Source organism: Doryrhamphus excisus, chromosome 15 (genome assembly GCF_030265055.1).
Source record: "Doryrhamphus excisus isolate RoL2022-K1 chromosome 15, RoL_Dexc_1.0, whole genome shotgun sequence".
NCBI classification, from domain to species: domain Eukaryota; kingdom Metazoa; phylum Chordata; class Actinopteri; order Syngnathiformes; family Syngnathidae; genus Doryrhamphus; species Doryrhamphus excisus.
Window position 1 is genome coordinate 10,935,862 of NC_080480.1, and position 288,358 is coordinate 11,224,219.

General features: G+C 41.3%; 12 protein-coding genes and 1 long non-coding RNA gene across 23 annotated transcripts; 4 read left to right on the forward strand and 9 right to left on the reverse strand.

The window, feature by feature from the left end:
• Nucleotides 1-789: 789 nt before the first annotated feature.
• cacng1b (calcium channel, voltage-dependent, gamma subunit 1b) lies at nt 790-13,354 on the reverse strand. The gene is made up of 4 exons (XM_058049639.1): nt 13,019-13,354; nt 2,050-2,124; nt 1,425-1,562; nt 790-1,352 (listed from the first exon to the last, which is right to left on the reverse strand). Exons 1-4 carry the CDS (start codon nt 13,257-13,259, stop codon nt 1,120-1,122), a joined length of 687 nt encoding a protein of 228 aa, XP_057905622.1. The 5' UTR covers nt 13,260-13,354; the 3' UTR covers nt 790-1,119.
• Nucleotides 13,355-20,313: 6,959 nt separating this feature from the next.
• On the reverse strand, nt 20,314-42,208 carry cacng4b (calcium channel, voltage-dependent, gamma subunit 4b). The gene is made up of 4 exons (XM_058049881.1): nt 41,735-42,208; nt 25,056-25,139; nt 23,222-23,362; nt 20,314-23,020 (listed from the first exon to the last, which is right to left on the reverse strand). The coding sequence occupies exons 1-4, from the start codon at nt 41,955-41,957 to the stop codon at nt 22,500-22,502; spliced, it is 969 nt and encodes a 322-aa protein (XP_057905864.1). The 5' UTR covers nt 41,958-42,208; the 3' UTR covers nt 20,314-22,499.
• Nucleotides 42,209-43,265: 1,057 nt separating this feature from the next.
• On the forward strand, nt 43,266-48,157 carry zgc:161969 (uncharacterized protein LOC569044 homolog). Its single transcript, XM_058049880.1, has 2 exons — nt 43,266-43,623; nt 44,035-48,157. The coding sequence occupies exons 1-2, from the start codon at nt 43,432-43,434 to the stop codon at nt 45,745-45,747; spliced, it is 1,905 nt and encodes a 634-aa protein (XP_057905863.1). The 5' UTR covers nt 43,266-43,431; the 3' UTR covers nt 45,748-48,157.
• aimp2 (aminoacyl tRNA synthetase complex interacting multifunctional protein 2) lies at nt 46,271-50,598 on the reverse strand. Of its 2 annotated transcripts, none has more exons than XM_058049883.1 (4): nt 50,478-50,598; nt 49,053-49,268; nt 47,755-47,989; nt 46,271-46,985 (listed from the first exon to the last, which is right to left on the reverse strand). In XM_058049883.1, exons 1-4 carry the CDS (start codon nt 50,484-50,486, stop codon nt 46,597-46,599), a joined length of 849 nt encoding a protein of 282 aa, XP_057905866.1. In that variant the 5' UTR covers nt 50,487-50,598; the 3' UTR covers nt 46,271-46,596. The 2 variants fall into 2 exon arrangements, with proteins under 2 accessions (XP_057905866.1, XP_057905865.1); XM_058049882.1 differs by having other exon boundaries at nt 50,364-50,595.
• Nucleotides 50,599-55,265: 4,667 nt separating this feature from the next.
• LOC131103545 (uncharacterized) lies at nt 55,266-68,786 on the forward strand. 5 transcript variants are annotated; one of them, XR_009119620.1, is made up of 6 exons: nt 55,266-55,534; nt 57,157-57,313; nt 59,309-59,425; nt 63,950-64,145; nt 64,383-64,472; nt 64,559-68,786. It is a non-coding gene; the product is annotated as an uncharacterized LOC131103545 (long non-coding RNA). The 5 variants fall into 5 exon arrangements; XR_009119618.1 differs by having other exon boundaries at nt 63,950-64,472; XR_009119621.1 differs by having other exon boundaries at nt 55,478-55,534; nt 57,196-57,313; nt 63,950-64,472.
• pvalb8 (parvalbumin 8) lies at nt 56,737-57,732 on the reverse strand. The gene is made up of 4 exons (XM_058049889.1): nt 57,672-57,732; nt 57,152-57,284; nt 56,919-57,028; nt 56,737-56,848 (listed from the first exon to the last, which is right to left on the reverse strand). The coding sequence occupies exons 1-4, from the start codon at nt 57,730-57,732 to the stop codon at nt 56,823-56,825; spliced, it is 330 nt and encodes a 109-aa protein (XP_057905872.1). The 3' UTR covers nt 56,737-56,822.
• Nucleotides 62,531-64,627, reverse strand: LOC131103541 (parvalbumin beta-like). 2 transcript variants are annotated; one of them, XM_058049884.1, is made up of 5 exons: nt 64,531-64,627; nt 64,192-64,261; nt 63,978-64,110; nt 62,991-63,100; nt 62,531-62,913 (listed from the first exon to the last, which is right to left on the reverse strand). In XM_058049884.1, the coding sequence occupies exons 2-5, from the start codon at nt 64,250-64,252 to the stop codon at nt 62,888-62,890; spliced, it is 330 nt and encodes a 109-aa protein (XP_057905867.1). In that variant the 5' UTR covers nt 64,253-64,261; nt 64,531-64,627; the 3' UTR covers nt 62,531-62,887. The 2 variants fall into 2 exon arrangements, with proteins under 2 accessions (XP_057905867.1, XP_057905868.1); XM_058049885.1 differs by having other exon boundaries at nt 64,192-64,258; nt 64,531-64,618.
• A 2,609-nt stretch (nt 68,787-71,395) lies between the features above and the next one.
• LOC131103542 (parvalbumin beta-like) lies at nt 71,396-76,980 on the reverse strand. 3 transcript variants are annotated; one of them, XM_058049888.1, is made up of 5 exons: nt 76,789-76,980; nt 75,223-75,359; nt 72,802-72,934; nt 72,433-72,542; nt 71,396-71,600 (listed from the first exon to the last, which is right to left on the reverse strand). In XM_058049888.1, the coding sequence occupies exons 2-5, from the start codon at nt 75,281-75,283 to the stop codon at nt 71,578-71,580; spliced, it is 327 nt and encodes a 108-aa protein (XP_057905871.1). In that variant the 5' UTR covers nt 75,284-75,359; nt 76,789-76,980; the 3' UTR covers nt 71,396-71,577. The 3 variants fall into 3 exon arrangements, with proteins under 3 accessions (XP_057905871.1, XP_057905870.1, XP_057905869.1); XM_058049887.1 differs by having other exon boundaries at nt 75,223-75,311; nt 76,789-76,978; XM_058049886.1 differs by lacking the exon at nt 76,789-76,980 and adding an exon at nt 75,588-75,702 and having other exon boundaries at nt 75,223-75,311.
• lmtk2 (lemur tyrosine kinase 2) lies at nt 76,463-99,204 on the forward strand. The gene is made up of 15 exons (XM_058049877.1): nt 76,463-76,722; nt 76,828-76,954; nt 81,790-81,923; nt 83,002-83,155; nt 83,240-83,316; nt 83,465-83,583; nt 83,663-83,750; nt 88,948-89,078; nt 90,533-90,617; nt 91,227-91,348; nt 92,039-92,188; nt 92,989-95,842; nt 95,912-96,044; nt 96,238-96,457; nt 97,306-99,204. Exons 2-15 carry the CDS (start codon nt 76,852-76,854, stop codon nt 97,328-97,330), a joined length of 4,395 nt encoding a protein of 1,464 aa, XP_057905860.1. The 5' UTR covers nt 76,463-76,722; nt 76,828-76,851; the 3' UTR covers nt 97,331-99,204.
• On the reverse strand, nt 93,559-111,487 carry tecpr1b (tectonin beta-propeller repeat containing 1b). The gene is made up of 25 exons (XM_058049878.1): nt 111,346-111,487; nt 111,073-111,173; nt 110,470-110,702; nt 110,221-110,403; nt 110,004-110,126; nt 109,805-109,927; nt 108,642-108,816; nt 108,433-108,533; nt 108,257-108,358; nt 106,604-106,731; nt 104,629-105,194; nt 104,321-104,424; nt 104,074-104,229; nt 102,977-103,126; nt 102,750-102,907; nt 102,531-102,658; nt 102,251-102,335; nt 102,065-102,161; nt 101,096-101,175; nt 100,904-100,960; nt 100,662-100,836; nt 100,352-100,580; nt 100,161-100,267; nt 99,967-100,086; nt 93,559-99,884 (listed from the first exon to the last, which is right to left on the reverse strand). The coding sequence occupies exons 3-25, from the start codon at nt 110,692-110,694 to the stop codon at nt 99,750-99,752; spliced, it is 3,507 nt and encodes a 1,168-aa protein (XP_057905861.1). The 5' UTR covers nt 110,695-110,702; nt 111,073-111,173; nt 111,346-111,487; the 3' UTR covers nt 93,559-99,749.
• An 824-nt stretch (nt 111,488-112,311) lies between these two features.
• bri3 (brain protein I3) lies at nt 112,312-117,003 on the forward strand. Its single transcript, XM_058049338.1, has 3 exons — nt 112,312-112,882; nt 113,551-113,659; nt 116,130-117,003. Exons 1-3 carry the CDS (start codon nt 112,735-112,737, stop codon nt 116,260-116,262), a joined length of 390 nt encoding a protein of 129 aa, XP_057905321.1. The 5' UTR covers nt 112,312-112,734; the 3' UTR covers nt 116,263-117,003.
• A 783-nt stretch (nt 117,004-117,786) lies between these two features.
• LOC131103228 (brain-specific angiogenesis inhibitor 1-associated protein 2-like protein 1) lies at nt 117,787-144,870 on the reverse strand. Of its 2 annotated transcripts, XM_058049337.1 has the most exons (15): nt 144,685-144,870; nt 144,517-144,580; nt 141,423-141,498; nt 141,220-141,306; nt 134,496-134,557; nt 132,074-132,145; nt 128,928-129,062; nt 124,983-125,135; nt 124,657-124,812; nt 123,361-123,478; nt 123,058-123,274; nt 121,241-121,300; nt 120,688-120,940; nt 118,417-118,463; nt 117,787-118,337 (listed from the first exon to the last, which is right to left on the reverse strand). In XM_058049337.1, exons 2-15 carry the CDS (start codon nt 144,565-144,567, stop codon nt 118,265-118,267), a joined length of 1,560 nt encoding a protein of 519 aa, XP_057905320.1. In that variant the 5' UTR covers nt 144,568-144,580; nt 144,685-144,870; the 3' UTR covers nt 117,787-118,264. The 2 variants fall into 2 exon arrangements, with proteins under 2 accessions (XP_057905320.1, XP_057905319.1); XM_058049336.1 differs by having other exon boundaries at nt 144,517-144,870.
• Nucleotides 144,871-165,346: 20,476 nt separating this feature from the next.
• Nucleotides 165,347-186,174, reverse strand: LOC131103097 (neuronal pentraxin-2-like). 2 transcript variants are annotated; one of them, XM_058049038.1, is made up of 5 exons: nt 185,423-186,174; nt 181,630-181,873; nt 176,596-176,840; nt 171,925-172,104; nt 165,347-170,288 (listed from the first exon to the last, which is right to left on the reverse strand). In XM_058049038.1, the coding sequence occupies exons 1-5, from the start codon at nt 185,867-185,869 to the stop codon at nt 170,061-170,063; spliced, it is 1,344 nt and encodes a 447-aa protein (XP_057905021.1). In that variant the 5' UTR covers nt 185,870-186,174; the 3' UTR covers nt 165,347-170,060. The 2 variants fall into 2 exon arrangements, with proteins under 2 accessions (XP_057905021.1, XP_057905020.1); XM_058049037.1 differs by having other exon boundaries at nt 165,348-170,288; nt 181,630-181,876.
• Between the last annotated feature and the right edge of the window lie 102,184 nt (nt 186,175-288,358).

A 288,358-nucleotide genomic window follows, 5' to 3' on the forward strand; every position in this document is an offset into this window, starting at 1 on the left:
TTACGTTGATGCAGTAGGCTAAACTTAAACTGCTTTGGTGGTTAGCAAACTCCTTCTTACCAAGAAGGCATATCACTCAACGTTGGACATTTTTGAAGTATATATTTCCCATTTACTGGAGCGACAACTCTCACATATACATGCCTCCATTTTCATTCCCCCCCTCCGCTACTCACCTTGCCCTCCCAAGTAAAATGGGCGCCAGTTGATGCGCAGAACAAACACAATTAATGTCCATTTCCGGGTGTCACTAACCATTGTTTTCCACCCCCAACCTCTCAAGGGGGCCAACACGTAAAAACACATTATTGAAAAAGATGACTCACATACAAACAGTACATTTAGAGATTACACTAAATTGCGCTAAATATGACTGAAATGAATGCTTAGTTTTGAGACCATTAATTACAATAACAACTCTGTTGCATATATTTTTACAACTTTTTTTTCTCATTGAAGTCTTAACATTGTCATTATATTCTCTTATTTTAGGACTTTTTTATTATGAAATCAGAATCAGATTTTTTTCCCATTCTTCTCATGAAATCAGGATTTTTTTCTCTAATAATAAATTATGACTTTATTGTCATGTTTACAATTTAATTTCATTAATTATACTCAGAATTCTATTTATTATAATTTTAATTGAGTTAGATTAATAAAAAAATTAATGCATTTTTTTAATGAAATGTAATAAAATACATTCACTATCATTCATCACACAACTTTTCCCATAAAATGACATTAAAATGTGTTTGTTTTCACAACAAAGTTACCCATTATAGTGTATATACTGTATGACAAAAATGTAAGATTGAAAATTAACATGATGTGATTCATGCACGATGTATGAAAATCCAAAAATCTTAGATTTTCTTGTAATATTGCAACTGGAACATTTGTATAGTCAACATTTATTCCCAAATGCTACGTTGGTCCAAAATATACAGCAACCGATACGTTGCTATATACCACGTTCTAAGTGTTTTCAATGTGCTGGTCATCCCTGTATTGTACTGCCCAATTTTTTTGGTGTCCAAATGTCCAAGTAACTTTTCAAGAGGACACGTGGAATCATGCAACTTGTATGCCGTGAGCCTCCTTTGTGCAGGTGTAAAGCTAATCTAAGGTGTCAGGTTCAGCATCCATGCAGGTCTCCCAGGGGTTTCTGGGCATGTGGGGCATAGAGATAAGGAGGAGTGCCACTCCGCTGAGGATGAGGAGAGTGAAGGAGGCGCAGGCGCAGGTGAAGGACCATGAGTAGTAGTACTCAATCCAGATGGTCTCATCGCTGTCTATCATACGCTTGACGGACTGTCGCATAACTTCTACAGAGATGATGATGCAGAGACCTGTATGCGAGATAAATTAAGTTTAGTAGCTCCCATTTAGCATAAAAAATAGAAAGTGCTTATAATGATCACCTGCAAAGGCAAAGAACATTCCAGCAGGACGTAGCAGATAGTCCCGCCCCTTCCCGAAGGAGAAGATGACACAGAGCGTTCCCAAGATCATGAAGAACAGACTGAAAATGGCGATGGCCGCTGCAGAGATGTTGTACTCTGACAAAGTAGCACGGACTTAATGATTAGGGAGAGTGGATACGCCGCAATGCAACATGGCTTACATAATTCACTTATGACACACATAATTAGCCTTTCAATTAGCCTCTTGCACAAAACAATTTGTACAAAGCGGCACTGGATAATTCCATTTGCATGATAGATAAGATGCTGCAACAGCAATAACACACAGCAAAACAACAATATGGCCACTTTCTGTCTCCCTGCAGGAAAGCTCCAGCCGTGTGCTACAAAATGATCCTGTTTGGTGGTGTCAACGTTCCTACTGCGGGAGGAACCATGCACACACAGTTTTTTTTTACATGTTGTTTCCTATCTCACCAACAGCAGTGATGAGGCAACAGCAGGTACTTGGAAATATAAATTAAACAGGGACTGGAAGTCTAGCCAGAGCAGAAAAATATATTGGATATGACCACAGAGGTGGGGAACTCCATGCTTGTGTTTGCGACTGTATTATACCTACCCTTCTGGGTCTTCACTTCAAAAACTTCAGCTTCTTCTCCTGATGTAAAGTGTTTGAAGTAGGAGCAGTTTTTGGCTGCAGAAGAAGAAGGAAAGAGTCGTACAGTATAACCACAAGTTAAAAGTATGCGTTCTCATTGCAAATGTATTCCATGTTACTCGCTGATGTTTTTGATCATGCTGAAAGGCTTTCACATTCCTCCAGCTTTCTTACTTTTACTTCTTTTAAAATCTTTAAAAATGTTTGTCTTCATAAAAATGCAATAGTATCAGAATATTTTCACTTTACTCTCATAAATATCCAGTGTTCTCTCTTGTAATATTAAGATTGTATTAGTTAAAGTCTTTCAGCTTTATTTTGGGAGTGGGGGGGTGGGGGGGTTCTCTTAATATTTCCCCATTCTTCTCTAACATTCTAGATTTCCCTTACATTCTCATAAAATTACAGTAATCCCTCAGTTACAAGTCAATATCTGCCAAACAGGATTCATTCATTCATTCATTTTCAAACGTTAATCCTCACAAGGGTCGCGGGGGTGCTGGAGCCTATCCCAGCTGTCTTCGGGCGAGAGGCGGGGTACACCCTGGACTGGTCGCCAGCCAATCACAGGGCACATATAGACAAACAACCATTCACACTCACATTCATACCTATGGACAATTTGGAGTCACCAATTAACCTAGCATGTTTTTGGAATGTGGGAGGAAGCCGGAGTACCCGGAGAAAACCCACGCACGAGAACACTGAAACTCCACACAGAGATGACCGAGGGTGGGATTGAACTTGGGTCTCCTAGCTGTGAGGCCAGCGTCCTAACCACTCCATCGCCATGCAGCCCCAAAACAGGATTCCTTATTTTTAAATGGAATAGTCAAAGCATAGAAAACCAGTTTACAACCTTTTATTGGAGTCTTCTAAGCATTAAATAACACCCCTATAGTCACCTATACACTGGTATTACCCAATATAGTAGATACAGTACAAGTAAATTAGCCATTTAAGGCATAAATAAGACCTGTGCTTGTGTGTGTTACCATAAATGTGGTCCCCCTCACGGGAGGTGAGTGGCAGGTGGACAGGAAGTGGCGTGCAGTGACTGCAGCTACAGTAGCTTGGCTGGTTGCATTAGGGATATTTGTACCTGTTTGTTTTGCAAAACTGCACCAAAAGCCCTTTATTGCGGCGTTTGTGTCTCTCCGAATATTACAGGAACATTACTGACACCTGCTGACAAGTAAATAGAATACTCATATGTACTATATGTGCCCTGTGATTGGCTAACAACCAGTCCAGGGTGTACTACGCCTCTATCCTGAAGTCAACTGGGATAGGTTCCAGCATACCCGCAACCCAAGTGAGGATAAGCGGCATAGAAAATGGATGGATGGATGTAAAACCAGCAAAATAATACGACAAAACTGCAAATGTGGATGAGATGCTGGGGTTTGCTGGGTGTATGCGCCGCCATCTTGCCTAAGTATAGTTCTTTCTTGAAGACACACGTCATTTTAAATTTTTTGATAATACAAATGAGGCTGACATTCTATGTAAAAATGTATGCTCAACAGCAGCCATGGGCTTGTAATATATGATGTTTCTCTTAAATTGTATGCTTTATTATATTAAAAGTACATTTCTTGTGAAGTTAAGCATTTTCTTGTAATATTCCAACTTAATTCTTACAAAATACCTTTTTTTATTCCAATGTTATGACATTAATCTGTTGAAGGTGCAAGTACAATTTCATTGTAGCCCCAGTACTCATTCACTGCATTCTAATAAATAGAAAAATAGTGTGTACGTATATATGGCCATCATAGCATTGCTAAAACAACACATTTAATGGTGGCATGCTATGCATGGTTACATTCATAGACTTTGCCCAAAATATGTTTGCTGTCTCTAAGGGCAGCTGAGCTGAGTGGAGGTGGAGGGGATGTAAAGGCCAAATGAATGGCCCCACTTTTCACCATCCTTTCTCTCTGAGATTAAACCCATAAAGCTCTTTCTGTCCACACCAATGGATTATATATGTGTGTGTGTGTGTGTGTGTGTGTGTGAGCACATATTGTATGAAGTAGTGTATATATTCACACCAGGCAACAGAGGAGCTGTTTGTTACTCCGGATGAGAAAGAATCACTAAAGAGGTTACCTAGCAACAGGCTGCTCCTGCAGCTGGTCCTGGCTGGTCCAATCTATTTATCCACATGTTAAACTGCACTTTTTGGAAATTTTAACCATCATCCACAATCCTTGTGTGAGACATGAACACATATGTTTTACTCTTTTCTGTGTTCTAAAGATATAAAAACAGGTAAAAAGACGCAGCTAAAAATGCTTGTAATGGGAAGCAACAGCGATATTGTTATAATTGTTATTAACATTGTTATGTCGAAGAAGAACAACGTTACTGGGGTATTTACACCTTGCCACACTGCTAACCGGCTAGCGACTAGCTTCACCAGACAATCACCTGCAGTGCATCAGCACCAGTAAGGCTACATGGTAAGGCTACATATCAGAACTGGGTTTTTGTTTTGAAAAGTTAATGCTAGGCTGCACTGTGGACAAGTGGTTAGTGCGGGAGTTCGGAGGCCCAAGTTCAATTCCACCCTCAGCTATCTCTGTGTAGAGTTTGCATGTTCTCCCCGTGCATGCGTGGGTTTTTTCCGGGTACTCCGGTTTCCTCCCACATTCCAAAAACATGCTAGGCAAATTGTCCATAGGTATGAATGTGAGTGTGAATGGTTGTTTGTCTATATGTGCCCTGTGATTGGCTGGCGACCAGTCCAGGGTGTACCCCGCCTCTCGCCCAAAGACAACTGGGATAGGCTCCAGTGGTAGAAAATGAATGAATGAATGAAAAGTTAATGCTATGTAGTGTCGGTGGACGCCATTACGTGCAGTAATGAGCTGTCTCTTTTTATCTGTTTTTATATCTTTAGAATGCACAGAAAAGAGAAAAACGTGTCTTCATGATTCCAATTTCCAAAGAAAGTGCCGTTTTCCTTTAAAGGGATAGTTCAGATTTTTTGGCATGAAATTGAGCCGGATTCTGGTTGGATTTCAGTGATGAGGAATGTAATTCCGATTAGTTGGTGGGGCTACTTAAGTAAAGTGTTTGGCTTCTCCAAACAATATGTTCAAAAGGATAATACATTTGCATCCTTGGAAAAATCAGTTACAATTGCTCAGTGTTACTTTCTCTCCAGTTGTATCGCTATCAGCGCTGTCGTCTGACCATTGATGTGTACGTGTTCCACGGTGGTTGTGAAGTCTGATTTTTTTTTAAGGAGGCATTTTTATTATGCAAATGTATTACTCTTTTGCAGTGTTGGGCACGTTACTTTAAAAAAGTAATTAGTTATAGTTACTAGTTAATTCTCAAAAAAAGTAATGGAGTTACTCCACTACAAAAGTAACTCGTTACCAGTAAAAGTAACTATTGCCCCCCTCCTTCCACATAGCAAAGACGGGTACCATTACCGAGGTTTGCATTTATTGCAGTCTACAGGTGTTTCCGTGGGTTTGAGTTGCTCACACAAGATGTGGGCAAAGTCTTTTTTCGGGAACATTATGTACATATGACCTTTGACATCAACGAGGTTAAAGTAGTGTCTGTACTACCATTTGGCAAACGCTGTCTTCTCACTAGAGTACTCCTCCCTCGCCATCTCTCACTATGTGGCCCGCCCAACCAAGTTCTCTGATTGGCTGAAAACGCAATCTTACTAAACCTTAGCCAATCCTCATTGCTTATGTGGTTATATCACCCCCTCCCTTGTTACTCTGCAACACTCTCACACTCTCACTGCGCTGCAGATTAGTTATGAAGTCATTGATATATTTTTAGGCGACTTCAGTAACATGCAGTAACGGGGTGTCGAAAATGGTAACGGCGTTATGCTGACAGTAAAAGTAATTAGTTAGATTAACTATTACTGAAACCACTCGGCGGTCGAGTGGTTAGCAGACCTCACAGCTAGGAGACCAGGGTTCAATTCCACCCTCGGCCATCTCTGTGTGGAGTTTGCATGTTCTCCCCGTGCATGCGTGGCTTTTCTCCGGGTACTCCGGTTTCCTCCCACATTCCAAAAACATGCTAGGTTAATTGGCGACTCCAAATTGTCCATAGGTATGAATGTGAGTGTGAATGGTTGTTTGTCTATATGTGCCCTGTGATTGGCTGGTGACCAGTCCAGGGTGTACCCCGCCTCTCGCCCGAAGACAGCTGGGATAGGCTCCAGCACCCCCCGCGACCCTTGTGAGGAAAAGGCGGTAGAAAATGAATGAATGAATTTTATTCCCATCACTGCTCTTTTGTTTGGAGAATCCAAAGTCATTACTTAGGTGGCCCCACCAACTAACCGTAACTACGTTCGTCATCTCCAAAATCCGACCAGAACTGGGCTCATGGGACAAAGTAGGGGTTAAATCACTGTTGATGCACTACACTGCTGATGGGGATGTCATACAACTGCACTCTGCCAATTTTTACACTTCTTCCTGTATTTGAACACATAAGAAAGTCCAAAAAGTTATCTATATCTATACATACATGGTATGTATAATTGCAATACACAACAGTTGTGACTTTTCTAGGCCCTGCATCACACAGCACGAACCCACAGGGTATGACAAAAGCTTCGTTCCGTCCTACTTTTTTTTTTTTTATCAGAGCGCCTCATGCAATATCCATTTAAATAACCAGCAGCGCCACCCATCCTATTCACATTGACCCAGAATTAGGCGGTCATTCTGTGCTGCTAGAAAAAGAAACAGCATCATCACCTCCAGTGGAGAAAACAAGATCTATTTAGAAAGAAGGATGAAGCTGAAAGAAGCAAACACTTTGAATGGCAGGTGGACTGATGAAAATGACGTTTACCTTTCCAATCACTCCCCCGGAACTAAATGTCTATTAGTCATACTGCAAGGTCAATGATGCATTCAAATGGCCTTCTCATTTGTGTCAGCTTCATCAAAGCTTGTTACAAATCAGTTCATAAATGCAACAATCGCTCTTATCTGTGAATAACATCTACTATATCGATATTCCTGTGATCCAACTACATCAATCTGTGTTCGGCAAGTTGACATTGAGTTTTGTAGCACTTTTAATGATAGAGACGTTAATATTATTGCACTTTTATTGAAAACACATCCTCATTCCAAGCCTTTTCACTTCCTGGTTTGCTGGAGAGCAGTCTTTTGCAAGGCAAAGATACATGCCGAGGTCTTATAAAATGCACTGCTGCCACATTTGTGGCTGTTTTTTCGGCTTACAAATGCACCAAACATGATTTCTCCTATTGTGGAGTTGCATCATCACCTCTTTTGTTTGTTTGTTTCAGCTTTTTCCTTATTACAGAGTCGCCACAGCAGATCTTTTGTGGTCTGCATACTGATTTTTGGCTTGAGCCCTTTATATTCCTATATAAAAAAAAATATTTGAGGCTAACTGGTTAGCTCGCCTCACAGCTAGGAGACCCAAGTTCAATTCCACCCTCCGCCATCTCTGTGTGGAGTTTGCATTACGACTCTCCCTGTGCATGCGTGGGTTTTCTCCGGGTACTCCGGTTTCCTCCCACATTCCAAAAACATGCTAGGTTAATTGGTGACTCCAAATTGTCCATAGGTATGAATGTGAGTGTGAATGGTTGTTTGTCTATATGTGCCCTGTGATTGGCTGGCGACCAGTACAGGGTGTACCCTGCCTCTCGCCCGAAAACAGCACCCCCCGCGACCCTCGTGAGGATAAGCGGTAGAAAATGAATGAATGAATGGTTAGATCGCAAGCGACGCAATCCTTCACATGCTTCACTGCATATTTTCAGGTGTTTACCAAACATGACGTTACAATTCCAGCATTTGCTGACTCAAGTAAAATCTGCTCTCATATTATTAAAAAGTTGAGTTGAAATGGAGGTAATACCTCCCCCACTTCCTGATGCAAACGCTTCAAGCTTTTGGATTTGAGTTGAACGAAAAAAACGTTCCGGTTCAGCACCCCTCTGGAAACATGATAATGGAAAACCAAAGCTCCAAAAACCTACTCACACCATGGAAAAGGGGTATTGGTAACATTTGGTATCCATGGTATCCACTTACTCCATGCAAACTCAGCTCCATGGCTTCCTTGCACTGTGTCTTTATACTTGTCTCCTTTACGGACGTCATTGCAAAAGCCCACCCATCATTCGGTACATTGCTCATTAGCTATTCAATGTGTCAATCATCAATCTGGCCGCAGCTACGTACGTCAGAAGAGGACTGGTACATTCTTGTCCCACAGCAGACAAGAAAACATGTTTGCTATTGTTTTTGGCAAAACGTCAGTCAAAAGTGTGGCTGACATGCTAACCAGATTTACATGGAAAATACTGTACAGACGTACCTACCATGATCATTTCCCCAAAGTAGGAGTCAATATTAATAAATGCAGCATTTTTGTAGTCGGAGCATAACATTATTAAATCACTGTAAACATCAAATAAGACCCCTATAGTCAACTTTGAACTCCCATTATTCTTTGTTTACACCACATTAAGCAGGCTACTGAGTCACTACAAAGACATAACAAACGAGATAGCTAGTTAGCCTCTCTGATTTACCTACTGTTTAAAAAATGTTTCAACCGTGTTTCAAAAATGTACCCTATCCACACGGAATGAAAGGAGAAACTTTTTTTTTTTTACGATTTTAGGCACGCAGTGCAATATGGCATGAAATAACACCCCTATATTAACCTTTGCACGCCTATTATTCTTTGTTTACACCGCATTATGCAGGCTACGGGTCACTACAAAGACATAACAAACGAGCTAGCTAGTTAGCCTCTCCGATTTAACTACTCTAAACTTTAAAACGTGTTTCAAACGTGTTTCAAAAATGTACCACTTCCATACGTAATGAGAACAGAACCTTTTTTGAACGATTTTAGCCACCTAATGCAATATGGCATGAAATAACACCCCTATATTCACCTTTGCACGCCTATTATTCTTTGTTTACACCACATTAAGCAGGCTACGGAGTCACTACAAAGACATAACAAACGAGCTAGCTAGTTAGCCTTTCAAATTTACCTACTCTAAACTTTAAAAAATGTTTCAAACGTGTTTTGAAAAATGTACCACTTCCACACAGAAAGAGAGGAGAACCTTTTATTTAATGATTTTAGCCACCCAATGCAATATGGCATGAAATAACACCCCTAGATTAACTTTTGCACGCCTATTATTCTTTGTTTACACCACATTAAGCAGGCTACGGAGTCACTACAAAGACATAACAAACGAGCTAGCTAGTTAGCCTCTCTGATTTACCTACTCTAAACTTTAAAAAATGTTTCAAACATGTTTTGAAAAATGTACCACTTCCACACGGAATGAGAGGAGAACCTTTTTTAATGATTTTAGCCACCCAATGCGATATGGCATGAAATAACACCCCTATATTCACCTTTGCATGCCTATTATTCTTTGTTTACACCACATTAAGCAGGCTACGGGGTCACTACAGAGACGTAACAGCAAGTTAGCCTCTCCGATTTATTTACTCTAAACTTAAAAAAGTGTTTCAAAATAAGTGGGGCAGAAGGACAAACAAGCCAAAAATTTACCACTTCCACACGGAATGAGAGAATGAGAATGATAATTTTTAACAGTCTTAGCCATGCAATGCAATATTGCATGAAATAACACCCATATATTCACCTTTACATGCCTATTATTCTTTGTTTACACCACATTGTGCAGGTTAGTGAACAGAATGCTACATATGACTTGTCTTTTTGACTAATAATAGGACATAATCAACCAGGAAACTGCAATCCTTTGTTAATTATAAAAAAAAAACGTGATACAGTGAGGGAGTGATGTTTGAACCGCAATGTAGCAAAGCAAGACATTGTATTTTTTCAGCTTCTTTTAAAATGCTAATTGTTTTCTCTCAATATTAGAGCTTTTCCTGCAGGGCAGAGTCCATATCTGTCAGCTCTTTCTAGGAAGGTTCCATGCAGGTGCTTTGACAGCAAATCTTGCCTCCATAATTATCCAACAAGACAATCTGGAGACCTTCAATCCGCACGTACGATACGCCGTAAAAGCCCCCTTTGGACAGTTGTAACAGATCTTCCCTCCCCATCATCGGAAGAATCCCTGCCTGTATCCACCCACGTAACCCCTCCTCAATTCTCTTCATCCACCCTATGGAGTTTCCCAGGTGGACTTTTAACTGGCGAGATGGAGCTCTAAGCCACACTTTATTAAGGCCTGTCCTGATGTGGAGGTGCAAGAACCCCCGGGCTAAGTCAATGGGAGTCAGACTGAAATCTCCACACTGAGACTGTGGGCACGCACACACAGCCAGAGGCTAGCTGCTCTTTGGAAGGCACAAATGTCTATTTTGTGACTCCGAAACTAACTAGAACTCAGGTTGAAAATTAGACCTTCTTAAATCTTAATGTTGAAGATCCAAGGTTGTTTATTTAAAAAATGAACCAAAACAGAGACCCGTCCAAAGCGAAGAGCATTTGTTGTGTTGAGTGTTTCATTGCCAACATATGTGCTGGCATGTGTCTTCTGGAGGGAGCAGTGAAAGAAGTACAGATGGAGATAAAGGGACCCGAGTAACACAAGGTAGGATAAAATAATGCTTGTACTTATGTTTAGGAGCTTTGGTTTGCAACCTACTTTCTTCTCTATTTCTGGCACAAGGACCTAGCTGAATGCCAGGCAAGCGATTAGCAGGACTCTTCTAATAAAAGATGGTGTTACTTTGTCTCCACATTTTGTCTTCATGTTGCATGAAAACTTGTAAATTTCAAATCCCTGAAACGATTTTAGCCATGAATGCAGTATGGCATGAAATAACACCCCTATATTCACCCCTTGCACGCCTATTATTCTTTGTTTACACCACATAAAGGAGGCTATGGGGTCACTACAGAGAAATAACAGATGGCCGCTGCAAGCGAGCTAGCAAGTTAGCCTCTACCATTGACTTACTCTGAACTTAAGAAAGTGTTTCAAACAAAGTGGGGTAAACGGACAAACAAGCCAAAAATTTACCACTTCCACATGGAAGGCGAGAATGACAATGATCGTTCTTAACGATCTTAGCAATGCAATACAATATTGCATGAAATAACACTTTAATAACCTGCTTTCTTTCCTATTTCTGGCACAAGGACCTAGCTGAATGCCAGGCAAGCGATTAGCAGGACTCTTCTAATAAAAAATGGAGATACTTTGTCTCCACATTTTGTCTTCATGTTGCATTAAAAAGTACAAATTTCAAATCCCGGAAATGTTACCGCCATCCCTAGGTGGGAATAATTGGACTAGATCAACTACTTTGGCACTTTAAACCTTAATCATATTATATTAATTTAATTTATTTATTTATATTAATTAAATATTGAGGTTTCCACCTTTGGTTGGTTCATTATTATGTTTTGTTGTTTTTAAACTTATAATAAAATATTATATTTTCATTAAAGTGATTAAATTTAGACATTTTTATTTGTAAATATTTATTTTATTTGTTAAACAGAAAAAGTTGTCTATTCATGACATTCATTTTCAAATATATTAATTAAAATTAATTAACGACATTAAATATTTATTTTATTTTATTTTTTTATAATTTTTAAAACTGCAGTGTATATCACGTTCTGGACTAATATTTTCAAGTGTCTAACAATTTTGCTTTCTTGTTGTCATTATACTAATTGTGTCGTGTCCTCAAAACACTATTTGTGTGTGGTTGTTTCATGAGCAGAAACACATAGTATATCCATCCCTAATACATATGTACCTGATATATAAGAATATCATATACACAAAATGTAATGTATACATATACTAAATATCATTTTTCATATTTTCTCCACTGTCCAGTCGATTTAGATTTAAGTTCTACCATATCTTACTTATTGTGTGGAAATATGGGGTAATAACTATAAAAGCAATCTTCACTCGCTAAATGTACTGCAAAAAAGGTCAGTAAGGATAATTCATAATGCCGCCTACAGAAAACATACTAACTCCTTATTTCTAAAATCACAAATACTTAAACTTGCTGATATAGTTCATCTTCAAACAGCTAAAATAATGCACAAGGCTAAAAATAACCAATTACCTAAAAATGTCATCCAATACTTCTCTACAAGAGAGGAGAAATATGATCTCAGGGAAGAACTACATTTGAAACACTTATATTCTAGGACTACGTTAAAAAGCCATAGCATTTCAGTATGTGGAATCAAACTATGGAATGGATTGAGTAAGACCCTCAAACAATGCACAACGATGAGCCAATTCAAGAAACAATACAAGCAGTTGATGTTTGCTAAATACAAGGATGAAGAGTCTTGAACCAGTCATGATGTGCTATACATATCACTATATTGACACTTACTATGGTACCCATTATGTCATTGGATGGTCATATCACCTTGTACTTCGATACGTGACAATTTTAAATTAAATTAAATTAAATTAAATTAAATTAAATTAAATTAAATTAAATTAAATTAAATTAAATTAAATTAAATTAAATTAAATTAAATTAAATTAAATTAAATTAAATTAAATTAAATTAAATTATAAATGCAGGAAGTGAACAAATGTAACAGTTACTGATTGTAAAAGTACCAGATGGAGGGGTAGGATTTAATAACCTTTGCTTCTTCCTACTCCTTTTGGACATGTGGAACTGTGAACTGATTATGGGATGCACTCAATGCATGTTCAAATGAAATTAAACCATTACCAATACCAAGTTACCAAAAATTGTTCCCTACCCTGTAAAAGAAACATGAAAAAAATGTTTGATCATGATGCTTCTCCACTGCTGCTTCTCTAAAGTCCCAGATCCAATTTGAACTCTACCTGAAGTAACCCAAAATGGTTCACCGAGCAGACATCAACAAAGTGCCCTTAAGTGAGGCGGCGTCATACCTCCAGGTAAGCTGATGGGTCCACAGCCTTTGCCCTGGGGGTCCTCCTCCACGATGAAGATGCTTTTTTTGCACAGCCTCCAGAGGCCAAAATGGGCCGCCTCGCAGGTGGCGTTGAACTTGTCCACACGGGGGCTCAGCACTGCCCAGTGGTCGGTTACAACGGCGGCCAGCATTGCCGACATGCCCACCACGATGACCACGGAGGTGATCTTGACCTTGGTGGCCTGCTCCTCAAACATGCCGCAGTGTAGGTGTGAGCCTATAAAGACACTTTATGGCTTCTTCTTGGAGGTTCTTCTCCACACTTCTTCTCTGCTCGGCTCCTTTTTCTTCCTCTGCCTTGTGCCTGGTGGTCCTTACAAAAAAGAAGAAGGGGGACCTGATAACACTGCCCTAGTTTCTACCTCTGCGCTCTTCCTCTCCCTCACTAGTTCTATTTGGTGAGGACACTGGCCAGATGAGACCTACTCCTACTCGGATGTGTTTCCCACTCCGAACCTATAATGTGACCACTCTGATGTCATCTTAAGGTCATTTATCGCCTTTCTCTCTGAGCTGCTTCAAGCTCATTTGTTTCTGGTGCTCCGTGTCCTGGGACTATTTCCTTTATTACAAGCTGATCTAGTTCCTCAGCCAATCAGGAGTCATCATTTCAGACCTGATGGCAGGAGGTGATCCACATTGGGAGACACGGTCCTCATTGTGCACCTCTAAAACAACCATTGTCTTCAGGTGAAAAGATCTAACTTTTTCCCCTGGACAGCGATAATGTTGTAATCCACTACAAAATGTCGGCGGGAAGCACTTGAGAAAAAAAGTAACGGATCTCACGGGCACAATCATCCTCTTTTTCATCCAGTCCTACAGCAAATGGACGGGCTTTTTTTAAATCGCTGTGCCCCACTTTAGTCAAAAGTCTGGCCCATTTTCAACCCTGATAACGCAACTGGGCTTTTCACTCTACAAAGGAAAGCAAAAGGAAGAAGAAAGTCGTTTAAGAGACTAATATGATGCAATTCCCAAAGGGAAAGAATTACCTGAAAAACAGCTGCAAAGAAAAACACTTGAAGACACTTGACTCAAGCAACACCAGCCATTGTTCCCTATAAGGATCGACCATTTTTGATGATTAAACAGAATATTGTGTTCTTGTGCTATATAGACATGGTATATGCCAAAAAAGACTAGACACTCATCTTTCATCAGGAAAAAAAAGTTTGTTTCTACATTTTCCGTTCTTTAGTAATCAATAATAGAACACAGGTATATTTCAGCAAAATGTCATTTCTCGACAAAAAAGGGAGAAAAAGGCTTTTTGGGAAAATTTAGGAATATATATTTAGCCAAGGGGCTGAACGGCGGTTGACTGGTTAACGCGCAGGCCTCACAGCTAGGAGACCCGAGTTCAATTCCACTCTCGGCCATCTCTGTGTGGAGTTTGCATTTTCTCGTGTTCCGTGCATGCGTGGGTTTCCTCCCACATTCCAAAAACATGCTAGGTTAATTGGTGACTCCAAATTGTCCATAGGTATGAATGTGAGTGTGAATGGTTGTTTGTCTATATGTGCCCTGTGATTGGCTGGCCACCAGTCCAGGGTGTACCTGTGTCTGATAAATACATAAAGTGTAATACAACATTGTTATTTAAATAAGATTAAATAAAACAAATTTAATACCAACCTAATAATTCAACAAATCAAATAATAATAATTACATCAATACAAACACAATGTGTACAATCAGTAAATATATAAAAGCTTAGCAGAGGAGTAAATCATATTCTTACATTTGATGAGGATGTTGAGTAAGTACATTAAATATAAATCAAATACATTCAATAAAATAGCATTAAATTTACATAAACAATCGGTAAATTCATTAATTCATTCATTCATTTTCTACCGCTTTTCCTCACAAGGGTCGCGGGGGGTGCTGGAGCCTATCCCAGCTGTCTTCGGGCGTAAGGCGGGGTACACCCTGGACGCCAGCCAATCACAGGGCACATATAGACAAACAACCATTCACACTCACATTCATACCTATGGACAATTTGGAGTCGCCAATTAACCTAGCATGTTTTTGGAATGTGGGAGGAAACCGGAGTACCCGGAGAAAACCCACGCATGCACGGGGAGAACATGCAAACTCCACACAGAGATGCCCGAGGGTGGGATTGAACCCCAATCAGTAAATACAAATCTAAAATACAATTAATGGATGATAAAATGGTTAGGTTGTTTGTCTATATGTGCCCTGTGATTGGCTGGCGACCAGTCCAGGGTGTACCCTGCCTCTTGTCCGAAGACAGCTGGGATAAGCTCCAGCACCCCCACGACCCTCGTGAGGATAAGCGGGAGAAAATGAATGAATTAATATTTAGCCAAAATATCCATGCAACTATGCTACAACATAAGAAATGGTTGGTTCGCATGAAAATAAGAATTTATTTACAAATATAACACCGTGAGTTATCGACCATTTTCACATGTGGAACTAATGCATGTGTGCATTGTTTAAAATTTCCCTTCCTACTTACTGTGGGGTTTTTTATTCCATGGGAAGATGCATGCCGAGCTCTTATAAAATGCACTTCTGCCTTGTGGTCATCTGTACGGCTTAAAACTAAACATGATCTCTTCTATTGTGCAGTTCCGTCATCGCCTCTTTTTGCCTTTTGTGCAAAAAAAACATAAAATATGTATAAATACGTGTTTTGGATAAGGGATTCACATTGGAGTTGATAATAATTATCTTTTTAAAATGTCTGCTTTCAATATACAGCCATGTTGGATCCCAAATCCCATCCGGAAGTAGAGACTGGATAGTCCAGTCCAAAGTTTCTCAAGAAAAGAGATTATTTCAAGGCATCTCTCTATGGTAAGTAGCTTTAGCATTTTTGCATGAAGTTTTCTACATCATCTGTAACGTACTTGTAATGTAATGCATTTTGCAGGACTACCAGTGTGTAAAAAACTCCAGTATTAGCAACCCTGTTTACAGCCGCGTCCATATAAGGAAGTCCACTCCTCTGTGACATCACAAAGTGGCAGTTTTTTCCACGCCTTCTGAAACCGAGCATTTTGAGCTATCCCAAACTTCTTTCAGGGCTCACTTCAAATGCGCAAACCTCATTATCTGAAACTTTGGCATGGTTTAACACGAGAATACATTATAACTACATTTAAAGGTCAGAAAAATGGAAAAAATCATAATAAGTCCCCTTTAAGGCAGAAAGGTCATCCACAGCATCTATATATATAATAATCTATAATAGAATTCAATTATCTTAACTGATGCAAATGAGGCCTGCAGTTCTTGGGATGTTGTTGTGGGGTCTTTTGTGACCTCTTGGAGTCATTTTGGTTGGCCAGCCACTCCTGGGAAGGTTAACTACTGTTCCATGTTTTTGTCATTTGTGGATAATGGCTCTCACTGTGGTTTGCTGGGGTTTGCTGATATCAGAGATCTTAAATGCAGGTCGAGACAATCTTAGCCTGGTTAGCACGCAGGCCTCACAGCTCAAGAGTTCAATTCCACCTTCGACCATCTCTGTGTAGAGCAGGGGTGGGCAAACTACGGCCCGGGGGCCACATGCGGCCCACCAAGCGTTTGAATCCGGCCCGCCAGTTGCTTTCTAAGTAACTTCAACTTTTAACATACAAACTGGCAACATGACTTGCAAGTCAGATGTCTGATTTAGTAAAAAATAAACAACAAAACTGTCAAATTAAATGACATAGTTTGATGTGGTGTGATGTTTAAAGTGCTCCTAAAAAAGGGACATGAGAACATACAACTGATATAGGATAACACTTTTACAGATAAAATTAGACAAATAATTCAAGGAAAATGATAAGCATAAAATAGTGTGTGTGTGTTAAATATATGTTCTGGCCCCCCAGACAATTTTGTTAACTCAATGCGGCCCTCGAGTCCAAATATTTGCCCACCCCTGGTGTAGAGTATCACTTTCCAGTCAAGTTAAATCATGCTAAAAACATTTTTTTGTTCAATTTTATTTGTTCTATATTTTTAAAATATAATTTTCCCCTGTAGTATACAGTACATACATACAATGTCATTATGCATCTTCATTTAGTTACATTTTATAGAGCACTGTTCTATTTCTTCTGTATATTCAATTACATTGTTTAACTTTACGGCTGCACAGCGGACGAGTGGTTAGCATGCATGCCTCATAGCTAGGAGACCCGAGTTCAATTCCACCTTCGACCATCTCTGTGTGGAGTATCACTTTCCAGTCAAGTTAAATCATGCGAAAAACATTTTTTTGTTCAATTTTATTTGTTCTATATTTTTTAAATATTTTAAAATATTTAAAAAATATAATTTTCCCCTGTAGTATACAGTACATACATACAATGTCATTATGCATCTTCATTTAGTTACATTTTATAGAGCACTGTTCTATTTCTTCTGTATATTCAATTACATTGTTTATCTTTATGGCTGCACAGCGGACGAGTGGTTAGCATGCATGCCTCATAGCTAGGAGACCCGAGTTCAATTCCATCTCTCTAGGTTAATTGGTGACTCCAAATTGTCCATAGGTATGAATGTGAGTGTGAATGGTTGTTTGTCTATATGTGCCCTGTGATTGGCTGGCGACCAGTCCAGGGTGTACCTCACCTCTCGCCTGAAGACAGCTGGGATAGGCTCCAGCATAACCACAACCCTATAGTGAGGATAAGCGGTATGAATGAATGACTGAATGATACAATCCTATACTTGTTTTTTGCTGATACTGGCCTGATATTCGATATCGATATCGATATCAACACCCCATCAAAGACGTTTGGGATGAACCCTGACACTGCTAGTGACCTCTGACATGTATAAAGGTCCCTCCAGACCCACTCTAATACCTTCCCAAGAGTGGAAGCGGTGTAACAACCAGGTGTCCCAATAGTGTATCACAGCTGTCGCATTCGGACAGACATGTCACACTATTTAAAAAGCGAAAGTGCTCTCTGTAAACACCATTACCAGCTAAGTGAAGCAGGAAATTGATCATCAACGCTTAAATCAGCTCCCTCACAAGCTTTTAAGGCGGGGAGAGACACGCCGGCGAGTCTCCAGAGGCGCTTGTTTCATTATCACGTTCCACCTGGATGCGTTTGCAGTAAAACCCCTTCTTTCCTTCCCGGCGGACCAGACTCCAGCTGAACACCGCCGCTTGTCTCTTAAGTGTGTAATAATGGTGTCTTTTGGCACAGGGGCATCGTACCGCGTGACCCTCTGACCTTCCCTTTCATTTTGATCACAGCTCATCGTGTGACTGCCGCGAGACCAAGAAAAAAAAAAAAAAAAACCCTACACCTCATCGTTGTCTCTAAGCAACAAGGCAGGATGTGTGCGGGCGCCATGGTAACACGTCACCGCCAATCAAGTGTTCCCTGGAAGAAGGATGATGTTTTTTTTTTCTAAAAAGGAAGTCACTTAAATCAAGATTGACACATCTAAACTCTGCAGCGATTAACTTCAATTACAGCTGTTACGACTTTTTATTCCGCGATGAAAAACAATTTTAATTGGTGGCTAATTTTACCCGTAGCGGGACAGATTGCTCAGCCTTCAGAGGGTATTCATTTGCTAATGACGGGCAACATTTCTCAAGCTCAATTAGATGAGCCGTGCCCTCAGGCCACTTCCTTTCAAATGAATAGTCCTCGCTGGAACAAAGCACATCGGTCACTCCGTGTGTTTGTTTGCTTTGTCCTCGTCGCTTTGACCTGTTTCGGAGAAAGCTTTCGCCCATCAATCTGATGGGCGTCCCGTGTTAATGAGGCCAAATCAAATAAAACGTCATTAATCAAGCCCTATATGCACAACTGGTCTTTTAACTAAATGAAATCACAAGCGTTGATGTAAAGAAAGGGTGTCCAAACTTTCTCTCACAAAGATGCATGTGCTTCAAATGCAAAAGACAAAACGTCTTTCTAAACACGGGTTGTAACGTTATTAGAGCACTGTAGACATGAAATAATACCCCTACAGTCACCTTAACACTCCTATTATTTTTTATTTACATCACTGCATCACAGCAAAATTTACCACTTCCACACGGAATGGGAGAACTTTAAAATTTTTTTTTTTTTAACTTGATCTCAGCCACGGCATGTTGACTCGGCTTTGCTGGCTCAGTAGCCAATCTCATGACATTATTGATGCGTAGTGACCAGAATACTACATATAATATGTAACAATATTTTGGGACGAATAATAGGCCGTCATTTAATAAAATGTTAAATAATACATATCACATCTTTGAATGCGTCTTCTGAATGCCTTACATTTGTATTTTAGTTCATTTAGCCATTTTTATGTTTCAAAATGTTCAACATCCTTAAGCCAGAGACCAAAAATACATCACATTTGCAAAATATCAAATATATTTGGACTAATAATAGGTCATAGTCAATCATAAATAGTAATGACTTAATGTATTGTTGAAAAAAACACATTCATTCAAAGCTGAAAGTGTTGAGTGTTGGCTGTAATGTAAATAGAAATGATCACTTCAAGTGTATTAAAAAAAAGTTCACAGCAAATAACAGTAGAACAGTAGAACATTTTTTAAGCACATTTATTTAAGTATTTTAATTTTATGTACGTACAACTATACAATGAACCCCACCCCCCTCCATGGTGCAATAACATAAGATGATAATATACTGTACTGATGGCTTTCTCTTAGTGGAATTTTTCACACACATTGAATACAATCAAGTTGAGTATAAGTAGAAATTAAATGCAGCCCCATTCATTTTTTTTTTTTAGAAAGGACACTGATTAAAATACTTTTTGCTCCAAACACTACCTTATTTATATTGTATTTTTTAAATTTATTTAAGTGTATTATATGTACTAAAAAAAAAATGTTTCCCACTCGAGTAGCCCTAAACTGCAGATGGCGGCAGGCTTCTATAGTAAGGCGTTCATTAAGGAGGAAGCCATTATTTGTACAAATGCATTTTTTTTACATAAAATCATATTTTATTTTTACTAATAAATACTAGACAGGTACTTAATCAAAAACATATAACATTTAAAATAAAATTCACATGAATGTATTCTATTTATTATTGTATATTATATAATGGCCTCAGTCACTCTCTGAAATGTGGACCGATATGGAAATAGACAAACTAAGCAGGCATTCTCTGTCATAACACCAAACTCCATTTTTGTGACTGACCCCCGACAGGGAAAAGGCCGGGGGGGGGGGGGGGGGGGGGGGGGGGGGGTCAGAGAACATTATTAAAGCTGCTGTATGTCACCTTAGTAGCTATGTTTTACGTTTTAAGGTGCGTGCATGTGTGCCATAGGATGTAGTTTACATACTCAAAGCAGGAAGAGGCTGGATTTAATGCTTTCGGTATTACCTAGGCAGCTGCTTTCTGTCACATACAGCAAGCAGTGATATTCTTATTTAGGGTCAAGGCTGGAGCCTATCCCAGCTGACCTCTGGGGGAAAGACAGAGTTTCAATATACCACTAATGGCTGCCAGTTCAGGTAAATTCAATGCCCAAGTGTTTTGCATTGTATACGTACATTTTTTTGATGTGAACCACTACCTTGCCAATTGGCCCCAGTTCAGTGATTTGTATTGTGCCATTTTTGAGGCCATTGTGTGAAAAATGGCCATACCAGCTTCACAAAAGTCATCCAATGACTCACAATTCTATTTAGTCGACCCTCATTTATAGCTGCTGACTTTAAAAATATTTTAAATATTCTAAACTTAAACAGCCAAAAACGTACCACTTCCACACGGAATGGGAGGAGAGCTTATTTCCCCCTCTCTATCATGTCGGACATGCCATGGCTGACTTCATGACTTCATGCTGTGTTGACGGAAAAGTGTACTTTTTAAATTTTTCCTCATCATTCACAATCTTTATGTGAAACATGAAGACATATTTCCCTCTTTTGTGCATTCTAACTAGAGAAAACAAGTTAGTATAAGCTAGCTAACAATGCATGTCATTGGGACCTGCCCAATTTTGGTGCTACAGAACTGACAAAACAAACCTCAGCAGTGTTCCATTTACATAACTGACATGTATATTAACCGAGCGACTGCGATATTGTTATTGTAGCAGCTAACTATATTATAAAACCGTATTTATCTGGCAAAGTAACACAACGCCTCGCTCACCATTAGTCATGGCGTAACCGACAGAAGAGTGGATACCCAGTTCTCAATTTGGACTCAACAAAATTCTGGTTTGCTGTCACAATTTTTTACCTGAAGACTGGAGCACACGTCTCGTGCTGGAAGACACAGCCATCCCAAGGAGAGCGGACATTGTAGTAGCGTAAATCAATGCAGCTAGGAAAGAAGTTTCATGCATATGAAACAGTAGAGAGTTTTTTTCAAAGGCTTATAGGCAGGTCCCAATGACGTGCATCGTTAGCTAGCTCATACTAACTTGTTTTCTCTTGTTAGAATGCACAGAAAAGGGAAATATGTGTTCATGTTTCACATAAGGATTGTGGATGATGGGCCAAATTAAAAAAAAAGTGTAGTTTACCTTTAAGAAAAACTTAAAAACAGTGATTGTGAATTAATTTCTGAAAAAACACCATAATCAACCCGTGATATTGCGGAGGATGGTTATATTCCACAATTTCTTGAAGTAATGAAGTGTACAAAAGTGATTTATACTGTACAACTTTTGGGGTCATTGATAGCGTACTCTTTCACATAGCTGACTTTCGTACAGCTGGCATGTGAACAATTCCCATTGACAATCGACATGTGATGGACTGGCGACCAGTCATCTGCAGTATATGAACCACTACGCTATCACTGGCACACACTTCAGTTCAGTAAACATAGTATGAATAGTAGAAGAATGTATCTGGACTGTACTATGTTTGGTTTATTGGGAGTGTAGTGGTTAATATTGGTGACTTGTAGCTGGTATGGGATCAGTGTCCTGACACAATCGACCAATCCGACATAAATAAAAGGGCCAGCTGCCGAAAGGTCAGCTATATGAACCACTATGCTAAAAATGATTTAATATTTTGTTGTTACGTTACAGGTAGTGTGGTGGTTCACATAGCTGACTGGGATCACTTTCCACACAATCGACCCTTTGACGGACACATGGAGTCTGAAGTGAGCCCCCCCACTTCTATGCAACATCACACACACACAATTTTACACACACTTGATATTATAATGTAGCACCTTATTCAATAGTTCCAGGTTGAATAGTGGTGAATAGCACACCTCAGTGATGTGATGGACAGCATCTGGGTGCTGCTAGACGACGCTAACACTGATTTCACGTTGGCTACGGTGCACACAACTTGAGTTCAGCAGCATTCATGAGCTCTACAAGCGGATATACGAAAAAAGAAGTGACCGTCCGTCTCATCTCGCAATCCGGGAAAAGGAAAGTGTCCGTGGAATGAGACAATCACAGGCTCCCACAGGTCAGCCTCACACGGGCGTGGTCCTGCGGTTGACCCCGTCCTTTAAATCATTTGGGAAACAGTTATGCACCTGAAGGAAGTCTGCGGCCGCCTCATGTTCAGGGCTGTACGTGTTCTCTGTCACGCTGTCCCTCGCCAGGGCATACATAGACAGCTCGTCCAGGGCCCCGCTGGAAGACGGCGCCCCCTTCAGACCGGGCGAGTTCTCCCGCGACGCCTCTGTGGAATGAGAGCTCGTCTGAGACGTCCGCCGGCGGTAGCGGAAGCTCGGTATCCTTGAATACGGGGAAGAAGATGAGAGGGAACGGATGAACTCGCGTCGCGCCCTCCAGCGGACTTCCTTGTTTTTCTCAATGTAGATGTTGATGGCGAGGACGGCCACCGTTTCGGCCACGATGAAGGAGAGGGCGCCGAAGTAGAAGGACCAGCCGTAGGAGTAAGTATACTTCTTGTCGTCGTCACGTTTGTCATTGGGGTCTCCCGCGTTGCTTGAGATGTACACGATGATTCCGATGATGTTACTCAAACCTGATGGATGACAAACAGGAAGTCACTTCATCACGACAGCGCTTCTGTACGTCCTGAGGTACAATGAATGGAGATCCTGACCTTCTCCAACACAGCCAGTCAAGCTTTCGATTGTGCGCCACATGATCACATGACCATTTCTCATTATTAAACCGCTCACATTGCGAGCAAGCTACCCTCCTCGCATGGCCGACCACTCACCTGCAGCAACAAAGAGAATGCCTGCGCTGAGGAGGACGTTGTTTGTCTTGCTGTAGACTCGGCCCACTCCTACGCACAAGCCGCCGAGCATCAACAGAACCGTGCTGAGGATGGGGAACACGCTGGAGGCTCGCACTATACCTGTCGGAACACACGAGATCACTGCCACGGTCTGATCAAATGGAATTGGATCCCATAGGATCCCATAGCAGGGTTGTTTTGTTTTTTTAACAACATTTGTAACATAATTTATTTCATGTAACATGCCCTACACTCTAAAAAGAAATTCAGAGTATCTGTTGACACCACTTGATTTAATACATAAATGCAATGTAAAAAATGTAATTAATTGATTTAGATAAACTTTCTAAGTTGCTAACTTTATTTTTTAAGTTATGTTCAAATAATAATGTTGGCTATTACATGAACTTAATTTAGCATGTCATATACACTCAAACCTTATTGTGGGTAAGCTTAAAACAAAATTCAAGTTGCCATGACTTAATAAAATTAGCTTCATAACATAATATATATACACACACACACACATATATATATATAAGTTACTGCTACTTAAAAAGTTGTGTGCATTGTTATTATAATTAAGTAGACAACAAATGAAACTACTTTGAATAAAATGATTAAGTCAGTTGACTTAACATATTTCTTTGAGTTACAAACTTAAAAACTTGTCCCTATGACAACAATTATTCAGTAAGCATGACTTAACATGAGCTTTGAGTGAAGAGGAAAAGCTAATTTGTGCAATGCAATATTGTTTGTTGGTTCAAAACAATTTCAAATTAAGTTGTCATAACTAAGAAAGACTAATGGAAATTGTGGCGTTGATTTTTTTTGTTGAGGCTAAACATTTATTTTTTGAGTGTACATTTGAGAAGTTATCACTTTCCAGTCAGATTAAATCATTTTAAAAAACAATTTTATTATTATATTTATTATTAAATTTTTTAAATGTATGTTTTCCCCTGTAGTATACAGTACATACATACAATGTCATTATGCAACATCATTTAGTTACATTTTATAGAGCACTGTTTTACTATTTCTTTTGTATATTCAATTACATTGTTTATCTTTACGGCTGCACGATGACAAGTGGTTAGTGTGCAGGCCTCATAGCTAGGAAACCCGAGTTCAATTCCAACCTCGGCCATCTCTGTGCCCCATGCATGCGTTCGTTTTCTCCGGGTACTCCGGTTTCCTCCCACATTCCAAAAACATGCTAGGTTAATTGGCGACTCCAAATTGTCCGTAGGTATGAATGTGAATGGTTGTTTGTCTATTGGTCCATTGGCGTACCCCACCTCTCGCACGAAGACAGCTGGGATAGGCTCCAGCACCCTCTGCGACCCTCGTGAGGATAAGAAAATGAATGGATTTTTATTTTTATCTTTATGTTATAGTCATTTTTCTAAGGCTGTACTTTTTCCTTTTACTGAAAAACACAATTCCGCAAACAGTGCAGTAGCATCATCCAGTGCAATTAAAAATAAACAATGTCTTGCTTGTGTAAGTGCTGGGTTTATTTTTAGAGTTTTTCTCCTGATTTTGTAGGCTTAATTAAAAACCTCACCATAATAACACAGAATTTATCAGATCCAACAGAAATAGGATAAGAAATGACTTCATATGCCAAGTGTTCAGTGACTAGCAAAGTTCCACCCAGGATTTAATACAAAATGTCACATTTCTCCTCTGTTTTCTTACAGAATACTAATGGTGAAAGTAATTAAAGCCTGCTGTGGGTTGGTGAACGTCCTGTTCCAGACCGTTTGAACAAAAAAAAAAAGGAAGAAGGCTGGTGAGCACTTACGCAGCAGGTATTCCGAGCTGTCTGTGTCGTAATCGTTGTCGTCAGGGAAATGGTTGATTCTGTAACAGCTGCCTTGATTGATGCCTGCAGGGCAAAGACAACAAGACAACTCAGTGTCCATTGAGGAGATACTGTGTCTAACAAGAACTGCTAGTCATATAAACAGCATCAAGGACACACAAATTACAGTCGTGAAATATTTCCATGATTTTGGTTACCTTATTTAGACATTCCAGTACATTACTAGAAGCTTTCTATGGGATGTTTAACTCATCACACAGTAACTTAACACTCAAAAGGTCTACAGAAGAAATTTGCAAGCAGGTACCTATACAAGTTTAAAATGAAAAAACTCTTAAATCTCCATAATGCACTGCTTCATTCATTGGTGCCTGATGGGACGCTGCAATGATGTCAGCCTCCCTGACAGAGTCAGCATTGCAGCACTATCCATTGATTTTCTATGCCGCTTGTCCTCGAATTAAATGCTTTACTCAGACCAAATGCATTACGCGAAAAAAGTCCGCTCCTCTGTGACATCACAAAGGGGCAGTTTTACCACGCCTTCTGAAAGCGAGCATTTTGAACCATCCCAAACTTCTTTCAGGATTCACTCCCAAATCCGCAAACCTCATTATCTGAAACTTTGGCATGGTTTAACATGGGAATACAACATTATGACTCAATTTATAGTGGATTAAAGTGGAAAAGGCATAATAGGTCTCCTTTAAGTTGCTGCGTGATGAGTTTAGCATTCTTTGTAATGTAGCATAGAGTCAGACCGTTATGACCTTCAGTTAGGCTCATGATTGGCTTCTGCCAAATAAAGAGCTGCCTGGTTTCATCTTTGGTCCAAAAGCGTTCTTGGGTTCTAAATGATATGTTTCTGTGTGGGTGGATTGTTGTTATCGTGGGCGGGCGTCGCTGATGAACGACCATCCTGCATAACAACAGGTGTCTGGCCTGCCTCGTTAGTGACCACTCCTCCCCGTTACAGAGGCAATCTAACTGTTTTGTCGATGAGATTAAGCACAGGTATCATAACATAACAACACCCTGCCCGATCAAATGTGACATTTGACCTTTAGAAAAGCGCTGCTGAGAGGTCAAACAGCTGAGTGGATCCAACATAAATGCCACTGTCTAAAGATCACAGCCCCATTGGCTCGGCATGCACGTGCTTGGAAATGAAACGGGAGGTAAGCAGGACGACTTTTAGCTACACAACCGATGACTGCATTGGCCACAGGGCTTGAATGGCCATCAAGCAAAGGTGAAGAGCTGAGTGGCTGGAGGAATATGAAGCCGATTTGAACAACAAAAGCGCGTGTGATGAAGCTTTTAACGGTGCCATTGGAGAATGGAGTGCATGTATAGAGAACGAGGCGTGCGCGCTTATAGCTGTAATTGAACAGGAGAATTTAAAAAAAAAACGACACCTTGTCGAGACTGAAAGGGTTGGTGGGGTTAATGGAAGTGCTGGGATAATGTTACAAAAAGTAACTACCACCCAACACTTTCCACACTCTAATTAACGTTTGCTTTCAATTTGCAACCTTTCACATGACCCTTTTCAGAAGCTACCACCACCAAGAAGCCAGGATGTTTGTCCAGTGTAGCAAACATTCCGTTTTGATTCCAAAAGGTTCACATTTCTCCTGCTGGAAGACAATTTATGATTTAGCATAAGCCAGCAAGATCCCAGACCTAAAGGCTGGTGGTCACATTTGGAGTACTTCTGCCAATTCAAGGCTCCTGGGAAAATATTTCCAACCGGTGAGAGGCAAAGCTAATTTTCTTAAGCTTGGGCAAGGATCAGGCAAAGTGGTTGGAGTTCCTCATTCCTGGCCAGCAATATGCTCATCGGTTTTGCAAACAGGGGCAATACGAAGCTTGACTATCCGCCAAACGTTACTTGGTCGTGCTGAAGAGTAAGCAGAGACAGCTTTAAGTAACAATTTCAGTGTCCTAACTGTGTATATTAAGTGTAAGTAATTGGACAAAAGGGGTTCGGCAGCTGTCGGGAGGTCCTCAGGAACACTTGGGAATGTGACCAATCACAGTGGAGTGGGCACACCGTGAGGCGCACCTGAAGGAGGGCAGGGCGGTGTAGTAAATTACAGAGACCATTTGGTGCGGGAGGCAGGAAATCCAAAGAAAAACTGCAGGAATAGGCGCAGAGTCTGGAAGATGTAGAAACCTTTCTGTGCGAGTTATTGTGTGTAGCTCCCTTTGGGAGTCCATAACTCAATACAAAGGCCCGGAAATTAGTATAAAAGGTGACCTTTAACAACTTAATATATGCAGGTAATATATTAGAGTCATTTCAATATGAATCTGATACATATTAAAGATTTGGCGTCCATATAATACAATATGACCGAGTGGTTAGCGCACAGGCCACACAGCTAGGAGACCCGAGTTCGATTCCACCCTCTGCCATCTCTGTGTGGAGTTTGCCTGTTCTCCCCGTGCATGCGTGGGTTTTCTCCGGGTACTCCGGTTTCCTCCCACATTCCAAAAACATGCTAGGTTAATTGGCGACTCCAAATTATCCATGAATGGTATGGATGTGAGTGTGAATGGTTGTTTGTCTCTATGTGCCCTGTGATTGGCTGGCGACCAGTCCAGGTTGTACCTGAAGACAGTTGGGATAGGCTCCAGCACCCCGCGACCCTTGTGGGGATAAGCGGTAGAAAATGAATGAATGAATGACTAATACAATGTGGGCGAGTGGTTAGCGGGCAGTGTTCGATTCCACTCTCGGGCATCTCTATGTGGAATTTGCATGTTCTCCCCATACGTAGGTATTCCGGTTTCCTCCCACATTCCAAAAAACATGCTAGGTTAATTAGGAGGATAAGCAGTAGAAAATGAATGAATGAATAATACAATGGATTGTTGCCATACAAAACACTCATAGTGAATACAAAGTGCAGTATTACAGTTGTGAGGTCACCACTATCTAAGGGGCTAATAAATAGGTCTGATGCTTAATAGGGGACATCTAAATTAATTAGTGTCATATCAGAAATGGAGCACAAGTTTCTGTGTCTAGTCACTGATGGAAAATGAGGCTGTGGACTATTTTCAAAGAGGTGACATGAGAGATTATGCCTGGTGAAAAAGAAAAAGAACATGTGGTTTGATTAAGTATGATTAACAGTGTAGTTAATGAAAAAAGCACACCTTCATTGCTGTGCATGAAGGAAGAAAGCATGCTGTAATGAAAATGTATGTACAAAAAAAGGTGTTTTTCATTGGCTGACTAGAAAAACACTCGGAGAGCGCAGACCTCCACCAAGCGCCACACTGTTACATACAACATTACAACATTTATAGGTCAGAAAAGTGGAAAGAGCATAATAGGTCCCCTTTAAGTTCATATGCATGAAATTCAGACAAGCAATTTTAGTATGATCATGTTACACCTAGCATACCTAGCATAATAGTGTCTACCTAAAAATGACAACAATTTTACTCTGCTAATGTTAACACCCAACATATTTAGGTGAAGTGTTAATGTTAAGTGTTTACCCACGAAAACAGCTTAAAATGTTACTATGCTAATATTAGCATAATAGCAATGCTAACATGAACATGCTAGTACCTAGCATGATATTGCAAAGTGTATGAGTGTATGAGTGTCTACCTATGAAGGTAAAAAATGCTACTATGCTAATATTAGCAATTTAGCAATACTAGCATGCTAAGGTTAGCATGCTAACACCTAACCTAATAGTGCTGAGTGTTTCTGCAAGAGTGTCCTGCAATTGGCTGGCCACCAGTCCAGGGTGTACCTCGCCTCTTGCCCGAAGTCAGCTGGGATAGGCTCCAGCATAGCCCCACAACCATAGTGAGGATAAGCGGTATAGAAAATGGATGTTTATATAAGTGTCTAGTATTAAAGATAAGCGGTATAGAAAATGGATGTTTATATGTGTCTAGCCATGAAAATAGCAAAAAATACTTGTGTACTAATGTTAGCATGCCCTTTGATTGCATGGCGACCGGTCCAGGGTGTGCCGCGCCTCTCGCCCGAAGACAGTTGGGATGGGCTCCAGCACCCCTGCGACCCTTGTGAGGATAAGCGCTAGAAAATGAATGAATGAATGATAATGTTAGCATGCTCGCAATGCTAATGTTAGCATGCTAACACCTAGCACAGGGGTGCTCACACTTTTTCAGCATGCGAGCTACTTTTAAAATGACCGAGTCAAAATGATCTACCCACTACAAAAATGCAAAACATCTATTTATTTTCAAATGTATTGAGGATTATTTGTACGTACAATGTATGTTGATGTACCTTACATAACCAAATGAGCCAATATTGCAAAACACACATAATTAACAATTAACATTTTTTGTAATTACCTGAGCTTACTTTGATGACTTGCACTGAATTGAACCAGCCAGGGATGCATAGTCCGGACAGTAGCTGCTGATAGCCAGGTTAGCCAGCCTCAAGCACACTTCCAAATGTTTATCAGTCATGGATAATATCCGTATCATAATATCCGTATAATATTCCATATCCGTATGGAAGTGATATGTTTTTTGCCTTTTTACTTGGTCCAGTTTTTGCCTTTTTACTTGGTCCAGCTCCTTCACTCATTTTAGTGACCATAAACTTTAGCGAGGGCTTAAAATCTCGCAATTCGCCGACTAGCTTAGCACTTTGCATCACTGTTTACGCATGAGCGGTGACCTAGAGGTCAAAATTCAGTTGTCATCTGATTGGTTGCCCTGTATGTCAATCAAGTAACGGGGATGGATGATAGGCTGACATCGTAAGTTCTGCTGCACTTAGAGACGTTGTTTGATTTGATTGGTCGCCCGAAGGGCAACATTCAGTTGTCATCTGAATGGCTGCCCTGTATATCAATCAAGTGACGGCATTGATGCGAGGATGATATTTTTTTAATGTCACGCCGCGATCGACCAGCGATCGACCAGTACCACCTCCGCGATCGACCGGTAGCTCGCGATCGACTTAATGAGCACCCCTGACCTAGCATGATATCAATGTACGGGGAAGGCCCAAGCAAGTGCTCTGGCCATTTTCTTTCAGTTTTTCTGCACAAATGCCGTAAATGGTCCTATCTTGCATTATAAAGAATCCTTTAAAAGGTTCCTGGATGAATTTCCCCCAACTCCACCAGACAGACAAACAAACAGATACATGGGCAAAAATATAACCTCGGCGATGCGCTTGGCAGAGGCAATAATTGTTATCATTCAGCCCAGTGGACTCTGCCTAGCAACAAATTTACATTTTTCTCCACTAGCTTCTGCACAAGTGTTTTTTTTTCATTGGCCTATGAGGCCCAACAGTTAATACCTCTGGAAAAATACTCATTCCTGAGCAAAAAGTGGACATTTTAGCAGCGTCTGGGGTAGTAATGAATCAGACTTAGGCATTCTGCTTAGCAACAATTATAATTTCTTTCATTGGCCTCTTGGATAATGTCCAAATGTCTTGGTAAGATAATTAAGATGCGATGCTCCAATCCAAATCCTTCATGATTATTACACTGATTAAGAAGTGTCTTTATGTCTAATCTAAAGACCTATCAGTGGATTATTCTGTGTTGGGAGCAGAGCTGGTAAACAGTGAAACATGAGAAAAGGCAGGCAGATTATTAAAGAGCCTCGTCCTTCATGTCAAATTGAAAGGAATCAAGAATTGAATGGGCTCACAGAAATTAGAGAAAGAGATAGGACAAATTAGAATGTAACCTTATAAGATATAACAAGGTCTAAGTGGAGTGCAAAGCCTCACGCTGAGCATCTCCGCCTCTTTCTCCATGGCGACTCCTTTTTAATAAACTCATTTACATCATGCCAAGATGCTTCTGACATCTTTTGTTTCATTTTTTTTTTTGCCAAGACGAGATGACACTTCCACTGCAATGTGTCAAAACCAAATGCAAACACATACGGACAGATGCAAACACGCAGCCTCAGCGGCGCATTGGAAGCAGCTGTTTTGCCGATAGCAACAGGATGCTCCTGACGTGAACGCTGTCATTATCTTGCATCTATGCACACTGTCAAGAAGGGAGAAGCATCAGCGGGATAAGTCCGCTGTCTCTTCCACACCGGGGTCTCCCGGTAGTCCACATCATCACAGCCACATGCCCTCACTTCCTTGTTTTCACACTTCACCGGCTCTACAAATAGATTGATGAACAAAGCCATCAGGAGTGACATTAATATTGTAATATTGTATCTGCTTAGCCTCCGCCGGGTGCTGTTCCGTTCTGGCTTCATCTAACACGTTTACAGCAAACGGGAGTAGAAAACAACCCGCTGTGCGTCTCGCCGTTCTGCTGGATCGTGTGAAGACTGACAAGGGAGGCCATCGCACGGTTTTTACGGCTTGCGGAATGATTAGGTTTCATAAAGGCGTAAACAGATTAAGCGTCGGCGCTGGGGCCGTGGATCAAATGCAGACAAGTGCGAACAACATCGTAACTACTGCAATATAAAAACATCAATTGTCTACAGTTCTTTACGGCACGGGCGAGCATGAAGAAAAGCAATTTGGCAAACAGATAAGTGATCAGGGTTGGTGAGAATGACAGGTTTTTAATTAAAAATTGATATAGTCGCGGATATGTGTAGAAGGCTGTTATAACTGAAATAGTATATCTCAATGTTATTTCCTTATGTCCATTGGACAAGTTAACGAGAAATGGTGCTATACTAATGGTGAGTCTAATCACCCTGGCAGACCAAGCCATGAGAGGTCAGTAGGACACTAGAATGGCTACCTATCCCCACGGACCACCAAGTATCAGTCAATTCTATACCTCAATGGCGAGGGCCCCACCAACCATACAATACTTGCCGTCCTTCAGGAAACTCACTGTATGGATGAGGACACCCTCAAGCCTTCTACCTTGCTGGGTCCATCCTTAGCACACAGCATGGGATTACAATCTTTATGGGGTCTAATCTTGACTGGACGGCCATTGGCCAATCTCCCAGTGGGTGTCCACCAAGATGCAGTGTTTACTCGCCACCATCACCTAGACCAGTGATCACCAACCTTTTTGAGCCCAAGATCCCAGGTCTCAGACATGAATCTTCTTTACTACTATCTTATCTAATAGGTAAGATGCAAGCTCATCAATGTAAGCACATTCCCAGGTTGGGATGAATAGTGGCTTCAATGGAAGAAGTGGACGTTACCGCAACAGCACTACTCCAAAAACCGGACATCATCCAATGGGCCAGTTGAGCAGAGCTGTAAGGTGTACCTGCCATTGCTTCCCAGCTGCTACAAAACAGCCAATTCTGAGGTGCAGATAAGAACTTTGAGAGGTCCTATCTACGGAAACCACTGGCTGCACGGCGAGTGCTTAGTGCGCAGGCCCCACGGTTAGGAAACCCGAGTTCAATTCCACCCTCGGCAATCTCTGTGTGGAGTTTGCATGTTCTCCCCGTGCATGCGTGGGTTTTCTCCGGGTAATGTGTTTTTGGAATGTGGTAGTTTCCTCCCACATTCCAAAAACATGATAGGTTAATTGGCGACTCCAAATTGTCCATAGGTATGAATGTGAGTGTGAATGGTTGTTTGTCTATATGTGCTCTCTGATTGGCTGGCGACCAGTCCAGGGTGTACCCCGCCTATTGCCCGAAGACAGCTGGCATAGGCTCCAGCAATCCCCACAACCCTTTTGAGGATAAGTGGTAGAAAATGAATGAATGAATGAAAAGGGCAACCTGTTAATGCGGGACGTGGAAAGGAGGACCCAAAGGCAGAATTGGCAGGCACTACACGTGGTAAGGTTCTACACAAGGGTGAGGTTCGGTACACAGGAAGTCAGTCCAATAAGGCAAAGGTATCCAAGAGCGGCAGGCAGAAGGAGAGGTCGAAAGGCAGGCAAGGGTCGAAAACCAGGCGAGGCGATAACAAGGAATGCTAGAACGAGACATGAGAGTACAACAAACTTGCACCAGACAGGAGGAATCTGAGGCAATAAATAGTAGGCCGGAAATCAGGTGATGAGGGACACCTGAACACAATCAGGCAGGAGGCGGGGTCTCCAAGGTGAAGGCGGGGTAGGCAATGACAGGCATGACACAAGCAGCACCAAAACGGAGGCTTCTCAACGGCTCGGCTGAGGGCGTACATCTGCAAACCCAAGCAAGGTATAACAATATACATGCAGGGTTTGGGACCCTCCAAAGTGTAAAATCAGCCTGGCTCTGCTTGTTCTTTCCATCATGCTAACAGAGGTCCAAAGCATGACGCAGAGCTGCTGTTATAGCCCCACTGAAGCTTGGCCAGCATGCAGAACACATCACCTGCCGATAGAACCATCTTGTTGCTCTGTATCCCATCCTGAGAGGATGACCCCCTCAGCCACATCCATGGATCCCCGCACATTCACGATTAGCATTCACTGTGTTGCTGTGAGACGCAAAAGTGAATACATAACTTACACACTCTGATTGCCTGTAGCTACGTTCACACTACAGGTCAGCAATGATTAACTGTTTTTTAATAGATTTTTACATTTTTATTTTTAATACAAATATTTTTTAATTTTTAGTTTTACATTTTTTAATTATAATAAATTAATTAATAAATGCATTTTAATTTTTTTTATTTTTAGATTTTTTATGTCAGTGTGAATTTAGATTTTCCCGAGAAGGAGCACTCATTGTCGGACACACTTTGTCAGAAGCACCACTGGTGCTGTGGAGCTCAGAAGGTCATTATACATTTTATGCGGGACTACGGCTATATGAAATCAGGTTTATACCCTAAATTTATTCAAAACAAAACATCTAAGAAGTAAGAGCCAAAGTAACATTGATACTCTCACTTAGCCGCCAACCTAGGGTGCTTCTGCAAGGACACTATGACCCTCTCTACAGTTGAATAATGTGCCCCAATCTGGAGTAGGAACCCACATGAGAATAAGGTCGGTCCTGATATTAGAAAGAAAGAAAGTAATTGAGCTCTGGAAAAGGTTTGAAAGTCACTTCTAAAGCTTTGGGACTCCAGCAAACCACAGTACCATTATCCACAAATGGCGAAAACACGGAACAGCAACATCAACAACAACATCCAACAATTTCCAGGCCTCCCTTGCCTCAGTTAAGGTCAGTGTTCATGAGTGTGCCATAAGAAAGACACGAGCTAAAATGGCCCGCCCCCATTTCAAAAAAAGAACATCATACCAACAGTAAAATATGGTGGTAGTGTGATGGTCTGGAAAAAAATTATAAATAAAAAAATTCTGAAGGAGAATGTCCAACCATCTGTTTGTGATATCAAGCTGAAACCAAAAACAAAATGAAGACTTTGAAGTGACCTCGTGAAGTCCTGACAAACACAAAACAAACTTAACAGTACAGATACATTATAATGTATTCCATTGCTCAGAAAGAAAGAACAGTCAGAACGCTTCAATGCTGGGTGGGCGCTTATCACATCACTGTACCTTCATAGGTGGTGCTGTCGAGGCGTTTTTGAAATGTAAATTACCCATTCATTGGAACGACTTTTATATGCACCTTAATTTTCATGTCTCCTCGCCGCTTCTCACCTTGCCCTCCCAGCCACAATGGGAGCCTAGCAGCTGATGTTAAACAAGCCTAAACCCAATGACAGCCAATCAATGTCCACTTCAGGGTGTGACTGACCATTGTTTTCTATTCCCCAACAACTCAACTCATTAAAACACATTTAATAAAAAGCAAACTTGCATACAGAAACAGTAAAGTTAGACATTAAAAAAGACCAACACACTTTGAAAAGACAAACAATGACTGACAAAGCAAAAAGGGACAAGGATTTAGACGTTTTTAGACTAATCACCTCAGCCTTCAGTAGCCACGTTTACATGAGGAGATTTTCCTCTTTCCGAATGACGTACCAGAAAACAATGTATAGATGGAAAGGCATATTCCAATCTCCTGTCTACATGCACCGCTATAATCAAACTGAATAGTCAATGTGGCATGTACAGTAAAACGTAAACAATATCACGTGATTCATCGAAGATGGCGGACGAGAGTGTGATTACCACGGTTGTTGGGACAGTTGCTATGCTTTTTTTTAAATCAGCAACTTGGACGTTCAGTTCTTTTAAAGTTTGTATCAAAAACAAACTTTCCGCTGTAGTCCAGTGATGACTGCTCAAAACCTGAAAGACGTCACAGCTGAGAATACGCTGAAAGAAAGCACCCTGACAACTTTCCGATTGAGCGTGTACAAGATACCTCAATCGAATTGGGGAAAGGAATATTCCACCCCTGTGAATCCGATTATATATTCATTCGGATTGGCACTTTTCTTTCGGAATGAGGTGTATACAAAGGTTACATGCTTTCCGTTTGAGCAAATAACCCGAATGAAATTGGAATATTTGGGTCCATGTATACGTGGCTAATGACACACCTACAAAAACAGATTATACAGCCACCCCTATCCGTTCCATCACAAGCCAACACTGCGTGGGATGTTTGTTGTAAACTGCTAATTGCTTGATTTATTGCATTATTTCTCCGTCTCAGAGCTACTTTTATTTACCGTGTTCACACATAAGCATCAACCTGATTATGATGCACTGTAAAGCAGGGACCTATTTGGCCTCAGTGTGGGTTAATAAGCAGTAAAAAAAAGCTGCTAAGTAATGTATTGGACTTCATAAAACAAAGCTGTTGCATCCTGCTGTATAAATGTCACAATAGGCCTGCAGGTGAAGAGGTAATGCTTGTTGAACAGGGCATTTGGGGATGCTTATTAGACGTATTCCCTACGGAGTTGGAAGGGATGTCGCTGGGAGAATGTTGTCAGTGTGATGTGTTCACCCCCCCCCAAAAAAAGCAATAATGTTCTACCCAGCAGCCGTAAAACATACACTGTATAACCTGGTGTGTTGTTCATATTGACCGGAGGGGTGTGTGTGTGTGTGTGTGTGTGTGTTTGAAGACGGGGGTGGCTCCTCCTTCCATGTCTTCTCCTCTGTACTTATAAGTCACCATGACAACAGAGCCACTGTCCGCTAGCTTTAGGCCCTGCATTGAAAGTAGCAACACATGAGAGAATGTGTGTGTATGTGTGTGTGTGTGTGTGTTGGGGGGGGGGGGGGACACATGTAAATTAATTCAGTCTCTTCTAAGATTAATCAACTTTATTCATTTTTTTCCTGTCACTATTTGGAAAAGCAATGCTTGACATTTAAATGTGTTTCGAATTCATCACAGCTTCCTCGAGAGGATTTCATACCCAGTCAAGCGTTACTTTTAAGGAAATTTGTTTACAAGGCGTTGCTCAACGATTCAAGCGACTTTTATTTTATTTTTTTTACTGTGGTCAGTTCAACAGGAAGTACACCCGTACAAAGATAATGTACAGATACCTCAAAGTGAATTATGTAAGCAGTATAATAGAAAGAATTGCAAAGTACAACCACATATTGTTTTAGGTTTTATAGTTTATTAGAACTACAAACACAAAATGCACTTTTTATACAGTAAACCTCGGATATATCGGATTCAATTGTTCCCACTGGTTTTGTCCGATATAAGCGAAATGTCCGTTTTACGCATATATCGGATTTATATCCGGTATATGTGTAAATCGGATTTTATTCGTTATAAAAAGGCACTTCCTTGACTATGTTTCCAATGTACCTGGACTGGGCAATGAAAAGAGACGTAAGGTAATTAAAATTTAACTTTATTGGACTCTGAGCATAACAAATTGTTAATTAAGCTAGGCCCTGTTACGCCCGTCAGGCCTACGTTATTTCCAATAGTGAGGTTAAGATCTCATTCACTGCTGTGCTAGTATTATTGACGTCACTCACTTTTATATTTGTCCTAAATCTGGAGCCAGGAGAAATACAATAGCCAGTGACATCAACAAGATTAGCATAACGATGCGGCCATCCAATATATGCGAGGGAAATTTAATGGAAATGCATTGGAACGGGACTGGAGATTTTGTCCGAAATAGGCGAAATCCGTTATAAAAAATCTGATATATGCAATGAATTTTTATTGGAAATGCATTACAGAAAAATCGGTTCTTTTTTATCTGTCCGTTGTGAGCGAATTTCCGATATATCCGAGTCCGATATATCCGAGGTTTACTGTATGAACAATTTTATTATTAAAAGGAGCAAAAATATCTAAACCTACATTGCCCTCATTGCCCTGAAAAGGTGATTGCCCCCAAACCAAATAACTGGATGGGCCACCCTTAGCAGCTGTAAAACTAATTTTGGCCTAATCATCTTTGCAGAATTGTTGTAATTCAGCCACACTGGACGGTTTCCAACATGAACCATCTTTTTAAGACATTTAATTCATTCATTAATTATGTTTACGCTTATGCTCACAAGGGGGTGCTGGAGCCTATCCCAGCTGTCTTCAGGCGAGAGGCGGGGTACACCCTGGACTGGTCGCCAGCCAATCACAGGACACATATAGACAATCAACCATTCACACTCACATTCATACCTATGGACAATTTGGAGTCGCCAATTAACCTAGCATGTTTTTGGAATGTGGGAGGAAACCGGAGTACGTATGTGATAAAGGGAACCATGAAACCAGCCAAGGTTCCATTTATCACAGCAAGTCTTCCAGGTCCTGAAGCAGCAAAGCACCCCTCGACCATCACACTACCACCACCATATTTTACTGTCTGCATTTTTCTGAAATGCAGTGTTACTTTTACGCCAGATGTAACGGGACACAAACCTTCCAAAAAGGTTTACTTTTGTCTCGTCACACCACAGAGTATTTTCCCAAAGATCTTGGAGATCATCAAGATGTTTTCTGACAAAATTAAGATGAGCGATAATGTTCTTTTTGTTCAAAAGTGGTTTTGGTCTTGGAACTCTTTCTTATGGTCATGAGTCATGAACCCTGACCTTAACTGAGGCTTGGAGTTCTTTGGATGTTGTTGTGAGGTGTTTTGGACTTCTTAGATGAGCCATCTATGTTTTTGCTATTTGTAGATAATAGCTCTCATTGTGGTTTGCTGGAGTCCCAAAGCTTTAGAAATGGCTTATAACCTTTTCCAGACTGATAATCTCAATTAATCAATTAATGTTATGTTTTAACAGGGTTTAATCACTTTTTCATGGCCACTCATTTGCTACCGAATATGCTTTTTTTCCAACCTGACCAAAGACGCGTTTATTTACATCTTTTATTATTATTATTTTTTTGCACAAGAGGCACAAAGAGGTGATGATGCAACTCCACAATAGAATAGAGCACTTTGGTGCTGTTTTAAGACTGAAAAAGCAGAGTGGCAGAAGTGCACTTTATAAGAGCTTGGCATGCATCTTTCCGATTGAAATACAGCCCAACAACACAATATTCTGTGAGTCTTGAAAAATCAGTCAAAATCATCAAAAATGGCCAATCATCAAAAATGGCCAGTACCTCAGTACCTCAGTAACTCAGACATATAACGTGCCCGGTTATTAGCGTAATGCTGATGTGCAATATTTCCATCACTGCCTCTGTTACTACCTCAATCTTGTTTATTTATTTAACAACCCAATACAATACACTCATATGTGACTTTACTCATCTGTATAAACCAGTCATTATTTTATTATTATTATTATATTATATATATATATATATATATTATTATTATGACCCATTTATCATTGCACTAAAATTAATATATCTTCAATATGTCTGCTCCTGCATATGCTCCTGTGCAATACTATGTGTATATTTTGGATATCTTGTATATATCTTGTATATATCTTGTTAAATTGTCTTTTTTACTCTACTTTTATATACTTTTTTTTTTTTTAACTTGACTACTGCACTGAAAGGAGAAGCTCTCCAATCTCGTTGTACATCTTGTATAATGACAATAAAGGCCATTCCATTCCATTCCATACCGAGAGGGACGGCTTTTGAATAATGGCTGGGATTGAATGAGTTAATTAAATATTTTCATTTAAAAACTGCATTATGTGTTCAAGTGTGTTGCTGTTGACTGGTACTGGTCTGATCTGGAACATTTACAAAAAGGGGGAAAATACTTTTTCCCACCGTTGTATATATAATATATATATATATAATTATTAATATTACACTAATATCATGTCAGAGTCACAGTCAATATCATTTGCCGGTTGTTTCGTCCCCCATCCACACCTTCAGTGGGAGGCGACACGTCAAGTGATAGCCAAACGGAAGGATGACTGGTCAATGAATGAATGAGAGCGTGTCTGTGCCTACAGTAAGACGTCAACACCACACCACACCTCCCTTTGTCACTACACAGAGACATGTATGGGGGGGGGGGGTGGCCTCAAACATATCTTTCTATATTTATTTATATTTTTGTGCTTGGACATGACTCGAACTCAGAGTCATCTATTTTTAAATCACCGGGCACGTTTCCATAGCGATTCCTGCAGGGCTGTTGCCAAGCAACAGCATCATGCAAGACGTGAATGAAAGTATAGGCCATCAGCGGGCACATTTCCTGGCCGCCACCGAGAGAGTGAATGGACTGAAAACAACAAACTTACGTGAGCACTTTTAGTTGCTGCTGTGTGCGCAAACTTTAAAACCAGGCGGTGGCGGGATGAAGTCTGTTTCTTTATGCTATACATTACATTTTTGGGATTACAACAGGATGCGGCTTTAGAAAGCCAAAACTCTTGAGTCAGTACTTTTTGGGCATTTTGATCATTTATAACCAAAATGTTCGATGAACCATTTTAATGACAGACATGATTTTAATTGACAGTTACTATGGTACCCATTATGTCATTGTATGGTCATATCACCTTGTACTTTGGTATGTGACAAAAAATATAAAAAAAATAAAAATAAAGAAAAAAAGAAAAAAAAACTTAAATTATATTCGGAAAGCAGGAACAGACAGGACAGACATGATTTTAATTGACATTTACTTTGGTACCCATTATGTCATTGTATGGTCATATCACTTCATACTTTGGTACGTGACAAAAAATATAAAAAATAAAAATAAAAATGAAAAAAATAAAAAACATAAAATTTAAAAAACTTAAACTATATTAGAAAAGCAGGAACAGACAGGACAGACATGATTTTAATTGACAGTTACTATGGTACCCATTTTGTCATTGTATGGTCATATCACCTCGTACTTTGGTACGTGACAAAAAATATAAAATTTAAAAAAAAAAAATTTAAAAAAATTATAAATTAAAAAAAAACTTAAACTGTTTTACGAAAGCAGAAAGTGAACAAATGTAACATTTACTGATTTACTGATTGTAAAAGTACCAGAGGAGGGGTAGGATGTGAAATAATAATAATAATAATAATAATAATGTGTAATAAGCTTTGCTTCTTCCTACTCCTTTTGGACATGTTTTGGAACTGTGAACTGATTATGTGATGCACTCAATTGTAATCTGATGCATGTTCAAATGAAATTAAACCATTACCATAACCATTAATGTTTTATGAGTCTATTGCTAAGACACCTGTAGCTCCTGAGGGCTGTAGAAAACGTGTGAATTTGAGGTGCAATCTGGCATTTTGACCCTCATGTCTCATATATTACAGAACCAAAATCATCCAAAAAAAACAACTATGCTTAAGAACTGAAATCTACAAGCTGAACTATTGTGTTGTGAGTGTTGTGACAAGAAATGTCCTACACTGGTGAGGAGCTTTGTCAGAAGGTGAATTTCAGCAGCAATCTGGCATGTTGACCTTAGTGATTTACGTATCTGTGTCAATTACAACCACAAGCAGTGTTGAAGTGTTGAATGCCACTAGACCGACTCTTCTAGTGTGTTGTGAGTCAATTCAGGAGAAAATTCTAACATCTACACAGCACTGGTGGGGGAGCTTTTGAGAAGCAAGTATATCAAACGGATGAATTTTAGGAGCAATCTGGCATTTGGACCCTCATGTTTATAAGCCTATTTGACGTACAGCATATAACATTGTTGAAGTGTTGAATGCTACAAGACGGATTATTCTGTTGTGTTGTGACTCTATTCTGAAGAAACATATCTCATCGGCATTGGTGGGGAGTTTTTAGGGGTGAGACTATAAAACACGTGACTTTCAGGTGCAATCCGGCATTTTGTTCCTCAGGCTTATATCCGATTTTCGGGTCAATTATAACCAAAAGATGAACTATTCTAGTATTCAGGCTTGTGGCGAGAAATGACACAATACTTACACATCATTAGTGGGGAGCTTTTAAAGAGCAGGTGAATTTCAGTAGCAATCTGGCATTGTGACTCTACATCTCTTTATGACATATCTGTGCCAATTATAAGAAAAATCAGCATAGAACATTATTGCAGTGATGATTGCTACAAGACGAACTATTCTAGTGTGTTGTTAGTCCTTGCATAAGAAATTTCAAATGCCTACAGATCATTTTCGTGACGCTTTTAAAGGGCGTGTGTATAAATCAGATGGATTTCAGGTGCAATCTGGTAAAACTGTAAAAATCTTTTCCCAAGCTGTTAAAGTGTTTTAAAAAGTGCCATTCCTGCTCCTAACACATAAAAGTAAAGCCGAAGAGTAATAATGTACTTTTTTTAAGAGTACTTGTCATAAAACTGTATTACGCGTAAAGCGCTTGTGCGTAAATGTTAGTTGAGACTCCCGCCTTCACAAAAATCAACGCACCGGACTTAACGGACACTCACCCTCAATACAGCAGATTCTCCACAGTCCAGAATGCGTCAGGTCCCCCTTTTTGCTTCTGGGCTGCGGCTGCGTCTCGTCCGAGGTGGCGTTGGTTCCGTTGCAGATGTACGCCCGCGAGTAGAGCCAGTAGTCCGTCCCGATAGCGATGCTCATGAGACTGAAGGCGGCGAAAGCCCCCACGGTGGCCAACAGCGTCTGAACCCCTCGCTCACACCAAGCCATGCTTCTTCATGCTACACACCGCCACCACCACCAACCAAAGAGTCCCCACAACACAAAAGTGTGCGCGCACCGGCAGCGCGTCAAGACGCAGGGGCCATAGTGGTGCTACTTGTTGAAGGTGCTTACTTTTCGGATGAGGATACTAGAATATCATCACAAAAGCTTCAGCACACGGACTTCAAAGGAAAAGCACGTGGTGTTTGGTCCTGTTACCACGAGAGCAGGAAAAGAAACTCCTAAAGCTTCCTCAACACCTCATTCTGCAAGTGGTCGCACATACAGAGAGCACGACTCAATATCTCTTAAATGAGACCCCACCCTCATCAAATCCAACCAATGAAGGAGAGGGGATGGGAAAGCAATCAGCGGCATTCAAATAGACAAAAAGTCTCATTTCATTGAATACAACATTCTCCATTAGCGTGGAAAAGACTATTAGCATGAAATGTGATGTGCATAATAATTTTACAGTGATATCACATGGCAATATCATTTTAAATGTTCAAATACACATTTATATACTAACTCAAGAAAATAATTTAGGTACAATTTTATATTATGGCAAATATTGTACTGTAATACAATAAGACTTTTAATTCACAAATTAATTAATTGAATTTGTATTATTATTATATTATTATATTTTATATTATTATTATATTATTATTACTATTATACTATATACTATTATTATTATTGACAATTGTTGACTCAATACATTACTACCTATAATGTTAAGTATATTCCATAACCATGTGTTAAACCAACATGGCTTTTTCATGCGTTTTATATGGTAAACAATTTTATCCTTATTGCAGTATTACAACTTTTATCCTCAGCCTTTGTTAATTCTTATAATTCTTAATAATTAAATCTGCTTTGGTGTTTTTCTGTCATATTTGTATTATGGAATTTGTTTCTATGTATGTATCTATGTTTTTGCTATCTAAGTGGGATCGTGTTGCAGGAAATAATCACAAACTCCTTGTGGAGAAGAGCATTTAATGTATATTAATCACAAATCTGATCAATCTGTCAATCTTTTTATTTGATATGAACACTCACATGCCAACGTTTAATTAAGACTATAGATTAGTTCATATTGTGTTTTTTAAATCTCAAACTTACGTTTTTTTTTTATTTGTTACTGTACTAGATTAGTCGTTGTTTGGCCAGCAGGTGTCGCCAGCCTCCTGTGGCGGCGGAAGAAAAGAAACGCGCCTGCGCAGTAGTGTTGTGTTTGGCTTTAAACCACGTGACACACCCATTGCGCTTGCGTGTTTCTTTCCCCTTGACGCCATTGGCAGTTGTCTTGTAGTCCTGGTATGTCTCGAACAAAGACCAGCCCCCTTTTTTTTCATGAGGATTTCTCGGCCGTCGTCGTTACTTTTACGTGTAATCGCGATTACTAAATCGGATTACGACCCCTATATAGTCTTTTAAGTCATTTTATCGGACATATAGGGTGTCTGAAATGGAAGTGGAGCTAAAAGAAAGCTGTGGCGAGACTAAATCGGCCATGCATACATGGCGTTATCGCCACCATTTCACATACAAGGCAGATCAAGGGAAAAATATCATCGTGCAATGTAATCTGTGTCTGCCGCGGGTAAACCTGCTGTCAACGTCAAAGACGTCAACGTCAAACCTCAAGAAGCACTTAGACGTAAGTAAAGAGTAGATTGTAAACGTGTCAAAACGATCAATTTAATGGTGGACACGTTACAAAATGTCATCATTTTAATGGCTTTGTTGCATGCGAATTACACTCGCTCTAACTCTCATGTTAAAGAAAGTTATCACAATTGTTTTCCAGGTGTAATATGTTAAATTTACCCAAAAATTAGCATAAAACAATGCCAGACCGACTATTCCACTGTAATGTAAGTCATTTCAGAATAAGCTACAAAACCCACACAGCACTAATAGGGAGGAAGGTAAATTTCACGTGCCGTGGGTACAATAAATGTAATACAAACTAATATAACCTTTAACAAGAGCCGTGTTTGTGTACATCAAGTGTTATTCTGTCGTCTTAAGCATGTCAACATTCAGTAAAAGACCTTCTGTCTTTCAGAGAACACATTTAGGATGCGAGGCCAGGCCAGATGCAAAAAGAGGAAGGAGGCGGGATGACTACAACGGTGAAGAAAGTCGACACTGTCAACTCAAAAGGCTTAAAGCGGAGATCATTTCTAAATCCATGACCCAAGCAAAGGTTGATCAGCTCATCTTCAGCTACATGGTGGAGGACTGTCAATCATTTCACGTACTGGAGCAGCCTGGCTTCCAGAAGCTGATTGCTGGTTTAACAGAAGGTCTCAAGTCCATGGATAGGATCACATTGTTCACTAAAGTGGACTTGAGTTTCTCCAGAATGCGCGAGGAGCTGATGGTCAAGCTCGCCACCGTCCAATATGTGTGCACGACGGCGGATGTGTGGAGTGCCAACAACGGCAGCTTCTTTGGCATGACGTGCCACTGGATCGACGGAGACTCGCTAGAGAGGAAGTCTGCGGCTCTGGGTTTTGCCAGGATTCAGGGTAGGCTGACTTTCAACAGCATCGCAGGGAGGATACACAATATCCACTCTGCGTACAATATTGAAAGTAAAGTTCAAACCACCGTCACTGACAACGCCAGCCCGTTTGTCAACGTCTTCAAGGAGTTTGCATTGGACGGCACGGATAGCGACGATGACATTGGGATGTTTGATAACGTCAGTGCCATCTTGGGAGGTGAGCCGGAGCAGGACATGCTCCTGTTCCTGCCCACGGTGCAACGCTGTGCATCACACACCCTGGAGCAGATAGTCACTGAGGACTTTTGGCAGGCTGTGTCACAGGGACCCTTGTGCCAGCTTTATTACAGCGCCATGTCGAAGGTGTACTCCATTTGGAGCAAGTGTCACCATCTCCAAGTTGGCATGGAAGCAGCAGAGGAGATCAAGAAGATGCCGTTGTTTGTCCCGGCTGTCATGCGCTGGAATGTGGAGTACTGCGCCCTGCAGAAGATCGTCTTCCTCACGGAGCGCGAGCTGACGGAACTGTCTGCACGCTTGGATGTTTCACGCCTGCAGCCTGAGGAGATGGACTTTCTCAAAGAATACGTCACCGTCTTTCATCCGCTGGCGTTTGCGCTGGAGCTTTTCCAAGCAGAGCAGAAATGCTACTTGGGCCTCGTCATCCCGACCGTCCTGAGTCTGAAGAACAAGCTGAACGAGCACAAGGATGCCGCAAAATACTTAGGCGATGTCATCGTTGCTATAGTGACGGCCATTAGCGTGAGGTTCAGAGAGTTGTTTTCCAGTAGTGAGGCCAAGTTCGCCACGGCGACCACCCCTCAGTTCCGTCTGTGGTGGTTGGCTGCCTCCGAGAGGGAGGAGATGTGCTCCCAGCTGGCCACAGAGGCGTCCCAGGTGGACCCCTGCGATGTGACAGAGACAAACACACGCCGCAACGCGGTAACCATCGAATCAGAGGACGACTTTTTCAGCTACGGCTCGGTGAAGAACACAGCTCACAACCAAGAGCGGGGAGTTATGGACGAGATCCGCAAGTACGTGGAAGGAACGGGAAAGAGCTTGGAGTGCCTGCAAGACTTCCCAAGGGTGAAGAAGCTTTTCCTCAAGTACAACACCACGCTGCCGTCCACGGCGCCGGTCCAGAGCCTCTTCAGCCAGAAAGGCAACCTGGTCACCTTGCAGAGGAACTTTCTAACAGACGACTACTTTGAACGCATCCAGCTGCTCAGATACAACAGCAACTTGTTCTCTTTGCTCAATGAGTGACGAATACTACTGAACCTTTTCTCTACCACTGTTCCATCATTGACAATCAATTTAACCATCACTAAAGCCCCCCGTGGTGTAGTGGTTAGCGTTCTGGACTTCGAAGCGGATGCCTCGGGTTTGAATCTCCACTAGTAAGCATCATTGGTATTCGTATCTGGAATTTAAAGGGCTCAAGCCAAAAATCAGTATGCGGATCATATCATCATGTCATCATGCGTTCTTTAATACATGACAAAAGAGCCTTTATGTGCACTTTGTTTTACTCATTTGGGTAAAATAAGATTATTTATTCTCAAACTGTGGTAGGGGTACCATTGGAGGTACGGAAGAAGTGTTATTTTTAAATACAACTATATTGGAAATCTATACTTGGAATGTGCGTCTATCCACTGGATTCGATTTTAAAAAAAGTTCCTTTATTGAATTCTGAATTCTAAATAAGTGCTGGTTGTATTCAACACCCACTATTCTTTTTGGTTTTCTGCTACTAGCTCTCAGTGTATCAATCAAAACGTCCCAGTTCCAAAATCTTGATCCCAAGTGGTTATTTTATTGATTTCCGAAAAAACACCAGTACAAAGTATTACTCTGATAAATCGTAATACTGTGGGACCACACACAAACATCAGAGGCACAAAGTGGGTGAAAGGTGTGAGCACACCCTTGTCTTCACAGTCCTCTCGTGCTTCGACCCTCTGAGTATCGTAAGTGTACAAAAGCAGCGTGGCAGAAGGCAATGCCGTATTGTCAGTAAAGAGGGAAGCACAAGAAGGTGTTCCTGACACGGCTGGCGGATTTTCATATCATGATGCCCTTCTCTCACTTTGCTATCCTAGCCCACTGGGGTCACTGCAGGAGTACCTTAGCGGCGCCGAAGTGGCCCAGGTTCTCGCAGGACTTCAGCCAGCGTTGGATGTTTGCCGGGGCGGAGGGAGCGGAGCCGCTGTTCAGCACGCAGCAGTAGCAGGCCATGTCCGCCAGGGAGACTTCCTGCCCGGCCAGCCAGGGGCTGCGGCCCAGGGCGGAGTTGAGGGCGCGCAGGACGGCGGCTCGCTCCTTGGCGCTGCCCTCTGCCATCTGGAAGAAGGCCATGTCCACCCAGCTGTCCACCAGCGTGGCAAGCGCCGGGTCGGCCGGGTAAGGAGCGAGCAGCTTGAAAAGGAATCGCGCTATATTGGCCTCGCCCTCGATGGGACACATGTTCTGGACGCTGAACTTCATCTGCACTTTGGGCACTGTGGAGGAGAAACGTGAAAACATTTTACATGGTGGAAAATACACAAGAGTGGGTTTTTAAATTTGATTTTAATGTAATATTTTCCTAAAATATCACTTTGATTTATGTATATTATATTTTTATATCACATTTTGTCCATAGTCAACACAATGAAAGTAGTTTTTATCAATAAGTAGATGTAAATCTTTGTGGTAAACGATTCGATACACAATTAGATACAATGGTTAGGATACATTCATTCATTTTCTACCGAGGGATGCTGGAGCCTATCCCAGCTGTCTTCGGCGAGAGGCGGGGTACACCCTGGACTGGTCGCCAGCCAATCACAGGGCACATATAGACAAACAACCATTCACACTCACATTCATACCTATGGACAATTTGGAGTCGCCAATTAACCCAGCATGTTTTTGGAATGTGGGAGGAAGCCCGCATGCACGGGGAGAACATGCAAACTCCGCACAGAGATGGCCGAGGGTGGAATTGAACTCAGCTCTCCTAGTTGTGAGGCCTTAGCGCGACTCGATGACTCTATACAATATTTTTAAAAACAACAAATCGATACGATTCAACAGCTACATTAGTTGATGTAGATATAAATCTTACTTTATAGAGCAGTCAATTCTATAAAAATGACATTCTTACAGTATTTTCAAACGTAAAAGAGCATGTTTGTAAAAAAATACATATATAATACCAACTAGTAAATATCTGCGCCCCCTGCTGGATACGGCCAAGCACTGTCATATCTTAAAACTGTGCCTTACCGTCTTTCCATATGAGGGTGAAGCCCAGCTGGAAGAGGTGACGGGCGTAGCTGTCCGGATGACGCGGGCCGAGGCAGGACAGGAGCTGTGGTGGCACGCAGCTGACCGAAGAGTGGACGTGGATGGTGGAGAGCACACGGTAACGCTGACATAGCAGGTTATGCAGAACCAAGAGGGTCAGTGGGGGCTGCTGTGGGTTGGCGTTGATGACGATGTCACGGAGAGCACCGAGGTCCTTGTGATGCACCAAAGAGAGAAAAAATAAACGTAACTACATTGTATACTGGTATAGTATATAAAATACAGATTTATTTCAATAGAGGGGTTACCGATTATTTATAGGAATTGTTTTCATACATTCTTACCGAAATTATTCCAAAAAGAGGAAATACTAATTAAAATCCATTTTTGGCATTCCATCCAACAAGCCTTTTTAACTGTCTTCTGCATTTAAGGGCAAAACTGTTTTTTTTAAAGAATCATATAGTAATATGATATATATATATAGTAATATATATAGTAATATATATAGTAATATATATATATATATATATATATATATATATATATATATATATTTTTTATATACCATATTTATGTTTAACAAGAACATTCATGTGCATGAGCCCATTTCAACTATTGCAAATACAAACATTTGAGTATATATATATATATATATATATATACACTCAAATGTTTGTATTTGCAATATTGTTTAACAAGAACATTACTATATATATATATATATATATATATATATATAGTTATATATATATATATAGTAATATATATATATATAGTAATATATATAGTTATATATATATATATATATATATATATATATATATAGTAATATCTTTTTTCTATACCATATTTATGTTTAACAAGAACATTCATGTGCATGAGCCCATTTCAACTATTGCAACTACAAACATTTGAGTGCTTATTTATAAAGATACTTTTAAGGACACACCTTACTATTATTGAGGAATGAAGATATAAAAGAATAAAATAATAAAGTATGTGGACAATGTTCTCACACACCCTTAACCGGTTCCATAGTACATGTAGTAAACGGGCAGGGTTTGTAGTGGACAATAATGACCTCATTGCAGGGATATTTGGAATTATATTGCTCTACGACAACTACCAGGAAGTGTGGAAAAAATATCATAGATTTACAAGCCACAATATTTGGTACACTACTAGTATTACATTTGCAGGTTGCATTCGTGTGTATTCTCACAAAAATCACTTCCTTTAGTATGACCATTTATAGACACAAGCATTATTCCTACCTTTCCCAGGAGTGTGTCCAAGTCTGCTGCTCCTCGGAAGGTGGTGGTGCTCTGGCAGGAAAGGCTGCTGCTGACTGTCAGGTCCATGTCTGCATCTGGTGTGGTCACGGTCTTGGAAAGGCCATCAACGACGGCCTTCAGTTCGTACAGTTTTCGCATGATCTCATCTTGTCGGGCCACCAGAGCTTGGACTGCCGGGTCTAGTACATCGCCATTCTGCAAAGACGGTGATTGAAGGAATTGTAGTGACACTGGATTCAGAACCAGTCCGGATAGGAATGTTACAAAACCTGTATTTAAGCCAAGCAGAAATCCGACACTTGATTGTATATATAAAAGCAAATAAAAACGTGATAATTTAGATATCAAAATCAGGCTAAATAAAGGATTTTCTCAAATATGGAATGGATGTTGGTGAATTTGGTGGAACTGTAGCGACCCTTATGCATGTTTGTGTTCCGGGGTGCCTTGAACGCACCAGGTGTGGGGGCGTGTCGTTCTGGGGCTCAGATGAGAGTTCACAGAGCCTCAGCTGCTGGTGTGCTTTTGGCGGCGTGGTTACGGCCAACAGTTGACATTATTGCTTTCAATAGAATGCTTGTTGCTCGACTACCTTCTTGTGGCTTTAATAGCGTCAGTGACGACGTTACAATACATTCCTGTCATCGATGGTAGCTAAGCGTATTTCTTGTGGTTCGTGTGGGGTGTAAATGAATACAGTTTGCTGCGGCTTCACATGAAAAATATGACAATTGAGTTTATTCCCTGGACTTTTTGATGATAAAAATGTTCATGGATACTCTGTCTTTTAAAACAGATTTTTCACAGCCTAAGTTAATATATATTTTGCAGTACGGTTGTACTTGCCTTGACTCAATTTTAAAGCAATGGGGACGAAAGGTACTATTCCTGGTATGACATTGTCTCTAACGTACTTAATATTTGGGATAGGTAAGAGAATTCGTTATCAAATTAAAACGCAAGCCATGTTTTACCATATAAAGATTTAATAACGGACTTATTTCGAAATTCTGTAACATCCCTAGCCCATAGAACTCACAGGCTATTCAAGGCTAGTTTAGCTTAGCTTAGCTTAGCTAGCTAAGTTAGCATGGCTATGCTACACTACTCTCAAACAGCTAGCTAGATGGTTAATACACGGCGCGAGGATTACAAATATATAGAACTACTCCACAAAAAGCATCACATACACTATCCCTGGCAACAAAGACAAAATATAGATAAATAGACGAGAGAGAGAGTGTGTAGGGAGGAATGTATAACCTCGTAAATGAATGACTTAACATTTACCTGCAGCGCATGCTCGTGTGTACAGCGGTTCCCCGGCTGCACGTGGACATTGGGTAACCTGTACATGCAGGTAGGCAAATCAACCTTTATGTCATCCCCGCAGATTGGCTTTACCTGATACATGCTGCTCTTTGACGTGGATTAAAAACTACGACCAAAATCATCCACGTCGCAGGTCACACAAATGGAGCTGCTGTGATGTTGACAGCCAGCAGCAGCCGACACACCGGAAAAGTAACGGCTGACATGACGTCACAACCGGTGAAAATTTAAAAATGATTTACATTCTGGGGTTTTTTGATAGAATTAGTTTTTTTTATTTATTTATCAATCGCTTTTCTGTGTGCTCTATGAGAACAAATTAAGTTATTATAAAATGGATATTGTAACAAACCGACTATAGTAATGCACTTTAAATACGCCAGAGGGCGTTAGAGCACAATATTTGTCATTGACAAGAGCGGCTGCTAGGGGTCAAAAGTCATTATTAGCTGCTTCGTTTTAACGAATACGTCAAAAACTTATCTGTATTATTAAAAAAATATTCCATAATCTTTTATATTTCCATTATATGCATCTCAAATACATATGACAAATCATTGCTAAATATGGTGTAAAGAAAGCGAATATCATACAATCTTGTGTTTTATGTCACCTTTTTAAACTAAATTTACTAAAACGAAGTGTGGGCGGTCCATTACATGCGTTACTTAGTAAATAAAATCAACCTGTGCAACATGACCGACGGGAGAACTTATCAGCAGATATCTTGCAGCCTGCTACATCAACAAACCAGCTGCGGCGTTCAAAAGCGAGTTGCTGCGTGGCTAATGTTTCAATCACTAGTGGTGATCCTTTGACCCGATCGGACATGGGAACACAATCCACCAGCGAGCAGGAAGCAATTCAAGAGGCCATGACATGAGTTGCTTCTAGTTGTCTCTACCTTGACATGTCGCCTTGTGGTCACCTCCTGTCACTGCATCGTGCTCTTTTACACCTGAGCTACATCTATGGGACATAATGCTGCCTTGTGAAACTTGAGGGGGGAGGTGAAACCTGACAGTGACGAGCGGGAGCCTAAATGATGCACGAACATGGAATAATGGATTTTTTAAGGCCTTGTAAAGGTTGACTTTTTCAAGTTGCTGACATTATGTTCAATCTGGGTCATGAGCCTACTGAGAACGATGAGTGACATTGCTTTTGTTGCTTATGGCTAATGTTAATTCATTAAACATGTTTAAAAACATCCAATATTTAGTGGATAAATGAAAGCCTCCATTCATCATTCCACTCTGTAATCCATCATTTAACGCCGTGATGTTAGTGTTGTTCTTCGTTTAACTACCAAACACAATAGTTCACCTCCATTATTCAGCAAAGTCAAATGAAGTTTGCTGGCGTGTCTAATTGTGTCTTCTCACTTGGAAAATTCTACAGTGTGCTTCTCATTCATTCATTCATTCATTTTCTACCGCTTATCCTCATGAGAGGTGCTGGAGCCTATCCCAGCTGTCTTCAGGCGAGAGGCGGGGTACACCCTGGACTGGTCGCCAGCCAATCACATATAGCACATATAGACAAACAACCCATTGTGTTTCTTGACAATAGCTATTAACAGGTCTTACGCAACACATAAGTACATCTACACCTACCAACACCTAACCCTACTAAGCACACAGACATAGTCAAATGAGCTCCTTTAATGTGATGTATACACTCATCACACTGGAGCCATAACTGCAACATGGCCTTCAATAAAAATGAGATTGACACCTCTGATCTATAGCTATTGATATCTGCATGACCCATCACTGATTAATGAAGATAAGTCGTAGACAGACATCAGTAGAAGTAGATGCTCCTCACTCGTTCTTCTTACTGGGGTAGAGCGGTCATGTGCTGCATTATGAATGCCATCCTAAGTTAAATCTTGCACTACGTGCAGACCGATCGAATAGCAGCAACTCAAAGGAAATGATTGAATGCGGTGTATACGTTTAGTGTTGAACTTCCATACAGTACACTTCTATGGGGTTCCCTTGAAGATGCACATTAAAGTTTCAAACCGGCTTAATGAGTAAGGTGAGCCTGACACACCTTTCTTGATATGACTTTTTTGGAGACAATGCAGAGAGAGCATCAATTATTGACATCTCCAACTGACAATCAGGCCGGTGTTCATCACAAATGGCTTCTTTGGACAAATTCCACAATATAAATATATATATGTTTGTACATATATATATATACTGTACCTTACCATTCAGTCAGTCAGTCAGCGTTGGCTCACATTTCCTTCCTGTTTACCACTCACTGTTGCTGACCTGCAAGGGTCACACAACTATTGTTCCTCCTCCCCCCCAAGGCTTCTTTTACCTGGCTGCTGGCTTCCCTGTGGTTGTCTCTTAGATCAATATCTTGATGCTAATTAGACAAGAGGTTCTACTTGGATGTCCATTTGTTAGCTGGTTAGTTTTCTTGTTTGTTTATGAAAAGGAAAATACCTAACGGACATTTTGTGGAGGGGTGATACATAGGCAAAGGAACAAACCATTACATTTTGGTGCAGCATTAGGGGGTGGTGGGGGCAGTGACCCACTAGATCCAATGGATGGAGCCGCTAGTCTTGGGCGTAGAAGTTGACTTCCACCTACAGGAATGGAGTGGAACAGTGTTACGTACTGTTTTTCATTTGTATTTCTTAGAATAACAAATGAATCAGAAGAGACTGTGCATCAATGAGAGACTACCATTTTTTGTAAATATAATATATAATAATAATATAATACAAAAGTTTAAATATGAGTCAATGGCAACACAACTGAACACAAATTGTATTTATTTAATTAAACTTATTCATTATTAAGGGAGAGAAAAATGCTATGTGTGAAAAAACCTAATAACTGGTTAGGCCACCCTTAGCAGCAACAACTGCAATCAAGCGTTTGTGATAACTTGCAATGAGTCTCTTACAGCACTGTGGAGGAATGTTGACCCACTCATCTTTACAGAATTGTTGTCATTCAGTCACAATGGAGGCTTTTCCAGCATGAAGAGCCTTTTTAAGGTCATGACACAGCATCTCAATAGGATTCAGGTCAGGACTTTGACTAGGCCACTCCTAAGTCTTCATTTTGTTTTTCTTCAGCCATTCAGAGGTGGACTTGCTGGTGTGTTTTGGATCATTGTCCTGCTACAGAACCCAAGATGGTTTAAGCTTGATGTCACAAACGGATATTTTCCTTCAGGATTTTTTTTGGTAGACAGCAGAATTCATGGTTCCCTTCCCTATCACATCAAGTCTTCCAGGTCCAGAAGGAGCAAAACAGCCCCAGACCATTATACTACCACCACCATATTTTACTGTTGGTATGATGTTCTTTTGGGCTGCACGGTGGGGAGTGGTTAGCGCACAGGCCACAAAGCTAGGAGACCCGAGTTCAATTCCACCCTTGGCCATCTCTGTGTGGCGTTTGCATGTTCATGGTCAATGGTGAAGTCATGAACACTAACCTTAACTAAGGCAAGTGAGACCTGTAATTCTTTGGGTGCTGTTGTGGGGTCTTTTGTGACTTCCTGGATGAGTTCAATTTTGTTGGCCGGCCATTCCTAAGAAGGTTCACCACTGTTCTATGATTTCACCATTTGTGGATAAGGGCTCTCACTGTGGTTTGCTTGAGTCCCAAAGCTTAAGAAATGACTTTATAACCTTTTCCTGACTGATCAGTCTCATTTAATTTCAGTTAAATTCTCAGATATTTTAATAACAAAAAGTTTAATTGACTAATATTTTTCATTTGTTTGATGATCTAAACCAGGGGTCTCAAACTCAATTTACCTCGGGGCCACTGGAGCTAGGGTCTGGGCGAGGCTGGGCCGCATCAGGTTTTCCAAAAAAAATAAATAAACACATTTATTAAAAACAGAAAAATGAATAAACTTTGCTTTGGTTCTGATTTTCTACAAGAAAAGCTCTGATAAAACATTCCACTGTTCTCAAATATCTTACTTTTTATTTTTCTACACAAAATAAGATCAAGAATAAAGAAAATCAATCAATCAGTAATAAATAAATATAATAATAATAAAACGGCAAATAATTAAAAATTAAGAAACCACATATAGTTGGTGGGTAGATGTCAGGTTTAAACCCCAACACTTGTAAAAAACACTGCCTGTACAAAGGAAGACACAGAGAGGTGAGTTTCTTTTTACTTGCAAGGAGAGTGATGGAGACTGCACAGTTACAATCCTCCTACCAACTCTGGACAGTCCCCATTTCTCCTGCCCTTTTATTTAGTTAGGGACGCCCTAGTTACACAAGATTTCAACTACTAAGGGGAGGGGGGTTTCACTAAACAAGTTGAAACCGGTTCTTTCGTACAACATGTTATCCATAGGGTGTGGGTATCTCATCCTTGGCATGTGATCCTCTGGACACACACACACACACACATTCTTTGAGGTCACATCTACTTCTGACCCGTGCAGCTATGACCCCTGAGGATGTGATAAAACTATCTGCTGAGGAATGTTCTGTCACGTTCTGTTTTCCCTAATCATGATGTACACCACAAGTGCAGGCGTCACAGCATTAATCTTACATTGCTATGTGAGTGATATGAAACACATGTACAGCGTTAAACTTACTTTGTTATGTGAGTCATATGAAAAGTTTGTAGGTCATGAGAAAAATAGGTCATAAGAATATAGTAAAAATAGGTCATAAGAATATAGTAAAAATAGAATAACTTTATGTACAATTCTTCCAACAGTAGACAAATTATTTTTTTTCAGATTAAAATTAACAAAGCATTCTTAGAGCCCTGTAGACATGACAAAACACGACTATAGTCACATTTATACTGTTTTTATTTACAACATATTGCACAACTGCAGGGTCTTGAGACACATGCTAACTCGCAAACTAGAGAGCTAGCGACCTAAACGGTAGCCTCCAAGTTATTTCATCATCTGAAATATAATATTATAAGCCAAAATACTAATTATGTAAATAGGAGAATAAATAAAAACAGTAGTAAATTATAATAACACAATAATCAACATCATACATTTTTGGCACCCCCTGGAGGCCACAGCCCCCCTAGCATCTGCCTATCCGGCCTAATGGACGATCTCCGTGGCATACGTGGTACTACACGCAGGTAAACAGCTTGATTAGTCAAGTGAACATTTTCTAGTCTTGTTATAAGTGTGTTCATATGCAAAAGGCCGAGCCTGGACCGGACACTTAATCCTTAAACCTCGACTAGATAGAAAGAATTCCTGCTTCATGGTCCGGGCCTCTGCTAGCAAACAGATGGGTTGCCAAACATTGATTGGTATTAGTTAGCTATAGTTAGCTAACAATTAGCATTGTATAGAGGTTGCATGTATTTTGTGTTGCCTTTGGCAAATAACGTTTATAGTTGTATTTTGCTGCCCTATAAGTGAAGCAGCACCAAATAGCAGCAAGTTGACTTGTATTTTACAAAGCAGAGGTCAGGTGTCCTTTCATTTAATAAGTGAGGATTCATTCACAGTCCTTATGTGAAACATGAACATAAATATGAACGAGTTAATATGAGCTAGCTAACAACAGACAACTTTGGAAACTTAGTGATTTTGACGCTTTAGCCCTCACAAAAACAGTGTTTCATTGACATAACTGGCTTGTATATTAACCAAGCTACAGCGATATTATTATTTTAGCAGCTAACATGAAAAACTACTTTTATCCAGGATACCTAGCTCTCAATTTTGCTACAAAGACTCAACAAGATGCTCGTTTGCCATCAGCATTTTTTACCTGAGGACTGGAGCACACATCTTGTGCTGGAAGACACAGCCATCCCAATGATAGCGGACATAGTAAGTGTTGTCATTGCTGTTGTTGTTGACAGAACTAGCATAAGAATGTGTATAGGTTTCGGTAATGTTTTGTATCGTCAAAATACGACAAGATAATGCAACTATTACATGTTATCATCAGTGTACACATTACTGCATGATCACAGCATGTATATCAAATCATGCAACATTGTTAGAAAGTTTTTTAGAAATAGGTGTATCCCAATGACAGCATTGTTCGCTAGCTCCTTTTCTCGTATTATAATGCAAGGGAAGGAAATATTTGTTCATGTTTCAATTAAGGATTGTGAATGAAGGGCAAAATTCCTCCAAAATAACATTGAACATTACATTGAAGCACCTTGTACAGCATTAGAATTACACATCCTCTACTTACAAACATGCACAATGAAAAGGAAAGGAGTCAAGAGTATGAGTTTTATTATTTTTATTTGTCTGCATATGTATATTTGATGACTTTTACATTTCTTTGGGTGGTCGCTATTAAGACAGAGTGGGGGAAAACACATGATGACAAGGTGGACCAGATGGAAACTAAAAGAAGCCCTTGAAGCCATGTACAATGGAGAAGATGTGACGTGTTTAAGACAGGACCATAGCTTGGAACTCTGTGGAGAACAGACAGGTTTTAAGAACGACAGCCATTTCAAACATATTAAAACCAGTGACTCTACATACCATCTACTCCAATCCGCCCATCGCTGTCGTCATCGGCAGCATTCAGGAAGGTCTTGGTCTCTGTGTCTGTCAGGACTCGAGCGCCAGGACAAAACCTCTGGAGGATAAACCTGACACACAAAGCCACAACAGTCACTGATCAAAAAACCTCCACTTCTTCCACTTTTACTAAATGTAATATAACGGAGAATCACTCTGGCTTGTTCATTTCCGATGCGTATGTCTGCACTCACTTCAGCTCATCCTCCTCAATGTAACCGCTTCCATCGTTGTCCAGAACGCCAAAAACCTTCCTCACATCCTGGGGACTCTTCTTGGTGAGGCCACAGTCCTGGAAGAACTTTTTTGGGCAGAAGGAGTCCGGTGCTGTATGGGATCAATAACAGCTTGTATCAGTAAGTCCTTCTTATTCTTATACTGTAGATTTGAATACCAACCAAAATCAAACAAAAAGGTAAAGCTCTTGTATTGCATCTCGGTGAAGTAGTAGTGAGTAGTAAGGGATGCAGTCAAGTAACTGACTGTTTGTCTTCCCTCCAGGGTGTGTACTTTAACTCTATCCGGATGTCCATTGTCCAATATTTGTGCAACTTTATTATTTTGTCTTTCAGGCACATTATACAAAAGAAACATCCATTTCTTAAAGAGAATCTTTCTTATATTATTCCTTAGTAGTACCATAGTCTCTTTACAGTGCCATAAAATACACACACTGTCCCAGAAAGACAGCGATGATGAGGTGGAAGTGGATACCTTGGCAGTCCTTGATCGCAGTGGCGATAGCATCAGCAGAAAGGATAGATGACAGCGACATTTTTTTTTCTTTCTGCAGGTGCATGAGAATGATAAACGGTGAATAATTATCACAATTTTCCACAGGTACATAGTGTCAGAGTGTCAATAATGAGCCAGGAAGTGACTCGGAGGTGGAAATTATCATAAATAAGCACAAATACTTATGCTTTTGTTTGAAAAGAAATAATATTTCCTATTCTTTAAGTAAAAACTCTCACACTGAACTCTTTCAGCTGTAAGATTAAACCAAAACAAAGTTCAACTTACCAAGTTAGGAGGCTTCTGGGCCAGTAGGTGATGCAGCAGGGAGAGAGGTAAGGCTGAGTGATGACTGCTGTCTGTCAAGGTGCCTTATATAGGTCTGACTCCACCGACAATGGGCTTTGCTTGAGTTACCTGTCCGTGGATCAAATTCTAACAGGCTGCCCCGATCCAGTTTCTCAGCTACCTAATTAACCTTTACTATATATAACGGCCTAGGGCCAAAGAGAGACGAGACCCGTGGACATCTGTAACGCCCCCTTGCCAATACCAAATTAACTTAAAAAGCAGCTTCTACCACTCCCCTCCAATCCACATACACACCTCCTTCTCTCCCAGCTTTGTAATTACACAGGTTGTAATGTAAATGCACCATCTTTTATTTTTCCTTTTCCTCTCTGCGGATTCTGACCACTTCACCCCCACCTAGCTCTTTCATGGACATATCATTTTACTGACTGCAGAGTCCCAAACACGCACAAACATCACAATATGCATATATCTCATTATATTGATATGTTTCTTGTATGGATAGGTCATTTAATACCAGGTCTGTACATCTGGACAATCAGATCCAATATAAAAGCTTTATCAAAAATTAGGGAACTTAAACTTGACTGTATTTACTGTATTTAATGAAGAGAAAGATGAATTACAGGACAGGATGATATTAATTTGTATGTGCTCAGCTCCAAATGAAAGGAATAGGCAATCAAGCTAAAATAAGACAATTTTTTTAAATAGTAGTAGTAGTTTAATAATAGTAGTTTAATAGTAGCAGACCACACTTTAAACCGTGTTATTATGAGCAATGAGGGGTTGCGTTCATCGACATCACGTAATTTACAGTTTACATTTACAGTAATTTTCTGTGTATTTTCCGGCATCCTTTATTCATTCATTCATTTTCTACCGTTTATCCTTACGAGGTCCACAGGGGATGCTGGAGCCTATCCCAGCTGTCTTCGGGCGAGAGGCAGGGTACACCCTGGACTGGTTGCCATGCAGCCAATCACAGGGCACATATAGACAAACAACCATTCACACTCACATTCATACCTATGAACAATTTGGAGCCGCCAATTAACCTAGCATGTTTTTGGAATGTGGGAGAAAACTGGAGCACCTGGAGAAAACCCACGAATGCACGGGGAGAACATGCAAACTGGTCAACCCTGGTCTCCTAGCTGTGAGGTCTGCGCGCTAACCACACGACCGCCATGCAGCCCTTGGCATCCTTTAATGTAGCTAATTTTACATTCGAATTAAGAATTACGAAGTGAGTGATATGAATGTGGACTTCATTTTTTTCTTTATCTTCTTTTTATTTACAGACACACACGTGCATTACCAAGCCGTTTTTATTATTGTCGGAGTGTCCCCGAATGCATCCCTCGTTCTTGGAACAAGAATGGGAAGTGTGTTCCCAGACGAACGGACATGAGACGTGTGTGAGTTGGAGACACATACAGTATATTTTTGTTTGGAACTGTACTGCTGTGGATGTGTTGTGGTTAGAATGAAGTTATAAAACAGCGTCAGACTCCACTTTCGAGGCACCCTGGAGAACACCGTCCGCAGTCCTAACAGAGAGGCGTGCTCGCTCTGGTGCACATGCGCACTCAAAATTACATGCACAAACAATGTCATTAATGAAGTAAATTAACGTTTTAGGTTTGACAGCCCTAAAATGTATATATTCAAGGAAGAAAAAAGGTTACTGTAATTTTCTGGGGATTAAATGAACATGGGGTGACATATAGACAACAACTGTTCACACTCACATTTATTCCTATGGACAATTTGGAGTCACCAATTAACCTAAAATGAATGTTAGGTTAATTGCCACAATGCCACAATTTTGATTTAATTTAATTGAATGTTATGTGATTGAATCAACTATTTCATTCATTTACATTTTCCTTTTATTGATTAGAATTTGAATGTAATTGTCCAGTGTATATTTATAGACTGCATTTTTTCAGCTGGCTTCAGGTGATCTTGTCCTAAATAACACATGATAGCTGCTGATGGCTCGCCTCTGTTTATTTTGCTTCGTCAACTCTGCTGATGAAAGCTTCAAAAGTCACCCTGGTGTTGATAATGCATAATGTAATGTGCCCCTGACATCCATCTGGGTCATTAGGTCCATGCAGTGGGTCAGTGCATTGGTGGCATCATATACCCTATTCTTTGCAGATGTATGTATTCTGTATGATACATAGGTATCTGAGCAGGTTTCATACACCCAGATAGAGGTCATTTAACTACCATAAGGTTAAAATGTATGCAGGTGTTTTGGGATGCTGCATTTCCCAAATGTGTCGAATGTGATCTGCAACCAGGCACTTCCTGGAGAGTAGCCAAAGGTATGGGAGGGCTCTTTTCTCACATGCAAGGTGCGTGCAGCAGCTGGCCTGTATTAGGTGAAGTCAGCAACCTGCGGTGTCATTACATCACTTTAAGCATTACTTAAAGACCCCGGGGCCTGACTATAAATGATCGGTTACATTTGCACAGTGTTGTAATATGGAACAAAAATGAACTATTGTACTCTCTCGATGTGTTCTTTTTTTTTTCAAGACCTGGGTTTGATTTTCCGCTTGGGCATCTATGGGTGGAGTTTGCATATTCTCCTTGTGTTTGTGTGGGTTTTCTCCAGGTAGTCCGAAAACTCCCACATTCCAAAAACATGTAAGGTTAATTGGTGGCTCCAAATTGTCCATAGGTATGAATGTGAGTGTGAATGGTTGTTTGTCTATATGTGCCCTGTGATTGGCTGGCGACCAGTACAGGGTGTACCCCGCCTCTTGCTCGAAGACAACTGGGATAGGCTCCAACACCCCCATATGTTAAGAATGTTGTGAGAGTGGTTGTTTGTCTATATGTGCCCTGTGATTGGCTGGTGACCAGTCCACTTGACTGTATTTACTGTATTTAATGAAGAGACAGATGAATTACAGGACAGGATGATATTAATTTGTATGTGCTCAGCTCCAAATGAACTGAATATGTCAATCAAGCTAAAATAAGTCTAAAAATGTATTTATTCAAAACTAGTCTGTTTAATAGTAGCAGACCATTTGGATAACACTTAAAACCGTATTATTATGAGCAATGAGGGGTTGCGTTCATCAACATCACGTAATTTACAGTAAATGTACTTGTTTTCTGTGTATTTTCTGGCATCCTTTATTCATTCATTCATTTTCTACTGCTTATCCTCATGAGGGTCACGGGGGTTGCTGGAGCCTATCCCAGCTGTCTTCGGGCGAGAGGCCGGGTACACCCTGGACTGTTTGCCAGCCAATCACAGGGCACATATAGACAAACAAAAACCTAAAATGGCCGGTATGTGACCGGTTGTTTGGGATGGAATGAGTTAACAGTGCTAGATTATAATTGCCCCATATGTTAAGGGTGTTGTGAGAGTGGTGTCTACATGTTGTGTGTCTACATGTTCCCTGTGATTGGCTGGCGACCAGTCCAGGGTGTACCCCACCTCTCACCCGAAGACAGCTGGGTTAGGCTCCAGCATGCTTGTGACCCTCGTGAGGATAAGCGGTATAGAAAATGGATGGATGGATGTTGATAGACAGAATTCATGGCACTCTATCGAAGGCCTATGAAAAAAGGCCATTTGTTGCTAGGCAGAATTCATAAACCTCATTCTACAGGCCAATGGGGAAAAATGGCCTAATGTTGCTGGGTAGAGTTCATTGGGCTTGATGACAACTGCCCCTTTGACCAATGGGGGAAAAAGGCCACTTGTTGCTAGACAGAATTCACAGGGCTCTCATATTAGCTTAGAGACCACTTGATTATAGTTCTCTCAAAGGCCTGTTCAGCACTGTAAGCATTGTTTATACATATTCATCGACAAGTACCTGTGCATTAAATACAAAGACCCTAATACTGAGTTCCCACTGATATGAGTCCACTTGTTTTAAAAGGCAATGGGAATAATCAATGCCACCCTCATTATGGGGCCCTCGACAAAATCAGTCCAACTACCTCAGTGTTTCTATTTTTTCTAATAAGAAACTCAATCGTATTCCCCCGCAGACTGTGTGTATGTGAAAAACACCAGACACCGGCTCGGCAAGCTGGACTTAAACCCACAGCCGGTGCATGATGTCATGCGCCAAGCTGATACCTTTGCAGACTATTCTGTTACCGGCAATCATTTATTTATTCATTTAAATTTGCTAATGCTGCCTGCATGTCCGGACTGCTCTATACTTGGGGCTGACATGTACTTGGATTCTTTCAAAGAATACTATTGTTTTGTGTTTGTAATATAAGGTCATTCTAAAGTCCTGCAAGAACTGGCAGGAAGTTTAATTTTTATCCACAATAATTATCATTTTAAATAATAGCAGAATGACTTATGATCTGGAATGCTTCAAGTGGAGGAATCAAGTGTCAGAACACTTTTAGTTGTATTGTCAGAGGACTCCAGTTTAATGTCTGTAGCACCATCTAGTGGCGTAGACCGGATGTGTGTGTATGGGAGCTCTATACAGTACCCCACTAAGATATCAGCATATAACACATTTCCTGTCCACACCTTTTATTCAGTGCTTTTCAGATGATGACACATATTTGAAAAGACACATGATAAACCTCCAATAAGACCGTAGCAAAAGAATATTTATTCTTTTCTACTGTATGTTCTGGAAAGTGCATCGATTTTACAGTAAGCAAAATTCATATTTAAGACATGAACACAACCGAACGACAATCACAATCATCCGTTTTTTTCTTTCTGGACGGTGTGTTGTGCGTAGGAGGAAACGTCTCTTCAGCAAATGTATAAAAATGATTTGTATTCAGATGAAAAGGGGTGAGGGAGGTCGACGTGGGCGTTTGTTGTTCCATTCGAGCAGGTGTTGTTGGTCACTTGGCCCAGTTTATGCCTTAACCAAGGCAGTGAACTCTGCAGACAGACAGAGGAAACTATTATAACGAGTATTGGCGTCAATTTTCGATGAATGCTTCTGAATGCTCTCGTACCATCAACGCCAATCTTGCCATCACCGTCGGTGTCACCGGCCTTGAGGAAAACCTTGGTCTCGGCGTCGTTCAGGGTGCGTGCACCTGACTTGAAGTTCTGCAGGAACAGCCTGTGGACCGACAGAGGCTGGTTACCTTCTCATCAAATGCATTCATTTTTATTGTATTTTAACCATTTTATTCATTCATTCATTTCTGCCGCTTATCCTCACAAGGGTCGCGGGGGTGTTGGAGCCTATCCCAGTTGTCTTCGAGCAAGAGGCGGGGTACACCCCGGACTGGTCGCCAGCCAATCACAGGGCACATATAGACAAACCACCTAACCATTTTATCATCCATTAATTGTATTTTAGATTTGTATTTACTGATTATTTATGTAAATTTAATGCTATTTTATTGAATGTATTAGATTTATATTTAATGTACTTACTCAACATCCTCATCAAATGTAAGAATATTATTTACTCCTCTGCTAAGCTTTTATATATTTACTGATTGTAAACATTGTGTTTGTATTGATTTAATTATTATTATTGATAGTTTTCTTTTGTTGAATTATTAGGTTTGTATTATTTTTTTTATTTAATCTTATTTAAATATCAATGTTGTATTACACTTGATGTATTTACTAGATTTCATATTATTATTTCTATTTATTGTATGATAATTTTTGTTGCAATTCATACGTAATTATAATTTTTTTTGTTTTAGTTCACTCAAGTACCTTATCAGACTAAATATAATGAAATAGTAGCTAGCATCACTAAAAAACAAACAAACAAACATGCAGTTTGGTAACATAAATTTAAATATAAAACATATAAAAGCCTAAAAAATGTAAATATAACACAAGTTTTGTATGTTTTGTACGTATCTTGTTACATTATTGAAAAGATGCTATGAGGTAACTAAACAGCACTGAACTACTGTTAAATGTGTGTTATTGTTGTTTTTTGCAGGCTGCATGCTGCTGCTGCGTGTTCTTACTTGAGCTCATCCTCCTCAATGAAACCGCTCTTGTCCTGATCAATGATAGCGAAAGCCTTCTTCAAGTCATCGACAGACTTTTGGGCCAGGCCGCAGGCACTGAAGAACTTCTTGTGGTCGAACGATCCGGCGTCTGCATTGAGAGATGCCAGCACACGTTACATTTGGGTAAGAAGAAACATAATAATGAAAGTTTGGCCGTGATTTGTGTCACCTTTGCATGCATCCAGGGCTGCAGCGACCTCAGCATCCTGCAGTAAACCCGAGAAGGCCATTGTGATCTGCTGGATTGAAATAGAAGCTTTTTTTTGTTATCATATATCGCTAGTCATCCTGATAAGAAGAAACTGTGCAAAAACATGCTTGTTAAAAGCTATTTTAGTCAAATGGACTTGTGAATGACAGGTCCCATGTGAGCGTGTAACTTTATAGGAGACAAGAGCGCCATGTCTTCTTCAAGCAGCTGACGCTGATCCTTCCAGTACAGCAGTGCAGGTGAATGCTATTTAAAAATATTGATATTTTTTCTCCATCTTCTGTGAATTAAACTCACCTCTGAGGGGGGGGTGGTCTTTGTTTAGGAGGCTTACGGATGATGCGGGACAGGAGTCGGGGAGTCGACTGCAGTGATCGCCCGGGTGTCACCGGTGACCTTTTATAGTTTCACCCCATCGAAATCTGAGGCATTGGATAATTGACACCGCTCAGATGATGGAGGTGGGTGGGTGGTGGGTGGTGGCTTTCAAACATTTGTCCCTTAGCCAGAGAGCGCTCTATTTTTAAAGTTTCACAAACGAAGACGCTTAAAAGGTGCGTTTGAAGAAGTCCTCCCCGTGCTAAGAATAGTGGCGCTCCAAGGCTGCGGAGGACGAATTGGAAGTGGTGCTGGCAACACACGGCCATATTCAACCAGGTGGGGTTACTTTCAGTTACTTTTAGGATGACTAATTTTACTTATTGTCACTTTGCTTGCATTTTATGTTTAAACCTATGCAAGGGCAAAAAAACAACATTCTAGGTCATCAGAACTTGACATTGCACTATATTCTCAACCTATTGGTGGCGCTAGTGTCCATGATGTGGCTTTAAGTAGTCAGCTGTCACTTTTAGCGCTAACAAGCCCTCCAAAAAAGAGTTTGAACTTGATAGGGCTTGAGCTTGACTGATGAGCTTTACTGCTGCCCTTTGACCCTTTGTTCCCCAAAGGGGGGTGGGGGTGTATGTCACACAATTTGAGTAAAAGGGAAAAATATGCAGGCTTAACTTAGACGGCCTGCTGCTGTTCATAGCTGAGAGTATGTGGAAGTGTTCGTTAGCTAGCTGTTGCAAATCTCCATGCATCCTCGGAGTCTTGGAGCCGAGCCCGCTAGTGTGTGCCAGCTCCTGGCTTAAAGCCATGTGAGCAACCCCCCCATTCCCATTCCCCCATCTTGCACAAACCCATTATGAAAACAGTTGATCTTGTATTGAAATTCCCATTACCATTCCAATGACATCACTAGTACTCATGCAGTGTGTGTGTTGTGTATGTCAAAGCAAAAAGCCTCCAGTTTGACTTTTACACCAAAAGAGTATTTATTCCTGGTTTTTCACTCTGCCTCAATAAAAAAGTGCAGATGGGTGTACAACTTGCACAAGTTTCAGAACATCAAACACATGTGAATAGCAACAGGTTAAAATATGTGCTCCATGTTGAGAAATAGTCCGCAGGCAACTCATAAATAAGGTATAAAAAATATTCTTTCAGCTGATGATACTGTGAATCCTGCAAAGGGGTTTTTTCGCAGTTCCATGAAATCAAGAGGGTCTTGGTCAGTGGGGAATTTATGCCTTAACAAGGGCGGCAAACTCTGAAAGTAGAATGAAACTAATATTAGTACAGTTTTTTTTGGCTATTATCATTAGCATTTTCTGCGTTGGCTATGTAGTTAGGATTGTGTAAATGGATCCGATGTTTATATTTTTTAAACTTTATCTTGTACTTAGGATTGTTTGGCCTCTGCAAGTGTTGAAGTTATGGCAACAAGTCTTACCCTCAACTCCAATCTTGCCATCACCATCGCTGTCACCGGCGGCGAGGAAGGCCTTGGTCTCTTTGTCAGTGAGTGCTCTGGCAGAGGCAGAGAAGTTCTGCAGGAACAGCCTTGAAAATTGGACAAAAATAATTATTACTTTGGGGAAAAAAAAGGATATAACATTAAAAAATATATATATTATAATATTTATATAAAACAAATTGGTACCAAAAATTTAAACGATATACTACTTGTGTTTTACAGAATTAATTGCATTATTTTATATAGGCTCTGGAGTGAATCACTCACTTTTTGTATTTAAATTTAATTGAATTGATTGAATTATTAATATTCATTTCAGAATGAGGTCCTATACAAAATATATTTTGAAGTACATAGCAAGCCTAATTTACTTTATTACTTATTTTTAAAAGCAATACTATTATATTCATCAGTATAATATACTTTTTATCATTATTTCCTTGTGATGTCTAGTTAAGTTAAGTTACCAAATATGGCTGCATTTGTTCTGTAAAGTTGCTACTAATTAATTTTTAAACATGCATAACATTGTAGCTAAATTAAGCTTTTTAAATGTAATTATTTTCACAATATATTGTTTCAATGGCAAAGTAAAAAAATAAATAAAATGCAATGTTTTTGTTGCTTTTGGCCTATAAAAGATCCACAGATATGACAATTAAAAAAAACACAATAATTACAGTAAAATCCGGTTATTTAAATGTAATTATTTTAGATTATTAAACTTTATTTATAATTATTTTTAAGAGTGCTGCATGGATGCATGTCTTACTTGAGCTCTTCCTCCTCAATGAAGCCACTGTTGTCCTGATCAATGATCTGGAAGGCCTTCTTGACGTCATCAGCAGACTTGCTGGCCAGACCGCATGCCTTGAAGAAGCTCTTGTAGTTGAAAGAGTCGGCGGCTGCAAAGGAAGGACATTTGAAAGAAATGGTTAGCAGAGTTGCATGAGAATAATGCAAATCCTCAATACATGGTGATGTGTTTTAGCCCCAAAAACAGGAAGAAATCTCACCTGCGCAGCCATCCAGAGCTGCTTTCATCTCAGCATCATTGAGGACACCAGCGAAGGCCATTTTTTCTTATTCTTAGGAAGGGAAAAAACAAGTTAGGATTAGTGGTAAATGGCAATAACATTTACAGCTTGAAGCTAGATTATTGTAGACATAACTGGAAACATGGTGCTTAAACTAACCGGGAGTTACATACTGTATAGCTAGTACAAATGAATTAGTCCATGCTTTATCACTCTAAGCAGCACTAGTGATCATATATGTATTTTGGTTTCCATAACAACACAGTGACAAAGTAGTGATTGCTGAGATTGTCTAGCAGTATCCAATATTTCAATACAGCACAAATGATCATCCACAAATCCTCTGGGAGTCCTGTGATCCACACTGCTGCCTCCATGCCTATGATAGTAGTCCAGGGTGTAGTGTCCTTGTAAGGGTCCTTGTTTTTGAGTCGCCGGTGCGGGTAGTGCGCACTCACCTTTGCGCTGCGTTGAGGCGAGTGAAAACCAAGGCTGACTCGAAGTGAATGCCCCAAGTCGCCTTTGCCCGTCTCTTATATATCCTTGAGCAACACCTTTTACAGAGCTTTGGGGTCTCGGTATCAGGTGCCAAGATGCGCAGCTTTCGAAAAAATGTGTCTACTAGTCGAGTCTATTTTTAGAGCAACAAACGAGGATGCAACCATGTGCTTAGTGGGCCTATAGTCGTAGCCGTAACCTGAGCACAGCACACCCGGCTGCTTCACAAAACACATATGTCCTGTCAATATAATTAGAAAAAGATTGAATAAATCTTCATCCTGATGAATGTGAGGCACACACACGCTCATACAGCGGTGTCAAAAAAAACAAAACAAAACTAGGCCTTGAGGTGTATTTCCCGGTTGTGGGCCAATCAGATTGTTGCAGTCGATTTTCAATGAAGGCCAATAAGATCCAAGTGTTTATTAGTGTGATAATGACTTCTATCTTTATATTTCAACACGCTCATTGACACATTTATGTTAGGCTCTGCACTGCTGTGCAAAGGTCCTAAGACAACATTAGACCCTATTAAAGCTTTACTTATCTAGTTCATCATGTTAGCAGTGTCCTGTATTAGTAAGCCACCAACAAATACAATCAAATACTACAGTACCACAACTAATAGGTTTAGTTGTTGTGTGTTGTAATTGTCACATGCTCATATTTAAGGATTTAAGGTAAAAGATTTAAGGCAGATAATAAATAACAAAATTTGTAAAAAAAAATAATAAAAAAAATCATGAGAACTTGATGAATATGGAAAAAAAATAAACATGAAAAATGAGGCAATAAATAAATTATATAGATAAATAAATATAAAACAACACAATAATTAAAGATAAAGAATAAATAAAGAATAAGGCAAACATGTTGTGAAAATAAAGAACGGAATGACTAAATAAATAGATAAATTAAAAAAGGGACATAAAAACTAATGTAATGTAGTTAAATTAAGGTGAAACATAAATAAAATATAGAATAATAGAATAATATAGAATGAGGAAATAAAGGTTAAGAAAAAGTCAAATGAAGCTTTAAAACCAGCTAAACAACTAAATAATTCAATAAATAAATTATGAGATGGTAATTGAAAGGTAATTATATTGGTTAAAATATGAAAGAAAAATAAGGCAATAAATTATGTTTCAGTAAAAAAAAGGAAATTAAGGGAAAAATAGCGACATAAATAAATGAATGAAGTTGAATCTATGATACATTAAATGGTAAATAGATTAAAAAATAAATAGATGTAAATATATAAATAAATATATTTTTAAAATGAGGCAACAAATTTAATTATGGGGGTTAAAAACAAATAAGTTAAAAACAAATAAATGAATGTAAGGCAATAAATAAATGAGGTGAAAGTATGTACTTATATGTGGTAAAAGATAAATAATAAAAAAAATAGATAGAAAAGGAAATAGATGAAAGATAAGGTAAGGTAAGGTATGAAATATGCAATTAAAAAATTATGAAAATGTTTGCATACTGGATAATGTAATACATATATGAATAATAAAATAGAAAAACCAAACAAAAAATAGGCCATACATACACCAAATACATTCAATAAACACATCAGTAAGATTAGGACACATAAAGGGAAGGTCATACACTTAATTGAATGGAATTATAATTACTACTATTGGTTTCCTATTTGTTCCATAATTGAGTCAAAAATGACCTAACTGTTATCCCATGTTGTACGAGTTCTATATATTAAATAGTGTGCACTTCAAGATGCATGCATGATGATGTGCTTCATGCGGCGTCACAGAATGCGCGGAGTCAGGCTGACACCGCTATTCTAGTCTATTCTTGTAGTGAGAGTGCTCTCGATGCTCTCACATGAAGGATATGTGCTGGCCTCGTCTGTATAGCTGTCCACGCTGTACGTACGTATAAGGCGTGGGTTACCGTATGTTTCCATGTGGTTCATGAGGAATTCCAAAACATGCAGCATGTTTGAAAATAACCCAGAGGCTTCATGGGGGGGCCCTGAGGTAAGAATCCTCTTGTAAAGCATTAGTCGTTTATTGACCACATATATGAAAACGTGTTTGCCCCCTTGCTGATTTCTTATTTTGTCACACTTAAAATGTTTCAGATCATCAAACTGAACACAAAATGCAGTTTTAAATTACATTTTTCATTATTAAGGGAGAAAAAAAAATCCAAACCTACATGGCCCTGTGTGAAAAAGGGATTGCCCCCTAAACCCAATAACCGGTTGGGCCACCCTTAGCAGCAACAGCTGCAATCAAGCGTTTGTGATAACTTGCAATGAGTCTCTTACAGCACTGTGGAGGAATTTTGGCCGACTCATCTTTGCAGAATTGTTGTTATTCAGCCCCATTGGAGGCTTTTCCAGCATGAAGCACCTTATTAAGGTCATGCCACATCATCTCAGTAGGATTCACATCAGGATTTTGACGAGGCCACTCCAAAGTCTTCATTTTGTTTTTCTTCAGCCATTCAGAGGTGGACTTGCTGGTGTGTTTTGGATCATTGTCCTGCTACAGAACCCAAGTTGGTTTCAGTTTGAGGTCACCGACAGATGGCCGGATATTCTACCTCAGGATATTTTGGTAGACAGCAGCATTCATGGTTCCATTTCCTGTAGCATCAAAACAGCCCCAAACCATCGCACTACCACCACCATATTTTACTGTTGGTATGACGTGTTTTCTGACTTGTAATGGGACAGACACATTCAAACAAGTTTAACTTCTCTCTTGTCACACCACAGAGTATTTTTCAAGAGTCTTGGGGATCATCACGTTGTTCAAAATTGAAACAAGTCTTAACATTCTTTTTGTCCAGCAAGGATTTTGGTCTTGGAACTCCACACAGTGGATGAGTGGTTAGCATGTTGGCCACACAGTCAGGAGATGTGGAAGACCTGGGTTTGAATGTCCACTTGGGCATCAAGCTCTCTGTGTGGATATTCACCTTGTACCTACCTGTGTGGGTTTTCTCCAGGTATTTTGGTTTTCTCCCACATTCCCAAAACGTGCATGTTAGGCTCCAAATTGTCCTAAGGTATGACTTGTGAGTGTGAATGATTGTTTGTCTATTTGTCTATGTGCTCTGCAATTGGCCTGCGACCAGTCCAGGGTGTACCCTGCCTTTTGCTCAAAGTCAGCTGGGATAGGCTCCAGTATACCCCTGCAGCCCTACTGAGGATTAGCGGTATAGGATGCGTAGTAGTACACACACCTTCCAAAAACCTTTGTCTCGTCAGACCACAGAGTATTTTCCCAAAGGCCTTGGGGATCATCAAGATGTTTTCTGGCAAAATTTACATGAGCCTTAATGTTCTTTTTGTTCGGCAGTGGTTTTGGTCTTGGAACTGGCCGTTTTTGCCCAGTGTCTTTCTTAAGGTCAATGTCTCTGACCTTAACTGAGGCAAGTGAGACTTTTTTTTTTAAATGTTTTTGTGGGGTCTTTTGTGACCTTCTGGATGAGTTAAATTAGGTTGGCCGGCCATTCCTAAGAAGGTTCACCACTGTTCCATGATTTTGCCATTTGTGGTTAATGGCTCTCACTGTGGTTTGCTGGGGTCCAAAAGCTTTAGAAATGTCTTTCTAACCTTTTCCCAGACTGATAGATCTCAATTATTTTCTCAGTGCCAGAAGATATTTAAAAACTAAATTATCCTGGAGTGTTTTTCACATGAGCCAATGAACACTGACCTTTGACCTCACTGAATAGCTTCTTATACTCAAGTCATTTCTAAACTACATAAAAAATTCAAATGTGGCAAGTATTATTACATTATTCAACTGAAAATTGAAAAATGCTGTCAGTGTCGTCATATAATAAATATATTTATTACTCATTTAACACATCCACTTTTCATCTTTTACGTCAGACGAACAAGGAGCAGGGCGCAAGGAGGCAGGTTGAGATCATCTGAAGTCTTTGCATCAAGACAATATGGAAAGTCAGGAATTCCATTCGGTTAGTTAAAATCAGGATATACAGTCACGGCCATCTTTATTTAACCAGATCACAGAACTCTGTAAAGAAAAAGAAGAATATTAAGAGCGTTATTTCCAAGCACAACATGCATGGACTTAGATGAGTGCATATACAACATTAATAGTGATTTCAGCACTAGATAGTGGACAGCTCCCTCTGGCTGCTGTCATCTGCTCTTGGCTAATTTAAAATTTAAAAATGTAGAAGGGGCGGCACGGCGGACGAGTGGTTAGCGCGCAGACCTGACAGCTAGGAGACCAGGGTTCAATTCCACCCTTCACCCTCGGCCATCTCTGTGTGGAGTTTGCATGTTCTCCCCGTGCATGCGTGGGTTTTCTCCAGGTACTCCGGTTTCCTCCCACATTCCAAAAACATGCTAGGTTAATTGGCGACTCCAAATTGTCCATAGGTATGAATGTGAGTGTGAATGGTTGTTTGTCTATATGTGCCCTGTGATTGGCTGGCGACCAGTCCAGGGTGTACCCCGCCTCTCGCCTGAAGACAGCTGGGATAGGCTCCAGCACCCCCGCGACCCTCGTGAGGAAAAGCGGTAGAAAATGAATGAATGAATGAATGAAATGTAGAAGGGGTGGGGCATGAAGAAAACAATATTATTTATTACATTTTTTTTGTTCCTCAGTATTGAGGACTTTTATAGACTCCTACTGTCCAGTCTAATCTGCTGGGGATATTTATCTGTGCCAGAGAGCTTATGAAAAAAATGCACTTCCCCTCTAAGTTTGCCAATGAAGACATTTCAGGGACTCCCTCTCATCCCTTTTATCTGATGGCCATATTTGTCAGCAAAATTATACATGCAACAAATACAACCGTGACCCGTGCATGAATCTTAACAAGGTGTAAAGTTACCTTCTATCCCAATCTTGCCATCACCATCTCTATCTCCTGCAACCATCAGACTCTTGGTTTCAGCCACAGTCAGCTCCCTTGCGCCAGGAGAGAAATTCTGAAGGAAGAGTCTAATGGGGTAATAAAAAAATAATCAATCATAGAATCTGATCAACTGCTCTTAAAAAAACACGACATTTTTATCATTTTCTACTACAAATCCATCTTAATCCCTCCCTATGGCAATGCTTAGTCACCAAGCCGCCCCTCCGTATTAATTAATAGCATTCAAAGAGCTTGAGGGCTCTCACGTGCACATCACATGCACAAATGAATCTAACTGTGCCATGCTTATTTAAGGCCCTAAGCCACTCATGCTTGCACACTTACTTTAGCTCCTCCTCTTCAATGAATCCACTCTTGTCCTGGTCCAGGACTGTGAAGACATTTCTCCAGTTTGCTTGGGATGAGTCGGCCAGTCCCACTTGTGCAAAGAAAGTTTTGTAGTCGAATGTGCCCGGAGCTGCGTAGATAGGCATATAAAGAGGCAATCATTGAAGTATATCTATGTATATAAAAGCGGCAAGGAGAGATGTCGTGTTGACTCATTCGCTCAGATGACTTTCACTCTCCAACCCTTGACATTTACCAATATTCAGCCTGTAGTAGTCTTTTACCATTAAAGGTTATTACATCATTCCACGGACACAAACAAAGCAAGATGACAACATTGCCCATGGCTGTAATGCAAACTTAAATGTTCACATCCATTCATTTGAAATTAAAACATTTGAACAATCCAAGAAGTATTGGAATGTTAGTCCCGGTTCCCATCGATACTCGCAACACAATACCCAAGCCACAAAGCCACATAGCCATCTACCGTTTGACGCCCCTGCACAACCTGAAGCACCCCAGATCATGATGGTGACCCCCCCCTCAGGTGGGCTCTACTTGTCATGCCGGGACCTTTTCTAATCAGAAAATTTCTTCTACCTTTCAATGTCCCATGTTTGGTGCTCTTATGCAAATTCCAAACGAGCAATTCTGTGGGAGGTGTGGCCTTTGTTCTTAAAACACTTATCTCTCAGCGGCGTTGGTTATTGGACTGCACTCGGCACAGTGACAACATTCATTTGGACCAAGGACCTCCCGTCCCCCTTCTTAACGGACTGCCAAACGAATCCTTCAGCTCAGGGCCAGTGTCTACTACTTTATTTCTTTGTTCTATAACCCTGAGGATCCTTTAAGACAGGGGTCTCAAACATGCGGCCCGTGGGCCAAATGTGGGCCGCAGGACACTAGTTTGAGGCCCCCGCCTTGATATAAAAGTTTAATGTTAGTGCAGCCCGCACAAGTTTGATATGGATGCTGTATGGTATCATGTACCCAGAAAAAAATTATTACGTTTGATTAATGTTCATGTTAAAGGTTAAATAACTGTTAATAGTTATCCTCCCTATCCGTGTGGAAGTGGTAAGTTTTTGGCTATTTAAGTTTAAAGGAAATAACTTGAAGGCTACCGTTTAGGTCGCTAGCTCTCAAGTTTGCGAGTTAGCATGTGTCTCAAGACCCTGCAGTTGCGCAATATGTTGTAAATAAAAAGAGTATAAATGTGACTATAGTCGTGTTTTGTCATGTCAACAGGGCTCTAATAATGCTTTGTTAATTATAATCTGAAAAAATATATATATTTTTTTTTATTATTTGCTGTTATTATTTATTACTGATTGGTTGATTTTCTTTATTCTTGATTTGTTTATTCATTTTTCTTATTTTGTGTAGAAAAATAAAAAGTAAGATATTTGAGAACAGTGGAATGTTTTATCAGAGCTTTTATTGTAGAAAATCGGAACCAAAGCAAAGTTTATTCATTTTTCTGTTTTTAATAAATGCGTTTTTTTTTGTTTTTTTTTTGGAAAACCCAGTCTCACCCAGACCCGAGCTCCAGTGGCCCCCAAGTAAACTCAGTTTGAGACCCCTGCTTTAAGACGTTTAAAATGACTATCTTAGAGAGGCGTTGCTTATGCAGCTCAACAATACCTCACTCCCATCTATTCTTTCTTTGTCCTGTGTAATGTATTCAACATAAATGCAACCCCAAATTGTTCAAACCCTGGCCGAATATAGAGTTTAATTTTTTTTTGTTAATTGAAAATTTGTTAATATCTCTAACACACCATTTTTGCCACTTTCTTTTTCATATCAAGTCAAGTTTTGAGCGAAAGTGAATCTTCATTTAATGATATAATAATCGTTTATCTGGAAATGACACACAAAAGTAAAACAATACATACTAAAATGCTATGAAATAGGTAAACAACATACAGCTTTATAACGAATACAATCGAGTGGCCAATCAGAAATATGACAATAATGAACAAGATGGTCAATGGTCAGTGGTACCAGCCATTAAAATGAACAGGAAACTGAAGAAACAAGGCTGGTCTAAAAAAAGTTTCACTTCATATGCAAATTATTACATTACTACTTTGGCTTGCCTCATGCAAACAGTTGCTGATGACATTAGATTTTGCCAAAGGCACTGCTAGTGGTCATTCGTTGCAACACTTTGAGCAGACATGCAATCATAACTTGATAAATAATGAAGATTTGTGCTGTTCTGCACGGATTGTGTTAACATAAAAGCTCTCTGTTGTCACATAGTAGTTTGGTCACCTGCAGACTTACCCCAATAAGAATCAAGAGTGCCTCATCTTATACTTTATCATCAAATATTGCAATCTTGATGAGCGTGCAAAAGTACAGGGTTTGCTTCTCTTGTGCATGAGTGGCTGAAGAGTGACTCACCTTGACATGCCTGGACGGCAGCCTTGATGTCCTGGTCTCTCAACATCCCTGCAAATGCCATGGTGCTCTCTCTCTTTCTCTCTTCTTGCCTGGGGGAGACACCCACATGCACGCACCGGTCACAGTGAAGTGAAAGTCTGTAAAGATGCTTAAATGGTCAGATTTTCTAACCAAACACAGTGAAGGTATGAAGGCACTCAGGATGATCCATCTTTTTCCACACTTTTCATTGCATTTCTTTTTTTTTTATTCCCATTACTTCCTTTCCCTTATATGCATTTTAACATCCCTTCAGAGCATAAACAAGCTACAAACACAACATGCATCAGGCAAGCATTGATGTGAATCAAAAAGCAGCGACTCACCGTTCCTCAGACAATGTTTTTGTCCGCACTGTTGTCTCTTCTTTGCACCTCCAAACCACTCTCTTCGTAGGTCTCTGATGCTTTGTGCAAAGACTAAACCTGGCGCATCTTGTCATCAAACCCAAGGAGGAACCCCCACCCCCCCACCCCTGACCTCCATCCTTCCCCACAGAATGCATCCTCCTCCTCCTCCACCTCCTCCTCCATCAGTTACTCAGAGCAGAACTACCTCACACTTGTTTTTTTTTTTAACTCGCAGAAATGATGACCATGCTGTAGAACTAATTTATTGGTGGAATTCTCATGGCATGTGCAAGTCTTCTTTGAATTAAAAATGGTAAAGGGTTGTATTTAAGATGCCTGTTTATAATCTTAAGTCATTAAAAGTTTGTTTGCAATGGTGGATGCCAAGTAAGGAAAGTAAATCCCTTATTATGACACATTGGGAGTCCAGTTATTTGATATCTAAAATATGCAAATTTGTGTATTTCAGTATTTAAGCAGTATCCATCCAATCCTGATACCTAAAAACTTGAATGTAGCAATGATTTAATGTGTAGGAGTACAACAAAGTACAGTTGGAATGTTGACTTGACTTGCAAAGCAAATATTGTGGCTAATGTTGGCATTTCTGAGTATAAAAACAGAAAACATAATATTTCACCATAATCGCCTTTCAACGTGCATGTTTACACGTACATCTAACAGTTATAATACATACTAATAAAACAACAGTATCTCAAAGTGATGTATTTCTATAGCAAATAATAACCATGCTGGTTCGGCTGGTCGTATCTGTTCGACAGTGCCAGTATGCCCTACAGTGATTGGCTATAAGGACTGTCAATCACGTGCCGGTGAACGCCTGATTTTGTGATGTGACGTCGGAAGGAAATATGGCGCTTTGGAGGGATGAGTTTCATGATAGTCAGGTTTGATTTAAACATGCTACTTGTTTGAATAACGTCAAAAGCGGGCTTAAAGAAAATATGTCCGGCCGGAAGCGGTGGTCGCCCCTTTTGTCAGAATGGACAACGGGACGGTGCTTTTCGTAGCCGTGTTTGTTGTTAGCTAGCTAATACTGTTACCACGGACATGCTAGCTGAAGCTAGCTGGCTAATTGGACGGCTAAACAGTAAGATAATGCTTCTTAACGATATAATATTAACCAATGGTTGAAACACTCTACTCAGCATCATACCTGCCATTTCTTGTTTACGACGACACTCCGACTGTCTAGCTTCTTGTTAGCTAAGCCAGGAGGATGAAGACCCGTCCTGGATGTGTTTTGTTGCTGGGCAATGCCATTTTTCTGTCGGCATGCTGGCTGGCTCAAGGAGCTCCTGTTCAGTTTCACCATAGAGCAGGTAAGACAACATACTTGTGTGAATTATTGTCAAATACCTGTTTGTTCACTAAACATGACAGTCAATCTGTCTAGCCGTGTTAGCTTGTAGCATTAGTGAATGTTAACGCTAACAAGCCAACTGAGCAGGGTACCTACAAGCCAATAAAGACGCTTACTTGATAAACAGTTGCCACGATTCCTGACATTGCTATATGGATTACTAATGCCTCCAAGAAACTGCAGTATAGCTCACTGTAACTACAAGCACTACAGCTAACATTTGACGTGTATTATACATGTCATACAGTATGACATAACACAGTAGATCAGGGCGATATACTATATTATACCTGTAGACACATTTTCAGCATGCTACAGACTTGAGACCAAACCTCTCTTTTAATGTCAGCACAAGGGAGAAACCAAAATTACATTAAAAAAATTAGAATATCACGAAAAAGTCCAATATTTTTTGTCAGTCATTTCAGAATGTGAAACCCATTCATTATACAGAGTGCAACATTTCAGATTGTGGCTTTCAGATAATTAAAACCCCAAAATTGTCTCAGAAAAAATGCACAAGATCAATTAAAAAATAATGTAAACAAAAATGTCAGAATTCTGACATGTTTTTTTTCTCCATGCACACAGTACTTGTTGGGGCCTCCTTTTGCATGAATTACTGCATCAATGCAGCCTGACATGGAAGCAATCAGCGTGTGGCACTGCTCAGGTGTAATGGAAGCCCAGGCTGCTTTGATTGCAGCCTTCAGGTCATCCACATTGTCTGTTGTCTCTCATCTTCCTCTTGACAATACCCCACAGATTCTCTATGGGGTTCAGATCTTGTGAGTTTGCTGGCCGATTCAGCACACTAACACCATGGTTATTGAACCAGCTTTTGGTACCTTTGACAGTGTGGGCAGGTGCCAAGTAGTGCTGGAAAATGGAATGGGCATCTCCATAACGTTTGTCAGCAGAAGGAAGCATGAAGTACTCTTAAAATTTCCTGGTAGATGGTTGTGTTGACTGTGCACTTCAGAAAACACAGTGGACCAACACCAGCAAAAAACAGTAGTCAGAGATCATCTATATGACAGGACCTACTGCAAAAACACAAACACTACATTACAGGCATGCTGTGCTGTTTTTCAGTATCTGCAACAAAAATGCGAGTCAACGATTCTCTATATGGAAGAACCTACTGTTTTTAAGGACATACAGTAGAAATGCTGGTCAGAGATATTTTCTATGATGGGATTGCTGTGTTGTTTTCAAGGAATGACTCAGACTTACATTACAGAAGTGCACCCCTGTTGTTACAGATTTGCAGCAAAAACACTCGCCAACCTTCCTTTATGAGAAAAGAGCTCAGCTCCTGTCTTTAAAGACCTACAGCAAAATATGCTAGTCAAAGACCTTTTCTATAATGGGAGTGTACTGCTGTTTTAAGGGCCTACTGCAAAAATACTGAGCAGAGATCCTGTATATGTTATTTGTGCTCTGCTGTTTTTAAGGATCTGCTGCTAAAATGCCAGTCAAAGATCCTAGAGTAAAGGTGAATATTTTATAATAAAGCTGCTAATGTATAACTGCCACCCGCATTCCATGTTTATCAGCCTTGGTCAATTATTAGCAACAGTGTTGTTTGCTCAATCATCATACAGCATACCGGAAGAAGATGTTGGAATAGTTTTCAATGGTTTTATGACATTGCAAACCTGTCCTTTGCCCAACTCAGCCTACATGTTGTTGACCTGAATGCAACACATGATACATGAAAATTTATGTAAATGAGGGTCATTGTTCAGTGTTCTCTGTGAAGTCCCGCTGAACATGGTAATTTTTATTTTATTTTTTTATTAGAAACTTGACTGTGACAGTAACATATCTACACTGTTAGTCAGGTTGAATATTGGGGGTGTACCCTGCATCTCGCCCGAAGACAGCTGGGATAGGCTCCAGCACACCGGTAGAAAATGAATGAAAATGAATGAATGAATGAATTTTAGGTCTGGGCTCTGGCTGGGTATATGCTTGTGTTTATCATGCCTGAAATTTCTTTAGCGTCTCCATTGACTGCTATTTTGCTAAACTTAAGCTAAAATAATATAATTTTTGTAGAAGATTATTTCCCGAATTTCCAGATTTTTTGCATACCTGAACTTGCACGTCCTCAAATAAATGATACATTGTGCTTCCTCACTATTTTGAAGAGCCCATCCAGACAACAGCACGGTTTATTCCTTATGTAACATTGCACTATTGTAACTACCAGCGAGGAAAAATGTGCAAAATTGGGTCAGCCCCACCTCTGTTGTATGAATACCTTACTGAAATATGCAGCAGTAACAAAATAAGCGCTGGCAGCTCCTTTCCATATTTGTCCCCAAATCTAGCTGTCATATGGTGGACTCTTCCAAGTCATCATCTGAAGCCATTACTCAGAAAAAGGCTTAACACAGGACAACTCGGCCATGTGCGTATGTAAAAATATTCTCCACCAGAATCTTTTTATTTGGTTTTCAACTCTATTGTCACTTGACACTTGATGTGGAGACCGTTTTTTTTTTTTTTTTTTAATTCAAGTAGACTTTGTCATGTGACCACTCCACATTGCTGCATGTTATGTTTTTGGACTTTAACCTCACTTGACACATGATGTAATATGTTACTTTAATGCTTTAAGTTGTTTAATCTATCATATAGCCAAAAATGTTGAGGACAACTGCAGGCTAACATCACATCTTTGTGACTTGTCATATGAAGAGTGTCAAATAGTTGTTCTTTCTCCGTAAACTGTCAGCAGCCTTGATATTTTACTACTGAGTGTAAGTTTAACTCAAGCACGCGGTTTTATGCCTCATAAACCAGTAGCTTGTGTTCCTTTACTTTGTGAATGTCACTTAAAGAGATCAGGTGTGCTCAAGAACCTTTTTTAAATTAAAATGCCAACATTTTCCCTTTCATTGATGATTTAAGGGAACGACTTCTGTGTGCAGTGTGACTGAGACTGATTAAGTGTTTGAGTAGTGATAAAGTGATCTCATTAGATGGCATCAAATTAAAGGTCTTTAAAAAGCTTGCATGCTTTCATTGTGGCTGCAGAAAGCAAGCTGCTTAGGGGCAAAAGGCTGCGTGACGAATTTGTTTTGATCTTAAAGGAAATGATGAAGGAATCTAATCTAAATATATCAGTATAAACTCAATTATATTTGATTGTAGTTGACACATACAATACGCTTCAAACATTGTTTATTTCACACCCGCTATTTGTTAGGAATTTCTAATAGTTTATCCCACCCAATTTACAGGATGTACCTTGTTCAGATACTTTGATCCTGAAAAAAGTTCAAGAATACACTTGCTCCATGTGGACAGAAGTATTGGGTCAGTCTGACATTGCATTGTCCCCCCCTTTTGTGTGTATATATAATGATGACATACACACATTAAGTCAAAGCTGCCAGAATGAGAGCTTGACTCTAACATCTTTTGACGATTGACTCAGTGCATCAAAGAGTGACAGCCGGTCACATCTTTCAAATGGGCAGTGATATTTGGAAGGTGGGCCAAGATGGACACAGTCAGAGAACTTGCTGACAGGTCAAAACTTGCCTCAAGAATATTTGGACTACCAGTATCCTGTTGTTTTATATTTGTCACGATGCTTTTCTCATGCAGTATGATGGACAAATACTGGGTGTGTCACGAAACACTCGACTCACTAGACTAGACGATGCACAAGATTGGGTCCATGAAAATGAGATGAGACAAGATGTTAAAATTAATTTTCAGGAAAGTATGATGAACAAATATGAAACATATTTTCACAAAACAATGCATGTGCATTTTGAAATATTTGTGGTGCCACAAATTGATGCTAAACAGTATTATCGTCAACATTTTTTTTTGCAGTGCTTTTCAAACTGGGTGGCGCTTGCGTCTGAGGGCCCGGTGTGCAGTGATACCATGAATACTTCATCATTAACCTTTTAGGTGCCAGAATTATTTCAAAATGTTGTAGCTTGAACATGTTTAAAGATAAATGCATACTGTAAATGAGGAAAAAATCATCAGTATGGCTTGTGTTTTAGGCTGCCGGTTCCTTATCTTTAAATCGGGAGGCTGCGGTTAGTGTTTGTTATGAGATTCCGCCACGATGGAGCAGTCTATCGGGGAAACACTTCCTTACATGAACGTTCCTTCTCACAATGACATCATTTCATTGACATTATGACCAATTCCGTGATTCCTTTAACACAGAAATCCTAAAGACCTACGTTGGGTTGCAAGCATCTTTGTCCCACTTCACTTTTACCTTGTATTTCTCCTCATGAATTTCTATTCTTTTGCTGTGTGTGTATGGTAGACCCGCATGCATAAGGCAATATAGGGAGGCCAGCAAAATTGTCAAATTTCTTGTGTTGATTAATAATTCATTAATAATAATTAATAGTAGTGTTTATTGTAATAGTATTTATATGAGCCACTCTGCAACACACCTAAAAAATACTATTTGATAGTATGTGTAAGTTGGTATATTACTGGGTGGCTTGCATGGCTTCCATCTGCTCTGTCTTTTGAAAGCGCTGAGCTAACAGCATCCTACTCTTGTTGCACCATCAGCTATTTCAAGGTACACAAACTCCACCACCATCGTCTCCAAGAGGAGTGGGGTGGAGCATGTTTACCCACAATCAGCCTGGATAAACCTGAAAGTGAAACCTGTTACTACAGTCTGTCCATCTGTATTCATTGTTGAAAAATGTTCCTGTCGTGAAACACTTAAAAGCGATGACTTAAAAGTGAATGATCCAACATCTTCATTGCCCTTTTTTTCTGACATTGCAGACAGAGGCTCAGACGACCCATTGTATGTGTCCCTCTACCTGTCTCTGACGGTGTCCCTGACAGCACTGGTGGTCCTGGTGGTGGTGTTGGTGAACTGTGTGACCTGCTGCAAGGAGAGGGAAATCAACTTCAAGGTAGGAGTCTCAGGAGGCACTTAGTCTGACCATGGTTGGCCAAAATGTCCAGTACGCAATATGGCGTTACATTAAAGCAGATCAAGATTAACACCTGTACTGCCTGTGAATATTCTCATTCACCCAGGTATTATATGGGTGAATGAGAATATTCTCATTCACCCATTTATTCTCATGGCATTCAATCGATGGCAACTGGACTGTTCAGGTTGTCCTAGAAGAAGCGCCTCTCATCCAAGCAAGCTTCATTAGTTCATGCTGAAAGACTAGGTGGGACACACACCAGTTTGACTAGATAGGACAGATCTAGTCTGAGAGCTTGGTGCAAGATCCAGTCTGAAGGAGGAAGCAGGTCCACACAGGGATAGTTGGCTCCTTAGTGGTGTCAAATGACACTTGTTCGGATACAATACAGTAAGGCCAATGTCTACCAATGATGGTCGTTTGGCTGGTATCAGAGGTTGGTACACCCCATACCCAAAAAGACAGTTTGGTGTACTGTATGCTGTCCGGTGCAGTAAGGAATTCACTGATTTCTACATTGGGGAAACCAAGCAGTCACTGAGCAGGCCTATGGCACAATGCCTAAGAATTAGCCCGTACGCTTTGGGCTAATACAGGAAAAGACCAGACCTTCATTTCAAAGAGAGAGCACGTTTTTGAGGACGAAAATGAACACATTCCATACAGTGAAGAAATATGGTTTGAAAGAGGGGTGAGGGAAGCCATCTACGTTAAGGTTGAGAAGGCATCTTTGAACGGGGTGAGGTTGTTGACACCACTAAAGAGCCAACTATTCCTGTCTGGACCTGCCTCTTCCTTTAGAGGATAAATAGATTGGATCCTGCACCTATCTAGTCTGACTGGTGTAGGTCCCACCTAGTCCTTTTGCATGGACTGGTGAAGTTTGCTCAGATGAGAGGCGAAATGCCTTTGAGACAAACTGAACAGTCCAGTTGGGATTGATTGAATGATCACCTTTTAATATTTGGAGACTGTATAGTGACTGCAAGAGAGTTGTCTTATATGACCTGAGTTCTCTAATATTAGCGACTGCTTTTGAAATTTCTTGATGCAGGAGTTCGAAGATCACTTTGACGATGAAATTGACTTCACCCCGCCAGCGGAGGACACACCGTCTATGCAGTCACCTGCGGAGGTGTATACCCTCGCTGTCTCCCCTGTGGCCTTGCCTGGACCCCCGCACCTCCAACCTAATGCGCCCATCACAGGTTGGAGAACAGGCAGAGATGTTCTTTCCTTCCATGGTGGTTTCATTTATAATTACAACATTGAGACTGTGGTTTGATTCACAGGGGGATCCACAGGCTTCCAGATAGCCCGACATAGTCTGAGTTACATCCAAGAGATTGGCAATGGGTGGTTTGGCCAGGTAAGACCCTTTACATATAGTAAGCAAGTTTGCCTGAATATAAGAAATTGAACATTTATTCAATAAGAAGATAAGATGAACCTAATTGAAGGACCTTTTACAAAGCATGTATCTGGACTGCGGTAAAAAGCTGGTTTTGTATTAACAGGTGATTCTGAGTGAAATCTACACGGATCCAGGTGGCACCAGAGTGGTAGTAAAGGAGCTAAAAGCTAATGCAAATGCCAAGGAGCAGAATGACTTCCTGCAGCAGGCGGATCCTTATAGGTGAATGTCTATTTGAAAATATCATATAATCATTTTAATTGACAATCAACAATGTTTTTCCATTTTATTTTGTCCTCAGGGTATTGCAACACCCAAACATCCTCCAGTGCCTTGGACAGTGTGTTGAAGCGATTCCCTTCCTGCTTGTTTTTGAGTACTGTGAAATGGTGAGTGTCATATATTGTTTGTAGAACCCTGTAAACTGTTAAGAGGTCCTTAAAATAGGTCAGCTTCCGAAAAACTGCAGTATTTTTTCAGAAAAGTAAACTGTTGAGTGCACCTGAATACAATATGCACATACATAGGCCACATTTGTTTTTTGGGGACGATATTTACACAGAAAGACATGCTATAAACCTTGCAATCCTACCTACACTCTGTGTTCTTGGCGTCACTCGTTCGTGAGAGAGAAGAGTTGAATGAGATGTTTTATTCTAGTTCAACAGCTGCTGCAGTCTAAGCAGAGGCTGTAGTAATTCTACACTTGATCAAATTACTTAAGATTTGTCAGATCACACATGATTGCAGTATATGACATTGATATTAGTGCAGACTTCGCTACTCCAATTCACTACTTCCTGAATCTGCACTGTAAGCATAATGGGGACTGTGTTCTTTTAGCCATACATTAGCCGCATCATTGTTTAAGCTGCAAGGTTGAAAGTATGTGGTGAAAAATGTAGTGGTTTGGAGTCTGAAATTTACCGTACATTACAAATACGAAACGTATTTCCTATTTTTTTAAACCCTTTGAAAAGACAGATGTTTACATTTCTCCACTCTTTGTTCATTGACAAAAAACAAAACAAGGCTAAGGTGAAAACACAAATACACAAACTTATTTTCGTAACTTGAATAAAGAGCACACTTCTATCATTTCGGTAACAAGGCACCCTTGCAGAAAATGCTAACAGGTGAGACATTTTACTGCATGATTTCAATGGAAAAATGTACAAATTTATTTTTTATGCTACTTAAGCCTCACTAGGGTCGCATGGATATATTGGAGTCTAGCTGACTTTTGTCAAGGCTAACTACTAAATAAAGCTGTCTTTGGGCTGGAGGCAGAGTATAACCTGGACTGGTTGCCAGCCCATTGCAGTCAATGAAGGACATTTTCAGCTTATTCCACTGACTAAATGATCAGTGGTTATCACTGTTGGTGAGAGTGCGAACTGTTCATTCATAGCTGATTATTTCATCACTTGAGAACTGGTCTTCTCAGTCTACCACATTCACAAATTCATCAGACAGGTCCTGTTAAAATCCAGTCCTGAAAGCTTGCATAGCTGACCTGCCCTATTGACCATCTGGACTACTCGGGGCCCGCTGTCTGAATCCTGAATTAGACCTTCTATTTAAATTAACATACGGCTACGTCATGGCAGCTGATTTATTTCCTGTTTCTCTTTTTCTATTCTTGGTGGGCTGGACCCTTCCTCTGAGTAGCTGCTGCCGCCTCCTCCAATGCACCCACCGCACCTCCTCCCTCCTCCTGTCACATAGCTCATCTAAGCCTGACACTTCTCACATTCCCACCTCAACCCAGTAAAGCAACAAGCTCCATTTACGCTCCTCCAGTGTCGACACGAGCAGTTGCTGTGTTTGTGCATTTTTATGGCCGGCGACTTGTGTACTTTGGAGACTTGTTTAGTTCAGATATTAGCAAACTAAACAAAAACTACACCATGTTCTGTATACAGCAGCCAGGTATGGTGTTGTTCACCTTAATAGCAGTGGATCATGGCACTCAAGTAACAGCTAAATGTTATCTTGTGTGTGAGTGTATACATGGAGTTTGCACAACCTGCTCAAAGAGGGGTGACATACTGAAGCCTATTTTAGTGACTGTTTGACGTGTTCATATCGACTCTGACTATTTGAATAGAGAGTTCCGCACTACAAATGACTAACCATGTCCGACCCAGCGACGTGCCCAGCAGGTTCCGGTTCAGCCCCACCCCATGCTCAGACATTGCATCACGTTGCTGGGCATGATTATATTATCAGGTTCCCGGCCCTGGCTGGTGTCCTGGCACTGTGGTCACCCAGCCAGCTCTAGTTAAGTCTCTTGACAGGAGAGGGAATGACGCCTACCAGCATGTGTGTGTGTCATTAGACTCTGTTAATGTTTGAGTAGAGCATATTCACTCAACATTACATATATCAGTTTTGATTGACAGTGTCAGATAGCTATTAAAAACATACTTTATTCATTCATTCATTTTCTACCACTTATCCTCACGAGGGTCGCGGGGGTGCTGGAGCCTATCCCAGCTGTTTTTGGGCGCAAGGCGGTGTACACCCTGGACTGTTCGCCAGCCAATCACAGGGCACATATGGGCAAACAACCATTCACACTCACATTCATACATATGGACAATTTGGAGTCGGCAATTAACCTGGTATGTTTTTGGAATGTGGGAAGAAGCCGGAGTCCTGGGAGAAAACCCACGCATGCACGGGAAGAACATGCAAACTCCACACAGAGATGGCCGAGGGTGGAATCGAACTCGGGTGTACTAGCTGTGTGGCCTGCGTGCTAACAACTCGACTGCCGTGCAGCCCAAAACAGTTTATTATTGTGTTAGTGTTACACATAGTTATAAATAATTAAGAAATAAAGGTACATACATGACATAAATCAAGAAGGAAATGTACTTTGTATAATGCCCATGACTGAGCTAAATATGATACATGTGAGTCTGGATATTTGCACAACATTAACATTTCTGACCAAGGACGAAGTGAGAGGAAGAATAGAAAATACACTTTCTGTGCAACTTTTGGGAAAGTCACACACACGTCTCAATCTGCGTCAGACGACCATGTAAGGACGGCCGAACAAAGCCGCAAGTTCCGGAAAAAGCACATTATTATTATTATTATTATTATTATTATTATTATTATTATTATTGAAGCATAAAGAGCCTAAACATAAATTTTGGGCTTTAAACATAGTCAGTGCAGCTAGAAATGCACTAATAGCCACAGCACCACGTAATATTCAGCACACAATATCATCAAGGTTAAACACTCTTAATGCACAGCATAATCATCAAACACACTTGTTAATATAATGCACACAGTGCAATAAACGATTGTATGCTGTTGTCTCCTTTTTACTGCACTGTACTCCCTGCACTGTTCAGGGCTGTTCACATGAGGTGTTCAGGCACATTTTGTGGCCACATGTTGCTCCGTGTCCGTCATGCTGTTTTTAATTTTTATTCACATTTTTATTCACATACCCTTACAACTTGCTGTACCCCACATTGGGAACGTAGGTCTTGGGGTAATCCAGCTCTGTTCCAAGCCACTAAAAACTACAATAATCATAGGAGCTATGTACTAGCTAATAAAATACCTGTGGATGCTCATTCAAACAAGCTTATAATAATAGGTTATATTGCAGGTTCAGACCCATGTCACTTGTCCGCCACATGTTGAAACATGTAGCAATGCGACACTGCAGCCGCACAAATGCAGAAAAGACAGCATACGGTGACGTTTATCCCTGACAGCTTGGTGATTGATGGTGGTTTTTCCTCCCCATATCACCCGTGCAAGGTAACCCTGACTCAAAGCATTTTAGACATCAAAATACATTAGGCAACTGGTGCTGGGGCCACAGAATGTCACATACCACATACTGTGTGAGTGACAGCCTCTAATGTATGCATCTCCTGTCTTGACAGTGGGACGTAGTTGGGCTCCCTCACTGGTTCAGAGCGTCTGGAACCATTTTTGTGTCAATGTGATGACTTGACGCCATTGGAAACACATTGTTGGACCCCCCAATTTGTGTGGTCACTCATAGGTTATATTTTATCAGCCACATCGGATCTCACCCTCTCTAGTCCTAATCAGCTGCTGTTGAGGCGTCATAAATAAATATACATCCACAGCATATCACTTACCAAATATCAATTTTAGCTCTTCTGTGAATCCTGCTTCCCAGAGATTTGTTTTTGCTTAGGTCAAAGTGATTTAGACTATCAAGACTCGGCTTGAACATTCCACGGGCGGAGGGGTCTGATCACAAGTGGGCATCCTTTTGAAGCACGTTGTTTCACACCTGATGTGAATGTGTCCCCATGCGTCTCTAGTGGTCCCTGATGATTGCTTCTCATTACCCTGTTAAATATGTCAACACATACTTTCATTATGAAAAATCAGGACAGGGGACACCCACTGTCAAAAGTCGGCACAAAATTGTGTTGCATACTTTCAGACAAACATGGCAAAACAGTATCAACCAAAACGTCTTTGCAGGGGTCTTGTAAAACTTGAAGGATGTCTGCGTGGTAGCATGTGTCCCAAGCATTTTGAGCACAACTCACAGGGGATGCCGCAAAAGTCCCTCAGAGCATCTTTATTTTCCCACAAGTGTACAGGTTATCACTTTCAAAGATTTAATTTACCGTTTTTCACTTTGCATGAGGCAGTCTGCTGGAAATGTATGCGGAGAACGAACAACACATGACCTATTCTGATATACGACACATTTGTGATAGTGTGTATCTCCAAGGGATTGTCACACACAGTGGAAAAAGCCAGCTTGCGGGATCCGAGAACCGGAATACTTATCACCCCTTCATGCCATGTCTACAACAGTCTACTACCTTAGACTGTGCTGTTAGCCACTGACTGCTCTTGATCCCCCATTCCTAAAGAAGGCCGTAGAGAGGGAAGCCCCTCTAGACGTGCACCCTCGGTAACGGCATGTGATTCGACATTTGTAACAAAAGCGCCTCATGACTGGTGTGTACTCGGTATGTTCTTAACTCATTCCTCAGGGAGATTTTCTTTGCTCACTAATCGCCTTCACTGCACACACTCATAATGTAACGTAATGTACTTGAATACACTGTGGTTGCAGGTTAGGAAGAAAGAAACTATTATCTGCATTCGCGAACAACAATCCCTGGTGACAACACCTTGTGGTGTGTCAGTACACTGTAAGCCCTCCAGGACTCATGTAAACCACAAAAACACATTTAATACAATACCTTTGTAGCTTTACCTCAATACAGGTAAAGCTAGTGCCCAAAATAAATGTTTTTATTGACTTCTGTGATGGGACAGTTGCTGAATTCATGTTTGACATGTTTCTTCATGGGTTGGCTTTCTTTTCTTTCACTTGTGAGCCCTTAAATCTGGACTGTTCACTGAGATGACACTAAATGGAGTTGAGAGGACAGGAACTGATTAACTTACTGCCCCCATGTGGCAGCCTCTGCACAGTGCATCTACTATAATATGCACAGGTTACTGCAATGCAACTCCTCGCTAAAATGTTCTGCTTAATGTTAACATATATGGGTGAGACATATTGATTTTGGGTTGTGTGTGTTTTTGCAGGGGGATTTGCGAGGCTATCTGTCTCAGCAGGTCTGTACCTTCAGAAGTTCTGAAATGCTCCAGCTGCAACGGATGGCCTGTGAAATCGCTGCCGGTATCGCTCATCTTCACAAATACAACTTCCTGCACAGGTAGGACTACCAGCATACTAGAGTTGTTTCAGACTAGCTTAGAGTAGTCTTTGGGAGAATGCACCTTCCTATTCAGTACAGTGAGGACAGAAACACAGTGTGACATTTTGACTCTCTTCCATTCCCGGTTTTATTATTTAGATCACAAAGATGATGTATTCGGTTAATTCAACAAAGCTGTTTTTTTAGGATTAGCATATATGAAATGTGGTCCTACGTTAATGTGCAATTTTTATGCACTATGTCAATGAGAATCTAACATTATATGGCTTATAATCACAATATATGCTGCTTTAGTGCTGTCATCCCAGTGTTTTCCAAAAATGGTTTGTCCAGAGGAGAGGTGGCGTTTCTTTAGCTGCAATGAGCACTTCATGCCTCCGCCGCCAGCAAGCAGCAGGCTACACAGCGGGTGGGAGGGGGTGTCGGGAACTTGCGGCTCATGGTAACATACGATGTTCAGCTCATCGGCTCTATTTGCATGCTCGGAATAAGCTCGGGGGGCTCCAATTACACAGCTCTGATGCATTGCCACAGTGTCAGCTGTCTGCTGCCAGGAGGCATATGATGATTCTGCTCTTTGCATGTAAAAGGATAGCCTGATTTTTTTTTTTTAGTTGTGTTTTAATCCTTGTTACAACTCAAAGGGAGTTCTCTGAGAGGTTCCTACAAGTGAAGTAGTTGAGTGTGCAATCCTGAAAATGTTTAGACGGCAGTGAACATTTAGTGGTCATGCTGTGCTGTAAATAACTTTCAGTAACTATTAGTTTGTTATTGAATTCCCAAGCAACTGAATGGTATTAAAAATCTATGTATGTAACGAAATATAGCATTATTTGTGTAAAATCTGTGCTGTTATTCAGTGCTTTGAGAGAGATTGCCACCATACCACCAACCTACCTTTTAGGGTTAACATTTAGGCCCCATTTCCTACTGTGTTTCCCAGTATCGGGCACACGGCCAACTGCAGTGGATCGCGGACAAGAGGGGTTTAAAATAAATAACCATTTATCTTCCAGAGGTTTCACTCGCTTTGACACACTAGCTGAGCCATGTGCACACAAGAACACTGGTGTCAGCAGTGTTTGTCATTAGATGGTGCAGGTTTTAAATGGTGCCTGCTAAATGTTTCCTGTGTGATTCCATGTCAGTTTAATTAATGCACAAAGAGAGAAAGGGAGTCACAAAGTGTTATATGTTGCACTCTCCTGGCAACAGCACAAATAGTTTGCACAGGCTGTATTTCCCTCAAGAAAGAATATCCTGCTACTGTATGCATGAGTCAGGAATAGAACCTGTGCATGTCTTGTTGCAGGGCGAAAGAGACAAGCCTCCTTTGCCTTCAGAGTCTTACTCCTTGTTCTTGTAGTGGCTTAATTTGTAAAGTTTAAAAATGCACACATCATCTGCACATTTTATTAATAACCCATCTTGTCCATGTGTTTGTGTTTCAGTGATTTATCTCTGAGGAACTGCTACCTGACGGCCGATCTCACAGTCAAAGTGGGGGACTATGGAATCGGGCCTTATGCATATAAAGTAAGAAACTTGACTGTTTTCAATCTGGAATGACTGCTTATGTTCTTCCATGCTTCCATGCCCTGCGTCTTAGTCATACAGTCAGTGTGTAACACAAGCCACATAGTCCCATTGTGGTGCAGGCGAGAAACACACTGCCTAACAAACGGGGCTCAACAACAAAGATTCCCTGACTTAACAGAGGTTGAGCCTGTAAATCTGGCAAGTTGAGTAATTGAAGTGCTAAAAAAACAACAAAACAATAATGGAATTCCTGACTAACAGTTCACATGGTGAATTAATTGCGCATGTCTAAAAAAAGTTAACATTAGAATATGCAGGTGTTTGCCTGCCATCAATTGTATAATTCAGTGGTGACGTGACAAGCTGGGCTAACCGCGCCAAGGCCCCTGCTGTCTGCAGCGTTCCTTAAATTCTGCTGATGTGTCACTTTGAATTTAATACTCCTAAGATAAGGTCACCCGGTGAGTCTATTTCTGTTGAGGTTGGTGAGTCAGTGAGCGTGCATTGCCTGCACCAGAGCATAAATCACTTTTGCAGGCTAATAAACTCTTTTGTGTTGTCGTCTTTGTGAAATCATGCTATGATCATTTTCTCTTGTCACTATAGGAGGATTACATCATCACAGAGGACGATGTATTTGCGCCCCTTCGCTGGTTGGCTCCTGAACTTGTGGGGGAGCGCCATGGGGGTGTTGTCACGATGGAGCATACGAAGGCCAGCAATGTTTGGTGGGTATAGAATATATCTCACTGGCATGTCTGGAAGTGACTGTGGGTTGAATTGAATGACATCATTCTGTGAGACTAGGAAGGTCAAACAATTCTTAGATCTATTACCAGTTTGTTTAACATCTAACCAGAAGCCATATACTGTATAGTTCTCATGGAAGTGCCCCTCTAAATCCAATCCGTCCATCAATATGCAACCCATTCAAATAGCAGTCTAGTGTGTGTAATGTCATGGCACTAGGTAAGTGGCTGTGAGCAGTACTGTGTAGACTGTAGACAGTCTCCTTGGCCAAATGCTTCCCGCTCATAAATTGCAATGTTACGCAAGGTAGCTCTTGTTACAAGAGTCTGTGTGAATAGAGACATGTCAAAATAAAGAGCGACTTTGCTCTTCATTAGGTAATGGTTTAAGTTTGGCACCTCCTAGCCCTACATGCTACGTCAGTCATTCAGTGCATTTTATGAAGCTTGATGAAGCTTCATGTTTCCTGTCAGATGGAGCCTATTAGCAGGTTGAAACATGAAGTCTTAACTCTGTAATTAAGGAAGACTGTTGCTGAGTTTGCTCTGGAATCCACGCATTGCAAAAGTCCAACCACTAGAGGTCAGCAAAGGATAGTTTTTCTTCCATAGCTTTACACTTCCCAGCAGTTCCAACAACTGTCTCTTGTCCTTACTTTGGTTTTGTAGGGCATTGGGGGTCACTCTATGGGAGCTTTTTGAGAATACTGGTCAGCCATATCCACACCTGTCTGACCGGGAGGTTCTCAATCATGTGATCAAGGAGCAACAAGTCAAACTCTTCAAGCCACAGCTGGAGCTTCCGTATTCGGACAGATGGTGAGTGTATTTAATATGTGTTAATAATATTCAGTGTATGGAGAGAAATATGTCGACATATTGCTAGAACAAAAAAAAAAATCTAATCACACTGTATTTTTTTCAGTCCCTTGTTAATTGTGTTTGTTTCCAGACCCAACCGCAATAAGTGAATTTCTGTGAAATAGGATGCATTATTAATAAATGAAATATTTTTGTAGTTCAAGCACAGGAAAACCTGCTTATGTCTGTCTAAATATGTCTTCTACCAATGTTACAACTCTGTAGACATTAAATAAATCACTTTTGCAGTCCTATTCGTTATTATTTACATAAGAAAAACGCGTATTAATTACTTCATAAAGTAATTTTAGTTACTTAAACATAATAAACATCCATGTTGTATTCTGTCCTCTTGGACAAATGCAGCAGGTCAAGCACAAATGCAAATAAATGGGCGAAACTTCCCCTTTGCTCACCTTCCTTCTCCAACTCCGCCTCTTTCCCCGCCCACTGTACATGTCAAATCACGAAGGTCTTTGGCTATGCCTGCTGGGGGATGCTGATGGTGGTGGAAGAGGGAGACTGACCTGAATACAGGCATACCCTGAGAATTAACCGCTCGTAGACCGAATTTTGCCTCTTAATGGAAAGCATTACATTAGAAAATGAATATTGCACGACTGTATTTGGACAAAGGCCTTCTCTTTCTAGATGCCATTAATTTAAGTATACTAATGAATATACATTTTGCACACGTAAGCACGTAGGCTATTAGATGCTTTTTGTCTGCAGACTGACAAGTTTTCTTTCCCTGGCAGGTATGAGGTCCTGCAGTTCTGCTGGCTCTCTCCAGATAAGCGGGCCACAGCAGAGGAAGTGCACCGCTTGCTCATCTATCTGCGCATGCAAGGCCAAAAGGACATAGAAGATGACTTTGATCAACGCTGGGATGCCCTCAAGCCCAATGTTTCCACACGTCAGACCACCGTCAGCCACTCCTCCTTCCCCATCCTGGAACAGTTTGGTGACGATGCCTTGCAGCAAGATATCGACGAGGTGTTAACTGTCACCGAGACTAGCAAAGGACTAAGCTTTGAGTACGTTTGGGAGGCGGCCAAACATGACCATTATGACGGCAGCCATTCCCACGCAGGCGTGGACACGACGGTCAACTACCACAGCATGTTCTTTCCCGTTTCCACCGAAGACATCCAGGCCCACTTCCCGGACCCTGTGGCCAGATCAGCAGCTGCTAGTAGTGGGAACACTCCTTCGGGGATCCCTGGGATTGTACCAGTGTTTGATGCCCAGAAGCCATCAAATGGCAACGCCTATTACATACAGTTAGAAGAACAAGCAGGAGAAAGCACTCAAAACACAGACTTCACTTCAAGCCAGCAAGACTTTATTGTCCTTCAAGATGTTCGTTTGGATGAATCTAGCACTGAGGCGGACTTTTTTCACCACAGTATCGACTCCAAGGATTCCTATTTGCCCGATAGTCACATCTGGTCCTCTCTTGAAAATGACAGTCCATACCACACCAATATTTTCACCGAGGGAGAGTCCAAGCAGGAGGACTCTCTTTCTTGGAGACAGGATTTAGCAGATCTTCCAGAGCGTAACGGGAACCCTTTCTGTAGTAATACTCCTGTGGACGTACAGGACTTAAATGCACGGGATTCTTTTTTAGGGGGTGGTTCAGAAGCCACTTACCGGACTCTGGAGGAGGACTCAGTGGAGAGTGACAGCACTGATGTGAAGAGGCTTCTGAACACTGAAAAACTGGCAGATAATTTTATGTTTCTTAAAGAGCATAATCTGATGAAAGACGGTACAAGGTTTCAGAATTTTTTATCACCCGGTGTCATCCATGAACCGGAGGACACCTTCAAAATGGGCTCTTGGGACAACCCTGACACTTATGGCAGCTTAAACACAGTAGATACTTACTTAACACCTGCATGGAGTAGCACATCCCCAACAAATGGACTTTTAGAATCATCAAGTACCAACTTTGGGGCACATAATCCTTTTCGGGTAGAAACGGAAACCGTGGTGCCTTCGATTACAATTATGACAGAAGATGACACAAGCAACCAACTGCCAGTTAGTAACCGTTCTTCCACGGAGGATCTTGCTCTGCTCCAATCCTCAGACAGATACACAAGCTCTGATTTGGATCCGGATCCTACCTCTGAGAGGTTTGATCTTTTTAGTCAGCCTGGTGATCACATTCCCATGTTCTCTGAAAGTGCCACTCCAGACATTTTGTGCACAAATGCCAAACTTTCCAGCCTTGAGCGTGATTTTGGAACCTCAAACAGCAGAGCTCAAAAACTCATACCCGAGAAGTCGATAGTCCAACCGTCTGTTGACGATCAAACGAGCCATGATCTTTTGAGTGAACTCATTGAGGATGCAGACATAGGAACGGAAACAGCACTGTCTGACCATGAAGAATCCTTCATGGATACTCACGAACAACAGTCTCTGTTAGTCTCTGGACCGTCTTTGGACCAGATCAGCCAAGACAGTTTACTAGAGGACAGCATCTCCACTACTCTGCCAACTGTGGACCACTCAGCTGAGACACCAGACTCTTTGGACTCCCTCGACATTCACAGGCTCGGCGATCAGCACAAACTCCAACCGCCGTATAAAATATCTGACAGTGGCTATGAGACGGAGAACCTGGAGTCTCCTGAGTGGAACTCTCAGCCTAATGATAAAGACCTGTCCCCTGTAAAAGATGCCCCAAGTGTAGCCCAGAAGCAAAAAGAAACTGAAGAACCAACCGCTGTGATGAATCTGGTTCCGCCAGAGATAGTCATCTCTGAAGCCGAAGGCACTCTGGACTCTCCCAGGGAGGATCTGACCAGTGTTGGTCTCGCCGATGAACCGCTCATGAGCACAAACTACAGAGACTCCGCCTACTTCTCAGACAACGAATCAGAGCCAGAGAAGAAATGTGAAGAAACGAAGTCACATTTAGCTGAAGTCACATCGCTGAGGGACTCCACCAACGATAGCAGTGCTGCTGCTCCTGATCGTCAACAGGAAAAACCGGCAGAGAGTAGTTTGGATTCTCTACTCCCACTGCAAGAATTTACTGCTGCTGCTCAGGGTAATGTCAAAGTAGATCCAAATCCAGAAGGACACTCAAATATCCAACGATCCCTCAGCTGGCCCAGTCCCAGTGGAGATAAACCAGACTCTTTTGGTGATCCAGACCATTCTATACTCTCCAGTCCACTCCCATCTACTGATGGTGGCATTCATGCCAAGCTAACCAGGACTTGTGCTGGCGAGGGACACAAAATAAAGGAGCCTGATGTGGAAGGCCGTTACCTGGGCAGGCGGGACGGCTTGGGTCCGGATGGCCTTGAGGATGGAGCGGATGCTGATGAGGAGAACGAAAACAGCGATGACTCCGATGAAGACGTCCATGCCTACCAGCTGCACAGCTCCAGCTCCAGCTCGGACAGCGAGGACGACGGCGTACACACAGTACCGCTCATCATCTCGGATGATAGCGATTCAAAGAACCTGAGGAGCTTGTTGAAACCTTCTACTCTCAACATCGAGGCTTCATCCCCAACGTCTCATGCCGATACCGCCAGAAGAGCCGTGTCCTTCTTTGATGACGTCACCGTCTACCTGTTTGACCAGGTAAACTCTCGCTTTCATTGCTACCTGGGTTTTTACGAATCATTCTGAATACCATTTTCTGATTTCTAGGAGACCCCCACCAAGGAACTGGGTGACCACTCCTCAGGTTCTAACAACCACACACCAGAGTTCAGCAGCCCCGTGTCAAGTTCTAGCTACCTGAACCGCTTTACTAACTCTGAAAGCTCCACAGATGAAGAAGGTAACCGTCCTCAACCCTTCAGTGATCCATTCCATTTGTATTTCAGTGTGGTAGTGGGTTATTTTGCAGCCGTAACAAAGAAACGCACACACAACCCCGATCACCGTGCACTTTGTTAAGAAGTACGAAGAAAGGAGACAGAAACAGATCATTGGGGACACACGTTTTAACATCTGCTAACCTCCTCCTGCAGGTGGCGGTTTTGAGTGGGATGATGACTTCCCTTCCGCACCCGCCTTTCCCTCCAAGACGCACAAAGACATCCCACCCAAAAGCATCTCTACTCCACCCCTCATGGCGGCGTCCGGCTGGAGCAGCTCGCCCAACTACTCTCGCTTCACCATCTCGCCGGCCAGCATCGCTAGCTTCTCCTTGACGCACCTCACAGACTCGGACATGGAGCAAGGAGGCAAGTGGACCTGACAATACACTTACGCCCATCTATACGTAGCTACTGTAAATTCCTGTGTAGAAGCCACACCCACTACATTTAGAGGAAAACACATTTGTACATATAAGCTGTACCACATATAAACCACACGTCCACGTAAAAAATTTGATTCTATTCGACAGGAGCCAATCATGAGTTATGAAAAAACGCATGAGCTTGACAATCCATTGGAAATTAATTACTCAATTACTCAAAGTCTGACTCGTGAAAGAACACTAAATTTGTCACACAGCAACTTAACACTCAAAACATGTACCAATACAAGTTTAAAATGTGGGGGAAAAGGGTTTACCCATAATGCTTTTCATTGGAGGAAAATGGATGGATGGCTCAGCATTGCCCCCTTTGTCCACCAGAGGGAGACTTGTCATTGCACCACCTCAATGTGTTGCTCAGATGCAATGCATTATGGGAAAACGTTATGTTTTTCCCCCAGTTTTAAACTCATACTGGTGCATGTTTGTATATTTATTACTGATACCTTTTGAGTGTTAAGTTGCTGTGTGATGAGTTAAGTGTTCTTTATAAGATGATGCCATGAGCCAGACGGTTCTATTGAGTAATAAGTACCTGTGATTTCCAAAGGGTTGACAAGCTTGGTGTGAGTGCCCTGGTGGCTCCTGCAAAAGAAAGAGTTACTGTTTCATCGCTAATTCTCAAGCGTCACAGTACATTAGTACTAGTAGTAGTTCTGAAGTACAGCAGATGACACTAGATTATTTTTAGCAATCTCCGACATCCAGTAGACAGTCAGGGCAGTCCAATGTTGGTCCGTGTGTAACAGTGTGGTGTTGTGTTGCCTTCAGGAAGCAGTGAAGATGGAGAAAAGGACTAACAAAACCATCAGGACACGCTCCAACTTTAACACTTGCACTTTGGGGATTAGAGCCAGATGGGAAAAGGACAAAAGACATTTCGTCCCCAGGGGGGCGGAGCCTATTCCTGAGCCTCATCATCATCATCATCCCTCTTTGTCTCCGTCTCTCTCTGTGTCTACACGTGTGCAATTCCACATCGCGGGTCTAGCATGGAAATGCTGGGCTGTAAGACCTCATCGGGCGTATTCCTACTGAACGTTGGGCTGCTTTTTCCTTCTACTTCACTGTCACCAAAAACAAGGAATATTTTTGGAAAAGTACACTACAAATAGGAATAAGCTCTTTGAATTGAATATTTATCATTGGTTCGTCTGCGTTTTTTTTTTTTTTTTACAGTTGCCTTTTGTTTTGGTAGTCATCTTCAATACTCCTAACTAGTTGATGGAGAAGAACTTGTCTGTGTAGCATCTTCCTAACCAGACGGCTTACAGTTTGCCAACAATGACTGAATGGCTGGCTTCTCTGTTGTCTCACCCCCCCGCCCCCTCTCTATACATGACACGCATGTACCTTCATGTTGTGCTTTGAGACCTCAGTAATGACAGTGAAAACATTTAAAAAGGACAAAATAGTTTTATAATTCTAATTTTGGCCAGCTGATGTCGGGTCTGGGCCCTTTTTAATGTCACACTACCAAACTTTGACTTTTATTTTGAAACGTCCAAATGAAGACGTCGGAGATGTTTTGTATAAAAATGAAAAATGTGCAATGGATTTGTATTTAGGGATGGACCAATTGATAGGATGACTTGGTGAGCAGCTGCTCACTAAACTAGAATCACTGCGGCATTAATCAACACTTCTGACATGAACACAAAGCTACTCTTTAGCATTTTTGTTTATCTTTATTTGATTTGGGCTTTTCTTTCTCTTCATTTGTTTTGTTTTCCTACTTAATACATTTTCATAGATTTTGCTTTAGCTTGTTTATTTTGTTTTAATTTTACTTCTAGGTTGTTTTTTTTTATCTTTGATTTGGGCTTTTCTTTCTCTTCATTTGTTTTCTACTTAATTTTCATAGATTTTGCATTAGCTTAGCTTGTTTATTTTGTTTTCATTTTACTTCTAAGTTTTTTTTAATCCTTATTTCATTTGGGCTTTTCTTTCTCCATTTGTTTTCTACTTAACTTTCATAGATTTTTTAGTTTATTTTGTTTTAATTTTACATCTAGGTTTTGGTTTATTCTTTTTTAGTGATTTTAATTTTTTTAATTTATTTTTTACAATGACATTTGTAATTTAATGGAAATTTGATGCCCAAAGAACCTGTGAGGGGGGATTTTGTACCACTTCTACCCACTCAGTTGTTCATTTAGCTGGCTGTCAATCATCTCAGTGACTGTATGTGTGTGTTGTGTCCTATCCAATGATGCAGTAAAAACTGGGTAATACACTCTTCTAACAACTCGATGTTGATAAATATTTTGACCTATCAAGACGATGACGTGTCCTCATAGTTGAAAATATTATTTAAAGGACTTCTCCTGGACGACACATTTGCTTAATATTGCACATTTGACAAAAGTAACTTAAGTGTACTGATGTGTGTAAATAGTTTTTGTTTTACTGTTAATGGGGGATATGACCCACATGTGAGTAGGTAGGGACTTTTTTTTTTGTTTTCCTTCCCCTGTGAGCGCAAGCCAAGACGATCACGGGAACATATCAATCATAGTGGCTATGAATCATGGATTAATGCTGTCCCTGTTGATTTTTGGGGGTGGGAAGTGGGGATATTTTTACTTGTTTCACATGAATCATGCATTAGTGTCATTGAATGAAATGTTTATAATTACACCGTTTAATATGAAAATAAATGCAAATGAACTCATGTCGAATTTGCCTACCTTCGTTTTTGCAAGCACTTGCACATAAAGCAATGGTTTCCTTCATTCTTTTATTCCACATTCGATTGCCCCGCAGTGAAAGATAAAGTTTCACTTCAGTTAACAGGAGCAGTTGCCGTTGCATATAACATGAGCAGGAAGATAATTTATCATTATTAATATTATTGCAGAATCCGTGAGGCCATTTAATGTACTTTTACCACCATAATTTCTCTGTTGCTTTTATACATATGTCACATTTTGGGAAAACTAAAATGAAAAAACGGACACAAGAAATAAGACAAACGAGTAAAATAAATAACATGCATAATAAATAACACGCTAAGACAAAAGGAGAAATGTTTGGTGCCTCAGCCCTTAAAACACTAAACAGATGTTAACTTTGTGTGTTGTGAATTAAAACCAACACTAAAACCTTCATGCACTGCACATAAATGCCTCATATTCCCTTTGTGCATTCCCGTCACGGGGACCAAGTAGACCAATGTGGATGCAGGCACAAACAAAGGAGCATTACTCGGAAGGGAGCTTAAACACCCACCACAGCGTTCCCGTTAGCTCTCGTCAGAGTTTGCGGGCTGCGGGAGGGCCCGACTGGGAGGGGGTGTTGGGTGCGAGGAGCCTCCACTGAGTTGGCCCTCACGCTGATGTGCTCCCAACCTCCCTGGAATGAGAAAAAAAAAAGTATTGGGACAAGTGGTCATGTATCCAAACAGCAGTATGTCCATATACTTTTGTCCACATACCCCAATACCGTAGTCCCAGTGTTGACCTTTAGGCTGCATAGGTCCCACACCAAGTCTGTGGCAGACTGCTCCAGGAGTCTCACCGGGGAAGCCCGGCATTCCGTCTGCTATGATCCACAGCTGCGTCGTGCGAAAAAAAAACAAAAATCACATCATCATCTGCAACATGCATGAACCTCTGTTGTGCTTCTAACCTGGTCCAGAGGTCCCACAGAGACTTTGGTGACGTTGTTGGAGATGAGCTCCCAGGCGGACCCCTGAGGGTAGCTGGGAGTGAGGCCTTGTCTGTACCACAGGTTACCTGAAGGTCATTCACCAGAGGGAAGGTTCTTCAAACAAATTCGTTAAAAAAAAAAAAATGGCACCTCTGCTTTTGACGACTTACTGTTTTCATCCACAGCAAACACAGAAGTGCGACCCACAGACACTTGTCTCAACGTCTGCCTGGACGGAGACGGGATGTGGTACCAGCATTCTCCTGCAGGGTTGTGGGGGGACACGGAGCCCCTGTAGAAGACCGCTCCGTCCTTGGCGATGGCCCACACCTGATTGGCCCCACCTATGGAGATGGACTTAAAGGGCTGGTCCGTACCCACGTGAAGCCATGAGGTGCCCTGTGCCATCACATCAGAGTGAAAGTGAAAGTGCTTACTTTCACTGAGCCCACACGCTCATGAACGTGTGTTCTCCCTCACCGCGGGGTTCTGGGTGGTGACCCCGAGCCGACACAGCACGTCCCCCTTGTCGCTGAGGGCCCACATGGGGACCTGCTCCATCTTGCTTTGAGCCAGGCACGGCATCAGAGAGATGTCACTCAAAGGAATAGGCGGGACCTGCTGCCACGGCCCTCTCAAGGTGGTCTTACACTTTCTGCACACGTCAGAACATCTGATGAACATCTGGTCATTTGGTGCGTGGAGTTTGTGGGTGGAGTTACCTTGACCATCGTCTACGTCGTACAAAGTCCTTCATGGTTTTGTGGCCATGGAATGTTCTTCAGGGAAGAGCAAAATAACAGTAAATTAGGCAGCAGGCCGCCCCCTGCTGGATGTGGTGTCTCACTCCCCCAATGTCAATAGCATCCCCTCCTATTTGGAGGTAAAATAAAAAAAAAAAACCAGATACATACGTAGGAAAGTCCGCGGCATACTGCCATCCTTCTTTGTCCGTCCCTCCAGGAACAGTGTGGTCCACGGACCACTCGGACACCTGGGACACAGGGAGGTATCCGAGTTAAAACATAACAAATCTATCAGCCAGGAAAAGGTTATAATGCAATTAGCCAAGCTTCGGGACTCCAGCAAACCACAGTGAGAGCCATTATCCACAAATAGTGAAAACATGGAACAGTGGTGAACCTTCTCTGGAGTGGCCGGCCAATCCAAAAGGTCACAAAAGACCCCACAACTTCCAACATCCAAAGTAGTCTGTGGTTGAACTTTTTGAAAAGTGTGTGTCCCTTTAAATCTGCCGTAAAAGTAACACCCCATTTCAGAAGAAGAACATCATACCAACAGTAAAATATGGTGGTGGTAGTGTGATGGTCTGGGACCGTTTTGCTGCTTCAGGACCTGGAAGACTTGCTGCCATCTACCAAAAAAACCTGAAGGAGAATGGTTGTTTCCCCAAACAGGACCATGTAGGCTTTTTTTCCCCTCCCCTAATAATAATAATAATAATATAATTTAAGTGTGACAAACATGCAAAATAATAAAAAATAAAAATAAAATAAAACATAAATATGAATATAAAAATTAAAATAATATATTTTATAAAATAAAATATTTTATTTTATAAAATAAAATATTTTACTTAAAATTAAAATAAAATAATATTTTATTTTTTAAAAATATATAAATTATTTCAAATTAATTATTTCAAATTAAAATTATTTTAATTCTTACATTTATATTTTTATTATTTTGCATGTTTGTCACACTGAAATGTTTCAGATCATTAAACAAATGTAAATATTAGTCAATGACAACACAATGCAGTTCTTAAATTCTATTATTATTTCTTATTAAATAAGAAACAAAAATGAAATGAAAATAAGAAATGAGGTCACCCCCCTCCCCAATTCAGAGCCCCCACTTACCCATGACCACTGAGGCGAGGGTGGTTGCGTGTTGCCTTTGGTGCACTCCTTCAGGCCGATCTCGTCACTCCACATGGGGCGGTCAGTGGGAAGTCCTCTGGAAGGAGAACCCCCCCCCCCCCCCACCACCATTAGCCAAATGCTAGGTATAAATATTCCTTTGTCTATTGAAGATGGAGGTCTTACTTGTCAGTGTATCCTGTCACGGGGTTCCATCTTTGGTTCTCATACACGTGCACGCTCCTGACGTCAGTTTGCTGGTGTACGTCACCTGCATAGTTAATAGGTCAATAAGTTAAATTTATTATGATTATGAGTGTAATGCCCAATTATGACTGTTGTGGAGTTATTAATGTAACAATAAGCTATAAGTTGTAGTTTGTTATGTAGCCAATATTAGAGGCAACTGTCCGTATCGTATGTTGCTATCCAAAACGCGGGTATAATAAAGGGAAGCCATTTTTACCCGGGGTGGCCTGTTGCCCAGCGCTCCCACTGTACACCCAGGCCGTGCCATCCCACCCGATGCCCCACACCAGCCCGAGACTGTTAGAGTCTACACAGCGCATGTGACCCGGGACCTGACGCCAGAACCTGCAGCACCACACATCAGCGTGTTAGAAGCCAGGTTATTCCACAAGCTGTTAGCATGTTAGCAGGAATATAACGCATAGCGCATTCTCACATGAGGTCACATGTCACCGTGTGGGTGGCGGCCTCCAGGGAGAAGGACGGCTCATGGACAAAAACGTCCCCTTTGGCTGTCGTGGACCAAAGAGCCTGTCTGGATGGCGGACGTGTGATCCCTCGACACTCGCAGCAACAGTCAGACAACAAGGTCAACTAAACGGCAGAAACAACACAAACGTGTCAACATGATGGCTTGTTAACGAGCTTCACGTCCATTCTTACCCAATCGTTCATGTCCTGTTCGCTTTGGGCTGACAGGAGCAGGGGACACCTATGTCTGGTCCTCTGACCGGTGTACACGGCGAACGCATAATGGCAGTCCTGCACCACTGGAACCAACGCCGTTACTTCATTGATGAAGACATGAAGGTACTGGAAGATAAGAGCGACAATGGGAATGTTGCACCTCTCTCAGGTGAATATATATCACTATATTGACAGTTACTATGGTACCCAATATGTCATTGGATGGTCATATCACCTCGTACTTTGGTACGTGACAAAAATAAAATAAAAATTAAAAAATAATAATTAAAAATAGAAAATAAAAATTTTATTTAAATTAAACTATATTAGGAAAGTACTTCGGTACATGACAAAAATAAAATTAAAAAATTAAAAATAGAAAAAAAATGTAATTAAACTATATTAGGAAAGTACTTTGGTACATGACAAAAATAAAATTAAAAAATTAAAAATAGAAAAAAAATGTAATTAAACTATATTAGGAAAGTACTTCGGTACATGACAAAAATAAAATAAAATAAAAAAATTAAAAATAGAAAATAAAAACAAAAAACACATTTGTAAATTAAACTATATTAGGAAAGTACTTCGGTACATGACGAAAATAAAATAAAAATGTAAAAAAAAATTAAAAATAGAAAATAAAAAAAAACATTTTTAAATTAAACTACGTTAGGAAAGTGCTTCGGTACATGACAAAAATAAAATAAAAAAATTAAAAATAGAAAAATAAAAATTTAATTTAAATTAAACTATATTAGGAAAGCAGGAACAGACATTATTTTAATTGACAGTTACTATGGTACCCATTATGTCATTGTATAGTCATATCACCTCGTACTTCGGTATGTGACAAAAAATATAAAAAAATAATATAAAAAAAACTTAAACTCTATTAGGAAAGCAGGAAGTGAACAAATGTAACAGTTACTGATTGTAAAAGTACCAGATGGAGGGGTAGGATTTAATAAGCTTTGCTTCTTCCTACTCCTTTTGGACATGTGGAACTGGGAGCATGTTCAAATGAAATAAAACCATTACCAATATATTAACCAAAAATATACATTAATAACCTTTTTTTCATCATAGTGCGTATAGTAAACAAAGAAAATGCTGTCCTTCTTCCCGTCCTGTTTGGTGGACTGCTCCAAAGCCACACCCACATCCACCCACCGCTGAGGCTTCCAGTCTCTCCACCATCGTAGTACGCCTTTCCGCACCCATACGGACTGTTGGAAGCGTAGGAGATGTCTATTATTGTCTACTATTAGCAAGTTAGGAGTGTGGGGGAGGATAAAAAACGGTAAAAGTAGTCCTTACATTGCTTCTTTCCAGAGGTTTCTTACGGATATCTTCTTTGTGCTCCTGTTGGCTCCATGCTGAAGACTGCACTGGGGTCAGTGACAAGGAGCTGACCAGGGGACCTGACACATGCACAAACATACATGGTGGGCAGTCAGACGGATGTGGAGACAACCACAAAGATGGCACCTTAGCACATGCTGCAGTATGTAAACAACACACAACATAGAAAAGTGGACATATATACGTACGTACGTACATACATACATACATAGATCAAACTCTGATGCACGATTCATTCAAATGCACAAAGCTGTCCTACCGACCTGTAGCGCTGAGCCAGCTGATTCGAGAGCAGGCATCCACATTGCAGCCCCCTCCAGAGATCCAAGCCCACACGGGTCCTTCCTCGTCCCCGACCCTGTGCGAGCCATCTAGACCCAGTCCATAGGGGGCGCCGCCGCTATTGCTGGAGCGAGCCCCCGCTGCTTGTGCGCTTCTCGACGCCTCTGCCCCTTCCAGGTCCACGTTACTCCAAGGGGTGCCGGGCCCTGCAACATCAGGACTCATGAGGATCTGTGCTGGGGAAGACCGGACCACTTCCTCCTGAGGTTTGATGGTTTGTTGGGGCGTGGATGCTTTGTCGCGGTCCGACACGAGACTGTTGATGAAGCTGTCGCTCGCAGGGATGAACGATTTGGGAGCTGTACGAGTGTCTTCCGAGTGTACGGGGGCCGCGTCGGCCTCCCCTAAGAGGACCACGGAGGGGTCCGCTGCCTCCAGGACCGGGGGGCTGTTTGCTGGTTCAGTCGGGCCAAGCTCTGAATCGGAATCAGTGCAGCTCAGCACGGAGCCTTGGGTGGGTTCTGTCAGCTGGTTCCTGAAGTCATCTCTTACGGAAAAAGACAAGTTATTCCGTCAGTCACATGTTGATATTTGTATAACAATTCATTAGCAACTTTACAAGTTCATTAATAACTTTTGTTAGCATGCCACGGGCATAGGGATTAGCATAACTGGCCCATAAGCCAGAGAAAAAAATGGGTCATAATGTTAGACTAACAAGAGTGCCTAACAAACATTTCTGAAAATGTATACATGGGGCCGTGCAAAAGTCTAAGGCAGGGGTCTCAAACACGCTGCCCGCAGGCCAAATGTGGGTCGCAGGACACTAGTTTGAGGCCCCCGCCTTGATATGAAAGTTTAATGTTAAGTTTGATATGGATGCTGTATGGTATCATGTACCCAGAAAAAATTATTACGTTTGATTAATGTTCATGTTAAAGGTTAAATAACTGTTAATAGTTATTCTCCCTATCCGTGTGGAAGTGGTAAGTTTTTGGCTATTTAAGTTTAAAGGAAATAACTTGAAGGCTACCGTTTAGGTCGCTAGCTAGTTTGCGAGTTAGCATGTGTCTCAAGACCCTGCAGTTGCGCAATATGTTGTAAATAAAAAATGTTCAATCACTGGCTGGCAACCAGTCAAGGGTGTACCCCGCCTCTTGCCCAAAAGACAGTTGGGATAGGCTCCAGCACCCCTGTGACTCTCGTGAGGATAAGCGGTAGAAAATGAATGATTAATCACGACCAATCAAGTCAATGAAAAAACTTCACACTTGTTGCTAGGCTAAGACTACACTATCGCCCTGTGAGCCAATGAGACAAGGGCCCACTTGTTGCTAGGAGTTCCTTGGTCTCAACAAAAACTGCCCTTTAGACCAATAGAAAAATTAAGACACTTGTTGCCGGGCAGAGTGAACAAGTCTAACATAACCAGCTAATTTTTTTTTAAATGCCACCAGGGATACGCCGATTGATCAGCCATCAACCAGTATCAATTAAGTCACCAGCTAATAGGCATTTGACAATAATAACTACAGGACTGTGTATTATTATTATTAATATATATAGGTCAAAATTGACCCAAACACCATAGATGTTTCTTTAGTGATTAATACTAAAATGAGAAAATAAATAATTGATTTAAGATGTATGTTCTATAGCCCTCAGTGATAGCCAGGTAACAAAAGAACCTTCAATTTATTAATATGATTCTTTTTACCATTTTTTTTTCCTTTATCATTTTACCATTTTTGGAAATTGAAATCTAGGGGTATAGTGACAAAAAAGGCCTACATGCCCACACCAAAAGTATTAAAACCAACATTTTCATGGATGAGGGAGTTATTGTTTTCAGTGTATTTTATAGCTGATTTAATACATGGGTCAAAACAGACCCGTTAACATAAGAGATGATACCAGAAAGCTAACACAAGAGGAAGATTAAATATGCATCCAGACCTGGGAGGGGCAGCTTCCTTGTTGTTGCCCCACTGGGCAGAAACGGGGATCCAGCCGTTCCCACTTGGTTCTGAAGGTGTCACACCCATTCGGAAATACAGGCTGCGATCCTCACCGACAGCCCAAACCTGATACAGAAAAGGTTTCAAAATGTGTTTTATTTAGTTTTACACATAGACCAGGTTTGCAGAAACTGCAACACAAAAAAATCATATTGAAAAATGAGCCACCAAATGAATTAGCAAGACACAAGAAGCAGCCGTTACTTTATAAGGCCATATATTGTAGCACTGGCATCCAGCTCACACAAGCCCCACCCACAAATGCAACCCTGAAATATGAAATATGGGATATGATGACGAGCTTCCAATTAGGGAGCGTCCCATATGTCAGAGTGGAGTGAATAGAGTCTGGCGTATATATAAATATATTTATATAGATATATATAAGACTGGCATGGAGGAGTGTTAGCTAGAGAGGCCACCTGTGCTCGAGTTACAGGACAGCCCCAGGACGCAGGGACTGTCGGAGGGGGTGGAGGGGTGTGATATGAGACGGGGTGGCCTGAGACTGAAGGGGTGAGTGGGGGAGGGGTGGGAGACGTGTGTTTGCAACGCTAGCAAAGTCCTTAGCAGTGACATCCACAGTGAAAGCCTCTCGGCTCTGAGCCCACCCCCGATCTGGATGCCATGTCATGGGATCCAAGGAAAGGGTCAACCCTGTGGGATTCGATGGTGCAGGTGGCACCGAACAAACATCATTTGAAAATGTATACATGGGGCCGTGCAAAAGTCTAAAGGCAGGGGTCTCAAACACGCGGCCCGCGGGCCAAATGTGGCCCGCAGGACCTAGTGTCTTGATATGAAAGTTAGTGCGGCCCGCGCAAGTTTGATATGGATGCTGTATGGTATCATGTACCCAGAAAAAATGATTACCTTTGATTAATGTTCATGTTAAAGGTTAAATAACTGTTAATAGTTATCCTACCTATCCGTGTGGAAGTGGTAAGTTTTTGGCCATTTAAGTTTAAAGGAAATAACTTGAAGGCTACCGTTTAGGTCGCTAGCTCTCTAGTTTGCGAGTTAGCATGTGTCTCAAGACCATGCAGTTGCGCAATATGTTGTAAATAAAAAGAGTATAAATGTGACTATAGTCGTGTTTTGTCATGTCTACAGGGCTCTAATAAAGCTTTGTTCATTTTAATCTGAAAAAAATTTGTCTACCCACCAACTATGTGGTTTCTTAAGTTTTTATTATTTGCCGTTTTATTATTATTATATTTATGAATTACTGATTGATTTTATTTATTCTTGATTTGTTTATTTATTTTTCATCTTATTTTGTGCAGAAAAATAAAAATATTTGAGAACAGTGGAATGTTTTATCAGAGCTTTTCTTGTAGAAAATCGTAACCAAAGCACTGAAAAAGTTTGTATATTTTTCTGTTTTTAATAAATGCGTTTTTTTTTTGGAAAACCTGATGCGGCCCAGCCTTGCCCAGACCCTAGCTCCAGTGGCCCCCAGGTAAATTGAGTTTGAGACCCCTGGTCTAAGGCCACCAGTAGCTTTGATGGTTAATACTTCATACGGGGTTAGCATGGGCCTATGATGATGATCAGGATGAAGGTGCAGGTGATGAAATATGAATATTACCTGGTCATTGAGTCCAACGTCAACCATCATCATCTCGCCACCTATGCTGATCCATCCTGAGCCGCAGGGATTATGGGAATTGACGCCCCGCCTAAACCACACCTGAACGCAAGACCACATGGACATGAGATGTTTAAACGCCACCGATGATGACATCATCATAATGTGACTTATACCTTGTAGTCCTTAGTGACCACCCAGACAACATTGACCCCCACAGCCACATGGAGGGATTCAACTTCCTTTGTAGGCGACTCCACCTCCACCCACGATGTGCCTGGTGGAGAAACAAAATGATGCTTTCACTGGCACCGTGCAAATTCCAATGTCATTCGTGTTACGAATAAAAATATTGAGGTGAGAGGCGTCCACGGTGATAGCTGACCAGTCGGGCTGTCCAGGCTGAGGCCTGTTCGGACCATCAGGTTCCCGTCCCACAGTACAGCCCACAGAAGGTCCCTCGGTCCAAGTGATAATTGGGCTACCTCCTTGGGCACCTCTACCTCCTCCCAACTGGCGCCCTCTGGTACCCGAGGGTGGATGCCCTCCCTGAACCACACCTAAAACAAATGGACAATTCATAGTGTATATTAATACTTGTTCAATTGTAGCTCTTGAGTCAAGTCCTTTGTGTTACTGAACTATACATTGCATATTACTTGAAGTTATGCCGCCCCCTTGTGGCCGCACATTCGAATTGTCAGCATAGCAAGCCATAGCGAGACAGATGCCTGTCTGAAGGGTTTTACCTCATTAATTAAACCAAGCCTTTGGGTAAAACCAGATTTAGAACCGACAAAAAAAATAATTCTGGTAAATGAGATGATATTTGGGTATAAATAGTCAAGATGGACAATAACAATAACAAGTGACTCCATTTTTACAAAATGTAATACATGAATTCCTTGTTTATGGTGATTACTTGGTACTGTTACTGTAATAAGTACATTTCCACATAGACAACCTTTTTAAAATGTTCTAAATCCTTTTTTAGACATTAACTAACACCGACATATTCACCTTTACACTCATATGACACACGATAGTAGATATAATCAGAGACAATTTAAGACATGAATAAAACTTGGCCTAGTGTGTATTGATATAGTGGAGGACAGGAAGTGACGTCAGGGTTCAGAGTTCAGCTTTAGCTTGCCGCAACACCAACCCGTGTTATTATAATGATTATTATTATTATGATTATTGTGCCTGCAGTGAGATCATCTAAACCTGCGATATAAGCCTGTTTGGTGCTTGTCTCATCGAACATTAAAGTAACAGTAAGATCTAAGTGACAATTTGAATGCATTTTCTTAATGCCTTGTATTTGTATATGACTTAATGTAGTCAATTTTATGCTTGAAATTGTTTAATTTAGGCAACAAAAAATGTGCTAAAATATTAGGGATGTCTGGCAATATCAGCCTACCAATATTATCTGCCCGATATTGACATAAAAACGTCATATCGGTTACATTTTTTCCCCCCGCACCTATAACTCCCATGGAAAACAATTGAAAATTCAATGAATCGTGCAACCCTACTCACCTGTCCTTGTTGGGACACTGCCCAGAGGTAAGGATACCTCCCAGACTCATCGCTCATTTCCCAGCCGCCACATGTGATGTCACAGAGAGGCAGGGGAGCCTTCCAGGGATGGTCCAAGGGAATCTGTAGGAAGTATATGATAGTTTCTGTTTAATGGTAGTACAGGACAGAGCACCCAAAAAGAAAGGATCATCCAAACCTTTGCCCAGGTGCCTTGTGCTATATATCTTCTGTAGCGGATCCAGCGTCTACGACGCACGCACGAGTTCCACTTTTTGTCAGGAGAGAAGTTAGCGGGGAAATCAACGGCATACTCCCAACCCTGCAGAGGTAGTATAAGTAAATATAAAAAAAAAAGAAAATGAGAAGACAAAAGCCACAATGGAGCTAAATTGGGAGTGTGTTTTTGTACTCACCCCAGTCTGACTCGGTTCTCCTCCGCAGCTCTGGTCCACATACCAGTCTCCTTCCCACTCCCAACTGCGCGACGGCAACTGAAAACCATGGAGCGGCTGAGGGTTCATGCCCATCACATCGCTCCAGGACCAGCGGTCAGTGGGGAGCAGCGTATCCGTGAAGCCGTCCACAGGGTTCCACCTCTGGAAAAAAAATCAGAATTTTGGGAGTTTCATCTTCAACATACCCACACGTGAACTCATACCAACCTGATTTTCGTAGGTCTCTTCCTTGTAGCGGATGGGGGTCTCATGGGGCATCATGTTGAGGTAAACATGGTGGTCACAGCCGATGCCCCAACAGCGCCCCTTTCCAGCTGTGACGCGTTTGAGCTCTAGAAGTGAGTCATCGCCACGCTCCCAACGCTGGCCGGCAGTGGGGACACTGTACACCCTCCCGTACACGTCCACGGCCCACAGCAGGGTGACGGACATGGTGGTCCCTAAACAAAATTACAATAATAACTGAAAATGATAATTATTCAATGAATGATATCATGAACATATTGTCTTGTCACATGACTCATGATAAACATTGCAACTTTGTGTGAAACAAAAATAAGGTTAATAGTGGGTCAGTCGTTTTACTTTGAAATAGCTGACCGGAAGTTTGATGTTTTCTTTGTACAGTGATACTAATCCGCTGCACTGACACACTATCGCTGCATCCAAATAGGCCTTTATTGGTTTTATCATTTGGTTCTATTAACTGAACAGTGAATTTCAACCATATATTAAAACACACATGTTAAATTACAGCGAGACAACTACGCACACGTCATGACAACATTGTGAAGTGCAGTAGTAGCTTACCTGGATGTTGGTATCGGATACGCGGTTGTCAAGGGAATAAAGACACACGCATCATGGCATCAGGTGCACCAGACGATACCTGCCGTCTGACGTGGATCATGCTGAAACGATTACAAATAACCGTAGTCACAGTCTGGATGTTACTGCTGTGTGTGGATCTGTTAACCGCAAAGTCGTCTATAAGCTGTTTACATATCAATCGAGCATGCGGCACTGTAGCTTTTAGCCTTTAAATGTTTTTTTTTTTTTTTTTAACCCGCAGCAATTACTTACACATGTGGCTCTGCCATTAAGTGACCACACGCTGTCCCAGTCAAGTCACTCAAACATTTTCCACAATGTGGTTTCAATCAGGTTTCAATTGCGGAGCAGCGGAATGCTGCTTACAACTCTGCGTACCACACAGGAAATGGAGTGAGGCTTCGGTCTGATTGGTTGAAACAAGGAAAGGGTGGGACTTGTGAGTCTCCCATTGGTCAGCATACGGAAGCAGAAGAATATTCCAGTTGATTGACGTGCGTATATTAATAATTTAGACCAAGACTGCGTTTAATTATTGAAAAGCAAGGCGCGTTCTACTCATCAAATAACAGCATAGTTTGGCGAATGTTTCCATACATAGTCGAAGTGACACTTAGAAGTAAAGTCACCAATACCAGCTAGACGTTTTAAGCCAAGCCTGTTTAAAACAAATTAAGGGTGGTAAAACATTTCATATGTAGTGTTTGTTAAACAAATGTTTTCAGTTGTACTAAACCATAAAAAGGCGCGGTTTAGTCGCTTAGCCCCGCCCATTCCAGTGCGACCTTATCAGTGACGTTCCAGGGGTGTCGGAATTGATCTAATTGGCTGCATTTATGACGCAACTGAAAGTTATGGTAAACTTCTATCCATCCATTTTCTATATCGCTTATCCTCACTAAGGTCGAGGGGTTATGCTTTAGTTTAGTCCACACAAGCCGGAGAATCGAAATCGGGTCTTCCCGATCTCCCGACTTGTGTCAGCGTGCTCTGTTATACTGGAAAACAATAACAAAAAGTATTGTATTAGTTGCAGTCACACAGACATTTTGGAACCTAAAATGCGGACTAAATTTGTTCTTGATGTATGACCGTAAGACACCAAGTTAAACCGCAAGTGCGATTGATATTTATCAAAAAAGTCCAAGTACTGCTAACTAGGACATTTGTTTTGATGTACTGTCTCTTTAAGAAGCCTGGTGCGCGCATACAGCGTCTCATCACATGATTGTTCTCTTGTGACAATCTAGAGAGGAAAGGGCTTGAGTTCGTCTGAGTTACAACGTGCTTAGGCGACGCAGGAATGTTTTGCTGGTGCTCAAGTGCCAACTATTAAGAGAAGGGACATGTAATTAAGTTAATTTAAGAGAATTCCTGCTGCGTAGTGAACGTTGTGTTGTTTATTTTTGGTATTTACGCGTCGCGACGGAGGAAAGTTGGCGCATGGAGAGGAACGAACTTTCATTTTTGGCGCAGCGTCTGGTCTTTATTTCGTTTTGTACGTCGCTATTGTTTCTATACCAGCGTCGTGTTGTTTTGTTGACGACAAACTGTGAGTATCGTTGAGCGCACCTGGAGGGTCATTCCTTTGAAGTTGAACAAGCAGAGCGGACAACTTGAGGACGTGTTACGTCGGCTGACATGATGGACAACAAACCCCTGATTCAGGACAGACCTCCCGCCTACAACACTGTTCCCGGGGCTTACGAGTATGGCCCGCAGCAGCACAGCTACGGGGCTATCCCACCGCCAGTCCCGCCGCCCTACCAGTACCCAGACGGCGGCCAAGGTGGGTTGCTCTGCTTGCGTGTGTCGCATTGGCAGACATGGAGGAGATGACTCACTGCCGCCCACTTCCGGCTTCGTTTCAAGCCATCTTTCAAACGATAATATGAAACAAAAATGCGCATTTAAAGCTTTATATGAACCATAAATGACATGTAATCACCAGAACATGCATAAAATACATGTATGTTGCAACAGGATGTTTTTTTTTGGTTTAAGGGCGGAAGTCTTGATTGTATCCCGGAAGTAGGGCTACAAAGACCACGAAAGTGTTTAAAACGAAACTTAATGCTTCTTCAGTAAACATAAACGTAATACCGATTTAATGGCTAATGATTGTGTAAACAAGTATTAAGGAACGAGGCATTTTTTTGCACAAGATGTGTTTGATTAGACTACTGTACTCACGTGACATGATATCAAAGTTCACATAAACAACTCTGCAGACCAAAACGTCAGCGCTTGAAAAGTGGCTCAAAATGAAACCCACAAATCCGATAAATAGATATACTTTGCACCTTAATCATATGTATTTCATTACAATAGCTGTTTTTAAGCGCACTTAATCATGTTATCGCTTTGCTTTTGAACTTGGAACTTCCTGTTTTGGTCACCCACTATTCCTCAGGGAATATAATTGAGCATTGTGTGCATGTTTCTCCCCAAACACAGGGTACCCCCCGGCCCAAATGGGTACGGCTGTATCCCAGCAGCCCTACGCCGGGACCTACACAGTCATCCAGCCCTCTGTGGTGGTGGTAGGAGGCTGTCCCGCCTGCAGGTAATATAATAAACATAAGTACACAAACACTTGCTCATGGTTTGATACCAAATAAGTCATCTCTCTGTTTAACAAGTAGGGCAATGTGAGTGTCGCGTGTTTACCGTGACGAAGCCTTTACCGGGCTTGCATCCTTTTAAGGCCTTCGTCATCACCCTGAATGTGAAGTTGCGCAATAACACAGATGTAGCGTGTGTCTTGTGAGCGGATGTGGCTTTTAGATTATGTATGTCTGCCAACATCCTGTCCGTCAGATGAACCGGGGTCAAAGATAACTGGGGCAGAATGGTCCATGGTCAAAGCGGTACCATATCTCTCGGATTGATTGCACGTGACAGTTCTAATTGCTGGACCTTTTTTAAAAACATTATTGTAGAGCATGCCAAAACTTTTTTTTTAAACAAATGAATAGATGTGCTGTGTGTAATTGAACTGATTCTGTGATTCCAGAGATGGTGGAAGTGAAATTTGTGTATGGGAACCAAAATTTACTATTAATAAAAGCACAACACATATATACATATTAATATTTTTTTGCATATTTACCACATGAAAATTACATAATTGCTGTGTCGCATCTCTGTGATTCCCACTGGGAGGTGTGTGGTGTCATTTTGTTGATTGAACCAGGGTCGCATAAGCATAACTTTGTAGATTGACATTAATCTCCCCCGCGGCTAACATACTACAGAGATAGGTGCACCTTTATAATTATGGATAAACTAACTTTGCACCAACATGCCTATATTTTAGGGATGTCCGATAATTAACGGTTGATATCGGTATCAGATTCCCCTCCCCCATCATGAAAACCGATATTTAAAAAAAATGCTGTATACAACACATGTATTTATTCTAGCACAGGAGATATGAGATGTTACACATATTGGTATCACAGGTTTGCCCTGGAAAGGAGAAGAATGAAGATTAGCCACAGCAAGACGGAGTATATGTGTGTGAAATACAGAAGGTGGAGAATTTTAAGTACTTGAGGTCAACAGTTCAGAACAATAAAGATTGTGAAAAGGAGGTGAGGAAGCGTGTGCGGGCAGGATGGAACGGGTGGAGAAAAGTGTCAGGCGTGACGAGTGATAGAAGAGTTTCAGCTAAAATGAAAGGAAAGGTATACAAAACTGTGGCGAGACCAGCCATGCTGTTTGGTCTGGAGCAGTGGTTTGCAAACTAGGGCCCGGGGTCCTCATTCGGCCCACCAAGCGTTTGAATCTGGCCCGCCAGTTGCTTTCTAAGTATTTCAACTTTTAACATACAAACTGGCAACTTGACTTGCAAGTTGTAAAATTAAATGACATAGTTTGATGTGGTCTGATGTTTAAAGTGCTCCTGAAAGGGACATGAGAACATACAGCTGATAGTATAACACTTTTACAGATAAAATTAGACAAATAATTCAAGGAAAATTATAAGCATAAAATAGTGTGTGTGTTAAATATATGTTCTGGCCCCCCAGACAATATTGTTAACTCAATGCGGCCCACGAGTCAAAATATTGGGGCCCACCCCTGGTCTAGAGACGGTGCCACTGAGGAAAAGACAGGAAGCAGAACTGGAGGTAGCAGAGATGAGGATGCTGAGGTTCTTATTGGGAGTGACCAGGATGGATAGGATCAGGAAGGAGTACATCAGAGGGACATTACATGTTAGAGGCCTTGGAGATAAAGTCAGAGAGGCCAGACTGAGATGGTTGGGACATGTCCGGAGGAGAGATAGTGAATATTGGTAGAAGGATGCTGCGTTTAGAGCTGCAGAAAAGAGGAGGTTTATGGATGTAGTGAAGGAGGACATGAGGGTAGTTTGTGTGAGAGAGACAGATGCAGAATGGAGGCGCTGGATTTGCTGTGGCGACCCCTGAAGGGAAAAGCCCAAAGAGAAAGAAGCTGTGTAATGGTGCCCACTGCTGGTGAAAATGATCTGATCGGAGGAACAGACTTTTAAACATTTTGACAAATCTGCCCATGAAGAGACCTCATTGGACAATGATGACCTCGCCCTGTGGCGGAAAGCATCTTATTGGTTAGAAATGACGTCATGATTCAAAAAGGTTTAAATAAAGCTATTTTGAGACGTTAGGGGCTTTGCCTTGGACTATATCAAGAACCCACATTACAGTGGGGCCAAATAGTATTTAGTCAACCTCCAATTTTCATCATTGGTACTGTATATACCATGTATGTATATATATATATATATATATATATATATATATATAAAGAAGAACACAATCTGTGTACCTTGAAAATCAGTCAAAATCATAAAAAATGAAAAAGTACTGCCTTTTATGTCTTAAAAAAACCCAGTTGTTTTTCTAATGTATTATTTGCACCCCCTCAAGGTTGTACAGTACATGTGTTGCAGTCATGAGACCACTTTGTTGACCTCCAAAACAAGAGACAGTTTTCTATCCACGATAAAAAAAATGTTTTTCATGAGATTGTACTTTCTTTTTGTGCAGAGTTGGCGTTTTAGAGGATGACTTCACTTGCCTGGGAATCCTCTGCGCCATCTTCTTCTTTCCACTGGGCATCCTATTCTGTTTCGCCCTGCGTCAGAGACGCTGTCCCAACTGCGGCGCCACCTTCGGATAGAACCATAAAACACACCTTAATGCACAAAGAATCCAGTATACATATACCGTTTTTTTTTGTTATCTTACCTGCTTGCTTCGTGTCACATGCAGAAATACACATTTATACATTCAGAAGATATTTTAGAGACAGTATTTTCTGTCAAAACCTGTCAATCATGAGCTCTTCTGATCAGAACCAGGAGTAGTGGCACTTTTTGGAACCACGTGAGGCTCGTGTGCATCAGTGCTGCTGATGATCTCGGATGGACAGCAAGGAAATAAGGATGTAGACAAACAACGGATGCCTGCTTGCAGCTTTTTTTCTCCATGTATTATTCCCGGGGGGCCATATTTGCACTGATTCTTGTTGATTCTACTCAATTTTTTTTTTTTTTAACAATTTTTGCTTCTCCAGGGCCAAAACGCAGCAGACCTCAGGTACTTTAATCTCCATCACTGTTTGACATCTCTCAAGTGGACTCTTGATGATTAGAGCGGAGAAATTAAAACAGAGAAAAAAAATGGCTGGATTTGTCTTAGCGGCCCTGACCCATTCCTGTTGCTATTATTAATAACCAAGACAATCAAAACATGTCTTTATCGTCTTCCATCCCTGCAAAGATGTCCTAGAAATAACAGAGAAGAACATTTTGCTTTAGGAAACACTTTTTACGCACACATGCACGATCTCATGATTGAGCTTCTTACTTTTTATATACAGTATACTAGTTTCTGTATTAAAACAAGTGATGCTACTAAAGTTGTCCAGTGTTTTTGTAACCCTTGATAGGGTTGGGCAATACCATACCAAGTAAATACAGGGGCCGATACGATATTTGAAATTATTCAAGAGTGTAAGGGCCACATAAAAAAAAGATCTGAGATTTTGAGAGACATAAGACAGCTATGAAAAGGGGGCACTTTTGTGACCTTTGGTCTTGGCCATGTGGAGGTGCTGCCACATTATAAATAAAAGGTCGCATGAGGCAAGAGGAAAGTTTCCTTCCTTCCTGAGGAGCTAGCCTCTTATTTTCCCTTTGAGACACAATATTACAATTGTATAATATTATGACCTTTTTGTCATAAATATAGTTTTTTTCAATATGTTCCTAATACTATTGTACTGGAATGCTGAAGGATACTTCAAAACAATATACGTAATTATTGACATGACCATGTCCTAAGGTCACATAAGTCCCGCTTTTCAAGGTCCATCCATCCGTTTTCTATGCTGCTTACACACATTTAGATCACTGGGGCATGCTGGAGCCCATCCCAGCTGACTTTGGCCGTGAGGCGGTGTACACCCCGGACTGGTCACATTCATCCATTTTCTATACCGCTTATCCTCATGAGGGTGGCGGGCAGAACATGCAAACTCCACACAAGGATGCCCGAGAGGGGAATTGAACTAGCAGTGCAAAATATTATTTACCAAAAAATGTGGTTAGTGTTGCCTGCAGCTGGTTAAAACACCCCCTAGAGGTGAGAATGACAGAATAAATATGATTAAGGAGTGCGTACGGTTAACAAACTGAACACATTGAAGAAATAAAACTTTATTTTTCATACATGATGAAATTCTACAGTGTGTCATCCAAGAAAAAAATAAAAACAATAAAAACACTAACCTCATTGTAATGACGATCATGTCGCTGCACATGCAACATTCACTTTTAAACAGTCATCAAGGCAAAGTCCTTCTCCGTCTAAACAAACTGTTAAAAGGTTGTGTGTGTGTTTGGACAAGAACACACATTGCGTACCACTGCACATTAAAGACAGTGTCAATAACAAGTGAACCTTAGTGGGCCTCTATCTAACGTTGTGGATGAATCACAGAGAATGGCAACAAAAACCCCAAGAGTTGCTCTGAAGGTGACCATAACAACAAAGATGTTTGGAATGTGGCCATTTTCAGTGATCACCAGCACAAACAACACGTAGAAATATTTAGGGATGGTGTGAATACTTCCATGTGACAGCTCACACCAACGAAGCGGTGCGGGCAGGACCGGAGATCAGATAACCGGTGCTGAGCGGTCGTTGGTGACGGTGGGGCGCAGTCGTACTGTGGAGAACGGGTTCCCCCCACTGGGCGACACAGAGGAGTGATCGATGAATGTGTGTGTGTGTGTGTGTGTGTAAAGACAGTTGATAAAACTGTACTTACGCCAGGTAGGCAGGTGTGGGTCTTGAGATGCCGTTAGGCTGATTCGTCTGTGGAGGGGAAACAAAGGTCACATGACATGTCACGTAAGAATTGTGTGAACATCAGCTGTGCACATTTAAAAAAAAAAACCAACACATTTTGTGCTAGAGTCTGTGGGAAAGACAATACGTGGCGTCACATCACATCACATGATGGCAGCATGTGGAATCTTGAAAGTCTGGTTGTGCAAGATGGCGTCACAACCTATGAATTCAGGTTAGTAAAAAATAAATAATAATAATAAGCGGGTATTGCAACACATGATATGTAATTTTTCATTCAATCCTATTTTAAAACAACTGCAGTGAAAGTAGAGCAACATCTGTCCCCTAAGTCTACTATCATGACATATACAAGAAATGAATAGTCTGTCTGGTACATGGAGTATTATGTACTGTCCACAAGGTGGCAGCAGAGGACGGAGAAGCTGATGTTTGTGGTCCCCAAGTGTACTCCTGAACCCATCAAGTAGAAGCTGACAAATGATTGTTTCTCTGTGTGTCATACTTTCTAATAAGTGCTCATCTTTCTTGACATGAATCACCAAACCAGTGAGGGTGCATTTTTTGCATGGTGACGGTGCATTCCAGCGTAACCACACCCCCCCGCCTCTTCCTGCTTTCTCCTTTACCCGCAAAACAAAAAGGTAGTCCCAAGCACCTCTGTTGTGGATTTTTGTATTGTATTCCATTTAATTTCTTCATAGATAGCCAATAAAACTTCAAGCATATGATGAGAGCTTGGGTGTCAAAAGTGCGGTCTGGGGGCCCATTTGTGGATGACTGCTTGTTTTTTTAATTGGTTCATGGCATAGTCTATAGATAAACATAAACACTACAAATTACACAGAAACTGGAAAAGGCCCAAATCCCACCGACAAGCTGCACATCTTACAATATAAGCTCTTTGGTGGGGGGGTATCCCTCACAGATTATTTTGGGAGCTTGCATCCAGGACCTCTAGAATATGTGATTTTTTTCCAGGATACACGATAACATTAATTATGTTTTAGTATGTGATTTTAGCATCACCTATGCTGTTTGTGGCTATATAAGTAGAAGAACGTGTGCTCAAGCCTATCACAATGTTGGTGAGGAGACAGGGAGCAGACACCCCCCCGACACTTACTATCTATCAGCCTATGGACAATTAAACCTTTCGACAAGTAAAAACGCTTAGTCAAGAGTCACAGGTGCTTTCTGCACCTGTACTGTAACCGGGCAACGTTCAATTAACGAGGAACAAAACAACGCACATGCTGAATGATACTCGCCTTTATGTGCTCCTCAAAACAGACAGATGAGGGGAATATTATGGCGTCCTGTCAACCGAACTTATAACTTCCACAACCGGTTCTGACCTGGCTTTAGACACCAGCTACTACAAAACGGCAATTATTCCAAACCAGTAGGGTTCTTTCCCTTACAAGGAGAAATAAACCCAGGAAGTTGGTTAAGAACCTGTAAAATGCTATCTTGATGACATTAATGACATGAACTAAGGTCCCACTGTATTATGTCCAGTATTCACAGAAGTTTATAGAACTACAGAGAACTACAGGGAACGCAGAGCTATGTATCCGGAAGTCCTCGGGAGTGCTTAGTGACCAATCACAGCAGAGTGGGCCGGGTTTGGAGTAAATTAAAAAGACCAGTTGAGCAGGAAGTCAATTTCAATACTGAAGAAATAGGTGCAGAATCTGGACGATCTAGAAAGCTTTCTGTGTGGGTTATCGTGTGTAGCTGCTCTATAGGAGTCGACAACACAATACAAAGCACCGAAAATGAGCATTATAAGTCCCCTTTAAGAATTGCTGGATTGCTATGCTAGTGTGTGCAATGCTTTGTGGGTAATGTAGTGTGAAGCTAGTCGAGTACTTCCTGTGTAGCACCGCCTGCTTGTAAAATGTAGGCAGTGACAATAACATGCTGTTAGAGCAGGAATGCAAATATCTCTCACCAGGTAATAACTGGATCTAAACAGTGGTGCTGATTGTCACATAAAATGATGTATGTTCTGTGTAAACTCCGTCCTACCCTTTAGCTTTACAGATGCCAGGTCTACTGTTGTATGTATGGTAGCCAAGACCACCACACAGACTATGAATGAGAACATCACGTCTATTAGAACAGAGGCTGCGACTGCGCTGAAAACTACCGTGTTTAAACCATATTTACATGCACATATCCCAAAAATACAATGAAGCCAACTCCCCCGCTCACTGTGACTGACCGTGTGGTGATCCGATGAGGAAGAGGAGATGGCGGAGGGAGTGGGGGAATGCTGGGAGTGGTGATTATTGCTGCTGATGACGCTGCTGTTTGTGATGGTTGTTGTAGAGGGCGGGTTGGTCTTGACGCCGCCGCCGCGCCGCGGGCTGTCACAATAATCCTCTGGGGGGAGGATCATGGTCGCCTCATCTGTTTCCGTGTCCTGGTGGTGCAGGTTGACCACGCTTCTGCTGCGGTACGGGGCAACCGAGACGCTGCACGAAGGGCATGAAGTGGAGGCTGATCATTTTTTGCTTTTTTTATGCATCCAATGTCATCAACCACCACCACCGTGTTTGGTAAAGCACTATAAAACATCATCCCTGCTCTTTTGGCGGAGGCTCCAAGTGGAATGTGACTCAGGACAATAGGAATCAAAGGTTACGGAAAGGGAGAGCCCCCCCCCCCCCCCCCCCGACGGGGTAAGGTATCTTATCACTCTAATAGGGAACAATGTAGCAGCATGTAATGTGAAACCTGTTAGCTTGTGTGTGTGTGAGCTGGAGTCTCCTTACTTGTTGTTCACAAGGGGCTCAGAGAAAGCACGGCAGTATGACGAAGGGAACCAGCCCCTCCTAGAAGAAAGCAAAATAGAAATGATCAATCTCATCCATACACAAAGTGTGCAGCAAGCTAGCTGGTCCAGCAATAGTATGAATCTGGGGGGTGGTCGCATACTGAAAATCAATACTGACACGGGGGGCCACGTTCATATTTGGATTTATATTTTTACATTTTGTAAAAAGTCTAAATAAAAACTTTACCCTTTATTGTTTGACCCTCAAACAATGCACAACGATGAGCCAATTCAAGAAACAATACAAGCAGTTGATGTTTGCTAAATACAAGGATGAAGAGTCTTGAACCAGTCATGATGTGCTATACATATCACTATATTGACAGTTACTATGGTACCCCTTATGTCATTGGATGGTCATATCACCTCATACTTTGGTACGTGACAAAATAAATAAATAAATAAATAAAACTATATTAGGAAAGCAGGAAGTGAACAAATGTAACAGTTACTGATTGTAAATATTCCAGATGGAGGGGTAGGATTTAATAAGCTTTGCTTCTTCCTACTCCTTTTGGACATGTGGAACTGTGAACTGATTATGTGATGCATTCAATTGTAATCTGATGCATGTTCAAATGAAATAAAACCATTACCATTAACTCTATTTTTTTTCAAATGTTTGCTGTTTTTTTTCCTTTAAATTTTATTTCTACAATGTGCAGCGGGCCAATTAAAAATAAGCTGCGGGCAGGAAATGGTCCCCGGACGCAACTTTGGACACTACTTGTATAGCTCAAGGCTTTTTAAAGTGTGGGCCAGTGAGCATCCCTGAGAGAATAAAATACACATGGGGCTTCTACCACCAACTGGATACCTCATTTTTTATCCTTTCTGATCACTCCATACTATTCTATTCTATTCTATTCTATTCTATTCTATTCTATTCTATTCTATTCTATTCTATTCTATTCTATTCTATTCTATTCTATACTCCATACTGTTTTCAAATCTGTCGACAAGTTGAGAAAGTTAAGGATGTTTTTTCTTGATGTTTATCAAGCTACCCGGGACACTTAAATCAGTACTGTAAGCGATGTGGGGTCACCATGGTAACCGCAAATTCTCCTTGTTATAAATCATATAGCTTTGTCACCATTATTCACTCTTTCATTTTTCCTGTACTCCTTGTGTCAATATTTGCACACAACATGAAAATACACCCCCATCGATTTACAGCCATGTTAATAGTAGCCTCTGTTGACTTATAAGGGAGTTTTCCACTGCAAACACATGTTCTCATGCCCACTATTATTGAGACTTTGCAGCTGTTGGGTACATTAAAAAAATGGCGCTGGTCGTCAAGGCCGTGGCCTTTAAAAAGTCTCCAATGTGTTTAGAATGCATGTGTCTTTTGAAGATTACTTTCTCATTGCATGTTTGTGTTGAGTTGCCCGGTTACAGTATCAGAGCTGATGACAAAGGAGCAACGCAGCGAGAGATCACAATGTCTATCTGCAAGACAAACCCTCAGAAGGTGCGCTCTGATAAGCACAATAGCATCGTAGGAAATGAATTCTTTCAAATCTTGATCACCCCCCCCCCTCTTCACAGTAATAATCTCCCCGAATGGCAATACGGATCAGACCTGACGAAAGATTCATTTTCAAAAACATTTTGAAGGCTGTTGGATTAAAGCCACATTTAAACCAGGGAGAATATGGGGACAGCAGCTGGTGCCTCAGTCCACTCTGCACTTCCCATATTCAGGTCATTCATTACTTCCTTATCTACTCAAACATCTAGATCACTCACTTTCCATTCTTCTCCATTTCGCCGTACATCCAGCCATCTTTCTCTTCCGGTATGAGCAGAATGATGACGTCACCCTCGTCAAAGCTGAGCAGGGTGTTGTTGTTGCCCGCCGTGTGGGGGAAGATGGTGCGCACACGCTGCCTCTTCACGACGTTGTTCAGGCCCGTGGCCACAGACACTGACCTGGCCAGATTGTTCTCTCCATTGCTCTCATGCTCTGGCAAAGGAGCGGGGGTGAATTCATCGATGAATGAAAAAAAACAAAATAACAATGACAGTTCACTGGTAGAATATGTGTACTACCTGTGTTGTTGTTGCTAGTCGTGCTGACGCCGGTCGTTTTGTTCTCAGGAGTGAACATATTCACCAGAGGGCTGATATGGGCCTTCTGAGATGGAGCAGGTGGAGGAGCCATGATGTTCTGTGACAAAACACACAATGACGCACATGTTAGCTCACAAATTAATTAACTACAATGAATCACAAAAAAGTAGCAGTTACAGCTTTGTAGCATCAGAAGCTAAAAGTTATGTAGAATTGTTTAACAGGAGTAAACTATGCAGGCGATTATTGGACATGTGGAACGGTGAACTGATTCCATTGTAACCTGATGCATGTTCAAATAAAATTAAATCATTACCATTATGGTCGTACTTTTACATCACCACAATGTATTCTAAAGGCAATTCTCAAATAATTTGACCTCACCAAAGTGAGTACACCCCTTTAATTATATGAATGCAATATGAATGAAAGTTGAATGCAACTTGTGCCATTGTTATCCAGCATTGCCTTAATCAACAAAGCTGCACAGCTTCCACTCCTCCATGATGACATCGTTCGTGGAGCTGGTGGTTGTTCCTTACGTTCGCTTGAAGATGCCCCATGAGTACTCAATTGGGGTTCAAACTAATTTTGTCCGATCCGTCACTTCCACCTTTAGCTTCCTCAGCAAGAGGTTGGTTTGGGTTCGTAAAATGTTTGGGAGGGGTTCATGCTCTGCTTCACACTGTTAAAGTACATGTCGAAATTCACTCATGGAGCCCCAGACAGTGACGCTAGATACTTAGACAATAATGTGTTGACTCATTTCATTCATTTTCTACCGCTAATCCTCACGAGGGTCGCGGGGGGTGCTGGAGCCTATCCCAGCTGTCTTCGGGCGAGAGGCGGGGTACACCCTGGACTGGTCGCCAGCCAATCACAGGGCACATATAGACAAACAACCATTCACACTCACATTCATATCTATGGACAATTTGGAGTCGCCAATTAACCTAGCATGTTTTTGGAATGTGGGAGAAAACCGGAGTCCCCGGAGAAAACCCACGCATGCACGGGTAGAACATGAAAAATCCACACAGAGATGGCCGAGGGTGGGATTGAGACTCAGTGAATACTAAATCTATACTGCTATTAGGGATGTCACGATCTGTCAATAGTCCATATTCATGGCTGCAGTATAGGTATTGTCCTTATCCTTACTGCTATACAAGCTGCACTGACTACTGTACAGTATATCCAAGTTTCATTAGTATAGTATTGTAGTTGTATAGCATTGGTCAATGTTTGCTGAAATGTGAGGGGTGAAAAAGTTACCAAGCTATGCCGCGAAGGGGTGGGAGAGGGCAGCGGCGTTATGGAAATGGGCGTGCGGAGTCCCTCGATCATGGTCAAGATGCTTTCAGGCATGTCTGTGGCATCGTTGCACTGGTCCTGCCAGCTGTTAATCCTCGCCATCAGAGTGTCTCTGGCCTATGAAGGAAAAGTTGCATCATTATGGGGGGGGGTCATAATATTCTAATCGTAATATTCTAACATCTTTCATTTGGCATTAAGAAGACAGAAGAAAGGAGTGTTCAGTCAGTCAAGTGCTAGCAGCCACATTGCAACATTTTATAATGACAGCAGGTATGTGATGTAACCTTGTCATGAAACGATGCAATCTGATAGGAAAACATGCAGTGTTTGTCCACCAGGAAACAGAAGCGTCTTTTCTCCTCCAGCAGAGCCTCTTTGCAGCCGTCCGCGATGAACAGCTGCATGTCCATTTGGCGGTTTGTTAGCGTCTCCACGCACTGAGGACACATAAACATGCATTCACAGGTGCGTCACAAAGAAATCCTACGTACTTCACAATCACACATCTTGAGTAAAAAGCTTCTTCTTCTGCACCATCTTACAAGTGACAATGGATCCTCACGTTGTCTTATCTTGCTGCCCATAAGGTCTGAAAAGCAATTACCTAAGCACTCAAGATGAAGTGATTTGAAAGGACTGAGGTTTCTTTCTTTAACGTTGTAATCTCGCTCTAGCAGAGGAGTTTTTGGACAGGATGATCGCGCTAGTGAAAGGACGGACAAAGGGGGCAACACAGACACAGGACACAGTGTGTTATCGAAGACAGCAGGTGACACTTATAGGACCTGTGTTCGGATGTACGTATGTATGTGCACATACACAATAGTGCAGATGGGCTTTGTCTTTTTGTTCTACCTGTATAGCATGTCATTCAAAACCAAAGATGTATTTATACTTATAGTTCATGTGTTATATTTGTAAATAGTTATTTTGATGCAAAATAACCTTTTTTTGTGCTGTTTCAATATTTGAGCTGACACAAAAGCAAAACAAATTGTGTCAAAGTAAAAGTTATGCTTGAAATGTATTTCACAAAAAGCAGTTTCTCCCGTTTCTAGTTGGGAACTGATATTTTCCTGAAAATTACCTATATTCTACTGCTGATTACTCTTTCTCTTTGGGCTTTTCCCTTCAGGGGTCGCCACAGCAAATCAATCTCCTCCATCCAACCCTGTCTTCTGCATCTGTCTCTCTCACACCAACTACCCTCATGTCCTCCTTCACTACATCCATAAACCTCCTCTTTGGTCTTCCTCTACGCCTCCGACCTGGCAGCTCTAAACGCAGCATCCTTCTACCAATATATTCATTATCCCTCCTCTGGACATGTCCCAACCATCTCAGTCTGGCCTCTTTAAGGGCCTTCAACATGTGATGTCTCTCTGATGTACTCCTTCCTGATCCTATCCATCCAGGTCACTCCCAATGTGAATCTCAGCATCCTCATCTCTGCTACCTCCAGTTCTGCTTCCTGTCTTTTCCTCAGTGGCACTGTCTCTAGACCAAACAACATGGCTGGTCTCACCACAGTTTTGGATACCTTTCCTTTCATTTTAGCTGAAACTCTTCTATCACACATTCACATTCCATCTTGCCTGCCCTTTCACAATCTCCATTGTTCTGAACTGTTCTGAACTGACACCAAGTACTTAAAATTTCCCACCTTCTGTATCTCTTCTCCCTGTAACCTCACTCTTCCATTTTGGTCATTTTGGCTTATTCACACACATATACTCTGTCTACTGCTGATTACTAAAGAATGGAAAAAGGTAGAAAGATGAGAACCTAATCTTTCTTTCGGTAGGTTCAATTATTATATGGCCATAGAGCGCAATATCCTGTGCACCATAAAAAAATCTGACAAAATCGTCTAAAATAGCCGGTACTTAAGGGCTCGTCTTTTGAAAAATGTCTGGTATCGAATGAGTCAACCATGTAGCCAGCAGCCTCAATGTATTAGACATCTTTGCTCTAATAACACCTTCTTCATACAGTATATTGGTGGTGAACACCTAATAACACCTCATAATAATAAAGTCTCAGCTGAACAGGTGTTTGCTTTTTTTTTTATTTGGAGCAGCTTTAATCAAGTTGCAGCTTGCGAACACACTGGCCGGCATATTCAGCTCAAAACTGAGGTGCGAGCAGCCTTTTTGCAGCACATTCCTAAAAACACCATCACACTCATGTCATTTACAGGGATTTCCTAAAAATAGCAAAGCACACCAGGATTGTTCACTAGCGTCTTACATAGACTCTTCAGTAACATTTTTTCAGCAGATTCTTAAACAGCAAATTATCCTGTCCTGGGTTTTTAAAGAGCAACTAAGAAAAGTTCCTTCAAAAAATAGCAGTGGGCTCCTAGAGGATCATTGACTTGCATTTTTGCAGTAGATCCTTAAAAACTGAAGAGTGCTCTCTATTCCGTCAAAAAAACACTGCAGAGCTGTACTGTCATACAGCATGTAGGAACGAAAAAAAATACCAAAGATCTGTGCCCACTGCTTTTGTAGTCATTCCCTAATAACAGCAGATGGCTCCTGTCATTAACGTTAATGCTCATTAACTCGGAATTTTGCAGGAGATCTTTAAAAACAGACGAGCACTGATGTCAAATACAGAATCAGACATTTGACCTGAAGTCATATGTCATATCATAATATATTATAACATATCAAATTCATGCAATATTTCTTTTAATATGTCATCTTTCAGTCTATAAAGTTTTAACCGTCTATAAACATTTTCATCATTTCTTGATATGCTGGCTTTTCAACTTTATTAAAGAGCAGCATTTCTTTTATGATGTATTGAACTAGTCTCTGTGAAAGCACACCATTTTTGTCTAGGTGCTGAAACCTATACAAAGAGCCAGAGAGCCATCGCCCTGCCTGCATAGAGGCTAAAGGCAAGGAAAACAGACAGGCAACAATAGAGAGTTGCCGTGTTTATTCATCAGGTGCATGGCTAAAGCTAACGTCTCCAGTCCTCTTAAAATGTATAATTCCGCATATAACATTTATAGCCTCCTACACATGCACATGGTAATATATGGACACTGGCAAAATTATCCAACTCATTTTTGTGATAAATTTATTTATTATTGTGAAACATTTTTTTCCCTCCTCATCACAATTTAATCGTGACACCCCTACTAAATGGACATTTGCACATAAACAAACACCAAATAAAATTGCAGACTTGCCACCAGCACAGAGCTAACAGGCAACTTTCAAGATGAAACACTTTTAATGCACAACATGATCATCATACTGACTTATTTGCTCATACTATAAGACTGTACTCCCTGCACTACACATGAGGTGACATTTGGCGTACCCCACTTTAGGAACCTACACTGTATTGATGCATGTAATTTCTAGTAGCACACTTTGCCAACTGGCTTAATGTGACATTATATGTGCAAAAAAACATCCCGTTTATCACATAACTTTAAGTACGTAATTAATTTCACCAGGTTGGAGGATTGCTCACTTGTGTTTCATGCCAATAAAGACAAGATACCTTCACAACTATGAAAGGTGGGCGGCATAATTCCATAATTAAGCGGGTGAGGGAAAAATGGAGGTGCGTGAAATGCCATTTCATCAGGAATAGCCATTATCTGTCGTTTAAAAACAAAGCCTCTTCACCTGTCAACATTACAACGAGCCTGTTGCTATGGGCAACCTGTGGCAGTCTGTTAATGGTATGTAAGAAAGAGAAGAAACTAAATATCCAACATGATCCATATTGCTTTCTGTAGTCGTCTCTGCTTCCTCTATCGTGTTTGTGTCAGTGAGGTCATTCAACCCAACAAGCTGCAGTAGTACTGAACACGTACAACTCTCAAACTCTCACGCATCTAACCAGGTCAACAGGCGACCAGAGTCAATCGATTGAATCTTACAAGGTTACATAAGCGCTGAACCTTTCGAAACCTATGCAGAACATCACTGCAGTGGTCGCAATTATGTGCAAATATTGATTCATTTCCTACTGCTTCAACTATGCAATGTCACAAATGAGCTGCGGCCAATTCCAGTTGACTTCAGGTGAGAGGCGGGGCCAGACCAAACGCTTATATGATCTACCTTTTGTTCCCAAATACTGCCACACCAATTTGAACATGATGTGGCTCAGGTGTCTGAATGCGTAATTATAGCTTGGCAAATATGAATAACCATGAGTGTGTCGGGTGTCCGCAGGCGTGTCTGCATCCGTCTCACCTCGCTCTCTTTGTTCTCATACTTGTTGGCATTCTTGCCTTGGCTCTTTCTCCTCAGCTTCTTCAGTTCTGCAAGGGATTTATCCAAAGAGTCTTGCTTCATCTTGTGCTCCATCTGGTACCTCTTAAATGTGGCCTGGAATGAAAGGGAATGAAAGATCCACGGTGTACTGAACGTTTGCCAGATTCTTCTTATGCATCAAGAATTAAGCACTAGCACGATTCTGGGCAGTGTTGTTTGAGCAGATTGCTGATAATTACTCTAAACCACATATTACCTTTCGGGGTTTGGACACGAGAATTCCCCTCGAATCAGAAACTTAAAGAAACTTCAGCCAAAAACATGGCTGGTGCACCGCAAAGTAAACAGATCCATTCTTTTATGCGTGTAGCAATTTTAATATGCATTAATTATAACCACGATTAAAGCACTGAGTAATTCAGCAAATGACTCAGATGTCCGTGTCATTCATTCATTCATTCATCCAGAGTGAGTACAGTGGAACTCCACACACTCACAAGTCAGAATTCCGCCTCAAATTTGCAGATTTTTGGTTTAAAAAAATATCTGAATATCACAGTTGTACATTTTTTTCAGCTTTCAAATTAAATAATTATGATTAATCACCATGGGCATGTGGGAAAACTGCGCATTTTTACTGTTTTTACAATTAAACATTAACATTTGAATCACATTTTAACCTGTTTTTATGTGCCAAGAATAGTTGCATTCAAAGACACCAAGTCATTTAAGTTAATGTTTTGAGTGTAGATGCATTTTGAGGGATTTCCGAGCATACTTAAATGCAAAAAATTCTAGTGAGCGATATGAATATCCACTTATGTTGTTCTTTGTCTTTGTTTATTTAAACCACACATAATAAAGATATTATAGTGATTTTTGGAGTGTTCTTGAATGCATCTTGCAGTAGTCAAGTGACAATGAGGAAGTGTCATTCTGAGGAGGACCAGAGATGTGTATTTGAGTTGGAGATACATATACAGTATGACGTTGGAATTGCACTGTTGATGTGTTACAAAAGAGCGTCAAGACTCAGTGTGACGGTGTGGGGACATTACACTATTCTTCTGCCATTAAAAAAAACAAAGGTGCGGCTTGACATGATGCGCATCCGTTAATTAAGCTAAACATTTTATTTACAGGTAAAAAGCACAGCAAATATTATACCATTATACATTATACACATTATAAAGCCTACAATTTTTACATCTCTATGCGTCACTGTTTATGTTATGGCTGCACGGTGTGCTAGTGGTTAGCGTACAGGCCACACAGCTAGGCAACCTGAGTTTGATTCCACCCTCTGGAATCTCTGTGTGGAGTTTGCATGTTCTCCCCGTGCATGCGTGGGTTTTCTCCGGCTACTCTGGTTTCCTCCCACATTCCAAAAACATGCTAGGTTAATTGGTGACTCCAAATTGTCCATAGGTATGAATGTAAGTGTGAATGCTTGTTTGTCTATATGTGCCCTGTGATTGGCTGATGACTAGTCCAGGGTGTACCCCGCCTCTCGCCCGAAGACAGCTGGGATAGGCTCCAGCACCCTCGCGACCCTCGTGAGTATAAGCGGTAAAAAATGATTGAATTAATGAATAAATGTTTATGTTATTTTGTGGGAGATTTTGCACTTCATTTGGCTGTCTTTGACGCACCAAAGTTGCTGTGAGACGAAATGTGAAACTTACATACTGTATAAGAATCTGGCCCCAAAATGTGCAGCAAACTGAACACAAGTTGATACCGTATATATAAAGTAGCCTGGATGACACAGTGGCCTGCTGATTCGTGGAGCCTGGTGAGGTAGCTTGAACAATAAAGTAATAAATTAAATAAATTATTTGGGCTTCAGAGCAACAGTAAATATTAATACCCGGCAGGCATGTAACCATGGGTTGACTCGTCCTTGGCTGGGTTGCCTTGGTAAACTGGCTCTATTGTGTCGGGTGTTTGTTTTTGAGGTGTCGTATCAGGTTTGTCCTGTTAAATGCAGCCTCTTCCTTCCCACCTCTTGAAATCCCAGGTTTGCGTATTTCACACTTTGCAATTGCGATTTTTTGTTCCATAACCTTCAGGATGTTTTCAGAAGCACAAAAGCGTCCAACTTCAGCAGCAATGGCACGCTGCAAGAAGCCTTGCTTATGCAGATCAACAATCCAACCGTGTTCAAAGACAAGAAAGCATTTTTTGCCTTTGGCATGAAACGCTATGGCTTTTTAACATAGGACAACGTTAAAAAGCCATAGCATTTCAGTATGTGGAATCAAACTATGGAATGGATTGAGTAAGAACCTCAAACAATGCACAACGATGAGCCAATTCAAGAAACAATACAAGCAGTTGAGGTTTGCTAAATACAAGGATGAAGAGTCTTGAACCAGTCATGATGTGCTATACATATCACTAGATTGACAGTTACTATGGTGCACATTATGTAATTTTATGGTCATATCACCTTGTACTTTGATACAAGGTAACAAAAAAACTAAACAAAACCTTAACCTGTATTATGGAAAGCAGGAAGTGAACAAATGAAACAGTTACTGATTGTAAAAGTAAACTGTATTATGGAAAGCAGGAAGTAAACAAATGTAACAGTTACTGATTGTAAAAGTACCAGATGGAGGGGTAGGATTTAATAAGCTTTGCTTCTTCCTACTCCTTTTGGACATGTGGAACTGTGAACTGATTATGTGATGCACTCAATTGTAATCTGATGCATGTTCAAATGAAATAAAACCATTACCATTATCATTAACATGAAGAAGAGGTGTGAATACCTGACAGAACCTGACTTTATCAACTAACACAGCCCATTTAATTTGAATGGTTGTTGTTTTTTGCAATACATTGCTTACTCATTCTTTTGTGTTCTCACTGCCAAACCATATGTTTTAAATCCAACAGTGCAAAATGAACTGTTTGCAATTGAATAAAATGGTTACAGAAATGAGGGAATGATGTACATTTCTTACTTGGACTTGATTTGGACTTTCTAAGCACAGTTCTTAGCTTTGTCTGTGATGTGGTTTATAGTATTCACAAACACATACAGGTACACATGCGCACACACGTGCACACACACACACACACACACACACACACACACACACACTAGTACTACTCACTGTCATGTATTTGACATCCATGTCGGTTTTTCTCTCCAGCTCTCCTATAATCTCCCTGTGGAATCTTTTAAACTTCAGGTGGCGTAGAGGAGGGATGAAAAAGAGGGAAAGAAGACACACGGGCAGTTAGAAACTGTGACAGCAGGATAAAACACCTGTCAGTGACTAGTAAGAGGGTAAAACATAAGATAAGTGTTAAATAAGAGAAATACATTTAGATTGTATTGGTGCATGTGTGCGGGGGTGAGCGTTCGGTTCAAGGTTGCTCTTTTGAATGAGTCAGAACAAAGCGTGGGAATGCCCACAGACTTCTCCCTCTTCCTCTTCAGATGCAGCTTTCGCTCATTAGTGTGAAGGCGGCAAAGCTGCAATCACAGCCACTTTCCTACGATGCACCATCGGCACCCATATGAAGCATCGGTACCCTCTTGTTAACCATACATACATAGATGATTGCCAAGATCTTTGTACACAAGGATGCCAACCTCTGATATCCGGTTGTGTCCACCATCAGTTTCTGTGACGTAAGTGGATGCTGTGACTCACCAACTGGAGTCCATTAACAAGTCAGCCCACTCACTGATGCGGCAAGCAACAATGTCTCAAAGGAAGTCCTCACAACTTTTGGCCTGTGTTTTGCATTTGACGAGGAGGAACTAAGTGAGGGTTTGGTTTGAAGAAACAAACATAAGATGCTTTGGGCTGAAATCAAGCTGAGCCTTCTGATGGTGGAGGCATTGCTTGGAATAATTTATGAACACATCCCGAGAATTTAAAGTTGATGTGCTTTTAAGACATTACCCAAGAAATTAATTCAGTCAGCATCGTAGTATTTGGGATGCTTTGATCGATCGGCCAATGATCAGAATTACGTAAAACAGAAAGGAGTGATGGACATATGCTGATAAAACACCGGCAACGCAGATCACAAGTGATCACAGACATGCCTGCTGTGTGTACCTCACTGCTAACACATGCCTGGGTTCGACTCTCCGTTTGGGCATCTCTGTGTGGAGTTTGCATGTTGCATGCGTGGGTTTTCTCCGGTTTCCTCCCACATTCCAAAAACATGCTAGGTTAATTGGCGACTCCCAATTGTCCATAGGTATGAATGTGAGTGTGAATGGTTGTTTGTCTATATGTGCCCTGTGATTGGCTGGCGACTCGCCTCTTGCCCCAAAGACAGCTGGGAGAAGCTCTAGCATACCGGCGACCCTAGTGAAGATAAGCGGCATAGAAAAAGGATGGATGAATTTTCCCTCTGAAAATTGTGATATATGATGTCTTCAGAAAGTAAGTAAAATACGTTTTGGTCTAAATTAAGGTGTTTTTTCTTCAAATCATATAGCCAGTAGCAGGGTTGCAGCCTGCGTCCCATTAAAAAAAAAATCATGTTGCCCCTGCAAGTAATTAATTAATTACTAAATGTATTAGTAATTACATACATATCTTTTGGGTCCCCTACTGTCATGGGATCTTGGAATTGTCCTGACTTTTCTGATTTATACAGCACATCCAGCCAATAGCGGTCATAATAAATGAATGTAAAAACGTATGTATAACTTATCCATGTAGTCAGTATCAGTATCGGACGAATTCAGTCCTGGCTTATCGGTATTGGAATTGGAAGCATAAAACCCTGATCGGACTATTTCTAACATTTGGCCCCATCATTACTTATAGGTCAACAAAACACTATTCGGTATGACGCCATGCATTTGAACGCAACTGAAAAAGACTAACGGTAGCTGTTTCTGTGTCTTATCTTATCTGTGGATGCTGCAGTAGGACACGCCACAGTCTCCACTTTGCTGCAGCGGATCCTTTTCTTGCTGCCCTCAGTCTCCTTTTGAATAAAATATGACTTGTTACTGTTAGCCACATATGCAGATGTAAATACAGGAGACCCTCTCCCTCCTCCATTGTTTTTGTTTGTTCGTTCTGACTGATGTGTTCAATGCATTCATGTTCAGTCTACATCATAAGATGTTTTTGAAAGCTGCTTTTAACAGAGGATTGTTTGTGGCTTATTTCTTTCAGAGACCAACTTTTCGAAGATAACTGGCCAACTTCAGTGATTTACAGGAAGGGTCATCTTAAGCACGTTTATGAGACTCACTGTAAAGACCGAGACATGACATTTACAGACAGTCAGTAGCTTATCAGGTACTCATGCAACATAAAACTTATCTTTCTCCTCCTCAGTCCACGTCTCCCCTGCAAGAGTTGGGGGTGGACCGCACGGAAACAGGGTGGGGCTATGACTAATGATCCGATAAATGGAGCTTAGTGAAATGAGGCTTTGGGTAATATTTTGTGAACACAAGGTTTTATAGAGAGTGAGGGTGGCAGTGGGCGAGGCAATCACTAAGACAGTAATTAAGTAGGAATGGAATTTTCAGGAAACAAAAAATGCACTCACATTGTCCTCCAACTCAAAAATAACTTTTCTGTGGACTTCTGAGATCCCCATCAGCACCATCCCTGCCCAGAAGAGAAAATGAGAGCGGATTACGATGTGTGAATGGCAGAGAAGCAGTAAACAATCATTTCGTCTTTCAAATGGCTTTGAAAGAAACACTGATAACACAATGATGCGAAATAATTCCTTGTTTATTTCAACCTCAGGCGAGTCAAATGCCACTAGTTTCTGATTACATTACAAAAGAATTGTTGTGTTTAAAAGGAAAAGGAAATAAAATGCATGCGCCTGAACCGGAAAAACTGGACCACCAACTGTTCAGCTAATCAAAAGGAGCTTAGACAGGTGGCCACACGTTGCCAATTGACATCTCTGCGTGTGTTTCGCTAAAATGATCATTTTAGGATTATGAGGCATGCAAGTTTAAAGCTACTCATTAAAATTCCTGTGTTGAACTTTGCACTACTACAGAATTAAAAAGAGCTATTTAAAGGGGATCTAGGGAATTTTGTCCATCATTCACAATCCATTTGGGAAACATGAACACATATTTCTTTGCAGTTACTGTGCATTATAACACCAGAAAATTAGTTAATTTCAGCTAGCTTCAGCAATGCTGTCAATGGGATACACCTATTTCAATGATGAAGACCTGGAAAAAATCTGATAACATACAGTATCTTGCCATATTTTGTCAATTTAAAACACTACTAAAACTTCTTCTTGGCACATTGACACTAAATAACTAACAAGGCGCCTCGCTGACCGCTCGCCTCAGCGTCATTCACAGACAGAAGAGTCGATATCATCCATTTTCTATGCCGCTTAAACTCACTAGGGTCGCAGGTAAGTTGGAGCTGTCTTTGGGTGAGAGTTGGGGTACACCCTAGACTGGTCGCCAGCCAATCACAGGGCAAATATAGACAAACAACCATTCACAACAACCATTCACACATGGCTAGAACATGCAAACTCCACACAGAGATGCCAAGCGGTATGGCCTATGACTGTATGGCCTATGACTGTATGGCCTATGTGCTAACCACCAACCACTCGTCCAATGTGCGGTCTAAGAGTGGATACCTAGCTCTCAATTTCGCTACAAAGACTCAACACGATGCTCGCCTGGAGCACATGTCATGTGCTGGAACACAGAGGTGTTGTCGCCGCTGCTGTTGTTGACAAAACTAGCATAAGTATGTGAATCATAAAAATGGCAAGATACTGCAACTATTACATTAGCGTTTTTTTTTTTTACAGGGCTTCATAGTGGAAATAGGTGTATCCCAATGACAGCATTGTAAGCTAGCTGAAATTAACTAGTTTTATCGTGTTATAAGGCACATATATGTTCATGTTTCACATAAGGATTGTGAGTGAATTCCGAAAAAGTGCAACTCAAATACATTGAGTCAAACACAATTAAACGTGAGGAACTATTACATACCTATTAAAACAGTAAAGCCTCCAAGAACATTACCCTGAAAGTACCCACAGCCAGATGGCATGCCAGCTGACTTGAGTCTGTTTCAAACATATTGTATGGAGTCTGGATAAGTGTTTGTGTGTTTACACTTGACAGACACCATTTTTTAACACTTCACAGATGACTATTAGTCATGGAGGGAGCAGTGGAGCATTAATGCAAGACCTCTTTGGTGGAATTCTCTTTTCTGTTGCTTGAATGTGCACAGACTAATAAAGTGAGCTCTGTTTTCTTCACACTTAGGATGGAAGCATAAAGACTCACAAGTCTGACCAATGACAAGTGAGTGCATTTTCTGGGCAGATGTACAGAAAGTTGCTATAGAAACCAAGGTCATAGCGCCATAAACACTTTCTGATGGAAGGAGTGACATGTTCAGCCACAGGTGGTGCTAGTCAGTTCTACCTATGCCCAGATGTGGTTTCATCGGGGTGGAAAACCTTTACAGTGCTTAAGCGTTTCAGCATTCTGTATATTTTCCACATTCTCCAAAGCTGCAGAGACCTTTACAAAGATCTTTTATTGTACATATATTTTTTAAGTGTTTGGTCGTAGGTGAAATGGAAATTCTAGAGTTATTGAGTTATAGTGATGATGCAATGAATCTTGGATAACATTTGGTCTTTCCTTGATTGATTTTTTCCACCCTGGATATTAAAAAATACAAAACCCTCACATGGATGTCATGGTTTTATTGAGCGTCTGTGATATTAGTTGTCATTGCAATCCTGCAAAATGATTTGCAGTGGGAACCATTATTGATGTGCTGCTTTCAAAATACACAGACAATTTCTGCTACACAGATAACACTGATGAAATACAGGAACTTTGGATACAAATTGTAATCTTTGTGTTTGCCGTTAGCGTGGGAGGAGCCTTGAACGCCTTTCGCCATAATTTCTGTACCACCTTATGTTATAGCACCACCATTGAGACAATAAATGAAAGGAATGTAGGCTTGGTTTAGAGTGACTTCACCGTGAACCAAATGTCCTTTTATTCTCCCCACTCATTTGTTTATTTATTGTTGTCACAGCCTTTGCAGAATGTTGCCAAGCAGCGGGTGTTGAGCCAGGTGTGAGAGCTGTGTGTGTTTCATGATGTCAATATCTGCTGCCATATGCCAACAAACCAAACCGAGATAAGGCCGGAGGAAAAGGTTCTGTTTGCCAATGCATGGGGTTTGGTATTATGTCTAGACACAGCAAGCACTTCCGATAACGGTTTTGGTGAGGCTGCTTTGAAAAGCACTGCAATACTTTTGAAAAGAAACTTTGATGTATTGTAATAATTATTTTCTAAACAACAGGCAACACAAGAGTTATGTCTGAGTTAAATGTATATATACAATAGTAGTGTCCCCTCAGAAGTTATGAGAAAGTGGTTGCTGAAATGTGAAGGATGTACCGAGTTGGCGAGATAGTATATACAGTATATCACATCCATGGGCTAACACACAGAAATAACTCCCACCTTTAGGCTGATTTTCAAAACAACATTGTGCCGGTAGCATGCAAAGCAGCCCACAGTCCTTCCACAGTTTTGACTGTTGGTAAAATAATCCTGGCATGAGTGAGAGCCACCTGACGCACAATGCAAACAAGCTGGGATTATGTAAAGAAAGCCATCCGAATGGACAAGGACCATGAAAGGACAAAGTAATCTTAGGGTTGTTTTTTTTCTTCTCATGCATGTCCATGAAGGAAAGCTTTTCTGGGAGATTAGGGTTGTAGGGTTTTGATTAAAAATCTGTTAACCTAAAAATAAAACCTCTAAATGCAGCTGAAGTCACAGAAACTGCCAAGAGGTTGAGCCTCCATCATTTTATTTGGCAGATGTGGCGGTATACACGGTATATGCATTTGTCTTTAGCAATATAGCTAAAACAACAGGCTGACAATGGAATGAATGTACTCCATAAAGTGAGCTGTGTGATCACATCTCTTACGCATCATCAGATCCCGCGACAGCGGATCACTTCTTTTTACACTTGGATGACAGTTAAGAATGCGTAAAGTCAGCCGTCTTCAGCGCCAACAACGGTCCATTTACATATAATTTGACTTGCATATTAACCAAGCTACAGCGACATTGTTATTATTATTATTAACAGTGTTACGTTTTTTTGTTTTTTGTTTTATTTTGTCCCGTCCAGCCATTGGGGCAGATAGTTTAGTTGATCTAAAGGCCTTACATGCTAAACAGATTTGCTCTGTGTCAGGAAAGGTGTGAGCTACAACTTCCCTGTACCATGAAATTTTATTTGCCATTATTTGATGTTTTTGTTATGCGCATTTGGAGCGACCGGACCGGAGCAAGAAGAAACACAGAAAAGAAGAAAAAAAACTGGGGTGGGGGGCAAAAGAGACAAAAACAGCAGCAGCAACAATTCCCATAACAACAGTGACAAACAAGACTGCAGCATCCAAACGGAACAGTCCTAAATCAAAAACACAAAACAAAACAAAAAAAACAGTATTACTGGCGTATTAGTACCTTACCACACCACACCGACTTGCTACCAGCCAGTACAAGCCTGTAACAGGTAACATGTAATACATATGTTATCATGAATTTACCTGTTACTACATGGTTACAGCATGTATAAAAAAAAACCTTGAGAGGTTTTTGGAGGTGTTTTTGGCAGAGGAGGGGCTAAGCAAAGGAATTAAACGAAGACAGCAAGAGGACAAGGTACACCGGTCCTCCAGTATCTCTCAAGAGTATCCTGTTTCTGGTCCGCTCCGCGTCACTGCTGCTCAGGTTTCTAACAGGGATGCACTCAGTGCATCCATGAGCAGGCTTGGAAGCAACAAGACTTTCTATTCTCCTGTACAGAGCGCTTCATTCATGATTCTTTGATGCGGTGTAGAAATTGTGTCATATTCTAGTTAATTACAGGGATTTGCTGCACCAAACAGCAAACAAGCATTTCTGTTGACAGGTCTATTGCATGATAGTAAACAAGACAGTTGGTGATTTATGTTCACGCCACATAATCACACTTAATGAGTCAGATATGTTGTGAAAGCCGATGGCTTTGTCTGTGTCTCCTACATGTTAGCGGAGTGCATCCACGAGTCAGTTTCATATATGAAACTGTCCAGATAAGATCCAACCATAATCTACTATTTGTTTGCATCCAAAAATTCAGGATTTTTGAATTGTAATTGTTACAAATGGAGGGGATTTCGGTTTGATTTCGGTTTAGCACTTTTCCGAGAGATCACTTTTTGACTTTTGTAATCTACTCACTGTAGGAGGCCAGCGGAGATCCGACATTTTCTTTAGTGGCAAACAACTACAATGTTGCTTGACACTGTCATGTCAAAGGCAGAAGCTAAGCAGATCTGCATTGTGTTTTAGGATACATAGATAGGCTTTATGTTGCTCACGCTACTTCTCCCTTCAACCGCTTCCTCATTCCCTCGCCCCTAAAGGGCCCTACAGTCTGACTGGACTGAACAGCACCCCCAAAACTAGCTGCTCTGAACAGGGCTGCTTAAAGAAGGTTTTAAGTGTGCTGATATTTTTGATCCATTTTGAAGCATGCAAAGTGGCACCTCAGTTACTGTACGCCCCGGTTAGTGTGTTTTTCGGTTTATGTTGAAAATTTCGTACCGTTCGAGCCAGCACTCTGGAATAGACTATCCCAGGGAGGCTGAGGAGTGTGATCCTCCTGTAGTTAAGATTCACCCTCCAGTCACTCATTTTGAAAAGGGGGACCAAAAAAAAAAATGAAAAGGGGAGCACTACCCTGATCTGCCAATCCAGAGGATCGAGGATCGGTGAATCTTTAAGAGACTTGTTAACCAAGACAGTCCTACAACATTATCAACATTAATGTCCTACAACATTAAATGTTGCCTTGGTTCGCATACATTTCCCGATTAGCACATGTCTTATTAATAACACACCACGTGAGTCCTATTGTTTTGTAATTGTAAAACTATTTCTGTTAACATATGTATATAGGTGTCCAGAACAGATGAATTGGATTTGCATTAAAATGTATTTCGGTTTGAGTCAGACCTTCTAGATGGATTAATGACATGAACCATGAACCATGATATTATAATAGCTAGGAGCTGTTTTAGGGGACATCCACATAGAAACAAGTCTTCTGGGTGCCTTGCAACAGTGTTTTTTGAAAACGGAATGAAAACGATGATGTCGTCCACTTATTTCAATTCCTAGATTTCATAACATTTGTGTATATTCAAGTTAAATGTTATGATATTTATGAACAGTCTTGAAAATAGCCCTGTAAGAAATTCATAGTAAAGTTGATAAAAAGTGGAAGTAAACAATTCATGGAGAAGTTAGACAAGCCTGTATAAAGCATCAGAACAGAATCAAGAATCGTTTGGAACCAAAATAGAAACAAAGAGTCGGAATCACAACAAAGAATTTGTTTCAGAACATGAATCATCCAAATTCAAACGGTGCCCAACCTTATAGATATGCCTTGCGTATGAGTTGTTCCTGTCTGGATGCAACTGTTGACTAATCTGGCAAAGTGTCGACGACAACTTTTCAACTCCCTAAAAAATAAAAGCCTGGATCGGACCTTAGTCTGTTAACACAATAGCATAATGCGTCTCCTTTCAGGTAACATGTATAAACACTATTTAAGTGTGGTGAATGATTCATTCCTTGGGTGATGCATCCCTGTGGATGTGCCAGGAGGCTGACACCCCCGCTGCCTCCTCCCATTGCGTGTGCCGCTCAATTTAATTAGCAGTTTTCTCCGTATCGGCAGGGGAACTGAGAAACATACAGTGGTTAAATCAAAGTGTTCCACTGGTGACAGTAAGTTAGCAGATATCATTGACCTGACAAAACATTGTGGTTCCATTACAAAGTTGTATTAGCGACACAACAAGTGTGAAAGCACAGGACTCGAGACTACTGTACTACAAGTTAGATAGAAACTGCAATCTTGTTACCAGCAACTACATGACTGAAGTGGAACAGTATTGGATGCCACATTCCTTTTTTTTCCCCCAAACTTGAGATTCACTCTGCAAGTTCAACTAAATGTGAAACGGCTCGATAACGACACTAGCACCTTTACTATTGTTGACATTAGATCGACTTCCTTGTGAAGGTAACCCAAGTGAATCTATTCATGCATGAGCAATACAGCAATTACTAATATACATTGACGAGACCCAAATGATGCAAACAACTTTTAAAGACAGTATAAGTCGAGCATTAAAGCACATGGAAACATACCTAATTCCCTGGACACAGGAGACACCGCTGCATTCTCCCCAATTTTAGCCATGGCGTCAAAATACAATCTTCCTGCCAAGGCCATTGCTGGGTAAATGAAAACATTATCATCATTATTTATTAAGATACATACATACATGCGTTTTACTGTATAATAGTCTTAATAGTGCTGGTAAGTAATTTTCAAGAGTCCATTTGCTCACCAGCTACAGATTTCTCGTAGTTCTTGCCCAGGTTGACCAGGTTCCTGAGACCTGGGTTGAACTGTTCCATCACATTCTGAGTGATCGGACATGAGAGAAAAGAGAGACACGTTTCATTGTTGTTTAGCTCATATTTTGGAAGGTTACAAATTTTGTCATTTAAGTCATATTCGATAGGTATTAATAATGTTAAGTGGTGCACATGCTTAGGAGAATCAGGCCCGACTACTTTGCTAATGAAATGGGGTGCCCATAAACGTGTCGATAAACTGCAAAATACACCGCAGGACCTTTTTTTTAATCTGAAATATAATTAAAAAAATTACAGTAATCCCTCTTTTATTGCAGTTAATTCTCCTGCAAAGTAAGATAGCTAAATTATATTCCAATATTTTCAGAGCATAGAAAACCTGTTTGCTACCTTCTGAATACAAGTTTTAAGATTAGAGACCTCTAGACATGAACTAACAGCCCTATAGTCACCTTTACACTCATATTCACCAATATAGCATACATAATAAAAACTTGTGCGTGTGTGTGTGTGTGTGTCGGTATAAACGTGTTCGCTAAGAGAAATGAGTGCCGGGTGAACAGGAAGTGATGTTGGGGGCCCAGAGCTGAATTTAGCATGACTTGGGTAACAGCCAGAACAGTAGCCTGTGTTTGGATTTTTATCAGGAGTTATTGTGCCTATTGTGAGATCATTCATACCTACAATAAAAGGTTGTTGTTCCGGTAATCAAGTCTGGTGTTTGTGTGTCTCACCGAACATTTGAGCAGCATTACTGACACATAGTGACCAGAGGAAAATACTACATATCATTTGCAATGTCTCTGAATGTGTCTTGATTGGCTAGTATATGTATTTGTTTCTGAATGCATCTTGATTGACTTAAGTTTATTTTGCCATTTTTATGCTTGAAAATACTTAATTCAAACAAAACTTATAGGGATGTCTTGACCCGATTTTCAGGATCAGCGGCCAATCCACTGTATTGGCTTCCGCCACGAGATCGGGCCTCATCACATTCATACAAACCAACATGCTAGGTGAGGTAATCAACTCAACTCCCGCCACCCACATGTTGGTGGTATACCGTGATGAAGTTAGTTTCACTTTGGACACCCATTTTCCAGGTCTGCACTAAGACCTGTTCAGTTGTTGTATCCTCTGGAAATACAGAAAGTTGAAGGCAATATTACTCCAATGGTGATGAACAATTGTTCATTGGGCGGGAGGGTGTTGGAACTTCTTGTGATATTAATGAAAAAACATTATCAGAAATATTATCGTGAGAAATACAATTTGAATGGAAACAGAAAGGGTACACAAAATGTCTTGATTATTTGGCAGATTATTTGTCTTATTTAGTTTGGCATCTTAACTAAGAAAAATATCAAAGTGTTACGTTCATTCCGCTATATTGATTTTAGACTCCATAGGTATAGCGGCAGTTCCCCCTCACTGTGCCTGGACTGCCGTGTCATGTTGCGGTAAGCTATGTGTGTCTGTATGTACATATATGTATGTGTGTATGTATGTACGTATACACACACACACACACACACACACACACAGGATCAGGCAAAATGATCTGACACATTTGTAGGTTAAATAAAAGGCAAATAAAATAAAGAAACAAAAAAGTGTTTTCATTTTCAAAAAGTACATATAATGCCATTTTGCGTTGTTTCATTATAATGCCATTGTTTTTCATTTCTTTTTCAGTTGCTGCCATGAATTGGACTGGTGAGCATCGCGCTTTCATTGTGGAAACGTTTATCAAAACAAACGAATCTGTAACCGCAACACAACGAGCGTTCCGTTTGCACTTCAATCTTGGTAGACATGGTCCCGTACCAGCTCCAAACACCATCTTGTTATGGGTTACCTGGACCTGCATTGAAACAAAAATCAACCGGCCGACCTCGCACCACCAGAACTGATTTAATTTTTAAAACATAATGAAACAGAATGGCATTAGATGTACTTTTCAAATATAAAAACACATTTTTGTTTCTTTACTTTATTTGCCTTTTATTTAACCTACAAATGTGTCAGATCATTTTGCCTGACCCTGTATTTACCACTAATAGGCCATATTAAACCATGAAAGAGTACGATTGATTAATTCATATATTACTAAAAACTGCAATAGGCTGGCGACCAGTCCAGGGTGTACCCCTGACTTTCGCTCGAAGACAGCTGGGGTAGGCTCCTGACCGTAGTGATTATAAGCGTTACAGAAAATGGATGGAAGGATATTTGTGAAAACCTGAGAAGTTGTGAAATTTGAACCGCCAAGTGGCAAGGGAGGACTGTATATTACAGCTGTCACATCATGGCAGACTGTAGTGAATGGAGTGACGTTCCAAAGACTGTCGAAATTAGTGTCTTGGTAACTCTGCATGCTAGTAAATTTCCACCTTTGGATAGGGCGTTTTAAGTATCGAGAGCAGGGTTATTCAACTAAATTGGGGGCCATATATTTAAACACATGAGGGCCAAGGGGCTTATGAATATGGAAGGTGGCTTTTATCACTGATAACTGGTGGGAGGAGCAATTGCATACAATATATATGTCTACCTGCATGTGCCCAATCAATCCAATCCAGCTTTGAGTTTGGGGGCTAATTTAAAGTGATTCTGTGGTGGCAGATATCATAAATAACTGGCGGGAGGAGTTTCTGCTTGATTCATTTGTTCCAGGAAGAATGTTACAGCTTATCTCTGTAATTATGTCAATTGGTAAATACGTTTGTATCCATGCATGGACGTAAAAGCTCACACACCCAAACCCAAATTACAGGAAATGATTAAAAGCAAAAGCAGTGAGCGAAAATGTTCCTATGTCTCAAAGAACTTATAAGGATGAGCTTCTCCTGTGCTAGCATTTTGGCAAGGAATAGCATGTAACCCGCACACAGTGGGACCACTAAGCATATATTATTTACACTACAGGCAACCAAGAAAAATTGTATTCAGTATGCCATTACATCTAAATTCCATACAGGAGTTGAACCCTTTGTGGACACATGAGTGGGTTTAAGCAAGTGTGCGCACCTGTTGTACTCCCAGCTTCCAAGTACCCACCTTGTATGTACTTTCAGTGAGCTTGTTCACCTCCTCCGCACTCCTCGACATCTTTAAATCCTCCCTTTTTTAAACACAGATGGACAAGGAGAAAAACAACACCAACGTATCAAGAGGTCCACCCTGAGTCAACAACAAGAGAAGGGGGGGAGAAGTGACCAAACCTACGGTCACATACACGTCCTCATAGCCAGCATGAGAGCAGAGACACGTCCATGAAGTAAAATATAAAATCTCAATAAAAAAATTATGTCCAAAGGAGCAAATAAAGTCCAGCGGGGTGTTGCTACGCCGAGAAAAGAAACTGCTGTCAAACTTGTTGTAGGTGGTGAGTTCAAGGGAGGTAAGAAAACGTGGAGGGCTGTCAAGTGCATCCTTTTCTGGTTATTGGTTTCAAATTAAAATAATCTTCTAGGCTGCCTGAGCACAAAACAAAACGAATCCTGGTAACTAAAACTGTATTAGCGGCATCTTATTAAATGTTTATAAAATAGGAATGAAAGTGTCTTCGAATCATGTTAACAGCACCTGTATTTTTTTGCAGTGCTTTTACTTTGAAAGTAACTTTAATTTTTCGTTTCCTCCTGTTACCGTACCGTGCACGGGAGACCAAAGCAGGTATAAAGTGGACAGTGGAAGGAAAAAGGGGAGGCTAGCGCCCCCTGCAGGCGACGCATCACTAACGCGATTACACTAAAGTGGACTTTTAGATCCAGAAAAACAACATATTTTGAATGTTTGAACTTTCTGTGTACTTGAGGTAAGATTTTCTTTTCTTTTTTTAGCTGTGCTTTGTGATGCAACACAAACTGCAGCTTGAGAAGAAAAAAAAATCAACCCTGCTAAGATAACTTAAATTATGTTTAAAGGCAAAATGTGCCACTCTTAAAAAAAACACACTGAGCTAAATAATATTTCTTTTAAACTGGGATAGGCTCTGAATGAATTATTATTGTCGTTTGTTTACTCTGCCACCAGATGTCCCTAATAGTCAACTGATTTCCACAGTTCCTTGAAGAAGAACCATGCACAAAACATTAACTCATCTGTTTTGAATATATTAAGTAAATTGTTACATATCAATCACAATTATTACTCACTGCGTTATTTGGCAAAACATTATGCAAATATTACTATACAGTACTGTGATCACATCAGTATAAACACTATTTAACAAGAAAGAGCCGTTGGAATAAATGGAATGATGTCAATCATACCAATTACTTGATGATGTGAAAATATGTCCAGGATGTAAGCATGTCCCAAAAATAAGGAAAATGTGTATAATTATTATTTTGCATGCACAATTTTGCCAAGCTCAAGCTCAACACCAGAATTATTGACATGATCTAAATGCTAATAGGAAGCCTTCAATGTGCTGTTACAAGTGTTTGCTGGAGGCCAACAGGAGACATGAATAGCATTGTTAAATCTGTGTACAGTACGGTGCAACACAGATGCTGTTGCATGATGCAATACTGACAGAAACGTTACGTGTGCACGCTCATACATTTTCTGCACGTACTGTACAGTTAGCAATCTCTGACTGCATGGTCCAAGGTATCACTGTGGCACTTGCAAGACCAGCGTTCTATACATGGTGTTTGAATAGTCTCCCAATAACCAAGAGGCTTTTAGAAGATAAACAAAAAAACAAGAGTGCTACAGTATATTTTCATGGTAAAGCTTTGACATTGCCACAACAGAGCGCACTCAAGAATGTTTCTGTTCATCCTTGAAATGATAAAAAATAGCACTTGGTTTTGTACTCACAGTTTACACGTCAAAACTGTCAAAGGACATTCTGTAAAGGCCTTGATACAAAAAAAACTTTGAGTCATTCAGACTCAGTCTTTTATAACACACGAGGAAGTGTCACGTAGAAATACATAGATTTTAAAAACACATCTCTTCCATTTGGATACAAACAGATGCTAGTGTGTAGGAGGACGTCTTCGCTGAAACTGCAGTGCGGGAGATCATTACTTTCTCCAGGCAAGACTTTAAAACCTGTAATTCATATGCATTCTTTTCAAACTGTCAGTTAGCATGTGTAGCTTTTTTTCAGTTAGATATGCTACATCTGGTTTATACCTCCCACTGTCTACATGCCAGATATATAGGGAACCTAACAGCATTTTTGAAACAAAGCAAACAAAGCAAACAAATGCCATTTCTTTTTGTTTTTTATTTGCATTCCACACCCTGCCGCTTGGCACTTTCAGTTTTGTGGCTTCAATCATCATGGTTTTTAAGAAATATAAAAACATGACTATAGGGGTGTTATTTCATGTATAGAGGGCTCTAATAAACACCTTTAGAGGTTCTAAAAATGTTTTTTTCTTACTACAAAAATATAAAATGTATAAATCGAGATATACATACATACATGACATAGAGCCTGCTGACCAGCTGCATCTCCGTCTGGTCTGGGAGCTGCAAGGCCTCGGACTGGATGTTACTGCAGAGAGTGGTGAGGACAGCGGAGAAGATCATTGGGACCCCGCTCCCCCCCATTAAGGACATAGCAAACACCCGCTGCGTATCAAGAGCCCGTCGGATCTACTCTGACCCCACCCACCCCCCAGCATGGACTGTTTTCTCGTCTGGCGTCAGGGAGAAGGCTCTGCAGCATCCGCTGTAGAACAACCAGGTTTAGAGACAGCTACTTCCCCTGGCCATCAGACTGCTCAATGCCAAATAAGCCCCTCTACCTGCCCACACGCACACGTAAAACTTTACATTATTATTATTTATTCTAAATTATTTACATTATTTGAATTATTTGTACAAATTACTGTTTACGCTGTACATTGTTGTTCATATTTGATGTAATCCATTTATTCTCCACATTATTATTTATTATTTATTATTACAGTTAGCGGGTTTTTATCTATCGGGTATTATCTGACTCGATGCTCTGAAATGAAGCAAAAGACTGAACACTCAGAAGATGTTCACAGCAGGTGAATGGTGTTTGCTCCTCATCATATCACTGCACGCCCCCAGGGGGAATATTGTGTGTAAATGTAATAACAGGCCAAGTGTCCATCTCCAACACCACAGATAACGTAACATTACACAGCACAGCCTTTGTTTTCAAACCTGTAGGTACAAGTAATGCACATAACTGGGTGGATCATACAGATGATCACAGTTGCCCCTCACTCCATTGCGGTTCGAACACAGCTCCCTCACATGGTGTGTTTTCAAAAATGTATTTGTTAATACATGGTTGTTGTTTTTTTGTGGTTGACTATAGCCCATTATCATAAAAAAATGCATATTTAAGCAAATGCTTGGTATTCTTTCTTTGCATTAATACAGAAATAGTTTGATTATTATTATTTAAACCTCGGCCATCTCTGTGTAGAGTTTGCATGTTCTCCCCGTGCATGCGTGGGTTTTCTCCGGGTACTCCTCCCACATTCCAAAAACATGCTAGGTTAATTGGCGACTCCAAATTGTCCATAGGTATGAATGTGAGTGTGAATGGTTGTTTGTCTATATGTACCCTGTGATTGGCTGGTGACCAGTCCAGGGTGTACCCCGCCTCTCCCCTGAAGACAGCTAGGATAGGCTCCAGCACCCCCCGGAACCCTTGTGAGGAAAAAGCGGTAGCAAATGCATGAATGAATGAATTATTATTTATCTCACAACAGGCACAACAATAACAAAATGCTAACAATAATAGTTATCATTATCATATTAATAACACAGCCTACCGTTGTAGCCAACGTCACTTCCTGTTCACACGTCTGGAAGACATTTTTTTGAAGCACATTATGTCTTAGATGGCTTACTTTCTCTGATTATATCTACTATATTGTGTAGTATGAGCGTAAAGGTGACTATAGGGGTGTTATTTTATGTTTAGAGGACTCTAATCATGTTAAAGCATTTTATTTACAAATGTTTAGAAAGCGGCTGCACGTCAGACGAGTGGTGAGCACACAGGCTTCACAGCTAGGTGACCCGATTTCAATTCCACCCTCGGCCATCTCTGTGTGGAGTTTGCATGTTCTCCCCGTGCATGCGTGGGTTTTCTCGGGGTACTATGGTTTCCTCTAACATTCCAAAAACATGCAAATTGTCCATCGGTATGAATGTGAGTGTGAATGGTTGTTTGTCTATATGTGCTCTGTGATTGGCTGGCGGCCAGTCCAGGGTGTACCCCACCTCACGTCCGAAGACAGCTGGGATAGGCTCCAGCACCCCCGCGACCCTTGTGAGGATAAGCGGTAGAAAATGAATGAATGAATGTTTAGGAAGCAGTTTTTATATGCTTTATATGCTTAACCTTATTATTATTAAGACATGCAGCAGGGAACTTCACTTATCACAGTCAGATCTGGAACCAATTAACAGTGATAAATGAGGGATTACTACAAAGAGCAGCCTTTGGCTGGTTGGAAAATGTATCCTCCCTTCTTTAGTTAAAATACACCATCCAGTCCCGCTTCCTGAAAAGAGGGACCACAGCACCAGCTTGCCAATCCAGGTACTGTGACTTCCTGGCAATTTTGAAGAGATGTTAACCAAGACAAGTCCCACAGCATCCAGAGGCTCGAGGCTAGGAAAATAAAAACTATGCATTATACAATAATACAAATAATTCATTGTATGCAATAAATCATAAAAACAAATGGTATTGTATTTTTTTCATTTATTAATAAACTTGTTAAAATGGATGGATGGAACTAGTTAACAATTATGATACAAAAATAATCCCAATAATGATTGGATGCTCTTTTAGCTGGACTCTTTTGACATTCCAACTCCAATCTTCCTTTCAACCAGGGATAAACATATTTTACATCTTCTTTACCGAGTGTTGTAACAAATATCTTAGACTCATTTCAATAATTAAAAAATGTCAAAGATCACAAATGACATTCTTTGCCCAGAAGACACAAGCGAGTGATGTGCGACTGCCTGGATCTGTTCTAGATGGGTTCCAATTCACTATTCACAGTAGGAGCTCAGCTTTACGGTGCCATTAGCATGATCCTCATAAACATTGTACATCCTTTGTTAGCTCCACTAAACTTCTGTTCATAATGTGGCCCTGAGGCTTGTCGCCCACGGATCTTCTTTGAATGAATTGTGAGGTGTCATTTTTAGATGCTAAAGCAGCCTGGGGACCTTGAAGCTGGGCGTGTAGCGGCCTCTCCTACATAAATTTACACGCACAAACTCATGTACAGCACTAATTGGCATCTGTTGTCAGTCAGTGTACGTATTTGGGGTAATTACCATACATTTCCATTATGCTATAGATTCTGCACCGTATTTTTCCAATGTGGTGACAGACAGGAAGCTTAGCATTGTTAAAGACATTAGCAGCCTGTCACACATAGTGTTTTCCATTCTATAAATGCAAAAGACAAGACAGCTGAATTGCTGAATATTTCATATTTTGCCATAAAATAGTGGCAAAGATCAATATTCTGGAAAAATATACCACATAAGTGTAAACGAAATTGAGAGGTTGTACCGCCATTGTGCATGATATCACATAATTCCCACAATTCCTATAAAAATGTGTATGCAGGTGAGTATTTTGGGTTTAGTTATTTTGCCCGTTGCTTTTTTGACAATTAAAGGGGACCTATTTTCTGACGTATAAGTCTGGTTAGAATGTTGTATTCTCGTGTTAAACGATTCAGATAATGAGGTTTCAACATTTGGAAGTGAGCCCTGAAAGAAGTTTCGGATGGCTCAAAACGCTCAGGTTTCAGAAGGCATGGTAAAACTGCTCCTTTGTGATGTCACAGAGGGGTGGATCTCCTTATATGGGCATGGCTGTAAGCCAGATAAGCTCTCTGCTTCTGTGTTTACTTTGCTAGCAATGCCTGAAAAGTGAACGCCACAGTTGTTTACAAATCCTAAAGGTGCCACCATTTTCAATTTGTTAACGGCATTTCATGCCGGAGTGTTATGTGAACATGGGCCATGTTTCTGGGCAGTTACTAAAGATTTATTGATGGCAACAGAATTGATTGATTCAAATGATTTGCTATTGCCGTGAAATGACAAAAACATGGAAGTCAACCATTAATGAAGCAGATTTTAGTTTTTCTTTTTTACATATGTATCAGGAATGGTGGAACTCCAAACTACCACACATAATATTCATGTTTACCTGATTACATTTACCTGAGCTAGTCTGCGTCCTACCTAGTATTGGAACATGAACTGCTGAAGCCTGATTGAGACATCTTCTAAGACATGGGTAAGCTGGAGCCTATCCCAGCCATCTTCAGGCGGGAGGCGGGGTGCACCCTGGACTGGTTGCCAGCCAATCACAGGGCACATATAGACAAACAACCATTCACACTCACATTCATACCTATGGACAATTTGGAGTCGCCAATTAACCTAGCATGTTTTTGGAATGTGGGAGGAAACTGGAGTACCTGGAGAAAACCCACGCATGCACGGGGAGAACATGCAAACTCCACACAGAGATGGCCGAGGGTGGAATTGAAGAGAATCAAACCCAGATCTTCCCGATCTCCTGACTGTGTGGCCTATATGCTAACAGTCCCTGAACAGTCCAAAGACGAGAAGCACAGACTTCCCTTTCCCCAGCTGATTCCTCCAACACCTCGCGGTGGATCCTTAGATCTTCCCAGACCAGTTGAGAGACATAGTCTCTCCAACCTGTGCCGGGTCTTCCCTGAGGCCTCCAGTCGGTCGCCACCCAAATGGTAACTGTATTGGTGAAGTCGCTCAAAACTTCTAATTTATAAAAACAAAAGCAAGTTTCTCAAACTCCTAAGTTGATGACCCTGCGTGTCTGTCCACACAGCGAGCTGACGAGGTTGTTTGCGAGTCGTAGGATGCTTGTCGTTCCTCCTCACTGAGATATGGCTCACAGTGCAGCAAGTTTTCGATACAAATTTACTGCTTCTTATGTGAGCAACCTTGAAAGTCTTCTTCTTTTGGCACAGCTGCTCCGAACGCTGCCTCTACATTCAATCACTGGCAACAGTAACTCACAGGTGTATTCTGGCACTGCACTGCTTACTTTACTAAATCCCAGCTGACTGTGCACATTTGAACATCTTCAACATGATCTCTATGTCATGCATAGGGTGAGTCACATATCCTGAGATGAGCCTACTAACTGGGCTTTTTCATCATTGCAAGATAGCAAGTGACAGCGAAAAAAATTTAGTGCTGGTCCAAACAGGTATCATGATATTTATAGGTTATCACATGGTTTGTCTGATATCAGGCCCGTTATCATGTCCCCAAGTGTCAGTATCAGCCCGAGACCGAAGGTGTGATGATATTATTATCACATACTATTTAATCATGAGCTTATTATCACGTACTATTTAATCAAAAGACCATTTTGTTTCCAGAAAATGTTCAGTTTATTACATGTATTATATCTAAACAGTGTAAACACAACAATTGCAAAAATATTTCAACAATAATATTTTATCAACAGTCTTATCTTATCAATGTCTGACAATTAAAGTTCCATTAATCAAGTTTGGGTTTTTTGGTGACGGGCACGATACCAGAGCAGCGCGCTCTGAGTGGACAGCTACGGGGGCTGATACTGGACATGGTTAAACTCTATATTTTATCAGTATCACTGCCCTGGGCTTTGACACAGTATCATTTCGGCCTTTTCCCGTATCATTCATGGGCGGTTTCTAGGGTACAGGGCCAATTAATACTGTAGTATGTGATAATTATTTATATAGCACTTTGCAGAGAAAGTGGTCACAGTCTGCTTTACAGGACAGGCCAAGAGTGCAAAATTGTTATCGAGATAAAAGATAATGCAGCAATAAATACAAAATGAAACAGTGTCGGTAGTTCAACAGGACAGGATGAATACCGCTGAGCTTCATTTTAATGGAACCTCTACATTCAAACGATCTTTAGATTAGGGGTCTCAACTGCTTTCAACCTGGGACTCACATTTTACTGTGGTTATTAAGTCGCAAACCACATTTATTGAAGTCCAAACAGTTCCTCTTCCACACACAAACACACACACACAGATGCTTATTTCCCCCATCTGTCACTTCCTCTTGTTCTCCCTCCGCAACAAATGCTCACTTTCGTTTGGACCAATCAGTGAATAGAAGACAAAAAACAAAGTGTTCCCTCTTCACATCCACCTGCAGTCTCTGTTTGGCGAAAGTAATAAAGTACACCAAAGGAGAGACTTATTATTATTGTACACATACAGTACATAGGAAGCTAGTAAACACAGGTTCTATATATAGATACCGAAGGGATTAATGTTAAAAAAAAAAGGTTTTATAGCCGTAAATCCCTTCCGGATGACAGTCACATGATCTGCAGGAGAGAGCAGGACTTAATCACACCAGCAAGTGTGTGTGTTGTGAGCGAGGGTCGAAGGGAGGGTGGCTTCCTCTCCCGTGTAGGAAACATCGGCTGCTGATGATTGTGTTAGCAGTGGATGAACTAGATAATACACTTAGCACAGCCCCTATGGGGGCGGCTGCTGGTGGTGGTGGGGTCTCTATCATCAGATTAGACTGCACAAAGATAAAAGGATCACATAGCGAGTCACATAACGCTTCCTAACTGGGTGACTTTGGAGTGGGGTGGAGTGGAGGCGGGGATGTCATAAATCCATGATAAAATGATGACTAACTGCGTTTTTAATGTGCGTTATTATTGTGTTCTTGAGATAATCTGAAAATGAGGTGAGTTTTTCAGTCAGACTCTTTCATAACAAGTTTATGTGTGTCTTCTCTGGCTTCTGGTGACAGTGGTGGGAGTGGAGTGTTAAGTGCCGTTTTATCCCCAGATGGACTAATACACGCAGGAATGTGCAAAAATAGCTCAATGCACTTTTCTGAGGCTCCATATTCAAATGAGTTCCTATTGATTTCCTCACACAGGTAATCCAACAGGTTCTTAGAAAACGCTGTTTGAATACACATTATTTTTTTGTCAGTATTCTACAAGATGCAACTCTCTTCAAAAGTAAGAACACGATGCATTTTGGAACGGTAGCATCAAACAGGGTAGGGAATTTTGGTCAAATCTTGTTCTTGTGGGTACAGTAACCCCACGTTTATCACAGTAAATTGGTTTCAGACCTGACCGTGATAAGTGAATTTCCACATAATTGGATTCCTTTGTTTTGAATAGAATATTTTTGTGTAACTACAAAAATATTCTATTCAAAACAAAGGATAGAGAACCTGTTTACCTTCTTCCAAATCTAGTTTTTTTTAATGAAGTAACTCACATTCCCATTACCCATACAATAAACCCTCGTTTATCATGGTTAATTGGTTCCAGACCTGACTGTGATAAGTGAATTTCCACAAAATAGGATTACTTCTTTATAAATTGAATATTTTTGTAGTTACAGCATAGAGAACCTGTTTACCTTTTTCTAAACCTATTTTTTTCATGAAGTAACGGACATTCCCATTACCAAATACAATAAACCCTCCTTTATCACAGTTAATTGGCTCCGGACCTGACTGTGATAAGTGAATTTCCACAAAATAGGATGACTTCTTTATGAATTGAATATATTGGTAGTTACAGCATAGAGAACCTGTTTACCTTCTTCTAAATGTAGATATTTCATGAAGTAACGCACATTCCCATTACACATACAATAAACCCTCGTTTATCACGGTTAATTGGTTCCAGACCTGACCGTGATAAGTGAATTTCCACAAAATAGGATTACATTTTTATGACTTGAATATTTTTGTGGTTACAGCATGGAGAAACTGTTTACCTCTTTTAAATCTAGTTTTTTCATGAAGTAACGCACATTCCCATTACACATACAATAAACCCTCGTTTATCACGGTTAATTGGTTCCAGACCTGATCGTGATAAGTGAATTTCCACAAAATAGGATTGCTTCTTTGTGAATTGAATATTTTTGTAGTTACAGCATAGAGAACCTGTTTACCTTCTTTTAAATCTATTTTTTTTTAATGAAGTAACGCATATTCCCATTACACATACAATAAACCCTCGTTTATCACAGTTAATTGGTTCCAGACCTGACCGTGATAAGTGAATTTCCACAAAATAGGATTCCTTTTTGTTATGAATTTAATGTTTTTGTAGTTACAGCATAGAATACCTGTTTACCTTCTTAAAAAAACTAGTTTTTTCATGACGTAAAGCACATTCCCATTACCCAATGCAATAAACCCTCGTTTATCACAGTTTATTGGTTTCAGTTCTGATCGTGATAAGTGAATTTCTGAGAATTAGGAGTTCCTATTTATAAATGGAATATTGTAAAATAAAAAATGTGATTTTTAGCACAATTACAGGCCTTAAAACATGAAATAACACCCCTATAGTCACCTTTACACTCGTATCACCCAATATAGTAGACATGTTAATTAAGCTGTCAAAACAACAAATTTATTTCAATTATGTTAAATTTTTTCATGTATGTGCACCACAGTAAGTCTTGACGCTCTTTTCTAAATTCCAACACCATATACTGTACTGTAGGTACCTCCGACTCACACATGTCTCTAGTCCATTCATCCTCGGAAGGACACTTTCTCATTGTCATTACTAGAACGCTAGATTCAGGGACACTCCGAACATCACTTTATGTTTGTGTGTGTGTGTGTGTGTGTGTGTGTGTGTGAAAGGTAAGAAACAGGGAGGTAAGAAAAACTTGAAGTGGGTATTCTTATCACTCACTTTGTAACTCTTAATTCGGAAAACTTGCTACATTTAAGTATGCTGGAAAATACATAAAAACAAGTAAATTTACTTTAAATTAGCTGATGTCTTTGAACGCAACCCTTCAATGCTCATAATAACGTGGTTTAAAGTGGGATTCAAATGTTCTGATAGTGTTGGGCCCATGTCAAACACATTGGCTAATGGTGGTTAATCATAATTAACTCAAAAACTGATTAATTTTAATTAATTGACAGCCCTAATAATAATATTGACACATACTTGTTAGCATGGGGCTGCACAGTGGTCGAGTTTGTCTATATGTGTAATTGGCCTGTAATTGCCTGCAATTGGCTGGTGACCAGTCCAGGGTGTACCCCGCCTTTTGCTTAAACACAGCTGGGATAGGCTCCAGCATTAAGCTTGGTATGAGTATTATTTTCTGGTAACTCATCAAACATTGGACAGAAACTCCTGCTTTTCACAATTTAACTCCACCCATAAATCTAGTATATGTGGTTCAAATTTGGTAGAATTCGGATCGAATCAGCCATGAATAGCAATGTTAGAACATTTGGAAATCTGTAAAATAGTAAAACCCCAAATATTAAAGAAGTTGGAACAGATTTTCTACTGGAAAATAATGCCTTTGGTCCCCATTGCTTTAACATTGAGTCATGACAAAAGTTGTGATCCACCCACGGACCTTGGCAACTACAGACATACTACAAAATATATTTTTTAACTTTTCTGTGAAAATTTGTTTTAAAAGTCGACAGAGAAGCCATTTAAATTGTTTGAATAATCAAAAAGTCCAGTTAAGAAAGTAAAGTGTCATACTTTTTATGTATATGTCTCACACTGCAGTGTAGCAGCACATGTTACACAACCCATATTTTAGTAAGGAAAAACTCATACATATCGAATACATCACATGGTACAAATTGCAGAGAAGCGTACACAATTAAAAGCACTCCAGAGTAGAGTACAGAGCTACCATCCACCAGTATGTAAGTATTTTGGTTTTCAGAAAGATTCCCATTCCCACAGTGTCAGCATTTGGACCCAAAGAAAAGGTGAAAGAAAAATGGGGAAAATAGCATCATGGGAGAATGTTTAATGGTGCCTTCAAGGTCAAACAAAGTGGCACGGTTCTAAACAGTTCTTTTTTACAAAGCAGAGGTAGTTTTTTGTAACTGAATTTTCACTGCCCCAAGTGCTAGGTGCCCCAAGACCGGTTGCCCCAAGTGCTAGTAGCCCCAAGACCAGGTGCCCCAAGTGGGGCCGAGACCAGGTGCCCCAAGTGCAAGGTGCCCCAAGACCGTGTGCCCCAAGTGGGGCCGAGACATGGTGCCCCAAGTGCTAGTAGCCCCAAGACCAGGTGCCCTAAGTAGGGCCAAGACCAGGTGCCCCAAGTGCAAGGTGCCCCAAGACTGGGTGCCCCAAGTGGGCTGAGACCTGGTGCCTGAAGTGCTAGGTGCCCCAAAACCGGGTGCCCCAACTGGGGCCAAGACCAGGTTCCCCAAGTGCTAGTAGCCCAAAGACCGGGTGCCCTAAGTGGGGCTGAGACTGGGTGCCTCAAGTGCTTGGTGCCCCAAAACCAGGTGCCCCAACTGGGGCCGAGACTGGGTGCCCCTAGTGCTAGGTGCCCCAAGTGCTCGTAGCCCCAAGACCAGGTGTCCCAAGTGGGGCTGAGACCGGGTGCCCCAAGTGCTAGGTGCCCAAAAACCAGGTGCCCCAACTGGGGCCGAGACTGGGTGCCCCAAGTGCTAGGTGCCCCAAGACCAGGTGCCCCAAGTGCTAGTAGCCCCAAGACCGTGTGCCCCAAGTGGAACCGAGACCAGGTGCCCCAAGTGCTAGTAGCCCCAAGACCGGGTGCCCTAAGTGGGGCTGAGACTGGGTGCCCCAAGTGCTGGGTGCCTCAAGACCAGGTGCCCCAAGTGGGGCTGAGACCAGGTGCCCCAAGTGCAAGGTGCCCCAAGACCGTGTGCCCCAAGTGGGGCTGAGACCAGGTGCCCTAAGTGCGAGTAGCCCCAAGACCGGGTGCCCCAAGTGGGGCTGAGACCGGGTGCCTGAAGTGATAGGTGCCCCCAAAACCGCATTTACAATGCAATTATGAAACAACAACGTAGAAAACCCCATTTGGGGTCCCCCTGCATGGCCCTATCTGCCTTCAGTGCTGTCTGTGTCAAACAGCGTGAGCCGTGAGGTTTGCTTGTTTATCGGCATCCGAGTTCCCCAGTTGAAGAGGAGTTATGTTCTCAGATTTTCCCAGTACACATATCAAATGTCCAAAAAATAGTGTGCAAAAAATATTTTTTTTCAGTGTGCATGAATGAAGTGGGGGCCCCATGAATTTCTTGCTTTGAGCCCCCAAGAACCCTTGCCCCGCTACAGTACACAATCTCAAATTGTATCAAAATGTTCTGTTTTTTGAATCGTTTTCACAAGGAAGAAAATGTTGAGTTTCTGAGTATATGGAAGCTTTCAAAAGGATAATTCATAATAATAACAAAGAAACACAGCAATTTCGAAGAGGGACAGCATTCATTTACCAACCACACTTTGATCCTCTGAGAAGTGACATTAGATTGTCATAGACCAGCTGCTCCCTCTCTTGTGTTGAAGAACAATTTTTCCTTCCTTTCTCTCAAGAAGCAAACATGTATGCTCTCCCTTCTTCCCTCAGAATGTGTGAATAATTCTAAAAGGATTGTTATCAATAACAAATGTATTTCGGGGATGGTTGCAAACATATTGTTGCTAAAAATGAAACAAGAGGCGAGAGTGTTGTGTCTAATTTAAAACTAGCTGCAAGACAGAACAAAAGACGGGGAACAGAATATACTATTCCTGATGCACAATTTTATACAGGCTGAAGGGGGTTAGTCTCCAAAATCCTAAGAAACTGAAAAAAAAAATGGTTTTCCAATGCCTCCGAGTGACTTCTCCATGGGCTTTAATTACAGAGTAAAAGGACTTTCTGGACTCAATTCCTTAACTTGTTTTTCACAGTCGCTCCTTCTTCAGGGCTCCATGGGGACACAATGGCGCTTTCATTTTATCCTCATCTCTCCTCCTGCACCTTCTCCTGCAGATGTGCACATTCAACCAATGATTTGATTTGAGCTCCTCACGCTTTTTGACACAACCCTGGGCAAAGTTTCTGCAAGTTCTCGAGTACGGTGAGAACTGTAAATGCGAGCTGAGTGACAAATAATCATGCGGTGACACTGTCCTGATGTGTTGTAGATGGGAATATATTTTATCATGCTGGCAACAGCTCTGAATATGTTATTTGATTTTGTTTTGTGGAAAAAAATATTATTAATATTACTACTCGGTGGGAAAAGACGGATTAAGCAGCAAACATTTTGTAACATTGTCTTATTGTTGTATGAGCAACAAGTGGTTGCTTTTCTAAATATCACCTACTGTGCATGTGTGGCTGTGTTTGCTGTGATTTACAAGTGTCCCTGAATACAGCGCCAACTTCTGTTCCTTAAGTTAAGTGATGCTCCGAATGCACCATTTTAGAAAAAGCTTGAGCAACACTGACAGCAGTTTGCTAGTTTTGATTCTGCTTGTTGAGTATGAGGCTTCACGGCGGTCGAGTGGTTAGCACGCAGACCTCACAGCTAGGAGACCAGGGTTTAATTCCACCCTCAGCCATCTATGTGTGGAGTTTGCATGTTCTCCCCGTGCATGCATGTGTTTTCTCCGGGTACTCCAGTTTCCTCCCACATTCCAAAAACATGCTAGGTTAATTGGCCACTCCAAATTGTCCATAGTTATGAATGTGAGTGTGAATGGTTGTTTGCCTATATGTGCCCTGTGATTGGCTGGCCACCAGTTCAGGGTGTACCCCGCCTCTCGCCCGAAGACAGCCCTTGTGAGGAAAAGAAAATGAAAATGAATGAATGAATGTTGGGTATGAAGTGTCCATTATCTGACTGGGATCTTTCCATGGTGTCCCAACTGTAAAAGAACCACTACCCCCTTCTTAATAGTATCTAAAATACTAGTGATGGCGAGATGAAGCCCCATGAGGCTTTGAACCATTTCAGTCAACTGGTTTGATTCATTTCTTGAAGCTTCATGTGCACACGAAACCACCTGCTGGCCTTGGATACATCAATTACAGGCGGATGTATCGCCTGTAATTGAATGCTGATCTGTTTTGGCTCTTGGAAATGATTATGTACTACAAAAAATTGTATACCACAATGATTAATCTACAAAGTGTAAGAGAAAATATACAGTATATTTAAAATATTGAATGTTTTCTTGTCCATAAATATCATGTATCATGTAACATGGTAGCTTCATCATGGTTTTATGTCACCTAGCTGTCATGGGCTCAGGGAAAGTGTAACTAGGAAGATGTATGCTTGTGTAACTTGGACAGAATATGCGAGATTTAATTGATTTTTATTCAATAATAATTTTTTCTTCTTGATGCGATTCCTCTTTTTTGATACAACATCTCCACTATGCTTTAGGGTTGTGTATCTTTGACATCCATGTCAGCAAGGGCCTCATCCTTCTTGTGGCTGATAAAAACATGTGATCTTTCATTTGCAACACAAGTTGTGTTGGTAATAATGTAATATATTAATACTATAATGTAGTGCTATTAACCTTACCATGGATGGGTGAAGGTCCAGTTTCATCTTTATGTTCGTGAAAGGCACGTTAATGCCTGAACATGGATGAGGTGTTATTATTGAACTCTAACTCCTTGAAACACAATAAGAACTTCACCTCTCAATAACAATGACAAACAGTGAAAATACAGGTTTTGAAATGCAAACATACCATCTTTTAATAGTGTTGATTTGGCTTACTGATCAAGTCAAAATGTTTCCACACGGGATAAATTTTCCTCTTTCTAGCTGGCTCCATATCTTCGCTCTGAACTCCAAACTAACGTAACCGTAAAGTAACCAAACCCTCCAAACCATCGACAAACACTAACCACACGCTCAACTGACTGACTCTCACCACAAAACCCCACATTTTAATGTTTAAGCCTGAGGGGTTGATATCGCTGAGTGACAGGCAAACATCGCAGCAAATTCTGAACCTTTTCCCGAATCCGTCACGTGGTACAGCCGGGCAGCGAGGCTTCGGACGTCTTCAATTCAATTCATTCAATCCCTCCCGCCAATTAATCAAGCCTCGGTACACGCTTCGTGGAAGTGCCCACTCGATTACTCGACACATGCTTTGAAGCCCTGGCACCTCTTGTAACATCACTTTAAAATACAGCGTGCCAGGTTGTCACCACTGCGCCATGTGGGGATGAAATACCCTTAATATAAAGTAACCATTCATTCATTTTCTACCGCTTATCCTCACAAGGGTCACAGGGGTGCTGGAGCCTATCCCAGCTGTCTTGGGGCGAGAGGCGTGGTACACCCTGGACTGGTCGCCAGCCAATCACAGGGCACATATAGACAAACAACCATTCACACTCACATTCATACCTATGGACAATTTGGAGTCGCCAATTAACCTCGCATGTTTTTGATGGCTGAAGGTGGAATTGAACCACTTGTCCGCCGTGCAGCTGGTAAGCATTCAGTCTTACTTATTTGTTGATATGATGCACAGAGCAAGGAACAACTTGTTGCTCTGTGTCCTTCCTGCTGCTGTGCTCGCACTGTGAGGCGTTCAGGTGTGCTCATAATTTCAAGTGCTTTAGTGCTTTTTATTTTTATTCACATATCCCCTATGGCAATTGGCGTACCCCTGGGGGTATGCGCACCCCACTTGTGGAACCACTGCTGTTTACCAATTCAACTTATGTATTGAAAAAAATTATTATCGTATTATACTGATCATTATCAGAAGTCAGAAAAAGTTTCATGACACAAACCCACACCCACATTTTTCCCCCTTTTTTCTGCTTGGCGTCCATCCTGTGTCTCTCCCTCATCAACAACACTCCTTCATAATCCATTGAATTGAATTGGACTTTATTCACACTTTCCACTCACACAATCCAACCCAAGGACTCTCTCCTTGTGTCATTCTTCTATTTTCTGCAGTGTGCCATGTTATTTGAACTTCTTGTATAATTACTTTATCAATGGTGTGCCAGTACTGGAGTTGTGCTTATGAAAACAATGGCATACCTTATGTAACTGGTAATGGTTTTATATGTTTTGCTTGCTAACAAGCTACATTCAGGCGCATCACGTTTACTCTTGCACAATTCAACATGTCTGAAAAAGAGTAGGAAGAAGCAGAGCTGTAAGTAAAGTACTGTAATCACTCCTTTATCGTGGATTATTGGTTTTAGACCCGACTGTGTATTTCCGTATTCCATCCATCCATCTATATTCTACCGCTTATCCTCAAGAGGGTCATGAAAGTGCTGGAGCCTATCCCAGCTGTCTTCGGGTGAGAGGCAGGGTACACCCTGGACTGATATTTCCATATTCCTCATTTACAAATTGAATATTTTCTGAGTTGGAGCGTAGCTATTAGCAACTCCTGACATCAGTGAGCTTTTCATTTGCACCCTGCTCAAAATAAACACATTTTGGACACTGATAAATTGTTACTTACAGCTTGTGCTTCTGACTCTTCAACATGCATAAGTAACCATGGAAAGGCATCGGACTTCAGCAACAATTTGGCGGATAATGGAGTTCATAGTCCACCTTTGCCCATGCTCACAAAATAATTTTTCTCTTCACCTGGAATCTCTAACTCCAACCACTTCTGTCTGTTGCTTGCCTCTTTTGGCAAGATAGTTTTCCCTCAAACATTTCCTGGAAGCCATTGCTCCGTGCTAACATCCTTATATGGATGTTAGAAAAAACTCTCTGAAGCCAAACCTCATTATCTGAAACGATGGCACTGTTTAACACAAGGATACAACATTATAACGACAACTTGTTTATTATATCTATATTTTTGTATACCATTTTGGTGATATTGCTTACTTTTTGCATGAACATATGTCATTGAGACTCGCCCAAATTATTACCTGGTCGCCACAGCAAATCAATCGCCTCCATTCTGCATCTGTCTCTCTCACACCAACTACCCTCATGTCCTCCTTCACTACATCCATAAACCTCCTCTTTGGTCTTCCTCTACGCCTCCTACCTGGCAGCTCTAAATGCAGCATCCTTCTACCAATATATTCACTATCTCTCCTCTGGACATGTCCCAACCATCTCAGTCTGGTCTCTCTAAAGGCCTTCAACATGTAATGTCCATTTGATGTACTCGTTCCTGATCCTATCCATCCTGGTCACTCCCAATGAGAACCTCAGCATCCTCATCTCTGCTACCTCCAGTTCTGCTTCCTGTCTTTTCCTCAGTGGCACTGTCTCTAGACCAGGGGTGGGCAAATATTTTGACTCGTGGGCCGCATTGAGTAAACAAAATTGTCTGGGGGGCCAGAACATATATTTAACACACACACTATTTTATGCTTATACTGTATTTTCTGGACTATAAGTCGCTCTGGAGTTGCACAAGGCCAAAAATGCATAATTAGGTAGATAAATACATACATAACTCGCACTGCAGTATAAGTCACATTTTTTGCGGGTAATTTATTTTACAAATTACTTGACCCAAATTGACATTACGTCCTCTTAGAAGGCAAGTTGTCACGCCCTGTGTGGGGTCCTGAGTGACAGTTTGGGTTTGAGTTTACGGTCTGGGCTTTGGTTTCCTTTTGGCACGCTCTTATTTTGGTTTGACTTCCTGTTTTTCCTTGTCTGCCTCCGTTGTCTTAGTTACCCACACCTGTCCCTAATTTGAGTGTCTATTTAGTTCAGGTGTGTGCGTCTCCCTTTGTGGGATTATTGTTGTTTGTCCGTCAGCAAGTTCAGTTGCCTTTTCTTCTGCTGCTATTATAGCAAGAATAAATATTATTTTACCTGCATTTGGTCCTGCTCTCTGCATCCTGGGGTCGCACCGCAACATAGACATGCCGAAACGTGACAGAATAATCCCACCAAGTGACGACGACCTCGCGGAGAGCGATTTTTGGACCTGGCAGCGTTTGAAGGCCATGGAGGACGAGGAAATGGCGATACCGCTATGGGAGATGGAGGACTTGGTGTGCGGTCCGGACGACACGTTCGTCGCTACGGCGTGGTTGTATCCCGGACCCATCGATGACGCTCCAAATCCTCCGCGACGCCGACGCAAGCCGCGGCGCCACAGAGCGACGCCTAGTTCGCCTTCCCCTCCACGCCAAGTCGAGGTGCACCCGCTCTCATGCCCTGCCGGCTTCGACGAACCCGATGACGATCCCGCGGAGCTCGACGAATGGACCCGGCAGTTCTTCGAGGCGATGGAGCAGGAATGTGCAAGGTACACGCCAGAGGAACTGGATACCATGGTGTGGGGGCCGGACGGCACCCTAGTGCCCATGGCGTCGGTGTTCCCAGTACCCGCTGCACACCCTCCGACGCGGCGGCGTCGCCGACGCACGGCACGTCGCCAAGAGGTGTGGCCGCCCTCTTCCGCCTCGCCATGTCACGCCACGGCACAGCGCAACCCTCTCGCTGTTGCCGAGTCCCAGCCCGTCGTGCATTCCTCGACGGCTCCCGCGCCAAGTGGCGAGGCGCTCCGGCTTCCTCCAGTGCCAAAGCCACGCAGCCCCAGGTGTTTCCAAGACCCGGCTCCCGTGCCAAGCTGCGTGGCCTCACAGATTCCTCCAGTTCCCAAGCCACGCAGCCCCAGGTGTTCCCAAGACCCGGCTCCCGTGCCAAGCTGCGTGGCCTCACAGATTCCTCCAGTTCCCAAGCCACGCAGCCCCAGGTGTTCCCAAGACCCGGCTCCCGTGCCAAGCTGCGTGGTCTCACAGATTCCTCCAGTTCCCAAGCCACGCAGCCCCAGGGGTTTCCAAGACCCGGCTCCCGTGCCAAGCTGCGTGGCCTCACAGATTCCTCCAGTGCCCAAGCCGCGCAGCCCCTGGGGTTCCCAAGACCCGGCTCCCGTGCCAGGCTGCGTGGTGTCCCGGATTCCGCCTGTGCCCAAGCCGCGCAGCCCGAGGGGTTCTCAAGACCCGGCTCCCATGCCAAGCTGCGCGGCGTCCCTGATCCCGCCCGTGCCCAAGCCGCGCAGCTTCAAGCCCAAACAAGTGGCTGTGGCCGGGACTGCTGACCTGGAGGAGCCAGTGACCCTCCTCCAAGCCTCCCTCCTCCCTACCCTGGTTTCGGCTCCCTCGGATGACGGCGTCTGGGATCCGCCTTCGAGAGGGGGGGCTAGTACCACCTGCTGGGCTATGCTGGAAGCACAGCCCAGCCCGCCTATGGAGAGGGGGGAGGGCGCCACCTGCAGGGGGAGTGAGGAGGCACAGCCCACTCCACCTGCAAGACGAGGAGCAGGGCTTGCGGGAGCAGATGAAGAGGCTCTGGCTTGGACGCCTGCTGCTTCGCCGTCGCCGCGTCGGGGCCGGACGCCTGCTGCTTCGCCGTCGCCGCGTCGGGGCCGGACGCCTGCATCTTCGCCGTCGGCGCGTCGGGGCCGGACGCCTGCATCTTCGCCGTCGGCGCGTCGGGGCCGGACGCCTGCTGCTTCGCCGTCGGCGCGTCGGGGCCGGACGCCTGCTGCTTCGCCGTCGGCGCGTCGGGGCCGGACGCCTGCTGCTTCGCCGTCGGCGCGTCGGGGCCGGACGCCTGCATCTTCGCCGTCGCCGCGTCGGGGCCGGACGCCTGCGTCTTCGCCGTCGCCGCGTCGGGGCCGGACGCCTGCGTCTTCGCCGTCGCCGCGTCGGGGCCGGACGCCTGCGTCTTCGCCGTCGCCGCGTCAGGGCCGGACGCCTGCTTCTTCGCCGTCACCGCGTCAGGGCCGGACGCCTGCTTCTTCGCCGTCGCACCCAGGGCGCCCCCCTGAGGACGCCTACCTTGCGCTTGGTCGAGGGCGCCCCCCGGAGGGTGTTTACCGACCTAACCCCACCACCCATCCCTCTTTGACTTCTAGCTGTTTTGGACGTCTGGGATCCGTCCTTGAGGGGGGTGTACTGTCACGCCCTGTGTGGGGTCCTGAGTGACAGTTTGGGTTTGAGTTTACGGTCTGGGCTTTGGTTTCCTTTTGGCCCGCTCTTATTTTGGTTTGACTTCCTGTTTTTCCTTGTCTGCCTCCGTTGTCTTAGTTACCCACACCTGTCCCTAATTTGAGTGTCTATTTAGTTCAGGTGTGTGCGTCTCCCTTTGTGGGATTATTGTTGTTTGTCCGTCAGCAAGTTCAGTTGCCTTTTCTTCTGCTGCTATTATAGCAAGAATAAATATTATTTTACCTGCATTTGGTCCTGCTCTCTGCATCCTGGGGTCGCACCGCAACATAGACATGCCGAAACGTGACACAAGTTCTAACAATAAAAGAATAGAGAACAGGCTGAATAGGTGTAAGATATGCTAACACAATGGTTATTCAGTTACACAAAAATAAACATTAACAGAAAAGGTCTCCACTGTTGATGTAACATAAATATTTTTTGTCATTTATAAGTCGCTCTGGAGTATAAATCGCAGGAACAGCCAATCTATGAAAAAAAGTGTGACTTATAGTCTGGAAAATACGGTCATTTTCGTTGAATTATCTGTAAAAGTCTTATAATATCATCAGCTGTATGTTCTCATGTCCCTTTCAGGAGCACTTTAAATATCAGACCACATCAAACTATGTCTCTCCTGTCTTTCCTCTGGACATGTCCGAACCATCTCAGTCTGGCCTCTGATTTTATCTCCAAGGCCTCTAACATGTAATGTCCCTCTGATGTACTCCTTCCTGATCCTATCCATCCTGGTCACTCCCAATGAGAATCTCAGTAAACATAATTTTTTTTCCCCCTTTTAGTTCAATTTCACCAGTGTTGGTCGACGCCTCCTGCTGGACACAGTAATTGTATTTATTTTCAATATTGACTAAACCTCAGTCCGGATTAAAGCTAATGCTGTGTACGATGGAAGCAATCTGTCTTGTTCTGACACTGAACGCCTGTTGTGTCAACAATAATCAGCATAATGCTGTTTCTCCACTGGAAAAATACAAAAATTCAAACCTCAGAAAAGAGTCTTATATATGCAGGTTGGAATGATTTTTTTATTGATCAATCAATACCTAACATCTGTAGACATTTGCAAAGAAAATCAAACTGAAAACATCACACACACACACACACACATTCTTTTAATTGTTGATTGTGTATCAGAGGCCACAGATTGGTATGAATTAAAATAGATGTGTCATTGTTTCAAACAAGGCTAAGCAGCTCCCACAACCCACGTGTGCATTTTTTTTTGTCTGCGAGGAAATGTGCCAGTTCAGGGGATTTATTTGGTAATGTGGCTGCTCTCATGAATGATATGCATGGCATGCAATTAAATCTGTGATAAAAATGACAGCGGTGATCTTTGCTCATCTGCATTAATGATTGATGTCCAGATAAGAAAATTTAAAGTGAAGGATGGTGCACTCTACATTAAATATTCTGCAAGTTCTTTTTTTTTTTTTTTTTTTAAATCTTGAGTGCAAATGACAAGTGTAAAACCCAAAAAGATGCTGCACACTTTCATTTATTTTTTTTTCATGTGTCTACAAGCAAAAACACTTCAAAAAAAGGCCATTTCTCATTTTCAGGAAACATTTTTCCCATAATATGCTGCTAATGAGCAAAAATCAAGAGCAGAAAAAGGCAGGAAAATTCTCCAGGAAATAAAATGGAAATCTTGTAATATTCTTTACACTGAAGGACAATCAAATGCCAAATTGGTGGCATTTCTAACAATCCTTAATTGGGTTAGTGAACACGCTTTTTTTTTTTTACAACATTCTGCGCTGTCCTACTCGATACTGCATCATATGCCACAAAGAAACGTTAGGAACACAATTAAAAGATAAAAAAAACAAAACTAAAAGAATAGATTTCTATACTTACAAGAATAAAGTTGTAATTATGATATTAATATATTACAAAAACTTGGAAAAACAACTGGTGAGAAAAAGGTCACCACAATACAGTGTTAAACAATGTTTTTTGCCAGTGGAGGTTGAATTGTACGTGTTTTAAGTGTATCTTAACATTGTAAATTAATCAATGTAACATTAGCATTCTTCTTACCGTCATATTATGACATTATTTTCGTAATATTCCGACTTTATTCTCTAACCATTATAGTTATGTTGTTATTCGGTTAACATCACAACTTTTTTTCTGCGATTGGCTGGCGACAAGTCCAGAGGTGTACCCTGTCTCTTGCCCGAAGTCAGCTGGGATAGGCTCCAGCATACCCCCGTGACCCGAATGAGGATAAGTGGTATAGAAAATGGATGAATGGGCATTACGACCTTTTTCCTCGTCATACTATCACTGTATTCTCTTAACATTAAGGGCTATAATTTCGCAGACCCGGCACAGGCGCACCCACGCCTCCATCCCTCCCACCAGCGCAAGTGGCAAAGAGGGAGGAGAAAAGTCATGAGAGGGTTTAACACAGCCGAGTGTGTTGTTAACCAATCAAATGAACACCTCTCATTGCCTTTAAATGCACAGGGCCCACTGGACTGCACATCAGAGGCCACCATGCGCGTGGGACATGTCATCTGTTCCTGACAGTTCCATTAAACACAGCATCAGGCTAATCCAAGCATCTTACTTGTTTTCCACCAGCATTCCTGGTCTACGTCGCCCGCCGTGGTGTAGTGGTTTGCGTTCTGTATTTTGGAGCGGACGCCTTGGGTTTGAATCTCCACTAGTAAGCAATATTGGTATTCTTCAGGAAGGGCATCTGGAATTTAAAGGGCTTAAAATCAGTATGCGGATCAAAGAAAGAAAAAGCTGAACGAAACAAACAAATTCCAGCTCTACTTCGCCAAATAGGATAACTTTTGATGGTATATTTATGTATGGTATCTCATCCTCCTTGAGAAAAAAAAATATCTTACAGCCAGATTTTAACAACCAACTTTATATTAATTGTTGTTTTTAGTTGTTGTTAATTATTAGCTTTCTAATGGTTCACTTTCTCTGTTCCCACAAAGTCCGCACTGCAGGAGGGTCAATCTGGCGTGCTTCCAGCACAACCACTGAGATGTGAGTGGAGCTGTCTTGTGCTTTTTTCTGGAGTTTTCACTTCTAAAATGTTGATTTCGGGGCACAAGCACATTTATTTAGGGGGGTATTGTCTGCAACACTCCTGTGAGTTTTTTGTGACATGTCTGCACTGTGCGCCTGTTAGTCAATTTACCATTACGCAGGCTGCGCTTCGCCTGCGCCCCAAATAGACCAAGCAAGCTTTTTTTTGCACCTTTGGCGGGCTGTTTTGTCACAAAATTGTCACTGCGCCAACCTGAAAATGTGGATTCCTCCACGGGTACGCCACCACGCCCATCTTGGCCAGTCTACCAAATTACCAATTTGGCTGCACACAACCGTGCACTGGACCAAATTACCACTGCGTGGGCTGCGCCAAGAAGTTTGAGCCTGAAAACTTTATTCTCATAACAGGATTATATTTTCTTAATAGTACAACTTTATTCTTTTAACATGCCACTTGTATTCTTGTAGCATAACAAATTGTGGAAATATAAAAACTTTGGTCTTTTAACCCTCATTGTATTATGACTTTATTAACTTAGCATTATGACTTATTGAAGATTGAACCAACATAGACAGAAGCTTTTTATGCCAAAGAACATGATTAAAAAATAAGTTATTTGCTGCCTCGTTTTATATTCATGTTTTTAAAATTAGCCTCACAGGCATTGTTAGAGCTCAGTTTCACTGTTTAGCAAACCCCCCCGAAATGAACTGAAATGAAAATCTATCACATTATTAGGGAAGAAGAAAAATGAAGCTGCAAAAAAATGATTCAGTTCATGCAGTTCATGTGCTCAAATCCCAGTAATTCCAGATATGAATTAAAAATATAGCATAGCCTTATCATTACTCATCAACATTCATAATGTCCACAGAGAACGCAGATTGAATCAATTATGACTCATTTACCGCTCATACTCTCAATCCCTTTAATAATGTACATAATTACTTCACGGAGGAGGAATTACGGATTGGCCTTTGGGCTCAATCCCTTTGCTGTCCTCGCTTGGGAAGTCGGCCGCTGTCCACTGCTCGGTTTTAGCTGCTTCTGGGCAGCTGTCCGCCATGGCTATTAACCTGAGCAGAAGCATCCATATAAAGCTGTTTGGGATATGGCAGCTGCTCAAGGGGCAGAGAGGTATTAAGCGTAGATTTACAAGAATGAAAATGTCCTCCCTCCCTGGTAATCTCTGGTCTTTTAACACGCAAGACGCTCGCTTATGTAATGTCCTCACACGGACTGAAAGAAGGCATGCACTTGTCTTCCCTAAACTTGCGTTCTTTTCCTCGGGCTCATGCACTAAATATGGACGCGATGCTTCTACAATCAATGATGCCAACTCCTGGGCCTTCTCCTCATTTGTTTGCTCTTCAAACAGAGAGGAAGCTCACAGCGTTCCACCATCTAACTCCGGAATGATGTTTCGCAACACATCAAAGCCTGCTGGAGCGTGCGCTCACTACACACACGGTGCAGCATTGTCGGTATAAGGAATGCATGAGCAAAGAGCTGTTTGCACTGAGAAGTTAAATGAAAGAAGAGAAAAAAAAACACAGAATGTGAGAGGACGGATGCAACAGTGTATCTTCTCCACATGGCCACTTTTGTGAAGTCGTTTCCATGGCTAAGACTGGACTGGACACACGTTTAAGCCAACACATGTGAATCTTTGAGTAACCACACAATATCAATATGCATGTACCCTTGACTTTGGGATTTTTGCACACAATGAACAAGAATACTTGGCTTTTCGCTTTTCAATGATGGTGATGATGATTCCTCACATTAGGAATCAAATGCACGGTCCTCGCATATCTCCAGAGGAGCTTTGGTCGCACCCCCAAATACTTCCACGTTGGCGTCTATCCACGGGACCACGTTGCCGGGCATGTATGCCGAACAGTTGGCCAGGCCCACGATGTCCACGGGCCGCAGGACTCTGTCCCACATGTTGAACTGGCTCATTTCGCCGACAAAGGCCTGGGTAGCGTCAAAGCGACCGCCGACGATATCCTTCATAGAGAAACAGAAGATTGGATGTATGATGTGAGTTTTGGCTTGGAAGGAAAACATCAACAGGCTTTCATTTATATGAATGAATTCTCTTTCATATGATCTTACTGCCTGAACAACATCTGTTTTTTTTATTATTTCATTGCCTTGGGTTTCTTCGTTTAGTCATTTTTTAAAATGTATTCATGTTTTTTTCGTGGCTTTCTGTCCATGTAAATACTGTAAATTCTGTGTACAGCCGCACCCACTAAATTTAGAGGAAGAATAGCGCACAAGTCCATGAAGACATAGTCGTTCTTTCATTGACGAGTTATGAAAAAACTCACGATGAGCTTGTCAACCCAGTGGAAATTGAAGAAGGTCATTACTCAGTCTGACTCATGGTTTCATCTTGCAAACAACATTAAAGTCATCATACAGTAACTTAACACTAAAAAGGTCTTCCTCAAAAATATACACACATACACCAATACACGTTTTGTAAGAAAAACAAACATTTTACAGTGTTCGTTTGAGGAAACCAGTTAATTGAAGGAATGCATAGAAAGCTGCATTGCATTTTTTTTCCAACAGAGGGAGCCTGGAGCCAGAAGTAAAAAGAGGGAAGCTGACGTCAATACAGCGCCCCAATGAATGCATTGCTCAGACACAGTGCCTTATGAGAAAACTTTAAAATGTTTTTCTTAAAATCATATTGGGACATGTTTGTATATTTGTATATACACATTTTGAGTATTGTGTTCCTGTGTGAGGAATTTAGTGCTGTTAGTAAAGTGTCATATGATGACCCCGTTCGTCAGACTGCCATGTTGTTATACTGTTATATACTGTATAACTGACTTCCAAAGGGTTGACAAGCTTGTTGTCAATGCATTGATAGCATGTGATTGGCTCCTGCCAAACAAATAACAATTTTTTTCCTCACTTGCTCATGAGCGGCACAATATTTAAACAAGTAGTAGTAGTTCTGAAGTGAAGGAAATGTCAACAACATTAGAATTTTACCATAAATTTGCCAGTGTAAGAAAAAATGTGCGACTTATACACCGGAATTGAAACGGTAAGAAAAATATATACACAAAAAAAACAAAAGTAAGTAGATTGGAGCCCGAATATAATGTAAAAACTATGGTATTCAGAACATCTTGCTATAATATATCAGAAATATGCTTTGATCGATCGGCCACCGATCAATATTGGATGATTTCTGTGAAAAACATCAAATGTACGATCCTGATTGTGTGTACAAGCAATTTTCTCAGCGTATCATGTTGTCATTCTCTATTATGTTTTGTGACCCTGTATTCAGAAAAAAATCTGATTAATTAAATATTTTGTACTGTAATGCAGCATTAAAGTAACTAACGACTGACTCAGTACAAAGTGCAACCATCTAGCTTGCACATGCAAGGCAATCTGATTCAATATTAATGAATATGAAGAATATTAAAGCTAATTGGCAACGGATGAATGAGGTCATACTGTACTTAAAAGGGCCACAGTAGCGTGAGAGAAGTGACTCTACCCACTGCTCCCTTTGCACTGTGCCTCGGGCGTTTGAATCCTGGGGAAAATACCCTCAGGGATCTTACTGACACATGGAAAAAACACATGTGAGCTCCTCTAATGCTCTCACCTGCTCCTGGCCCAGAATAATCACCCCTCCTGGTTTAATTGGGTGCCATGGGGCCAGATTGTCCCCGGTGCCTAGTCGCTCGCCGTCCTGGTAAGCCTCCCAGAAGCCATCCCTGGTTGTCCAGGTGATGCAGATATGGTGCCAGCGCCCGTCACTCACAGAAAGAGGAAGCTGGGCCACCTGGGTAGACGTTTTTTGGGAGGAGGAAAGGCGCGAGATTTGAGATTAATTGTGGCCAACTACAAAAACAAAAATGGCAATTAAAAGGCATTGTTGCTTCAAAAGAGACCGAGAAGTCTCCAGATGAACTGGTGTGATATTAAATTTCCATTACCCAGGTGACACACAGGATCTTTCAAAGCAGTCAATCTGCCAGCAGCAAAACTGTGTCCTCATGCTTTGCTCATGGATGAAAGGGAAGCGACTACCTAACAACGATGACATCACAGCCCGCTGAGGATAGTGCAAACACCAGACTGGATGTCATTATTATCATATCCAAAGCATCACTGCACAACCTTTAATGTACAACTCCAGGTAGAAAACGCCATAGGAAAGGAAGGTAAGGAAGGAATTGCAATACCAGATGTCGAAAAATCAATACATGCATACCCTATCATGACAACACCATCACTTTTGTGTATGCGCACCAGATAGCCATGAGTGACAGCTCAGAAATGTGGGAAATTGCCTTTTTTTTACAATCTGTTCTTTGAAACCACTATTGTTAACATATGATGACCGGTGGTGTTGTTCTTATATATTTTGGTTGGAAAAAATCATTTTGAGCCAGTGACATGCAGCAGCTTTAAGTAGTTAGAATGTTTTAATCTCGTGCTAAACTATGCCAAAGTTACAGATAATGAGGTTTTGCACATTTTGGTATGGCTTTAAAAGCTCGATTTCAGAGAGTTTTTTTGGCATTGGCTTCCTGTGACATCACAGTGAGAGGATTTCCTTATATGGGCGTTCCCGAATACAAGCTGTAGACCTGCCCTCCCCTGTTCTGCTCCACTGTGGGTGGAATAAATCAAAACGAACCGTTTTGGAAATCCAAGGAAATACAGGTGGAATAGGTGTAGATTCTAGAAGATCTAAGAAAGCTTTCTGTCAAGTTCCAGCTTGTGAGTTTTGCGGTTCGGCCCCAGGATGCAGAGATAAGGACCCAAATGCCGGTAAAAATATAGTTATTTATGCTATGCAGCAGAATGACGCACTAGCAAGTCCAACTCAAACAATGACAATGAACCAATAAAGAAGGGAGCACGCACCTGGACTAAATAGGCAACACAATAGGAAACAGGTGCAGGAGATAATTGAATGCAAACGGAAAGCAGAATAGAGCAACAGAGGAAGGGAATTCAAAATAAGGGCATGAACAAGGAACAGAGGAACAGAAGAACAGAGGAAAACTAAGCTGTTACGAGGGGGTGAAGCTCGATCGTGACACTTTCTGTTCAGGTTATTGTGTGTCACTGCTCTATAGGAGTCCACCACTCAATACAAAGGCCTGAAAAAAGTGAAAATGGGAATGGCTTCAAAGGGAGCCACAGCAAGAAGGGTGAAGAGCTATATGTGGCTCGGGAGCCGTGGGTTGCCAACACCTGGCTTACACAATTAATACGGTTTTATGATAAAATGTACTATTTGTAGCGTCATAAGATCTGATGGACGAACACTAATGATATTACTACAGGCATCACAAAGTCTCGTGAGATTAAAACGTGACTATATTTTTCGTTTGTGGACACTAGACCTGGGACGATAATAAATACATAAATTTATTTCACAATAAATGAAAATGAACTTGATAATTTTGCCGGCCTCAATATTTTGTGTTTGTTTTCCTCGTCTCTTGCCTCCAAACAGCCATGAAAAGTATTTTACCACCATAGAACAACGGCATAAACGGAGTGACCCTTTGTTCAGTCATACAGTCTCTTGCGTCATGGGTGGAGGCAGGGCCGCTAGCATACACATAGAGTGTAGAAGAGTGTAACATAGTAGAAATTATATTAGTAGATTGCAATATATATTCTCATATGTTTATTATATTTTTCACTGTTTTGTTAAAAGTAGAGTTAATATCCTGTCACCTCCCATTCTCATCTGGCGCCCAAGCTGGCGTATAGTCTCATATAGAGACACCCATAGGTTTTACATAGAAAACATTTTCAGACAGAGATTGAAAGACAGATACTATAAATATCCAAAAATTTTGCAGCCTTCTTTTTCAGATTATAGCAGATTTGAAAAGCTTGCAGCATCAGCTCCCTCTCTCTCTCTCTCTCTCTCTCTCTCTCTCTCACACACACACACACACACACTGACTTTCACCAATAGATGACACTGTTAGTGTAGTACAAGACTGACTGAACCCATCATGGATTACAGCCCTGGCAGTCACACTGTGCTGGTTAAATGAGGACGCCGTCCACATCATCCAGTAATAGCTTCCCTTCCAAAACACACTGTAAGTTATTGGGACAATAAAAAAACATATGACCCACCGTTTTAAATGAGCCATCTTTCAGTATAAAAAACACACAGTCCACTGTAAACCCTTCATTTCACGATCATGCCATGACTTCAATCACTGTCTTCTCGTCTGTCATGACTTCCTTTTCCTCGTCTTTTCTCAGCCTTCTTTTTCCCCTTTTTGCTTTTTTTGGCTCCTATTTGCCTTTCCCTCATGTATCTGAGTTGAGCGCATGTATAATGCATGGTGGAAGGAAAAGCAGCGAGGAGATGGAACCTGGCTATGCTTTAGCACCCGGATGTATGCAAGACATCAGGGCAAGAAAAACATATCATTCCGAAGTGGGGAACTTTGTATTAAAACCAAACATAAATCATTAGTACCATATGCTACAGAAGCAAAACACCAATTTATGACTGAACATGTATGTATTAACTATTGTATGGAATTGGTTGATCATTAATGGAAATAGAACCTTGACAAGCAAAATAACAGGATGGTCCTGTACCATCAACACACCCCAGAACACCAGGTTTGAAATATATCACAACAGGCACAATATTAATAATAATCATAATAACAACTCAGGCTGCTGTTGTGGCTGTAAACCAAATAAAACTAAACTCTGAATCCCGGATATCACTTCCTGTCCACATGTCCAGAACACATTAATTGCAACACATACGACCATTAGTTTTATTTCTGTTGTGGATTGGGTTATTTTCTCTGATTAAAGTCGTCCCTTGCACCCAATCTCTATCACGATTTTTCCAAAATGAGTGAATAAAAATGATTACTGTTTCGTGCTTGATTATGGCCAATTTTTAGTCAAAAAATATTGAAAGACAAGTAAAATATAGCATTGAGGTCAATAGGCCTCAGTAATGACACAAATCATTGATGAGACATGACATGACATGTAGTCCGCCAAGGCATGTGTCTGACATGATAGAATGAAAAAAAGTTCTCCTCCAACTCTGTGTGGAAGTGGTATGTTTTTTTTTTGGTATGTTTTTTTTTTGGCTTCTTACTTTGTCCTTCTTACCCAATCTGTTTGAAACCCATTCTTAAGTTTAGAATAAATACATTGGAGGTTAACTAGTTAGCTCACTAGCCTGGTATGCTTGAAGGGGCCTATTATGCTTTTTCCACTTTTCTGACCCATAAATGTTGTATTCTCATGTTAAACAATGACAACATTTCTAAAATGATTGGGAGAGAGTTCTTTGTAACACCGGCTCACTGACTTCCTTATATGGGCGTGCCTGGGTACTATGTGTACACCTGCCCCCCTCCTCACTCGGCTGCACTGTTTTGCCTTGAGAGTGTGGTCAATGACTAGAGTGCAGTGGGCGTGCCTAGAGGCAGGCCCTGGGTGGAAGAAATTTTGGAAACCCAAGGATATATACAGCTGGAATAGGTGCAGATTCTGGAAGATCTACCAAGCTGTGTAGCTGCTCGATTGGAGTGCACAACTCAAAACAAAGGGCCGAAAATTAGCATAATAGGTCCCCTTTAAAGCCCGTGCATGAACACTGTGCAAAGAAAGGATGCAATTAGAAAGTCAGGTTTTTGTTTTTTGATACTTTAACAATGAAAATATTCAATTTATTAATATTGAATCCTACTTTGCATTTAATTCCTAGCATGTATTTTTTCAATTATTTAATATACAAAACTGTTTCAACAAGTATTCCCTTCTTCAGTTATATACATACATACATATATGTAGATATCGGAGATATTCAATATGCATTATACAATATTGCATTGTGAGATACTTGTGTGATTCCCATACCTAATATATATTCATGTGTTATATCATGTGTTGCTCAGTTGCATGAATAACCCTAATAACCGCATACGGCTGCAGTTGCAACATTAGCATTTACAGGAAGGAGGAAAAAAAAAGAAGCAGGCCCTTAAATAAGCACACAAATCCTCCAATGAATTACTGTTATTCTGAAGCCAATGCGGAATGTGGGTCAGTCATATTAAATGTTTATAAGATGCTAATTAAATAATCACAGCTGAAGGTCAGAGAAATTCTGTTTGTATCGCTGTTGCGCTCAAAGGTACCTACATTAAGAGGAACGTGTGTTTAATGAGCATCGCTACGTTCATTAGCATCCTCACAGCCAGAGGTGTTCACAAAACCAGGGCGCAGAAGTATTATCAAATTATCTGCCTACCTTATCATTAACCAGCAGCTCAATGGGGTTGTTGCCCCATTCGATCAGCACGATCTCATTAGCCTGTCCCGGCACGCCGTACGAGAAAGGGGTCCCTATCCCGGGGCTGGCGCTGGACTTGAGCCACATGCACACGGTGAAGGCGTACATTTCTGGGAGGCTCTTTTTGATGCGTCCGTACAGGTAGTTGGTGCGCAGGGAGAGGGACACCTTGAAATCCTCAGGCGACTTGAAGGCGTTGTTATCTGAGAAGACACCGAAATCAAATTTGCTGTTAAAAGTCGCGGCACAGGAGTTTATCCCACGCTGTCTGTGCCTCCTTTTTGGGGAGGTTATGCCTCCTTTCTGCTCTTTTTGCATTCACTTTCGGTATCGATACTTCCAATACCAGTTCTTGTGATACTTCAATCGTGAATTGTAAATACAGTTTTCATTCTTAGAGTAGTTCTTAATAACTAACCAATGATTAAATATGTGCTAAAAACATTACTAAATTACTTTGGGGTTTGATATCATCAAAACAGGTTTGTGCCGTAGTGCCTCCTTTTTGGGGAGGTTATGCCTCCTTTCTGCTCTTTTTGCATTCACTTTTGGTATCGATACTTCCAATACCAGTTCTTGTGATACTTCAATCGTGAATTGTAAATACAGTTTTCGTTCTTAGAGTAGTTCTTAATAACTAACCAATGATTAAATATGTGCTAAAAAACATTACTAAATTACTTTGGGGTTTGATATCATCAAAACAGGTTTGTGCCGTAGTCAAACGTATCACAGCTTATCAAATATTGATTAGTCAGTCTGCAAAATCAAGACTACACGAGTTAAGAATTAAAAAAAAAAGACATGGAATGAGGAAGTAAGTGAGACATGCGGTAAATATAAATTCTTCACTGAGTCTCATCTGGGAAGAAGGAGGCTCATAATCGAAGAATGAGAATCAAACAGGTGCAATAATGTGTAATATAGATGAGTTTGCTCCAGCTAAATATAATACATATTTTAGTAAGGTTGAAACAAAGTATAAACAATAACAATATTTCCGGGAAAAAAAAAAACAGCATTTAAGATGTGAAATTAGTGATTTGTCGTCTTTCTAGATATACAGTAAATGGGACTTGACTGGAATGATGTTTGAAGAACATTGTGCAGGTGGATGTGTTAATGTTGTCACCCCCTCATTGAATCAATGACTCCAGCTTTAAAGGAAGTGCAAATAATGCCAGTTGAGACATAGCACTATTTATAACACCATTTTCCTTTGGCAGGAAAGGCATTAAGATGTCTACCAAAGTCATTTGTTGACTTCTAATACAATTTAAAGGGATGGTTTTGATTGTAACGTCTCAGTTTCAAGCCCAGGATTTGCCACATGGACTCTCTTCACATCGGCACAACCTAATGACAATAAATACGAGATCTTTTCTCCATTTACAAAAGTAATAATGCCTATCTCAGGGAGTATGGGCAAACTTGCACCCAGTATAGACTAGAGAGCAGATCCATTCATTTTCTATGCTTATTCTCACTAGGGTATGCTGGAACCTATCCCAGCTGTCTTTGGGTGAGAGGCGGGGTACACCCTGGACTGGTCGTGTAGGGAACAGATCAACACAAAAGTAATTTCATTCATTCATTCATTCATTCATTTTCTACCGATTTTTCCTCATGAGGGTCGCGGGGGTGCTGGAGCCTTTCCCAGCTGTCTTCGGGTACACCCTGGACTGGTCGCCAGCCAATCACAGGGCGCATATAGACAAACAACCATTCACACTCACATTCATACCTATGGACAATTTGGAGTCGCCAATTAACCTAGCATCTTTTTGGAATGTGGGAGGAAACCGGAGTACACGGAGAAAACCCACGCATGCACGGGGAGAACATGCAAACTCCACACAGAGATGGCCGAGGGTGGAATTGAACCCTGGTCTCCTAGCTGTGAGGGCTGCGCGCTAACCACTCGACCGCCGTGCCGCCCGCCCATAAACTTCTAAATAAAAAACTAAACTAAACTAAAATTAAACTAAAACTAAATGCCCAGTTGTTTTAACTACATCGTTTTGCTTAGCAAAATACAAACAAAGTGAGTTATTACCGACATAATAAATGTCACCAGGCTGGGGCTCCATGTCAAAGATCAGGCTTAACTATACATAAGATTCGTAGTATTGATTTTGATGCTTTGTTTTTTTTTTTCAGGGTCAGATGACAAATTTCCCACCCAAAAAGTCCCATTGCCTTAAATTATAAGCACAATTTTTCCACTCTGTTGTAATTAGACAATAGAAACATGCAGTTTCTAATTTCAGGCCATGTAACATTTTCAAGTCAAGTCATTCTCACCATGAAAAGCAAAGCCGATAAGTTTAGAAATACTAACGAGCCGCTCTGCTGCCACTACTTGTTGTGTTGTTTTTCTTTTTGCAGTTGGGAGGGAGCCATGAGGGAGAAGCTTGCATCTCCACTTGGTGCTCAGTGATGATAGAAAGTGATTTGTGCTTTCATAACAGAGTCTACACTAGCGTAGAAAATACTATAGTTGTCTGATTACTCGCCCAATATAGTAGACCACAATGAATAGACCACAATGTTGTAGACTACACATTCATTCATTCATTTTCTACCGCTTATCATCGTGGGGTATGCTGGAGCCTATCCCAGCTGTCACGAGAGGCGGGGTACACCTTGGACTGGTCGCCAGCCAATCACAGGGCACATATAGACAAACAACCATTCACACTCACATTCATACCTATGGACAATTTGGAGTTGCCAATTAACCTAGCATGTTTTTGGAATGTGGGAGGAAACCGGAGTACCCGGAGAAAACCCACGCATGCACGGGGAGAACATGCAAAAATGCCTGAGGATGGATTTGAACTCGGGTCTCGAGGCTGTGAGGCCTGCATGCTAACCATCTTGACTATACATATTCTGCATAAAAACTTTTTAGTCTTTCACCTCAATTCCACAGCACACTTACATGCTCATACATACCCATACTGTACAGTGCACAACTGGTGAATTATTTATTGAAATTCAAGTCATTCAAGGCCAATGAGTAGCTTGAAATGTTACAAAAGGTAAGAAGTGTGGTTGCCAGATTTAAAAAAAAGTTACCCCGAACTGAAAAAAATTGTATTTCAGGTGTTCCAAAGTACTTACTACTTCCTCTGTCTGCATAAAAACAATGTTTGGAACACACTGTGCTATTATGCCCTTGTTAACATCAGTTAAACAGCATTATACTGGAGAAAGTACAACATTGTGCTACAAAAAGATGGGCGTAAAAATGAAACGTAGGCTTGAAAACCTTTGTCCGGTAGTGTATGCAGACACGTTCACATGCACACAAGCGCACAGAACAAACATAGACCTTAATTTATTTATGGTTCTACTATGTTTAGCAAGTAATCAGAGAAATTGAGTTTTTTTTTTTTTTGTTGTTGTTTTTTTTTCAAAAAAGTACCTACAGACAACTCTAGGCTAGTGCAGACTCTGTTATGCGTGGACGAATCACTTTCTATCATCATTAAGCACAAAGTGGAGCTGCAAGCTCCTCCCTCACCCTTCCCTTCCAAATGCAAAAAATAAATAAATACCCACCACATCAAGTAGCGACGGCAGAGCAGCTTTTTTTGTACTTCTAAATATATCTGCCTGGCTTTTCATGGTGATGATGATTTTTTGCAAATGCTTCACGGCCATCACCGACCATTACATCAATAAGCATCACCGTCACGAAACCTGGTAGGAAACACTCGTCAGTAAATATGACAAATTGGACTCATTTTAAATCATGCTAGGTTAATTGGCGACTCCAAATTGTCCATAGGTATGAATGTGAGTGTGAATGGTTGTTTGTCTATATGTGCCCTGTGATTGGCTGGCCACCAGTCCAGGGTGTACCCTGCCTCTCTCCCAAAGACAGCTGGGATAGGCTCCAGGATACCCCGCAATCCTAGGATAAGCGGTAGAAAATTAATGAATGGATGTATAGTCTATAACACAGCTGGGATAGGCTCCAGCATACCTGCAACCCTTGTGAGGATAAGCGGTATAGAAAATGAATGAATGAATGAACTTTCAACTTTGTTCTTTAAAAAAATGTACTTCTCATCATAATACCACTTTATTCCCATATTATTTGAATTTTATTTTCATTATATTAAAACCTTTTTCCCACCCGAGTTTTACATAAATGACAACTGTATTACGTTTTGTTTGTTTCTCAAAAAATGTGAATTTTTTCAGTAATTTTTTCATCTTCACGCGACAATATTTTTTAATTTTTTAATTATTTTTTCTCATAATATTATGACATTATTCTTGTAAATTAGGACATTTTCTCAGTAGATTACATATTTTTCCATGTAATATGCTTGTTAAATTTGACTATTTTTGCTTTTGTTTTCTTGTTAAATTGTATTTTTAGAATGTGCAGCGGGCCAATAACAAAACAGCCACGGGGTGCAACAAGCACCCAGGCCACACTTTGGAAATTTATAAAAGAGTATTCCGCAAGACACACCACATCACAACCGATGTTGGAATAGCAGAAAGGAGCAAACAGTTCAGCCACCATTACCAATGCTGATGAATTCAATGTTAACAACAGTAAAGCAAATGCAACACACATTTCACACCAATAACAGAGTAGTGCAAATAATATTTTAAAGCGCATGCAGAGGTACATACTAAAAGCTGCGGGATGCTGACCACTCATGATGACTTCAAATGCCATCTTGTGGAGTTAATAGAAAATGACATAAGGGGGTTGCCTACAGCCACAGTAGTAACCTTAGCAGCAGTTAGTTGGAGCATATAAGGTTAATCATATTCAAGGATATCATGTGACTGTGCAGGTGTAGGACATAGTGTGGCCTGTCATTGTGGGAAAATGGGCCGGATAAAAGGTCGCGAGCATCATCCGACATTTTGCCGAGGGTCTGACTAATTGCTGCTAAACGTCCCTGGCATTAAAAGCAAGCAGCGTTTCACGGCTCCCTGTCATTGTACTGTACCGCTTACTTTTCTCCAGCTCTGTGATCCTTTCCAGGAGAGAATTGAGAGCATTCTCGGTGCGTTGGCGATGAGCGGCCGTTTCGTTGTAAAGCTGGCTCTTCTCCTCCTCCAACTCAGCCACCTTGCGCAGGAGCTGCGTCTCCAGCGCCCCCAGACGCTGCCGAAGTAAATCCCGCAGCTCCGGCGGCAGGGGTGTCAGGGGAGAGCCACCTCCAACTGACACGTTTGTGCTGGGGAGCTGCAAACTCTGCTGCTGGAAGGCAGAAATGAGAAAAAAAACCATATTCATAAATACAGATTGAGAGACAGACAGTGCGCACCTTGCTTGGTGACCCACAAACACCCACGACTGAAAAGAGTATTAACAAGTAAGCTCTGTGTATGCACTGTGTGTGTTTGTGCCACATGACATGACCCAGACTTGACACCAGGCGTGATCACAGATGGATTTTCAAAATTAAGGACAATAACAGCACATGCCCGAGCCCTCACTCTGATGCAAATTTGCATTTATAGAAAATGAACTGAAATTCCCGCCCACCTGGAGTTTGATTAATCTGTCCTGAAGCAATAAACCATTTTGAATCACTCAAACAGATTTTGCTCATAATCTGGCAATAAAGTAAGCCGATGCAAATTTTAAATACTTTATGTTGCACAATACTTTGCCTTGGGGGAGACATACTTTCATCCACTGATTTGCAGCACTCATTATGTTGGACAAAGTCAAAAGAATGGAACAGCGCCTCTGCTGGTGGCAGCCAAGTAGTTCGGCTTCTTCTTTTTCTTCTTTCTCTTTGGGCTTTTCCCTTCAGGGGTCGCCACAGCAAATCAATCTCCTCCACCCAATCATCTGTCTCTCTCAAACCAACTACCCTCATGTCCTCCTTCACTACATCCATAAACCTCCTCTTTGTTCTTCCTCTACGCCTCCTACCTGGCAGATCTAAACGCAGCATCCTTCTACCAATATATTCACTATCTCTCCTCTGGACATGTCCCAACCATCTCAGTCTGGCCTCTCTGACTTTATCTCCAAGGCCTCTAACATGTAATGTCCCTCTGATGTACTCCGTCCTGATCCTATCCATCCTGGTCGATCCCAATGAGAACGTCAGCATCCTTGTTGCTTGAAATATATCTGTTCACAATTTTTTTTGTTGGAAACTGATATTTTCCTGAAACTTACCTATGTTCTAATGCTATTCCACTACAGAATGGAAAAAGGTAGAAACAAACGTGATGAAAGAGGAGAGTCTAATCTCTCTTTTGCTAGGTTCCATGTCTATACAGCCATAGAACACAACCTTGAAGCACTGAAGGGGTTGAATTTTGAAAAATGTCTGGGATTGAGTGAGTGATCTCCAAGGCCTCTAACATGTAATGTCCCTCTGATGTACTCCTCCCCTGATCCTATCCATCCTGGTCACTCCCAATGAGAGCCTCAGCATCCTCATCTCTGCTACCTCCAGTTCTGCTTCCTGTCTTTTCCTCAGTGTTACTGTCTCTAGACCAAACAACAGTAATTGCCTCAATACGGCTGTCTCCTTCGCTATATTGCCAGTTTTTTTTTTTGCCAGGAAGTGAAAGAGCATGGAGGAGTGTAGCGTGCAGACGGTTATGTATTGTAGGGAAATTTGAATGCATGACGTGTGTGATTGCTGTTTTGTGGTAGACTGTGATCTCTTATATCCAAATATCTTAAAACGCAAGTGATATGTACTATTCTGGTCACTAGCCAGCAGTAATGACATTACATTAGCACTGCATGAAGTCATGAAAGAGTGAATAAAGGTTCTCCTCCCATTCCATGTGGAATTGGTATTTTTTTTGGCTCTCCAGTTTAGAAGAAACAAATACGAGGCTAACTGGTAAGCTCGCTAGCTGTCGGTCAACGCAGTCCAATGTGTTGTAAATATTGAATAAAAAGAGTGTAAAGGTGAGTACAGGGGTGTTATTTCATATCTACGGGGCTCTAAAAATATTAAAAGGATGTACTTAGAAAGTCATAAACATAGTCATAAACAGCTGTTCCATCCTCTAATTAGAAAAATATTGAATTTATTAACATTTATCCCGGAAATTAATTAATCTGGGTCTGGTCTGGAATTAATTGACAGCTACAAACGAGGGACAACTGTATGAATCAATACACTTTATTACTATTGGTTTACATTACTTATGCAATGTTTGTGTTGCCAGCTAGGAGACTCGGGTTCGATTCCCCCCTCAGGCATCTCTGTGTGGAGTTTGCATGTTCTCCCCGTGCATGCGTGGGTTTTCTCCAGGTACTCCGGTTTCCTCCCACATTCCAAAAACATGCTAGGTTAATTGGCGACTCCAAATTGTCCATAGGTATGAATGTGAGTGTGAATGGTTGTTTGTCTATATGTGCCCTGTTATTGGCTGCATGGCGACCAGTCCAGGGTGTACCCCGCCTCTCGCTGGAAGACAACCGTGATAGGCTCCACCACACCTGCGACCCTTGTGAGGATAAGCAGTAGAAAATGAATGAATGAATGAATGAATGTTTATGTTGCATTACAGCCGCTTAGTTAGAGTTATCAGTTTGCACTGTGAGATGTCATTTTTCATGTCAAGTTAAGTTCTATGAGCGAACGTTTTGCTGCTTAATTGTTGAAAGAATAAAGAATAAATGTTTATTGAATGTATCTTTAACTCACATGTTGTTTATATTCTATTGAGAGTCATGTTTTGCACTTTGCAAGACCCGTTATCCCATTCTATGGCCATCATCACACTTTTACAATCACATACTTTTCAGAGACACATCACAAAAAGCACTCAAATATAAGATGCCCGTTACAAAATGACAAAATTAATACGTATTTTGTCAAGATATTGAAAGTTAAAATTAGCATCATGACTTAACTTCTTTCCTATTGTTTGCTAACTTGTCCAACTTTGTTTTTTTACAGTGAATCCGTGCATCTCTCCAAGTCACTGCTGTGTGTGAGTGACAGGAAGAAAATCTCTGAGCTGTCGGTTTAAATCTCTATAATTTTTCTGACTTTTTTCTACGGGATATTGAATGCGGGCCAATGCGGTAACCCAGTGTGAAGCCTCAGATGCTCATCGAGCCGACGTCTGACGAGATATAATGAAGTCTTGCGACATTTGCTTAGATTTCACACGATTTCATGTGAGACTTGAAAGGCATATGTTTCCTTTAAGTGTATTAGCCTTTGTAGCTGCTATTAACGGGAGGGGTCCTGTTCTGGCTAACCGTCATAGTCATCATCGCATATGTAAATCAATGCACATACTGTGCTGTATATAATGCATTCTGTGTTGTATAGATTATATAGATCTGTGCATTAAAGCTTTCAATCTAGCAAAGATGAAGCGGGAGGATGGAGTGTGAAGTGTTGCAGCTATAAAGGCATCTTTTTAATCAGTATTACAAGTGTTTCTACTCAAGGATGGGAAAAAAAGCACTCACAATATCAGAAAAAAATCAGGTTTTCACTCATAGGTGACTACTCAGACATTAAAAAAAACATTTTCACACGCTTGGAAGTGTTTTAATCTGTTTCATCACGTTATGAAACAGAAATTCTGCACCACATGCTTGATTAAACGAGACAGGCTCCTCTTCTTGTGTATCATTGAATGTGGCATATATTGACGTTCTCTGCTGTTTTCTTCTGACCCATGCTCGTTAGCAGACTACGTGCTTGCAAGGTGTAATGCAGGTGGGAGTCTTGCGGGGATGCTGCGCATCATCACACCGAGCTGCCTTACATTTACGCACAAATCTTGTGCATTGGTGTCTTACCTCCAGGCTCTCCAAGCGACCTTTCAAGCTTTGCATGGTCTTTCCAAGCTGGCTGATGGTCTCGCTGGGGTCTCTGGGTAAATCCCCCATGGTGTTCTTGCCGTACTCTTTCCTCCTGGAGCCCTGACCCCGCGCCTTGCCCTGTTGCGACGAGTCGTCCGCGGCTGCCTCGCAGCGCGCAAGCTTGGAGTTGAGTTCCTTAATGGTTCCCTGTTGGCTCACGATGGTCTCCTTCTGCTGTAAGATAGTCTCCCGGAGCTGGATGATAGTGTTCCGCAGCTCCTCCTCCACGGGGCTGCTCATCTGTAAGCGGTTGCCCGTCGGAGAGGAGCTGCAACCCGGCTCCGCGCCCGGGGGGATGGCGTTGCAAACGAAGCGGCTACCTGTAGAGTCCTGGCTCAGAACCGAGCTGAGCAGGTAGAACAAACCAAACAGTTCGGTCAGCATCCTCTTGGACTTATTCCAAAAATACGCGTGGAAAAAAAATACTCCTGTCTGGACCTCTTTTCAACACAACTTTTATCCAACAATCACAGTGTTTGCGGACATTTTGTATGAATATGAACAAAATCAATCATATATCCACACATCCACAAAAAAAAAAAAACAAATCCCGTGCATCTATCTTCTGAATTTTACCAGAAGACTTCAAACTTCACTGAAAAATATAAAAAGGAGTAGAAAAAGATCCTCAGGATGTTGCAGGGAACTTGCACCCTGCATGCCTGCTCTCTTTGGCTGCTTGGACCGTCACTGAGTGAACAGACAAGGATGCTGCACAGGCGGATTATGATGATGATGATGATGATGATAGTGATGATGATTAGGAGGTGTGTGCTCTAGCGTCAGCCTGTGCGCCATTACTTAGCGCAGTGGACTCCAGCCATGTATTACCATACATAACCGTTCATTCATTCTTTTTGTTGTTGTTGTTGTTGTTGTACTGATGACTAACAGCACTCAAAAAAACACAAATAGTGATGAGATGTCTTCCTGGGGGGTCTGATGTGTTTTGGTGTGAACACAAACACTCAAAGAACACTTCATCACACTGGGGACCTGTATGCCTGCTACACAATGTCTGAATTTCATTCATTCATTTTCTACCGCTTATCCTCACGAAGGTCGTGGGGGTGCTGGAGCCTATCCCAGCTGTCTTCGGGCGAGAGGCGGGGTACACCCTGGACTGGTGACCAGCCAATCACAGGGCACATATAGACAAACAACCATTCACACTCACATACCACACGTACACTATACACAAAATAAAGTGGTTGCTGTGATGTTTGGAGTGTACATGAATGCACCTTGAAGTAGTCGAGTGACAATGAGGAAGTGTTGTTCCAAGGCTGAACGGACTAGAGATGCTGGTGAGCTGCGGATACGTAGTATATGGTGTTGGATTTATTCAGCCTTATTATTTTCTCATGTGAAGGCTGACATAACATTATGAAAGGGGAACTATTATGCTTTTTTCCACTTTTCTGACCTATAAGTGTAGTTAGAATGTTGTGTTCTCATGTTAAACCATGCCAAAGTTCAGATAAAGAGGTTTGCGCGTTTGGAAGTGAGCCCTGAAAGAAGTTTGGGATGGCTCAAAACGCTTGGTTTGAAAAGGCGTGGTAAAACTGCCCCTTTGTGATGTCACAGAGGGAGGACTTCCTTATATGGCTTATATGACTGATGAGTGTGACGTCATTGACTGATCGTAACTTCTGAGGTTATTCTACCTCTTGTAGTGCTATAAATAATCTTTGCCATTTGTTTTAATCCATCATTAAACCATTAAATAAGACGAGATCTAACACATCTAGCTTATCGTAAATAGTAAGTGTTTTATATTCTCAAAGTGTCTGTCGGAATGAAAGTGGGACAAATGTTACACTCCTCAGCTTGATACGTTATTTTAATGTGGAAAACACGTCAATCCTTAGAATGTAGTGGGGTGTTTTTTTGTGTGTTTGCATGGTAAGAACTCGTCTCAAAATAACCCAAAGACAAATAATAATAAAAAAATGTTTGGAACATTGTGTATCTTTCTGTATGCAGAAGTGTGCTGCTTTTGCATGCAGCTCATCATTGAAATGTTAGAAATCAGTAAGCGAATGCTGAATAGTCTTCAAGGAAAACGCTGCTTCTTTTTGTTTTTTTGTTTTTACTATTTTACCATTCATCCACAATACTTATGTGAGACATGAACACACACGTCTTTCTCTTCTCTGCTTTCTGAAGAAAAAGAAGAAAAAACAGCATAGACCAGCTACCAGCATGACCAGCATTTGTTGTGCTGGTCTGACCAGTATACCAGCATACATTGTGTTTTTGTGCTGGTATGCGGGTCCAGAGACCAGCTGCCGGCATGGCTAGCATTTGTTGTGCCGGTCTAATTGATATACCAGCATATATTGTGTTTTCGTGCTGGTATGCTGATCCAGAGAACAGCTAACAGACCTCCAGACCAGCATAGACCAGCTACCAGCACGAAAGCACAACATATGCTGGTCATGCTGGTCATGCTGGCAGCTAGTCCATGTGGTGTGGCAAGGTGTCAAAATGCCAGTAACGTAGTTCGATCAGCGTAACAATGTTAATAATGAAAATATCTGTAGCTTGTTGTAGCTTGGTTAATATGCACGTCACATTATATGTAAATGGAGCGCTGTTGGTGTATTTGTCTAACAATAGTCTTTTTAATAGTAGTAGAATATTTGAATCACACTTTAAACTGTGTTGTTATGAGCGATGGGGTGTTGCGGTCAAAGATATTATGTAATTTAAGGTAAATGTACTAGTTTTCAGTGTATTTTCCAGCATACTTAAAAGTAAGAAAAGTAATTTTTGACAGTCCTAATGACAATATGAATTATGACATTATATGACATTATGAAATCTACTAATTTCAAATGAAACACAGGGACTGACAAAAGGTCTCAACCCATTCATGCCATTGTTCTATGGAACAAACATGCCAAGGTGCTGATACATATACATACATATGTTGCCATATCCATCTAATCTGCCCATGACCTTCAGAATAAAGTTCCCACTGGTCGCTGTTATATATTCACTATTAGAAATGTCGCTGCAGACTTCTGATTTGCTCTTTCAGATCTCAGCAAAATTGTTCAACAATGGCCGACTCCGAAGAAATCTCTGACGAGGTGATGTATTGTACGTGAAAGGTTTTATATTTTTGTCATGTGATTAGATAAATATCCATTTTGAACGGCTACAGATGTTGCAGTGTGGATGAGTGGAGTGGCCTGAACCTTTAATCACTCAGCCATTCTGTTTATGTTCGTCGTCTTTGGCTTAGCGCCATGTTTACAAGCAACTGCCAATGGTTGATGGATATTAGTCACTGGCTCCAGTTATATTGGTAAAATATTACAATCATATTGTAAATAAGGGAATTGTTTCATGATGTGTGTGTCAACAGTGTCTGGACCAGAAGGGTTGTCAGTTCGAGAACAGGCGGTTCTCCAAATATGGCCTGATGCAGATTGTGAATCCAGCTGTGAACAGTTGCTACGACGTCTTGTCTTGCACATCAGTCTTTACTTTTTAAAGATTCCTGAAACATCGGAGATGCTTTTTTTTTTAAAAAAAACTTTGCATGATGTCGGCTCCATCAGGTCCGCCATCTCCTATCTGTTGGCAAGACCTGCGAGCTAAATGTCAGCCTGAGTGTTTGCACGTAAGGGAGCAAAAGGCCAAGAAAAGCTTTGTGAAGAAACAATATGACAGGTCCCCCTGGGAAAAAGACAGGGACAGACTATCACCATGGCAACCATATCTCTTTCTCTAACATCCTCTCTTTCCTCAACATCAGGAGTACTGACAACGCAGAGATGACATTGCTAACTTCAAAGTTGAAGGGATGAAGTTATTTCCCTTTCATGCTGCAACTGGTGAGCGCGAGGGTGAAGTAACTTTTACCTCTTTAATCCCCTTCAGTCTTTCGCACAGGGTTAAGAAGTCAGTGGGGATTGAACGCTTCTCCTTGGCTGACTTCTCCATCAAAAGTAAAACAATTCTGCGCAGTCCACAAAAATATTGAGCTGTGGTGAAACATGTAGAAATGTTGCATGGAGAAAGGATTTCCCATCACTATTTTTCAGCATTCTCCACCAATGTCAAAAGGTATATTATAAGGCAATATCAAAACCAGGAACCTAGTTTTCTTTTAATTATGACTCCCATAAGATGGACAAGGAAGCTTGAACAAGCATGCGACATTTCTCATCTTTATTTGCCTCATTAAAGAACAAAAATTATTGAATTTAAAGCTATATCATGCCAGAAATTTATTTTTTTATTTGTTAACAAATAACAAAGTTACATTGAAAAACACCTGCTGCAAGTTAGGTGATGCATACGGGGCTCCGTTTTGCTCAAGGGGGCGCATTCTCATCAAATGTCCAAAGGATGTGCATCGTTGCCGTGAGGCGTAGTGCACCGAGTCAGCCTGAGGCGGGAGAGAAAAAAAAAAGAGGTGTAATCGGACACCGTGCTCGCTGACTCAATGATTGACAGCATGCAGCGGAGAGAGAATGAAATGGCCAAATTCACCTACTCACACTCCTGGTGTAATGGTACAGCTGCTGCATTGTAGGGCAGTTGAAATTTGTATTACTCCAAAACATGCATCAAACTAATTTCCTGTTCAAGTTAAATAGTACAGTGGATTAGTGTATAAAACTAGCCTTCAATGGGCATGGTGGACAAGTAGGTAGCGAGCACACAGCTAGGAGACCGGGGTTCGATTCCCCGCTCAAGTTTGCATGTTTGTGGGTTTTCTCCGCGTACACACATTCCACATGCATTCATTCCTTTTCGTGGGGGTGCTGGAGCCTATCCCAGCTGTCATCGGGCGAGAGGCGGGGTACACCCTGGACTGGTTGCCAGCCAATCACAGGGCACATATAGACAAACAACCATTCACACTCACATTCATACCTTTGGACAATTTGGAGTCACCAATTAACCTAGAATTACTTTTATGAAATTCTGTTCATAAAAGTAATGGCGGAGTCCAACTCTCATATTCTGTGCAGAAACCTATTGATTTTGAATCGATGTTCCAGGTAGCTAACGTTAAAGGTCATGTAGGTTTACTTTTGTTTGGATGTGGACCAATATCTGTGTTGAGATGTATGACATTTACGTAAAACAGCCTCAGTAGGTTTTTTTTTCTACACAGAAGTTCTAAGTAAATATGCCAAGTGAGTGATTTTTACTAGCTTTGTAAGAACTTTTTCTCCCGGTGGTAGGCGGTGGATTTCAGTGGGGATCCACTTCTTAATATCATGTTACAATTATACAAAGCATCAATAAAAGGCAATAGAAAAATATGTGGAATTACAGCGTCAGGGAAGGATGGAATACCAATATTACTGAAGCAAGAATCCAAGCTAGGGCGGCACGGCGGTCTAGTAGTTAGCGCGCAGACCTCACAGCTAGGAGACCAGGGTTCAATTCCATCCTTGGCTATCTCTGTGTGGAGTTTGCATGTTCTCCCCGTGCATGCGTGGGTTTTCTCCGGGTACTCCGGTTTCCTCCCACACTCCAAAAACATGCTAGGTTAATTGGCGACTCCAAATTGTCCATAGGTATGAATGTGAGTGTGAATGGTTGTTTGTCTATATGTGCCCTGTGATTGGCTGGCGACCAGTCCAGGGTGTACCCCGCCTCTCGCCCGAAGACAGCTGGGATAGGCTCCAGCACCCCCGCGACCCTCGTGAGGATAAGCGATAGAAAATGAATGAATGAATGAATGAATCCAAGCTAAACTAAAATAAAAAATACCATTAATGTGAATATCCAACTAGATAATTTCATCTATTGGATTCATTGTGCTGATTGTGTGCATGTCAGAGGGCATTTGTACAAACGTATGTAGGAGTGTGTGTTCCCCTGTGTGGATGAATACACTTCATAGAGAAACGTGACTGAAGTGTGCGCTCCCAGGCTGACTCCCACATGTCAGTCGTCATATACTGTGCCGTAATCGCACACATGTAGCCAGTGGCTTCGAGTGTGTCGTCGGTGTGCTTGGCTGAAGTGTGATTCACCGCTGTCACAGTGGAGCCTGCAGTCATCAGCAGGTGTCCGAGCCAAGAGGAGGATGTAGAGCTGATGGGATCGCAGGGGGAGATATTAGGCTATGTGGTCATAGTGAATTGGTGAGATTGCGGGGGTAGATTTAGGGGGGGTAGGTGACACTTAATACAAGAAGTGTGACTAATGCTCGATTCAGCTTCTTGATAATACTGATAAAATAAGAAAAAAAAAACAGTTAAAATGTGATAGATACGGTATATTGCTTTAAAGTTTTGCCCGCCAACGTTGCTTCAGGACCACTTCAGGGAGTACGTTTTTTTGAGACGCCCCCCTCCTCTCCCGCTGTCAGTTCCTTGTTGGCTGTGTCTTGGCATCTGCATGATGCTGAGCTGTGCTGCTTCCGGTATAATCACCCATGTATTTGGATTGAGCTTAGCCTAATGACTTATTGTGTGCCAGATGCTTGCTATCTTGTGTGCACAGGCAGGGAGGGCGAAGTCGACAATAACCATACGGTGATATATGGTCAACGCTATGTACTTAATTTCCCACTTTATGACAAGTTACATTTGGCAAAACCTCAAAGGAGTTTGGTGGTGCCCCCAAGGGGTGTCCTGAGAGGCAGGGAGTACTTTTAGTGTTGCTACAGACCTGCCGACAAGTACAAATTTATTATACTTAACATGTATTATGACTCCTGAATATGCTAGTATGCTTCACAACTCTCCATTTTGTTGAATTTTCCTGGTTTCACTTTTGACTTTAGTTTGCTAAATAAATAGATATCAGTTTGTCAATATCAAATGGGGGGAACGCAAAAACAGTTTTGTCTCCTGGGGGGGACATGACAGAAAATAATTGCCAACAACTACCTTAAAGGAACAGTGAACCCGCCCACATTATGAACATCACATTTTCCTCATATTGGCTTGTTGTGCGAGCCTCTTTTGCACTGGCCCTCAAACGGTCCAGCAGTTGTCTCAATCCTCGTTAAATCACGACTCCCCCATAATGGTGCGCTTGAATGCCCGGAAGGTCAAGAGGGTTTGGTTTGAACATCGTGCAGTGCAAATCTTTCCCACCCTGTCTTCTGCATCTGTTTCTCTCACGCCAACTACCCTCCTTGTCCACCAATGTCCTCCTTCACTACATCCATAAACCTCCTCTTTGGTCTTCCTCTACGCCTCCTACCTGGCAGCTTAAACTCAGCATCCTTCTACCAATATATTCACTATCTCTCCTCTGGACATGTCCCAACCATCTCAGTCTGGCCTCTCTGACTTTATCTCCAAGGCCTCTAACATGTAATGTCCCTTTGATGTACTCGTTCATGATCCTATCAATCCTAGTCACTCCCAATGAGAACCTCAGCATCCTTGTTGGATGCATTGGGAGTGACCAGGATGGATAGGATCCACCTTTTTCCATTCTGGAGTGGAATAGCTTTAGAACATAGTTTCAGGAAAGTATCAGTTTCCAACAACAACAAAAAAAATTCCTGATCCTATCCATCCTAGTCACTCCCAATGAGAACCTCAGCATCCTTGTTGGATCCTTGTTGGATGCATTGGGAGTGACCAGGATGGATAGGATCTACCTTTATCCATTCTGTAGTGGAATAGCTTTAGAACATAGTTTCAGGAAAGTATCAGTTTCCAACAACAACAACAAAAAAATCCTGATCCTATCCATCCTAGTCACTCCCAATGAGAACCTCAGCATCCTTGTTGGATGCATTGGGAGTGACAATAACATTTTTTTCTGATGGAAGATGCAAGTCTAATCTCTCTTTTGCTAGGTTCCATATCTATACAGCCACAGAACACAACCTTGAAAAATCAGTCAAAATTGTGTAAAATTGCTGGCACTGAAGGGGTTGAATTTTGAAAAATGGCTGGGATTGAGTGAGTCTGGCCTCTCTGACTTTATCTCCAAGGCCTCTAACATGTAATGTCCCTCTGATGAATTCGTTCTTGATCCTATCCATCCTGGTCACTCCCAATGAGAACCTCAGCATCCTCCTCTCTGCTACCTCCAGTTCTGCTTCTTGTCTTTCCCTCAGTGGCACTGTCTCTAGACCAAACAACATGGCTGGTCTCACCACAGTTTTGTATAACTTTACTTTCATTTTAGTTGAAACTCTTCTATCACATGACCTAAAGGCCAATGACCTGTCCAAATTCTATATTTTTAACCGGTGTCAAGCAATGAGGTTCATGAGGTTCATGCTGTCCGTTGTCATTTGGACTTGCATGTAGCCGTTCCGGATGTCCATCTTTCTGAAGACGGTGGTGCTGTGAAAGTGCCTTGCCAATTCCTCTGCAGTGGGCAGGAGGTATTTGTCAGGAATGATTGCTTTGTTAACATCTGTCAGGTCCGCACAGACAGAGACCACCTCCCGTTTCTTTGCAATGATCAGGTTGGACACCCACCGAGAGCCACTGACCAGTTCAATGACAGTGGCTTTTGTTGCTGATGCTGTCGTTGCTGATGCTTGATGCTGCAAACAAAAAAAAATAACTTTATTGACATCTGACTGGCAGCGCACTCTAATTTGATTGATCAACAGTCAATAGTCCACCATCTATATTTTTTTCTTTCCAGCAGCTAAGACATGAGTCTCACACATTGATGTGCAAGAGGCAGCATCCTGGCTGCATCGATGCAAGAGTCATTAGAGCTCTGTGCATTGGAGTCCCAGCCTGCCCATTTTGAGTGGCCATTTGGTTTCTCTGCACTCGTCGCCCGGTTATTTATAAAGTCTTTTCAAGTTTGCAGTCACATTTGCATGAGGGTCTTTTTTCTTGCCTTATTTACACCTTAAAAAAACATTAAGAACCTACTTTCTGTTGTACACTACCGCAAACTACAACCGCAGTCATAAACATATTACTGCGTAAATACTGCAGGTTCATGTAAGAATGCACTGTACAGCTTTACAGATGCCATGCCTGTCTGCTCATGATCTATGTGGTGGTATTGGATGTCCAACTAAGGCTGTGTCCACAAAAAAAAAATGTTTTTTTTACAAACGCATTTCTGTGATTGGCTGGCGACCAGTCCAGGGTGTACCCTGGCTCTTACCTGAAGATAGATGGGATAGGCGGTATAGAAAATGGATGGATGGAAGGATGCGCATCTTTTTCTATGTATGGTCTTTCCTCCACATGCATTATGGAAAACTCTGATCAGGGTGAATATTTTGGCTTCAGCGTATGCGGGTGCAAGGTGAAGCTTTTGGCTTGTTGCCGACATTCATTTTCTACCGCTTATCCTCACGAGGGTCGCGGGCGGTGCTGGAGCCTATCCCAGCTGTCTTTGGACGAGAAGCGGGGTACACCCTGGACTGGTCGCCAGCCAATCAGGGCACATATAGACAAACAACCATTCACACTCACATTCATACCTATGGACAATTTGGAGTCGCCAATTAACCTAGCATGTTTTTGGAATGTGGGAGGAAACCGGAGTACCCGGAAAAAAACCCACACATGCACCGGGAGAACATGCAAAACTGGAATTGAACAGTTATTGTAAGTATAATTTACTGTGGGCCGGTTTTAAGCATACTAAATGACTTTTTGTGTGTTTAAGAGTAAAATAACAGCAACTTTCGCTTTACACTGACAAACAAAGGTGGCAGTTTGGGCTTCGGAGGACACCACCACTAGAGATGATTTGGGACAAGACCCGATCGAACATCTAGCTGGTGGGACAACTTTGACAAATATGTTGTTATTTTTGGAAGAATGGCATGGGATTGACCCGTTTCCACTGTAATTGGTTTTGAGATTTTTTGGAGCTGTTTTTTTGGTGCTTAGCTTTTCCTTTGTCATGTCCCGCAAATGAGGCTGGAGTGGTTAGCGCGCAAACCTCACAGCTAGGAGACCAGGGTTCAATTCCACCCTCGGCCATCTCTGTGTGTCGTTTGCATGTTCTCCCCGTGCATGCGTGGGGTTTCTCCGGGTACTCCGGTTTCCTCCCACATTCCAAAAATATGCTCGGTAAATGGGCGACTCCAAATTGTCCATAGGTATGAATGTGAGTGTGAATGGTTGTTTGTCTATAAGTGCCCTGTGATTGGCTGGTGACCAGTCCAGGGTGTACCCCGCCTCTTGCCCGTAGACAGCTGGGATAGGCTCCAGCATGGAGGGATGGATGAATGGATGGATGTTCCGCAATTGTTTTTTTTTGGTTCAACTCAGGCTCCATAAGCTTGCATACGGTGGATGAACCAATAGCAAAACGCGATAACTCATCTTGTACACAGGAAGTTCTTGTAAACAATAGCCAAATGTCCATGCATAGCCGCAGTGTTGTCAATTTTTGTGAAGGTCTTTGGTGCATTTTGACTTCATACAATGACTTTATGTGATTGACACAAAACAACCTTCATGATAGGCACGTAATGGGCACCCCTGCCGTATGCGAAATAGATCAGTCAAAACGTATGCAGCTCTAAATGAAGAAGAACAAGAAGTCCGTGACACTTGACAATAGCTACATTGTTATTGGTATCTTGTCAAGCAGTGACCCGTCCATTTCGCTATTAACTGGCAAACTGCATCTGAACTGACCTCAAGGTCTACAACACTCATTGCTCTCTGTCAAGGCTATTGCATCATGTGCTGTGTGGCAGGGGTCTAATTCTCAAGTTGATGTCCTGACACACACGCGCCTAATGACTTGTCTGTGACTCAAACCAAACAGGGTTGCTCGGAGGTTGACGTTATGTAATTTGCACACTGCCACAGGGATACGCCGCCCACTTGCACCATCCACACTCGACCATGCGAGTGAGTCACTGTTTATGTTTGCATGTTCTTAATTAGAAGGGTTTGGCTTTGTTGTAAAAAAAAAAAAAGAAAGTTGGCTTTTTTAAAAGATCATCCTTTCAATGAGAAATTGCAATTCTTTGGTGTGAATGCTGAGAGCCTGCTACGTCCTCAACTTTACTTGGTAGTCAGTTGATGTTATGGCAGTGGTGTTAGGAAACACTGAAAATACACAAAAATGACGAAACAGTTCCATTTCATCTCAGCTATTTCCTATTTCTGATTAAGAATGAACCAGAGAGGTGATCACATGCCAAAATCCTGTTATATTAGGCTATGGTTGGTGGGCTTGGGATGGGACGAATGGGTGGAGCTACCGCCTTGGCAGTGTCCATGTCTTGTGCATGCGCAAGGTTGCCAAATGTTGTTTGGACCAGTTGCAAAGCTGCCTGGTCTGAAAGCCAAGAGAAAGGCAACAGCTGTGTGTTCAAGACTTTGAGCGGGCATCACCAGCATTTAAACTATGATAGAATTATTGGGGCTTTATTATTATTATTATTACTATTAATAATAATAATAATAATAATAATAATAATTAGTATTATATAATAATAATAATAATAATAATAATAATAATAATAATAATAATAATAATAATAATAATAATAATAATAATAATAATAATAATAATAATAATAATAATAATAATAATAATAAATTATTATTATTATTATTATTATTATCATTATTAAGTTATTTTATAATAATAAAAAATGTTAATTTGTTTTATTTTGTAATTATTATTTGCATATGCATGCAAATATATTTTTTTAATTTTTAAAACAGCTCTTATAATATTATTTACTTTTAATATTACTATTTGAGTGAATGATGCACCCGTTTTAGTTGTGCGGGGAACACGTTATATCGAAATTCACTATTTGATGAAATACAGTATCATATATTCTGTGTAAATTCTAACATGTATAATATGAAATATGACACTCAAAGCAGCATTTCCTTTATATTGCACTGTAAATGTCAGCAAGTATTATGTGGTGTGTAAAGAACATCCAATAATATTTCTGTATTATCGTATGCCATGTTTGGACTACATAAGAGCACGGCATCTATAAGAGGTAGAATATTTTTGTATTGTGCATACATAATAACTTGCACAATGTGGATTGCACATTTAATTTAAAAGTACTATAAGTTTGTATTCGAAGGAAACTTGGAGTATGTATTTTTCAGTTTTCTCTCACTTATTACTAGGGGTGTCAAATTAAAGCACTAACTGAGATTAATTAATTATAGTTATTTAGTGCGTCATTTTTTAAAAATTGCATTAATATAATTTTTCATTAAAGTTTTTCATAAAATTGTTCATAAAATGTTAACTTGAACGCTTATATATATGAACCCCGTGTTTTATTTGCATTTTCTAATTAGTTTTGAGATTGACAAAAGAACACAGCAATATTTCTGCCTGGTGTTTGAAATAATAATAATAATAATAATAATAATAATAATAATAATAATAATAATAATAATAATAATAATAATAATAATAATAATAATAATAATAATAATAATAATAATAATAATAATAATAATAATAATAATAATTTCATGGCGCAGCCTACGCAGTGGTAATTCAGTCCAGTGCACCGCTGGACACTTCATTCAGCCAATTTGGTAGACTGGACTGCACCAGGGGAGGAGTCCACATTTTTAGCTTGTGACAAAACAACACTCCAAAGGTGTGGAGAAAACTCGCAAGCCCTGTCCTGGTCTATTCGGGGCGCAGGCGAAGCGCAGCCTTGTGTAATGGTAAATTGGCTGACAGGCGCACAGTGTAGACACATCACCAAGATCTCACAGGCTTTTCAGATTGTCACGCACATTTCAGTGGAAAAAACAATGACAGCAACCGCTATTTAATGTTAGCATCCGGACCAGCATGTACATTTTTGTATTAATTGTCCCATCACATCTGAGACGTCACACATAATCGTAACTCAACCTGATGGCAGCTGAAAGGACGATGCCAACAGGGGGCCAACTCTACATTGGAGCTTGGCCGGACATCGCCCCCTAAATAAATGGCCTGTCCCCTGAAATCAACATCTGATGCGCAATCCAGTCCGACGCATTTAAAGGCAATGAGAGTTGTTCATTTGATTGGTTAAGATTACACTGGACTGTGTTAAACCATCTCATGCCTTCTCACCTCTCTCTTTGCCACTTGCGCCGGTCGGAGGGATGGAAGCACGGGTGCGCGGCGCTGCGCCAGACTGCGCATGAAATTTGCAAAGTGCGCTGGCTACACCCAGTTGGCGCCCGGTCTATAAAATTAGTTATTATTTATGTAACTAATGTAGGACTGCATTTGTTCAAACCTGTTAAAAACAATAAATGACATGATACAGCCAAGTTTTTGATCTGCCACAATAATGTAATAAATTTAAATTAAAATAAATCAAGATGAGGTCTCTTCTCAGCAATTTTTAGGTGAGATTAAAAAAAGAGATTAGTTAGTTACAGACAAAGCAGTAAGCAATAAGAAATAAATAAGAACACTGCATCTAGTCCCTTAAAGTTTAGAAGAATGAATCCAAGAATTTGTACCCTCCAAAGCTGCTAGCTGTTAACACTCAGACCTCAACTTCCGCCAGTAATCTGTGCCACCTGCAGGAAGTATCGTGGATGGAAACAAGTGAGACCTCTTCACTTGTGTAGACATTTATTTTCTTGTCACGCACAAGCCAAGCTGCCATGGCTTTAAAAAGGATGAACGGGAGAAGAAAAAAAACTACCGTAACTGTGACTGGACTAGACAGAACTCTCATGAAAGAAATATAAAAAATATCCCTGTTTATGTTGTGACTACTTATGCATATGCATGCGAGCATGAGCATGTGAAACTTTTGCTCCGCATCAGAGCGGATACGCCTGACACGCCGCCCCCAGGATTTGTGAGTTCCTCATATTAATGCAAGCAACACCTGCAGAGGTTTATTATTAATGACATTCCAGGCAGACCGGCATAAGGTATACATACAAGCATAATGTTTCCATGCCGGTTTTGAATTGGTCCATTTTGGCATCGGCTTGGCAGCTGTGTCAAAAAGTGTATTCTTGCATCAGGCTGGCTGGCTTCTGGAAGGAAGCACTGAGGGAATGACCCTGTTGCACACTCTCATAAAACTGCATGTTTTATACAGAAAGTTGGACATGTTTGAAGAAAGTTACCGAGACACAACTCAGTATTGTATGAGACAAACTGATTTGATCATTCTTTTAAATACATTCCATCTTCACTGACGCTTACCGTCGTCAGGGTTGCGGATATGCCGGAGCCCATCGCAGGCGAGAGGCGGGACCACTCTTTTATGCTGCTAATATTATATCTCTTTACATAAAATTAATGGGGCTGCACGGTGAAGGAGTGGTTAGCACACAGGCCTCACAGCTAAGAGACCCGAGTTCAATTCCACCCTCAGCCATCTCTGTGTGGAGTTTGCATGTTCTCCCCGTGCATGTGTGGGTTTTCTCCGGGTACTCCGGTTTCCTCCCACATTCCAAAAACATGCTAGGTTAATTGGCGACTCCAAATTGTCCATAGGTATGAATGTGAGTGTGAATGGTTGTTTGTCTATATGTGCCCTGTGATTGGCTGGCGACCAGTCCAGGGTGTACCCCGCCTCTCACCCGAAAACAGCTGGGATAGGCTCCAGCACCCCTCGTGACCCTCATGAGGATAAGCGGTAGAAAATGAATGAATGAACATCCAGGTCGGGCTGCATGGTGGACGAGTGGCCACACAGCTTGAAAACCCGAGTTTGATTCCACTCACAGGCATCTTTGTGTGGAGTTTGCATGTTCTCCCCGTGCATGCGTGTGTTTTCTCCGGGTACTCCCGTTTCCTCCCACATTCCAAAAACATACTAGGTTAATTGTCCATAGGTATGAATGTGAGTGTGAATGGTTGTTTGTCTATATGTGCCCTGTGATTGGCTGGCGACCAGTCCTGTCTTGCCTGAAGACAGCTGGGATAGGCTCCAGCACCCCTTCCCCCTTGCAACCCTCATGAGGATAAGCGGTAGGAAACGAATGAATAAATGAGTTAATCATGATTAATTGTAATTAATTATGAGTTAATCACGATTAAATATTTTAGTTGATTGACAGCCCTGGTATTTATCTGTACAAACCACTGTATGAGTGGTTTCACTGTATTAAGACCAAACAGACCTGCCAACATTGAGTCGTCACTCAATGCAGGGTTAGCAGAGGCGACAGATTGATGGATTTCAAAGGAGACTACACCATATGGTTGGGAATTATCAGTAAAGTGCAGTAACTCCAGTGAGTTACAACTAAGCCCATTCACCATCCTGTGGTGTGGTTTCATGCAGTTTATGTTACTCAAAGCAATGGTACCTAATTAAAGTCCGAGCGATGTAAGGTCATGGAGGCAAGAAGTAAAATCTGGTTGAACTAATGAGACAGATGGACACAAAAACTGCTAATTTTTCCAGGACATATTGTGTGGAAACAGTCCATTGTTGTGTTTAGCAGAAGACGGCAGGCATGGAAGTAGAGCAGAGGTGTTGTTCGGCAGGGCTATAGGCAGTTGGAAGAGCTGGCGATGATGGGAAATGTAGCAGGAAAAACATGGAGGGGAGCCCCGACTGTCAGCGGTTGTTAACTCCCAATGAATATTTATCAGACTGCCATGTAGCCCATCGTGGAGTCACCGCAACACATCAAGTCCAATGTATTGTTCATTTAGTTTTTGTCCGTGTCACTTAATGCACCGTGCACTTTCATTTCTGTCACCTAGAAGCTACTGGCTTCCTTTGGCTTGGACAAATCCCTTAAATACGGCAGAAAGGATTTAGGATTGTGTCATGCATCCTAAATACGCAAATAATTTTAAGCAGTTCGAATTTCATGACTTCACTCTATCATGGTTTTAAAAAAATATTCATTCATTCATTCATTCATTTTCTACCACGTTTTCCTCACGAGGGTCGCGGGGGTGCTGGAGCCTATCCCAGCCGTCTTCGGGCGAGAGGCGGGGTACACCCTGGACTGGTCGCCAGCCAATCACAGGGCACATATAGACAAACAACCATTCACACTCACATTCATACCTATGGACAATTTGGAGTCACCAATTAACCTAGCATGTTTTTGGAATGTGGGAGGAAACCGGAGTACCCGGAGAAAACCCATGCATGCACGGGGAGAACATGCAAACTCCACACAGAGATGGCCGAGGGTGTAATTGAACCATGGACTCCTAGCTGTGAGGTCTGCGCGCTAACCACTAGTCCGCCGTGCCGCCCTTAAAAAAATATATTAATGAATAAATCATCCTGTTTGGTGGCTAATTTTCATATTTAAAAATTGTCATATTTAAGCTCATGTTTAATATTTGTTGCCTGAATAAAATATAAACACAGTATAAGGCATTCAAAAGACACATTCAAGGACGTTGTATTCTATACTGGTCACTAGATGTCAGTGATGTTACGGTAATCACCATACTCGATCGCCAAAACAACATACCTTTATTGCAGGTTTGAATTATCTGTTGTGACCGTAACCCACGGCAGGATGAAACTTGACTGAATCCTCGATGTGACTTCCTGTCTTCCACTCTGCTTCTCTCAAGAACACGAGTTATATCTTAAATGGCTGATTTACGTTTATTATGTCTGCTACATGGAATAATGTGACTGTAAAAGTGACTATAGGGATGTTAGTTCATGTCTAGAGGGCTCTAATAATGTTAAAAACGGCATTTAGAAGGTCAGAAACAGGTTTTCTAGGCTCTGACTGCAAAATATTTCCAGTTATAATCCTACTTCATGAAAATTCACTCATCAAGGTTGGGTCTAGAGGTAATTAACCTCAATAAACGAAGGATTACGGCACTGTAGTAGCTCTACCTAGCGGCGAAGTTGGTGAACTACAGATTAAGATTAGATAGATACTATATAGATAGATAGATAGATAGATAGATAGATAGATAGATAGATAGATAGATAGATAGATAGATAGATAGATAGATAGATAGATAGATAGATAGATAGATAGATAGATAGATAGATAGATAGATAGATAGATAGATAGATAGATAGATAGATAGATAGATAGATAGATAGATAGATAGATAGACAAATTAGAAATATGGGGGGCGGCACGGTGGTCTCGGGGTTAGCACACAGACCTCACAGCTAGGAGACCAGGGTTCAATTCCACCCTCGGGCATCTCTGTGAGGAGTTTGCATGTTCTCCCCGTGCATGCGTGGGTTTTCTCCGGGTACTCCGGTTTCCTCCCACATTCCAAAAACATGCTAGGTTAATTGGCGACTCCAAATTGTCCGTAGGTATGAATGTGAGTGTGAATGGTTGTTTGTCTATATGTGCCCTGTGATTGGCTGGCGACCAGTCTAGGGTGTACCCCGCCTTACGCCCGAAGACAGCTGGGATAGGCTCCAGCACCCCCGCGACCCTCGTGAGGAAAAAGCGGTAGAAAATGAATGAATGAATTAGAAATATGGCACATTTTTTGTGACATGGTACAAATTTGTTTGTTTTGCTTTTCCTCTGGCTTTAATACATATATATTTTTATTATTACATAGACATTGGTTAATTTCTTTAGAATTAGAGAGTGTGTTTAACTCTTAGTATTGACAGTGGTGCCAACGTATGTACGCCGGAACAGACTATTCTTGTTTGGAAATCCTAATAAAGCGTATTCTGCCATATATTCACGACATCCATGTCTGTCTGTGACAGTCTCCATGTCTTTAACTTTCCTATTTCCACCTCTGACAGACTGGAGAAGCAGGCAGACAGTTGTAGACGTTGATAACATTACACCCGCTGAGAGGCGTGAGCTCAGCCGGTATGTTCGTCATTCGGAGTGCTCTGTTGACATACAGCCTCCAGCTTTGTTATTGCTGATCAGTTTGACTTGTCACGACAAGACCAAACAGCCCTGCAGCCTCTTGGGAAATCCAACAGGATGTTTTTTGAATGGCTGTTGCCAATGACATCCCTTGTCCTAAATATAATATACGTGTTGCACTTCATCTACCCTTATTCATTCAGATGACTTTGAATGCACTCGTAATTAATTTTTTTTAAAAAAAAGGTGATACATCAGGATCGTCGGATGTATTGAAAATGCCACATTGAGGAACCAACTCCAACAATGCCAATGGCTAGAAATGGCCCAGCTGATCCCGCCAGGTAGATGAATATGTGCCATTCCATTCACAATGTTAGCTACACTTCCATTCCATTTTTTTTTTTTTTGCTTCTTATTTAAGAGCAAAAACCCCATTTCCACTCTCGCTGTTCTACTTTTGAAATGCAAGATTTGAAAGCAGGACTGCAAATTTAATCAAGGCTGACCATCTAACATATGCATCCTTTCAGAAGCCAGTAGGATCAGAGTTGAGTTCAATCTTATTAGACTGCAAAAAGATACAAGATTAAATAGCTGAAATCAAGGTCAAAAATACTTTTATTTTTTAATAGGCACTTTCTGTGTGACATTACACCCCGTACATTTTAGCAAGCATTTCATTTAATCTTTTCAAGGGACAATACTAGAAAAGAAGCATGGAAATACTTGAGAGTAGTCAGTGTACAGATTGTATATTTGCTATTCACAACTCCATCCATCCATTTTCTATACCGCTTATCCCAGCTGTCTTTGGGTGAGAGGCGGGGTACACCCTGGACTGGTGGCCAGCGAATCACAGGGCACATATAGACAAACAACCATTCACACTCACATTCATACCTATGGACAATTTGGAGTCAACAATTAACCTAGCAAGGAGACCAGGGTTCAATTCCACCCTCGGCCATCTCTGTGTGGAGTTTGCATGTTCTCCCCGTGCATGCGTGGGTTTTCTCCGGGTACTCCGGTTTCCTCCCACATTCCAAAAACATGCTAGGTTAATTGGCGACTCCAAATTGTCCATAGGTATGAATGTGAGTGTGAATGGTTGTTTGTCTATATGTGCCCTGTGATTGGCTGGCCACCAGTCCAGGGTGTACCCCGCCTCTAGCCCGAAGACAGCTGGGATAGGCTCCAGCACCCCCGCGACCCTCGTGAGGATAAGCGGTAGAAAATGAATGAATGAATTAACCTAGCATGTTTTTGGAATGTAGGAGGAAACCGGAGTACCCGGAAAAAACATGCAAACTCCACACAGAGATGCCCGAGTGTGGAATCGAACTAGGGTCTCCTAGCTGTGTGGCCTGCATGCTAACCACTCATAGCCTAGATATTAAATAAGCTATTTAAAAAATACATAAAACTCAAGAACAGGAAGTGATGTCGGGGATTCAGAGTTGGGTTTTAGCTTCCTGTGTGTCACCTGTGTTATTATTATTACTATTATTTTGATGTTATCATTATTGTGCCTGTTGTGAGATAATTTAAAAACTGAATGAAATACTCTTCCAGTTTGCAGCAACTACGAAGAAATACATTGATTCAGTCAAGCAAAGCGAGCGGTCAAGGACTGCTGCTACGACATCTGGGAGAAAACACAAAGGAGGGAACAGAAATCATGAATGTCAAAGAATTCTCAACAAGTTTTCAAAGAGGTCAAAGGTGAACACATGAAGAATGCTATTTGTTGTGTGCTCCAAGCCGTGACGGCAACGTGTGGATAAAATTAGGAATTAGAGCAAGCTAGAGAGGAAAGAAAGAGAGTGTAGGTCAGTGTTCTCTGTACACAGCCTCTCTACCCCTCTCTCATACGTTCCCTCAAGGGGGGAAGCAATAATAAAGAATAACTGATGAGGATGTCTTGAGGCTGAGAGGACAAAAAGAATACCATATGACTGTGATGTTCACATGGTGGGAGTCATAAATACCAGCAAAATTCATTTATAAACGCAAACACGCACACTCCCATCACAACAGGGATAATATATACCGTAAATTTGTGAATTATTGTCATGAATGAAGCTAAGCTAAGGTCAACTGTCAAATCATTCATTCATTTTCTACTGCTTATCCTCACGAGGGTCGCGAGGGATGCTGGAGCCTATCCCAGCTGCCTTCAGGCTTGAGTCGGGGTACACCCTGGAATGGTGGCCAGCCAATCACAGGGCACATATAGACAAACAACCATTCACACTCACATTCATACCTATGGACAATTTGGAGTGGCCGATTAACCTAGCATGTTTTTGGAATGTGGGAGGAAACCGGAGTACCCGGAGAAAACCCATGCATGCACGGGGAGAACATGCAAACTCCACACAGAGATGGCCGAGGGCGGGATTGAACCCAGGTCTCCTAGCTGTGAGGTCTGCGCGCTAACCACTTGTCCGCTGTGCAGCTCCACTTTACTTTTATTATCAAAAAATCTAACAAAAAAACATAAATCTAACCGTGCAATTAACCATGCAATAAACTGTGCAATAAACTGTGAAATACTATAAACCATGTATCTTTATATAATGGATACAACTTCTGATTTTGCATATTATCTGCTTTTATGTGCTGTTCCTCTTTTGCTCTTGTAAACCTGGTATTTCCCCACTTGGGACCAATAAAAGCACATCTTATCTTGTCTTATCAACAATGCTTACTTTGTTGGGCTTGGTCACGGGTCGCTAGGAGCTGCATACACACAGCTGCACCCCCCCCCCCCCCGCCCCCCACTAGGGTTAAAATGGCTATTAGCAAACATAATAATCATTTGATATTGAATACAATTGGATAAATATTGGATTATTTGGCATTGAACTGTGCTTTGTTCACTGTGGAGTGACGAGATCAGAGGACCAGTGACCTTGAGGTCGGTCTTTCTTGTTCTTGTGGAAAACAACAAATCTTCCCATTGCTGCTTTTCTCCAGTTTCCTTGAGAAGGAAGAATACACGATTCTTTCATCTGGAGAATTATTTCCTGGTTTCCATTTTCAACCAAAAATCAACCAAGAATACATGATGCCAGAAATTCAAAATATCTCATGGGTAACACTTTACAATAAGGTACACAAAATTAGAGTAGTTCACGAGGAACACGATTGGTCTAATGCAGGGGTCAGCAACCCACGGCTCCAGAGCCGCATGTGGCTCTTCAGCCTCTTTGTTGTGACTCCCTTTGCAATGCTCAAGTATTTAACACCCGAACTTGTCGGGGCCGGAGTAAACATGCTTGTCAACAAATGTAAACAGAGTTTACATTTAATTTACACAGATGTATGTACATTTATCTTCAATATTAGCAAGATCCAATACTAGCAAGAGTACTCGATCAACTGCTTTTTCTCTTATTAACTACTTTGATACCCCAAAATTCTCTCTTCAAAATCATGAGATACTCGCAATTTGCTCTTGATGTGAGCACAGGCATCAGGTATAAACTTTTGAAAGTTTCTAAGATATTGTTTTTTGAGTTATGTTTTGCGGCTCCAGTCTATTTTCCTTTAGTGAGCGAGGAGGTAACTTTTGATAGGAAAGGTTGCCGACCCCTGGTGTAATGATATCTTCCATGGCTGTTTATCTGTTCTCTGCTCTGCAATATTTAAATGGGATTATGAGTAAAATAGTCTCAAAGTAAAAGTAGATGACACCACATTAGCCACGTTTACATGGACCCAAATATTCCAATTCCATTCGGTTTATTTGCTCAAAAGGAAAGAATGTAACCTTTGTATACACCTCATTCCAAAAGAAAAGTGCCAATCCGAATGAATATATAATCAGATTCACAGGGGTGGAATATTCCTTTCCCCAATCCGATTGAGGTATCTTGTACCCGCTCAATCGGAAAGTTGTCAGGGTGCGTTCTTCTTCATGGTGTTTTTCTTCTTCTGTTGTTTATTGGCGGTTGGCAAGCAGCTTTCATGTGCATTAGCGCCATCTGTGGAACAGAATCTAAACCCTTCTATACGCCATTCACAAGTCCAGTTTTATTAAAAAAGAAAATACATATCTATATAAAACAGGGGTCTCAAACTCGCTGCCCGCGGGCCAACGGCGGCCCGCAAGACGCTAGTTTGAGGACCCCACATTGATACCAAAGTTTAATGTTGAAATGACAGCTTAAAGCTGTGTGCACACCGGACACAATTAACATGATTTTGCCCCGCCCATACTGCTACCCTACCCTGTTACCCCGCCCTGTTTTGCTTTGGATTAGCAATGAAGCTAAAGGCTTATGACGCTGGGTACAAATAAATGCAGGAAATGATTTGGAACAATAAACGGAAAATACACGTCAAGATAAAGCATCTCATCAAACATGTTGTTAAAGTTACGACGCTGCTCCCAGATGGAACTGAGTACGATGCTAACTTGCTAATTGGGTAAAATTATGAAGTTTCATTAATGTTCATGTTAAAGGTTAAATAACTGTTAATACAGTACATTTGAATCTGAAAAAAATCATTTCTCTGCCAACTGTATGTGGTTTCTTAGTTTTTTTTTTGCTGTTTTATTATTATTTTACTTACTTATTACTGATTGATTGGTTTATTGTCTTTATTCTTAATTTGTTTATTAAATTTTTTTAAATCTTATTTTGTGTATAGAAAAATAAATTTTATCAGATATTTTGGTGTGGAAAACTGGAACCAAAGCACTGAAAAAGTGTAGAATGCATTGTGCGTTTTTTTTTGAAAACCTGATGCGGCCCGGCTTCACCCAGAACCTAGCTCCGGTGGCCCCCAGGTCAATTGAGTTTGAGACCCCTGATATAAAACATGTGCCGAGCTTAATTATAAAATATTAGCAAGATTGAACTTTATCTTTTCCTGTTCCCGGGTGCGTTCTTTCAGCGAATGCTGAGATATGATGTAACACGCAGCTCCAGACGTTCTTCGATTTAAAAAAGTGGAGGCGAGCAATCGGCACTGGACTGCTGCGGAACGTTTGTTTTTGAGTCAAACTAAATTTCAAGACTGGATGAAGGAAAAACTGGCAATACGGAGTTATTCCAACAAGTGAAAGAAAAACTGGAGGAAGTCGGTATCACGTGATGTTGGTGTTTACGCTTTACTGCGCATGCCCCATTGACTATTCTGGTTGATTATAGCGGCGCATGTAGACACGCGATTGGAATATTCCTTTCCATGTATACCATTGCTTTCGGAAAGGTCATTCGGAAAGAGAAAAACTCCTCATGTAAACGTGGCTTAAGTCATTCAATACAATTATTCCTCTGCATTTGATCGAAAATCAATATATGCAGCAGTGCCAGTATACACAGCGTGGGTTCCATTCACACTGCCTGGTTGCATATTTGTTAATGAAACACTGAATGGCATTAAGTCAAAAAGAAATAACAAACGCATATACTGTCCATTTATTTTCAGTAGTGAGAAGTCCGTGAACGCCTTTTGGTCAAGCTGAAGATGAGTCGCAGTGGTTGTTCCATCAAATGTGTTATTATCTACTGTCTTCTGACAAGTAAGGTGACAAATAGCCTCGAGCAGCAACACGCACAGGACAGCTGGCTGAGGTTAGATAAAGGGTTACATAAAATGAGGTGATTTTAGGGATACTTGGCCTTCATGATTTTTAGTTTTCAGGTCCCACAGTAGCGTATTGTAAGCGTGTTGCATAAACTACAGCCTTGAGGTTGGAATGTAGACAGTTTAAAAGTGTATTTAGTAAGCCCTTCTGGGAACGTTCTGTTTCGTGAGCTGTATTTGTCCACTTAAAGAGGAACTGTCTCTGCACCTGTTCAACATAATAAATGCCAAATATCAGATACACCAGTGATTTTTGCTTTTTATAGTTAACACTGATTAATCATTATTTGCAAAAATTATGTCAATAGCCATGATTATATGGACCCAAATATTCCAATTGCATTTGGTTCATTTGCTCAAACAGAAAGAATGGAACAGGGATGGAATATTCCTTTCCCCAATCCAATTCAGGTATCTGGTACCCGCTCAAACGGAAATTTGTCAGGGTGCGTTCTTCTTCATGGTGTTTTTCTTCTTCTGTTGTTTATTGGCGGTTGGCAAGCAGCTTTCGTATGCATTAGCGCCATCTGTGAAACAGAATCTAAACCCTTCTATACGCCATTCACAAGTCCAGTTTTATTAAAAAAGAAAGTATATATCTATATAAAACATGTCCAGAGAATTATAAAATATTAGCAAGATTGAATTTGATCTTTTCCTGTTTAAATTGATCCTGGGTGCGTTCTTTCAGCGCATGCTCAGATATGACGTAACGCGCAGATCCAGATGTTCTTCAGTTTTAAAAATGGAGGCCAGCAATCGGCACTGGACTAAGCAAAGTTTGTTTTTGATTCAAACTAAATTTCAACTGGACAGACAAAAAACTGGCAATACGGAGTTATTCCAACAAGTGAAAGAAAAACTCGGGGAAGCCGGTATCACGTGATGTTGATGTTTACGTTTTACCGCACATGACCCATTGACTATTCTGGTTGATTTTCACGGCGCATGTAGACAAGAGATTGGAATATTCCTTTCCATGGATACTATTGTTTCCCGAAAGGAAAACAATCATACTGTCACGGTCCGGCTTGTGAGCTTTGTGGTTCGACCCCAGGATGCAGAGATTAGGACCCAAATGCAGGTAAAGATATATTTATTTGTGCTATGTAGCAGGATTGCGTACAAGCATGGCAAAACTCGACATAAGACAATGAACCGACAACGAAGGGAGCGTGCACCTGAACTAAATAGCAATCACCGATTGGAAACAGGTGCAGGAGAAAATGGAAAGAAACGGAAAGCAGGACAGAGCAACAGAGGAAGTGAATACAAAATAAGGGCACGAACGAGGAACAGAGAGGAAAGAGAAAAACTAAGGAAGCTGTCATGAGGGGGTGAAGCCCGATCATGACAGTAGCCCCCCCTCAAGGACGGATTCCAGACGTCCAAAAGTCCAAAGACAAAGAGGGACGGGAGGCAGGGGGACCGGAGGTGGGTTGCTGGCCAGACCTCTCCGGAGGTCGGCCGGGATGGCAGGGCCACGCATGAGGACGGCCTGAAGGGTGAGCGGCCCGAAGGGCACTGGGCTCCCAGGACAGCAGGCCCCATGAGAGCCCTGGATGGACCCCTCTGGGGGGCGGCCAGGGCGGTGGGCCTGGCCGGGGAGGCTGGCCCAACATGGACGAGGTGACGCTGGAGGAGGAGGCGCGGCCTCCCGCCGCTGGGGAGGAGGCGCGGCCTCCCGCCGCTGGGGAGGAGGCGCGGCATCCCGCCGCTGGAGAGGAGGAGCGGCATCCCGCCGCTGGAGAGGAGGAGCGGCATCCCGCCGCTGGAGAGGAGGAGCGGCATTCCGCCGCTGAAGAGGAGGAGCGGCATTCCGCTGCGGAAGAGTGGACGCCGGAGGAGGAGGAACGAGTCCTGGATCTTGGCTGGACGGTTGTGCTGGAGGTCCGGCAGGCTGTTCCTCTTCGGGCGACCAGGAGAGGGCACCACACTGGACGGACGGGGTGTTATGTGCATCCTCCGACGCACAGCTGGTCGTAGTAGCCCCCCCTTCCAAAGGCGGATTCCAGACGCCGTATGCCGCTGGATGTAGAACCAGGGACGGGAGGAGGGGGACCTGGAGGAGGGTCTTTAGTTCCGCCAGCTCAGCTGCCTGGACCAGGTCTACAAGGGACCTCAGGCGGGGTTTGGGCTCTGGAGGGGTCTGGTGTATCAAGCCGCTGGGTTTGAGCGCCAGGGGTTGCTGGGGCTTGAAGCTGCGTGGCTTGGGCACGGGAGGAATCCGGGGAGTCACGCAGCTTGGCACGGGAGCTGGGGTTTGTGAAACCTTGAAGCCGCGTGACTTGGGGACTGGAGGAATCTGGGGAGTCACGCAGCTGGGCACGGGAGCCGGGGTTTGGGAACCCTTGAAGCTGCGTGGCTTTGGGACAGGAGGGATCTGGGCCGTCACGCAGCTTGGCGCGGGAGCCGGGGGTTTGGGAACCCTTGAAGCTGCATGGCCTTGGGACAGGAGGGATCTGGGCCGTCACGCAGCTTGGCATGGGAGCCGGGGTTTGGGAACCCTTGAAGCTGCGTGGCTTTGGGACAGGAGGGATCTGGGCCATCACGCAGCTTGGCAGGGGAGCCGGGGTTTGGGAACCCTTGAGGCTGCGCGGCTTGGGCACAGGAGGGGAACATGTGCCGCGCTCCTCTTCGTGTTGCGCGGGCGGCAACGGGAATCCGGAAGAGGGCGGCGTGAGATTGGCGGGCTTACACGGAGTGGGAGCCTTCTTGCGCTTGAGCGTAGGCCGGCACTGTGAAGCAGCGTGAGCGGGGGGGTGCACCCCGGCTTGGCGCGGAGGTGAGGGAGGAGACGGCTTCGTCCGCTGAAGCCTTGCTGGAGCTGGCCGAGACGTGCGTCGGCGTCGTCGGCGGCGGGCTGGTGTGTCAATGCCGTGTCCGGGGTACACCCACGCCATGGGGATAAGCGTGCCGTCCGGCCCCCACACCATGTCTTCCAGCTCCTCCGGAGTGAACCTTGCGCACTCCTCCTCCATCGCCTTAAAAATCTGCAGTGTCCAGAAATCCATCTCTGCGAGGTCGTCGTCTGGTCGGTTCATTCTGTCACGGTCCGGCTTGTGAGCTTTGTGGTTCGACCCCAGGATGCAGAGATTAGGACCCAAATGCAGGTAAAGATATATTTATTTGTGCTATGTAGCAGGATTGCGTACAAGCATGGCAAAACTCGACATAAGACAATGAACCGACAACGAAGGGAGCGTGCACCTGAACTAAATAGCAATCACCGATTGGAAACAGGTGCAGGAGAAAATGGAAAGAAACGGAAAGCAGGACAGAGCAACAGAGGAAGTGAATACAAAATAAGGGCACGAACGAGGAACAGAGAGGAAAGAGAAAAACTAAGGAAGCTGTCATGAGGGGGTGAAGCCCGATCATGACACATACAACTGCTAAACTTTAAAACAGAGTGCTACTTGAGCGTCTCCTTTGAGTTTTGCTCAATTTTGAGTTTAAAAAGACCCAAGTGTCGGCCATTTATATGACGTAGCCACGTCATATAAACGTGGCTACTGTGGAGTGTCTGTGGTGTAAAAACTGGCAGAGCAATGTAATATTGGTCCGTGTGGCAACACCTACCTTGTTCCTCCGATAGACTTATTGATGCACGTGTGAGGTCGTGGTGACATTTTGTAACATTTTTGCTTAGTGGTGTGCCACAAGATTTTTTCAATGTAAAAAACGTGCCGTGGCTCAAAAAAGGTTGAAAAACACTGAGAAACATACTGTATTAGGCTAATTTTCGGCCCTTATTGAGTATTGACTTGTGGACTCCTATAGAGCAGCTACACAGCACATTTTCTGCTGTGTTTAATTGGATTTACTGCTTCCCGCCACTAGGCTGTGATTGGTCACACTCCCAAGCGCTTCCGAGAACTTCCAGACAGCTGCCGAACCCCACGATCTATTTTTGTCGGTATAAGAGTTGATAATAAATGAATAAACCCGTTGGAGACCTACTTGAAAAGGTACTGGTAGCTAATGAGCTACTGCTTGGAAACCCCTGATTTACCGTGTATGAATTCAAAGAGTGGTAACCTGGGTCCATTTTATTGCGTGCAGACAATCTTGGCCCAACATTGATAGTGGAAATGTGTTCATTACGAGTTTTTTTGCAGGAAAAAGGCTACTAGCAACTTGAGACATTGGTGAGCTTGTAATTTATTTGTATGCATGCATGCCGGTAACACTCACCCCACTCCGTATATGCAGGTATGCAGGCATGCAGGCATGTTGCTCGGTCGCCAGGACCTGGGAGCCATTGGTAACACCGTAAACAGAGAGGAGGGAGGACAGGCCTACAGCGTATCTGGGCATGCCCATATCAGGACATCCAAATTACATTGACATCACATAGCTTATCCTACATATAACTTCTAAATATAAATCTATAATTTAAATCTATATTTACATCTTAAAAATTCATTCATTTATTCCTTTTCTACCGCTTATCCTCACGAGGGTTGCGGGGGTGCTGGAGCCTATCCCAGCTATCTTGTGGGGTACACCCTGGACTGGTCCATCTTAAAATAAACCGTAAATATAATGTCTATATACAAAAGTTGCATTTACATGTGAAATCTAAATATGAAATCTTAAATAAAATTGTAAATCTTAAAATATATGACAAATCAATTTAAAGATGTGATATGTGGTATTCTACACTGATCACTAGGTGTCAGTAATGTTACACTGATGAGACAATAACCAGAGAAAACTCCTATTGCTAACATGTGAGGCTATATTATGTCTTATTAATGTCAAATATGCCTTCTTTTCTGTTATTCTGTATTCTACATTGGGAGTGTAAAGTTGACTATAGGGGTGTTATCTCGTGTCCGCAGGGATCTAATCATGTTTATAATGTTTATTTATAAGGTTCTAAGCCAGGGGTCTCAAACACGTGGCCCGCGGCCAAATGTGGCCCGCAGGACACTAGAGGCCCCCGCCTTGATATGAAAGTTTAATGTTAGTGCAGCCCGCGCAAGTTTGATATGGATGCTGTATGGTATCATGTACCCAGAAAAAATTATTACGTTTGATTAATGTTCATGTTAAAGGTTAAATAACTGTTAATAGTTATCCTCCCTATCCGTGTGGAAGTGGTAAGTTTTTGGCTATTTAAGTTTAAAGGAAATAACTTGAAGGCTACCGTTTATGTCGCTAGCTCTCTAGTTTGCGAGTTAGCATGTGTCTCAAGACCCTGCAGTTGCGCAATATGTTGTAAATAAAAAGAGTATAAATGTGACTATAGTCGTGTTTTGTCATGTCTACAGGGCTCTAATAATGCTTTGTTCATTTTAATCTGAAAAAAATAATTTGTCTACCCACCAACTATATGTGGTTTCTTAAGTTTTTATTATTTGCCGTTTTATTATTATTATTATATTTATTTATTACTGATTGATTGATTTTCTTTATTCTTGATTTGTTTATTTATTTTTCATCTTATTTTGTGTAGAAAAATAAAAAGTAAGATATTTGAGAACAGTGGAATGTTTTAACAGAGCTTTTATTGTAGAAAATTGGAACCAAAGCGAAGTTTTTTACATTTTTTTGTTTTTAATAAATGTGTGGGTTTTTTTTTTTGAAAACCTGATGCGGTCCAGTCTCACCCAGACCCGAGCTCCAGTGGCCCCCAAGTAAATTGAGTTTGAGACCCCTGTTCTAAGCTGATTTTTCATGTTCTAACGGCGAAAATATACAATGTATAAATAAGGAATCCATCTTCGTGGCTATTCACTCATCATGTTCGGGTCTGGAAGTAATTAATTGTGATAAATGAGAGGTTACTATACATGGATTGGGCTCATCGGAGAAAACAAATGAGAGAGATGCTAGACTTTTTTTCACCTTTGGAGTTTCTAAAGTCATATTGCTGTTAGAACGCCCTTAAAAGTCTGTGTTGCATTGTAGAGGGGGGGGGGGGGGGGGGCTTTTACAAAATACCCAACAAAAAGCTGACTCAGTTCATCTGTCTCTAGAGATTATTTACAGTTTACATTCAATGTAGTACATCACAACAACATGCTCTACTGATGGCCAACCGGGGCATTTCTGGACCTTTCCACACAACTGTTACCTGCGTTATATAAAATATATAATATGTTCTGTTGTTCAATACTGTCTAAGACAGTGTTTCTTTTCTTGAAAATATGGCCACCAACGGTGCCATGACTTATTCTGTTCTACATTATTTGTTGGAAATAATCATTAAATGAAATTGCATAATTTCCAGTGGCACATCCGATGATCTCTACTGCCTTACCTGTCAATGGAAACATGCATGTTGCAGACTCGCTCTCAGGAAAAAACCTCTGCAAGTGTGTTTGCAGCGTGCACGAGTGAGTGTGTGTGCGCACTTTAAGTAAATTCAAGTCAAATCTGTGACTCACCGCAGAGAATCCGTGTTTTGTGTGCATTCACAATGTGTCCATGTCTGATTGATGTTCTGGCCCAGCGTGAAGGCTGCTGGGTGTCATTGTCTATGACTGCTGTTGGGAACACTTCTGTGGCTCCCCATCCACTGTGTGTTGACAAGAAGGGGGAGTTGTGAGGGGGTTGCCGGTAGGGTTTTTTTGGTGGTGGGGAATCGTACTGCGATTTGACAAGCCATTGATGTCAGGGATGAATCAAGAAGACACTCTGTGGTTTCTTCCAAGGCGCTGAAGAGGCAGGAAGTGGCAGATAAAAGCTATTCTTCAAATGGATTTTACAACGCTTCGACAAATAATGAATGAAGTAACCTTATAATATTATGGTTGCGTGCGGGCAATTAAAATGTATTCCACTGATTGAATATGTATCATATCATCAAATGTGGTAATTGAGTGTAAGATGAAAATCATTTTGATGGCACGCTTGCGTCATTTGGCATTTTTATATGTGGATAAAATGGCAGGAGACACAATTCCAATTTCTCTGTTGTCAGACAGAAATCAGACAGAAAATGAAAAGATGATGAAAAATCATCTGTCACTCTGAAATAGTCTATATTAGGGATGTTCCGATCTGGATTTTATACTGCCAATACCCATCCCGATAAGCATTTTCAAGCATAAAAATGACTACATGAATAAAAAAACATATATATGTACAATTGTACACTGGGCACTAGGTGTCAGTCATGTTACATTAATGAGACATGTCTATTATCGATTGTTATGTCTACTGTATTGTGTAATACTTAGTAAAGGTGACTATAGGGGTGTTATTTCATTTTTAGAACGCTCTAATAATGTTAAAAATGCATTTAAAAGATTGTAAATAGGTTTTCTATCACTCTCACAAATGGCAGGTAAGTTCCACACTGCAGACATGTTTGTTTTGTTTGGCAAGCCAGCCAGGAGGAAACTGGACATGCTGTACTGCAATAGTCCAAGCAGGAGGTGTTTGAGGTCGGCACAGAAAGGCATTTATGAGCGTGGGATCTATTTTTGTAGACCAAGCACAGACGTCGCACTAACAAGGTGTGGCCAGCTCACGTTGCAATTTTCATGAGCAGCGCAGTCTGGCGCAGTACGGTGCACCCACGCCTCCATCCATCATTGACAGATGTCAATCACATGCTTTTTATCTTGTGATTTTGATAATGATCAGTGTCCGATATATCGCATCTGTACTGCCCCATAATTGTTGGTTGGTAGAGTTAATAAAAACCCACTCCAAGGTAGATTTCACCAGGCATAATCATAACTACCTGATGACAGCCGTAGCTGCAAGAATAAGAAAATAGAGTTCCATCTACACGGTTCATTCAAGGTACTCCTCCCACTCATGTGCATAAATACACAAATCAACAGGTGCTGCCAAAACAAACAAGAAAGACAAAAGTAGTACTTTAAGAACTTTGATTGTTACCAAGTGCTTTAACCTCTTACTGCAAACTTTTCTGTTTACTCAAGTGTGGGTTTGTATTTATGTTTTCTTCACAAAAAGACTGTCAGATTGTGTTTTTCCTCAAAAATAGAACTGTCCTCTCATAAGATTAGGAATTAGGAATCTGTGTTTGGGCATCTGTGTGGTGTTTTCTCCGGGTACTTCGGGTTCCTTCCACATTCCAAAAACATGGACTCCAAATTGTCCATAGGTATGAATGTGAGTGTGAATGATTGTTTGTCTATATGTGCCCTGTGATTGGCTGGGAACCAGTCAAGGGCGTGCCCCACCCTAAGCCAGCTGGGATAGGCTCCAGCATACCCCTGCAATCCTAATGAAAATGAATGAATGAATGAATATTCCAACATGATTATGCCTTCATTCATTCATTCATTCTGGCGCGGTAGAAAATGAATGAATGAATGAATGAATAAAGGCATAATCATGTTGGAATATTCATTCATTCAAAATGAATGAATGAATGGAGCCTATCCCAGCTGGCTTAGGGTGAGGGTGTACCCCGCCTCTCGCCCAAAGACAGCTGGGATAGGCTCCAGCACCCCCCGCGACCCTCGTGAGGAAAAGCGGTAGAAAATTAATGAATGAATGAAGGCACAATCATGTTGGAATATTAATTAATTAATTAATTCATTCATTTTCTACCGCTTTTCCTCACGAGGGTCACGGGGGTGCTGGAGCCTATCCCAGCTGTCTTTGGGCGAGAGGCAAGGTACACCCTGGACTGGTCGCCAGCCAATCACAGGGCACATATAGACAAACAACCATTCACACTCACATTCATACCTATGGACAATTTGGAGTGGCCAATTAACCTAGCATGTTTTTGGAATGTGGGAGGAAACCGGAGCCTTCATTCATATTGCCCGAATATCCCTTTATAGTGTTTTATTATATCGGCTGTAGCCGGTGACAACAATATAACTAAAAATTCATGTGAGTGCAAAAACATAACATACAGTAACATATTTAAAACATTTAAAGACAAGCAGCAAATGTTGGCATAGCTTTGTTGCAGCATTAATGGTCAAACTGAGGCCAGCGAGGATGAGAGGTTAGAGGAAGGAATAAAAAAATAATTATGGCTTGAGGGAACGAAAGAAGGTAGTAGAAAATTATCATTAAGAAGCGTAGCAGGCTGTAATCAGAATGGAGAAAAAAGGGAAATGAAAAAGGAGAGCAACCGTAATGACAGAAGAAAAAACATTAGGAGACAAGAAAACAATTCTATTCTGCGCTGGCTGTCATTTGCAATACCTGCAGCAGTGAAATTGTGTGAACACCCAGTTAAATTATTCACAAAGCCCAAACAGCGTGCTCAACAAACTCTCACGCACTTTTCTACCTGAACTTTTCACATCTGCTCTCACATGTATGTTTTTTTTTTTTAGCCCTCACGCTCCTTGTGAAAACACCATAACAAGATGTCCGAGGGTGCTTAATGCATCTCGAGTGGGTTGGAGATAGAGATGAGAACCTCTGCTTTATCTCCAGTCTGGCTAAAGGAAGCGTTAGGACACTAGGAGGAAAAATAGGGCACATGGTGCCCGAGTTCCAGCAAGAGCTCTATTGATCTTCTCCAGTGAATCATAACTCACAGCAAGGCAAATATATACTGTATATGCTTGCAGCTTTATTATTGTTCGGATAGCTAGCGTGATTATTATCTAATGAAGCCAAATAGATTAGAGGGCATGAAGAAGGAAGAGCAACATTTGCAAGTGAACACCTCTGGTTGCTTTTGTTCTCTGACCCACTTTGCGTTCCCACCTCCACACTCCCGGGCCATCATCTTTATCCACATCGGGGCGCAAACAATAACTCTCGAAGCCAATTCTCTTTTATTTCCCACGGGGGCAGTATAGAGTTGCGTTTTTCAATAATAATAAAAATAAAGTTGGCTCCATCCCTATTTAACACCTTCTCGCATTGTGCAAAGGATGGGGGAGGCTTTATTGCTGCATATCATGCAGCAGACGGACCATTATGGCCGACACTTGGGTCTTTTTAAACTCAAAATTGAGCAAAACTCAAAGGAGACGCTCAAGTAGCGCACTGTTTTAAAGTTTAGCAGTTGTATGAGCCACAAGGATGAAGAGTCCTGAACCAGTCATGATGTGCTATATATATATATATATATATATATATATATATATATATATATATATATATATATATATATATATCACTATATTGACAGTTACTATGATGCATGTTCAAATGAATTACATGGAAGAGCACCATTGTCCTTAAATCTCTGTGATTGCTGGCTTTTATAGAACTTAACAGTGAACAAATTTATATGAAGACTCACATTCAAAGCATGACTAACTTATTTTTACACTTGGAAAACAACCAAGAATGTTCGGTGAGTTTGTACGGCTAAGTCATCTTCTGCTTTCTCTTTGGGCTTTTCCCTTCAGGGGTCGCCACAGCAAATCAATCTCCTCCATCCAACCCTGTCTTCTGCATCTGTCTCTCTCACACCAACTACCCTCATGTCCTCCTTCACTACATCCATAAACCTCCTCTTTGGTCTTCCTCTACGCCTCCTACCTGGCAGCTCTAAACGCAGCATCCTTCTACCAATATATTCATTATCCCTCCTCTGGACATGTCCCAACCATCTCAGTCTGGCCTCTCTGACTTTATCTCCAAGGCCTCTAACATGTAATGTCCATTTGATTTACTCGTTCCTGATCCTATCCATCCTGGTCACTCCCAATGAGAACCTCAGCATCCTTGTTGGGTGCATTGGGAGTGACCAGGATGGATAGGATCAGGAAGGAGTACTCCCTGATCCTATCCATCCTGGTCACTCCCAATGAAAACCTCAGCATCTTTGTTGGATGCATTGGGAGTGACCAGGATGGATGGGATCAGGGAGTACTCCTTCCTGATCCTATCCATCCTGGTCACTGAGAACCTCAGCATCCTCATCTCTGCTACCTCCAGTTCTGCTTCCTGTCTTTTCCTCAGTGGCACTGTCTCTAGACCAAACAACATGGCTGGTCTCACCACAGTTTTGTATAACTTTACTTTCATTTTAGCTGAAACGCTTCTATCACACGTCACGCCTGACACTTTTCTCCACCCGTTCCATCCTGCCCGCACACGCTTCTTCACCTTTTCACATTCTCCATTGTTGACACAGGTACTTCAAATTCTCCACCTTCTGTATCTCTTCTCCCTGTAACCTCACTCTTCCACTTTGGTCCCTCTGATTCACACACATATACTCCGTCTTGCTGCGGCTAATCTTCATTTGTTTCCTTATAACTGCCAATGCATTTATACATGACATTTGTTAGGTGGATGTACAATATAAAACACTTTCAGATTACCTTATTTATCATTAGAATTGAAAGTACTTTTGTTTTGACCTCAGAACATGGTCGAAGGTCTGCGCAGGAGGGAGTTGAAACTCCTTCTGAAGGGGGAGTCAGGTATTGTCAAAAGGCCCTCACAATGTGTTTGGACCGTGGAGGTCTGACCAACTTCCTCCCCCACCATTGGAGCTAACTTCCCACAAGGTGGTGATTGGTTGACAGCTCCACCACCCGAGTGTCCAAAACAAGTGGCCGCAAGTTTGAATACATGACTACAAAGTCAATCATCAAACTGCGGTCCAGGGTATTGGACATGTGGACACCCTTATTCTTGAAGATGGTATTGTTATGCACAATATCTGCACTGTCATGGCTGTATAACTTACCAATACAAACCTAGCTGAGCCTCTGCAGTGTTTCACAGAGGTTCAAGCAGTTGCACACCCAGACTGTACTTCAAAAGTACCACATTTGGGTTGCCCAGAAAAACGCCAGCAGCCACATTAAAAGTCAATGCTGCACAACTTTCGGAGGTAGAATCCCTGCAGCTTTGCACTGTGTCCGCATCGCCTGCAGCCTTCACCTTCTCCACGAACACAATTCCACTGGATGCAACTTGAGATTCAATTGGGAGCCCTGTGGATTGTTTCTCTCTTTATGTGGAGAGGCTGTCAAGTCCAGCACACCTGATGACAAATAAGCAGAAGGGGTCATGTGTCGAGCACACTGCAGGCTGAGATGTTTTATGTTTTTTTTTAGCCGTGTGAAATTTTCCAGTGGCAGCCATTTCTTTATTAAATCCGTGATATATATTCTCTTTGATCCACATTGCAGCAATGCACCTCTAACTATAATATAGAAATTTCTATAATTTGTGTTATAGACTGCTTTGATATACAGTAGATTTGTCTCATGTATGAAAAAAGTGCAAGAAGATACTGGAAATAAACAAACTGCACCCTAGTTTGACTTAAAATAACATGAGTGGCATCCAGTGAATTTGTGAACTTGTCAAAGTAAAAGTGCAGTTTATGGAAGTGCTTTGATGAAACACAAATGAGGCAAGAGGAATCGGTAGGGGTTTCCTTTTCCTCAGTCAACAGCACCTCCCAGGGGGGGATGAGGGAGGGGGTGGATGCTGTACATTATTTAAATTAACAAGAAAACGTAGATCAGAGTAAATCATCTGATATGCAGCAATGCCCCTTACAGTGTAAGTGAGGACCTCAAACAGATGTGAGGTGATAGATTGGGTGGGCAAACTCAGCATATGGGCCAATTTGTGATTTTTATAAGGGACATGTTGACTATTGACTAATATACTGTATACCCCCATCATGGGGTCCCCATTGGAACCGGTTGTGGACCTGCCCATTGGCTGCTGGGGCGCGGTGGCTCGCTTGGGGTGGCCTGGGTTGTGAAGTGTTTTTGTCTGGTTTGCCTGGGGGGCCCGCTGGGACTGGTTGCTGCCGGGGGTTGCTTCCCTTGAACTGTCCTGGGTCACGGGCTAGGGCACACTTGGGGGAGTCCGGAAGTCTCCGAGGGATGGGGCCGTTCTGCTAGTGGCCTGCATGGGCTGTGTGTTAGGGTCGGGCTTGGTCTAGCCCCCGTGAACCTGGAGCGTGGGTGGCTGGTGGGGGTCGCAGTTGGCCATTGGTCCTTTGCCACACTGTTTTCCTTTCCCCGGTTCTGGGGGTGATAGTTGGGTACACAGTGGCTGGTGGGGTCGGTCGGCTGGTCTGCCACTGATCTTGCTCTGGTGCTTGGTCTCTCTGTGGCTGGGGGCCAGGGATTTTCTGCCCGCTTGCTCCGATATTACAATTGTGTGTCATTCTGTTTACTATTATGGTGAATATTTTATTACTATTACCAATAATATGTTTGACTGCTAATGTGAGTGTGAATGGTTGTTTGTCTATATGTGCCCTGTGATTGGCTGGTCCAGGGTTTACCCCGCCTCTTGCCCAAAGACAGCTGGGATAGGCTCCAGCACCCCCACGACCCTCGTGAGGATAAATGGTAGAAAATGAATGAATGAATGTTTGACTGCTTCATTTTAGTAATATTGCTGTGGCTGTTTCATACTTTGTCCTCTCCATTTTCATAACCATTATAGGCATTTGCTGTAGTGTGATGTAGTCCTGTTTTTTCTGTTATTGTCATTGCACTTGTTGTTCTTGCCTCTCTTTGTGTCCCCATCTTGACCCTGCACCCCCCTTCTTTTTCTTCTTTTCTATCCCCTCCTGCTCCAAATTAGCAGAACAACAAAACATTGAATAAGGCCAAATAATACTCCATATAGCAGGGAAGGTTTAGATTAGCGTGTAAGGCATTTAGATCAATAATACTATCTGCCCCAATGGCTTGACAGGACAAAAACATTGGAAAGCAAAAAGGATTTGATGCCATAAGGCGTTCAAGGCCTTATCATGGGGTTGCATATGTGCATGTTATCCAGGAATCGCTTCAGAATCTTGAATCCATTCATGTCTAAATTATTTATCTCTATCAATTTCTAAGGCCAAAGTGCAATTTCGATTTGAAAGAAAAACTTCCACCTGAACCCTTGAGTTGTTTCGTCAGATCGTCTTGATTTAACTTGAACCTACGCCTTTACATCAAACTGAAACATCTCCAGAGCAGCCTGGCCGTCAACATGCCAAAAGCGTCTCTGAGCATGGACGTGTATGTCTGATGTTGATGGCAGAAGTAAGAAAAAAAAGAAAGGATAAACGAGACTGTAAAGTATGAAGTAGGGCATGCAATTTCTGAAGAAAATGCTGACGCTGAGCTGAAATGTTATAGAACCTTTGGACGTTATATAAAATTTTAGAATGTGACAAATGGATCGCCCAAATATCCTGCATGAGCTGAACATTTTGACTTTTTTCAGTACAATTGTTTGATTGTCTGAACGCAATTAAACAGAAAAAGATATGACTGAAGGGAAGAGTATTCCCATGTATTGTCCATGGCGCTCGTCTGTCGGAACCGAATCTCTTTGACCATTTGACACTTGCTCAGCACGTCTTTGTTCTCCAGCTGCAAAGGTCTAAGGCTTTTAAAATTACCATTCCACGCTACTGTTGTTAAGATCAATACAAAGCGTACTTGGCAAAACGTTTCTTTCTACTCCAATCCTCTTACTCAACAGATTTAAGGGAAATTATTGATGAAGGCTGCGGTGTAAGGTCAGAGTTCAAAGAAACAACAAAGGAGTTTGTTCATAGCAGATTTTTCATGTGCTCCCGGATGGAGAAATGCCAGAATGTTGTTAATGAACACCAGCAGCTACGCCTGAGAGTCCGTCGTTTTTCACCGCTACGCTCTACTTACTCATTAGTCATATTTTTTACATACATTTGAAGCAAATCAGAACATAGTGGATGAAGCTTAACCATCTTGAGGTTATATCCTCAAGTGTTTCCCAGTCCGGTTTCCATATTTGTGTTTAATTACTGTCCAAGCAACGATGGCTGCTGTTTTTTGTTTGCCACATGTGGGTACTACGAGCCCGTGAGGTCTGTGAATGGAAACAGGGATCAGAGTAAGCCCATCGTTGCTTTTAATTAGGGAAATGCATTAATCTACTAGCATGTTCCAGCACTCGAGGGACTTCCGCTTCTGCTAATTCTTCTCGCCTGCTTCTGTCTTGCTGTTGTAAGACCATGTAAGAGGAGAGCGATTCACCCTCCCTCCCTAATATCCCGCTGGCCCACACTCACGCTGCTCTACAGCATTCAGGCTTCACTATATTCAGTGTCATCACTTTGTAAGAGTAGAATAGTCGACGATTCCATGATCAAGCTTGTATCATATTGGATATTTTTTACATAGAATGCCTTTGTTTTGTTATGGTAATGGTAATGGTCATGGTTTTAATTCATTTGAACATGCATCAGATTACAATTGAGTGCATCACATAATCACTTCACAGTTCCACATGTCCAAAAGGAGTAGGAAGAAGCAAAGCTTATTAAATCCTACCCCTCCATCTGGTACTTTTACAATCAGTAACTGTTACATTTGTTCACTTCCTGCTTTCCTAATATAGTTTGTTTTGTTTTGTTTTTTTGTCACGTACCGAAGTACGAGGTGATATGACCATCCAATGACATAATGGGTACCATAGTAAGTGTCAATATAGTGATATGTATAGCACATCATGACTGGTTCAAGACTCTTCATCCTTGTATTTAGCAAACATCAACTGCTTGTATTGTTTCTTGAATTGGCTCATCGTTGTGCATTGTTTGAGGGTCTTACTCAATCCATTCCATAGTTTGATTCCACATACTGAAATGCTATGGCTTATATGCTATAGCATATAAGTGTTTCAAATTGAATTCTTCCCTGAGATCATATTTCTCCTCTCTTGTAGAGAAGTATTGGATGACATTTTTAGCTAATTGGTTATTTTTAGCCTTTTAATTTTAGCTGTTTGAAGATGAACTATATCAAGTTTAATGTACAAGTTGAAGTATTTGTGATTTTAGAAATAAGGAGTTAGTATGTTCTCTGTAGGCGGCATTATGAATTATCCTTACTGACCTTTTTTGCAGTAGATTTAGCGAGTGAAGATTGCTTTTATATATATTATTATATATTACTATATTAGCCCACATTTCCACACAATAAGTAAGATATGGTAGAACCAGAGAGCAATAAAAAGTGTGGAGTGATTTCTGATTGAGAACAAATTTTGCTTTGTTCAATATTGAAATATTTCTGGCCACCTTATGTTGTATATTTGTAATATGTAATATGTAATATGAGGGGTACAGCTCATATTTATATCTATTGTGATCCCCAGAAATGTATTTTCCTTCACCTTTTCAATGTCCACACCGTCTATTTGTATTTGCTGGTGTCTGTCCTTCTGCTGTTACCAAACAGCATGATTTTAGTTTTACTTAGGTTCAAGGACAATCTATTATCATAAAACTGTTAATTTTGTTCATTTTCATTTCGCAATACACACACAGTGGTAACGGTAACCTGCATTGACAAGCCACAACATTAGGTACAATTGTACAGTAGCGCAAGAGTGGCATCAAGCATTATATATTTTTTTCATTTGCTTGCTTTGAATGGCTGCACGGCGACCGAGTGGTTAACGTGCAGGCCACACAACTAGGAGACCCAATAAATAAAAAGAAAATAATAATAAAATAACAAATATAAATAATAATAATAAAAAGAAAATAATATAATAACAAAATAAAAAGAGTGTAAAGGTATAGGGGTGTTATTTCATGTCTCCAGGGCTCTGAAAATGTTTATAAAGACGTATTTAGAAAGTCATAAACAGCTGTTCTATGCTCTAATTAGAAAAAAATAATAATTTATTAACATTTATCCTAGAAATTCATTCATCTGGGTCGGGTCTGGAACCAATTGACAGCTACAAACGAGGGACAACTGTATGAATCAATACACTTTATTACTATTGGTTTACATTACTTATGCAATGTTTGTGTTGCCAGCTTGGAGACCCCGGTTCGATTAGACCCTCGGCCATCTCTGTGTGGAGTTTGTATGTTCTCCCCGTGCATGTGTGGGTTTTCTCCAGGTACTCCGGTTTCCTCCCACATTCCAAAAACATGCTAGGTTAATTGGTGACTCCAAATTGTCCATAGGTATGAATGTGAGTGTGAATGGTTGTTTGTCTATATGTGCCCTGTGATTGGTTGGTGACCAGTCCAGTGTACCCCGCCTGGTACACTGGTACAGCTGGGATAGGCTCCAGCACCCCGCGACCATCGGCAGAAAATGAATGAATGATGAATTAATTTAAATAGAAAAAAATAAATTGTGGAAAAAAAATACAATGGTTTTCATATTGCTTAGAAATTTTGAGTCAATACAACTTATGGGGTCAAACATTGGGGTTTAATAAAGTAATTGTCAGAAAAATAATATTGAAGGCGCCATCGTGGGGGAGTAGACGAGTCAGCTTTTGTAAGACGCTCATGAGGTAATTCGTCAATTTAATTGGTTTCATATTTACTCAGTTGGACAAAAAAAATCCTCTGATCTGAATGCCTCACTTCTTCACTGTCATAAAATAGACAGAAGTTCCTCCTGCCAATATCCTTTTACATTTCAAGTCATTTTGATCTTATTTTCCCACACAACTGGTCGATAGCCAATCATTCCCAATGTTGACACGTACGGTTGCCAGTGTCACTACTTACTGTAAAGTCCTGGTTAAAGTTCAAGCGTAAAAAAAAAGGGTTGTAGTGTGAACCGGTTGCCACGGTTACAGTATGAATAACAAGTAACCAAGCAAACAAAAGGGTAATAACCTGCTTCAGTGAGACTGAGCACACAAGATGAACCACACGCTCAATTGTGTCTTTGATCAACAGCACATAGATTCTGAAGTGATTCATTATGACTTCCATTAAGCAAGCTTTTCTTGTTATCTTGACAAAATTGGGTTTGGGGTTTGGCTTTCCAGTCCAAATTACTCCAACTGCAGTCATGCACTTTTCATGCACTGAAATAGGAGCTTATAGAGACTATATGCAGCGGATTTCGGCAGCTGGAGGAATCCGACAATTTGACAATGTTGAGCTACTAACATGAGCTGCCATAGAATTTATAGCCTATAGCAACAACAGCATGAATGTAAACAGCCTTTTGTGTGTGTGTGAGTATGTGTGTTTATGTGTAAGCAACACTTTGAAGCCTTAATTTTAGTTTTAATACGTTAATGGATATGAAAAACATAATATTCTATGCATAAGCACCAAAAATGGCTCAGCATACGATTGTTATTGTCTAAATAGCTGATAACATCACTGTCTTGTCAACTGTGCATGAGTGCCGCCGACACAAGGGAGCTGCAGTTCATTGAGGGGATACATGAATTCCCAGTGAAGCAGAGCAAGAACAGGAGTTTTCCAACAAGCTCAGGAGTCTAAGCATCTCAGCTTTGTCATTACAGATTTTTAAAAAGCATATCAGTATGAAGTTCAGATAATATTATGACTTTTAAAAGTACATACTTTTTAAAAGGGACCTATTCTGCTCATTTTCGACGCTTTGTATTGTGTTGTGGACTCCTATAGAGCAGCTGCACTCAATAACCCACACAGTAATGCTTTCTAGATCTTCCAGATTCTACACCTCTTTCTCCAGTGTTTCCATGGACTTCCTGCTTCCAACCTAAAGGATCTCTTTAATTTACAGCTCTGTGGGTACACCCACTCCGCTGTGATTGGTCACAGTCTCAGTCTGGATGGTATTGATATCTGTAGAACTCACTTACTCACTCAAATGGGTAAACCTCATTATTTGACACATGCAACATTTAACACAAAAATACAAACTTGTAATAATATTTATCGGTCAGAGAAGTAGAAAAAAGCATAATAAGTCCGCTTTAAATATTTAAACTTATTTTTCCTCAAATTATGAGTTTGTTTCAAACAAATTGCAACTTTTGTTGTTTTGTTCTTTATTCTTATTTTTTTTTTATTTGCTTCAGAATTATGTCTTTCTTCCCATAATACTTAATTCTTTTATTATTATTACTTCATCTCCAACCTTTATTAGTTGTTTTTAAAACTGTATAGTGCTAAAATTATGTTATTTTTCTTCTTAATAATAAAAATAAGGCTGCACGGCCGTGGACTGGTTAGCACGCAAGCCTCACAGCGAGGAGACCCGAGTTCGATTCCACCCTCGGCCATCTCTGTGTGGAGTTTGCATGTTCTCCCCGTGCATGCGTGGGTTTTCTCCGGGTACTCCGGTTTCCTCCCACATTCCAAAAACATGCTAGGTTAATTGGCGACTCCAAATTGTCCATAGGTATGAATGTGAGTGTGAATGGTTGTTTGTCTATATGTGCCCTGTGATTGGCTGGCAACCAGTCCAGGGTGTACCCCACCTCATGTAGCCCCATAATGAATGAATGAATAATAAAAATAATAACAGACTACATTTTATTTTCTGCTTTTCAAGGTACCCATTACCTTAAGCTATTATTCTTTCAGTCCTCAGTCACACGCTGGTAATGGTAAACTACATCTGTAGATGCAGCTGCCCTGGAGTAGTTTGACGGAAATGTGGCTATGAACACCACCAAACATTCATACACCACTGTGGGTGTGGGTGTATGGGAGGAAAGTTTCCCCAGAGACATAACACAAGGGAAGGGATGGAGGATCAAACTACCAACCTAGCTGTTTGACATTACATTACCTGACATTATTCTTGTTAAATGATGATGTTCATCAAATAGTGACATTTGTTCAGAATTTCATGATTAACTGTCAGTACTCAACAGTGCAGCTGAGCTCCTCAAACATCTTTTTACATCTCGCACAACATCTTCTGCCGTCTTTCACATCATGTTTGCTTTGTGCCGATGACCCGTCATCATGCATCAGCCTGAGACTGGGGCGACTTAAATATAAGTAGCGATGACACACTGACCTGTTTACAGGACGTGGCGAACCGCATGGAAAGTTTCAGATTCGGAAAAGGTCCCAAGTGGTTGGAAGACGAAAAAAGTGGGGGTAAAAAAATAAGGGCGGGATGTTACTGAAACATTCATAAAACCCTCGTTCAACAGGCGTTTCCATGGCAACACAATCGTGTCTGGCTAAAAGAACCGAAGGCCTCATTGCGCCGCCTCAAGGACCCTTTGATTTCTGTGTACTCAAAAGAAAAAGACACACACACTACTTCTTCTTTTTCATGTTTTCCCTAATATTCCCACCTTTCAGTCAGTCATTAAATCATCTCATTGCTACTTTGCACTTGACTAGGTTTGTAATAACAGGGATGCAGCTTTGCCTCATTGAAATCCCAGAATTAGTTTAAACTGATTTACATGCTGCTGTACAACACATACGATGTAATGACTCCAATAAGGGAAAATGAGCCGAACACTCATTGATGAATGCGCGTCCTTCCCTAATTCATTAGTCAAGGTTGTAACCAACATGGAGGTAAAAGCCGCTCATCTTTTAATATATTTAAGACAACTAACCCATTTACTTTTTTCATTCTTTAAACTGGGCCTTCGGCGGTGTAAAGTTTCCTCATTTCATAAATATTCATAAATAAGGCATGCCTAAGTGGTTTAGTGGAATTAGCAACCAGGAAATCTCATCATGGCCCCAAGCAAGGATTTGTCTGCTCCCTCAAAACACAACACAGCAAGAGGCCATATTTTCTTACAAAGAGCTATATTTACTTTAAAACATTGTGTAATTGATTCAGCAAATACGGTATCTTTAAGACACAAGGATGCACCACACTGAGACTGGATTAAGAGATTTGAGATTTATTCATTTATTCGTTTTCTGTACTGCTTATCCTCACAAGGGTCGCAGGGGTGCTGGAGCCTAACCCAGTTGTCTTCGGGCGAGAGGCGGGGTACACCATGGACTGGTCACCAGCCAATCACAGGGCACATATAGACAAACAACCATTCACACTCACATTCATACCTATGGACAATTTGGAGTCGCCAATTAACCAAGCATGTTTTTGGAATGTGGGAGGAAACCGGAGTACCCGGAGAAAACCCACGCATGCACGGGGAGAACACGCAAACTCCACACAGACATGGCCGGGGGTGGAATCGAACTCGGGTCTCCTAGATGTGAGGCCTGCATGCTAACCACTCGGTTGCCATGCAGCCAATTTTAGATTTATATTTCATTTATTTATAAATTACAATACATAGTAATGAATATTTGATATGATTTAATTTATCCAGTCCCTGGGCCAGTTGACCATAAAAGTAAAAACAAACACATTAAAAAACAAACAAACGGGTTGTCACACACCACTTGCACTTATTGAACTTGTATTTACTAATAATAATAATAACAATGGATTCGATTTTATAGCTCTTCTCAAGGTACCCAAAGCGCTTCACAATGAAGTTATCCATTATTCATTCACTCCTCAGTCACACACGGTGGTGGTAATATACATCTGTAGACACAGCTGCTTAGCTTAGTCTGACAGAAATGTGGCTGCCAATTCGGACCTATGAAGGGAACGTGAAGGGAACATGGATGAAGTGTCTTGTCCAGTGACACAACAACAGTGACTTCCAGTTTGGGGAGCCACTGCCGCCCCAAACTTTATCACAGGTTTTAAAAAAGATATGAATTATTAAATCATGCTGGTTTGTGGTGGAATATTACTGCAATTTCCACTATATAAGAGCACAGGAGAGGTGCCTGGATTAGCCTGCTGCTGTTTTTAATGTGACTTTCAGAGGTGGTCTACATGGTGACGCACATTGTGGCCTGTGATGCGCTGTCCAGTGGGCCCTGCGCATTTAAAGGCAATGAGAAGCGCCTTCTTTGCCATTTGTGCCGGTGTTAGGGATGGAGGCGTGGGTGCGCTGGACTGCGCTGCTCATGAAAATTGCAAAGTGTGCTGGCCACACCCCACTGGCGCGGGTCTATGAAAATAGTTCTACCAGTCTACCAGAATTTTGAAATTCTGGTACTATGATGACGATATTAGTCACTATGACTGTAATGGTAATTTTTTGTATATAATTAGGATTATCACAAAAAAGATCAAACAATAAATTGATGGAATGGACAATGAATGAAAACTATAATTATAGTGAACTAAAATTAGAGTGTTTTCTTTTTGCACTTGGCACTGCCTTCTCCTCTCCGTCTTCTGCTGCTCCAACTGGGGCTCTTGCACCATCACTTGTCTGGCTTCTGCTGTCATGTGTCCAGAGTGAAGTTCATTTTTGAGAGGCATTATGAAGTGAAGACATTGTAACTCTGACGTCTGATTGTTTAAACCATGCCATCTTTTGCTGTTTCGTGCCTCTGTGCTGAAGGTTGTGGGAAAGCCTCTTCATCCAATGGCAGGCCGAGTGCTCTTGTGATTAGGATTAGGGTTGGGTTTATAAGGGATGCCATCAAGGATGATGCAATGATGATTCCACTCCATCAGGGATCGAGGGTGGATCCTGACAGATAATAAGTTCATACCTACAAAAGTGCAAGTGTTTGATGTTTCTGATGATTGATGATTGCTGAATGGCTCTCAGCGCTGAACCCGCTTCTTCCTCATCAAGGCTCTGAAGCAAGGCAGTGGCTCAGGAGGTAGAGCAGGTTGGCAGTTTGATCCTCGCTCCTTCCACCCAGTCACTGTCGTTGTGTCCATTACACGTCACCCATCTTGCCTCCAGTGCTTCCCACACTGGTGTATGACTGGGAATGAATGTTTTGTGCTGGTCAGAGAGTTTGTAGGCACGAATTGGCATTAACGTTTCCATCAGACTACCACAGGGCACCTGTGATACAGATGTACCTTACCACCCACTACCAGTGTGTGACTGAGGAGTGAATGAATAATGGGTTCACTTCATTGTGAAACGCTTTGGGTGCCTTGAAAAGCTGTCACTATTAGAGCTAGCTTTTGGCTTCACAGAGCATAAAAAAATTATAAAAAATTATAAAAAAAATTAAAAATATATATAAAAAATATTTAAAAAATATAAAAATAATAATAAAAATAATAAACAGACAATAGAGCAGGAAAATACAGCAAATAAGGAAATATGACACCCATGTACACATGTACAACAGCTGTAAATATCCTTTGTATATTACTTTGTATTACCTTGATTTTACAATTTGTTTTGTTTGTTTTAGTTTCTGTAAACCCGGAATTTCCGCTTGTGGAACAAGGGGAAAATGTTAGTAGTCAATTTAACTTCTATGGACATTCGAAGTAGTAACGCTCATATCTCTTTTGTGTTTTGAAATTTTAATGATAAAACAATAATAGAATAAAATATACACATATTAAGGAAAAGTCAGGGTCCTATTGGTACATATGTTTTTTTTTCAACAGTCAAACAATACAATAAACAAATCCATAACACTCAAGTTATGGATTTGTTTATTGCCTGCCTTGAGATCTTAAAGGTAGACTGACCAGACAATATCTTAGTCTTAGTCTTTGGGAAAACTGAACCCTGTGCAGTGCGTACCATGGAAGTGGATGCCAAGTCGATAGTCCTATCCATTTAGAGTCCTAGGCTGTGTTCGAAACCGCATACTTACCTACTACTCATATTAACTCTTTGACTATGCAGTGTGTCTACATTGGCAGTAGGCCATTTTTGAGTATGCGAGAAGTTGTGTACTGCATTTGCCATAAATGTTGAGTATGTATCATCAGCTTACTACTCACACTCAAATTACCCAGGATGCAACGCGACATGACATCACCGTGAAAAAAAAAACGTTGCCTGAACACTGAGCAGCAGGATGGACCAAACGGCGGTGTTAAGCAAGATATATTGCGAGTTGGTTCGCTTCTTGTTTTCAAATTAAAAGCAGTGATTTATCACTGTGGGTTTTTGTATGAGAAAAGTAAGGGGTTGTTTTATTTTTGTGAAAATAACCGGAAGTGCGTTGCTCACTTCGGCTTAAATTTTGCCGAATTCGTCCAAACGAAATCGTAAACGGTTGGTATTTGGACAAATAAATAGCTAACTCGGGATCTAAACTGCCACTTTTTCACATGATTAAAAAAAAATCTATATAAAGTTATGTATTTAAAGAGTTTAGAGCTAAAGTGAAGTCAGCTTCAGTCTGTAGATTTCGGCTCAGGTAGGAGCGCAATGCATTGTGGGTTATCATGTAGTACGCTGTAGTGTAAACGCTTTGCATACAGTCTGATGGATTGGGTATGCAGTATGGAGTGTGGATACTATGGGCATGGAAGTATGTAGTAGTAAGTATGCGGTTTCAAACACAGCCCATGGTCTCGTGAGCTAGCAAGCCCGCAAGCTAACCAGCTAGCGTCAAATTTTTCTCCTAAAGTTAAAAAGTCGAATAATTTTTACTTCTGTGTTCCAGTGGAATTTTATTATAGACACACATACCTGAATACCTTGTTTTTTATGTTTCTTATGTTTTTCTTATGTACTGTATAATTCATTAGACAATTCCTTTGAAGACTCCTTCTTATGGATCGGTCTGTTCAAAGTACATTTGTTCTTGTTTTCTTTTTCTCAAATTAACTCTAATTTATCGAAGTAATGCCCTGCTGCTGTGATGCTACACTATTTAAGAAGCTACTGTAGCTGAGGCTATTATTTCCGTAAATCTGGTTGGTTATTGTTATCAACAATGTAACAATAGAAGTTACCTTTTGTCATAAAACGTATGTACATACAGTACTGTACATACTCATATGAAAAGAAGCATGTGCTGCAAAAAGACCTTGGAGAAAAATTCACTCCATTAACGCACACACACACTTTGCGTTATGACATGGCTCTCCTGACTGTCCCTGTGGAGAGATTAAAAGATTAAAAAAAACTCTCCTCCCATGTGTCCGTGTATCGGGTGTGTGGGTTGGGCAACACGTGATCCGAATTTAAGGTTTTAATTCATGCATGTGCGTCTCACACATCCATCCCATCCATCCACATGTGCACGTATTTGGAACGTTCCCACGACGGAATCTTTGACATTCATACCAACATCAGAAGTGACGTCAGCAGGTTTGAGCCATTGAGCACATAGTGATGTTGGAAACAAAGCAGAAGGACGGGACATTGTGTTGCTACACAAAAAAGCAAACCACAGCATTCATGGTACTTATTTGAAAAGCTCAAGGATGTGGGGAATGATAAAAAAAATAAAAACTCTCTCTTTGCTTTGTGTGCAAGGAATTCTTTCATACCAGCATCTTTGAACTCCTCAAGTTCACTAGAAGTAAAAGTATCCTTTCAGTCATGATTGTGATTATACAAATAGTTGGCACATGTGGTTAGATGTTAAATCAGGGTTTCAATCTCAGTTCGAATGTTTCTGTCCTTGTTTGGGTTTATTCCAAGTATTTTGATTTGCATTTTAGAAGTACAATTTAACAAGAAAATGGAAAATTTTACACGAATAAGGTCAAAATATTAAGAGAAACGAGCTGTAATCTAAGGAGCTGTAATACAAGGAGGTGCACTATTGAAAAAAGACATTTTGTAAGTCATGGTCTTATGAAAATAAACAAAAAGTGATGTTGCGGAAAACGTTATATTATGAGAATAAGGTCAAAATAACATGAATAAAGTCATAATTAATTGAGATGAATCTAATTGAGATGACAATTTACAAGAAAAAAGTTGAAATAGTTAGAAAACAAAACAGCAGCCATTTTATGAGAATCAAGCCAAAATATGAACTCACTCGATCCCGGCCATTTTTCGAAATTCAAACCCTTCAGTACCAGCAATTTTAGACAATTTTGACTGATTTTTCAAGGTTGTGTTCTATGGCTTTTTAACATAGGACCTACCAAAAGAGAGATGAGACTTTCATCAGAAAAAAAAAATTTACATACTTTTTCCATTCTCGAGTAGAACCGCATTAGAACATAGGTAAATTTCAGGAAGATATCAGTTTCCAACAAAAAAATAATAATTTTGTGAATAGATAAATTTCAAGCAACAAGGATGCTGAGGTTCTCATTGGGAGTGACCAGGATGGATAGGATCAGGAAGGAGTACATCAGAGGGACATTACATGTTCGAAGCCTTGGAGATAAAGTCAGAGAGGCCAGACTGAGATGGTTGGGACATGTCCAGAGCAGAGATAGTGAATATATTGGTAGAAGGATGCTGCGTTTAGAGCTGCCTGGAGGAGGTTTATGGATGTAGTGAAAGAGGACATGGGGGTAGTTGGTGTGAGAGAGACAGATGCAGAAGACAGGGTTGGATGGAGGAGATTGGTTGACTGATAATTGGCGACTCCAAATTATCCATAGGTATGAATGTGAGTGTGAATGGTTGTTTGTCTATATGTGCCCTGTGATTGGCTGGCGACCAGTCCAGGGTGTACCCCGCCTCTCACCCGAAGACAGCTGGGATAGGCTGCAGCACCCCCGGGACCCTCAAATGAATTTGACGTATGTATTTTGACATTTGTCATAAAACATAATAACATAGGCAGCTCAGGTGGAGTGCATGTATTGACATGTTGTTTTACCATGTTGTGTGCATCGGTTCAGGAGCAGAAGAGTTTCCTTACACAAACAAATATATATGTATATATAAGCTCCAACTCAGCCCTCACCCTTGTGACACTTAACAGAAAGAATGTCACAATGGGAATTATATACATTATTTATATGGGCAACAGCCTGAGATGGAAGAAAGTTTGGGCTGCAATGACCCCTGGTGGTGTATAGTCCCAATTGCAGCATTGCTGTTGCTGCTGGCCTTAATATTGAGTGCATTTTTATTTATTACTGTGTGTAAACTGCACATTATTATATGAAAGCATTGCAGACAGTTTGTATTACAAATGGTCCATCTCAGGCATGGGTGGCCTGGGTGATGGAGGACGCCTACCTGATTCCTGATACCCGGTACCCAACCTTGGCAGGTCTAAGTTAGTTTAAAGTCAAGGAAGAAGAGTCAGGATGGACAGGAAATGCACATAAACAAAAAAGTACACTCATATTCTGTACCTTTTTTTCCTTCCAAACTCTTTTTCCTCAGCATTTTGCATTTCAGCATTTCTGTCTGCTTGCTTTTATTCCACGTTAGACAGCAGCAATTGGATCATGCACTGCGAGTCACCTCCCATTATGTAAACTGCCTGCTCTGCATCGTGACTTAGAAAGTGCACATCCTGGAAGTCAAATGTAGGTCTGGTTAGGATTTTTGTTGTTGTTGTAAGATCATAGCCTGGAAATTGACATGTTTCAGATCGTCAAACACATTTAAATATTAGTCAGACACAAAATGAAGTTTTAAAATTTGATTATTAAGGAAGGAAAGAGGAAAAAAAATGATAACTTGTGATAACTTGTAATGAGTCTCTTGGAGTCTCTGTGGAGGAATTTTGGAATTTTTGCAAAATTTGCAGAATTGTTGTCATTCAGTCACAGTGGAGGGTTTTCCAGCATGAAGCACCGTTTTAAGGTCATGCCACAGCATCTCAATAGGATTCAGGTCAGGACTTTGACTAGGCCACTCCTAAGTCTTCATTCAGAGGTGGTCTTGCTGGTGTGTTTTGGATCATTGTTCATTAACCCTAACCCAGAACACAAGTTGGTTTCAGTTTGAGGTCACCAACAGATGGCCGGATATTCTCCTTCAGGATTTTGTGGTAGACAGCAGAATTCATGGTTTATTTTATCAAGTCTTCCAGGTCCTGAAGCAGCAAAACAGCCCCAGACCATCACACTACCACCACCATATTTTACTGTTGGTATGCCAGATGTAATGGGACACACACTTTGCAAAATGTTCAACTTCATTAGTGTTTTCCCAAATGTCTTGGGAATCATCAAGTGTAGGGTTTTTAATTTCGGTTGGCCCGCCATTCCTGGGAAAGTTCATCACTGCTTCATGCTCTCATTGTGGTTCACTGGAGTCCCAAAACTTGAGAAATGCCGTTGGGACCTTTTTTCCCCTCCTGTCATTGACTAATGATGATGATCTGAAACATTTAAGTGTGATAAACATGCAAAAAAATAAGAAATCAAGAAGATAGCAAGCACTTTCACACCACTATACATACATACATCATTTATATCCTATATAAATACATATAATAATAATATGTATCATTCACATGGTAGCCCTTTTTGCATCACGTAGACTTAAAATAATGGAAACGACACGCTGCTCGTTCACGGTAATAGAAAATGAAGGCTCCACGTAGCTGCACTGATGTCTCACATATTGCTCTCATCTGTTTGTTTATTGCTGTGTTTCTGCACTGATCTCCAGAGCAGATCGTAATGCACCCTAAAGGTCAACCAATCTGCATAATCTCTTATTACACATCATCTAGGACATGATTGGATTCAGGCGGCCTGGTGAATGTTGTGATGATAACATTTTCTGTTGAATGTGTGTGAAGCGCATGTCTTGTGGAGGCTGAGCATTACTTACTAATATTCCAATATATTTCCACAGTGTTTGTGAGTAAACCTTCACTAAATGTGGCCTATTTTGGATGGCTGTGTTTCTGCACTGTGCTCTTTTATATTTCATGTTGAACTAAATAAAGTCTGACTAAGTTTGAATGGAATCAACTTTAACTACAGTAAGTTTGATATGCAAAATGTCATCTCTCGGTGCTGCCGTTTAAATGTATTAAATCCCACCCTCTTCCTGCTTTAGTTTATTTAGTATTTGCTGTGTTTAATTTGTTATTTTAATCTTAATCTTACAGATTTTTATTGCTATTTTTGTTATGGTTATGTTATTTTGAGTAATTTATTTATTTTTTAATATTTATTTTTAATAGGATTTAATTGTAGTTTTTTTTTTTAAACACCAACTCTTACAGCCTTAGTTTTTATTCCTGTTTGAAACACTAGAGGGCACTAATAGATCTCACACTCTCACACAGAGAGCATACCGCAGACCAGAACATCACAACAATATGGACACACATGCAGGTATATTTAGCTTGACACACACCTTAAAAATACGTTTTACTGTAGTCTTTGGATATATACACACACATACTAGACACAACATTCAGAAGCCAATACAAGAGCTATAAAGTATTAATCATTGTGCCTGCACACAGATAATAATGCTTGATTTAGGTTGTAATTAATATAGTATTTTATTTTCATGTACAATCCTGTTATCTGCTAACGTTTACTTTGCCTCAGATGACATTTGATTCATTGACAAAACCATTTACTGGCAAATGTCACATGTCACGTGGACTCAGATAATCACAAAAATGTTGAGCCATGTTTAATTGTCTGGGTTTCATCAAATCATGTCTGTTATCCCCTGTCGTATTTCTCCATTCAAGGAATTGGATTGTAATTTAGCATGAGTCTTCCATGACTAATTAAGAAAAAAAAATAGCACAAATACAGTGGAATCTCAGAATTCACACTAAACACTACACTCTGAAGTACAACAATCATAAGCAAATTTTGGGAGACTTCAGCATAGTGATCATATGAAGTATTACATCTTGTTTTGCTTTTTTTTTTATTGTGTGGTACCACAGAAGGCTTACCTTTTTGTTGCAACTCAACTATTAAAAGCACTCGTATGATTCACTGCTCTCCATTTTGTTGCATTTTTCTGCTTTAGATAAATAGATGAAAAAACAAGTAATCCCTTGTTTATCACTGTTATTAATTACTTCCAGACCGACTGTGATGAAGTAATTTCCACAAAGTAGGAGTCTTTATTTATAAATGGAACATTTTTGTAGCTAGACCATAAAAAATGTAATCTATGACCTTCTAAATGCAATTTAACGTTATTAGAGCCCTCTAGATATGAAATAACACCAGTATAGTCACTTTTATACTCATATTACCCAGTATATAATAAGAGTAAATAAGAAATTACATAGACTCACGCATGTTAGCATTGTTTAAAGATGTTTTTCTACAGTTTTGGACTTCCTGTGGTGGCTATTGTTTGATGTTGTGGAATGTCCAGGATGTAGAGATGAGGACCCAAATGCAGGTAAAATGTTTTTTTAATGGTTGATGCAATGCAGCAGAACAAATAACATGCATGAACACAAAACGACAATGATCCAACCAAGTAAGGAGCACGCACCTGAACTAAATAGACATCACTGAAATGGGAAACAGGTGCGAGGGATAATAAATGCAAAGCATCAGAAAACGGAACAGAGTAACACAGGAAGTGAATACAAAATAAGGGCATGGACCAGGAACTAAGGCATGAAATGAACTAGAGGCTAACTTCCGCATCATGACATATTGTCTCATAAATGTAACATTCCTGACACCTAGTGGCCAGTATAAAGTAACACATATTACGTGTCTTTTAATGTGTTGTCTGAATGCCTTATATTTGTATTGAAGTTCATTTAGCCATTTTTATGTTTGAAAATGCTTAATTTAGGCAAAAAAATGCTTAAATATGCAAGAGCCCTATGATTCTCATTTTCAGGCCTTTGACTTGAGTTGTGGGCTTCTATAGAGCAGCTAAACACGATAACTCACACAGAAAGCTTTTTAGATCTTTCAGATTCGGCGCCTCATTCCCAAGCACGCACCACCTCCCAAAATCCACTTAATGATTTTTCCCAGAAGGGAGTGAATAGTAAACGGCAATTTATCTTTTAAAATACTATAACCGTGTTTTAGGTCCGTGTTTATTGAATGCAGGCCATATTGGCACAACATTGGAAGTGGAAATGGGGTCATTCCAGTTTTTGCGGCAATACCTACTTAAAAAAACTTGGGTAGACCCACTGATTGTGGTGGAAAAAGGATATTATCTGTGAGCTTGTAATACATGCATGTTTCCGCTGTGTATAAACAAATGAATGTTGTATTTTAATGTATCTTTTACTCTGTTTATTTGCTTTTATTCAACTCCATTTTTACTGTAAAGCGTCTTTGAGTATTTTGAAAAGCACTATACAAATAAGTATATACAAATAAGATCTGACTATGATCAAGTAATGTTGGAAAGGTGTCTGACTTCAGCAACAGTTCTGTGGATAGTTCAGCTTTGTTTTGGCCCATGATCACACGACAGTCCCATTCGGTGTTGCTGGCTGAGAATCACGAACTCCAACCACTTTTGCTGATGCTTGCCTCTTTAGGAAAGCTAAACAAATTAGCTTTCCCTCACATCCAAACAAACATTTCCTGGCAGATATTGTTCAAAGTGCTAAGATAGGGAACAGAGTGAAGTAGAACCTGGGCATGCCCATATAAGAGTACCTGGGCATGCCCATATAAGGTAGTCCCAATTGGTGAGCCATCTCAAACTGTTTTCAAGGCTCATTTCCAAATGCACAAACCTCATTATCTGACGTGTTTGACTCTGGAAATGTCATTTTATATTCTCACTGTTTCCTACGGACAGAAAAGGACAAAGAAACCGGGAGAGACAAAAAAAAATGCTTGCAGAGTATCTGATGTTGTTTTCTTCAGCGAGCAAACACAGCACACAGAGGGGGTCCCCTTTCATAAAGAAAGTGATGTTCTATTGGCTCCCTAAATTGCCTCTCCGTTTCCATTTAGTGCCTCAATTAGTGCTTGTGCAAGGTTCCGCTCAGGCTCTTTCCCAAGCGTGCAACATAGCTTGCAGGTAGATCGATGGCACGAACGCCCAAGAAGAGGAGGAGACGCGTACGTGTGCGTTCACCTCTTCTCTCTGCTGAATTCTTGTGCTTACTGTCAAAATTCAACCTGAATGCAAATTAAACCTTAAAAAGTTATCAACGGATCCACCGTGGGTAACAGTGTGTGATCAGGTCAAGTCAAAGCACTTCCAGTATTTGAGTATTTGAGTGTGTCCGTGGAGGACACGTATTTCCTTCTTACATATGTCACCATTGCTTGAGCCTTTACTGCTGTTACATGAGGAAAAAATAGCACTTTAACACACATACACCGTCTTAGTGTGTCATTTATCACATGGAGTTGTTTGGGGGACAACACAAACAGGAAAAGGAATCGAAAAGCTGAGAGAAATGGTAATTTTCGCTATTCCACAACATCACCTGAGCCCCACCTAAGGGGGCCCTCCATGCTTGAGCTCTTATGCGTGCAACAAAAGATGGATGGGGATTGTATTCCTTGTTTCAGACAACTAATCAATGCAAGTTTAAAAACATGGAGGGCAATCAATGTTTTCATTTGTATGTGAGAGTTCAACATGCTGATCCGTGTGTGAATGGTAGAGTTCCAAGATCAAAACCACTGCTGAACAAAAAGAACATTAAGGCATGTCTCAATTTTGATGATCTCCAAGATCTTTGGGAAAATACTGTGATCTGACAATGCAAAACATCTTTTGGAAGATGTGTGTCCCATTACTGGCGTAAACATAATGCCGCATTTCAGAAATAACATCCAACAGTAAAATATGGTGGTGGTAGTGTGATGGTATGGGATTGTTTTGCTGCTTCAGGACCTGGAAGACTAAATAACTAAGATAAATTGAACCATGAATTTTTCTGTCTACCAAAAAATAATGAGGGAGAATCTGTTTGGTGACCTCAAACTGAAACCAACTTGGGTTCTAAAGTAGGACTTGATCCAAAACACACCAGCAAGTCCACATCTGAATGGATGAAGAAAAACAAAGTGAAGACTTTGGAGTGGCCTAGTTAAAGTTGCTGTGGCATAACCTTAAAAAGGTGCTTCATGCTGGAAAACCCGCCAGTGTGACTGAAAGCCACGTTTACATGGGTTTTTCTCTTTCCGAATGACCTTTCCGAAAGCAATGGTATACATGGAAAGTAATATTCCAATCGCGTGTCTACATGCGCAGCTATAATCAACCAGAATAGTCAATGGGGCATGCCCAGTAAAGCGTAAACACCAACATCACGTGATACCGACTTTCTCCAGTTTTTCTTTCACTTGTTGGAATAACTCCGTATTGCCAGTTTTTCCTTCGTCCAGTCTTGAAATTTAGTTTGACTCAAAAACAAACTTTCCGCAGCAGTCCAGTGCCGATTGCTCGCCTCCATTTTTTTAAAACGAAGATCGTCTTGAGCTGCGTGTTACGTCATATCTCAGCATTCGCTGAAAGAACGCACCCGGGAACAGGAAAAGATAAAGTTCAATCTTGTGTTGTTTTATATAGATGTTTTATATAGATATGTATTTTCTTTTTTAATAAAACTGGACTTGTGAATGGCGTATAGAAGGGTTTAGATTCTGTTCCACAGATGGCGCTAATGCACACGAAAGCTGCTTGTCAACCGCTAAAAAACAACAGAAGAAGAAAAACACCACGAAGAAGAACGCAGTCTGACAACTTTCCGATTGAGCGGGTACCAGATACCTCAATCGGATTGGGGAAAGGAATAATCCACCCCTGTGAATTCGATTATATGTTCATTCGGATTGGCACTTTTCTTTCGGAATGAGGTGTATACAAAGGTTACATTCTTTCCGTTTGAGCAAATAACCTGAATGGAATTGGAATATGTGGGTCCATGTATACGTGGCTAATGACAACAATTCTGCAAAGATGAGTGGACCAAAAATACATTTAGGAGGTCATCAACAGATTTACAAATATCACATTTATAAAAAAGGAAAACAGATACATGGAAATTCACTTATAACAGTCGGATCTGGAACTAATTAACCACGATAAATGAGGGATAACACTACTGTTTATGTGAACACCATAACATCAACATACAGCATCAATATTATCAATATCTGAATTGATCCACGCCCACTCTAACCATTACCATTACCATCTGTGTGGATCAACTAAGGTGATTCTTACATATTTTCCCCTATAAATGTTATTTTCTCACATCTTGGTTTTGCTGTTGAAAAGCTCTCATATTTCAAAGCCTCCCTGTAACAATAGTCCTATGTTTGACACCGCAATGTGTGACAGCAAGTACACGCCATTGAAGTTGCATCAAGTGGAGCTCTGCACATTGTTAAGTGTCTCTGTGTTTGCGTTCTACCTAATGAGCACTCGGGTGGGTGGGAGTCGTTGGAGAAACTTCATAGATTTTATTTTTTTTTGACAGTTTCACTTTCATAATGACTAACTTATTCAGGTGAAGTGAAAGGTTAACAAAAGTTTGGTTATTTGGTACACAATATTTCCCTATCATTATGTGTTTTCTGAGGCGTTCACCTAAATGTGACCCTATTATTTTGTGGGCGGATTTGGTGGTAAAATTACAAAGATGGAACTCGGCCCAATGTACTGATTCACTGAAGAATTTGTTGGGATAAATATTTATTCTAATTGATTATTATTTTCAAAATATATGGTTCATATTTTATAAAATTGCTTGACAGTCGTCCTTTGCTATGTCGCGGTTTGAGTTTTGCGGCTTCACCTCTCGGATAAAGCAGAGTAACAAAAGCTTCTTGAGGTAGATCATCGACTTGATTGATATATTTTTTCATCAAAATTAAAGTCATGCCAAAATGTTGTGTTGCTGCTGGATGTTCATTTTATCCGATTGATACAGTCAGTTTATTTATTTATTTATTTTTACAAAAGAAAGAGGTCTTAGATGACAATGCTTCAAAAGAACACTTTTACTGGAAGCATTTGACTTGAAAGTACGGTATAAACGCATTTTGAAAAAGGATGCTGTTCTGCCACTGTACAAGAAAAAAACAAGACAACAAAGAATGACCACTACGTCAAAGTTGGCACAGAAGAGTAAGTAATGTCTTAGTTACATAATGTGATTTGTTTAATGTGGGGGCGTGGGGACGGTGGTGGCAGCAAACATTCATCTTGCAGCAACATGTAAAAAAAAAAACAGGCTATAAAAAACATTTTATGCTCATAAAGAAGGATAGTAACTTCTGTGTTTTGAAAGCAACAAATATTAAAGCTTAAGTCCATATTCTGCAAGTTCTCCATTTAATCTCCAAATGTTTCTTCTTCCGCAAAAACTATAGACACATCAGTATATATTTACTATATAACTGTAAACATCATCTGTCTCATACATTATCATGTTTGTTTACCTGAGTGATAGTACCCGGATGATTTCACTTCCGGAAATATGGCTGACATACTTTGTCATGGCTTCAACCATGAACTATGAACATAAGTTTGGCCAATTAACCATTCACTTTCAAAGGTAGAACATAATTACAAAAATATATTCAAGGGGGACATATTATGCTCATTTTTCGACCCTTTGTATCGGGTTGTGGTCTCGTACAGAGCAGCTCCAAGCTTTTGCGATTTTCCAGAATCTGCACCTATTCCAGCTGTATTTCCTTTGATTTGTGCTTCCTGACAAAATGGTATGTTTAAATTTATTCCACCAACGCCCCGCCTCGGGACATGCCCACTACGCTGGGATTGGTCACATGCCCAAAGTGCTTCCTAACTATGAACCATATAAGGACATCCCTCTGTGCCCCTCTGTGACATCACAAATGAGCAGTTTTACCACGCCTTTTGAAACCGAGCATTTTGAGCCATCCGAAACTTCTTTCAGGGCTCACTTCCAAATGCGTAAACGTCATTATCTGAAACTTTGCCATCATTTAACACGAGAATACAACATTCTAACTTCATTTATTGGTCAGAAAAGTGGAAAAAGCATAATAGGTTGATGAATCATGTCATGGACCCTTTAAGAGTACATTAAAACTTGTTTTGACTGCTAGATTATGCAAGCGGACGGGTACACTCTCGACTGGTCGCTGGCCAATCACAGGGCACATATAGACAAACAACCATTCACACTCACATTCATACCTATGGACTGTTTGGAGTTGCCAATTAACCAATTAACATGAAACTGAACATGCACACAGCTGGCAACTCCACATGATGCCCAAATGAAGATTTGAATCCAGATCTTCCCTGTGGCCAACATGCCAACCACTAGTCCACTGTGCAGCCTACAAGTGCATATCAATTTTGGAAAGAAGAGCTCATTCATTCATTCATTCATTTTCTACCGCTTTTCCTACCGCGGGGGGTGCTGGAGCCTATCCCAGCTGTCTTCGGGTGAGAGGCGGGGTACATCCTGGACTGGTCGCCAGCCAATCACAGGGCACATATAGACAAACAACCATTCACACTCACATTCATACCTATGGACAATTTGGAGTCGCCAATTAACCTAGCATGTTTTTGGAATGTGGGAGGAAACCGGAGTACCCGGAGAAAACCCACGCATGCCACGGGGAGAACATGCAAACTCCACACAGAGATGGCCGAGGGTGGAGTCGAACCCTGGTCCTCCTAGCTGTGAGGTCTGCGCGCTCACCACTCGACTGCCGTGCCGCCTCTTCATTCATTTTATTATTTTAAAAATAAAATACTGTTAGAATAGGCTCCAGCATACCCCCGCAAGGATAGAAAATGAATGGATGGATACTGTTAACCAGCCCACAGTTAAATTCTTATGTTGTTTTGTTTCATTGTATTTCTCTGAGTGTTTATTTCCACTTTCTTCGGCTGTCCTTTAATGCGCCATACTTGTGTGCTCTCAGTGAAAGTTACATATAATTTTCTCAGATGCTGCCACAAATAGACTTATATTGTTATATTGTTTTTCTTTCACCTAATCATTGTTCCTAAATGCCAATGCTCTGTGTGAATGCATTAAAGTGAAGTTTGGTGACATTATGTCTGTGTTCAAGTGGTTAATTCATACACAGCACACTGCCTGTCACCCACACATCAAACAACAAAGTGATTATCTTCTTTTTGGAAAACAAACTTCAAGCTCATACCGATGCTGAGTCTGTTTTAATTTTGTGCTTTTAATTCAAAGTTGTTGAAAGTTACTTTTCTCAGAGACATATTTTCTTCAGTGCAGTCAGACAGGATGAACCTCGTAGCGCTTACTGAGCTCTTGAAGGGTCGTAATGTGTGATGGCAAGACGAAGTGGGGTGTCAAAAAAGTGCCTCCCCAGTTCATGCTTGTCGTCCTTACTTCATGTTAAGCTTTCACAACGTCAGTGGTCATCTTAATCAGACCCTCTTTTACATATCGTACTTGTTTGTGTTTGGGCCATATTATTATGGCAGTCCCATCTGTGCACAAAATAAATGAAATGTATATAAATTCACTCATTCATTCATTTTCTACCGATTATCCTCATGAGGGTCGCGGGGGGTGCTGGAGCCTATCCCAGCTGTCTTCGGGAGAGAGGCGGGGTACATGTATATAAATTAAATGTGTATAAATTAAATTATAAAATTTTATTATTATATTTCCGATTCAAAGCGTAAAAGTGGTTAGAACGCAGGGCTCACAGCGAAGAGACCCGAGTTCAATTCCACCCTCGGCCATCTCTGTGTGGAGTTTGCATGTTCTCCCCGTGCATGCGTGTGTTTTCTCCGGGTACTCCGGTTTCCTCCCACATTCCAAAAACATGCTAGGTTAATTGGCGACTCCAAATTGTCCATAGGTATGAATGTAGGAATGAGTGTGAATGGTTGTTTGTCTATATGTGCCCTGTGATTGGCTGGCCACCAGTCCAGGGTGTACCCCGCTTCTCGCCCGAAGACAGCTGTGATAGGCTCCGTCACCCCCGCGACCCTCGTGAGGAAAAGCGGTACAAAATGAATGGATGAATGAATGTTATTATTATATTTACAATTCAAGGCTTCACGGCATACGAGTGGTTAGCACGCAGGCCTCACAGTGAGGACACCCGAGTTTAATTCCACCCTCAACCATCTCTGTGTGGAGTTTGCATGTTCTCCCCGTGCATGCGTGGGTTTTCTCCGGGTACTCCGGTTTCCTCCCACATTCCAAAAACATGCTAGGTTAATTGGCGACTCCAAATTGTCCATAGGTATGAATGTGAGTGTGAATGGTTGTTTGTCTATATGTGCCCTGTGGTTGGCTGGCGACCAGTCCAGGGTGTACCCCTCCTCTCGCCTGAAGACAGCTGGGATAGGCTCCAGCACCCGCCGCGACCCTTGTGAGGATACGCAGTAGAAAATGACTGAATGAATGTTTACAATTCACTTTAATTGGTCATGGGTCCGTAAAGGGCCATCACTGGGACTGGATCCGGACCGAGGTCCACCATTTGGATAAAGTATGCTCCGTCATAATGTGTGTCCCTCATTCAAAACCAAAGGCATTATGTAATTAAGACACAACAATGTTAAGAATACAGCTATAATGAAGTAATTATACTGACTTTATCTTTGCATTCTTAAAGCAACACCATTCACCACAATTATTTGCTGTGAATAACAACACATAGATGTTGATACTGAGTGAAACAAACAGGTATCTATTTTCCATCAATCTGAGATAATGACTGACACAAATGGACAAAAAAAAGAGCGAGGTGGGGAGTAGTCGAAAGGGAGAATAGATCGTCGTTCTGCACAACAGCCTCGTCCTTGTGCGTCTTTCTAATAGAGTCATAAATACATCAAGACGTCAGATGCTCTGTGATGATGACCGCGTACGGCTTCAGGGCTGACATACATCCACGAGACAGCCGTCCAACGGATGTGGTAGAGGACGTCCATTAGGTTGCCCTGATGCGGCCACGGTGGACATAATGGATATATACGTCATACATGACCTGGGAATAAACCTCATTTTACGCCGCATGACGGAATAACTATATAGCAGCCTTGTAAAACGTCCCAAACCGGAGACGCTTTTGGGCGCAGTGTTGTTGGATGTAGTTTGGGACGGCATTTTCATTATTTGAAAAATATGACCTATATCTTTTTTGAAGGCAACTCATAGCAGCCCAACTGAATGCTTATGGCATCACCTTGGATACGCTGATGCTAGACTCTGGAATACTGTATGGATGAGGAGTAGGATGACATCCCACATCAGTGTGTGACCGGTATGAGGACGTCAGCCTTTGTGTGGTTGATACTTAGGTGTGCTGGAGTACAACGCCATCATGATGTTTGAGTAATACTCTTTAAATTACTCCAACCAAACTCAGTTTTCTAAGATGCTCGCCCCACAGTATTATGTTTATCAGAGACACTGTCCAGAATTTCATTCATTCATTAATTTTCTACCGCTTTTCCTCACGACGGTCGCGGGGAGTGCTGGAGCCTATCCCAGCTGTCTTTGGGCGAGAGGCGGGGTACCTGGACTGGTTGCCAGCCAATCACAGGGCACATATAGACAAACAACCATTCACACTCACATTCATACCTATGGACAATTTGGGAGGAAACCGGAGTACCTGGAGAAAACCCACGCATGCACGGGGAGAACATGCAAACTCCACACAGAGATGGCCGAGGGTGGAATTGAACCCTGGTCTCCTAGCTGTGAGGTCTGCGTTCTAACCACTTGTCTGCCGTGCCGCTGTCCAGAATTTGTGAACAGTAAAAATGGACCTCAAGTCGTACCGTTTTTGTTAGAGTGATCAACACTAGGGATCGACCGATATGTTTTTTTTGGGGCCGATGCCGATATCGATTTTTTTCACCCTCAGCCAATGGCCGATTTTGCTTGGGCCGATATTTGTGGCCGATACTGCTTTTGATCCCTCAATTTACATGAAAAAATGACCATGATAACAAATATTACAGGTCTCATGTTTAAACAAAAATGTATTGAAATGTAAACACTGAACACAGTAGGATTCAGCTTTCTTAAACACACATTTAAACGCCATTATCAACTTTAAAAGGAATAAATATTCAACCATGTGCAAAACATTTCTGTCGTAGTTTAAATTTATCTTTACCCCCCACCCCCGCCTCCACACACACAAACACATCACACTGACACAATTTAGTACGATATATAAAACATTTCTCTCATCATTAAAGTTTGTGTTGTGCATGATAAAGACCTCTCACAAGCAGACACGGCTGCTCCAATTCCTTCTGTGTATAACACGTAACACGACACGCATTTAAAGTTGCATGGTTGTTCATTCTTGTTCTGCTCAACTAGTGAGAGTGCTTTTATTCGTCTGTTGCGTTGGTATGTGATGTTTTTGGGCTTTCTTGTTGTCACACCGTGACTTCAACTGTTATGCCTAGCGATCACCCAGTGAAATGTGATGGGCTTGGTAAAGTGTTAAAAGCAAGCTAACTCTATTACTTGTGAAAACGCGCTCTTGATGTGATTCAACAGTGGGGGCGGGGTACCGCAACTACGTGTGTTGCGGGGTCCTCTTTGTGTTGGCGGATGCCTGACTGTAAATCATGCGGTGCAAAAATATATCGGCGAACCCACGTGCGTATCGGCCAATACCGATACAAGCAAAAAATGCAAATATCGACACGACCACATTACCTCTTGTTTGCAGAGTGGAATGCCATCCCACAGCAGTGTGTGACTATTGTATGAAGGAGCTGTCAGGCTTTCGTTGCTTTGTACGGTTCCTAATGCAATGCTTGATTTTCTATTGCAAGTGGTGTCTTTGTTGCATAGCATGACTCAAATACTAAATTAATGCAACATTTATGAAATGAGAATAGAAACCCTTTAGGCAACAAGGGGGGAGGATGCCATGTAGAAAAACGATGCTGTGGTTTGTTGTAGGTTTGGTGCACAGAGGGTGCTAACAGAAAAGCTGGCAAAACAAACAAGGCTCAGACAATGTAATACTATGGGATGTCAAGGGAAGCTCCCGCCAGGTCTGATGCGACCGCCGCTGCGCTTCGTTGTCTCTTTGACCGTTTGATCCGAGCTGGCTGCATCGCTTTCTCTTGCAGCAAACATCCAACTTTAACGACACACATCTCAGCACAAGCTCACAAGGCTGTGTCTTGTTTACGCCTTTCTTTGCTCGTCATGTTTCCAACCCCCGCCTGTCATTACTAGTCTTCATTATCTCTTTCTTCTTTTTCTAATCCTCATGCAAACCCCCCGCCTGTTTAGTTTTTAAAGTTTCAGTCTCCTTTAATGCACCAATTAGTCTGTTGTCTTGACTTTAATGGAATTGAAAGAGCAGATAAGGCTAAGTTCTTTTGGATGGAACACATTTATTTGACTCCAAACACTCAGTAAACAGGGGATAAAGCAACAGTCTGTCTACAAAATCCTTTAAATCCGGAAAGCTTGTATGACAATACTGCATGGAACAGTCCACTCACGCGTTAAAACATCAGGCATACACAGATTACAAATGGTAACTTTATGAAATTGCAGTTGTAACGACCCCTTTGCTGACAAGTACCGTAAATTACGATGCGTAAGTGGCGAATTTTTTTCTTAAACGTTAAAATAGTATGGCTAATATATGCTGAATTCTAATGTGATTGTTTTCTAATTGCTTTCTTTGGCAGGGGCCAATCAAGAACTATCAGTGCACTCACAACGAGCTTGTCAACAACCCATTGGAAATTGCAAGTCATTATTATATATGTAAATTCATCACACAGCAATTTAACGCCTAAAAGGTTTATATATAAATATATAAACATGTCCCAATATGAGTTTAAACTTAAACAAAAAATCAAGTTTTCTCATAAACCTGGGCAAAAGCTTATTGGGGTGCTGCATTGACATCAGCTGCCTTTTTTTAATTGTCTTTTATGCAGTGGTGAGCTTTTTTTTTTCAAATCCAAAGCTGAGAATTTGAGCACCTCTCCTCTTATAAGTGGAGCAAACAGGTGAAGGAGTTAATAGATTTTTCTCATGTTTTGGTGGTCATAAATAGGCTTTAGGGCTGGGGTGTCCAGTTGCAGTCTGCGACACATTGCAGACATAAAAAATCATTAGCAAAACTATGTAAAAAAGAGTTCAATTTTAATAATATACACAAATAATTAAATATGTACAATATATCATATCAAAGTGGCCCCTTACATCCTTTGGATGTGGTAAAATGTTTGGACACCCTTGCCCCAGGGACACATTGTAAAAACATCATTAAAAAGTCCATTAATCAATCTCCAGATTGTAGGTAAATTAATAGGGTTTGACACCATACCAGTATCCCACAGTTATCTTGGTGATGATGGGATTGATTCATTCATCATCTTAAGAGTATAAGCGTTGTACAGTATATGAATGTCCATGCTAGTATGTTCAAGCTGACAATATAATACAGCTGAAGGGCAAACAAATGGCCACGATACAATTGGGAGGGGATACTGACTTAAACTAAAACCTAAACAAAACTGACCTTTAGCCCTTCGCCTTTGCCAGATGGAATAATTCGATAGGCCTTTGGCTCCATCTGCCCCCCCCACCTGTCAGGGTCAGTGACCCTTCGACCCAACAGGGGAGTTTCAGTTCTCCCTTGCATAAACCTCTGGAGGGTTTGCTAGTTGACAAAGCTGTGAACCTGCATGAGCCCCCACCTCCTCTGACAGACCACCTTCTGCACTCATGAATACTGCACTCATGAATATTCAACACCCCAAGGAAGAGAGGGAGGGGCCTCACCTCCCTAAAAATGCCACACATGTGAGTAGAACATTGCTCGTTCCCCCAATTAAACTAAAAACTAAATGTGTCTATCATTTGCATATTCATGTCGCTTATTTTATCATCAAGATTGAGACTCTACATTGTCCAGGAAATACTGAATCACATCTTGGGAAGCGCCGATAATAATAAGGACATACCCGTGGGAATGGTGAACGTGTGTCCTACATCTGGACAGAGTTTGGCTCGGTCCCAAATGTCTGCCCGGCTGCCAGGATGTTGAGATGACGGGTGGGTGGGGTGGCGTTGGGAGCAACTGGGATTACGAAGGTGTCACTTTTTGACAAGGGCAGTCAGGACAGCCAACTGTTGGTAGTAGAGTAAGACACCAAGCGCTGCCAAATTATGCTCCTGGGTCTGTGTCCATCTGACAAACTGAAGTCAAACTCTCGGTTTTCTGTTTGATTCCACCAAATACTTCAAATACTGCTAAAGAAAATGCCAAATGCAAACAAGGTGAGCCCGTCAACACCAATGAACCAGTATGTCAAATTTCTTCAAAAGTGGTGGCACCATAAAGAAAACTAAAACAAAAGAAAACATATCGCTCCAACCCAGTCAACACTCACTGAGGCGTTTCATTGGAAAATAAAATACAAATGGATTTTGTGTAGTGTAGTTGGGGAAAGACACTAGACTGCACAGAAGGATCGCTGCAGGCTGCAATAATGTGAAATCGACCAATACTGATCGGTGGCCGATCAATTGGAGCGTCCCTACTTAAAATTTGAGTGAGTCTTTATTCTAAAGTGCCATTTTTTTAAATCCAGTATCCAAATGAAGGTTTAGTAAGATAAAAGGCATCAGTCATGTATTCAACCCCAATGCAAGTGGGCTACAAAAACAGCAAAAAAAAAAAAAAATCAACAAATATTGTATTTAGAATAGGGATGTCCGATGTACTGATGTACCAATAATTATTGGCTCGATACCAGCGTAAAAATGCAAAAGTGATTGATATTGGTATCATTCATTCATTTATTCATTTTCTTATCCTCACGAGGGTCGCAAGCGTGCTGGCGCCTATCCCAGCTGTCTTCGGGGGAGAGGCGAGGTACACCCTGGACTGGTCGCCAGCCAATCACAGGGCACATATAGACAAACAACCATTCACACTCACATTCATACCTATGGACAATTTGGAGTCGCCAATTAACCTAGCATGTTTTTTGGAATGTGGGAGGAAACCGGAGTACCCGTAGAAAACCCACGCATGCATGAGGAGAACATGCAAACTCAACACAGAGATGCCCGAAGGGGGAATCGAACTTGGGTCTCCTAGCTGTGAGGCATGTGCGCTAACCACTTGTTCGCCGTGCAACCTATATTAAAATATGTATTCTGAATATATACAGTATATATACTTTGTGTAGGACTACTGCCAGTTAAACACACAGAGCACACTGAAAAGACAAAGAGAGCCGACAACGTGTGTGATGAAGGAATTCGACACTGTTTAACTGGTTGTATTCTGCACTGTTAATTGCCACTTTTTCCCAAAATTTCCTATAACATCTTTACATGTTGCATGTTTACAGGATATGTTTACATGTGCTAAAAAAATAATTATTGCTTGACGTAAACACCTCAATTAGGTGTTCAAGTCATTCCGGTCTCTGAACTCGGGTATCCTACCTGTGTGGCCTGCGCTAGCCACGCATTCCACCACAGGGGATATGTGATGTTAGACATATTGGTATCGGAAATTGAGAGTTGAACAATATCGGCATATTGGTTTTAAGCAAAAAAAGCCAATATTGGACATCCCAAATTTATACATTTTATTCAGAAGAATACAATTTATACTTGGGGGTAAAAAGGAACTAGAAGTTGTACAATTAATAGATTGAACTTGCACTTACTAGACAAATCCAACTGAAAGTAAATTGAATGTTACTTAAAACATTACCATAAAGGCCATTATAATTACCATTCATTCTTATGGGGAAAATGAATGTGCATCTTTGAGTATTCACACAATAATAATCCTACTAACCACCGACACTCGAGCGCTGTCATCCGTCATAATGCTCAGATAGTACACAGAGGTGCACAGTAAAATGTGTTTGCCAGTTATCTCTCTTAAGGTCTAATCTACTTTCCTACTGAGAAAGACAGCGGGAGCACTGTGAATTCCAATAAATGTGATTAAATGCGACAGGGCTGCCAGGGTGGCAGCATAGAGCAGCTGCACCCCCCCCCCCCCCTCAAAAAGCTGTAATTATTTCTCCCTTTTCATCGTTACTAGCATCCATGCTCCCCAGCCCTCCCCTATCTGATTATTACCTGGACCAAAATCTAATTGACACAGCAAATTGGCAAACACACTCGCTTAGGTTGAACACCAAGGAAGGAAGCCCATCCTGGTGAGATAACTGGAGGGACAAAATGGAGCTTTTAACTTTCCTGTACTGTTTCTGGGGGCTTTTAAATGCAGTACATGCAGTATCTGGCTTTTTTTATACGGTGGTGATTTGATTAAAACAGAGTGCAATTACAAATGCAAGGACTTACTGTACTCTTATGTTATGGAGTTACGTTGTGTTGAGTTTATGTAGAATTTGTACTGCGAAAACGGCGCTGTTCATTCATTCATTCATTCATTCATTTTTTACCGCTTTTCCTCATGAGGGTCGCGGGGGTGCTGGAGCCTATGCCAGCTGTCATCGGGCGAGAGGCGGGGTACACTCTGGACTGGTCACCAGCCAATCACAGGGCACATATAGACAAACAACCATTCACACTCACATTCATACCTATGGACAATTTGGAGTCAATTAACCTAGCATGTTTTTGGGATGTGGGAGGAAACCAGAGTACCTGGAGAAAACCCACAAATGCACGGGGAGAACATGCAAACTCCACACAGAGATGGCCGAGGGTGGAATTGAACCCTGGTCTCCTAGCTGTGATGTCTGCACGCTAACCACTCGATCGCCGTGCCGCCCAGCGCTGTTCAACTGATGGAAAAAAAACAGTCACATGTTACTCGCTATCGGACTTTTTAGAACTCATTCATTCATTCATTCATTTTCTACCGCTTTTCCTCACGAGGGTCGCGGGAGTGCTGGAGCCTATCCCAGCTGTCTTCAGGCGAGAGGCGGGGTACACCCTGGACTGGTCGCCAGCCAATCATAGGACACATATAGACAAACAACCATTCACACTCACATTCATACCTATGGACAATTTGGAGTCACCAATTAACCTAGCATGTTTTTGGAATGTGGGAGGAAACCGGAGTACCCGGAGAAAACCCACGCATGCACGGGGAGAACATGCAAACTCCACACAGAGATGGCCAAGGGTGGAATTGAACCCTGGTCTCCTAGCTGTGATGTCTGCGCGCTAACCACTCGATCGCCGTGCCGCCCGGCGCTGTTCAACTGATGGAAAAAAAACAGTCACATGTTACTCGCTATTGGACTTTTTAGAACTATACTTCCATTTTTTGCACCCACTGAAATGGCTTGAGCCAAAGACTAACACAACTATTGTATTTCCCCATAACCACAATATGACCATGACACACAGGCTTTGGTGGGCATTGCAAGTTTATAGCACATCAACAAAGCGACGTGATTTAGTAGATGTGCGAGGATAAAAATTCTGATGAACGATGCTCCAACATGTGTCACCCCGTATCACAACTGTTACATCATCGTCTTGGAGCGCTTGACCTCTTACTGCCCCCTCTGTCCCACTGACTGCTCAGTAGCCCTGAAGGGAGATGAGGGACGAGTGTGGCTACTGCGGAGTTCTTCTCTCGCTTCCTTCAACTTAAAAATGTAAGAGGCGCAGTCGTCGGGATGCTGTGGGCAGTTGCCCAGTGTTGCACTATGACCCCAGCCAAGAGAAGAGCAAATCTACTCAAGGGATAATACTACCAATGTATTTATTATACAGGATGTCATTTAGAGTGTACAACTTGCATAGCGTAGCACCTGTGGGGCATCCTCACCGTGTCAAACATCTCGAATATTTGGAAACAATTTGGACACCAGGATGCACGGTGGTCGAGTGGTTAGCGCACAGACCTCACAGCTAGGAGACCAGGGTTCAATTCCACCCTCTGGCATCTCTGTGTGGAGTTTGCATGTTCTCCCCGTGCATGTGTGGGTTTTCTCCGGGTAATCCGATTTCCTCCCACATTCCAAAAACATGCTAGGTTAATTAGCGACTCCAAATTGTCCATAGGTATGAATGTGAGTGTGAATGGTTGTTTGTCTATATGTGCCCTGTGATTGGCTGGCGACCAGTACAGGGTCTACCCCGCCTTTTGCCCGAAGACAGTTGGGATAGGCTCCAGCAACCCCCGCGACCCTCGTGAGGAAAAGTGGTAGAAATGAATGAATGAATTTGGACACGGACTACTCTAAAGTATATCAAAGTTTCACTTCTATAGCATTGTACTTTGAGAAGACGTAAGAAAATCTCCCTTTTGCGAGATACTGAGAGAGTCGGGCTAAAGTTAAACCAGAGAGGAAGAGACAGACTTGACAACCACAATGTAAATTTGTGGAGACAAAGAGAGAAGCGAGTGAAGCTCAGACTGTTCTCTGCACATAGCTACCCTACAGGCCATCGCGGACCAGTCCTCCAAATGTCAGCACCACCCTGGGAGCCCCTCTGGGACCACCAGGAAAGCAGATACCAACTGACATGAGAGAGCGGAGTTGGCACTTGCACTCATCCTCTCGCACTCCACTCCGGAACCTAACAAGTTGTGCTGGCACGCCTCTGAATATTGACCCTCATCCACATGGGTCATAATTCTGGTTGTGGTCATAGTTTTCGACTCCACCGCAGGCATTGGGAGTCTGAATGTAGGCGACTCTGAAGACTTTGCAGAAGAAACCAGGTTGCTGTCAAAGAGAGTGGAAGAACGATGCGGCAGAAAAAGCAAAAGAAGAAAAATCAAAGATAGCAAGAACAAAGCATCCTCTCCCTGCCCACGGGAGAACGACTGAGGGAGGAATTAAAGCCAGAGGGAGAAGGACAAACCAAAGTAGGCGAACGGGAAAGAGCAGTCTGATTAATTGAGACAGAGTCAACTGACCGCAAGTCATTAAGCCGCCACTGGGCTGAGTGCCAGTCACTATTCATTCTCCTCAGCTAGCGCACTGGACCTTCAGCTCTGAGCCTCCTATCATCCCTGCATCACCTCACTGCTTCTTTTGCACTACTTGCCGATACTTCATTCCTTCCGGACAGGATACTTTACTCGCGGAGCGTTTGGCTTCATTAGACATCCCCCCTGGAAGGATTATCGTCTGGGGTGGCTGTTCTTAAGTGTGCTATGACAAATGAGAGTCTCGCATCACCAGGAGTCAAAGCAATGCAGTTTATGAGAAGGACGAGGGGGCGGATACCCAAAAATATAACTCTACTTATATTAATTCTTTGTTGGAATGATAGTCCAACAAGTTAAAAACGGTGGAACAGAAAGCCGATATTCTGAGTTAAACCAACTTATAAAAGTTAAGTCCAGCCAACTGAGAAATAAGAGCATCAGAATTACTGCTTTGCTAACTTTGCCACACCAGGGAACCCCACTCCATTCACTTTCCACTGGTCTGCATAATCATGCAGGCTAAAACTCAACTCTGACCACTTCCTGTCCTCCACACATCTGTCCCCCCGCCACTAGGTTCCCCTCGGAACACAATTACTGCCACACACATTAGAAAGTTTTATTTATGTCTTACTTTCTGTGATTACATCTATTATACAAATGTAAATGTGACTATATTTATTATATCAAACCTTCTTTTGAAGATCGTAAACAGGTTTTCTATGCCATAAGTATGATATGAATATAAATATTCCATTCATAAAGAAGGAATCCCACGTCACTTATCGTGGTCGGATCTGGAACCATTCATTCATTTTCTACCGCTTATCCTAACAAGGGTTGCGGGGGTGCTGGAGCCTATCCAAGCTGTCTTTGGGGGAAGAGGCGGGGTACACCCTGGACTGGTCGCCAGCCAATCACAGGGCACATATACGTAGACAAACAACCATTCACACTCACATTCATACCTATGGACAATTTGGAGTCGCCAATTAACCTAGCATGTTTTTGGAATGTGGGAGGAAACCGGAGTACCTGGAGAAAACCCACGGACAAAAGGGGCTGAACATGCAAACTCCATACAAAGACGCTCGAGGGTGGAATCAAACTTCTCCAAGCTGTGTGGCCACTTGTCCACCGTGCAGCCCGGCCAGTCATTAATTTTCTACTGCTTATCCTCACGAGGGTCGCGGGTGTGCTGGAGCCTATCCCAGCTGTCTTCCGGTGAGAGTTGGGGTACACCCTGGACTGGTCGCCAGCCAATCACAGGGCACATATAGACAAACAACCATTCACACTCACATTCATACCTATGGACAATTTGGAGTCGCCAATTAACCTAGCATGTTTTTGGAATGTGGGAGGAAACCGGAGTACCCGGAAAAAACCCATGCACACACAGGGAGAACATGCAAACTCCACACAGAGATGGTGGAATCAAACTCTGGTCTCCTAGTTGTGTGGCCACACGGCCTGGATATTAATAAACCAAATTTTGACATTTTCCAGACGTTATGTTCATTGCTCACAATTAAGCAGACGTCACTCAATGAATCCCTCCAACTCTTCCCATAACTATGCAGTGTGAGGCCGAGTAGACTCCCCTGAGATTTGAATGATGTACTGAGCTTGACTGATACATTCATATTCATGTCTTTAAAGATGATGTTAGATAATGTCGGGTTGAAAAAAAAAAAACCCAATTTAATGTGTTGTTATGACCCCGATCTAGCCAGACAAATAAATGTACATTTCCACGAGATTTCTTGGCCACATGCCAAATAAAGATGTATAACTGAGCCGTGACCTTGCCCTGACACCAACTACACTTGGCTTTAATCAAAGCGAAGCTTTTTTTTTTTCCAGTGCGCTGCTCATCTCCATGTAGCACAGCTCCTCGTCTGGCTCTCACAGCCTCATCAGGAATATGAGTGAAGGGTATTGAAATGGACTAAATTGAGTGTACATGAGCCAAAACTGGATGCTGTCTGCACACCATTGTGTCAGACTAATATGACTCGGAGCTCGGCTCAACACTAAAATAGGTGAGGAAACAACCCGACTGTTCAGATGATGTCATAAGAATACAGAAATGCAGAGAAACGATACGAACTGAGGCAGACTGGACATAGCACTCATAGCCTAGTACAGAGGAATTGCAGACAGGCAGGAATACAATACAGCAAAAATGTGTACATTGATTCCTCGCTTATTGCGGTTAATTGGTTCAAGACCAGCTGCACGGTGGAGAGTGGTTGGCGTGCAGGCCTCACAGCTAGGACACCCGAGTTCAATTCCACCTTTAGCCATCTCTGTGTGGACTTTGCATGTTCTCCCTGTGCGTGGGTTTTCTCTGGGTACTCCATTTTCCTCCCACATTCCAAAAACATGCTAGGCTAATTAGCGACTCCAAATTGTCCATAGGTATGAATGTGAGTGTGAATGGTTGTTTGTCTATATGTGCCCTGTGATTGGCTGGCGACCAGTCCAGGGTGTACCCCGCCTCTCACCTGAAGACAACTGGGATAGGCTCCAGCACCCCCGCGACCCTCGTGAGAATAAGCAGTAGAAAATAAATGAATGAATGAATGAACATCCAGGCCAGGCTGCTTAGTGGTTGAGTGGCCACACAGCTTGGAGACCCGAGTTTGATTCCACCATCGGGCATCTTTGTGTGGAGTTTGCATGTTCACCCGCTTTTGTGCGTGGGTTTTCTCTAGGTACTCCGGTTTCCTCCCACATTCCAAAAACATGCTAGGTTAATTGGTGACTCCAAATTGTCCATAGGTATGAATGTGAGTGTGAATGGTTGTTTGTCTATATGTGCCCTGTGATTGGCTGGCGACCAGTCCAGGGTGTACTCCACCTCTAACCTGAAGACAACTGGGATAGGCTCCAGCACGCCCGCGACCCTTGTGTAGAAACACACAGTAGAAAATAAATGAATGAACATCAGGCCAAGCTCCACACTTGGCCTCATCCCAACAGTTGTAGCACCTTGATGGTCCACGTGAAATAATATTTGGATCATGCCAACTAAGAAACTGCGCAGTACAAACAGGATAAACCAGCCATGTATCCTCAAATGTTCATTTCAATAAGAAACCAGCATCTCTAAAAATAGTACCTGCTTTTGCCACTTGGACCATAACTTGCATGTTCCCTCCTCTTCTCCATCTTGCTCACAAATAAAACCCCTGAACACGCTAACACCAGGCTCGTAAAACAAACGTACACCTCCCCACGCTCCCACCCACACAACAACAGGTAATGAGTCCCTCCTGTCTCATATTATCATCTTATGCAAATGTTACCTCAAGTCCTCATTAAACGGGCCGCAAACCTCCAATTGCATGTTGTGTTTCTTCATGGTTGTGTGCGCACCTGCTACGATCCACTTAAGCGGCGATGACACAATCGCCTCTGAATTGTGCAGTCACTGACTTCCGCTGTCACTCCGTGCATCAAATGGCTTTTGATAAGCAGCCAGCTCTTATGGATCACTGGCTTGCGAGTACACAGCTTTCATGACAGCCCTTCACTATGGATCTCCCAAGTCTCATGTAACAATCCAACAAAGTTACAAAGGTAGGGACAACAATTGCTATGCATTCACCCATTGTGTGTTTATTATCCTATTCTGGAGAAGATGTCCATTATTTTGGGGCCTACCTCGATGAGCCCGCACTTAGTATGATTATTGTATTCTATTCCAATAACACGTACTGTATGTGTGTGTGTACTTTCTTCCAAAAGTGTATGACCGTTGTTGTGTGCGGCACTAAAGCCTCATCTGACCTTGTTTATGTGTCGCCATGCTGTCGTTGTTTTTCAGCATGGTTTCTCGCCAAGTGTCAGCTTTTGGTCCCTTCTCCATCCCGTGCACCTCAGCTGGGGATCTAGTTACTGGCTAATGGCCCTCCCTCCCTCACCTGTCCACTGGGGGACAACGTGACCCAGCTAGCTATGCTTGCTACGCTGACTGTGAGTCACACATGCACACACACAGTTTCCATCTAGTGTGGGCGTGTGGATAGCGCCATACAAGCAGTGGGTGATATTTATTTGGTCTTCCCACTGAATTTTTGTCTCGTTAGTTTGCACAACGTCACAAAGACAGTTGGTATATCTTATAGTATGTTGTGTATAGGGTCCATTCCTGCACATCATTTGGATGTTTTGGCCTTAATATGGCAGCACATGAGGAGATTCAGATGTTTGCAGATGACATTGTTATTTGTCGTGAGAGTAAAGAACAGGTGGAGGAGATGCTAGAAGAGAGGAGGTTTGCCCTGGAAAGGAGAGGAATGAAGATTAGCCGCAGCAAGACGGAGTATATGTAGGGAGAAGAGATACAAAAGGTGGACATTTTCAGTACTTGGGGTCAACAGTTCAGAACAATGGAAATTGTGAAAAGGAGGTAAAGAAGCGTGTGCAGGCAGGATGGAACAGGCGTGAAAAGTGTCAGGCGTGATGTGTGATAGAAGAGTTTCAGCTAAAATGAAAGAAAAGGTATACAAAACTGTGGTGAGACCAGCCATGTTGTTTGGTCTAGAGACAGTAGCCACGTATACATGGACCCAAATATTCCAATTCCATTCGAGTTATATGCTCAAACGGAAAGAATGTAACCTTTGTATACACCTCATTCCGAAAGAAAAGTCCAATTAGGTATCTTGTACCCGCTCAAACGGAAAGTTGTCAGACTGCGTTCTTCTTTGTGGTGTTTTTCGTCTTCTTTTGTTTATTGGCGGTTGGCAAGCAGCTTTCGTGTGCATTAGCGCCATCTGTGGAACAGAATCTAAACCCTTCTATACGCCATTCACAAGTCCAGTTTTATTAAAAAAGAAAATACATATCTATATAAAACATGTGCCCAGCTTAATTATAAAATATTAGCAAGATTGAACTTTATCTTTTCCTGTTCCCGGGTGCGTTTTTTTCAGCGAATGCTGAGATATGACGTAACACGCAGCTCAAGACGTTCTTCGATTTAAAAAAATGGAGGCGAGCAATCGGCACTGGACTGCTGCGGAACGTTTGTTTTTGAGTCAAACTAAATTTCAAGACTGGACGAAGGAAAAACTGGCAATACGGAGTTATTCCAACAAGTGAAAGAAAAACTGGAGGAAGTCGGTATCACGTGATGTTGGTGTTTACGCTTTACTGCGCATGCCCCATTGACTATTCTGGTGGATTATAGCGGCACATGTAGACACGCGATTAGAATATTCTTTTTCCAGGTATACCATTGCTTTCGGAAAGGTCATTCGGAAAGATTCCATTCGGAGAGACAAAAACTCCTCATGTAAACGTGGCTCGTGCCACTGAGGAAAAGACAGGAAGCAGAACTGGAGGTAGCAGACATGAGGATGCTGAGGTTCTCATTGGGAGTGACCAGGATGGATAGGATTAGGGACGAGTACAACAGTGGGACATTACATGTTGAAGGCCCTTAGAGAGGCCAGACTGAGATGGTTGGGACATGTCCAGAGGAGAGATAGTGAATATATTGGTAGAAGGATGCTGCGTTTAGAGCTGCCAGGTAGGAGGCGTAGAGGAAGACCAAAGAGGAGGTTTATGGATGTAGTGAAGGAGGACATGAGGGTAGTTGGTGTCAGAGAGACACATGCAGAATGGAGGCGCTTGATTTGCTGTGGTGACCCCTGAAGGGAAAAGTCGAAAGAGAAAAAAGAAGAATGTGGGAGTTCACCTTCACTACTAAAGGCATTTTTCATAGATATATTTTATCCATAATAAAACATGATGTCTACAGTCTAATAATGTTAAAAACTGAATTTACAGGTTTTCTGTGCTCTAACTATAAAAAATATTATGGAAGTAATCCCAATTAAACACAATAAACAAAGGATTACTGCACATGTATCTATAACTGGGGTTTTTCAAATAGTAAGGTACATAAAAACAACTTTTAAGTGAACTTCAGTTACTATGTCAAAGGGATACACAAGTAGTATGTTTTATTTTATTCATATCTGAGATCAGATTTGAGTTTTTCTAAGTGTAGCTCAGTGAGCCTTCCCTAAAAAAAAACATAAAAAAATGAGGACCTCCCCTACCCCCTGAAGAGCCGAGTTCCTAGAGCATATTTTGTGTACTGCTCACCACAGAGTATGTTTACTCTCTCATTGACAGAAATAAAACACTATTTTTTTTTGTTTGAGTTTGTTGAGAAATGGAACTGCTTTTAGCCACAGAGTACAGAAGCCCAACAGTCATGCTTAATAGCCATGGATGTCGTCTATGCTGTATGAATGGGAAGAGGACAATATAATCCAATACTTAGAGAGAGAAATAAATCAATACCCTGATGCACATTATGTGTATATACTGCACTAATCCAGCCAGGTCTGTCAAACTCTTTTGTATAGAATCACCTGCATTGCAATATTCATCTGGTCTCTTATAATTTACTAAGGTGCAATGTATTCACAAGACCTTTTGTCAGGTTTGAATGTATAAAAGGCATCATTATAATAATCCCGGGGCATTACAATGGATGAAAGGTGGCATTTGTATTCAAACGTCAAAGTGCATTCACCTCAAAGGGCTGTCTGCACACAGGAGTCACCTCTCCTTCATTTAGTTAATGGACAGATAAGGGGGACAAAGGAGGAAACCAAACCTGTGGGGATCAGCACTTTTATAAAGTATGTATGCGGAATATTAAGCACTATACTACCTCCCTTTTAATATGATTGGAATATGAATACAGGTAATATTGATCATGTGTATTTCAAATATATTAAGATATTCATTCATTTTCTACCGCTTATCCTCACAAGGTTTGCGGGTGTGCTGGAGCCTATCCCAACTGTCTTCGGGCGAGAGGCGGGGTACACGCTAGCCAATCACAGGGCACATATAGACAAACAACCATTCACACTCACATTCATACCTATGGACAATTTGGAGTCGTCAATTAACCTAGCATGTTTTTGGAATGTGGGAGGAAACCGGAGTACCCGGAGAAAACCCACCATGTATGAGGAGAACATGCAAACTCCACACAGAGATGGCCAAGGGTGGAATCGAACTCGGGTTTCCTAGCTGTGAGGCCTGCGCACTAACCATTCTTCTACTGTGCAGCCCTATCACATACAGCATGCGTTTTTTTGGGTTTTTTTTGCAGAGAGAGACAAGAAAAAAAGACTGGTACTGTAATTTCCACACTAGTACAGTGGAAAAGACAAAATGTCTTTCATCGCTGTCTTCTTGAGTCTTCTTCATTGTTGGAATTCCTTCATCACACACTTTGCCGATCTCTCTTTTGTTGTAGCTCTCAGTGTCACTTTCATCTTGAGGCAACCCTTGAGCTTGAACTCCACACAGAGATGGGTAGAATCGAACTCAGGTCTCCTAGCTGTGAGGCCTCCGCGCTAACCACTTGGTCGCCGGGCAGCCTATATTAAAATATATATTCTGCATATATATATATATATATATATATATAGTATATATACTTTGTGTAGGACTACTGCCAGTTAAGGACACACTGAAAAGACAAAGAGAGCTGACAACGTGTGTGATGAAGGAATTCAACACTGTTTAACTAGTTGTGTTCTGCATTGTTAATTACCACTTTTTTTCCCCAAATTTGTTTACAGGATATGTTTACATGTGTTAAAAACAACACATTTTTACATGACGTAAACACCTCAATGAGGTGTTCAGGTCACCTGCAGGATCTCATGGAACCTACATTTCTGGGGTGAAGAGGCGACCGCTTTTTCTTATTTTCTTATGTAGCATCCCGACAGATGTACACAGAGTCTGGCGCTCTTTTTAAACTTTTAAACCTTTCTTCATCACAGTCCACACCAGCAACGCAACACTACCTCATTATCCACCAATCACAGTCATGGCTAGGTGCATTTAGCCTGTCATCAACAAGGAAATGTCATTCTGTTTTTTTTTCACCCACAACAGGCCTATTTATCTCAGATATTGTTCATAAATCTAAGTCAAAATCTCACTTAGGGAGCAGTTTTGGTTTGGCGAGACAACTCAGTGGTGTGACATTTCAAGACGCCGATTCCACAGCATTAGATTAGTACAGATTATTGCACAAGTGTGCTTTAGGCTGGCCACAATAAAAGGCCACTTCAATTGTATTGTATTCTAATCAAAGTCCATATTCAGTGGAGCTGTGATGCATGTCCTTGGGACCCACTCCCAGGGGTGTTTGGTAGTGCCTCAAAGTCAAAAAGGATGTCACCTTGGGTCTATCCTCTGGGGGAATTTTCATGTTTACGTAGCAGAGGATATACAGTGTACTTTAGTTGACCTTGTTCTACCCTTTGGCTCCGATCACACAGGCGGCACCAGGGTGAACGTTCAGGAAATGACCCAGCATACAGGGATAAATCATGCTCAAGCGTCTTCAATGAGAGGGGCCGCACATGTTGTACTGTACGCGTTTGCAGCAAACACTCCCCCTTATAAGAATCTATTGATTGTTTGGACTTAAAAAATATGAGCAGGGAATTGCGGCGCCGTGTTACTTGTTCTGAGCCAGACAGTCGGTAAAATGTAATATGATGAAAGCAAACAGAATGAGTCATCAAGTACAAAGTGGTCGATCGTTTCGGCTTTAAAGTATCACTTTTCTAAAAAAAAAAATAAATAAATAAATAAATTTTGTGAGCTTCAGTTGATTTTTCTTAGACTCCAGGGTGGTTCAGCAAAGGACACAAATTTATGGGGTTTTTTTGGGCTCTTTTGTGGAGCCACCACAGAAGGGCAGGAGTGGGGGGAAATGTGATAATAACCAACCAACAGGGGAGGTTTGACAGTACACATTGTGTATGCGTAATCAGATTTTTCGGCACGGTACTTTATCGCGGTTAATTGGTTCCTGGATTCAATATTAATAAACTGAACATTTCATAATTAAAGAATAACAAAACCTGTTTATGATGTTTTACATACAGTTTTTAATCATTATTAGAGCCTTGTACACCTGACATAACACCCCTATAGTCACCTTTACACTTCTATTATTCTTTGTTAACACCACATTGCACAGGCGACGAGATCACTGCAGGCTACGGGATCCACTTCCAAACTTTTTTCACTCCAGCAGTGTGCTGGAATTGTTGAGTAGAGATAGGGAGCGGGGCACAATCAATACTGCTCTTCAGGCAATAATTTCCTACAAATATTGTGTAATACTTCAGACTGTTCAAACTCTTACTGCTGCACTATTACACTTCCTTAAAAAGAAACATTGTGACTTATGATGCTGGAGCCTATTCCAGCTGTCTTTGGGTGAGAGGCGGGGCACACCCTGGACTGGTCGCCAGCCATCAGCCAATCACAGGGCACATATAGACAAACAACCATTCACACTCACATTCATACCTATGGACAATTTGGAGGCGCAAATTAACCTAGCATGTTTTTGGAATGTGGGAGGAAACCGGAGTACCCGGAATTGAAAGCGGCTCTCCTCGTTGTTAGGCCTGCACGATAACCACTTGTTCACTGCGCAGCTGCTTGAAATTCTTTTCTACAAAAATGTTTTTTTTGGGGTTGGGAACTGATTTTCCTGAAATTTGCCTGTCCTGCTGCTCATTACTAAAGAACAGGAAAAGGTAGAAACTATTTTTTTGATGAAAGACAAGAGTCCATGAAAGCCTTGACAGATCAGTCAGATGGTCCAATATGGCCAGCACTCAAGTGTCTTTTGAAAAATGGCTGGGATAGAATGAGTTAATATAATATATTATATTATATATATATATAACATTTATGGTACGGAACAACTTTTTCCTTTTTAATAGTTTGACTTCATTCTTGGAAATTTCTTGAATTTTCCACTGTTTTATTTTTTAGTTTTCTTGTTAAATTATATTTTCAGCAACCGCATATTGAATGGCTCCTATTCTGAAATTGGTTTTGCTGCTTGATGTGTGCACAATTGTGTTGTATGTCAAAGGAAAGTGCTTATTTGAAGCTGGGATCACATTCTATATTTCACAGACGGACGATGTTGGCTGTCATGCCAATGTTAAGGATATACCGCCTGACAGTCAATGTCAGTGTGATTGTGGGTAAACATTCATTGATGATAGCGTTTAGGTCGCTAGCTCTCTAGTTTGCGAGTTAGCATGTGTCTCAAGACCCTGCAGTTGCGCAATATGTTGTAAATAAAAAGAGTATAAATGTGACTATAGTCGTGTTTTGTCATGTCAACAGGGCTCTAATAATGCTTTGTTCATTTTAATCTGAAAAAAATAATTTGTCTACCCACCAACTATACGTGGTTTCTTAAGTTTTTATTATTTGCCATTTTATTATTATTATTATATTTATTTATTACTGATTGATTGATTTTCTTTATTCTTGATTTGTTTATTTATTTTTCATCTTATTTTGTGTAGAAAAATAAAAAGTAAGATATTTGAGAACAGTGGAATGTTTTATCAGAGCTTTTATTGTAGAAAATCGGAACCAAAGCGAAGTTTATTCATTTTTCTGTTTTTAATAAATGCATTTTTTTTTTGAAAAACCTGACCCTAGCTCCAGTGGCCCCCAAGTAAATTGAGTTTTAGACCCCTGCCTTAAGGTGTGTACCAAATTTGGAGGATATTCGGCAAACACCCTAATCTTAGAGTGAATGTTTTATACAATGCATTGAGCTGTATGAGAAATTTCAAGTCTAGCAGACCTGTTGGGATCAAACATTTTTTACAATTTTACCCTTTTGTGCCTTTCGCTTACATAAAATACATAAAACTACATAAAGTAGTTTTAGTACAGTATTTAATTCTAAAAAAAATACTTTTATAGTAGTTCAGTGAGGACAAGTGACACAGTAACAAAAGTTTAGGGGAAGATTACTGCTTTTGCTGTCTTTTTAGAGTAGCCATATTGTACTGAGCAGCCACAACAGACATCTCTACCATTAGCCTAAGTTCTGGTCATCTTTGCCATCAGGGGTGCCTTTTTTGTGGTGGTATTACGTAAAAAGGTTCGTAATCAATCAACGCTCACTGAGCTAAAGTCCCACAAACTAAGTTGAGGTGGTAGGTGAACTGAAAGCTATGTTTATCGACACAATTGTGGTCGAATTCCTTATTGTGCAACCCCAGGAGCGTTCATGTGGCTTAATTCAATGGTGGAAAGTCATTAAAGCTTTCTCTGCAGCTGGTCCCTGGGGTTCCTGCAACACTGACAATCCAGTCTTTTTTTCTTTTTCTAGAACCCGCTTCCATCCATCCATACATGGCATACATTTTCCACAGTGCAGATGCATAATGCAGTTATACCCTAAACTTTGACAACTGTGAGAAAATGTCTTAATATGGGGCAGGAAGTATGTTACCAGCTTGAGTTCTATACAGTATATCTCATCCACTGGGGAATACCGACTGTTTTATGCTCCCTGTCAGTCTGATCCATACACATCCAGACTCGCCAGCTCTGCTTCTGCACACTGTGTGAATCCCCAGGCTCCAGACTGATTAGAATATGCTCTGCTTGCGGGTAGAGGAACATGATATCACTATCTTTTCTTATGTGTTAGCTCTCATTGTTTGCTCCATTAGCAAGCGCCATACTTTTATGGACTCTGCTTGTAATAAGTGTAAAATATCAAAATAGCACTCTGGAAACTGAAAAACCCATGAAGAGCGGGAAATGTAATAGAATAATTGATGAAAGAATATGACTTTTTGCCTGCACTTCATTTCATCATATTTAACTCATTATTTATATGCAGGCATTACTTATTCAGCAGCACTTAATAAGGACCAATACTACACAGCCTTGGCAGAAGAGGTCTTCACAGTACTCGGCAAAGAAAGATACCAGCATAAAAAGCTTAAATCTGCTGATCAATCTTCCACGTGGAAATCATTTTGCCCATAGGAAGTAATGTAAATATTTCAATTAGATTGTCTCATCCTCAATCTTTCAACCAAGCCAATCAGCATCTTACCTGCCCTGGTGTTCTCACCGGGGTTGTATAATTATATTTGTGTGGTAGTCAAAATGCTTTGAAAGACATGCCAGCATAGATGCATCCTCAAATTTTCATGATCATTACACATGATCACTGACTTATGGTCATTTTAGTTGCCACTGCAAAGATCTTGTCGCATGATGGTGACCAATCTTGCTAATATTCTACACACATGAGATTGACAGTGTAGTCACGATTCCGCACGCCTGTCCTGGTCCCACAAATTTGCAGATTTTTGGTAAAATTTGTATCTACTTTGGGTGGAATACCATGATTTCCACTATATAAATCGCTACTTTTTTCTCACACTTTGTGGGTAAATTTTGGTCACGTAGTAATCTCATCATCATGGAAAACACCCAAAGAAATGCATATGATGCGGGTATCAAATTAAGCAACTTTTGCTCAAGTCTGCCAGTGGATCCTGACAAAAAATCCACTATCCACAAAAGGCTGCATAATGAAAAGGACGTCACAAGCTCAAGGGTTGCCTCAAGATGAAAGTGACACTGAGAGCTACAACAAAAGAGAGGCCGACAAAGTGTGTGATGAAAAAATTCCGACACTGCAGAAGACTCAGGAAGACAGCAACGAAAGACATTTTTGGTGGGTACTGTAATGGTAATGGTTTAATTTCATTTGAACATGCATCAGATTACAATTGAATGCGTCACATAATCAGTTTACAGTTCCACATGTCCAAAAGGAGTAGGAAGAAGCAAAGCTTATTAAATCCTACCCCTCCATCTGGTACTTTACAATCAGTAACTGGTCTTACTCAATCCATTCCATAGATTGATTCCACATACTGAAATGCTATGGCTTTTTAATGTAGTCCTAGCATATAAGTGTTTCAAATGTAGTTCTTCCCTGAGATCATATTTCTCCTCTCTTGTAGAGAAGTATTGGATGACATTTTTAGCTAATTGGTTGTTTTTAGCCTTATGCATTATTTTAGCTGTTTGAAGATGAACTATATCAGCAAGTTGAAGTATTTGTGATTTTAGAAATAAGGAGTTAGTATGTTCTCTGTAGGCGGCATTATGAATTATCCTTACTGACCTTTTTTGCAGTACATTTAGCGAGTGAAGATTGCTTTTATAGTTATTAGCCCATATTTCCACACAATGAGTAAGATATGGTAGAACTAGACAGCAATAAAGAGTGTGGAGTGATTTCTGATTGAGAACAAACTTTGCTTTGTTCAAAACTGAAATATTTCTGGCCACCTTATGTTGTATATTTGTAATATGAGGTTTCCAGCTCATATTTTCACCAACCATTTTGCACGCACTCCACTGTACTAGTCTGGAATTTTTCAGTAGTCTTTGTTTTTTTTTTCTGAAAAAAATTAATGGTTGAATGGTTAGCACGCCAGGCCACGCAGCTAGGAGACCTGAGTTCAATTCCACCCTCGGCCATCTCTGTGTGGAGTTTGCATGTTCTCCCCGTGCATGCGTGTGTTTTCTCCGGGTACTCCGGTTTCCTCCCACATTCCAAAAACATGCTAGGTTAATCGGCCACTCCAAATTGTCCATAGGTATGAATGTGAGTGTGAATGTCTATGTCTATTTGTCTATATGTGCCCTGTGATTGGCTGGCGACCAGTCCAGGGTGTACCCCACCTCTCACCTGAAGACAGCTGGGATGGATAGACTCCAGCACCCCCGCAACCCTTGTGAGGATAAGTGGTAGAAAATGAATGAATGAATGACTAAGAAATTCCATTTTGGAATGACATCTAAAGTTTGAGGTCCACTAATTGGCCAAAGTTGTGGATGTAGCTAATTACCGATTCCCTGCAAATCCACATTGCTTTCATCTGATTTGAAGCACTGCCAGGGATTAGAAGATAAGGCGGGAAAATCTAACAGCATTGATCAACACTTTGTGCTGAACACACTAAACGTGGGCAGAAGTAAGTTTTTTTTTTTTTTTTTGAGGGATTTTACTTATTTGATGTCTCCTTTTCTCTGGAGACTCCAATCAGGAATATGTGTGAGTACTTTTATTATATGGGAGTGTCAGCATTAAGCCATAGAAGTCGCTCTACTGGGATCAATTCTTTTCTCTTCTAAACAGAAGCAAAGATGTTTAGAAGGCTGAGCCGCAGTCAGCTACTTACTTGAAAATGGCAACATAAAAGATGGTTGTGACCTACTTCAGTACATTTTGTTACCAGTACTCTCCATACAATAACTCTGAAATGTAGCTTACAATGCTCTGGAAAAAATACTTTTGTTAGCACTGCACTATTCAGATGTTTTAAAGAGAAGATCCATGCTAGCAAATACACAAAACCGATAATGAATCCTATTGTCTCTAAGTACATACTCGGCAATACAGCCGACTTAAATTAATGATGTTATTACTGACTAATTTCAACTAGCGATCGGTGATTAAGGATTTTGACAAATTCAAACAGCTACACTACAACATTATCTGAAGCGTTTAAAGATCGGTTAGCCATTGTGGCTGTAACTTGACTTGTTGATCAGTTTTGCTCCAATCGACCAATCAGTGGACAGAATTCTGATGTCATTACCCACGTATACATGGACCCAAATATTCAAATTCCATTCAGGCTTAAGAATCTATCCTTTGTATACACCTCATTCCGAAAGAAAAGTGCCAATCCGAATGAATATATAATCGGATTCACAGGGATGGAATATTCCTTTCCCCAATCCGATTGAGGTATCTTGTACCCGCTCAATCGGAAAGTTGTCAGACTGCGTTCTTCTTCGTGGTGTTTTTCTTCTTCTGTTGTTTATTGGCGGTTGGCAAGCAGCTTTCGTGTGCATTAGCGCCATCTGTGGAACAGAATCTAAACCCTTCTATACGCCATTCACAAGTCCAGTTTTATTAAAAAAGAAAATATATATCTATATAAAACATGTGCCGAGCTTAATTATAAAATATTAGCAATATGTAATTATCTTTTCCTGTTCCCGGGTGCGTTCTTTCAGCAAATGCTGAGATATGACGTAATATGCAGCTGGAGACGTTCTTTGATTTAAAAAAAATGGAGGCGAGTAATCGGCACTGGACTGCTGCAGAAAGTTTGTTTTTGATTCAAACTAAATTTCAAGACTGGACGCACGAAAAACTGGCAATACGGAGTTATTCCAACAAGTGAAAGAAAAACTGGAGGAAGTCGGTATCACGTGATGTTGGTGTTTACGCTTTACTGGGCATGCCCCATTGACTATTCTGGTTGATTATAGCGGCGCATGTAGACACACGATTGGAATATTCCTTTCCATGTATACCATTCCTTTCGGAGAGGTCATTCGGAAAGATTCCATTTGGAAAGAGAAAAACTCCTCATGTAAACATGGCTATTGTCTGACTAAAATAAAGCCCATTTTCTAATACTGTGTACTGTATGTGACATGGGCCTGCACTACTGACTATAAAGGCCCTGGACCGATTACATTGGTATGGCATCAACAAAATGTAACATACACTACAGGAAGCAGTGAGGCCAAGAGACACACAAAGCATTGATGTTGGAATAAATGAATACAATTTCATGGAACAAATACTTAAATATAGGCTAAGTTGTACATATTGGTCAGTGTTTAGGCCAGCAGAGAAGGCTTTGCTGGCCCTGACACACACCACTGCTCTAAAGTAATAATCTGTTAAGTGGAACACTCGCTTTTATTTAATATCATTAAAGGTAATGTTTTAAAAAGTATGTTATTTAAAAGCAATAGTTAGGGCCCTTTTGATTTGCGCGTTAATAAACATGTTACATGTAGAATCTCTCAGAAAGCGGCATATTAAAAATGAAATGCTGTCATTGTGAGGGGGAAGGATTTCCTTGCAAATAAAATACTAAACCTGTTGAAATGGCGATAAACGCCCGGCAAGAGTTGGCGGAAACTCCTCTTACGGAGTGTAAATGGAAGCTACCTGGGTTAGCTTAGTCTAGCATGCTCGTGTGGCTATGTGTGTGCGACTTGGACTGGATGAGTATATTTTCAACATGTTGTTTTACGTACGAAAGTGACATCCTTTTTTGAATTACTGGGTTTTTATTTTAATTTAATTTAAAAAAATTTATGTAAGGATTTTTTTACTATTTCATTATTCAACTTAACTTAATCTCAACAATTATTCTGTTATATTAATAATTGCATTGATCCTATTGAGTGACCAATTTATTTCACGAGTGCTGTATATACTTCATGGACAATATGTTTTTATTTGTTTTAATTTCATGAGCTGCTGCAAATTGAAAAGCCTCATAAAATGCATCATGAATTGAATGAACTGATTGTAAGCTGCAAACTGGTGCCCCCCCATATAAATCTTCGTATGGATATGAAAACATAAGGTGAAGAACTTTGCAGTTCCACCCTTTGCCCTGCCCCAACCTTTGTGGCCGGCCATGCCCCATCACTCTTTACGAACATTAATCCATGCTTATTAAACAAGGTGCCTGGGCGGCTCAAAGCGGAAAATGAGTCCTAATGGCCGACACAGCCGGCAGGGCCTGCTGCCGCAATATCATTTTGCACTTAGGGGGGTAACGCTACATTAACGCCTAAATTTGAGTGTCCTTGCATTGCTGCCTACTGAAAATATGTCCTACCCCCTCCACATTGTCTTCAGGTTAGTAGCAGACGCAATGGTGGTTCCTGGGATGTTTACACCAAGGTAAATGGACTCATTGAAGATGAGCCAATCGAGAAGACTCATCCTGTCATTCCAAATTCATTGTTAACCTCCCACAGTGGAAGGACCACATGAATCATGGAGAAAAGCTGAAGGTTCAGTCTGGCACTCTGATGTACACTCGGGCCTCGCCACATCGCCGTTTGGATTTCACCTCTTCAATCTATCACGTTTATTAATGTATCAATTTTCGTAGTTGAATACAACCTATTTGGTTAAAATATGCAAATTGTACACTTTTTGGGGGACAGAATTATGCATTTTCCAGCATAAAAAAATACAACTGTTCTTCTTCTTTTAGTCTTTCAGCTTTTCCCTTCAGGGGTCGCCACAGCAAATCAATCTCCTCCATTCAAACACGTCTTTCTCACACCATCTACCCTCATGTCCTCCTTCACTACATCCATAAACCTCCTCTTTGGTCTTCCTCTACGCCTCCTACCTGGCAGCTCTAAACGCAGCATCCTTCTACCAATATATTCACTATCTCTCCTCTGGACATGTCCCAACCATCTCAGTCTGGCCTCTCTGACTTTATCTCCAAGGCCTCTAACCTGTAATGTCCCTCTGATGTACTCCTTCCTGATCCTATCCATCCTGGTCACTCCCAATGTGAACTTCAGCATCCTCATTTGTGCTACCTCCAGTTCGGCTACATGTGAATGTAGTATTTTACATTGGTCACTAGTTGTCCGTAATTGTTTGGTGACAAAGTATCAAATGTTTAACGGGTTGCACTCTCACAGTAATAACAATCATTATATAATATAATATAAATTATATAATAATAACAATCATTTTGTTTGAGTCAGGCGTTTCAGATCGGATTAATGACGCTAACCAAGGTTAAATTGTATATAACTTTGGCATGAGTTGGTTTCAAGCTATTTAAAAAATAAAAATGGCCTCCCTGTGCGTGCGTTGGTTTTCTCCGGGTACTCCGGTTTCCTCCCACATTCCAAAAACATGCTAGGTTAATTGGCCACTCCAAATTGTCCATAGGTATGAATGTGAGTGTGAATGGTTGTTTGTCTATATGTGCCCTGTGATTGGCTGGCCACCAGTCCAGGGTGTATCCCGCACCCCCTGCGACCCTCATGAGGATAAGCGGTAGAAAATGAATGAACGTGTTGTGGCCATAATCCACACCAAGCTAAAACTTAACTCTACTAACTAAACTAACTTACTTCCTGTCCACACATCAGGGACACATTCATTGCAACACAAGTTTATGTATGACTTATTTTCTCTGACCATATCCACTACATTGAGTAATATGAATGTAAGGGTGTCTATAGTGACTACAGCGTATCATCAGGCAACATATCCATATTTTAGTGAATGTTATGTATTCATTACACGACTGAAGCATTTTCAAGCATGAAGATGGCTAAATGAACTGAAATACAAATATAAGGCATCATTAAGGTATCATTTCATGTCTACAGGGCTCCAATAATGTACTGTATGTCTCTAATGCCATTTTTAGGTGTACCTCAGAGCCCACACAGTTCCCACAACAGAACCACAGTTTGAATACTTGTTATAGTGAAGCCAATTGGGAATATTTTCAAGTGTGAAACTGGTTTCCCATGCACTGTAGGACTTCAGGGCAGGTGCAGCTTCTGAAGAAAAATAAAGAAAAACACTTACTTAATTGACTTCAGTTTTGGGCAGATAGTTCCTACAGACAGAAACGCTTATTGGAATCGATCATTGTAAAGTCTAATTGCTAATAAAGAATTGACTGAAGCAGTGGAGTGGAAAAGAACTAAAAGCTCCAAATCTATGGCTTCTTGGAGCTTAAAGCATGCAGACCTCGACCCTGAACTATATCACAGAGTCTTAGTTCCCTGTATTTGTTTGCATTAAGGTTGAACTTCCAGGCTGCCATCACATCACAGATGCAATCTCAGGGCTCCTAAGAGCCACTTAATGGCCCAACAGCACCGGCTGTAACAATAAAGGTGCCTTTTTATTTAGAATGCTAATGAGAATTGCTCATTTTCTTCCAATTCAGAGCACCTCAGGTGTCTTTTTTAAATTTTTTTTATTTTATTTTATTTTTTAAATTGTGGTTCTTGGCCTGAACACCATAAAAGTACACAAAGGCAATTACAGAAACAAATTCCTATTGTTTACTCAGTATTTTAATGTATTCATGTGATGATAAATTTGAAAAACAATCATTTGATTGGTTTGACTTAGAAGTGTAAAAGATAAAATAACAATAAAAAACAAATATAAAATAAAAATGACTTGGAAAAAAAATAAGTGTAAAAAAAACAAAAAACAAATGACTTTAAATGTTATAAAATAAAGACTTTAATCTTAGTGTAGAAAATAATATAGTAATAAATTAATTCTAGAAATAATATAACAAATATTAATGTGTAAAAAAAAGTGTTAAATTAAGTTTGGCCGAAAAAATACTTCAGGGTAAAAAATGGGGGTCAAATCATGTATCATGCTCAGGTCAATTGTTTCCATCCAGTCATTTTCTATCCCGCTTATCCTCACGAGGGTCATGGGGGTGCTGGAGCCTATCCCAGCTGTATTTGGGCGAGAGGCGGGGTACACCCTGGACTGGTCGCCAGCCAATCACAGGGCACATATAGACAAACAACCATTCACACTCACATTCATACCTATGGACAATTTGGAGTCGCCAATTAACCTAGCATGTTTTTGGAATGTGGGAGGAAACTGGAGTACCCGGAGAAAACCAACGCATGCACAGGGAGAACATGCAAACTCCACGCAGAGATGGCCAAGCGAGGAATCGAACCCCGAATTGATGTGTGACCTCCGTGTTAACCACTCGACCACCATGCAGGCATCGTTTTTAAATACAACTCTATTTGTCCACTCCAATAGTTTGGCATTATTTAACACTGTTAAAAAAATCTATATATATTAATATAAATGAGGGTCCTGAGATTGTGGGCATCAAAGCAAGTAAACGTTTCCCTGCATGTGGGCGCTGTATAAAGAGCCCCACTAAAAGGTGATAAATACTTGAAATGCACCACTGTGAATTAATAATGGCTCCCTACTGCCTCTGCTTTCTTCTCCGGCTCGAGGGCAACCAGAGTTAGGCTGCGGCGTTCCCGCTTCGCCCAGGCAGCCTTTGAAGCCTCCGTTGTTTCCCCCTAACTTCAACACTTCTCTGAAGCTTTCAAGCGATGTGATCCTTTATTGTTACACGGGATAAATACTTGGTGAGAGTTTTTCTTCATTCCCTTTCATGCCCTCGGGCAGGTAGACAAACTTGGGGGAGATCAGTCTGGTAAGGAGTTACTTTGCTTCTCCTCTCCAGTAGGCCACAGGAAAAGTGCTGACAGAAGCCAAGCTTGCTGGCAGATCTTCAGGGAGAAAAGAGAGGCTTGTTTGTAATTGTTTCCAACACAATGCAGCTTTACCCTTTGAAATATAGACTCCAATTGACTTTGCTAAGGAGAGTCGATCAGTGGAGTTTGGTGCATTGATGAGAAAGTAAGTGGAGAGCACGAGTAGAGGACGGCTGGGGGAGAGCTAGTATTTAACCCTTAAAGTCCTTTTTCATAATGACAAATCCTCACATATTCCAAAAACATGCTAGGTTAATTGGCGACTCCAAATTGTCCATAGGTATGAATGTGAGTGTGAATGGTTGTTTGTCTATATGTGCAATGTGATTGGCTGGCGACCAGTCCAGGGTGTACCCCGCCTCTCACCTGAACACAGCTGGGATAGGCTCCAGCACCCATGCGACCCTTGTGAGGCTAAGCAGTAGAAAATAAATGAATGAATGAACATCCAGGCCGGGCTGCATGGTGGATAAGTGGACACACAGCAGTGTAAAAAAAATCCGCTATCACCGATGTGTTTTGAAATGCTGCATAATGAAAAGGACATCACAAGCTCAAGGGTTGCCTCAAGATGAAAGTGACACTGACAGCTACAACAAAAGAGAGACCGACAAAGTGTGTGATGAAGGAATTCCGACATTGAATACGACTCAGGAAGACGGCGATGAAAGACATTTCACTGGGCTACTGTTTAACCAACCATTTTTTTTCTGCAAAAAAAACCCACATGCTGTATGTGATAGGAGACCCGAGTTCAATTCCACCCTCGGTCATCTCTGTGTGGAGTTGAATGTGAGTGTGAATGGTTGTTTGTCTCTATGTGCCCTGTGATTGGCAGGCGACCAGTCCAGGGTGTACCCTGCCTCTCGCCTGAAAACAGCTGGGATAGGCTCCAGCATACTTGCTACCCTAGTGAGGATAAGCGGAGTAATCGTTGAATGGCAATAATAGGAATTCCATTCCTAATAAACAACCAGCATAAAGATCCTTGGCAACAATAAAATTGACAATTATAAATCCACTTGTGCAGTCATCACATGAATTTAGCTCTTTGAGTACTTTTGGAGCACTCTGATAATGAACTAGAGTCCCCGCGTTTGTTTGTAAGTTTAGCCTATGGATTAGCATTAGGTTTTCTTAATCATTACTATAAAGCAGCTTCAAACCCCCTCAGGCTCTTTTTGAAGCAGAGAGAAGAGACAGAGAAACCAATCAGATTCATCGCAGGGTAGCTTTATAATTATTTACTCCATTAGCCATTAGTGGGCCACACACAAAGTGCACCGATTCGCGAAATTAGAAACTTTATCTGGATGCTCCAGAGCATTCAGTGCATTCTCCAAGCCGATGTGGGAATGCAGAGGAATGTGTATTCGGAAGTGCATGTCTGTATTGAGCATGTTTGTGTACAATGGCTGTACATTTCCAAAGACTTCTAGGAGACGCATCTCTCATTGGAAGGGGAGCTGCAGGAAAATACCAGCGTCCATATGCTCTAGACAAATACCACACAAGCTCCTGACTAACTGTTGACAAGAGATGCTGCATAGACCCGTACTGGGCCCTCTGAGAGTTTTTGACCTTTTGCTGGGAGGATAATGGAGGCAGAGCCTGTGACGCTTCAACAGAGTCTCCAATTTGGGTTGGGATGTGTGTACAGTTGGATATGACCTCTTTTGTTGTGTTCAGACATTAATGGCCGCTATAGACTAAAATCTATAGAGCATGGGGAAGTGACAAAGGACGTAGCAGCAGATTCTAACAATACAGTATAAAGAGCAGGGATGTGACGAAATGGCGATATATTGATATTTTGCTGTTTACAATTACATATTGTTGTAGTGGAATTGGAAAACCATATTGAATAGAAAGTGGTTTTCTTTATTAATGCTTTTTAGCAAAGAAAAGTGGCGGCACAGCGGACGAGTGGTTAGCGCACAGACCTCACAGCTAGGAGACCAGGGTTCAATTCCACCCTCAGTCATCTCTGTGTGGAGTTTGCATGTTCTCCCCGTGCATGCGTGGGTTTTCTCCGGGTACTCCGGTTTCCTCCCACATTCCAAAAACATGCTAGGTTAATTGGCGACTCCAAATTGTCCATAGGTATGAATGTGAGTGTGAATGGTTGTTTGTCTATATGTGCCATGTTATTGGCTGGCGACCAGTCCAGGGTGTACCCCGCCTTTCGCCTAAAGACAGCTGGGATAGGCTCCAGCACCCCCGCGACCTTCGTGAGGAAAAAGCGGTAGAAAATGAATGAATGAATGAATGAATGAATGAATGAGCAAAGAAAAGTGTTGTTTCATGAAATGAAATCAATTAATAAACGCGGAGCTATGTATCCGGAAGTCCTCAGGAGTCTGACCAATCACAGTGGAGTGGGCGTACCTCGACAAGGGCCAGGGTGCAGAATTGAAATACTCTGCAGAAATAGGTGCAAATCCCGAAGCTCTAGAAAGCTTTCTGTGCAGGTTATTGTGTGTAGCTGCTCTATAGGAGTCTACAACTCAAAACAAAGTGCCAACAATGAGCATAAACCGGTCCCTTTGTAAGAATTGCTGAATTGTTACAGTGTGCGCAATGCTTTGTGGGTAATGCAGTGTAAATAAAGTCGAGTACTTCATGTATAGCGCCACCCGCTGGTAAAATGAGGGCGGTGACAATGATTGGAGCAGGAGTGCAAATATCTTTCATTGAGTAATAACCGGACCTAAACAGTGGTGCTGATTCTCACGTCATCTGAACGGGTTGACGTTCAAGTTCTTTATTTACGTTCTTAGAAAAATGAACGTGTTCAAGCACAACAATACGCGGTTGGTTATTATGGTTTTATTGACATTTTTATAAGAAATGTTGAGGCCTGCCGTGGCTTTGCTTTTATGGAAAACAATTTTTAATCTGTTCTTCCAGCCTTACAACCTTCGCCATTTAAAGCCCCCTGCATGTTCTCCAGGGACTTAGTCCTCCTGGCTGACCACTTAGCCTTGAGCCTGTCCTCTGAGAAGCACAAGAACACCCTCTTTCAATTTTTTTGTGGTAAATCATTCCCTTGCAATGAAAGGAAAAACATTTCCAAAAGCATCTTAAGAAACAGAATAAGCAGAACATTCTGAAATATTTTTACACAAGTATTCATATTTTCAATGGCCGTGCACCAGTTGGCATGCAAACCTTGCATCACAAAGTGCAATGCCGAGCATTGGTTGGAGGAAGGATGCCACCAGTCTGATAGTCGTGATTGGTTTTTGAAAACCAAGAGACCCTCTTTGGCAGCGGTTTCAAACTTGCAGCCCTCGGGCCAAATGTGAAAATTTTAATGTTTAGTGCGGCCCACGCGAGTTTGATATGGATGCTGTACGGTATCATGTACCCAGAAATGACTGTGTACACAATTGACATGATTTTGCCCCACCCCATTAATAATTTTGCCCCGCCCATATGCTTTTTCTCTCATCATCCATGACGGAGATCACCCCCGTCACGACACTGTACTGCTCTGAAAGTCCGAAGCTCCGTTGCGATTTCTGGGTACATGATACCCTCTGGAGGTGCGCAGAGCTCGCCTGGTGCCAATGTTTCTTACCGGAGCTCCGCCTGGTTGACGCGGCTTCCAGCGGTACTTCAGGCTTAGTTTGAGGACCTGCTAGCTCGGGTTAGCGCCAGGAAACCAATGGCAGGCGCTTTATTTCAACTGCTAAGTGCCTGTCCACCTGTCTCTGGTGAGTATAGCGGTGTTTGTTGTGTCCAAATCGATAAATAATGCACTGTCTGGTCCAACAACAACGCCAACATTGTATTAGCAGTGAAGCTACAGGCTTATGACGCTGGATACAAATAAATGCAGGAAATTATTTGGAATAAAACTGTAAATAAAAAATTCAGTTTTTAATAAATGCATTTGTTTTTGGGTTTTTTTGAAAACCTGATGCGGACCATCCTCACCCAGACCCTAGCTCCAGTGACCCCCAGGTAAATTGAGTTTGAGACCCCTGCTCTATGGCTTGTGGTCAAAATGCTTTAGTTCATTAGTTCCCAAACTTTTTACAGCCCACGTACCCCTTTAGACATTTGGACTGAAGCCATGTATGTACCCCCTACTGCTGCACAATATGTATTAAGTAAGTAGAACATTTTCTAACATTGTCTTACTGTTATGAGCAACAAGTGGCTGTGTGTGTTTACTCTCATTTCCAAGTGTCTGTGCCTGAGATGTTATGTGAAGCGCCTGAATGCACCACTCTAACCACTCTAATAGCTAGCAAAGCACTGATTGCAGTTTGCATCTGAAATACAAAAATACATACAGCCAATGATAAAACATGTGCAGGAATTAATTAGAACACAAATATGTATAAATGGACTCACTCACAAATGGAAACACTCTGAATACACAAAATGTGATAAGAGGTAGGGAATACCACTTTTAGTAAAATAAAATGTGATTCTTGACCCCAAAGGTCACATTCTATACTTCATAAGGCCATATTTCATAGGTAAGAACTCATAAATAAAGATCACGTGACTGAGACCAAAGGGCCGGAAATCATAAACGGACATCTAGAAATCATGAGATGACCCCGAGGTCAAAAGTCATAATTCATAAATCACGACCATGTGACTGCCCCTCCCTTTTACCTCCATTTCCTTGAATGTGTGTGTGTGTGTGTGCGTGCGAGTTTTCACTCCTGTTCACCCTCCCCCCCCCCCTTTTTTTTCCAGGGCCTGTATGTGTGTGTGTGCAATTTATTTTTCTCCTTTAATAATACAATAATCATTTGACAAATCGAGAAGGGGGCAAACACTTTCTCACACTATTGTAATTATTAATGTCGTCCACAAAAAACTACTTTACACATCATTTTTGTGTTTTGGTCACTAATTTACTCACATTTTCATCCACTCTAAACCGGAATTTTGCCCATCATTGGCAATCCTTTTCTTCCATTTTCTGTGCATTCTAACATGAGAAAATGAGTTAATATGAGCTGGCTAACAATGTACATAATTTGGAAATACCTATTTTTAGCCCTCACAGAAAAAAACTGAAAACACCAACAGTGTTCCATTTACATAACTGACTTATATATTAACCAAGCTACAGCAATATTCTTCTTATTATTATTATTGTAGCAGCTAACACAAAAAACAATTTTTATCTGGCAGACTAACACGACACCTAGCTGAGCGCTCGTCTCAGCGTCATTCACAGATGGAAGAGTGGATACCTAGCTCTCAATTTCACTACAAAGACTCAACAGGATTTGCCGTCAGCATTTTTTACCAGAGGACTGGAGGACACGTCTTGTGCTGGAAGATACAGCCATCCCAATGAGAGTGGACATCGTAAGTGTTGTCGCTCTATCTATGCTGCTGTTGTTGTTGTTGATGGAACTAGCATAAGTATGTGTATCAATGCGCCTCAAAAAAATATATATATTTTTTTGAGGGCGAAATAATTATGTTCCAACGACAGCATTGTTAGCTAGCTCATATTAACTAATTTCCTTGTGTTGTAATGCACAGAAAAGGGAAAGAAATTCATGTTTCACATAAAGATTGTGAATGATGGGCTATATATATATATATATATATATATATATATATATATATATATATATGTACGTACTTTCAATTATTCAGTCATTCAATCCGTTCAGCACAAAAGCAGTGACACATACAACACTAACATGTCACTAGATATTTACTTTTCCTATACATCAAGATGAAAGCATTTGGATTCCCCCGGGCCGCCGCTTATTCATATCTCCAGTTCGGTACCTTTTATTTCCTATCTTCCAAGAGGCCACCCATACACATCATACATTCACCACTTATTATTTATATACAGTGCAGTGATGCTGAAGTAAATAAGGTGCATCATGCCAGGAATTCACAATACCGCCGTAAAGGCCTTCAAAGTAAAATGCTCAAGAAGTCTGATACCTCGATGTTTCATTTGACCTGACATTATTATTATTAGGTCCTCATTTGTTTTGTGAACATGGACTATCTTACATAAGTGAGCACTAAAGAGCCTCTATTGGATTTTTACTGACACTTCATTACCACTAGTGATATTGACAGCAGCTCTTTCCTCAAACCAATATCAGGTTAAAACGTGTGCAATGAATGAATGAGCACATGATCCTTCTTTCCTATTTATGTTATGTTCTCCGCAAAAATGTCATAATAAACTTAAGCACTTCATCCCAAAATTAAACAATCAAGGCAAGACAGGAGATATAAGAAAATAAATAATAAGGTAATAAGCAAAGTCCCGTGTGTATTGCTCCACTTCTGTTGAGTTGAAAAGTTGGCGTGGAATGACGTGCTCAGTCTTTCGGTGTAGCAGGACAGTGATAGTAATCTGCCACTGTAACTGCTCTTCTGTTGAGATGATTCTGGTTGTCCATGATGGAAAGGAACCTCCTCTGTGTCCTTTGCTCTGATACAGATGTCGAGCTGTCCAGCTCAGAGCCAATGACAACATCTGCCTTTCTCGCCGGTTTTTCCACCTCATCGATGTGGCATCCATTTTCTTGAGCACACCACTGCAGGAGAGCACTAGCTACCACAGTCTGGTAGAAGATCTGTAGCAGCTTCTAGTATCAGTTAAAGGACACCAGAATGGCAGACCAGTCCAGTTCATCATCCAGTTGCACTCTTAGCACTGCCTTAATCCTCTTGGACATCTTTCACTCTGTCATGATGACATCATTGGCGGAGCTGGTGAAATTGTCCCTAATGGAAGTGACAGACAGAATGTTAGCCCAATCACATTCTAGCAACTCTTAGTTCTTTCTCTGCTGGACATGTGAAACAATCCATCTGGAGTGTCAGTTTGTGAAGTATACTGTTTCTGTCATCCCCAACATAGAATACTTGTCTACGCAGTTTAAGAGTCTATCCAGTACACTACATAATATAGTTCTTACTGTCTCCAGATAAGCTTTTCAAGGTGTACTACATCAGTCAAAACACTTTTTTCTTCTTATGACGGGTTTTTTGTAACACAGAACTTGACGGAAGGGCATCAAAATTAGCTCAAACGAGCAGAATTAATGGACATATTCTATATCATTACATACAATTAAATTTGTAATCCATTGCATAACCATTAGTGCTTCTTGCTTTTAAGGACCACCTTTGAATCACACGGACAGCCTCATCTTTTCTTTCACATAGAAAACGCTGCTAAAAGCCTTTGTGCACAAAGGAGCTGCAATTATTTCAATTGTTCCTCATTAGTGCTTCTTTCGGGTAGAACATTATACTTGCTATATGAAATATTCAGAACTTCCCATCTGAGGTGAGATCACCTTCAATGAATTTTGTCTATACATGTTTTGGGGAGAGTTTAGTCTATTTTACAAAAATGACAACTCCAAAAATGCTTATACTTTTGGGGGATTTTGAGAAATTATCTCTACCAAGGCTACTACATACAACCAGGAACCCAAACTCGGTTCCGTCGCATGTCTATGATGTCATTAGAGGTTGACTGTTCTGGTTTTACAGAACACAATTCTAAATGTATATCAATGAATGAAAGGGATAAATGAATGTCTAAGGTTACTTTCACCTCCAATGAAGATGTGATCTGGCAGCGAGATCAACACGGACGGCACCTTCTTGAATTCAGGAGTGTTTCCTTGTTTATTTGCAACTTTCTTTAGCTTCATTTTTGGTTATTTTGCAGCCATATTTTAAATAAAAGCAGAGACTTGGCAAACCACAAAGGTAATGTTTGTGTTGATCTTGCCGCCACATTGTCTTTGGCAACAATCAGTCAACCTAAATGTTGATATATCCCTCTCATTTGTTATTGAATTGCTTTTCCAAGGGTTTTCCATGTTTTTGTTTTTAAGTTGGACGTTCCGGATTGGATTAATGACGCTAACCAAGGTTATGCTATATATAACTTTAGCATGAGTTGGTTTCAAAAAATAAAAATGGCCTCCCCGTGCATGCATGGGTTTTCTCCGGGTACTCCGATTTCCTCCCACATTCCAAAAACATGCTAGGTTAATTGGCGACTCCAAATTGTCCATAGGTATGAATGTGAGTGTGAATGGTTGTTTGTCTATATGTGCCCTGTGATTGGCTGGCGACCAACTGGGACAACTGGGATAGGCTCCAACATGCCTGGTGAGGATAAGCGGTATAGAAAATGAATGAATGAATGAAAATGGCCCCCCATATCCTTTTGGTTTTTCAGTATGCAGCCCCATGTGAAAAATGTTTGGACACCCTCGTTGTCAGGACAGTTATGTCAAATAAAAGCCTGGAATAAAGGTAGATATTCATACTTTTTATCTTACCTTATTCTGCAAGGACATGTCCATATAATAATAGAGGTAGCAGCAAAATGAATGTGCTATGCATGCATTGAAGAGGGAAAAGTAGTGTATATGCAAATGTTCTTTTAGATTTAATCTGATTATATGGAGGAGTTATCATCAATATTCCAGGCTAGGCTGATTAAATGAGGACTAGGCCGACAGTATATGTGCACGTCATACAGCAGCAGCAGTGCTGGAAGGGCCATTTTAAAACCTCAAGCACGCACTTATAAAAATGAAACAGAAGTCTGACCTGGCCACCAGCCTCTCGGGCAGAAACCCTTTTGTGGTTAATGCATCAAAAAAAAAAAATGCTCCTCTGTGTAAATGTTTTAGGGCGAGCAAGATTCAGTGTGAGCACAAAGAGATGGAATGGTGCAACCTGCTTGATACATATATTCACAATTTGAGTCTATTGAAAAAGGTTTAGACTGGTGTGCCTTAAGCTTTTTTTTTTTTGCTAGTATAAGCTGTCAAAGAGAAGAATGCACTGTGGGTCACAGGAGAGTCAACATCCACTGTGCATTGGAAAAGAAACATATTGTACTAAAAGGCCTTTTATGTGTAGTCCTTGCAGCGCTCTCCTTGACTAAAAATCAGTGGAATAAAATTTTCATGCAAAATATGTATAGCACTCAAGGTAAGGCATTGAATAATACAATTAATTTTGTGATGTTGGTTGACTTACAAGTTCCTTCCATCCATTTCCTACTGCTTATCCGCCGTTGTGTCGCAGGGAAGCTCCATTGGGTAGATGTGACCCAGGCCGGTTGAGAGACACGGTGTCCCCGTGTTCGGGGTCTTCCCCGACGGCTTGTACCGGTCGGACATGCACTGAACACCTCCCCAGGGAGGTATCCAGGAGGCATCCTGACCAGATGACCAATCATCATCTGGCTCCTCTCAATGCAGCGGTTCTACTATTTTGTGTCGAGAGCGCTCTAATAATGTTAGAATGTTATGAATGTTTTTCAGAATTCCAAGATCATAACAAAGGCCACGTTTACATGAGATTTTCCTCTTTCCAAATGACGTACCAGAAAACAGTGTATACATGGAAAGGAATATTCCAATCTCCTGTCTACATGCACCGCTATAATCAAACGGAATAGTCAATGGGGCATGCGCAGTAAAATGTAAACAACATCAAGTGATTCATCGAAGATGGCGGACATGAGTGTGATTACCACACAGTTACGTGTTACGTCACAGCTGAGCATGTGCTGAAAGAACGCACCCTGACAACTTTCCGATTGAGCGGGTACCAGATACCTCCATCGGATTGGGGAAAGGAATATTCCACCCCTGTGAATACGATTATATATTCATTTGGATTGGCACTTTTCCTTCGGAATGAGGTGTATACAAAGGTTACATTCTTTCCGTTTCTTTCTTTCTTTTTCTTAATTTATTTCAGACATGCATACTATGTTACATTATTCTTTCTCACATATAAACTTACATCTACATCTTATATCTATTTATATAGGTATATATATATACATATACACATACATACATACATACATACATATACATACACACATATCTACATATCTACATATATATATATATACACATACATACATGCACACACACACAACACCTCATTACTACACATGTCTGAAAAGGAGCAGGAAGAAGCAAATAACTCGAATGGAATTGGAATATTTGGGTCCATGTAAACGTAACTACTCGCCACGATTACATGTGAGTTTTTCCCTCTTGCCGAATGGAATCTTTCCAAATGACTTTTCTGAAAACAAGGGTATACATGGAAAGGAATATTCCAATCGCGTGTCTACATGCGCCGCTATAATCAGTCACAATAGTCAATGGGGCATGTGCAGTAAAACGTAAACATCAACATCATGTGATACCGCCTACCCCGAGCTTTTCTTTCACTTGTCAGAATAACTTTGTATTGCGAGTTTTTCGTTCTTCCAGTCTTGAAATTTAGTTTCAATCAAAAACAAACATTCCGCAGCAGTCCAGTGCTGATTGGTCGCCTCCATTTTTAAAAGTGAAGAACGTCTCGAGCTGTGTGTTACGTCATATCTGAGCATGCGCTGAAAAAACGCAGGAAAAGATAAAATAAAATTTTGCTAATATTTTATAATTAAACTTGGAACATATTTTTTATATAGATATATTTTTTTAAGCAAAACTGGACTTGAATAGAGTATAGAAGGGTTTAGATCAGGGGTCAGCAACCCACGGCTCCAGAGCCTCGTTGTTGTGGCTCCCTTTGGAATGTTCAAATATTTTTTTAACACCCGAGTGGAGAAAATGCACGTCTTTGTAATGACCTAAAAAAAAAATCGAACATTGTGTGAGACCATGAATGCATCCTGGCTGAGTTCTTAGCAGACAGGTTGCTATTCAGTTCTCTCTTACACATACACATACTTTCCCAGAGCTGCGACACGGGACCTTTTTTTGCGCCAGCCTAAACATATCGGGTAAGGTACATATACATTTATGGTAAGATATGAGTATCTTTCTTATCTGAACTACTTTGATAACCCAAAATTTGATGAGACTCACAATTGGCTCACCATGTTAGCTCATCACAGCTGTTGGTCGCTAGCTAAAAGAAACTGTCATGTGACTCTGCTATACATTTCTTCAGGCATCAGGTAGTGAGGTTTAACCAAGATGATACAATTTTTTTGTTTTTCTGCTCAGGCTATTCTTCTTTTGGGGGCAAAGGGGTAAAATGGCTCTTTTCATAGTAAAGGTTGCCAACCCCTGGTTTAGATAATGCACACCAAAAGCTCCTTGCTAACCGCCAGTAAACAACAGAAGAAGAAGAACGCACCCTGACAACTTTCCGTTTGAGCGGGTACAAGATACCTCAATCGGATTGGGGAAAGGAATATTCCACCCCTGTGAATCCGATTATATCTTCATTGGAATTGGCGCTTTTCTTTCGGAATGAGGTTAAATGGTAACAGAGATGCTATGACAGGCAAAGGGGCTCACTCCGTTCATGCAGTTGTTTTATGGAACAAACATGCCAAGGTGATGAAAAGACTAAACTGCCTGTTTAAAGGAAACAGACACATATGCCAAAATCAGGCTGAATTATTATATTCATTCATTGTGTAATTAATTAATTTTTATTTATATATTGTCCCAGGCTTACTGCTTATGAGAAATGTTTATTTTTCCTGATATCTTGTCACATTTCATAGTTTTACATAATACATATTAAATAAGATGTGTTGATGACACGCTAGTGCGCTGCTAATGCTAGCACTGCTAGCTCTTCAGCCATGGTCACATTGACATAAGCCCCCAAATAGCTGTCCTCAGTTATGCCTACTGTTAACTAGCAGGTTGTACCCCTGGTTTAGGTAATGCACACCAAAAGCTGCTTTCCAACCGCCAGTGAACAACAGAAGAAGAAGAACACACCCTGACAACTTTCCGTTTGAGCGGGTACAAGATAACTCAATCAGATTGGGGAAAGGAATATTCCACCCCTGTGAATCCGATTATATGTTCATTGGGATTGGCACTTTTCTTTCGGAATGAGGTTAAATTCTTTTCCATTTCAGTAAATAAACCGAATGCAAGCGGAATATTTGGGTCCATATGTACGTGACTAGTACTGTGTCATGCCGAACAATTTTGGAATCAGATAAAAGTCAGATTGTTGTTGCAAAAATAAGCAGTTGTGACAGTTCAACCAACGCTTGTGTCCTTGTGTGTGTGTGTGGCTCTTATGGAGGCTGTCAGAGGCAGGCTGGTTTATTTATGTCGATCCCAAAGTGGTGTACATAGGAGTTCATCTGGTGGAAACTGACTTCTTCTGACAGCCTCTTAATATGGCGACGCTCAGACTTTGGGGAATGGACCGTCCATGTAAGAAAGGGAGCAACCATGCTTGCGGCATCAACTCTGACTGCCTTTTATCCTTTTTTCCCTTATTCACTCTCTCATAAATGCATTTTCTATCAGAATGACTGTGCGTGAGTGGGAATTACTTGCCTTGAAATAATTGACTTTACTTTGTCTTACAATGAAAAT

Coding starts and splice junctions, on each gene's coding strand:
- LOC131103541 (XM_058049884.1), bottom strand. CDS start 64,252: ATGGCCTTCTCGGGTTTACTGCAGGATGCTGAGGTCGCTGCAGCCCTG. Junction 64,111..64,191: donor AGCCCTGGATGCATGCAAAG/GTGACACAAATC, acceptor CTCTCAATGCAG/ACGCCGGATCGTTCGACCAC. Junction 62,914..62,990: donor TGGCAAGATTGGCGTTGATG/GTACGAGAGCAT, acceptor GTCTGTCTGCAG/AGTTCACTGCCTTGGTTAAG.
- aimp2 (XM_058049882.1), bottom strand. CDS start 50,486: ATGTATCAGGTAAAGCCAATCTGCGGGGATGACATAAAGGTTGATTTG. Junction 47,990..49,052: donor TGGACACACTCCTGGGAAAG/GTAGGAATAATG, acceptor GTGCATCACAAG/GACCTCGGTGCTCTCCGTGA. Junction 46,986..47,754: donor CACCCTCATATGGAAAGACG/GTAAGGCACAGT, acceptor TCTCCTCCACAG/TGCCCAAAGTGCAGATGAAG.
- lmtk2 (XM_058049877.1), top strand. CDS start 76,852: ATGAAGACCCGTCCTGGATGTGTTTTGTTGCTGGGCAATGCCATTTTT. Junction 83,751..88,947: donor TTTTTGAGTACTGTGAAATG/GTGAGTGTCATA, acceptor GTGTTTTTGCAG/GGGGATTTGCGAGGCTATCT. Junction 96,045..96,237: donor AAGCTCCACAGATGAAGAAG/GTAACCGTCCTC, acceptor CTCCTCCTGCAG/GTGGCGGTTTTGAGTGGGAT.
- LOC131103228 (XM_058049337.1), bottom strand. CDS start 144,567: ATGTCGAGGAGTGCGGAGGAGGTGAACAAGCTCACTGAAAGTACATAC. Junction 134,558..141,219: donor TCCTGTGTCCAGGGAATTAG/GTATGTTTCCAT, acceptor TCTTCTGGGCAG/GGATGGTGCTGATGGGGATC. Junction 124,813..124,982: donor TTGCATCGTTTCATGACAAG/GTTACATCACAT, acceptor TTTCCTTCATAG/GCCAGAGACACTCTGATGGC.
- pvalb8 (XM_058049889.1), bottom strand. CDS start 57,732: ATGTCGCTGTCATCTATCCTTTCTGCTGATGCTATCGCCACTGCGATC. Junction 57,285..57,671: donor TGCGATCAAGGACTGCCAAG/GTATCCACTTCC, acceptor GATCCCATACAG/CACCGGACTCCTTCTGCCCA. Junction 56,849..56,918: donor TGGGCGGATTGGAGTAGATG/GTATGTAGAGTC, acceptor TGTTCTCCACAG/AGTTCCAAGCTATGGTCCTG.
- LOC131103542 (XM_058049888.1), bottom strand. CDS start 75,283: ATGGCATTTGCAGGGATGTTGAGAGACCAGGACATCAAGGCTGCCGTC. Junction 72,935..75,222: donor TGCCGTCCAGGCATGTCAAG/GTGAGTCACTCT, acceptor CTATCTACGCAG/CTCCGGGCACATTCGACTAC. Junction 72,543..72,801: donor ATTGAAGAGGAGGAGCTAAA/GTAAGTGTGCAA, acceptor TTACCCCATTAG/ACTCTTCCTTCAGAATTTCT.
- tecpr1b (XM_058049878.1), bottom strand. CDS start 110,694: ATGTCCGTCACCCTGCTGTGGGCCGTGGACGTGTACGGGAGGGTGTAC. Junction 108,817..109,804: donor CAGTGTCCCAACAAGGACAG/GTGAGTAGGGTT, acceptor CATTTGTTTTAG/GTGTGGTTCAGGGAGGGCAT. Junction 106,732..108,256: donor ACGTTGGACTCAATGACCAG/GTAATATTCATA, acceptor TTTCTGTATCAG/GTTTGGGCTGTCGGTGAGGA.
- zgc:161969 (XM_058049880.1), top strand. CDS start 43,432: ATGGAAGTGGAGCTAAAAGAAAGCTGTGGCGAGACTAAATCGGCCATG. Junction 43,624..44,034: donor ACCTCAAGAAGCACTTAGAC/GTAAGTAAAGAG, acceptor TCTGTCTTTCAG/AGAACACATTTAGGATGCGA.
- cacng4b (XM_058049881.1), bottom strand. CDS start 41,957: ATGGCTTGGTGTGAGCGAGGGGTTCAGACGCTGTTGGCCACCGTGGGG. Junction 23,363..25,055: donor CAGCTCGGAATACCTGCTGC/GTAAGTGCTCAC, acceptor GTGTTCCGACAG/GTATAGTGCGAGCCTCCAGC. Junction 23,021..23,221: donor CATTCTCTTTGTTGCTGCAG/GTGAGTGGTCGG, acceptor GTCATCCATCAG/GTTTGAGTAACATCATCGGA.
- LOC131103097 (XM_058049037.1), bottom strand. CDS start 185,869: ATGCTGACCGAACTGTTTGGTTTGTTCTACCTGCTCAGCTCGGTTCTG. Junction 176,841..181,629: donor GATCACAGAGCTGGAGAAAA/GTAAGCGGTACA, acceptor GTGTCTTCTCAG/ATAACAACGCCTTCAAGTCG. Junction 172,105..176,595: donor AGCTGCTGGTTAATGATAAG/GTAGGCAGATAA, acceptor ACGTCTACCCAG/GTGGCCCAGCTTCCTCTTTC.
- bri3 (XM_058049338.1), top strand. CDS start 112,735: ATGATGGACAACAAACCCCTGATTCAGGACAGACCTCCCGCCTACAAC. Junction 112,883..113,550: donor GTACCCAGACGGCGGCCAAG/GTGGGTTGCTCT, acceptor CCCCAAACACAG/GGTACCCCCCGGCCCAAATG. Junction 113,660..116,129: donor GGAGGCTGTCCCGCCTGCAG/GTAATATAATAA, acceptor CTTTTTGTGCAG/AGTTGGCGTTTTAGAGGATG.
- cacng1b (XM_058049639.1), bottom strand. CDS start 13,259: ATGTTTGAGGAGCAGGCCACCAAGGTCAAGATCACCTCCGTGGTCATC. Junction 2,125..13,018: donor ACCCATCAGCTTACCTGGAG/GTATGACGCCGC, acceptor CTTCTTCTGCAG/CCAAAAACTGCTCCTACTTC. Junction 1,563..2,049: donor TGAAGTGAAGACCCAGAAGG/GTAGGTATAATA, acceptor CTACTTTGTCAG/AGTACAACATCTCTGCAGCG.